The following is a 278,141-nucleotide window of genomic DNA, read 5'->3' on the forward strand; positions in this document are numbered from 1 at the left end:
AAAAGAATCAAATTGTGAATCATTTGATTTCCAAAAGGAGCAGAGAAAAAGAGGACAGACAAAAGGCTTATTTAAAGAAAGAATGGCTGAGCACTTCTGAAATTTGATAAAAGATTTGTATATCCAAGTTCATAAAGTTTATAGGTCATTAAGTAAAACAACATAGAGAAGTCCTCTCCAAGTCACATTATAATAAAACTGTCAAAATAAAAAACAAAGAGAGAATCTTAAAAGCACAATGAAATGAGAGAGAGAGAGAGAGAGAGAGAGAGAGAGAGCCCAACCAGTGTGATTCAGTGGCTGAGCATTGACCCATGAACCAGGAGGAGGTCACTGTTTGATTCCCCATCAGGTCATATGTCCAGATTTACGGCTTGATTCCCAGTGAGGGATGTGCAGGAGGTGGCTGATTGATGATTCTCTATCATCATTGATGTTTCTGTCTCTCCCTCTCCCTTTCTCTCTCTTAAAGCAATAAAAAATATATTTTTAAAAAGCACTTATAATTTACAAGGCAATCCCATTAGATCATCAATGGATTTCTCAGTAGAAACCTTACATACCAGAAGAGAGTGAGATGATATATTAAAAGTACTGAAAGAAAATAAATGCCAACCAAGTATACTTTACCTCACAAAGCTGTCCTTCAAAAATAGAGATAAATAGCCAAAACTGGTTTGGCTCAGTGGTAGAGCGTTGGTCTGCGAACTGAAGGGTCCTGGGTTCGATTCCGGTCAAGGGCATATACATTGGTTGTGGGCACATCCCCGGTGGGTGGTGTGCGGGAGGCGGCTGGTCGATGTTTCTCTCTCATCGATGTTTCTGGCTCTCTGTCTCTCTCCTTTCCTCTCTGTAAAAAATCAATAAAATATATATATATTTAAAAAAAATAGAGATAAATACTTTCCTAGACAAACAAAAGCTGAGTGAACTCACTACTACTAGACCTACCTTACATGAAATACTAAAAGGAGTTTTTCAAGCTGAAATGAAAGGATACTAAGTACATATGAAAATCAAAGACACACTGGTAAGAATAAGTATATACTCAAATTCAAAATACTTCAATACCATAATAAGGTGGTTGTTAACTCTAATGTCTACTGAAACCACAGATACTAAACCCTATATATACATATTTTTTCTATACATACATACCTATGATATATTAAATTATGACATAGTTTAACTTATAAATCAAGCACAGTAACAGATTAATAATAATAACTACTAATAAAATAGAACAATTATAAAAATGTACTGTGATAAAAGGTATGTGAATGTTTTCTTTATCTTTCTCTTTCAAAATATCTTATTGTACTGTGCTCATTTTTTTACTTAGAGGAAGCACTTTATGGCTTCTCTTTGACATATCTAAATTGCCAGCATTACTACTCTTGCATTTTAGCAGCCATTAGTGAGTAAAAAAGGGTTACTTGAACAGAAGCACTGCGATACTGTGACAGTAAAAGGATGATTCATTTCCCAGGTGGGATGGTTATTTCATCACATTACTCAGAACAGCATGCAATTTAAAACTTATAAATTGTTTATTTCTGGAATTTTCCATTTCATAATTTTGAACCATGATTGACAGTGAGTAACTGAAAATGCAGAAGGTGAAACCATGGATAAGGGAGGACTACAGCTAGAATTTTAGTGGATATTATATCAAGAAAGAACATCATAATAAAAAAATTGGTATTAAGTACAAAGTTTACCTTACATTCCAAAAGGATTGCTTACATTACCTTTCCTTATGACATAAATCAATGGCTAGATCAAATTCTTATTTATTTACATTAGCTCAGAATTTAAATCACTTTTTTCAAAAATGTCTTTTTGTACTTGAGCCAGGTCACTACAGTAAAGACAAGAAATTTCTAAGCATATTACTTCACTTCTTACTTAATTATCTCTAGACTTTTCTCACTAGTTATGAAATAAACTCCAAACTCCATTGTCTTCTGTTTAGCTGCACAGAAATGTTAGTCTTGCCGAAACCGGTTTGGCTCAGTGGTAGATTGTCGGTCTGCGGACTGAAGGGTCCCAGGTTCGATTCCGGTCAAGGGCATGTACATTGGTTGTGGGCACATCCCTAGTAGGAGGTGTGCAGGAGGCAGCTGGTCGATGTTTCTCTCTCATCGACGTTTCTAGCTCTCTATCTCTCCCCCTTCCTCTCTGTACAAAATCAATAAAATATATTAAAAAAAAAAAAAAGAAGAAGAAGAAGAAGAAGAAGAAGAAATGTTAGTCTTGCCCAGCCAGTGTGGGTCAGTAGTTGAGCACCAATTTATGAACCAGGAGGCACATGCTTGGGTTGCAGGCTCAATCCCCAATGTGGGTATGAAGGAGGCAGCCAATCAATGATTCTCTCTCATCATTGATGTTTCTACCTCTCCTTTTCTCTTCCTTTCTGAAATCAATAAAAACATATTAAAAAAAAAAAAAGAAATTTAGTCTTTGGTGCTCCATAGACAAGGAGATTCAAGAATGGTGTTTTGAAATGGTTGGTGGGCATATTAGGAAAGAGGGGTTGGAAGAGAATTGTCTTTCAATGGAGTGCAAAACATGGACTAGAACACCGAAGAAAGTGAATTGGATGGGGTTAAATTCTAGAGGGCCTCTGGAGCTTTTATTAGAAATTTAAATTGTATTGCATTAATAATTTAGAGACCATTGTATAGTATCTGAAAAGGAAAATGTGATAAAAAGTCCTTTTTAGGAATATGATACATACTATAATGTACAGGTTAGGTTAGTACTGAAACTGTACTGTCTTTTCAAAGCTTCCAGTTTAGTAGAGTAAATCATAAACACAGAAACATTTGTAGTTGATTTAATGGTATTTCTCTATCTCTTGAATAATACTGCAGTTCTAATAAAAATGAGAAACCTCATTTATATGGTCTCAGTGAGAGAACAGATAGAATATGAAAGTGAAAAATCAAAATAATGTGTTTCTGGACCCATGTATTTGTGTCTTTTTAAAAAACTGTCTTTGAAGCTTAAAAATAAGAATAAAGTTTGATTTTTCACTCTTGGTGTGTGTGTGTGTGGGTGTGTGTGTGTGTGTGTGTGTTAGTTACTAGATTTTGAGGACAATTACAGGAGCAAGGAAATTTTTAATTTTTTGGCTTTAGTTAGCCTAGATATGGATTAAAAGTAGGGTAAAGTGCATTTGAAGTTCTCATTATGGTATTACATTAGATGACAACTTACCTTTTTATAATGTTCCCAAAGGCTTGATATAATGATGAAAATATCAATAATTTCTGAATGGGAAGAAAATCACTATATTCCTTAGGCTTAACAACTTCAAGAGTCCTCTTCGATTAAAGACATTTAGTATTTACCAAGAAGAAGACCCAGAAGCAGAGTTTTGTGATTCCTTTTGAAATACTAAGTTAATTTCTGAATTCTAAGGTATTTTGTTTTGTTTTGTTCTTTCGGCTTTAGACAGAGTAAATAAGTAACTTACATAGGTAGTTTATCTTGCTCTTCTAAAACTATCAAAAATTCAATTTTTATCTTTAGAGAATATAACATCTGGGCTTCAAATAAGGGGATCTGAATAAATTCAAAATTCATTATTAACTCTTCTTTCCCTCATCAGTAAAATAGATTAAATTAGTGCCCACTTTATAATATTGCTGTGAAGAGCAAAAATGGGAAAAATCATGCGAAGAACCTATCACAGCATATGATACAAAGTAAGTGCTAAATAAAAATGTTAATTACCTCTTGCCAGCATTGTTGCCACAACTTCTATTTCAGCCAGGATTTATCCAGAGAAGAAAAGCAGCTCTGAGTTTCATAGAATAAGGAACTTATTATATGGATTAGACCTTACACAAATGTAGAAACCACTCAAGAAGTCAATGTCAGACTGTGCAGCCTTTGCACCTGGTTTTGTGCCTAAAGCCACTCTAGGTGAGCTGGCCGGGCATTTGTAGAGAGCTGGATAGAACTGGAGGAGGACCAAGTAGAACTTGCAATGATGAATGGAACCCATGAGAACATCCTGGGTTTCACGAGGACAACTGGAACTTCAATGGTGGGAGGGACCTGCTGGAGAAGTTGGTATTCTTTGCCCTGGATTTTCACATACCCTTGGCCCAGGACACTAAGAAGAGGTGTCTTGAGAGCTGGAGAAGCTGTGGACCCTGGTGGTATCCCACACCAACAAGGTTAAACTGGAACATTCGTGATTAGTGTGAGTGGTCGCATTGCCTGGTGCCCTACACTGAACTGTACAACACTAAGAGGCAGCTTCTAATATTTTTCCACCACGTAAATTTTGAGCAGGTTTCTCTTTTGGCTAACATTAACTTGGAACTACAAGTTCCAAGGGGATTGTAAGATTTTTCCTTTTCTGGACATTTTATATAAAAGAAATCATACAATATGTGATCTTATGCAGCTGGCTTTTAAAAAGCAGCATAATGTTTTCCAGGGTCATTCGTGCTGTAATATATATACTAGTATACATATATATGAGTTGTTCTTTCCTTTGGCTTTGCTTTTCTATCATAGTACACATTGGTATTATGAGTTAGTATGAGTTGCTCTGGGTGATCTCCTGAAGCCCAGATATACTCTTGCTTACCTGATTGTATAGTAATAACACTATGTCCCCTTGATAGACTCAGTCACCTCAGTAATACATGAATTCTCTTGGTTGATTCACTTGCATAACAAACCATAGCAGGCAGATAGTAATCTCAACTTCTGGTTTAATGGAACTATTGCAGTGTCCACTGATGGAAATATGCCATCCTTGGGAATAAAACTCAAGAGCAGCAGAACCCAAAATCATGGACAAAGGAAGCAATAATTTTATTGAGAATTACAAAGGGAAGTGCATGTGTAAAAATGGAACATATGCAATCCTATATACACTTGTCAAAATATCCTTAATATTTGAAGCCACTAGAAAAAGTTAACGAAAGCTCTGCAATTAAAAAACATGACTATCTATGTAGCCAGGTTGCTTAGTCTGTTTGCAGGTTATTGCCAACACTCATCAATCTACCTGGTGGGGGTGTGATGGCCACTTGGGCCCAGGAACACTGAACTGATTGGAAATGACTGTTCCCTTTGCAAGACCCATAAATTCTTGAAAATAAGAGATAACATAAAGTCATAAGGTAAGCAAAGATATTTAAATGTTTGTGTGATCATGATTTTTGCATTTTCATATTTAAAAATATTACATTAAAATATGATTTCTTAAATACTAAGTTTTTGACACTGCACTAAATTTTGCATTCTAGATGAGTGCTTCACTCATCTCATCCTAATCCTGGCCCTGATTAGAAGTAATATTGGGAAGAAACATTCCTGTTGCAAACAGTTAATTCCAAGACCCATAAATTCTTTTTTTTTTTTATAATATATTTTATTGACTTTTTACAGAGAGGAAGGGAGAGAGATAAAGAGCTAGAAACGTCGATGAGAGAGAAACACCGACCAGCTGCCTCTTGCACACCCCCTACTGGGTATGTGCCCGCAACCAATGCACATGCCTTTGACCAGAATCAAACCTGGGACCTTTCAGTCCGCAGACCGACGCTCTACCTACCACTGAGCCAAACCGGTTTCGGCAAGACCCATAAATTCTTGAAAATAAGAGAGAGCATCATATATTGGTCACCAATCTAGAACATTGCCCCAGCCTTGCAAGGCGTTGTCATCTAGCAGATGCTTTCAATGGAGCCTTCAAAAGGCTACTCCACCAATCTATTCAGCCAGCTGCTTCAGGATGATGCAGTGCATGGGAAGACCAGTGAATTCTATACAGCTAATCCCACACTTTATTTGCTGTACAACAAATTCCTTAGTGGAAAGCAATGTGGTGTGGAATATGAGGACGGTGAATAATGCATTCTTTGAGTTTATAGATGGTGGCTTTGGCAGAAGCACATAGGCAGAGGAGGCAAATCTACATCCAGAGGATGTGTCCATTACAGTGAAAATAAGTTACTCTGTCTTCTATGACATAAATAGCCAATATAATCAACTAGGAGGTTATCTGATCCCCCTGCGGAATCATCTCATATGGGGGCTCAGTGTTAGTCTCTGCTATTTGTAAGTTACTTAGCCAGATCAACTTTGGTGATTTAGAAGTCTGTGTTGCTATGAAGGATATAACCTTCATTCCCACTGCCTTGACAGTTTGTCATAATAAAATTGGGCAAGGATGAGGAGGCTAAGGAAAGAGGTTGACTGATGGCCAATGAATTGGTCATCATGCCCATTTGATTATTAAAAGCTTTTCTGCTAAGCTTGTTCTTTGATAAGTACTTCCCTGGGATGTAAATATCTTCACTTTCAGAGATACAACTCTTCTCCAAGCCTTCTTGTAACCAGTTTTCCAATTATGTTCCTGTCAATTCTATGACCACCCAGTCAAATCATTAGCCACTGTTCATGATTTCTACCTCTGGTATTCCAAGGAAAATGAAAAATCCACTAGAAAAAGTTAACTAAGGGTAGGCACACTGGTTAAAGTTCTGTCTACTGGAAGGCGTTTTCTTCAAGGCTACCTCGGAGTGGGGCCATAGTGTGACAGTAATTCACTATTATCTACTTTTGTGTAGTGTCAGCATATCACACAGAACCACATGTAAATAAAACTCTTTCTCCCAAGTCAATAGACTATGGAACACCCCATAAGAGGAAGGAGGAACTGCAGCTGCTATAAGAGCCATGGATATATGGGTTACTTGCTCATGCGACTCACTTATACATTAAAGTCCTTTTCAAGGTCAGTCTCATATATCACTTCTATTTTATCACAGTGCTATTGTGTGTGCCCAATGTTATGACTTGGTGGATTAGACAGCACTCAATTCATGATGGGCAGCTGAGGTTGCATGTTACTTTATGGTTTCTGATAAGTCAGTATTCCATCTCTACTAGGGCTCAGTAACAAACCAGATGCGATTTCTTGGAGGAAGTATACTTATATGCTAAGAGTAGCAAGAGATTTGCTCCAAATCTTAAATGTCATTTATAGATACCTGTCAAAACTCTATTCAGCATCCCTGCCTGCTACATACACTTTAAGCACCATCACATCTGCTGGGCCACATACCCAAATGTCAGAGCAGCTTGCATGGCGGCCTATTCCAGAGTCTTCAAATCCTCTGCACCCCATTCAAAATTGGCAACTTTCCAATTACACACTACATAGGTCACAATAGCATACAAAAATGAGCATATATATATATATATATATATATACACACAATTTTGAAGGTAATGCACACACACACACACACACACACATATATATATATATATGTATGTATGTATGTATGTATGTATATATATATATATATATATCCTTCAAAATTCAAAAAGTCCCATTCATTGTAATGCTTTTTTCTTAGCAGTGAGGGGGTCCTGATACAACTTATTCTTTATCTAAGAAGGAATAACTTAATATGCCCCAGAACATTGAAACCTAGAAATTCACTGAACTGTCAGGTCTTTGATTTCTTATGAATTTATATTCCACCACCTGATATTTGGTCATCTTACCAAAATGCCCATAAGATTGGTGCCATGATGTCGTCAGTGAACTGGACCATAGTAATGTCCTATGCAATGCGGAGGCAATTTGGTTCCTGAGGACCAAAGGTTGGTCTGAGCTGAAGAGTAGAATGAAGAGATATTGTTGGCCCTAATAGCTGAAAAGAAAACTGTTTTTGATAGTTTTGCTGACAGGTTTAGAGAATAAAAGCCAGTGCTGAATCAACAACCTGCATACAAAGTATGAGATACATTGATTTGTACTAGCAACAAAATTCAAATAAAGTTAACATCTGATTCAATTTAGAATATTGCTCTGTCATTCTCTAAGGTACATCTGTCTTCAGCAGTTTTAATTTTCAGTTCAGTGGAATCCCTGTCATGTCTCCTGGTGGAAGCATTGCTCCCTTTGGAATTAAGACCTCTAGGGAAGTAGAGCATAAGGTCATGGGAACAGGAAGAAAAACTGTACTAAGGTAATAGTGAGTGGTGCCACTCCCATTCCCAGCCCTTGATTTATGGAAGTGTGAATTTTAGCTGTGGGAGAAACAGTACCATATATTGATTGGGTGCTAATTCAGAGCATATACAGCCTTGCAGAGAACCTTGCCCCAGCCCTATAAGCTATTGCCACCGAGTTGGTGCCATAACTGAATTTTCTAAAGGCCATTCCACAGTGGCTTTATGGCAAAATCAGTGAATTCCATGAGCATGGGCTAACTGCTGCACTTCTTTGATTGTGACATGAGTTCCTTAATTAGAAGCAACACTATATGGAGTACCATGCTGGTGGATAAGATATTGCATAAATCCATTGATGGTAGTTTTGCCAACTCAACAGCACTGAGGGCAATCTGTAGCCAGAGTAAGTATCTATTCCAGAAAGAACAAAATGCTGTCCTTTCCATGATAGAAGTGGTCTAATGTACTCAACATGCCACCAGTTAGCTAGCTAACTGATCACCCTGGGGAATGGAGCCATACTGGGAGCTCAGTGTTAGTTTCTGCTGTTGATAGACTTAGCAGCAGTTGTATGTAGGTGAGCCTTAGTGAGTGGCAGTCTGTATAGCTAAGCCCATGCATAACCATCATCCCTGGCATGATGGCCACTTTGTCCATGAGCCCATTGGGTGATGGCAGGGGTGGCTGCAGAAAGAGACTGAGTTATAGAGTCATCCTATTCACTTGATTATTAAAATTCTTCTCTGCTGATGTCATCCTGTGGTCAGCATTCATGTGGGACACAAATAACAACTATCTTCATGGTTTATGCCCATTCCAAGAGGTCTATAGATGTAGATAGATACCTCTTCCCCAAGTTTCCTTGTCACCAATTTTCCATGTCCCTGACCATTCAGCCAAACCACTGGCCAGAGCCCATGAGTTGGTGTTGTAATCCCATGTCTGGTCATTTCTCCTAAGCAAAGTGAACAACCAGGTGCACTGCCCAAAGTTCTGCTCACTGGGAGGATTTTCCTTCACCACTGCCCTTCAGGGATGTCCCAAATATGGGGCTATAGTACTGTAGCTGTCCACATTTGTGTGGTGCCCACAGATTATGCAGAAAGGTCTGTAAAGAAGGCCTGAGTCTTCTCTTCCACTATCAACTGGTCATAGGGAATCCCCATGGGAGAAGATAGGGTAGCAAGAGTAAGGATCATGGGCATTGGGGCCACTTCTTCATGTAACTTGTGCCTTCAGGGCCCACTTGTGCCTAGTCACATGTATACCACTCCCATTTGATTATAAAGTGCTGCTGTGCACAGTCCATTTTGTGGTGTGGTTGATTAGATTACACTCAGTTCATGATGGGCAATTCAGGTTGCATGGCCCATGGTTAAATATTCAGTCTCTACTAGAGCTCAGCAGCAGACCAAAAGATACTTTGCAAAAGGAGAGTAGCTAACTATGGAGAATAGCAGGGCTTTACTCCAAAATTTTAAGGGTCTGTATGGTGATTCACCTAGAGGGACCCATCTGCAAAGGCTCCAAACAGCATTCTAATGTGTCACTAACACTTTTAACGTCATTAGATTTGCTAAATCATATGGCCCAAGTGGCAGAGCCGCTCACACAGCCTGCTGGACATGTTACAGAGTCTTCATGTATTCTCAGTCTCTCTCAAATCTAGCAGCCTTTCAGGTCACACAGTAAATGGGCCAAAGTAACACATCCAAGTGAGAACTATGTTGCTTCTAAAATTCAAAGAGGCCTACTAATCATGTGACTCTTTTTTAGTATAGTAGCAGCTAGATGCAACAACTTATCCTTTACCTTAGAAAGGATATCTCGACATATTCCATACCACAGAGCTTCTAGAAATTTCACTGAGAAAGAAGGTCCCTGAATTTTTGTTGGATTTATTTCCGATCCTCTGGCACAAAGATATTTTACCAATAAGGCTAGAGTAGTTATTACTTCTTGCTCAGTAGGTCTAACCAGCAAAAAAGGTCACCAAAATAATGGGCCTATATGATATCATGTGAACAGAAAGGGCAATTAAGATCCCAGTGAGCCTAGCTGGTGTGGCTCAGTGGTTGAACATTGACCTATAAACCAGGAAGTCATGGTTTGATTCCCAGTCAGGGCATATGCCCAGATTGTGGGCTCTAACCATAGTGTTGGGCATTCAAAAGGCAGTCAATCAATGATTCTCTAGCATCTTTGATGTTGCTATCTCTTTCTCCCCCTCCCTTCCTCTCTGAAATCAATTAAAATGTATTTTAAAAAAATATCCCAGTGATTACATCCTAGGGCTGGAAAGTTGATAAACCCCTGAAGTAGGACAGTGAAAGTGTACTGGTAGTCTTGACAGCTGAAAGCAAATAGCTTCTGGTGGACCTTATTGACAGGGATGGAGAAAAAGTCATTTTCCTGATCAATATCTGCATGTCAAGTACCAAGGGATGTGTTAATTTGCTTACACATCTATCACAGTGGCTGCAATTGGAATTACCACCTGGTTAATAATAATAATAATCCACTGTCATTCTCCAAGATCCAGGTGTTTCTTCACAGGCCAAATAGGCAAGTTGAATGGAAGTGTGATGGGAATTACCATCCCTGCATTGTTTAATTCCTTCATATTTTCAATAATCTCTGAAATCCCTCCAAGAATCTGATACTATTGCTTTTTTCATTTACTATTCTAGCTAGAAGAAAAATTTTTAGCTTCTATTTGGCCTTCCCCATCATAATAGCCCTCATTTCAGAGGTCAGGAAACCAAGGGGTTATAATTCTTGACTTGATAAGGTTTAGTGTTTTTCTCTACTGAGCATAAATGAAGCAGTGTAGTCATAAGCAAGTTAAGTTCAGTTACAAAGAAATAAAGGTAGTTATAATGCTGCTTGTCTGTATTATGACTATAAATTAACACTGCTATACCTGTAAATCTCTGACATGTATTAAGCATTCTATAAATGTTTTAAATTATTATTAAACACCCTTCCCCACCCTCCCCCCATAAACTTCCATGGTTCTCTACCCAGAAGTCTTCTTCCAAAGTTCTAAGTGTTTTTTTCCCCCTCTTTTCTCCCAGTGGTCTCCCCTGCTGCAGAGTTTTTCAGTGGTGCTGTAGTTTCTGATACTGGTTACTTGCCATACAAAGCACACTTTTGGCCCTTGCTGCTCCCATTTGCTTGATACCTAGATATACTAGTATATTAGTCTGCTCAGGTTGCCATATCAAAATACCAGAAACTGGGTGGATTAAACAACAGAAATGCATTTTCTCACAGTCTGCAGGCTAGAAATACAAGATAATTTTGGTTTCTGGTGGAGACCCTCTTTGTGGCATATAGTAAACACATGTACACATAGCTGTAATGTATAGTTGTAAAATGCAGGGAATAAAAATTTAAATTTAACACTATTCTTATGGGGATATTTATAGACATAATAACTGAACAACTATGATGAATTGTGGTTAGTGGTTTATTAGAAATATCTAAAAAATGAGAAGTAAATGTGTAGGGAAATTAGGGAATGCTATAAAACTAGATGATTTTTTTTAAGTTAGAATTGAGGAAGGAGGGTACTTCTTTAAATAGAACACATTGATTAAGATTATTTAGACATAGAAGTCTTGAGAGTTAGCTAACACCACTGAAGTGGTAATATATTTTAATGCAAAAATTCTCATCTATACTCAGCATCACAATCTTATTTACATACCAGAGGACCTGTGCACAAATTCCTGTATGAATGGGTCTGGCCAACCTGCCTCTACTGGGGCCAGGCCAGCTGGGGGGAGGGGCCGTGGGAGGTTAGCCGGCCGTCTCCCCACCACCCCCAACTGATCCGGCTGGTTGGCAGGTCACAGTGTGCATCATAGCTATTAGTCTTTCCAGTCATTCTGGTCCTTCCCATCACTTGGCTTTTATATATATATAGATGCAACTCGGGTTTTTTATTTTGTTTCTTTCTAGTTCTTTTTTCTACACATAAATTTTACTTAACACAAACAAACTGGTTTCCCATAATGCGACGTAGCTGGCAAAAAAACTTTAATCTGGTTTTGGTTTGAATTAAAGAAATGCAGAAACAGGGAAATGGTAGCTTCTCTCTACTCTGCATCAATATCAAAAGGTGCTTTGATTACTGTAGACTGTACAAGGGATAATGAAAACTATAGTGCTTTCAGATGAGAGCAAATACTGTAGTAATGAGAAAATGCAATTAATTAATTAAACAACAAATTAATTTTCTCACAGTTTCAGAGGCTACAAGTCTGAGATCAAGGTGTCACAGGGTTGTCTACTTTCAAGACCTCGCTCTTTGCTTTGTTGATGGCTGCCTCCCCCATTTCTTCATATGGCCTCCTCTGTGTGTCGGTGATGAGGCTATAATCCTGAAACAAATAGCCTAGCGAAGAGCAGACAAGGGAGAAGAGAGAGAAGCATATGGCCACAGAGTAGAAATAAAACCATTGACTATCCGAAGTTAAGGAAAAACACATTCCACTAAAGGTAAGGAAGAATTTTCTGTCACCAGTGCTACAGGCTGCCTTGAAAAGGAGTGAGTTTCTAACCATCAGAGTTGTTCAAGCAGAAGTTTGCCATGGATGTCATATAGAATATTCAGGTGCTATATAGGGAGTCAGACCAGTGACATTAGGATCCCTTGAGCACCGGGGACTTTTGGGAGTCAGTGTCCCACTTTGAATTTTGAAGATATGGATTAAGAGACCATTATGGTGCATAGAAGCCAACCAAAGGTGATTCAGGGACCATGGATGAGAATGTGTCAATAATCCACATGGTGGAGTATAGAGCAGGGAAATGTCAGAGTCCCTTTATCTCAGTCCACTTCTGCTAGATATGCTGGAGTTATGAACAATCCAAAAATCTTGGTGCATGCTACAACAAATATTTCTTTCTTACTCTCATTATGTTAACTGAATGATTTAACTTCTGGATAATGTCCTCTTATCTTGGAGTTCAGGCTGAAAAAGATATCTGTACCTAGACACTTGAAGGTTTTTAAAACTTCACCTTGTAGTTGTCATCAACATTTCCACTCCACTTCACAGGCCACAGCAAGACATTGAAAGGGCAGGAAGGATGGCTCTGAAAGGTAGAAAATATTTTGACTATATTTAACCATACTACATGAAGTCTTGTAATCATGGTTTGAAATTTAACAGTTCCACACAGTGAAATAAATGATATCTAGGGAGTAAGAAAAAGCTTTTCATTTAGCATTTATTTTAGAAGTGCATTTTCCTACCAAAAAAATAGAATAATCTAAAAACCTGCTATCTATCTCATTGCAGAAAAAGAAAACAGAATTAGCAGACACTCATCTATACTAATAAAAGCCTAGGTGGCCCTCGTGCCCTCACATCATCACAAGATAGCCACCCCCATGTCATCACCAGATGGCTGCCTCCATGTCGTTATAAGAAGGCTGCCACAAGATGGCTGGCTGGGGAGGGCAGCTGGGGCAACTGGGCAGGTAGGGGAGGGCAGTTGTGGGGGTCCGGACTGGCAGAGAAGCAGTTAGGCATTGATCAGGCTGGCAGGGGAGTGGCTAGGGGGTGATCAGGCTGGCAGGCAGAAGTGGTTAGGGGCAATCAGGCAGGCAGCAGGTGAGCAGTTAGGAACCAGCCGTCCTAGATTGTGAGAGGGATATCCGACTGATGGTTTAGGGATTGGGCCTAAATTGGCATTTGGACATCTCCCAAGGAGTCTCAGATTGGAGACTGTGCAGGCTGGGCTGAGAGACACCCCCCACCTCAGTGCATGAAGTTCATGCACCGGGGCTCTAGTAGCAGGTATATTTGCAAAGGTGCAAGAAAAAGACATATCCTTACATTTCATCATTGGCTGTGAAGAAACAAATCCTATCTAATAAAATAGTAATATGCAAATTGACCATCACTCCAACACACAAGATGGCTGCCTGCACGTGATCAAAGATGGTGCCCCCATGTGGACACAAGAAATCCACCACAAGATGGCCAGCAGGGGAGGGCAGTTGAGAGGGACCAAGCCTGCAAGGGATGGCAGTTGTGGGTGATCAGGCCAGCAGGGGAGGGAAATTGGGAGAAACCAGGCCTGCAAGGAAGGGCAGTTGGGGGTGATCAAGCCTGCAGAGGAGAGCAGTTAGGGGTGACCAAGCCGGCAGAAGAGGGAAGTTGGAGGGACCCAGGCCTGCAGGGGAGAGCAGTTGGGGGGGTGCCAGGCCTGCAGGGGAGGGCAGTTAGGGGCAAAAGAGCAGTTAGGCATCAATCAGGCTGGCAGGGGAGTGATTAGGGGGTGATGATGGCAGGCAGAAGTGATTAGGGGTAATCAGGAAGGTAGGCATGTGAGCAGTTGGGAGGCAGCAGTCCTGGATTGTGAGAGGGATGTCTGACTGCCAATTTAGGGATCGGACCTAAACTGGCAGTTGGAAATCTCCCAAGGGGTCTTAGATTGGAGAGTGTGCAGGCTGGGCTGACAGACACACCTCCCATGCATGAATTTTGTGCATCAGGCCTCTAGTAGGAATATAAATATCCATGGCTCCCTAAATATAGTTGATAAAGACAGTGCTTCAAAAGTAAGATTTTTGGATAATTAATAAAAGAGATAAAGAATTCTCTGTAAGTCCATATCCAGAACTGGTGGATGATGGGAGATATGATCCTGATTCATGTGGGGACTGTGCAGCTGAGTTTAGAGGAGCTGGTTTTGGAACTGGACCAGAGCAAAAGAGAAAATACAAGGAAACATTTCCAAGGTTCTTTCATTTGAAACTAAGAGTATATCAAACTAAGTGTCTGAACTTACTTTGAAGGCTATGGAGAACTAATGAAGACTTTTAAGCAGGGAAGAGGCAAAATCACTGAGGTAATAGCATGGATGGATTGGAGATGGGACAAAATTTGAGGCAAGACTGTCAGAATTAGAATAATGTTGGTAGAAATGAAAGTCCCTGAAACAGGGAGCAATAGTAACAGAGAGCTAAGAACAAATGGTAAACTGTTATAGAAATTCAAAGAAAAGGACTTGGTGACTGATTGGATGAGAAGCCTGAATGAGGATGCCAATGATTGCCAAATTTTGAGCTTGGTGCAGCTGGGCAAGTATTATGAAATAGCTTAGAAATTCAGATTTAAGTACGAGTTGCTGCATTCTAGATTTGTGACCTTGAACAAGTTATTATCTTGAGCCTCCATTTCTTCATGCATAAAATTGAGCTGATAATAATACTCCCATAAGAACTATTGTGAGAAGTTGCACACTGTTACCAGTGCCAACTCCAAAGACCCTCTAAGGCACTTTAGAGACTTGGGGACACATTAGGACAGATCAGTCTGCCATGGAGACTGCTGTTTTATTAATATTGTGTTGCAGGAATGCACAAGCCACATGGAGAGCAGAGCACGAATGTCTCCAGTCTTGCTCCTAAATGGACTACTTAAAATGCTTATTAGACTAGAAAGTTAAAAACCTTTTCTTTCATCTTACCACTGTGTCAGTTCGGGTTTATCTCACATATGTTAGGCTTGGATGACTTTTCTCCCCCCCCCCCCCTCCTAATTAGATGTCTTTGAACATGAGCTTTCACCCAATGCAGGCTTGGTAGATGAATTAGAATTAGTATAAATCTTACACATCCATTAGGGAGGAATGGTAACACATTTTGGGATTAAGTGATTTGCTTCATTAGAAAAAAAAATTTACACTGAGAGTAGGCAGTCAAATTTTTAAATTTTGCGTCAACTATGACAGTAAACCCCAATACATTAGTAGGGAATCAAGGATAGATATCAGTCTGCCAGTTATCCACAGGGATCCTGCAATTGGTGCTGTAGTCCTGAGTTGCACCAGAAATTGCTTCATTTGCAGGCTAGCAAGCAATCTGTAGTTTTTCCGAGATATCCAAGATGGGGCTTCATAAACCTTACCTGGGCTCTTGCTCCCATCCTTCCCCACCAGGTAGGAGGTGGGAAGGAACAAGGAGCAAGACCTCTCTTGGGGAGCTCCTACATATATCCCAGAGCCCAGGATGATGACTTTGGACCAGACACCCCCTACTTGTCTCAAGGAGATGTGGACTTGATTGACATACTTTGAATGCAATTATAAACCTACTAGTAGCCCTGCGCATGAATCTGGTGTGCCAGTAGCTTGCCAGTTGCTTGCTGCCACCCTCCAGTAGCTGTCCAGTCGCTGCCCTGCCGTCCTGTAGCTCCCCCGCCCCACCCTCTCACATCATAGCTTGCTGCCCTGCCCCCTCCTGTAGCTCTCTGCTGCCCACTTGTAGCTCACTGCCCCAACCTCCTGCTGATCCGTGATCCGGTCATTACGTGGTCTTGGTCCTTAAGCGTCAAGGCGTAACAATCATTTGCATAATCTTTATTATATAGGATGGTAAGTCATAACACGCTTAATTTCAGATATTGATCAAAAGAATATGAGTTAGCAAAACAGAACTTAAGAAGGATTGACAGAAACAATTCCATTAGGGCAAGAGAAAGCTCTTTTGGCTCAGCTACAACCAGGTAAGAGAAGGTTGTATTTCACCCAAGTCAACCAACAGCGAGCTCTCCCAGCCACTCCCACACTTCTTCAGGCAGACATTCCAGTTTGTAACACAATGAGGTGTCTGCAGCTTTTCATGAGACTTCTAGTCTCCTTGCCGCTTATTCTTTATTACTCTGAATGGGGCTCATTTGCCTAAACTTCTGTGCTTCTATCAGCATTGGCTTATATAGCATAATAGGATATATAGGATAGATTATCATAGGACAGGATAATAATACTCATACAACAGAACATGATTATTTTTGGGAGGAGCTATAATCCTCTCCAGAATTACTGTCTTAACATTTGAAATGACAAACTGGTCCACACCACCTAGTCCAGAATCTATACTAATTAGAAATTGACAATGGTTAACATTTCTTTTTTTAATTGAATTTATTGGGGGTGACATTGGTTAATAAAATTATATAGGTGTCAGGTATACAATTCTATAATACGTCATCTGTATATTTTACTGTATATGACTCAAGTCAAGTCTCCATTCAGAACCATTTATTCCCACCTTTACTCTCTCCTACTTCCCCCATCCCTTTTTTCCTCTGGTAATCACCATCCTGTTGTCTGTCTATTAGGATTTTTTCTTAGTCCTTCACCTTTTTCACCCAGCACCCCCAACCCTCTCCCTTCAGACAGCTCTCAGTCTGTTCTCTGTATCTATAAGTCTGTTTTTATTTTGCTTGTTAGTTTGTTTTGTTCATTAGATTTCACATTTAGGTTAAATCACATGGTATTTGTCTTTCTCTGACTGGCTTATTTCACTTAGCATAATACTCTCCAGGTCCATCCATGATGTCCCAAAAGATAAGATTTCCTTCTTTTTTACCTCCAAGTAATAATCCATTGTGTAAATCTACCACATCTTTTTTATCCACTCATTTATTAATGGGCATTTGGGCTGCTTCCAAATCTTGGCTATTGTAAATAATGCTGCAATAAACATAGGGGTGCATATATTCTTTTGAATTAATGTTTTGGGGTTTTCTAAAAGTGGAATCACTAGGTCATAAGGCATTTCTATTTTTAATTTTTTGAGGTAACTCCATACTGTTTTCCACAGTGGTTACACCAATCTGCATTTCCACCAACAGAGTAGAGAAATTTCATTTTCTCCACATCATTGCCAACACTTGTTTGTTGATTTATTGATGATAGCCATTCTGACAGTATATCTTCTTTGCAGAAATGTCTAGTCAGGTCCTTTGCCCATTTTTTAAAATTTTTATTGGATTGTTAGTTTGTTGTGGTGTTGAGGTAGATAAGTTCTTTTTTTTTTTTTTTTAAATATATTTTATTGATTTTGTACAGAGAGGAAGGGAGAGAGATAGAGAGCCAGAAACATCGATGAGAGAGAGTCATCGATCAGCTGCCTCTTGCACACCCCCTACTGGGGATATGCCCGCAACCAAGGTACATGCCCTTGACCGGAATCGAACCCGGGACCCTTCAGTCCCCAAGCCGACGTTCTATCCATTGAGCTAAACCGGTCCCGGCGATAAGTTCTTTATATATTTTAGATATTAAGCCCTTATCAGATGTATCATTGGTGAATATATTCTCTCATAGAGTGGGTTGTCTTTTAATTTTGCTGATGGTATCCTCTGCTGTGCAAAATCTTTTTAGTTTGATGTAGTCCCTTTTGTTTATTTTTTCTTTCGCCTGAGGAGATAGCCCAGAAATAATATTGCTATAAGAAATGTCTATTTTATTGCTGATGTTTTCTTCTCATATTTTATGGTTTTAAGTCTAACATTTTAAAGACGTTAATCCATTTTGAGTTTATTCTTGTGTATGGTGCAAGGTGGTCCAGTTTCAGTATTTTGCACATACCTGTCTAATTTCCCCTATACCACTTATCATATAGACTATCTTTACCACATTGTACTCGCCTCCTTTGTCAAATATTCATTGAACATAAAGGCATGGGTTTATTTCTTGGCTCTCTCTTCTGTTCCATTGGTCTATAGCTCTGTTTTTATGCCAGCACCATGCTGTTTTGACAATAGTTACCATTTCTACACATCACACTCTTCATTATCATAAAATAAGTAGTAAATTGTAATATAAATTTTCTCAGTATTTTGAGGATTGCCTTGGTAGCATTCTCCCCCTGGAAAATCTCAATAACTTTTCAGAGCACTCTTTAAATTAAAATAATAATAAATAAAAATGTTTTATAAAGAGTGATAATAAAATAAAAAGTAATGTGGTAAGGAATTTATTCTGTATTCAGCTCAGTTTGAACAATAGCATCCCCTCCTTAGGTACTTTCAGCCAATCTCTTTCTGAAATGCTAAATGATACTGACATTGATATTATTTTTAATATTGCTATTTTTGATCTGTCAAGTTATAAAGTTTGCAACCAAAACCACCTCTAAAACAGTACAATTTGATGATGCTGATGCTTGGCATGTCATTTCATATGTCACAGCATGCATGGTATGGCAAGAACACTTGAAGAAATCCTCCATCTGTTGGAGACGCACCACATGGCTTCAGTGAACCTGAAATGAAAGAGACAGACAAAGGCCCTGGAAGGACCATGAGTATGAGCCTCAGACACAGCAGTCAGTTCTTCTGGGTACTTAAAACATCTTCTCTCATGATCTTGGGGCAAAGCACTCCAGTGAATGATGCCAGCACAAGCACATGAAAAAAAGAACTGCCTGTAAATCCTGTCAGAAGAAACCCACTCACAAAAGATAAAAATTCAAACTTCCTGTCATCTCATCTCATCCCATCTCATCTCATCTCATCTCATCTCATCTCATCTCATCTCATCTCACAAGAGATGAGCAAAGGGTAAATCTCACCATATCCCTTTTCCTGAAGAATAAATCATTAATTTTCCCATTAATGACTTCAATAAAAGAATGTCAAAGGAGCAATTCAATAAGACCCAACTTGCATTAATTTGAGACAGACACAGGATGGGTAAAGATTAATTGTTCAGAATTAGAAAAGGAGACTGGGAACATACAGAACTGGAGCAAGATCTGAATCATTTCAAGACCTGAATTATGCCCTCAAGCATGTCAAACTCACAGCCAGCTGGCTGCATGCCTTGTTTGGCTCAGTGGATAGAGTTTGGCCCATTGGCTGAAAGGTCCTAGGTTCAAGGGCACGTATCTCGATTGAATTAGTCAGGATGAGTAGGAGCTTTTTTTTTTTTTAATTATTAAATTAAAAATTACATTTTTATTGATTTCAGAGAAAGGAAGGGAGAGGGAGAACCAGAGATAGAAACATCAGTAATGAGAGAGAATCATCTACTGGCTGCCTCCTGTATTCCCCCTCCTGAGGATCAAGCCTGCAACCCAGGCATGTGCCCTGACCAGGAATTACCAGGAATTGAATTGTGGCTTCCTGGTGCATAGGTCAACCATTGAGCAACACTGGCCGGGCTGAATAGGGACTTAATTTCTCTCTTTCTTTCATATCCACAATCAATCCATAAGCAAATCCTTCTGGACAGCCCTGTGCAGTTTTTGCCACTATTTTTTTTTTTTTTTCTGTTGCAAGTTTGGGAGTTTGAAGGTTGTTTAAATGTTAATAGTTGAATGTTGTTTCAGTCAGAGTTCATAGTCTTTTTGGCAATATAATTCCTTACTAATACAGATGGGGCTCTTGATCTATGCTAAACAGGTTTTGCATGTTCTCCAACTTTTACATTTGATCTTTCAATATGTTATTATAATTATTTTAAAGATTGTGTCTGATAGTTGCATCCTCTGGGTAATCTTTGAGTCTATTTCTGTTGATTGTGTTGTCTCGTCTGAGTAGGTTGTCTTTTCTTGCTTTTTAATCTTGTAATTTTTTATTGACTGCTGGACATCATATATATCAGAGACTAAGATAAATTGTATTTACCCCTGGATGTGGGAATACCTCTTCTTCTGTCTGATTGTTAGTGTGGAGTTGAGTTAATATAAGCAGGAAGTGAGCTAGATTTGGGTTTGTTTTGGCTTTTGTTGCCCTTGGTGCACCAAAGACTTCAAATGTTTTAGAAGTTGGACTACTGCTAAAATATTATTTTTAATATTGCTATTGTGCTTGGGATGAGGACTTCTCTCACTGTATCTGCTCCCCCCTCAGCTTTCAGTTTCTGCCCGTAATCTTGCCCCTCCCCCAATAGTAGAATGCTGGTGTGGGGGAATTCCCTGCTGTCCTATTCCGGCCTCAGTCTTTGGTAGCCCTATAAAGCTGATTCTTAAAGACGAAGCTTTCCTAATATGTCTACAATAGAAACCCAGCACGAGATTCGTGCACAGGAGGGGGAGGGTCTCTCAGCCCAGCCTACACCTTCTCCAATCCAGGACCCCTCGGGGAATGTTCCACTGCCAATTTAGGCAGTCTGACATCCTCTCACAATCCTGAACTGCTGGATCTTTACCGCTCACCTGTCTGCCTGCCTGATTGCCCCTAACCCACCCCCTGCCAACCTGATTACCCCTAATTGCCTATGCCTGCTGGCCCCATTGCCTCTAACTGCCCCCCCCCCCCCCGCCGCTGGCCTGGTTGCCCCCAACTGTCCCTCTGGTAGTCTGGTCACTCCTCACTGCCCCCCTTTGCTAGCCTGGTTGCCCCGCACTGTCCCCCCGCTGACCTGTTCACCCTATGCAGCCTGCTGGTCAGTCGTTTGGTCATCCATCGCTACCCCCCCTGCCAGACTTGTCACCCCATGCAGCCTGCTGTTTGGTTGTAACTGTGGGGACTTTGTTACCAATTTGCATATTACCTTTTTATTAGTATAGATGTCCTGCCAGTGGCAACCAAACTCTCTCTTGTATCTGGGGTTGGCAGCAGAATGATAAATGGTAAGATTTGAGATCTAATATGTTTTTTTGCCTCTCCTCCAGAAAGTCCTCCTCCTTCCTTAGTAAATGTAATCTGTCTTTGCCTGTACCCCATAGGCAAGAGGGTTTGCTGCCCTTCTCACAGTGATTTAAAGCTTTTGCTTCATAGGAGAGAAGAAAACAGGGAAGCAAATAAGACCTTGTGCCCATCCCCTAACAGCTAATTTGTATGGTGGCTACCAGTTTTCTCCCTACTCTGGTCCAAAGGTGCCTGTTCCATCTCTCCTTGAAGGAGCTTCTCTCTTATTGGAATTTAGATTATTCAGTTGCCTTGTGATCTCAGCTCTCTGAAATGTTCCAGGAAAGTTGTTTTCTCATTTTTAGGCTTAGTGTGATAATATTTACAACCTTGCACAACCTAAGTGGAAGCTGCAGGATTATTTTCTTCAGTTTTAAGTACTAAAAATTAATTTTGAATAATTTAAACATAAAATTATCTTATGTTGATACTGGCGAATTATAAAATCTATAGGTAAGGTAGAGAACCAAGCTCCAATTGGGCAAGAACCAGTGTAATTCTGAGGTTCCTGGAAACAAGGACTACTTAACTATCTTGTTAAGGTATCTTGACTGGCAGGAATGAATTCCAGCTGTCCTAGGTTCTCAAGATTCAAAGTCTTGGGATAATTCTGCCCCCCCCCCCTTTTTTTTTAAATTGTCACCTGAGGACATTTTCCTCCACTGATTTGGAGAGAGAGAGAGAAAGAGAGAGAGAAACATCCATGTGAGTGAGAGAGGTACAATATATCTATTGTTTACCTCTTGCAGCGCCCCTATCAGGTCTGGGGAACCTGCAACTGAAGTACATGACTTTGACTGGAAACTGAACCCTGGAGCCCTTCTGTCTGAGGCTGCTGCTCTAATCACTGAGCACACTGGCCAGAACACTGGGAGAATTTCTGATTGTTCAGCTCACTCCTCATGCTTATCTTTTGGTTTTTGAAAACCAAGGTGACACAAATGGAAATTTATATAAACAGGGAAGATAAGAATGCACCGAAATAGGTGTAATATCACTGGAATAGGATAAATGTATTCTGAGCCAATTTACCATAGATGTTGCTGATTTACTGATTTTAATTTGTTATAAGTAAGATTTCATTCATTTGTTTGTTCAACAAATATTTATTGGTTATTTGTTATATGCAAGGCAATGCTTTTGTTGGAATTATGGGCAAATAATCACAAAAATAATTATTTATTAATTAAATTATTGATTTTTGTGAGATATTTTACTCTCTTTGTTTTTTTCCCCTTATTCTCAGTTGTATTTTTCAATATGTAGATAATAATAAACAGGTAAAATGCTAATCAATTTTGTTATGGCAGTGAGTTATATAGAAGAATAGACAGTAGTACCAGGGAACCTATTTTTATGCACTGAAAATGCAAAATCATCATGTGGATATTATATGATACTTTAAGGAAAATCAGTAGAATAGCTTTTGGAAAATAAATGTTCTATCTAGTATCAAAAACACTTAAGATCTTTATATAGTTAGATTAATTTCAATAATTATTCTCTGTATTCTGAGAGTATTATGAGATTTATTCATCTTGGCAGTGACTTAAGGCAAAAGGGCAAGATCAGAGGCAGTACAGAAATACATTTGCTAGAATTATTTATCATGAGTCAGATTTTTATTCCTGTACTTCTAAGGAAATTACTCTTCTCAAAATCTGAAAGTGAGCCAAAAGGTTTGCAAGTTTAATTTTGCATTTTTTGCTTGGCAAATGTAATGGGTTTTTCTGAGGAATTGGCCTGGAAGTAAAATTTTTATGACTGTGATACTTGGGTCCACAAATGGGATGAAATATACTAGCTTCTCTTCCTTAATGAGGAGGTGGAGTGGAGCAGTAAGAATGGGAACTTAGAAATCAGAAAGACCTAGATTTAGACAAACTTGGATATTAGGCCCACTTTGGCAATTTCTAGCCTTGTAACACTGGGGAAATTATTTAATTCCTTTAAAATGTCAGTTTCTTCATATAGGATGAGAATAATGTCCTTTCTTCGTAGGGTTTAAGTGGCAATTAGATAAAGTAAATGAAGTACTTAGTATAGTGCATTTCACTTACTGTAAGGTCGATATAAAAATAACTATCATTATTTGATCTCTTACCACAACAATCTACTGGCTCTTTTCCTCTCTGGATGATTTAGATTGAATTGTTTAAAAATTTTTGGAGGTAAACTTGATATACTGAAATCCTGTTATTAAAACATTGATTTATCATGATTATCAACCAGCATTGTGATAAATTCTCTTAAAATAAACAGATGTGCCCTAACTGGTTTGCCTCAGTGGTTAGAGCATCAGCAGAGGACTGAAGCTTCACGGGTTAGATTCCGGTCAAGGCAAGGGTCAAGGGCACGTATGTTGGTGGCAGGTTCCCATTCCTAGCCTCATATACAGGAGGAAACCAATGGATGTGTCTCTCTCTCACATATATGTTTCTCTATTTTTCTCCCCCACCTTCCACTCTCTCTAAAAATCACGGAAAAAATATCGGGGGTGAAAATTAACAACAACAAAAATTACCAGAGCCGAAACTAGTTTGGCTCAGTGGATAGAGCATCGGCCTGCGGACTGAAAGGTCCCAGGTTTGATTCCGGTCAAGGGCATGTACCTTGGTTGCGGGCACATGCCCAGTAGGGGTGTGCAAGAGTCAACTGATCAATGATTCTCTCTCATTGATGTTTCTAACTCTCTATCCCTCTCTCTTCCTTTCTGTAAAAAAATCAATAAAATATATATTTTTTAAAAAATTACCAGGGATGCGGATTGTAATTATATAAAGAAAGGTGTCTGTCATTGAGAAGCACAAACAAAAAAACTTAAACTGCATTTAAAAAAATATTTTTTTTCTCTTATTTTTTTTATTAAGTTATTATATGTGTATATATCTTACCATTGAAAAAGTTATATTTTTATTGAATTCAGAGAGCAGGGAGAGGGAGAGAGAGATAGAAACATCAATGATGAGAGAGAATCACTGATTGTCAGCCTCCTGCACACCCCCTAGTGGGGATCCAGCCCACAACCCAGATACATGCCCTTGACCAGATTCAAAACTGGGACCCTTTAGTCTGCAGGCTGAGGCTCTATCCATTGAGTCAAATCAGCGAGGGCAACCTGAAACCACATTTTTAACAGAGTGAAAAAAATGGATTGAGTTGGATAAGAAGGACCATGTTCCTTCTTCAAAACAGATCACTTCTGTATGGGAACCTTGCACAATAATTAAGATCACTGTCTTTGCTTGAGGTCTTGACAGTTTCTGGTCCCTCAAATCCAATTATAAAATCATAGAGCCATAATCAGTAGAAAAAATATTTGAAGATTTTTATTTTTTAATCTGCTTTGTGGATGATTTACTTTGAATTATTCATTTCCTAAATGAAAGCGGGATGAAATTATTTGTCATAAGTTAGATGAACTAGACTTTAGTTTTATACCAGTCTTCAATTTCTTATGTGACTCTGGCAAATGGTTCTGTGACTCAGTTTCCTTCTCTGTCAAATTTTGATTATAAAATTGTGTTTCCTTAAACTCAGAAGTTATGGGGTAAAAATGGGGACCCAGTAACTACAACAATTAGTGTTCCTTCTTTCTTTCTCCATCTCTTCTAGGTTCTTTCCCCACCTTGGGTTCCATTTAACATGTTCTTCTGTTATTTCAAGGAGAGAAATGGGACTGGTGAAGAGCTGACTGAGAAGTTAGGCTGCCCAATAATCATAGCACATTTTCCATTTTCCTTCCCCTTTTCTTGAGCTCCCAAGAAATCAGAGGCTATTGTTGCCTCTGGTGCCACTTCCTAGTTTGCTGTTATTGCTGATGATGCCTGTCCTCAAAAACTGGTCAGGCTGAAATTAGGAAAATAAACAAGCAGCAACACCCCCAAAATTAAGCCCATATTTGTCATGAAGGTCCCAAATATTAGGGTTCTGTGCTTTCAATGTCTTCCTGAGTTTCCAGTAGAACAGGTGTTAGTTTTTCTTGAGTGGCCGCCTTCCAAGGACTTGAACCTGAGAGCTGGGCTGCAGGACAATGTGAGCAAAAGAGATCAGGCTGTACTCAACTTCTGGCACAGGGGCATAGTAACTGAAACAAGCCTATGTGCCCAACTGTTTTTGTGTTTTTTGTTTTTGACTTAGGATTTCTATTTTACCAGGAAACTTCTCACTCCAGCATTCAGATATATTTCTGGCAGACATTATTCTTCCAGGGAAGCCCTAACTGAGCTTCAGAGCACTAGGACAGCTTAGGCCCAGGCAGGAACCCTAGTTTCATTGTCCTTTATGGATCCTTTTCATAACATGAAGATAGGTGTTAATACATGCAACAGTAACTAACCCAGACAGCCTGGCTCTACACAGGTGGAGCCTGTGAAATGGAGAGATGACTCAGACCAGAGGCCCACTTCTCCTGAGGTGCACATCTCGGTGCCATGTAAGACCTCCAGAATGATGATCCAGTTCCAGGAAAAATAAGGGATGATCTTGAATTGACTGAGGCTAAATCTTTATCACCTGATGAAGTGGAGGCTTAAATAGAAGTTAACTTGAATTATAGAAAAACTTAGTTAGCCCTAAGGGAGATTCTGGTCATCTGGTGACTGAACACAACTCCCTTTTCCTTTATCTTTAGCTCCGGGCTATCTGCCTCTCAAAAGCCTAATGGCTGTTGGCACCCATGAGCAACTGGGAAGAAGTGAGGTTTCAGACTTCGTTGGGGCTCTAGCAGAAAGAAATTAGTTTGATGTTTCTTTTCCCTCATGGGATGGGCAAAGAACATCATCAGTGAACTAGTGATGACTGAAAGCAGTGGATATTGGGAAATGCTGGTAGATCAGAGATTTGTGAATTTCTAGACAGAAGACAATGTTGGTTTAGAACTTCTCACCCTCACACATTCATGAAAGAGCTGTGAAGAAAGGCTGGATCCCCCCGTTCCTCAGGCTGTGGGAGTACCAGGAGATCTGAGAGCAAAGGGGTTTCCTTCAAGACAGCAACTGGGTCTGCTATAAATTACATGCCCTAAGGCAGAGATAGCTTCATCTTTCATGGTCTGTGAGGTTCCTGTCATTTAGCATCTGAACTCCAGGGAGTTGATATAGGAAAATGACCCATCCAATGGCTAAGAGAAAAGCAGTCATCAGAACAAATATACCATTGATCAAGTGTTACTGCACTTGAGGTAGTGACATCTGGAATTAGCATTCAAGACTAGCATTAAAAATTCTTTTTAAAATTGAAATAATGGCTTCTGGAAAAAAAAATTCAGAAGTAAGTTGAAGGAGAGAATAGGCTATATTGAAATCTGAATCAGTTGTCTAAAAAAATCAGTGCTAAGAAATATCTCAAAGCATAAAGAGAAAAAAAAAGGTGAACCTCAAAATAAAATGGAAGTCAGGTCCAAGGGACCTAATTTGAATGAAATTTCAGAGAGAAAAGAACAAATGGAAGTCAGGCAACTTATATATATAAAAGCCTAAGCAACCATTACAACCAGTCAACCAAATGACTGGTTGACTGATTGCTATGACATGCTCTGCTGATCACAGGGGGCAGACACTCAATTAAGGAGCTGCCCCCTGGTGGTCAGTGCACTCCCACAGCCAAACTCCTACTGCTGGCCAACCTTCCACACTCCCCCCCCGCCCCCCCCCCCCCCCCCCCCCCAGCCTCCCAGGCTGTTGGCCCTAATCAGCTCCAATTGGGACTGAAAGAGACAGCCTCAATTCATCTTATTGCTGGCCAGACCAAGGGACTCTACCCATGCATGAATTAGTGCACCAGGTCTCTAGTAATTTATAAAATCAGGAAAAAAATTATACTTTAAGACCTAAGTCTGAAAAGCTACTTGGTGTTAAGGATATAGGGGGAAACCTTACAAGTTTCCAAGCAGTCATGAACAAATTACAAAGGAAAAAAAAAATCAGACTTGTTTTAGACTCATTTTCAACAATGGAAGCTAGAAACAAGAATGAACTAATAGCCATAGATTACTTCAGAATAGGACCACAACCAAATTAACTGGGTAATATATCATTCATTTCTCAGCATAAAAGTGAAAATGTACAAGAAAGAGTTTATCAGAGAAAAGCCCATAAGAAAAGGCTTTAACCAAGTAAGACATGGACCAGACTAAAAATATCAAGATGGAAAATGAAGAGAGAAGTAAAAAAGAAGGGTAGGAGAGAAAGAATGTTGAAATAGAAAAGTATTTTAAAAGATTTATTCAAGTAAAAGAAAAGAGGGAAATATAGGATTTTGGTATGGAAAATGATATCTTGTTTTCTTATAGCACTTCAGTAATAATATTTGATTATGAGAACAAGGGAAGGGAATATAATCATTTATAAAAAGAAAAAAAATACCCAGTAGAACTTGCAAATAAACATGGGAAAAGGGGAATGAATGAAACTTGATCAGATGGACAAGCATAAGAAAAAGGGTGAAACAACATGGCATGATAACTAAGAAAAAAACAAAAGATAGAAAGAATAAAGTATATCAGGTATTTCAAAAAACATGATACAAATAAAAATCTTCTATTTAAAAAGATTCTTAAATTAACTTTCTTTAAAAAAGAGCAGTTTTAGGCTCTTTGCAAAATCACATATTTAAAATATACTAGTAGTAATAAGAGAGATTTGAAAATAAAAGAACTAAAAAAAACCCAACAAAACAAAACAAAGGAAATGCATAGAAAGATATCAAGACTGATAGCAAACAGCCCTGGTTCAGTTGGTTAGAGAATTGTCCAGTACACCAAAGTTGGAGAATTAGATTCCTTGTTGGGGCACATAGCTGGGTTGTAGGTTTGAGCATTCAGGAGGTGATTGATGTTTCTCTCTTTTTCTTTAAAATCAATTTAAAAAAAAGATTAATAACAACAATATGGAACAGAAGATTAAAAGAACTAAATAGGATAGGAACAGACATTGTGAATTTGTTAAACTCACTGTTTTCAGCAAACAAAATAAGAATCTAAATACACAAATAAAAATTTTAAGACAAGCAGGGGACAGATTATTTCAATAATAAAAAAAAAGAAAATGAAAGAACATGATAAAAATACATTGTTCTGGATTTTTCAGTATATCTTCCAGAATTAAAAAATTTAAAAGAACTCTGCAAAAAAAGCTATAGAGAGGACATAGAAGAAATAAATAATACAATTAATAAGCTTGATTTAATATATTAATACTAGAGGTCCGATGCACAAAATTCATGCAAGAGTAGGCCTTCCTTTCCCCAGTTGCCCGAACCAGCTTCCCTCTGGCACCCAGGACCCTGGCTTCCCTCACAGCCCTGGTTTCATCCAGAATGTCATCAGGGAGGACTTCTGGTCTAATGAGCATATTATGCTTTTATTATTATAGATAATATTCTCTGAATAGGAATATTTTATTTCTAGAATAAGAGATATGTGTATTTATTTACAATAATATTTATATATATAACAGCCTAAGGAACCATCAAAAAGTCCAACCATCTGATAGCTATGGCATGCAATGACCACTAGGGGGCAGATGCTCACTCACAGGTATGGAAACATGGAATCGACTTGTGAATCTCAGAGGGAAGGGGGTAAAGGGGAGGGTAGGAAGAGATTAACCAAAGATTTTAAATGCATACTAGAGGTCTGGCCTGTGGGGATTTGTGCACTGATTGGGTCCCTCAGCTTGGCCTGTGGGGATTGGGCCAAAACCAGCTCTCTGACATCCCCCAAGGAGTTCCAGATTGCGAGAGGGAATCCGTGCACTCTAGTATTATATATAACAATATATCGTACATTTATATATATTTCTGTTGTGGGGTCGAACCCTGGGTTCAAAATAAGACCACCGGAGGCTGATAATTTATTAAAAAAAGCAAACAAGAATTTATTGAACTGGCCAGGGCAGCCGCAAGAGTACCACACGCAGGCGGACCCTACATGACTTCGAGGCTTTAGGGGCAGGTAGTTAATTTTAAAGGTTCCGAGGAGGAAAACCCCCATTCTACAACAAACTGTTGTTTGGAATTTTCTGCTGTTCTTCCTAGATAAAATGTTGCTTTCTAGTTTGCTTTAGCCCATTTGAAGAATGATGAAGATAAACTTAGCTGTCTGACCTTGCAGGCCAGAGACCAGATATACCCACAGTCTCAATACCATGCCAGGTGAATTTTTTTTTTTTTTATAATTGGATAGAACAGCATTGTTTTCGAGGCCAGCATCGAGATAACCACTAAGTGTACATAGGGCTGGCTCTTTAATGAAAAAGAAAGTTCTGCCTATAACCTTGCTCAGAACTTGAACTCATCCTCCCTAAGCCCATTGCGTGATGAACAAAGCAAGTAAGTGAAGGTCGAAGTCAGAATAGTAGGGTTAAAATTCAAACAGTAGTTTTTACCCAAGTATGATTGCTACCATATTTCATTCCCTATTGGTCTTTTGGGAATGAATCTAAACCTTAGATTCATTACTAGTATCTACTAGTGGAGAATACTGAGTATGTAAGACCATTAGTTTCACTGCCTGTATTCTATCTTGTACAAAATTAACCAAGCATTTTATGAGACATGGCCCAAAGATTAAGTCTATAAGTAATAGTAATAGTGGGCCTGCTAGTAGGGTGGTGAGCCAAGGGGACCACAAGTACAAGTTCTCATACCAATTTCCATAGGACTTTAAAAAAAAATGAATCATGTTCTTTTCTTTTCTTTTTTTAATATATTTTACTGATTTTACACAGAGAGGAATTGAGAGGGATAGAGAGTTAGAAACATCGATGAGAGAGAAACATCAACCAGCCGCCTCCTGCACACCCCCCACTGGGGATGTGCCCACAACCAATGTACATGCCCTTGACCGGAATCGAACCCAGGACCCTTCAGTCCCCAGGCTGACGCTCTTCCACTGAGCCAAACCGGCTTCGGCATGAATCATGTTCCTAGCCCAAAAGGAAACCTTAACAAATAAGTAGTTTACAGATTGCATTCTTTCATCATAATCCAATAAAGTTAATTGGAAATTAAGAAACACATGAGGTAAGTCTTGTGTGAAAGGGAAAATTATAGAAGTGCCTTAGCCCTTTGGAGCTGTTCTAACAAAATATCACAGATTGAGTAACTTATAAACAACAGAAATATATTTCTCATAGTTCTGGAGGCTAGAAGTCCTAGGTCAAGACACCAATATGGTCACCTATGATAATGGTCCTCTTCCTGGTTCACAGCAGTCCCTCTCATTGTGTCCTTGCCTGTTGGAAGGAGCTAGGGACCTTTCTGAAGCCACTTTTATAAAGTCACTAATCCCAGTAATGTGGGTTCTACCTCATAACCTAAGAACTTCCCAAAGGCTCTACATCCTAATACCATTATCTTTAGGGGGGTTAGGATTTCAACATATGAATTTGGGGAGGAGAGGTGCACACACAATCAAACCATAGCAAGGAGAAATATGGAGATACCTAAAAGCACTGGAAAAACAAACCCTTATACTAAAACAATGGGGAACAGCAAAATAACTCACAGGAAAATGTGGAAACAGAAAGGTAAAAATAAAGGAATTAAGTGTTTATCTTAATTAAAAATAATAATTCAGTAAGAACAAAAACGAAAGAAACTTTGAAGGGGTAATTAATATTGACAAAAGTTGAAATTATTAAAATAGATGAACTAGCAGAAAAGAATAATAAAATCAAAGACTGATTCTTTAAAAAGACTAATAAAAATAAATACCATGTGAGCCTGATTATGAAAAGACAATGAAATAACAACTAGATAAGATTAACATTGTGAAAGCAGAAAAAAGATTAAAAGAATCCTAAGTAAATACTAAAGATGACTCTGGAGAGTACATAAACTAATAAAACCTAGAAGACATAAATAGTACTTCCTTAATAAAACATACATTATCACAAATGGCCCAGAATTAGTGAAAACTTGAATACACCAATTATTATAGAAAGAGACTGGAGAAGTGATAAATGATTTCCTATCGAAAAAGCAGCAGGCAGATGGATTCACAGTTGAATTTTTAATCTAACCATTAAAGAATAGATAATTCCAATATTATTTAAACTACTGTGGGTCTTAGAAAAAAGATAGAAAGCTCTTGAGTTAATTTTATGAAACCAGAATACCTCAAATACCAAAGCCAAAGAAGGAATTCAACAACAACAACAACAACAACAACAAGAACAACAACAATTAAAGATGCAGGCAATTTCACCTATATCTATAAATGCCAAATGTTTATACAATGTATTAGAGGATACAATAGAGAAATGCATCAAAAGAGTAATACACTATGACAAAACAGGCTGTATTAGAGGGATGAAAGGGCAGTTTCTTTCCAGAAAGTCTATCTACATATTGATTACATTAAAAATTAAAGGGAAAACAACCTAACCATTATCAGTGGGGGAGGGGGAAAAAGACATCAGATAAAGGTCAAGCAATTCATGCCAAGGAAAACTGGAAGCAAAATAGGAACAGCAGGAAATTACTTACAATATAAAGAAAAGGGGGTAAGGGAAGGTAGAAGAGGGTGTAGGCAGGATAAATGGTGATGGAAGGAGACTTGATTTGGGGTGGTGAACACACAATACAATATACAGATGATGTATGAGAGAATTGTACACCTGAAACCTATGTAACTTTTTAAAACAGTGACACTCCAATAAATTCAATAAAAAATATTTTCTGAAATTAAAAATAGAGAAACGCCCACTCTGAATATTATCTTAAATGGCAAAAATTAAATCTTTCACTTAAAATCAGGAATCAGACAAGCATCACTATAATCACTTGTTTTGGAAAAAGAGGTATGGTTCCTGTGGAGAGCGGCCACAGTGTTTGGGCAAGTTCAAGCCTCAGACTAATGAGAGGGCACAGTCCTCCCATGGCCACATGCAAGTCCCAGCGTGGAGGGCAGAGCCCCCCCAGAACAGTGATAGCCAACAGCTATAGTTGTAAGCTTGAACCTATGGTCTGAACACAAGGCTCCATGTGTCTGAGTGATGTGGGCTTGATAGAGATCAGGTGCAAAACTCACAAGAATGTTGTAAATATCTTGACTACACCCTTACTTTGCCTTGTGGAATCTGGCTATAAAATAAAGACATGGCTTATAGTCCGTGGTGCTGTCTCCTTCAGAAAGGGCAACATCCCTACCGAGACGCAGCTTTCATTCTGATATCTGTCTTTTCTCAATCCTTCACCACTCCCACTTGGGCTCACCTAATCTGGCTGAGCTGGTGTGGCACATAAGATGCCCAATGTGGGGCGGAGTATGCCATGGCCATGCCAGCCCACCATAGGTTCCTGCTGCTGGTGATATGTCGTGGTTTTTTGTTTGTTTGTTTTTTAGAAAGCCTAAGAGACGCCTGTGAAAAAACAAAAAAAGAGAATTTGGTGTGTTGGGTGAGTACAAAATAACCTATAGAAATAACCAATCCCTCTCCATTCAGGCAAAAGCAACTAGAAAAGGAAATGCAAAGAATAAACTGCATTGGGAAGACAAGTACAAGAAAATAACTTGGTATAAATTTACAAGAAAGGCGCAGGACATATATGAACAGAACTATAAAAACATCCTTGGGAAATGCAAGACAAAAAGTACAGACAAATAGTAAAGTCTATTATCATTTGGATGTAATGACTTAGTGTTGTAAATATGTGAATTTTTCTAAAAATTAAGACATAAATTTGATGCTGTCCTTATTAGACTCTTAACACTGCTTAAATGACGTGTAACAATCATCTTCAATTTAACAATCATCTCCTCCTGCCCAGACTCTCTTATTATGACAGAAAATCCTCAGCTGCGCCCTCAGGATCTCAGGAACAGTCTCACTCATGCTCTATCGCTGCATGCTCCTAGTGAAGTTATTTTGACCCTGTGCTGGTCAGCAGTGTCCGTTACGAGATTATGCCTTCATTGCGCAGAGCCTTTCTGTATCAGTGGCAAGGCTGCACGGAAGACTATGGCAGACCTGGTGAGAGAATGGGCCCCCCTGTGCTGTACTTTGTCGCCAGGGCCCAAAGGAGTACTTCTTAAACCCTAAATTCCACAGTCATTTGTGAAAATGATTCATCCCTTTCTGTCCCCAGTTTCCATCCTCAGGGAGCTCAAAACCATTGGAAGTCTCTGTGGGAGAGCAGAGCATGCAGGCACCACACTATTCCCTTTATTGCCTTTGACAGTTTTTCACGGCTACTGGCGCAAAATTCCCCTGTCCTTCATTCAAACACATGCCCTCTAGTAAAGTCAACTTACACACAGAGATGGCTGGAGATGTCATCCGTCTACCAGGGCTTATCACTGATCAGGTTCTAAATCTCAGCTTGGTCTCAGGTGGACCACCAAGACTTCATCCTCTTTTCTTACACCTCTGTCAGCAGACAGAGAATACTACTTCAAAAAGCATCTTGCCTACCTATTCCAATTCTGTTCTTTCATTGTCTCCTTTGAAAATGAAACTACTGTGCACAGAGGGATGAATCACACATATCTGAGGCTGATGCCATTCTGGCAGAGAGTTACAGCTGCATGACTTCGCTGGGAATTTATTGCTCTGCTCTCTCTTGGAGCCCTGGGGATTTCTGTTGCCCTAGTACTGAAGTGCAAACATTTATAATAAAAGTTAACATAATAATAATGGCACAACGGAGGGTAACAATTTAATGTTTTTCAAAAAGCTTCCCTTAAGTGATGTGAGAGTTACTAAGGCCTGTAACTTCTGTAAATCATAGTAAGGCATATGACATTAGGTCCATTTAAAAACCCTGGAACTGGAAGAATAACAGTGCAAAGTATAATATATAATGTGGTAATATTAGTTTAAGTGTGAAGGGCAATCTAGTGTAAATGATAGTGAAAATGATTAACAAAAAGGTAATGAGGAATTCCTCCTCACTCTCATATGACCCTACCAGTGCATATTTGACATTGACCTTTCTAGGCTAGTTCTGAGTGAACTCCGGTCTCTTCCTTCTGATCTCTATTTCTGACCTAAGGCTGATGTTCACCCTTAGATACAGAATCCCTGTCTGCACCATGAAACCTAGTTTCCACAAAGGGAGCATAAACATCCAAGTGCCAATCATGGACATGATCAGGCTTTTTGTATGTTTCCCAGAGGTTTTCTGGTGGAAAGGAACTAGTCAGAAATTCCAGATGGCAATGACTGCTCTGCCACTCAATCTGAGACCTACTAGTAAACCCAGAACAGCAAACTCCCTTACCTACTTTCTCTCTATAAAAAATAGTGTCACTATTACCAATTTCACAGGAGTTTATAGAAGAATAAATAAAGAAAAGTGGAAATACTCTCAGTTCAGTGTTTGGTGCACTAGTACAGTAAGTGCTCAGTTTATGTTACCATTGTGCTAATTTACTCAAAAGAGGACAAAGCCTTTATCCAGAGAAAACGGCTTTTTTAATGTGAAATTTTGTATCGTTTGGGAGGCACTTAAAGGGTCTTTTTCTTTGCTCCCTTAAGTTGTATTTTACCAGTATAGGTAGTTGTCAACCCTCTTTTGTCTCCCCACCCTCCCCCAATCTATAACAAAAATATACATTTGTTTCCATCTCTATCGCGGTCTGAAATGAACATGGATAGCCTGGGGCAGGGACCACAAAAGCGCTTTCACAAAAACCCAAGGGATAACTGCGTGGGGACTTCCCTCCAGTCCTGTCCAGTTCATTTCCCATCAGGACATCATTCCACCCACAATTCCCAAGACACGAATTCTAAAATGGAGAGCAAGGAACCTCAACTATGTTAAAATCTATTTAATTATCTCTTATAGGTCTGCATGCTAAAATGATTTCCTAAATCTCCATGTTCCAAACTACCGTGGTCCAGCGTGTTCTGGGCAGTACCTCTGGGATTCACACCTGCCCCTTTATTTACTCTGTAGATAGGTTTTATCTACAAAGGATGGAGCCTCGCTGCATTTTAGTTTCTAACTTTCAAGCTGCCTGGGACGGGATAGCCTTTGATTCTTTGCTCCAGGAAGTGCTAGAATCAAAGGCGCTAGGAGCCCCTTTTCCATGACTCAGGATGCCCGGCTCTTGTTTTGTGGGCAGATGCGCGCCCTGAGCTGGCGCCGCGGGGCCCGCGGAGGCATCGTTCGCATCTCCCAGGAGGGCACCGCCCAGGGGCACCGCCCGGGCGCCGGGTTGCTAGGTCCTCTGTTTGCAGGGTTCTAGAGGAGCCCGAGGGGGACCACGGCAACCCGGGAGGGGTGTGCCCGGGAGAGCCGAAGGGCTGCCTTCAGTACACAGCCCCCCGCAAAAGCAGCTGCTCCTCTGTGGGTCCCGGGGAGGTGCAGAGGCTTCGCCTCGTCCCGGGTTGCTCCCCAACGTCGCCGCCTCGATACGCCCCGGGTGCCCGCTCCGCCCCGCTCTCCGCCGCGCACCCCCGGCCGCGGCCCGCGAATGGTCTGGCCCGTGGGCAGCCTCCTCCCCCTCCGCTGGCGACGGGCGCGCCAGCAGCTGCGGGTCCAGCGCGGTCCCCGAGCCGAGCCGAGGCTGCCGCGGGCGGTGGGCGGCCAGGGGCGAGCTCCGGGCGGCCGCCCGCCGAAACCGGGACCGCGGAGGGACCGCCCGCCCGGGGGAGGCGAGGATCTGCGCTGGGCTTCCCGCACCCTGTGAGTACCTGGGGTCCCGCTCCTCCCCGGCCCCGTTCGCGGACCCCGGACCCGGAGGTGTGGGTCCCCGCACCCGGGGAGGCGGTCAGTGCTCTGGGGACGCTGTCCCCCGCGGGAGCCGCAGCGCAGGGCGCCACCGCGGTGGGTGCTCATGATTCAGCACCGCTGGTACCCAGAGGTTTGGGCTTCACGGGGGACGATGCGGATGGAGGTCATTTGCTGTTTTTAGGCGCCAGTTGAAAAGACCGGGCGGGCAGGGTCAGGTGGGGTGAAGCAGGAGGCCCGGCTGGCTTGTTCTGAAATTCCATCCTTCCTCCACACCCTGTTACAAACCTCCGCGCGCCTTTGCCCTGCAGACTTCAAAGTGTGTCAGGTTGGTGTCTTTTTCACACAAGCGAGTGGAGTCGCCTAGGGCCATTGTGAAGACCTGTTTCTCTACTTCTTGCCCGATTGGATGTCTAAGTCATGCCATCATCCACTTCATTTTACAACACATGCTCCCCCCCCCCCCCCCCCGGAAATGGGTGAGAAAGATGCTGTATCTAAGTTGTCCCTGTATCTAAGTTGTTCTGTATTCAGGGTGGTTTGATTGGTCCTGGCATCATAGGAGGAAAAAATTTAAAGTAGGAAATAATACTTTCAGAGCCTATGCGCATATATATATATATATATATATATATATATATATATATATAATGTATATTATAAGATTTATATTATATTATGTAATTATATATATTTAATTATATATTTAATTATATATATAATTAAATTATCACAACAACCCAGAACCAAATGTGGAAAGTGAGGAGCAGGAAAGTTAAATTATGTGCTCAAGGTCACAGAACAGGAATTTGAATACAGATCTTTATGACTCTAAAGCCCATGTACCTTTCACTGTATTAAGAAGTTGTTAATCCAAGTGTACCTATACTGTATGGTCTATTAAACAGTATTAATATTCACAGGAGTGATCTCAAACAATAACAACAACAACAACCTGTAAACTTCCTGTACGTGGAATTATTGTTCTTTACTATGGGGTGGGGAACCTTTTTTCTGCCAAGGACCATTTGGGTATTTATAAGATCAATCTCCGGCCATACAAAATTATCAATTTAAAAGTTAGCTTGCTATATCTGGCCAAACATTTAATTAACTCATGCCTACTGTCTTGGGAAGGCCAGAAAAATGATTTCTCAGACCTTAGACAGCCTATGGGCTGAATGTTCCCCACCCCTGTTTTATATGAGAGTAAGATATATGAATTATGTGGGAAAAACCTGTTTTCTTAGGGAGCATATGTCAAAAGGTAAGATGTGATTTTGGTGGATGCTCAAGTGTTGGAGAAATAAATCAGGAAGGTAAAAAATAACAACTGAGTATTGTTTTCCTTTTTAAACTTTAGTAAAACATTTGCAGTAAGAACAATTATCTAGTTCTTAGGGTGTGTGACTGAACTGTTTTTGTGTGGTGTGTTACCTCATTATAAGGTGACAGATAAACCCAGACTAATAATGTTGTTTAACTCATTACAGTTCTGTGATTTGGTATAATAGATGGTATAATAATTCCATTTTACAGATTAAGGAACTGAAATATAGAGAAGATTCAAGATCATAAATGATGGAATCAGAACAAGCATTGACTTTTACAAAACACATGTGTGGTAGCAAAATGCAGTTCTATATAGTGGAATTGAGTTGTTTTGCCCTGCCCTGCAGAGTCAACAATTATATGGACCTTGTGCGCTCCTTCCACAAAATAATGGTGGCTAGGTTTTCCTGTGTCCCTTGCTTGGTCATTTGACTTGCTTTCATTTATGATTTATGTATTTTCTCTTAAGATATGTAACTCTTGTTAATGTCTCAGGAGGCAGGTTGCTATAGTACAAATGCTCATTATCTCTAAGTGCTGGAATAGTATTTAATGGCAGAGAGGAACATAGTCATTTTAGCTCATCGTTTCTAGAGTATCGAACCACTTGTATTGGAGAGTTCTTTTTTAACTTAATGGGGGTATCGATAGACTAAAGGCCACTCCCTAAAGAAGGCCATAAAAAGGAGTCATGAATTTACATTTATTGTTCAGACAAGACTGTAAGAGAAGTAGGGTCTTGTGATGAGTCTTAAGTTTGATTTCTTTGAGTTCATTTCTTTTAGTTCTTTAAATGGCTGTAGACTGTGTCCTGATCCTTGGTGTGAAACATCTTGTAGCCCAATCTGGTTAATCCGAAGAGGGACAGCAGAATTAGTATGAACGAGTAAGCAAAAATAAGTGTCGCTGCTATTTTTTTTTTAAGGAAGGTTTATGTTCTAGTGATGGAAGGTCAGCAGGATCTTTTAAAATGGAAGCAATATATTTTATTTTATATATATACTGAAATTCATGCACAGGGTGGGGGGATCTCCTCAGCCCAGCCTGCACCCTCTCTAATCTGGGACATCCTTCTCATAATCCAGGACCTCTGGCTCCTAATTGCTCACCTGGCTACCTGCCTGTCACCCCTTACTGCCCCCACCTTGCCAACCTGGTCACCCCCAACTGCCCTCCTCTGCCAGCCTGGTCACTCCCCAACTGCACCCCCTCCACTAGCCTGGTTGCCCCTAATTGCCCCCCTGATGGTTTAGTTGCCCCCCAAACTCCCCTCCTGCTGGCCTAGTTGCCCTTCATGCGCGCCCCCCCTCTCCCCCCACTGGCCTGGTCAAACCACACAGCCTGCTGTTCAGTCATTTGGTTTCCCCTCATTAGCCCCCCCTGCCAACTTGTTTGCCGCATGCAGCTTGCTGTTCAGTCATTTGGTCATCCCTCACTAAGTCCCCTGCCGGCCTGGTTGCCCCACATAGCCTGCTTGTTCAGTCATTTGGTTGTCCCTCACTAACTGCCCCCTGCTGGTCTGGTTGTAGACAGCCATCTTGTGAGGGTGTGATGGTTAATTTACATATTATCATATTACTTCTTTATTATATAGGATCATTACCAAGAGTGTAATTATATTTAACACCAACTTGGCTTTAGAACTGCTCTCCCTATGTTTTTATTTGTCAAATGACTACCTTCTGCAGATCATCTAAATTCTTGACTTCAAGGAACTTAAAATCTAGCTGGGAAGATATTACATACAAGTAATAAACAAAATAATTAGAATTGTCTTAATACTAGAAAAAAGGTGGTCAACAAACATAAGTGCTATATCAACACCTTAAGAAGAAGGAGAAATAGTAGAGGCTGGGGTCATCAGAGGTTCACGAAAGTCTGCATGGGTGGACCTGGATTAAATAACTGAGAGATGGGGAGGATTTTGAAAGTCCAAGAAAAAGCCCGAGAAGAGGTTCAGCTGAGAAGTGAACATATTCTGTTTGGAGAACTTTGAATATCAGACAGGGAAATCTGCTCCTTACCTGGTAGTGATGGGCAACTAGTGTATATTTCTAAGCAGGCCAAGTTTATCTTTGACTGGTCTTGCTCACATTCTCCATATTCTTTGCTCCAAGTACCCTGTTTCCCCGAAAATAAGACAGTGTCTTATATTAATTTTTTCTCCCAAAGTTGCGTTAGGTCTTATTTTCAGGGGATGTCTTATCTTTCCATGCACTAGGTCTTATTTTCGGAGGATGTCTTATTTTCAGGGAAACAAAGTATCCTTCCAGAAAATGGTATATTTCCTGAATACTGATAGTAAAAGGATTAGTTTTCAATTGAACCAGGAAAAACTTTTTATGCAATTAAAACTTTTCCAAAGAAGTTTGCCTTTTGGAAAGCTTCCCCTCTCCGATATCGAATTATGGACAATTTGGAAATTTTAAGAATACATGAAGGAAAAAAATCACTATAATCATACTAACTAAAGATAACCACTATTAATATTTTGATGTGTTTTCCATGCATAATTTTATACATGCTATGTATATTACTTTTAATATTTTTTTTTACTTTAAATTTATAGCATTAATTTTTAATTATAATTGGACAGTGAACATTTAAAATGCCTACATTATTTCCCATGAGTTCCATGTACCATAATTTTCTAATCTTTTCTCATGGTCACTATGTTATTGATAGTAATAAATAACATTGTGATGAGTACCTTTGTTGATAAATTCTGTATTTTTGAAATCAGTTCTTAAGATAAAGTCTCAGAAATAAAAAAGTCTGACTTCTTAATTTGACTCTTTAAAAATTGAGATATAATGCATATATAACATTATGGTAGTTTAAGGTGTGAAACTAAGCGAGTCCAAAGGATGTCTGTAGCCACCTGTGCACAGTAGGTCAATGAGAACTGACACCGGGCTTTGTCCTGGAGAAAGAGTGGCTATCCTATATAATAAAAGCCTAATATGATAAGTGACCAACCATTAGTTCGACCATTCGGCCATTCGTTATGATGCACACTGACCACCAGGGGGCAGATACTCTGACCTGTAGGTTAGCTTGGGTCCAGCCGATTGGGACTGGGGGAGTTGGGCTGGACATGCCCTGGATGAAGCCGTGCACCAGGCCTCTAGTTTTATTATAAATGTTACCACCCAGAAGAACAGGAAGCTAGTGCTCAAAAACCTGAACTCTTGAAAGTTTACAGACAAGAGGTTTTATAGAGAAAAATCCATGAGTGATCATGAGGAATAGGTCCAGGGTTGAGAGCTATGTTGACTGGTCAGTTCTTATGGAAGCTTTCACAATCTGATTTATTTAGCACTTGGTGGCATCCAATCCAGGTCTACCTGACTATGGCTAGATGGTTTTTAACAGAAAAAGAAGTCTGTGATACATCTTGGGGTTGCAAGTTAGTGACACCATTTTAAGAGCAGAAAGAAAAAAACACACAAAAACACAGCTATTTCATGCTTAACAGGCTATGTTCTTTTCTTATCTTAAGCAGAGTATGCATTTTAAAACTTGCTTTATAGGCAGGCCAACAGGCCCTAGGACATGACTACATTCCAGTGCAGCTCTGGCTTTTAAAAGGGCACATTTAATAATTTTAATTAAAAGCTAAATTTTGATATATCTAGTCTGTTATGATTTGTTATCTGAGGCATGTGTACAAAATAATTATTTGATATTTGTATACATTGTGAAATGATCACCACAATCAGTCTAGTTAACATTTATCACCACACATAGTTGCGAAATAATTTTTTTCTTATGATGTTTATTCAAGTTTTAAAATTCTACTGGATTCTGTATGTTCTCTTTGGAACATTTGCATATTAAGTATAGGGCATTTGCATATCCTACACAGTAAAAAAGTAATATGCAAATTAACCATCACTCTGCCACTACCCACTGGCCATGCCCACAAGCCACGCCCATAAGCCAATAAGGAGCCAATATGCAAATAAACCCAACCAAGATGGGTACAGCTACAGAGAGCAGGAGCGAGGCTTGGGTTTCCCCAGCATTGGAGGAAGCCAAGCTTTCCGCCTGCCCCTGCTGGCCTAGGCCTCAACTCAAGGATATAAAGTTTCAATTATAGAAGTTAAACAAATCCAAACAGAAATGGCAGCAGCTACAGCGCTGGAAAGAGCGGGAAGCTAGGGTTTCCCCTGGCAATGGAGGAAGCCAAGCTTTCCGCACACCCTGGCCGGCCCAGGCCTTTGCTTAAGGTTATAAAATTTCAATTATAGAAGATACATAAACCCCAAAGAAATGGCTGCTGCCACGGAGCAAGTAGAAGGCTTGGCTCTGCTCCAGGCACAAAGTTTCAATTGTAGAAGATAAATAAACCCCAGATACCAGAGCCTCTGCTTGGGTCGCCAGGGGGCGTGGCCAGCCTGCAAACCACCATAGGTCCCTCGCTCAGGCCATTCCACACCCCAAGGGAACCCCCACCCTGATCTGGGACATCCTTCAGAGCAAACCAGCCGGCCTCCACCTGTGCACCAAGCCTCTATCCTATCTAATAATAAAAGAGTAATATGCAGTTTGACCATCACTCCAACATACAAGATGGCTGCCCCCATATGGTCAAAGATCCTGCCCCCATGTGGACACAAGATGGCCACCACAAGATGACCAGCAGGGGAGGGCAGTTGGGAAGGACCAGGCCAGCAGAAGAGGGAAGTTGGGGGTCACTGAGCATGCAGGGAAGGGCAGATGGGGGGGACCCAGGCCTGCAGTGGAGAGCAGTTGGGGAGAACCAGGCCTGCAAGGGAGGACAGTTAGGGATCACCAGGCCAACAGAGGAGTGAAATTGGGGGTGACCAGGCCTGCAGGGAAGGGTAGTTAGGGGTGACCAGGCCTGCAGGGGATGGCAGTTAGGGGCAAACAGGCTGGTAGGGGAGGAGTTAGGCATCAATCAGGCTGGCAGGGGAATGGTTAGGGGGTGATCAGGCTGGCAGGCAGAAGCGGTTAGGGGCAATCAGGAAGGCAGGCAGGTGAGCAGTTGGGAGCTAGCATTCCTAGATTGTGAGAAGGATCCCAGATTGGAGGGGGTGCATCCCCCCCTCCATGCACGAATTTTGTGCACTGGGCCTCTAGTCAAAAATAACATGTAATCTTCTGACTGGAAGACTGGTTAAATCCTGGGGACTGGGAAAAAGGCAGGCCGTTAGGGACACTGAGGGAAAATAATATAAATAAAGTTGGAGGACAAGTTTGGTGAGAGTGACCAAGAGTTTATTAGCTAGAGAAGGGTCATATGTGATAGACTATTTTCTGGTTCTAATGTTGTAGCAGGTATTTGTGGACTTTAACGCCCCCTTCCTGAAGTATCTATATCTTTAAAGTTTCAGCTTGTTCCATCCTTCTGTCTCAGATTCCCAGGGCTCCAGCTTTAGTATCCTGCCAATGCAAAGCCTATGGATTCACTCTTGCACTCTGATTTGGAGAATGCACATAGGTGAGGGCAGGATTTCCCAGTTATCAGCTGAAGCCCTGGTTACAAGGTACAAGAATGTGGTGGGCAATGTGGATACCCCCCACCCCATCCCAGGCTTGGCCCCTTTCCATTGCACATTGCCACAGATGGCCTCTAAGAACAGCAGGCCAGTGGCTCAGTGGTTGAGCCTCGACCTGTGAACCAGGAAGTCAAGGTTGCAGGAGGCAGCCAATCAATGGTTCTCTCGTCATTGATGTTTCTATCTCTCTCCCCCTCTTCGCTCCTCTCTGAAACCAATAAAGATATATTAAAAAAAGAACCGCAGTCCACCTGAGCTTCCTCCTGGTCCCACCCCCACCCTCATTGAGGCCATTAACTGGGAGGCTAGATAGAAGGGGAGCCAGGGGATATGAATGTGTTTTGAGGGCATAAGGAGGGAGCAGAGAGGCAGGTTCTTAGAATATTCTATCAGTCCTGGGAAAGCTGAAAGGAAGCAGTGAAAACAAGCATCACCATATAAACCCAAAAAGAGAGCCCCCTTTTCAGGGCCTGACAGGTGACTTCTGGTAGAAGCAGGATATTGAGGTAGGTAGAGTATTTGGGGCAGAATTTGTCCTGGACTTAGTTGGGACTATTATTTAAAAGAGTTTGCTTAAGCTTGTAGAAGTTGGTAGATCTATTTCTATTACTGTCAGAGGTGAACTGACTTCGACAGCAGTTTCCCCGGGCTTGAGTTAAAGTTAAAAAGTTAAATTTAAATAGGCTTGCCTATTTATTCTCCACTACCCCTTGTTTCTTGTTCCCATCTGACATTTCTTTGCTAACATACTCATATGGTACATAAAGCAGTTGGCAAAGCCAAGGTGTTGGGATTGTTTAGCCTCTGGGAATGTGAATGATAAATATATATTTCTCTTTCATTTTTCACTTGCAAGCAAGTGGTTAGCCTCTGTTTCTTCGATTCCTTTGAAAGCTTAGAGGTAGGTGGTCATGTGGTCACTGGGTCGCTTTCAGGGCTTCCCTAAAGGTCTCTGAGGACTCCTTCCTTTTCAAATGGATGGTATCTTGGTCCGCTGGGTACCACGAGTTACCCACATTTTTTTATTTTTCTAAATTGTTTGTGTCATCCAAGATTTCAAACTTCTTATTTTTGTTCCTCTGCTTATCTGTATTAAATGGAACATTATTTGACCAAGGATTATTTTGAACATTTCTCTATTTTTGAGAGTCTGAACTGATGCCACAACTAATCAACAAGATGACAATTGCTTGTTTTTATAAAAATTCTCCTCTCCATTAGTGTATTTGCAGTGGAATAGATTTTTTTTTTAAAGTAAATTGAGCATATGTAGATTTGGAAGATGGATCAGCAGTAATTCAGGCAGCTGCTTCAAAACTATTTCAATGTTTTCTGTTGGCTTAGATTTTTAGAGTTACTTAGGTAAATAAAATTGGAGGACAGGTTTTGGTGAGAGTGACTAAGGTAGTACTATAAGGTAGTACTATATTTATTTAGTAAGAGAAGTGGCCCCACTAAAAATTTCTGTGTGTAACATTGCTTTACTTGGTATGGTCCTAATACTAGGTTTGACTGGCTTTGTGATATGAGTGCTTATATAGGAGTATTGGTAGGGAAATTAGCAACTGTGGATTTAATTTGACTCATTGCATTGGATGGGAAAATTTTCGTGTGTAATTTTATCATTAACATTATTTAAAATCTATTTCTTCAAGGTCCTTAATAAATAAAATGTATAAGGATGTGTGACATTCATAATGGTTGCTAGAAAAACCAGGACAATAATTTTAGTACACATCCAATTTATATTTAGAATCAGTCAGTCTGCAGTCACCCAACACATATGTGCTAGCTCCTCTGTGGAAGAGAAAGATAGGAATTGAAAACTTTCCATAATCAGCTTACTGTACATGAAACCAGATGGGGCATTTCATTCAGTTTTAGGTTTGGTGACATCCAAGATTATAATATTCAATTACTTAGCATCTCTTAATCTAGAACCCTAAAGATTAGCAGATATGATTTCTTTCCTCCATTTTAGCAGCATGAAAAATGAAGCTGATGGGAGAGAGGGGAAAAAGAAAACAGGCAAGATTCACCTGAGGAATCCCATAGAAATTGGTCTACAGCTGCCCCTTGTAGAAACTAATTTTGACACTAGAAGCTAATATTTGCTACTATTATATGTAAACAAGAGGATAACCTTCATTAGTTTGTTGGATAGTTTTGAAGTTTTATTTCTTTTAAAAAATATATTTTATTGATTTTTTACAGAGAGGAAGGGAGAGGGATAGAGAGCTAGAAACATCGATGAGAGAGAAATATCGACCAGCTGCCTCTTGCACACTCCCTACTGAGGATGTGCCCACAACCAAGGTACATGCCCTTGACCGGAATTGAGCCTGGGACCTTTCAGTCCGCAGGCCAAGGCTCTATCCACTGAGCCAAACTGGTTTCGGCTGAAGGTTTTATTTCTTAAGGGAATTTGAGAGAAAAATAACTTGTTGAATGTATTGAATATTTTTTCCTAACCTCTGACACCTACTTTCAGTTCACATCTGCTTCCCCTTGGTACACACACACATTTCAACTCATTATTTTTGGAAAATTGAAACAAAATACTTCTTGTACTTTCTGCAAAAAACTAAAGCAAAGTACACTCTTTAAATATTATGGAAAGTTTGAAGGGAGAGATCAGTGCTTCTTAAACTCAAGCAGACTATATGTATATGTATGTGTGTGTATGTATATATATATATATATATATATATATATATATATATATATATATGGAAAAGCTTTTTGACTTGTCAAAAACCAGTGCAAATGAGCATTTTTGGTAGTAAAAAAAGTTTGCTGCTACATATGTTAGGAGGGTTGTCATTTTGGAATAGGAGGCATTTTCTCTTTTAAAATAATTATCTTGGGTACATATGTCAAGAGCTATTTTCATCTTTGACTAAGGAATTAAAAATTAAATTTGTTCTTCATTAGATGTAGTATGATACATTTACTTCCATAATGTGCTTGAGAGTGTATCTGTGAATTTTGTTTTTAGAATCCATAAGGAACCAGAATAATAAATATAACATGGAGTGAAGTTCCTAGACTGTAGCTTCCATTAGGAACAAAATTAAGCACATACACGCAAAAATATCTATGAATATAGAGATTTAGATTCCCAAGTAAAATTACCTAATCGTAGTCCAAGAGTTTTTCTGTCCTTGATATAACTATTTATTCTGATAATATGAAAATGATTATCATGTTTTATGGAAGAAAAACATAGTGACTTTTTCTTTCAAAGTTGTATAGAAATGTTGTGAATTATTTAATTATTTGGGTGATTTCTGGCATTTTGTAGGCATTTCACAAATGTAACTTTTTCTTCCAGTTAATATTTTGTAGCATTTTTTAATATATAATTTTTTATTGTGATACAGAAATATAACATGGAATATATAATGTTAGCCATTTTTAAGCTTAATGTTAGATATATTCACATTGTTGTGAAACAGGCCTGTAGAACTTCCAGATTTTGAAATCTGAAGCTTTATATCTGTTAAACAACTCCTCCTTCTCCAACCCTCAAGTCCCTGGCATGACCATTCTCCCTTCTGTTTCTATAAATTTGGTTACTTTAGATAGCTCATAGAAATAGAATGATATAGTATTTGACTTTGTGACTGTTTTTTTTTTTTTAATTATATTTTTATTTATTTGAGAGAGAAAGGAAGAGGGGAGAGAAAGATAGAAACATCAATTATGAGAGCAAATCATTGATCGGCTGCTTTCTGTACACCCCCCTCCACTGAGGATCAAGCCTATAACCCAGGCATGTGTCCTTGACTGGAATCGAAACCAGAACCCTTTAGTCCACAGGCCAATGCTTTATCCACTGAGCCAAATCAGCTAGGGAGTGACTGGTTTATTTCATTTCATATAATGTCCTAATGGTTCATTTATGTTGTAGCATATAACATGATTTTCTTCCTTTTTAAAGCTAAATAATATCCCATTGTGTGTATATACCATATTTTGTTTTTCCATTCATCTGCTTATACATTTGGGTTGTTCCCCTGCAGGGTTGATTGTCTCCAACTACCCTCCCTGCAGGCCTGGTCCCTCCCAACTGCCCTTCCCTGCTGGCCATTTTGTGGTGGCCATCTTGTATCCACATAGGGGCAGGATCTTTGACCACATGGAAGCAACTATATTGTGTGTTGGAATGATGGTCAATCTGCAAATTACTCTTTTATTAGATAGGATAGAGGCCTGGTGCATAGTTGGGGGCCAGCTGATTTGCCCTGAAGGGTGTCCTGGATCAGGGTGGGGGTTCCCTTGGGGCGTGGAGTGGCCTGAGCAAGGAGCCTGTGGTGGTTTTCAGGCCAGCCACACCCCCTGGCGACCCAAGCAGAGGCCCTGGTATCTGGAATTTATTTATCTTCTACAATTGAAACTTTGTAGCCTGGAGCGGAGCCAAGCCTCCTGCTTGCTCTGTGGCCGGCAGCCATTTCTATTTGGATTTGTTTACCTTCCATAATTGAAACTTTGTAGCCTTAAGTGGAGGCCTAAGCTGACAAGGATGTGCAGAAAGCTTGGCTTCCTCCATTGCCTGGGAAACTGAAGCCTTCTCCTGCTCTCTGTGGCTGTAGCCATCTTGGTTGGGTTTATTTGCATACGTACTCTGATTGGCTGGTGGGCGTGGCTGATGAGCATGGCTTGTGGGTGTAGTGGAGTGATGTTTAATTTGCATATTACTCTTTTATTAGGGAGGATATAATACATCACTGCGTTTAATTTGCTAAAGATTTTTGCATTTACACTCATGAGATATATTGGTTTTTAGTATTCTTTTTTATGTTTTAAAATTTGGTTTTGGTTGTTAGAGTACTATTGGCGTCATGTGGGTCTAAGAAACTATCACTGGTTGAGTTTTGGTGATGGATCAGATATCTATAATTACCTGAGAAGGCTATTAAAATACTAATTTTTTACAACTACATATCTCTGTGAGGCCAAATTTTAAAAATATACTTCAGTCAAAATAATTTATCAGAATGAATGCAGAAGTAGATCTGAATAAATATGGTAAATATACCAATAGAACTTTACAATGTAATCTTTACCAAATGAAATCCCTTAAATTATTCCCATTCTAAGAAATGCCATATATGGACATATAACTATATTTTAAGTTATAAATTATAATAAATAGAATAACAATATTAACTCAGTGATGACTTATGCAAGTATGAAGTAATTTAGAATGTTTTATTAAGGTTTGACTCTAAGATAGTTCAAGAAATACTTGAATTACTGTCCTTTTATTTTGATTATTGTAAGTGGCTTTTCTTTTATACTTTTCCCCAGCACTTAGTAGTTTGTAATAGTATGAACATGCAAATTGAGATGAAAAAGAATCTGATTATATCAGTAAGAAAAAAAGATGAAGTGAGATAGGGAAAACATTGACATTAACTTAGAACACTTACCTCCTGAAATTGTGTATGTTTATTAGAGCTAGTCCCACATTTAATTCTGAGTTTTCTATCTTCCAGGCAAAGAGGGAGACACAAAAACTTAATGATTAATGGAAAAGCTCATGAGAAAAACAAACCAATTGCCTAAGAGGAACAACGTTGTTCCTGTATAGAATTCAGAGTGAAATTTCTACTACTGTTTCTTTTCAAGTGGATTCCTAATAATGTGATGCAAAATGTCCTTAACTTTGTTACCGTGACATGCAACAAGATTTGTTGGGCTAATTTTTATAATATCCTTCATATAGGCCTATGGTGTAGAGCTCTGTGTGTTTGGGGGAAATAACCTCTCAAGATCTGATTCTTTTCTTTCCTAACACAAGCAGAATATTTACCTTGAGAGCACTGAGATGTAGGCAAAGATCACCCTAGGTTCTCAATAAATAAGTAGTCATCTTCTTAAAGTAGTTCTGCAGGGCGGCTGTGACCGGCAATGTGGAGTGGCCCAGGTGTACAGCTCTCTGATGACCTCGGCTTAATCCAGGAATGCATGTTATAGTGTCTCAAAGAAGGAGGGTTCCACATATCTTTTTAATTATTTCATACATATATTTTTATAACCTAAGATTTTGAAGGGCAATACATTTGAGGTTTTATTCCCTGAAAACAGAATATGGTCTCTCTGTTTTGAGTGCTCACAAGAAAAAGAAGGGTCCAGATACTTCCTGTCCAAACTGTCAGTGCAATTGACATGGTCTTAGGTTTGGAGTCAGTTGGGTACTTTTAATATATGTTGAAATAATGAGTGAATTAGAGTCAAGTTTATATCCTAGCCCCCATAACTGTTTTGAAATTATATGCAACTAATTTGATAATAACATAGCTAAATATTTTTCATATCAGAAACTTGTGCAATTTTACCATGAGATGCTCTGCCAATAAGAATTTTTGTTAACACTTTAGGAACAGCTTTTTGTATAGTACAATCAGTTTTTCTAGAATATTCATTTATTTCCATTAGCCACATAGTCTTACTTTCATGGTTGAGATGACTAGTTTCCAATAGGAAAACTAGATGAATGTTTGATTTTTGGCCAAGAGTATTTCTTCTCTATAATGTGTAAGGTCTTCAGTATGCCATTCTAGAGGGTGATTAAGAGCCCTCCCTCCCTCCCTCCCTCCCTCCCTCCCTCCCTCCCTTCCTCCCTCCCTCCCTCCCTTCCTTCCTCCCATCTTCTTGCCTTCCTTCTTTTCTCCTTTCCTCCTTTCTTTATATGATTACTAGGGGCCCAGTGCACAAATTCGTGCACCTTAAAAGGAACTGTGGGCCTCAAGGCTGTGGTGGGCACAGGGGTGGGTCTCGGCCCACCCTCCACACCTCCACCCAGCCCCTCCTGCTGTGGCCCCCAGCCCCCTGTCTGCTGGCAGCCCTGCTCCTGCTGCTGCTCCCATGCGCTGATGGCACTGGCCCTGTTTGCACCCACTGACTGTGCAGAGTGATTGGGTGTTCCACACTCTGCCACCTGCTGCCGATGCCCACCATGTTCTGCATGCACCCCCTTGTGGTCAGTGCACATGATAGTGACTTGTTGTTTGGTTGTTCAGTTGTTCCGCTGTTCAGTCTATTTGCATATTAGCCTTTTATTATATAGGATAATTTATCTGACTCATTTGAGTTTTGGGTAGGGTTTAGGTTTAGGGTTCCTTTGTTAGGCTGTCTCCTCTAATTTGTGGGTTCTTGTTTGTGAGGAGCCCCCTAAATGGACTGGGAATAGGAGAAAGAAAAGCTGCTTTGATTCATGTAGTCCCCTGGGCACATTTGTAACTTGATCTCCCTTTCTGACTGATGTCTGTAGCATTTTTACCCTGATGGTCTACTTAAGCAGCTGTGTCAGATGAATAGATGATGAGTAGTAATAGATGATGGTTTATTATTTTAACTCTGTGAAGTTTTATTATGTAATTGGTAGGTAAGAGAGATGTTATAGAAAATTAAATGGACTAAAATGAGGAAAATAGGAAATTCATTGTTTTGTTATAGGTCACCTGAGGGAGTTACATTCAGAGTACAAACTAAATATTTAATATAGTATTGGAGAAATAGTCATATAAACATTGTTAATGGAATTAACTGAATAAGAAAAACATTGCTGTAAACGTACCTAAATTGTCTGTCTTGGGACCACAGTAAGTAAGGCTTTGCAAATTATTACTTGCACCCTCCCCCATGGCCCTTTTACTGGCTTGAAAGAATCACATTTAAATTGAAAATGCCCTTTAGCTGTTTCCAAAAGGTAAACTACATGTGTGGCTCACCTTGTTGAGCCCCCCAAGTTTCACCAACATTTTGGTAAAACTCTTGTAATTATTACATGTTGGAATTGGTATAGGTGACCCCTATGAAAGGGGTCGTGACTCACAAGTTGAGAACCGCTGTCAGGAGTTGTCTAAGATCATTGGAAAACACAGATATTTACACGAGGATTCATAACAGTAGCAAAATTACAGTTATGAAGTAGCAATGAAAATAATTTTATGGTTGGGGGTCACCACAACATGAGAAACTGTATTAAAGGGTCACAGCATTAAGAAGGTTGAGAACCACTGCTCTAGGAGCTGTGTCTGTAAAGATATTGCTATGACATATGTCTGCTATTTTGCTGCTTATGGAGTCTTGTAGTTTTGCCTACGTCCAGTCCTTCTGCCTGTGCTTGGAGAGGAAATACTTGGCTTATGACCAATTCTTTACCCTCTTTGGACATCATCAGAACTGTAGATGCTGCAGCCTGTTTTTTCCTGAGATGAATCAGCGGTGCTGCCTGCCAGTCTGCTCCAGTACGGTTGGCTGTTGACTAATAGTTGGGCCTGTAGTGTAACGTGAAGCTGCACAAATTAGAAGATCATAAAGTCATTTGATTTGAGCCAAAACTTGAAGCAAAAATATGGTATGTGATTTTCTTTTTCACATTTAAGATTGTATAAGTTTGTAACTAGGAATATTGAAGCTTAACTTTGCAGAAAGACTGGCAAAGGCATGGATTCCTGAAATAGATTTTTATGAGCATGATCTCTGGAAAGCTTCCAATTATAGTTCTCATTTTTATCTGATTAAAATTTAAAATTGCTTTCTTTGAATTTTAAATTTATATAGTTTCCATACCAGCTGGTACTTAATATATACAGTGAATGATATGTGTTAAATCTTTTAATTAGTCAGATCACTGTGATAATATTGCACTTTTGTCTGATTAGGGATATAAAATTAAAACCATATATTTGTTTACATATACATATATATCTATATATTATATATTTTGAAAGGCTTTTTTGATTTATCAAATAGTCCCAATATTTTAATAAAGTTAAGAAATTGGAAAGATATGATAAAATGCCTTTATTGAGATGAACATAGATGATAAAATGAGTTGGATGATATTAAGAAGTTAAGATCAAGAGAGAGAGTAAATGGTTGTTTCTTTCCTTTTGATTGATGTTTTAGCGGAAATGTGTGTTTTTCCCCCATTACCATTCATAAACTAGAAACAAACCACAACTTACTTAGTGTATTTTACTTGGTAAGTGTTCCATAAATTTTTAGTTAAAAGTAAATATGGAAACAGGAATGAAAAAAGTAATTCAATATTAAAACAGATAAGAGAGGGGGCTGTTATAAACATTGTAAACTAATCCAGTAGAGCTACTTTTAAAGTTTGTCTTCCTCCTTCTTTGATGTAATCTTTGGCAGAACAGAGGATCGTCTAGACTAGATGTGGATAAGCCAGATATTAAAGTGACTCTAGTGGTAATTTGTGATTATTCAGAAAAATATTGATAGATGGAAGATGTGATTCATTCTTAACTTATAATTTGTATTATCAAAATGTCACGAGTAATATAATGGAGAGCTGCTGTACCTATTTAAAAAGTTATGCTCTACTGTGTATCAGGCTCTGTCTTGTTCCATTGCTCGGAGAGACACTGTCCTTTCCAATGAAGAACTTTAAAGCAAGTGCTTTAAAAGTGCAGTAAGTGTGGTTGATGTAACAGTGGTGATGCACTGAAGGACAGTTATTTCTGCTTAGGGACAGAAGGAAAGAGGGACAGCTAAGCTGTGCTTGAATGATGGGTAGAGAAGAAAAACATCCTAGGAGCAGAGGCAAACACAAATAAATATATGCAAATTAGAAAATGAATAATGTTTTCAGTATTGTCTTTGTAATCTCATGCTTTTATCTCTAGCTAGAATATCTTTCAAACATATTTGGCTGCTATTCATGTTAACTAATATGATTACTTCACACACACACAAATAAGTTTCAAAAGTCAGTACTTTTAATTAATATTTTTGTACTATATACAAGCAGTTTAGCACTGTTATGTTTTCTTCTAGTCTGTTCTAATTAAAAAAAAAAGTTTACTGACTTGCACTGAATTGTTTTCATTACTCTCTATGGGTTATGGTCTGTATTTAAAAATAAAACAAACAGACAAACAAAACCTGTACTAGAGCCCAGGATTCATAGCGAGGCCCTTTTCAAACCCAATGGGCATATTTGCAAAGGAACTAATAGTGTTCGTTCTCAGCAGTGTTTCAAGACTGTAATAAACATACTGGTGGCTTTAGCATATTTGTGGTTCAGAAGGTAACATGGTAAAGTACACAGGTTTTGAGAGTAGAGCAGACTTGTTTAGGCTGCTGAATCTCTCTGAATCTCAGTTTTCTCATCTGTAAAATGGAATTAATAAAAAAAATCTATTAGGACTAAATAAAATAACATCTGTTTTAAGATGGCTCTCAAACTTGACTATACATTTAAAGCACAGGGGAGCTTAACAAATTTCCATACTCAGGCTGCTTCCCAGACCAATTAATTTCAATTATATTAGATAAATATCAAGAAGTGGTATTGCTAGATCATGTGGTAGTTTTATTTTAAATTTTTTTCAGGAACCTCCATACTGCTTTTCATAGTGGCTGTACTATTTTATATTCCCACCAATAGTATGCAAGGGTTTTAGCTTTTTCTCATTCTTATAAACACTTGTTAACTTTTGGTTTCAGCCATTCTCACAAGTATGAGATGATATCTATCTAATTATCTATCTATCTATCTATCTACCTATATATATACATATATATCTTTATTGTTGAAAATATTACAGATTTACCCCTTTTTCTCCCTCTTTGCCATCCCCCACATTCCTTCCCTGCCTCAGGCCTTTACCATCCTACTGTCTATATTCATGGGCAATGCCTATCCTATATAATAAAAGCCTAGGTGGCTTCAGACGACATTGTCACAAGATGGCCACTGCAACATCGTCACAAGATGGCCACAACAAGATGGCCACCACAAGATGGCTGGCAGGGGAGGGCATTTGGGGGTGATCAGGTCAGCAGGGGAGCAGTTAGGCATCAATCAGGCTGGCAGGGGAGTGGTTAGGGAGCGATCAGTCTGGCAGGCAGGCAAGTGGTTAGGAGCCAGCAGTCCCAGATTGTGAGAGGAATGCTTGACTGTCGGTTTAGGCCTGATCCCCCAAGTGGTCCCAGATTGGAGAGGGTGCAGGCAGAGCCGAGGGACACCCCCTCCATGTATGAATTTTGTGCACCGGGCCTCTAGTATGCATTAAAGTTTTTTTGGTTAATCTCTTCCCCCTACTCTGGCCCCCTTCCCTTTGAAATTCATCAGTCTGTTCCATGTTTCCATGCCTCTGGTTCTATTTTATTCATCACTTTATTGTGTTCATTAGATTCCACATATAAGTGAGATCGCATGATATTTGTCTTTCTCTGATTGGCTTATATCACTAAGCATAATCATCTCTAGGTCCCTCCATGCTGTCTCAAAGGGCAATAGATTCTTCTTTTTTACAATTGCATGTTCCATCGTGCAAATGTACCACAATTTTTTGTGTGCCCATTAATCTACTGATGGGCACTTGGGCAGTACTTTCAAGATCTTAGCTATTGTAAATAACACTGCTATGAACATAGGGGTAAATCTGTTCTTTCTGATTGATGTTTCAGGTTTCTTAGGCTACATTGTGTCTTTGATTTGTATTTCTCTGACAAATAGTGATTTTTGAGCATCTTTTCATATACCTTTTGGACATTTGCCTGTCTCCTTGGGAGAAATGTCTATTCAAGCCCCCCACCCCACATTTTAAAATTGGTTTGTATGCTTTTTTGCTATGAAGTCATATATATTTGGATATTAACTCCTTGCTAGATATTATGGTTTGCAAATATTTTCCCCCACTCTGTAAGTTGTCTTTCTACTCTTGTTTCTTTAGCTATGCAGCAGCTTTTTAGTTTGTCATAGCCTCACTTGGCTATCTTTGCTTTTGTTACCTGTGCTCTTGGTGACCTATCTAAGACATTGGTGCTGAGACAACTGTTATGGAACATTTCTCCTATGTTTTCTTCTAGGAGTTTTACAGTTTCAGATTTTATGTTGAAGTCTTTAATCGATTTTGAGTTAATATTTTGCATGTGGTGTAAGATAAGGGTCCAATTTCATTCTTTTACATATAAATATCCAGCTTTCCCAACACCCATTGTTGAAAGATTATCTTTTCCCCATTGCTTATTGATAATTTTTACATGGATTTATTTTTGGGCTCTGTTTTTTTTTTTTATTTCTTTATTGATTATGGTATCACATAATTGTTCTCATCCCCCCATTCCCTTCCCAAACCCCTCACCACGTATGCCCCACCCCCCTGTTGTCCATGACCACGGGTTAGGCTCTCTTATTGTTCCATTGGTCCATATGACTATCCTTACCTCACTATTATACTGTTTTAATTACAATAACTTAGTAAAATATTTTGAAATCACAAAGTGTGGTTACTTCAGCTTTATTCTTTCTCAAAATTGTTTTGGGTTTTTTAGTTCTTTGTAGTTCCATATGAATTTTAGGATTGCTGTTTCTGTTTTTGTAAAAAATGCCTTTGGGATTTCCCCCCCCCAAATAAGTTTTTATTGATTTTTTTTTTTTAGAGAAGGAGGAAGGGAGAGGGAGAGAAATATAGAAATATCAATTGGCTATCTCCTGCATGCCTCTTACTGGGGATTGAGCCTGCAACCTGGATATGTACCCTGTCTGGGAATCAAACCATTGACTTCTTGGTGCATAGGACAACATTCATTCCACTGAGCCACACCAGCTGGGCAGAGTCTTTGGGATTTAGATAGCTGCATTGAATATATAAATCACTTTGGGTAGTATGGAAAGTTTAACAGTTTTAAGTATTCCAATCCATAATCAAGGGATGTTTTTCCATTTACATGTGTCTTCTTTCATTTCTTTCATCAATGCTTAATATTTTTTAATGTGTAAGTCTTTCATATTTTAGTTACACTTATTCCAGGTATTTTATAGGTATGTGCATTTTTTTTAAAGGTCCTCTGGTATAGACTATGTTGAAATGCCTGATTGTAAAGCCTATAGCACAGTGTGTGGAACTGGACAGGTATTTGATACATGTATGGTTCCCTTGATAAATAATAACAACAATAATATATAGCTAACTCTTCTGTGGTGCTTACTATGTTTTTGATACTGTGCTAAGTACTTTTCACATCATGTAGGCAATGTTATTCTTTTTAAAAATTATTATTCTGTCAAACAATAAAATTAAATGGCTGAGATAAAAAGGGAGAACCCTGTTTACTAGAGAGGAAAATGGCTACTTTTATCATTAGGAATTCAGTTACCCATATAATTATTTTAGTGAATCAGAGGAATTGGCTTTCATTGAACAGCCTCAAGAATATAGAGTAAAACCAAAGCCAATTTGGCTCAGTGGATAGAGCGTCAGCCTGTGGACTGAAGAGTCCTAGGTTCGATTCCGGTCAGGGGCATGTACCTTGGTTGCGGGCACATCTCCAGTAGGGGGTGTGCAGGAAGCAGCTGATGGATGTTTCTCTCTCATCGATGTTTCTGACAATCTATTCCTCTCTGTAAAAAAATCAATAAAAACAAAATGAATATAGAGTAAAAACTTATAAAAAATATTTTAGATTCTAGTTTAAACTTTACACCATTAGTTACATAGCAGGTATAACAGATCAATTTGATAAATACCACAAACACATTAACAGTTCTAATTTTAGCAGAATTGTATGGGGTAGATTGTGACTGGTATATTCCAGATAGTACAAAGAGTATTAACCTATGAATACTTCTTTCACATTATCATTACTTGACATCAAAATGTGTTAGGTTTAATATCATGATGAGAAGACTTTTTATTAACAAGGTCAATATTTTTCTGTTAAATTAATTAGAGATATTTAGTAGTCTGCTGGTGTGCTTTTTGAGATTGTTGATTTTGGTCTTAGAAAGCTTATTTATTAACTAGAGCACATGTGTCAAACACAAGGCCCGCGGGCCAAATCCAGCCCGCCAGGCCTTGCAATGTGGCCCACACTGCGCTGTCATCACTGCACTCCGCTGTCAGTTTATGACATTGTCAGTTTATGACTGTTCAGTAAACCATTCGGCCCGCGATTTAGGCTGGATTTTAGATTTTGGCCCCTTCTCTGATTGAGTTCGACACCCCTAAACTAGAGGCCCAATGCATGAAGTTTCATGCAAGAATAGGTCTTCATTCTCCTAGTTGCCGGCACCACCTTCACTCCTGCTGAAGCTGCCTTTCAGTCTTTGCTCTAGCCATAGCAGCCTTCTGCCTCTTGCTTTGTCACATCAATTTGCATGTTCCCTTCTTATTGGCTATGGGTGCCGCCATTTTAGTCATGGAGTTATGGTCAATTTGCATATTCTGTATTTATTAGATAGGATATTTGGTTTTAGGAAGCTTATTAACTATTTTTCAATATGAGTTTTTTTTTATAGTAACTGCTTTAAAAAGAACATCTAAATGCAAATTTATTTCAATTTATAATTTATTATTTTTTTGCATTTAGATAAGAATTTACTCATTTTTGATATAATCTTTAGTTTGCTTCTTAGTTTTCAATAAAATATTCTATAATGGTTATTTTTAATGGCTATATGTGATCCTTACACTTAGTACATATTTAGAACAAATATTTTTCCCATGTCAAGGAATGCATGCTTATCTTATATTTTCTTTGTGAATTTTTTCAACCTATTCAATTATTAAAACATTTGTAAGATACCTATATTTCTAAATTCAAATGAGTTAATAGAGGTAAGGTTCTTAGAATGGTTCCTGGTGATTATTAAGCATTTAATACATGTTATTATTATCCACTAACCAGTGGATAATGATAACGTGCAAAAGCTCCTTATGGTAGAGTCAGATATTTGCAAAAGAATGAAAGAATTTTGAGTTTTGTGACTGGGTAAAAGTTTGCATTCATGCCTGTCAGTGCACATGGAAATGAAATGCATGATATGCCAAATGGCATCATATATCACACATTTAAAGTTGTAATTAAGTATTTCACTTTTAAGTGTCTGGTTCTAGGAGGGGAAATTAGCTTTTTGGCAGTTTTACAGATAATTTAGTTTTAACATCTTTGTTCTTAAGAAAAATTGAATAATTGTGAGCCTCAAGAATACTTAACCCTTTACTTGTTAGTCTTTGTAGACTAACAAGATTATATTCACTCAGTGACAGCAGAACAGTTTTGAGGAGAAGTATTAGTAGAGAATGGAGAAACATTTTCTGAATGTAGGTTTTGAATGAAGGATTGTTTTCAGAGCATTCCAATCTGATAAAACCCAACCTAGTTATAACCCACTGGGATTGAATTCTAGAGTTTGTGAGAAGTATCTTAAGTCATTGAGTGGAATCTTATGAAGACTGATATGTGTGTCAGTATGATTATTTGCTATGTGGTCCATTCCTTTGTCATCATTCTCAAATTATCTCCGGTTACATGTGGGACTATAAAAGTCTCTTGTGTTTGGAAATTAAATCTAGAATGTATTACACAAATAGGTTTTAGGAGAGCATTGTCAAAGACTATGTGATTCACTTAGATCCATGGTCGCCAAACTGTGGCTCGCGAGCCACATGCAGCTCTTTGGCCCCTTGAGTGTAGCTCTTCCACAAAATACACAGCCTGGGCGAGTTTATTTTGAAGATGTGGCATTAGAAGAAGTTTAAGTTTAAAAAATTTGGCTCTAAAAAGAAATTTCAATTGTTCTACTTTTGATATTTGGCTCTTTTGATATTTGACTCATTAATATAAGTCAGTGGTTGGCCAACCACTGACTTATATTAATGAGTTAGCATATTTTGTAGAAGCTAATGAAATTGTACATTTCTATGTGACTGAAAAAATTGTCTTGATTTAATAGGCGCAAAAAGTTAACATTCAACTGCTCCCTCCCATCTTCTTTCTTTAGTTTTTCTCCTTTATTTCTTCCTTCTTTCATTCATTTTCCTATAAAAAATTAACTGCATCCTTCTGAAAACTTATCCATATAAATATGGTGTGCTATATGTTTTTTCTATTTTGGATTTCCTCTTATTAAAGGGCTTGAGATGTTAAAATGGTGCTAATGAAAAATAAGCCATGGCGCTGTTGATTATACACATACAATTGTGTGGTTCAAGGTGCTTTGCTATGTCTTTTCATCAACTTTATTGATTTTTGAAGAGAAGACAGTGCTCATAGGAAGTTTACTGTAGAAGTCAGTCATAATAGGCGAAAACTGGTGAATCTGAATATTGACAGCAGTATGGGGGTGAATTTGAGGTGTGGCTGTAGAGTGGCAGAGGGATCAAGTTTTTAAGAAAACAATGAAGTTGATGATGGAACTAAATTCTAGCTTTAACTGGTAACTAGTATGGCCTTAGGCAAGTCAACTAACTTTTTAAATCTTAGCTTCCTCATTTGCAAAATGAAAAAACAAATCTTTAAAATGACCTTATGGTGCTATGAAGGCCAAAATGATTTAGAGTGTTAATGCCAAAATAAAACTGTTCTTTGCACCAGTAGTAGGATGCCAGTCTCACCACTTATGACAGTGTAGTGGGTCAGCTAGGCTGGTAATCAGAAAGGACAACTGGACATGAACTAGAAACCACATGAGTCTATATCTGACTCTTGCCCCCTCCAGTCTTGGCAATGTGGGTCACCTCCAGGGAGAGCTGGTGTTCTTTACCATGGGGCTGTGCATGTACCTGGCCCAGGGAGGCTGGAAGTGCCAGGATTTGGAGAGGATGAAGGTCATCCAGCAGGTCCTGGAGGAGTTACAGGCTCAGATGCTGCTCTGGGCCTACAGGGAGCCAGCAGAATAGCGTCAACATTTTCTAGGTGTTCTGGTTAATAATGCTGATTTTATGATCAAAGAAAACACGATAATTTCATGAAAAACATCAGAAGTACTTTATTCAAAGTAATGTCCATTGCTAGCTACACATTTCCCCCATCTTTCAGGTAATTTGTGGATACTGTCCCAATAGAACTTTTCTTGTTTTGAGGCAAACCATTTAGAGACCTGATTTTCCACTTCTTCTTACGTTTGAAGTGCTGCTCAGAAAGTGCGTGTGCCATCAATCAGAACAAGTGGTCATCTGAAGTAGCAAGGTCTGGTGAACACAGCTGGCGGGTTAATACTTCCCAGGCAAGATCTTTTAATGTGTCTTTAACTGGTTTTGAAGTGTGTGATGGTGTGTCATCATGGAGCAAAATTACTTTGCCGTATCTTCTGGCACATTCTTCTCATTTCAAAATCAAAGCGTGGTTCAAATTGATTTTTGTTGTTGGTAGCAATCAGTATTAACAGTTTCACCTGGTTTTAGAAGTTCATAATACACCATACTTTCCTGATCCCACCAAATGCAGAGCATTGTTTTCTTTCCAAAGCGATTTGGCCTTGCAGTCCATGTTATGGTTGACCTGGATCAACCCATGATTTTGTGCATTTGGGATTCTCAAAATAAATCCATTTTTTATCACCAGTCACAATTTGATGCAAAAAATAATTTCTTTCATGCCCTTGAAGCAACATTTTACTGATGATTTTTCAGTTTTCCATTTGTCTTTTGTTCAGTTGATGTGGCACCCATTTTCCTTCCTTTAAAATTTTCCCCTTTGCTTATAAATGATCAGAAATTGTTTAATTTTTCTGCAAGTTGTTTTTTGAGTTTGACACACATCTTCATCCAATAATGTTTGTAATTGTTGGTCTTGAAACGTTGTTGGTTGACTTGGATGTTCTTTGTCTTTCACAATGAAATCATTCCTTTTTAAAGCATTTAAACCAACATTCACAAGTATCTTGAGATGGAGTATGTTCACCATAAGCTTCCTAAAGTATTCAGCAGCACTTTTCTTCAAAATAAAGTAATGAATTAAAACTTCCTGCAAATGCTCTCTCTCTCTCTCTCTCTTTTTTTTTTTTTGGTACGGAATTCCACATTTTTAAGCGTAAAAATATCTATGATGTTAACACCTTCAGAAAATTTGACATATGGAGTTGTGAAGTTTGTTGTCAATACAACAAAATAGCATATATATCAAATTGCATATATATATATATTAACACTAGAGGCCTGTTGCACGAAATTTGGGCACAGGTGTGTGTCCCTCAATCCAGCCTGCACCCATTCCAATCTGGGCCCCCTGATCGCCCACAACTGTCCTCCCTTGCAGGCCTGGTACCTCCCAACTGCCTTCCCCTGCTGGCCATTTTGTGGCAGCCATCTTGTGTCCACATGGGGGCAGCCATCTTGTGTGTTGGAATGATGGTCAATTTGCATATTACTCTTTTATTAGATAGGATATGTGTAACTCCATCTATTTTAAAAAAAAAATCTGCATTATTAACTGGGAAATCTACAGTTAATAATGTAGTGTATACAACTGTGTGGTTTAAGGTGCTGTGCTATGTCTTCCCATCAACTTTGTGCCCAGTGCCCTAAAATGACCTTCAGAGCTTAATAGCTGTTTTACTTCTGCCTTCAAAATTGCAAGCAGATTTCTCTTGTAGCCAGCTCTAACTCAAACCATTCAAGGGAGGGATTTCTAGGAAATTTTGTTAGCTTAGCTAAATTGACTTGTGTCACAGGTTGTTTTTTTTAGCAAGGTTGTTTTGGGCCACAATGACCTTTTGGATTTCATCAGATGAGCATTTAAAAACCATCAAAGGGGTTAAGCTAGCTAGAGTGAAGCGGGGGGGGGGGGGGGGGGGGGGGAAGCAATTGGGAGAATAACATTACAACATTTGTGATCAGATCTGTATTTTGGATCTGCATTGTAGAAAATGGGTTGGGGGTGACTAAGGGTAGATTTCAGTAGATCCATTAGGAGCTGAATGAGGGCTTTGTGGTGGCTAGGCTGTATGTGAAGGTGGAGGTGAAGGCAATGGAAACAAGTGGATGGGCTTCAGGGGTAGTAGAGGATAAAGAAAATAGGCTTTGGGGCTGGAATTGCTAGTGGTTGAAGGAGATAAAGATGCCAAGATTATGAGTTTGGTTTGAATATTTGGAGTTGTGGTTGCATTGAGAATACCCAGATGGAAATGTTCAGTAGCAGTGTGATGCTAATATGAGTCATTGCTATAGTAGTACAAGCTCCTGTAGTAGTTGTTAATAATATTATCATTGTCTTACTTTCTGGAGGCCTGAAACCACTTCTGATTTATTTATGGGTATTTAGTATATTGCTCATTCCCTGGCATAGACTAGGGTTAAGTTTTTTAAAATATATTTTTATTGATTTCAGAGAGGAAGGGAGGAGAGATAGAAACATCAATGATGAAACAACAACAACAACAACAAAAAACATCAATGATGAGAGAGAATCATTGATTGGCTACTGTCTGCACAACCTACACTAGGGATTGAGCCCACGACCAGGTATATGCCCCAACTAGGAATTGAACCTTGACCACTGAGCCATGCTGGTTTGTCATAATCACACATTTTCCCCTCTTTCCCAGGGCTAACCTTCCTACTTCAGTTATTCCTATTTCTTCCTAGTTCCTAGAGGAGCCTCATTCAGGGGTCAGTAAACTTTTCTCTATAAGGTTAGATGGTTTTTATTGCAACTCTTCAATCCTGCCTTTTTAGGCCAAAAGCAGCCTGAAGTGAAACATAAACAAAACAGCCAGTGGGCTGGACTTGGCCTGTGGGCTATAGGTGGACCCTTGCACCTAGACCACTAGGTGTTCTATTTATTTTATTTTTAATCTATTGGCTCTTAAACATATTTGTTTTTTTCTAGCATATTTCCTTCCTTCCCACTCCCCCAAAAAACTCCCTTTAGACCTTTTCTCCCCTAAACTACATACCTTCTTTCCCATTACTTCTTTTTAAAAACTAAATGTTTTGGGGGTGATATTGGTTAATAAAACTATACAGGCTTCTAGTGTACAACTCCATAATACATCATCTGCATGTGTATTGATTGCATAGTGTATTTACCATCTGAAGTCAAAACTCCTATTCTTCATATTTTATTTTTTCCCCCCGATTGAAGGTCATCTTTTACTACTTCTGTCTACTAAACCCTTAGTAATCTGACTTTCCTTGCTTTCTCAAAAATAATTATGGCTACCACTCTTCTAAATAAGATGACTACTTCTTGATCTTCTTTCTTTCTGATCTTTCCTTCTGTAGTATTTATATGGTTGCAGGGGTCTTCAAACTACGGCCCGCGGGCCACATGCGGCCCGCAGAGGAGTCTGATCTGGCCTGCCAGGTTTTTTGGGCAGTGAGCTCAGCTGAGGTGTTACAGTAGGAATTAGTAGTTCATATAGTCCGGCCCTCCAGCTTTCTGAGGGACCGTGATCTGGCCCCCACTTTAAAAAGTTTGAGGACCCCTGTATGATACCCTTTGAAATACTATACAGTGTTCTCCCTTTGACTTTTATGCCACTGGGGTCTTATTCTCCTCCTATCTCTGATGGCTATATTTCACTACCTTTTAAAAAATTGCAGACACACACACACACAATAATGCATATAACATAAGCAGTGTACCTTAAGGGTATAACTTGATGGATTTTTAAACATGCAAATATTTGTATAGCTATCACCCAGATCAAGATATAGAACATTTCCAGCATCCCAGAAGGTTCCCTCACAACTCTTCTCAATCAATTACTCCTGATCCTGCCAAGAGGTAGCCTTTATTTTATGACTAATATAAATTAGATTTAGTATTTCCTGTTCTTGAACCTCATAAATGAAATAATGCGGAATATATGGGCATACTCTTTTGTGACCATCTTCCTCCACTTGTCATTATGCTGTGATAGTAATCTATGTTGTTGTGGTAGTTGTAGTTTATTCTTTTTAAAATTGTTGTGCAGTTTTCCATTGTATGAATATATCACAATTCATTTAATCTTACTCTTAGTTGATAATAGAGTTGTTTCTGGTTTGGGCTATTGTTGCTAATGCTGTTATGAGCATTTTTGTACAGGTCTTCTGGTAGACCTATGCCCTAAGTTTGAAATGTCTAAAGGAAAAGCTTTGATTACGTGGATCTTGAGTTTTCTGGAGAGTTAAGAACTAAAGGTAGATAGTCTAGATCCCATTTTCCCATTATTCTTCTTTTGTCTGCCTCCTACCTTTATTTTTAGGATGTCTAAGACTGTTTATGGACTTTTATGGGGGAGAGGGGACTGGCATGGAGAGTTTATTAATAGAGATAACAGACGCATCAAAACCTTAACAGCAAGGACTTCACCAGCGCCTGTGTGCGAAGAACTTGAAGGGAAGACAGAGTGGACCCTAAAACTGCAGGATTCAGACAGAGCTTTCGAGGATGGGGCATAGAACCAAGAGCCTTGCAAGCTCCAGCAAGTAAAGTGGAGATGACACAGAAGGAGAGGTTTCAGCAGTGAAGCACTAAGGGTATCCTGTGGATGTGAACCACATGTGACCATTCGCTATCAACTCTATTAAAGAACTTAAAAAAATACTACCAAACAACAACCTAAATATAGAATACCTGCTATACAAATACAACATGCACAGTAAATAAACATATAAACAACTGCAGTGTGCTTGCTGTGTCAAATCGTATCTCCTGGTACCATCCCTCCAAAACACAATGCCATTTCTAAATCCTTGATAGAGAAACTGGATTCCAGGCCTCGTGAAGAGTCAGTGAAGATATTTTAACTGTTTTTTAAATGATAGCTGGGCCACAGTAGGTGATCTTGTGGGGTGAATTTAAATGCCATGTCTGGAGTGGAGCCATCTTCAGCTTAGTGGTAACTGACATCTTGGAGAGAGAGAACATAATTTAGGGATGGGAGAGCTGTTGAGTAGATGCCCTCAGTGCCCTCCCCATATTTTTTGGCATCTTACCCACTTCCAAATTTGTGCTCTCCCTACTTCCAAATGCCTGCCAATATCTGCTTTTCTTTCCCCAAGGGCTATTGAGGACTTTCTGGAAGCCATGGGACTAGAGGTCCCTTGCCTTTCTAGACTTCTTCCATCTTCCCCCCCCCCTCTCAGCCCTACCCTCAGGAGGTCTGGAAGTGCCATGGAATTAATACCCAACCCACACCTCAGCAGCCCTCAAACAATGATTGACTGGGTTGGTTAACTTTGAGCTGTTGCATTTTATACTGGTTCCCAGAGTTTCCTAGTGGATTATGCTCCAGCTACCCAACGTGTAGCTGGTTTTATAACATAGCCTTTTTATTGGCTGCCTTCCCTTCCCTGTTTCACCTCCCTGCTCCCCTATCTGTGTTTTCTACATTTTCCCACATAAACTACTTGCATTAGGGTTTGTTTCTGGGAACCAGAACTAAGCTCTCTTGGATAATACCTGCAACTAAAAAGCATACAGGGGAAGAGAGGAAGACCTGTTTGTTTGTTTTTAGATTAGCAATTATTTTAATTTTCAACTACCTGAAATTTCTACTTGGATGTGCAGTTGATTATCCGAAACCTGACATGACCATACTGAAATCAAAACTTAAAAAAGACTGTCCCCACATGGATTAGGAAAAGAAGATATTTAGGACTTTGTCCGTGTGCTTTCTTTCTGTTCATATTTAAAGGGGAAACATTTTAAATTAATTCAGTATGTACTGTATGTTCCTCATTTTCTGTGATTTGGGTGTGAATAGCACTTTAACTTTTACTGTAACTTTACCGCTAGCTATTTTTATTTGATGATCTGAGTCTTGGCTTGAATTCCTGGAATCTGGGATTGGTTAGTTAACATGTTGATTTACTCTGGAAGTGCTGCCCTCAGAGCTAGTTTGGTAAATATTCCAAGCACTACAATAAACACAAAATGTAATTCACAATAAAAATCCTGTGTAACTAAAGCAAGTCTTCTACAATTTTATCATTAATTTGTTCATGGTAAAAAAAAATGATGTGATTAATTTACTACAAGTCATTCATGTCCTTGCTGAAATGATTATGTGCCTTCCACTGCAGTAAGTTCTTCAGAGTCAGCTTTAAAGATCACCATCATTTGGCTGTACCATAATTTACTTCATTTCCCTTGGATACATTTAGGTTGCTTTCACTTACAGGTATAAATAGTGGCTTAATGTACATTCCTGTCCACAAATGTGCCTCAACATTTGAATGACTTTGTTAGGATTGATTCCTAGAATTGGAGTTACCAAGTAAAAAGCATAAACACAATACATATTTTATGCATTTGCTATACTTTCTGTGATATTGGCCCTCCTGATCATTTGCCACCAAGTTTGCTATTCTTTTTGACAATGAACACACTTTGTTCCAAACAAGTTATTTCCTCCCGGCAGTAAAGCTATTGCTTTTCATGCCTTGCCCAGCCCTGGCAGAACTACTGCACCGAAGGAGCTGGAAGGTGGTGGTGTAGGGGAATGGCTTCAGGCTACTCCCACCGCTCTTACCCCAAGTTTAGCAGCTTTTTTGAAGGAAAGCTTCTCCATTCTTGTACCCCTTTGGTCATTTCCCAGAGTTCTGAAATAGTTGTTCTTGACAGTTTTATGCAGTTTTATCATTTAAATAAAAAGAGAATTGCTGAAGTCTTCACTATTTTAGAAATTCCGCTTTCTGTGTCCAGTTTTAATTGGAATGTTGAGAGCTATATTTTGAGTGAACCTTGAGTAGAAAACCTGTCCACATCATTAATGACTTATATTACACTTTTTTTTTTCTTTCCTGGGGCCAAAGATACTACAGCTAGAAGAGATTTTAATTCCACTTTATTTTCAGGTGAATAATTGGAAACATTAGCACCTTGTGCAGTTATTGCACAGATTGTGGGTGTTAAAATTGGATTTTGAGATGGATCACACATGTACCAGTCATTGCTTTGCCTCTTCCTGTGCAACTGTAGGTACTGATGCTGTTTCTCTGCAGTCTCAGCCCCTTGCCACTGAATTAATCCTGCCCAGGTCAGAGAAGACATGAGGATTTTCAGCCTGTCCGGGAGTGAGGAATGACATGTGTTGTGCTGCCTTGAACTACCCTGTTTCCCCGAAAACAAGACAGTGTCTTATATTAATTTTTGCTCCCAAAGATGCGCTAGGTCTTATTTTTGGATGTCTTATTTTCAGGGAAACACGGTAGAAGCTCAGGGATGGGGCCTCGCAATCTTATTTAAGTCCTCTGGGAGATTCTGATGCACATTTGAGTTTGGGAATGGCTGGCACAGAACAAAGGTTCAAAAATGTCAAATGGTTGACATTGGCATTAGTTCTGTACGCTAGAAATTGGGATAGTCAGTCTGCTGCTATTTTTCATCACAGTTAAGATCACGTTTATTGTGAGACACACACTGTTTTATTTACTTGGCAGAAAACCCTCTGCAATTTCAACTATAAAATAATGCTTTTTTCCAAATACCAAAACTTTATTTTATGCATGTTGGAAGAGCATTTAAAAGGTAATATTTAAAATACCACTTTATGCATACAAAAAAAATGTAAGTAAAATAGATTGATCAAGGCATTGCTTAAACTTCTTCACATTCAAAGACAGATACATCAGTCTCTTCTACAACTCAGAGTTCTCACTGTCCATGTTTTGTCCATACGGCGTGATTGTTCGTGTCATCAAGAATTAGTGATACATTTCTTTTTTTCTAAATCTTTATTGTTGAAAGTACTACATATGTCCCCCTTTTTCTCTCATTGATCCTTTATAACCTGCCCTCATCCCAGGCCCCCATCTCACCACCCTATTGTCTGTGTCCACACATGCTTATAAGTTCTGCTGGCCTAGTAACCGCTAACTGCCTTCCCTTGCCAGCCTGGTTGCCACTAACTGCCCTCCCCTGCAGGCCTGGTTGCCCCTAACTGTCCTCCCCTGGAGGCCTGGGTACCTCCCAACTGCTGTCCCCTGCAGGCTTGGTTCCTCCCCCCCACACACAACTGTCTTCCCCTACAGGCCTGGTAATCCCCAATTGCCCTTCCTTACAGATTTGGTCCCACCAGCTGCCTTCCTCTCCTGGCCTGATTGCCCACATCTGCCCTCCCCTGCTGGCCATCTTGTGGCAGCCATCTTGTGTCCACATGGGGGCAGCCATCTTTGACCACATAGGGGCAGCCATCTTGTGTGTTGGATGGGCAATTTGCATATCACTCTTTTATTAGATAGGATATAGAGAGGAAGGCAAAGGAATAGAGAGAGAAAGAAACATCGATGAGAGAGACACTGATTGGCTGCCTCCTGTATGCCCTCCACTGGGTATCAAGTCTATAAGCCAGGCATGTGCCCTGGTGGGGAATCAAACCGGGACCTCTTGGTCATGGGTCAACGCTCAGCCACTGAGTCACTCTGGGCCCCATGTTCTTCACAAAAGCAAACCATTTTCTTTAATAGGTTGACTGGCAAGATATAAATGAAACTTTAAAAAAATAATCTGTTGGTGCAACTTTCAGCAATGTGGTATTATCACCAAAGTCAGCCTACGACAGAAATAGATGACAATTTTGCAGTACATGGATTAAAATTATTCTAAACAATGCTCACTGTTTTCTAGTCAGGTTTGTGTATGGTTAATTTTGAATACTAGATAGAATTGAAATATAGTAAATCCAAATTCCATGAGGAAAAAAAAAAATCAGCTTTGTTGATTTAATATAATCCTTAATTTGTAAAACTCAGATGCATTTGAATATATGGTTGCATATAATTTTTTTCTAGATATTTAAGGTCAACTTTCATTCATGAATATAATTTGTAGTTGATACAATCAGTATGCCAGTATGTTTTGGATGAATTGTTGTCTTGGATCTGCCAAGTCTCTTCTCTGAAATAAAAATATGTATGTTGGAGGCAAGACACATTTTTTTCTTTCTCAATGGAGCATTTTATAAAAAGATGAGCATTAAAAATACTTTTTGCTTTTATTTGATATGTAATAAAATATTGAAGGGATTATAAAACTTAAACAGATTTGTGATACATCTTTATAATTTTATTAACTATGTGTGAAAGGAGAGGTCAAGAGATGAAAGACAATTAAAAAACCCAATTTGTATTATTTGAGAATGCGGCATCTGTGGATCTCATGTGACTGCACTGGGCAACGTGAGGCACCAATTCTGTTCTACATTCCAATATTGCTTGTCAGAATTAAAGACAAAAATAGTTCTTTTCTTCTGCATTGCTATAAAAGGACTGTCTCACAGCAAAGCATGTGGGGCCAGGTAGATACAGTGCTTTTAAAGGACTGGAATGACTTTTGGGAGGGAATGATTCTTATTTTAAAATGAGCTAAACTTATTGTAATATAGTTAATTAGTTTTTTAAATAGTGGGCCTGCTAAACAAAGGCTATTAGTATTTTTTTCCTCAAAAATTGATCTTATAAATTCACTTTACATCTAGTTTAATGATTTAGAAACAAAATAGCCTTATGATTATTTTTCCCCCCGTTGAAGGTCTTACACACTTAGCTTAGCTTAACCTATGGAGGTATGCAGAGCATGATCTAAACGGAGCCTCTACATTTTCCTTTTTCCATGTGGATTTTTTAATCTTTGATTACATAACTCTCAGACTGTGGCTTAATTTTTATTGGGATTTAATTTAATTTAGAGAAATTTGAAAACTGACAAATTTACTTGGATTCTAGAAATTAATATAACTGACAATTTCTTATTTGAAGTTCAAAACCTCCTGAAGAACTGTCACCTTCTGCTATGGTAGCTCAGAAGTTTAGTTTCTATACTCCAGGCTCTCTTCCAGGTTTGGGATTGAAGGATCTGTAAACTAAAGGACATTTCAAAGTTGCTGCCTGGGAGTCAGTAGTCGGAGGGAGGAGACATGCAAAGAAGCCTCCTCACTTCACATGACTTGTGGCCTTTTTTGCACGGACATTTTGAAGAAATTTTCTTTACTTAAAAACAAAATTGAAAAATGGAACCCAAGTTCATTTTTATTTGAATTGGTTAGGAGATGTGTTTAGGCAAAACCAAAACAAAAGGGCAAAGCCAAAATTAAAAAACCCAAACAAACAAATCCTGGAAAACCAATTATTTGGTTTATGTTACTGAAAAGTTAGAGAATCTGTTATCTCATCTTCCTGTCTCCTTCATGTTAACTCACCCTCAGACTGTGTAGAGGCAAGATGAGGACCAGCAATGTAGGAATGTATCTGCAAATTCAGATCAAAAGAGAACCGCTGTTCTTTAAGAGTCTCACTGGAGTTCTAGACTTGACTCTCACTGGTCTTAGTTGGGTTCCAGGTTCTCCTCTGAACCAATTCCATGATCAAGGGGATAGGACTCTACAATCATTTGAGATGGAAGTTATTTGCCCACCCTGGCATTGGGGTCAGCATCAACCCCACCTGAAGTCTGTGGAGGGAGAGTAGAGAGTAGTGCCTCTTCAGAGGAAATTCAGGTTATTGTTCACAGAAACCAACGTGGCTCTTAAAAACGATGAGTGTCCGAAGTCATTGTGCCAGTGACTTTAAGCTGGCATATCTTTCTCAGAAACGAAAGCAGTCATTTCTATAGTGTAGCATGTCCATTTGAAGGCACATTTAACTGATGGCAACAGAGAGTCCAAATAACAGGGTTTAACACTACGGAGGCTTGTTTTCTCTGGAGTTTGGCAGTCTGAGACTGATGTAGTTTTGCCATGACAAGACCAATGTCACTCTGAATTGCTGCGGCTTTTGCAATCACATTTGTGGTGTCTGCCAGTTGTCTACATCACTTTTAAAGTTTTACTAGGAAGTTCTGCTCAACAACTTGCACTTGTATACCATTGGCCATAACTCGGTAACATGGCCTCATATACCTATAAGGAGGTCTGGGAATGTAGATATGTAGATAGGCATAATGCTAACCCTAATAATGAACCCATAGGGGTTTTATTAATAAGGAAGAACTATTGAATGGCTCTTAGGTAAGTAGCTAGTAGTCTTCAACATGTGTTAACTTATTAACGGATATGAATGACATAGGAAGTTTATTTAACAACCCAGTGAATTATACATTTAAGATTTAAAATTCATTCTAGAAGTAGATGGTAATGTAAATAAGGAAACTAGTATATACCCTAAAATTGATAACAAGGTGTGCATTAAATGAATTTGAGAATGCAGCATCTGTGGATCTCATTATGACTGTGCACTGGGCAACTTCAGGCGCCAATTCTGTTCTACATTCCAATATTGCTTGGAATGTAGCAAGGTCATCAAAGGAAGAATTGGAAACGATGCCGGTTTTTCCATTTCTTGGGAGATTTGGCTAAGTACGATGCCCTTTACCAAGGGAGGGACATGGAGGAGTGCAGGTTTTCAGTAGAAGTCGGAGTTAAGTTTTGGACATTTAAACTAAACTAGATATGGCGCCATCAGATGACACCCGGGTGATGTCATTTGTTCACCAGCTGCACTATTGTGCATTTTCTGGCAGAGAACAGAGAACTGGATATTTTAGAAATCCTCTGTTCTCTTCAGTTTCTCTCTTTCACCTGTGATCTAGGTTACTAGAAGTTTTGGAGAGTTGGGTCTAAAGGAACTTAAATTCCAAATTTATTCCCTTGAACAAAAGAAGTCTTGTGTAGTCAAGCATAGATTGTGTGTGTTGAGGATGTGAGATTCAGCTGTCTTAGATTTGACACAGTTCTTCGTGGGGTGAAGGAATGAGAGAAGGTACACGGATCCACCAAAGACAGTGATATATACCATAGTTAATTGATAATTTGATATGCTATTCCTGGTGAGCAGGAGACATTTACCATAGATTTATATAGAACTGCAATCTTATATTCCAGGAGACATCTACTAAAAGACGCTTTTATCTCTAATCACTGATAAATACCAGGCATTTGGTGGCTACACTGAACTCACTTGTCTGTTATCACTTTAATAACTGAATTATAGCTGTTGATTGCTTTGAACTTTATTTATCATAGTTCAACATTTATTAAGGGAGCCTTTTTCCTTTTCCCATTATTCTAAATACTGAAAATACAATTATTAATAAGGGAAAAATGCTTTCAAGGTATGATATGTTATCACCTATTTACTAATCTCTACTTTTTCATGTCATATGAGGCTGAATTCCAAAGAAAAGGCATTCCCCAGAGTTTAGTGGGCATTTTGTAGGGATGCTATAATTTAACCATAAACACTGAACAAGTAATAATAAGGCTAAGATAGTTTGAAAAACAAATAGGCAGTACAATAGGAGGGATGACTGTTGTTTAAGATCAATATTAATTGTTACTGCAGTTAATAGAGTTCTGTTTATTTTTTACACAATGTCACACTTTTTTAGAAGTGGTTGATCAAATGTGTGTGTGTGTGTGTGTGTGTGTGTGTGTGTGTGTGTTTTCAAGGTCTAGAACACACTACAGATCTAACTTTTGAGAATATACCCAGACTGATAAAGGGAAACAAAAGTTTGTATGTTCAGAGAGTAAGTAGCTTCTCTAAAGGCCCTTAATTTGTACACACAATGAGTGGTGCTGCCCTTTTCTTGTTACGACAGTTGTTTGGATGATGCCACTTGTTCACAAGTCAGGCAGCTGGACATTTTGAAAGTCTATTGTCATTTCTTGGCAAAGAGCATAGAAATAGGAGCAGTTATGCTTTCTAAAGGACCTTTCTGTATTTTTTATACAAGCAGAGGTTTTCTTTCTTTCCAGTCAATCACTAATTCTATTGTCTTATTTTCTGTTCCCCCCCTTCCCCCACCTATCCATTTCCGCAAATGTAAAACTCAAATCATCCTAACTGCCCCCCGCCCCCCATCTCCTCTTTCTGCAGCCTTCTTTTGACAGATGCTGCCACCTTCTAGCCCAGGGGTGGGGAACTTCTTTTCTGCCACCGGCCATTTGGATATTTATCATTTGTAGGCCATACAAAATTATCAACATAAAAAATAGCCTGTTGTATTTGGCCAAGCATTTAATTAACTCACCCCTAATATCTTATCAGGGCCAGACCAAATGATTTCATGCGCCTTATGCAGCCTGCAGGCCCGATGTTCCCCATCCCTGTTCCAGTTCTCCTAAGCCGGAAATCTGCAAGTCATCCGAGATTACCTTTTCCATCTTGATCAACAAGTTCTGGTGCTGTTCTGGAGCAGCAGCAGTATTCCTTCTCCTGCGTCTATGCCTTCCACCCACAATTAAACACTTACCACTTCTCCAGGACTTTTGCCAACACCTTCCTAGACACCCTGTCTCCACTCCTGCCCCTCTCCCATCCAGCTGCACAATAACTGCCGGTGTCATCTATCAGAAGGAAATTTGGATTCCGTTACTCCTCCTTATGTCCTTCAGTGACCTCACATTGCCTGTCAGTTGCATTGGGCCTAAGTTTCTGACAGTGGGACTTAGAACACGATATTTCCAAGGAGACCCGTAATGGTTCAAGCAAAAGTACTCTGGCTATTTCGTTTCTACCTGTGACAGTATTTCAGAAGGCTAAAACATGATAAAGGTATATTCATACTTTATATTAAGCATTACATCTTCAGTGTATATAGAACATGGGTGGTCACTTTGACGAGTTGTTGGGCTTGGTATTTATCATTCCCATGGATGTTGTTCTTTATAAGTTTTTCCCCCCTCATGTATTAATTTCTGAGCTCTATATCTCAACATATATAATAAATTTTGCATTATTTAAAATTTTATGTAAACGATATACTATTTTATGTATTCCTCAGTATATTTTGATTTTATTGTGTGTGATTGATCATTTAGTTCTAGTCCATTTTTTCCCACCACTGTGTGAGTGTACCATAATGTATTCACCCTTCTATTGATGTTCATTTATATCCTCTCTCCCCCATTTCTCAGCCACCCACAACCTTTTCAGATTAAGCTCCCATGCTCCTGGCCCAATACTTTGGAGTAGAGGTACATTATTATTTGTGGTTGCTGTTAATCCTTATATTTTTGGTAGATTGAATTCCTTAAAAGTGAATGACTTGGTTGCTCAATATTGGTAACTGGTTTGGGCTCAGCTAGGAGTATCACTGTCTTTCTAGATTAGCAGAAACTCACCTCACTTAGCAGGGCTGTCCAGAGCAGTATGTGTAGCAAATTTTCTCTTTTCCAGCTGCTCAGAGGCTTCCCTGGCAAATGCTTTCTCCTCTACATGGTGCTTGGCCAGGTGATTTCTGTCATTCAAATCGCTATGTTGCAGAAGGCCCATGAGGAGGGGATGGACTCGAGGAGTGGTGTCCTCGTCAGCCCCCCAGTCCAGTGGTTCTAAAATGTTAGCCTGCTTCAGAATCACACGGAGGGCTGGCCTCACTCCCAGATTTATAATTCAAGAAAGATCTGGGATCGGGCCTGAGAATATTCATTTTGAATAAGCAGTGATGCTGCTGCTGCTGTTCTTGGGGCCATACTTTGAGCATCACTGCTTTAGGCCAACATTTTCCAACCTATTTTACTTTTTTTGAATCATGGGCCCCTTTAATATTAAGATGTAATTTCATCCCACCCACATCAATTTTTAAATTGTTTTATAATTTGACATGTTATAAAGAAGGGCTTTAAGTTAAAAAAAAATTGTATCCCTATAGTATTAAACATTGTGGTGGTCTAGAACTCCACTACCAAAGTGTGATCTGTGGACCAGAATACCTGAGAATTTATAGAAATGCAGACTCTTAGGCCTCACCCCAGACCTAATGAATCAGAATCTAAGGTTTAATGGTATTCCCAGGTGATTAGTATGCATATTAGAGTTTAAGAAGCTACTGGTATGGGGCTCACATTAAATCAAATCCTAGTAGTATTCACAGCAAGAACACTTCAGATTTTAATGTTTAAAAAGTGGCACATGTTTTATTCACTTTCATTTCTTACTTTCATGTAAGGAAAAGCATCATTTCTTTGAAAATAAAAAGAATATCTCAAATTTGGTTTTGGGACTAAGTAGTGAAATTAATGAGGCATTATAGAAAAAAAAATGGACAAAGTCGTATTCATGTTTGGAACTATTACTACTTGTACATAAAATATCATCAGCCTTATTTTAATAATTTTCATGAAGTAATATATTTCTGATTACCACTTGCAATAACCTTTCTGTAAATAATACATTATGTGTATGGAGAGTAGTTTACCCATAAAGTAAAAGCCTAATTGGATATAATTTTTGCTATATGTATTATTATTATGATTTTTTTAAGTCATAATAGGAACATCTTTCATCAGATAATTATAGTTTAGGAATCCAGAGAGGATTGTCTTGAGGCAAATTTGCAGAATACTTATCATTTTAAAATGTTCTTATAACTTGTATTTTAATATAATTGTTCATTATTCCTCTTTTCTTTAAATAACTGTGAATGGAGATAATAATAGCACAACCTATTAGGGTAGGGAAGATCAGAGTTTTATATGTAAAAACTTAGAAGAGTGCCTGACACATAGTATGTCTCCATAAGTGACTTAATCAAACCCATCCTCCTCTTCCTCTTCCTTGCCTTATTCTTCTTCTTCACCATAGTTGTTTTAATACATAGCAGCTCAGGTCAGAGAAGTTAATTATCTATATACTAGAGGCCCGGTGCATGACATTTGTGCACTGGGGCGGGGGTCCCTCAGCCCGGCCTTTGCCCTCTGGCAGTCCAGGAGCCCAGAGGGGAGCAGATGTAAGCCAGCAGGCGGACATCCTCCTAGGGACCCTTAGTGCTGCTGCAGAGGCAGGGAGAGGCTTCTACCACCACTGCTACGCTCACCAGACGTGAACATGACTTTTGGCTGAGCAGTGCTCCCTTGTGGGAGCACACCAACCACTAAGGGCAGTACCTGTGCTGAGTGTCTGCCCCCTGGTAGTTAGTGTGCATCATAACGACTGGTTGTTCCTCTGTTCAGTCGATTTGCATATTAGCCTTTTATTATCTATGTAATAAAAGCCTAAGCAACCGTTACAGCGGAATGACCAGAACTGGTTGCTATGATGTGCACTGACCACTAGAAGGCAGATGCTCAACACGGGAGCTGCCCCCTGGTGGTCAGTGTGCTCCCACAGGGGGAGCGCCACTCAGCCAGAAGCTGGGCTCATGGCTGGCAAATGCAGTGGTGGCGGGAACCCCTCCTACAGTAAGGAGCGAGGGGTCCTGGACTGCAAGAGCCCTGAACTGCTAGCTTAGGCCCAATCTCTGGGGCCTTTAGTCTTGGTATAAAAATGAGAAAGGAAAGAGCTGTGGATGCTTCTAGATGAGATAAACTGAACTGTGTAAGAGTTATTACATTTATTCTCTATTGCTTCAGGGAGGAATGGGTGGGTACTTGTGTAGGATATAAAACCTAAGCCACCATTACAACAGAATGACTGGAACGACCAGTCACTATGATGTACACTGACCACCAGGGGGCAGATGCTCAATGCAGGAGCTGCCCCCAGCCTGCTGGCCAACCTCCCTGTTCCTACCTTTGGCTGGGCCCCAGGCTGGGATGGGGAACCAAGGGTGGGTGGTGGCAGACACAGGAAGTGAGGGAAAGAGGGGTGGGGGAGGTGGAGAGGGGTTGGGGAGGCAGAGAGCCACACGGTGGCGGCATGTGGGTGTTGTGGGAAGGAGGAGATAGGGAGGCGGGGAAACTGGGAAACTGATCGGCCCTAATTGCTCGCCAGGCCTTAGGACCCCACCTGTGCATGAATTTTGTGCACTGGGCTTCCAGTCCACTGTATAAAGCCAAGGGGTGGACTGGATACAGTACAGAGTCTCAGCTATTTTTTTCCAAGCAGTGGAGAGTACTCCACATGGAGAACTAAAAAATAGTGTCTAGGGATAGACAGCTAGGTTCAAATAGGGAGTAATTAAGGTTGGAGTCTGTGGTGGTTATTAGTGTTACTGGCTTTTTTTTAATTTAAATTTTTTTTTTTTTTATAATATAGGATTGGTCCTTTTATATGGTTACACTTTCTAATTACTGTTGGTTGGGGTCATTGACTAGGATCATGTAATTGCTTCAGACCATTGAATTAAGAGCAGAAATTTTAGTGTCATGAGTTGCCTGTGTGAGCTCCTCCAAAACTTTCTTTACCTCTGGAACAGTGGTTGGTCATTGTTAGGATGATGACTGCTCTGACAGGTTGGGTTGCTGTGTGACTGTACTATGTGGAGCACCCCTGCTAATGTTCAGTTGTTATATAGTATGGTCAAGAAATAGACCTTAGTAGTTTTTTTTTTTTTTTTTTAAAGATATTTTATTGATTTTTCACAGAGAGGAAGAGAGAGATAGAGAGTCAGAAACATCGATGAGAGAGAATCATCGATCAGCTGCCTCCTGCACACCCCCCACTGGGGATGTGCCCGCAACCAAGGTACATGCCCTTGCCCGGAATCGAACCCGGGACCTTTCAGTCCGCAGGCCGACGCTCTATCCACTGAGCCAAACCGGTCCCGGCAGACCTTAGTAGTTTTAAGCTCCTGAGATTTGAGGGCTGTTTATTGCAGCAATATGTGAACTGTATTGATTAGTAAAGATATTTTTGGTTGGGTTTTGAGAACAACAAAGTCATACATAGGATAGCAAGTGTGGAAGTGTGTGTGTGTGTGTGTGTGTGTGTGTGTGTGTGGGGTGGAGGGGGGGGTTGGGGGAGAGGGTGAGCTAGATTCCCCAAACCAAAGAGCTAGAAGCTTACCAAGGAGAGCCATTAGGAGTGTGAGCAAATCTAATGTCAGTCTTGGGACATAAGGTGGAAAGAGGGGTTGAGATCTTCCTGCCTCCTTGTTCCATGCAGAGAACTGACAAACTAACACAAGCATATACATACAACGTGGAGTATGTTTGGTCTACCCTTTGTCATTGTGAAAACAGTAACTTAAAAATCAATGTAGAAAAGAAATATGGTGTATAGAAAACCAGGATTTAGGAAAAATAACAATGTTGGAGGGTTTAAGACTTTTTTTTAATACCACAGAAAGTAATATGTCTCCCTATCCCCTCCCCATCATACATGTTTGCATTCACATGTTCTTACATGCTCATGTGTACATAATCACATATTTTAATCAACCCTACTTGTGAAAACAAGTCAGTACCTCAGGAGGCCTGTCTGTATACAATATCTAAAACCTTCCTCTTCTTTTCCTCTCACACTCCTGATCTAACTAGTTCTTCCCACCTCCATCCCTGCAGTACTTAGCATTTTCTTTATTTACTTAATATGTCTACTATTATTATTTTCCTCTGTTCTCACCGGAATGCAAATGCTAACAGAGAAAGGACACGTTTATCCATCTTGTTGACGGACAACAGAGCCTGGTACATAATAGTGTTTGTTGAGCTGCATGCACCACCTTCGTGAAGGAGAAACGGGAACATCCGGGATACGGATAGCTGCCAGGTGTTCCAAGCAGAGATTCAATCTGAGGCAACGCTGTGCTCTGACCACATTTTAAACCACAGTCTGAGTCCCCCACTCTCATTCTGTGTCTTATAAAACAGTTCCAGTCAAGCAGACAAACTTCTTTGTGAAATCTTCCATATGTTGTGTGTAAAGACTGAATTTTGAAGGTAGTACAAAATGTGGGGAGGAACATGGGCTTTAGAAACAAACCACTTCATTGTTACTTATTTGGTGTGACTTTGGGCAAGTTACCTAACCAAGGAGTCTAAGTTTTCCTTTCTGTAAAACTGGAATAACATGTACTGGGGCACCTATTGGGTGGACTTAATACACAGTATGTGAAAATGCTTAGCACAGAGTAGGTACTGTTTTATACTGGTTCTCTTTTCTTTCCCCACCGCTCCATAAAAACAGCTTTCATTACATTTTTTATTTAATATTATTTAAAATATTTTCAACTTAGCCCTAATTCTGATTCCAATTGACTTTTTTTTGGGTGAGATTATTTTAGTAATCTATGTACACAGAATTTCCCAAATATTTACGAAGAGCCCATACACAGCATTCACCAGGGTGTGGATTTCTTCAGACCTGATGGAAAAAGCAGATTATCTGGATTTTAAGTGCTGGGTAGAAATTCAGTGGGAAGAAGGGTAAAATTGCAGGATAAATGGATTGGAATTCTTTTGCTGTTGCTGTTGTTTCAGTCTTGTGCATCTGTTGTTTTTCATGGTAGCACGTGAAGTTCTACATTCAAGGTTACCATTTGCCTGACATTTTGAAATCTTGATTCCTTTTGGAAGTGGTTTCTTTATTTGCAAACTACTATTGTTTCTTAGTCTTAGAAGTTGATCTCTGTTGATCACCTAGTTCTTTTCCCCAATTTGTTTAGTTGAACTAGACATGAGGATTTTTATAGGCGATTTCAACTTATTTGACCATTTTCTAGTATTGATTTTTTTTTTTTTTAAAGAGAGTGAGGAAGGGAGAGAGATAGAAGCATTGATGAGAGAGAGAGAGAGAGAGAGAGAGAGAGAGAGAGAGAGAGAGAGAGAGAGATTTATCGGCTATAGGCTGCCTCCTGAGAATCCAGCTTGCAGCGTGGGCATGTGCTCTAATGGGTAATTGAACCAGTGACCTCTTGGTTCCTGGTTTGATGTTCAACCATTGAACTACTCTGGCTGGACTTGACCTTTTTAAAAATTTTAAATACAGTTATAACAGTTTTCTTTAGCTTTTAAAAATAATTTCATTTGTGTATATTATAATGAATTCTTATTTGCTTCAGTGCCATTATGTGCTTACAGCAGAGGTTGTCTACCTTGGGTGTACACTGGAATCATTTGGAGAGCTTTGGAAATACCGATGCTTGGGCTCGACCTGCATCTGAGGTTCGGCCTTAGAACTGGATTTTTAAAAGCCCCTCAGCTCTGCAGCCAAGCTTAAGAAACCATTGGCCTAAAGGATTTCAGACATAACTGGAACATGCTTTCCACTTTAGAAAGTAGGTAGCCATGGCTTATCTGAGTGGTGTGATCAATCTGCCTTCTCAATCTCTTGCTTAGAATACAGTGAACTGATTAGAATGGGGATGGTAGAATTAAGTCCTTGACTTCGTTAAAGCACTTTTATTGTTAATCACCAAACCATAAATGGAATTAAAGCATTTGAATAGATAGAATAATTTTAAGGCTTTTAAATTCCTGTGTGAACAAGGAAGGAATAATACTTCTTGTTTTAAGCACTATGCAAATCAAAATCCTTTGGCTCATTATTTCAGTCAGAAATGAAAAAAATGTTTTTAGAGTTTATAACAAATACTACTTTATTGCTAGTATAATTAGGCAAACGTCGTTCTTAAACTCCTGTTGACTTTTTCACCTACTTTCAATGTAATAAGTAGTCTGTTACCATAAGAGGATCTTTGTTTACTCCAGTAACAAGATGTTGGACAAGGACTTGTAAAGACACATAGCTCCCTCCCTGAGGTATCAGAGAGCTTCCAGAAATAAATCAATCTGAACTTTAGAGTATTCTTAGCTTTTATTCTGAAAAGTAATCCAGCCTACTTTCAGCTTGGAATTTGGAGCTGAGGTCAGGTTAGGGATATTTACTGTAATCTCACTGTTTGGTTTGAAGTATTGTGAAGTTCCAGGACATACCATATTTGTAGTATGTACAGCAACAGGGCTGCAAACTTTTTTGACATCTATGTGACCATATTAGTATGGTATCTGAATGCAGTGGGACTTAGTGAATTGGTGAATAGGATAATCAGAATTGTGTCCAAAGCCTAGGTTTTCTATTTATTAATACTTACCTTGATTTATTTAACTTATTTAGCATTCGTTTCCATTGCTGGAACATTTGAGGAAGTAATACCTACATTATTGAGTGTATATTATAATGAAATGTTTTAGATTTTTAATATAGTACCTGCCCAAAGTTGGTCTGTAATAAGTAATCTTTCTGTAGTTTTGAGTTTGAATTATTCTAGAGAATTATTCTATAAAAGTGATACCAGAGAACAAATTAATTCTAAAATTTCTTTAAAAATGAATCTTATGAATAATGATTATTTGGGGTGATGTTTATAAATCATACTTTATGTAGAAAATTTCTGAATTTTTAATAAACCTTGGAATCTCTTGATAAAGATATTAATACATTTGTTTATCATGATATGTTTTATACATTTTCGTTATGTTTAGAGACATTTTACAAGAACTCATGATTCTTACAATATGAAGGGAGAAATTGGAAGGTAGATAGTATAGAGTAGGCAGTATAATATAGTAAGGTCATAAATACCTAGATGCCTATATATACAATGAAAATATAAGTGAAACTTAATATAGGTCATGTTAAAGTGTAGCCAAATCAAAAGAATCTTACCTAATAAAAGAGAAACATGTAAATTAACCATAACTCTACTACATACTCAGCCAATCAGAATGAGTATGCAAATTAACCCAACAAAGATATGTAGGTGAGGAGCAGCCTGCTACGAGGGGAAGCGGGGCAGAGGGAAATACTGGAGCCATGCTCAGTACAGAAGCGAGGATTTGCTAGCTCCTGTGGACTTGCTGGCTCCTGGGCGGGCCAGGAGCGGGGACTTGCCAACTCCTGGGCCGCTGGGAGAGAAGCCAGGGGAAGAAAGGCCTATTTTTGCACGAATATCATGCAATGGGCCTCTAGTTCTTTAATAAAAAATGGTTATTTCATTCCTTTGTGTGCCCAGATAAGATGGTCATAGTAACAACCGCTCCTATTTTCTGCCTCTCAAAATTGCTCTTATTTTTAAAGTCATCACTGAAATGTTGTTTATTTTATAGTCTGCTTGCTCTCTTCCCAATCACACACCCCTTAAAAAGGAGCATGGGCGGCATTTTGTCAGCATGTGACCTCCGCCCGGCACTGTTTCATTGTAAACGCAGTTAAGTTTATGGCATTAGGTTGAAGGTTGTATGGGTTCCCACTGGCTTTGACATCAGAGAGATGTTAATTTCAACCCTCACTTGATCACTTTCTTTGTAAGGATTTCTCCTTGCTGTGCTCCATTTTCTTATCTGTAAGACAGACGGGGGTAAAAGCTTCTACCTCATAGTGCTGTTGAAAGATTCAGTAGTGTCAGTGGCCCAAGACAGTCAGTGTTCAGTAAATGGTAGTGAATATTGTTATTGTTGTCATTAGCTGTGTATGGCATGTTACTTATTGCATGTAAATATGATGTGTGACTTAAATAAAACCCCCGTCTCCAGACTGCACTTTTTAGGACAGGCAACCGTCACCTGGCATTTTACATAAGGTTTAATAAATTAACAAATATGTGTTGATTGAGTCCATTAACTTTCACTTTTACTTGGATTTTCAAAATAGTATTGGTAGATACCACAAAATTTCATGAAAGTTGTTTTCTAAAACGGCTTTGTTTTAAAATCCCCACAGGTATCTTTTTTTCCCCATAACTTCAGTGCCCTGAAATCAGAGTAGTCCACCCAGATAATATGACAGGCACTTCCCGTGGTTTGGAGCCATATCTTTGACGAATGCGGGCCTTCCAGAGGTCCTGAGAGCTTGGTACGGAGCACACACTGCTTGCTGGTTGGCGCGGCAATCATGCCATCTCTGCCTCAAGAAAAAGGTAAGCTGACTGACTTCATCACATCACAGAATACAGATTACAGGTCGTAACTGCTAGCTGTTCTTAACAATTAAAAATTGGGGATTCTTAAAGAACCAGAACTTAAAATTTGTGTTCTCTGGTATGGAATTCTTATTATTTCAATGATATTTGGTTGGTTTACATTTCTCTTAAAGTTATTCAGGGGCCTTCTGCGTTGGATCTGAGTACAGAGCTGCCTTTACAAAGCACACTGAAAAGGAGAGTCAGAAAGAAGAAAAAGAAGGGAACAATTACAGCCAATGTTGCTGGGACAAAGTTTGAAATTGGTAGGTCTTATCAAAATCATGAGATTTTCATATCTGTTGGAAAGTCTAATTTGATGTTGAAAAAAGTGTAGAATTTCATAATTATTCTTTTTTATGTAATGTATTTTAAATGCCTTTTATAAAATTTTACTTTTAATGAGATATTTATCATGTTAATAATCAAATAGAGCATCAGTGTAAATGAAAAACTTCAGTTATTAATGGAGTAATTTTGATTAAACTCAATGTTAAAATAAAGCATAAAATGATAACATTAAACAAATTAAAATGTTAAATAGAAAAAGAACAGTTTAAAATTTGAGATTTTTACCAAAACGAGAAGCTGACATATAGTAAAAACATTTTTCTCATTTTAAAATAAATCTTTTAATGATGCTGCTGCTTTTTATTAATAATGAAATTCTAGTCTTTATGTCTAAATACAGTCTGTAGTGTAGGTAGCAGACAAGAATTAATTCCTGAAATTAAGATACTTTTGCCCAGCACTGTAAAATTCATTTGAATAACAAGCACTCAAATAATATTTCTCTTTTCTTAGTTATTTTGCATTAAAAGAGTTGAGGAAAATCATATGAACCTCAAGGATATTAATTTTTGTACCCTTTATTAATATTTGAGAATCTCATTTTCATTTACATTAATTCATCAAAGCTCAGCAGCAATCAGTGAAATATTTCAGTGGGACTGAGTTCCCCCAACACTCTGTGCCAACAGGTGTTCCTCGGAGGGAACCATGCTGAGCATGTTGGTGTGAGAGGACGAGATGTGACAGGGTCAAGGTTTATTGCAGTGTGTTTTTTTTTCTGAAGGAAAAAACAAGAGTACGGTGGCCTTTGTAAAAGTGATTGATGGCCAGACTGGTGTGGCTCAGTGGTTGAGCGTTGACCTATGAAGTAGGACTTTGAGGTTCGATTCCGGGGTCAGGGCACATGCCCGAGTTGTGGGCTCGATCCCCATGGGGTGTGTTGGAGGCAGCTGATTGAGATTCTCTCTCATCATTGATGTTCCTCTCTCTCTATCTCCCTCTCTCTTCCTCTCTGAAATCAATAAAAAAATATTTTAAAAAATTGATAGCTGGGTGGTGTTAACTCATCCTCTCACTTTGAAGTTCCTCATAGGGTTCATAAGGAACCTTGATTTAAAGGAGAGTGTTTAAATGAAGTTCCCTCTCCTTTTCCCAGGAAGTGCTCAGAGGGCTGACGGCGTATTAGTGTTCTCCGTACTGATTCTGGCTCCATTTCTCTCATCAAGGTCTTCCCAGTTATTTCTGAGAGGCCCACACAATGCGCCTCATGTCCTCAGGAACAGGTCTGCTCCCGAGCTGCCGGCCTGACCTCATTGTCTTCTGCCTGTGAGCCAGTTAAAGGGGTCTCCCAGGCTGTGTCACTATTGCCCTGTCCCTCCCTATGACCTCTAGGGGGCACAGCAGCTCCTGAGCCCCCAGGATGCCACAGCTGCCTGTGGGCTGTGGCAGATGAGAGAGGAACAGCTCTTTCCCTGACTCTTTCTTACATTCACCTGCCCTTCAGACAGCCTCTCATGCCAAACAGCATCTTCAGCTCACAATGCCCTCCTCGACCTCATCCACCGCCAGTCACTGTCCTCTTTTATGCCTGTGTTCTAGGCTCTGTTGCATAAAAAGTTCTTTCTTTTTCCTCAGCTGCAAAACAAACAAGAGTCCCCAGGATTTGAGACCAACAAAAGTTTGCTCATCAGTATCATACTTGAGCCAAATAAATTCAGACAATTGATTGCTTTGTACCATTTCTCCTCGTAGTGGATATCAGTAAAACTTTTAAAAATAAGTATTTTGCTTACCTCTATTGTAGGCAAGAAGGAACTTGAAACTTATTGGAAGAAAAATGTCGATATGTTAATTATCATATCTAAATTAGAGAAGAGTCTTTAAATTTTGTACTAAAAAACAAGCTTTCCTCTGAGCACATTTTTTTCCTCCTGGTAAGATTAGAGGGTTTGCAGATAGGAGAGAGCCAGTTTCTGAATCTGTGCAGAGACTTCTTTCTTTCTTTCTTTCTTTCTTTCTTTCTTTCTTTCTTTCTTTCTTTCTTTCTTTCTTTCTTTCTCTCTCTCTCTCTCTCTCTCTCTCTCTCTCTCTCTCTCTCTCTCTCTCTCTCTTTCTCTCTCTCTCTCTCTCTTTCTCTTTCTCTCTTTCTTTCTTTCTTTCTTCTTTCTTTTTTTTTTAATTTTGCATCCTGAGTCAACATGCTGACTTGGTTTTAATTGCTAAAAATAATTGGAACTAGGGAGGTGGAAAGTGTAGCTTAGGTCTAATGATCTAATGACCAGGGGCTATTTTTCCCTTTTCCCTTTTGTACCCAGCCCAAGGTCATGAAAAAGCCAGGAAAGTACATTTTGCTGATAGAGGTGTTGTCTCAGCTGTGCATATGCTCTCCTTGTGCTGTGAATAATCACTGCGCTCTTTCACAGTGTCGTGTCCCTGTTAAATCTCTGAGGACTTTGGGTGCAACCTAAAAACAGTTCTCAGTTACCGCTGAGTATAATCTGGCCCTGGATGAATTGTTATAACTCAAAATAAGGTTATGCTCTAACTAATGGATATTTTGCCAACAAAATACTTTGAGCTAAAATGTGTACATATCAAAATATGTTTCCCCATTGGATATATTTCAGAAGGATTTTAATTTTGGTTTCACTTAACCTTTGACTTGCAGTTCGTTTAGTAATAGATGAAATGGGATTTATGAAAGCTTCAGACGAGGATGAAACGAGTAACCTGATATGGTGTGACGCTGCGGTCCAGCAGGAGAAGATCGCAGAGCTGCAAAACTACCAGGTGGGGAGGGAGCCGTGGCCTCTCAGTGGCCATTAGGAAAGCTACACGCACTCCCTCGTACTTTTCTTTAGATGAGGTTCTTGCTATGTTGACACTCTCACCTGAATAGCCTGTTTTGTTGCTGTGCAGTACTGACTTTGCATGGAGTCTGCATCCTTTCAGATATACTAACTTTTAACCTCTTTGCACCTTTAAGTAAGAATTGATAGAAGAAAACCTTTACTAAACTGGTGTTTTGCATTATGCTTAAAGAGGAGTCATGTGGAATAGGTTGCCTAGAGAGACCACGGCCTGGCAATTCCATGTCCATTATATATCTGGCTTCATTCTTTAATTTTTTAGGATGCGTTAAAAACATATTAAAAAAGTCAAATGCATGGAATTTTGGACAGTTCACATTTCATGCAGTTCTTCCATTAGTATAGAGGGTAAAAGAAAATAAGTCCATGTTCACTAGTTTTTCTGCAATGCTCATCTGTATGAATATTGTACATTTAGAATGTAAAAGATAATTTAGATAATTACCAGTTATTCAACACCAAAAATTGTAACTTTAATGTCATTATAAACACCCTTTTTGACTTCTTTAAAATTGTGCAATTTTATTCTCTACATAATCAATTACTATAGATTCTTTAATTAATTATAGGTCATTTAACTTAAATATTTTCAGTTTATTAAAACACGAAAAGTAAAAGATGGTGGTAACTGTATAATAGTATAAATGACTCTATTCATTAAATCAATGAGGGTATTAATATTTACCTTTTTATTTTCCAGAGAATCAACCATTTTCCAGGAATGGGGGAGATCTGTAGGAAAGATTTCTTAGCAAGAAATATGACCAAGTAATCTTCATTTTCTTATAATAGAATAAATCTGTTATAAATTTACATTTTGAATATTAGAGTGCTATCTTTTACAAAGTTACATTCATTTGAAATGATATTTTGATGGAAGAGAGACAATTTTAGATCTAGGAGGGTCTGAAAAGTTCTTGGGTTCTATTCCTGCACTTTGCTGAGGTGGTAACCGAGGGTCAGAGAAATATCTTGTACAAAGTCAACACAGAGTTGGTATCAGAGCTAGAGCAGAAACTTGGGTTTTAGAATCTCAGCGTTCTTTTTACTTTTTATTCAATATGTTCTTATTTATTTTCATTTAAACCCTGCAGGATCTAATCTGTTGCATTATTGTGTGTGTGCATCTGTATTCATATACTGGTTAGTGAGCATCTAACATGTGCCAGGCACTGTAGTAGATGTGTGTGAGCACACACACACACACATAGACCACATTTATACAGGGTGGGGCAAACATAAGTTTACAGTTGTAAGTTTGTGAAACACTGTTCATTCTTGCGTTGTTATTTATTGTATTTTTCCATATGAACAATTATAAACCTCAATTGTAAACCTACTTTTGCCCCACACTGTACATGCCCCTCCAGGAATATACATGCACGTACATTTATTTCCGAGGCCACTGTTTAGAGGAACAATCTGCTTTTATGGGAAAAACAGTTCACAGGTATTCAAGTACCGAATGAATTGTAGAATTTTTATGCAGTTTATAACTCTACTGAATAGATTATTTTAGTTTAAGAAACTTGACTGATAAATTGAGAAAAATTTTAAGAGAAATCTTTCACAGAGAAATGTTAGTAAGATTGTGTGTACAATTAATGAAATATCTGTATGTACCCAAGTGAAAGTTTAGACATCCATCCACTCAACATATATTTTTGAATGCTTACTTTTCCTCCTAGAAACTGCAAGCTGTGAGGTAAACTAGATAAATAAGGCCTTGTCCCTCCCTAGAACTCACATTTTAGTAAGGAGGAAGGCTGACACATACAGTACAGTTTTATGGTGCCACGTTAGAGGTAGAGTCAAAGGTTGGTGGTGACCACGATAGTGGGAGAGATTATTTTTGAGTGAAGAGGGAAGGCTTTCTGGAAGAATGAAATTGATATGGATATTGAAAAGTGTATAGGAATTAAAAATGTTTATCTTGAATATTTGTGTGCTTTAATTTTTTCCAAGGATAGATGTGAAAGAATGTTATTCATAAATACTACATGGTTAATTTAAAAGTATATTATTCTAATTAAAGTTTTAACTTGATCTGATTTTATATTGTTATTAAAAATATAATAAATAGTCTGGCTGCTGTTGCTCAGTGGTTGAGCATCGACTCATGAACCATCAGGTCATGGTTCGATTCCCAGTGAGGGCACATGCCCAGATTGTGAGCTTGACCTCCAGTGGGAGGGTATGTGTGTGCAGGAGGCAGTTGATCAGTGATTCTCTCTCATCATTGATGTTTCTATCTCTTTCCTTTCCTTTCTCTGAAATCAATAAATAATGTACCAAGATAATTTAGCTTGTTGGCTTAATCTGGGCTTGACACATAGAGTTGGTAATTATATCCTTTGTCATAATAGAAACATAACTTTCTTACAGGGTTCTCTTGAAAGAACACTTGAAATATGGTAACTGTATGAACTTCCAGCTGTGGTGGTCAACTAAATTGTAGATTTAGGTCCTACCTCTCTGCATACTACATTCTATGGTTTCATTTTAGTTTCTCCTAATTTTATTTGGGGATAATATCTGTTACATTATTTTCTCACCTATTAAAAGACTTGGCATACATTTATTAAAAAGACACTTTTTAAATAATCAGATTTTAATATATAATATTTTAAAATAATTCTCTTAATTTATTTTTATTAAGAATCAATGTATACAAACTAGTTAACATTTGGGATTCATCAAAAATAAACATTTAGCCCTGTATGATGTTTCACAGTGGTTAGAGCATCAGCCTATGCACTGAAGGGTTGTGGGTTCGATTCCCAGACAAGGGCATGTATGTGGGTTGCAAGTTCAATCCAAGGCCCTGTTGGGGTGCATGCAGGAGGCAACCAATCAATGTGTTTCTCTCACATCAATGTTTCTCTCTCTCTACCTTCCTTCTTCTCTTCCTCCCACCCTCTCTAAAAAATCAATGGAAAGAATATCCTTAAGGTGAGGATTAAAAACAACAAAAAAGTAAACATTTGATACTGAGTATTATCTTTAAGGTATGTATCAAATATGCAGCCTGATTTATAGCAAATACAAAAATACTAGGACATGCATTGTAGCCATAAAATCACATGTATAAACATGTATAGTTCACAGAAATAAAACCTGTACTGACTAAAGGTTTCACATAGTTTTCTTATAAAAGGAATTAAACTCCAAAAAACACCAGAGTAATAGGCAATCAAAACTGCTCGCTATAGGTGACCCAGAGGACTCAAAATCATCTTTAAAGAAGCAATATAAGTGGCACCTGGTCATGAGCTATTTCCTACTGCCAATCCCCATTCCTGAGGAATAGTTAGTGACTTTTCCCATGTTATCTTGCTTTATATGCCTTTATTACCTCTATTACATTGCATATAATTAATATCCTATATGTAAATTTCTTTTTTTAAAAAAAGCCATATTAGCTTATATCCTCAGTGCCTGGCACATAGTATGTACTCAAATATATGTTTGATTTACTAATAAGTAAATTAGTACATAGGACAGAGAACTGTGTCTATTTTTTTTAAATTGATGTATCACCAGTGTCTAGAAGAGTGCCTAGCACTTAATAGATGCTTAATAGACATCTGCTGAATGAATCAATAAATAAGTAGAAGGCTTTAAATTCTTGTAGTAAATGTCAGGATCACTGGAAGAAAATTTAGAAAAGTTTGAATAGATATTGCTTTTTATACTATCTCTAACAGAATGATCAAGTGCCGGCCTCTGGATTATACCTTTATTCCTCGAACATGGATCTTCCCTGCTGAATATACTCAATTCCAGAACTACATGAAAGAATTGAAGAAAAAAAGAAAGCAGAAAACTTTTATAGTAAAGCCAGCTAATGGTGCAATGGGTCATGGGTAGGTATTTTTCACCTGTGAATTATATATCTATATCTATATCTATATCTATATCTATATATATATATATATATATATATATATATATATATACATACATAAAAGCCAAGTGATCAGAATGACTGGAAAGACCAGTTACTATGATGTGCACTGTGGCCAGCCAATCTCCTGCAGCCCTCTGGTGGTCCCTCCCTGCATCCTACCTTACCCCTGATCTTGCCTTACCCCTGATCTTGCCTCCCTATTCCAATTGAGGTCAGGGCCAGCTAGCCAACCTTCTGGTCCCCTCCCCCCAGTCGACCAGACCCCACCCGTGCACAAATTCGTGCACTGGACCTCTAGAGTGTGTATGTGTGTGTAGTTGGAGGGTGGGAGAATAAATGTGAGTATTCACTCATGGTTGAGTACTAATATGAAAAACAGGATAAAATAGGATTCTGATCCTTGCTGTTTTTTAAACAAAATTTGCATTTGTAATAATTTTATATAATCTTGGAGAATAAAATTCAGTGGATACCACAGAGCTAAATTCACTTGGAGAGAAAAATGGGAAGGGAGTTACTCTTACACGTGTCTTCTTTGCTTTACAAATACATTTTTTCCTTTTATTAAATTTATTGGGGTGACACCGATTAACAAAATTATACAGATCTGAGGTGCAAAATTCAACAACTTATTATCTGTACACTGTATTGTGTGTTCACCACTTCAGGCCAAGTCTCTGCCCATCACATTTATCCCCCCTATACCCTTCTCCAACTTCCCCAGCTCCCCTCTCCCATTCAGTCACCTCACTGTAGTCCATGTCCATGAGTCTTTTCTCTTTTATGTTCACTCCCTCCACCTTTTCAGCCTCCCAAAACCCCCTTCCCAGCTGACGGCCTGCTCTCTAGCTACGAGTCGGTCTCTGTTTTGCTCGTTTTTATCTCTATGTATCCATGGTGATTGGACTGAGAATAAGTAGAATACATTAAGCTAAAGTACCAAATAGTAGACATGCTAGCTGAGAAAAGATTATATAATTTATATTTCTTTCCTTTTACTTTCTTATGTTAGTTTTCTTCAATGTACTTTAAAAAAAAATGTAACTTAGTCTGCTTTTAATAAAAACTCGAGTCATTTTGATCTTTTGTTTTAAATACTTTGGGGAAAAAAGGTTTTGGGAAATGTAGCTGTTCAACAAATTTCCCTTTAATTTTCAATAATAATTTAATCAGACATTATTTTTAACTGTGGTTTACTAGTTTAAAAAATAAACATGTAATATTAGTGGGAATTTTATGTTAATTGTTTAATGTAAAGTTGGTGCTGTATGTTAGTCTCAAAGGAAAAATTTTGGGGGTATAATTGAAGTTCACATTTTTCTCAATTTTCTTGTTAAAAATTATATATATATATATATATATATATATATATATATATATATATTTATACTCAGGGGTAAAACATTATACAGAAGTATTAATCTGATTTGACGACAGTATGAAAAATAGCTGAAAAAGCACACTGTGCTGCTGGGTTTATCTCATGTAATGCAGCGAGTAGGTAAAGGACACCTCTGCCCTCTGTGGAGTATATCCATTTCCTTGCTGATCTTTTGTTTGATTGTCCTCTCCATTGTTGAAAGTAGGCTGTTGAACACTCCAGTTGTTATTGTTGAACTACCTACATCTACTTTGAATTCTATCAGTTTTTGCTTCATATATTTTGGAGCACTGTTGGTGGATACATATGTTTACTAGAGGCCTGGTGCATGGAATTCGTGCATGGGGAGGTTCCCCCCTCAGCCCTGCCTGCACCCTCTCCAATGCAGGACCGCTGGCTCCTAACTGCTCACCTGCTTGCCTGTCTGGTCTCCCCTAACTGCCCCCCACAGCCAGCCTGGTCACCCCTTACTGCCCCCCGCCCCCCCACAGGCTTGGTTGCCCCCAATTGCCCCCCTGCCAGCCTCTGCCTGCCTGCCTGATTGCTCCTAACTGCCCCCTGCTGCCGGCCTGGTCGCCCCCAACTGCCTTCTCCCTGCCGGCCTGGTTACCCCTAACTGATCCCCTGCCGGCCTGGTTGCCCCACACAGTCTGCTGTTCAGTCGTTTGTTCATCCATCACTAACCCTACTGCCGGCTGGTTGCCCCTGCAGCCTGCTTGTTCAGTCATTTGGATGTTCCTCACTAAATCCCCTGCTGGCCTGGTAGTAGGCAGCCATATTGTGAGGGTGTGAGGGTCAATTTGCATATTATCTTTTTATTATATAGGATTTTCTAGTGTACCAATCTAATTTTCTTGTCATTTATTTAACTATATATATTTTTATTTTTTTTTAGTTGTTACTCTGGGATTACAATTAATATCTCAATTTATAGCAGTCTTGTTTGGTTTAACATCATTTTACTTCCAAAAATTAAAAAACAACAACAAAACACAAAAAATCCTGATCTTTTATAGCTTTACTCCCACTTGTCACAAAATACAACCTGTTCATTGTATGTCCAATAACATAGATTTTACTAGTAATTACTGGTTATGCAGTTATGTTTTAAATAATATAGGAACATTGAGGAGTTACAAACCTAAACTATACTAATACCCTGTTTCCCCAAAAATAAGACAGTGTCTTATATTAATTTTTTTCTCCCAAAGTTGCGCTAGGTCTTATTTTCAGGGGATGTCTTATCTTTCTATGTGCTAGGTCTTATTTTCGGAGGATGTCTTATTTTCGCGGAAACGTGGGTAGTGACTTTTATATTTACCATGAATCAACTTTAGTGGTGAACTTTATTTCTTTGTGTGTATTTGACTTACTATCTAGTGTCATTTTGTTTTGCCTGAAGGATTCTCTTTAGCATTTCTTGTAGGCCAGATGTACTAGCAAGAAACTCCCTCAGTTTTTGTTTATCTGGGAGCATCTTAATTTCTTCTTTAATTTTGAATAGTTTTGCCAGCTATAGAATTATTGGTTAAACATTCTTTTTTCTTTTTCTGTCAGCTCTTTGAATATGTCATTCCACTGTCTTTTGACCTCCATTGTTTCTGATGAGAAATCAATTCTTTATGTTATTGAGGATTTCTTGGACATGAAGAGTAGCTTTAACCTTGCTGCTTTCAAGACTCTCTGCCTTGGCTTTTGACAGTTTGATTATGTGTCTCAGCGTGGATCTCTTTGAGTTTGTCCTACTTAGAGTTCATTGATCTTCTTGGAATTAAATGTTCTCCATAATTGCCTCCCTAAGTAGCTGCCTCAGCCTGGGGAGAGTTTCCAGTTAGGCAAGACAAAAGCAAGCCCTTTGAGGTCCTCCAGGGAGCCACTACACAGGTTAAAAAAAAGGCAACCATCAGAATTTGGTCTATTCTGCTCCCTCTAGAATCAGAACCATTACTGGAAACATGCCTGTTGTTCAAGCCCACTGGTGAGCTGGGGGTAGAGAGTTGGTACCAGAGTAAGTTAAAATGCCACAAAGCTGTTTTACATAGATTCAGCTGAGAGTTCATTTTAATTTTATTTTAACTTATTTTTTGATTAAGTGATCCTTGGTTGTTACAAGCTTTTGGTTAGTTTCCAGAATTCCAGAAAAGTTGATTCTGACAACTTTCTTATTTCTATTGTTTTGCAATTCACTGCTTTTGTGAAGGCACAGACTTTGGAGTTACCCATTCCTCTGTATTCTTCTTGAGTATTAGCTATAATTTTATAAACATGTAGACTCCATATTAAATTGTTCTTTTGATTCTTTTTCTAAACTTAGGATTTCTTTGATAAGAAATGGTGACAAACTTCCATCTCAGGATCATTTGATTGTTCAAGAATACATTGACAAGCCTTTCCTAATGGAAGGTTACAAGTTTGATTTACGAATTTACATTCTGGTAACATCATGTGATCCACTAAAAGTATTTCTCTACCACGATGGACTTGTGCGAATGGGAACTGAGAAGTATATTCCACCTAATGAGTCCAATTTGGTAAGTGATACCAAACAGAATCTATGATTTGATTCATAGATTCAACATGTACCTTTTAAAGAACCCATTATATCTAAAGGTTATATGAATGAAAGTTACTTGTCTTAGGTTCTTATAGTCTAGAACAGGGGTGGGGAACCTTTTTTCTGCCAAGGGCCAATTGGATATTTATAACATCATTCATAGGACATACAAAATTATCAACTTAAAAATTAGCCTGCTATATTTAGTCAAGCATTTAATTAACTCACCCCTAATGCCTTGGCAGGGCCAGACCAAATGATTTCACAAGCCTTATGCAACCCTCGGGCTGGACATTCCCCATCCCTGATCTAGAACAACCATTTTCAACTGAAGTGCCACAGAAAATTTTAAAACATTCAATACCTGACTGACTAGTCAGAGGCATTAACTTCTTTGCCCTAAGATTATCAAATGCAAAAATGACAATAGGCAGCACAACAATAGCTTGTCCAGTTGTGAATAAATCAAAATTATACTTATTTTTTTTTGTCAGATTGGCAAGAAATGATATTTTTGTTGTGCTGCAGAAATTTAGTAATTAGTTTCTATGTGCCATGAGATGAGAACGGTTGAAATTGCTGGTCTAGAATGATTGCATGTACAAACAAGATTACTTCCAATCTGTAGACAGCTTTGGGAAAAATCAAATATAAAACGGTATCCACTCCAGGAAGGCTAATCAGCAAGAGTTGTCCCCCTGCAAGCACAAGGTTAGATTTCTAAGCACATGTGTGTATGCAGTAGCCCTGGATAGAAATTATTTTTCTATAACCATAAATAAAAAAATAAGATGCCACTGGGAAGTGTAGATAAAATGTTTATGTAGTTGAGTACAAAATGGCTAGCTTGTATTCAGTTCCTCAAGGAGGATGCTGTTCTTGCACAGTGTTTATACTGTTGTATAAGAGTTACAGTTTAAACACATAGAATGTGGGAGAAAGTATGTGAAACAGAGGAAGCAAAAGATATCAGAAAGTAGAGTTACTTATTTTTGCTGGAATAAAGAAAAGATTGTAAATTTACACTGAGCAAATGTGAAACAGAGACATAAATGGTCTGTTTCTTTGTGATTTTCAAGTCTAATAAACTGAAATGTAATATATTTTTCCATAAAGTAATAAACTATAACTTATAGTTTATATAAAACGATCTTTTATTTCTTGTATTTGTTGATTTATTAACTAAAAGTAAAAGTTTAGTTAACTTCTAATCATTTTTTTAGAATTGTTTCCCCTTTTGTCAAAGGCCTGGTTATTGTTTTCTTCCAATATTATGTACATAATTAACTCTGTTAAGAATGGTCATATTTTGCCCTAGCTATGGTTCAATCCCTGGTCAGGACACATACAAGAATCAAACAATGAATGCATAAGGGGAACAAAAAATCTCTCTCTCTCTCTCTTTCTCTCTCTCTCTCTTCTCTTTCTTCTCTCTCTCCTTTCTCTTTTCTCTCTCTCTCCTCTTCCTCCTCCTCCTCCTCCCTTTATCCCCCCCTCCCTCTCCTTTCCTCTCTCTCTAAAAAAAGAAAAAAGTAGTGGAAAAAAAAGAATGGTTATATTTTCAAAATTCAATAATAAGGGCTGATCATAAATGTTAGTATGTTCAATGAATTAAATAAAATTTGTAAACCTGGCAGAGGAAGAAAAAGGGATCTGGTGGTAGGGGCTCCTTAAATATTGTGTAGTAAATGAAAAAAATAAATTCTTAATTAGTGGTGGGCACATATAATTCAAACGAGGAGTTCTGCATATTTGCTTCAAAGATTTTACTAATAAGATTGTAGACCTAAGTAACAGCAGTGAAAAATGTGACATGAATATACTTAGTTATTAATAAGCCAAAATACTAATCATGTTCATGAAGCATATATTCATTGTGATGCAACAGTGCTACTTAAAGTCACCTGAGGGAGATGGATCATGAGAGTAGGATTTATAGACTCGAATGTTCATGGGAGATCAGTAAGGAGCCATTTTTTTTTTCAAGTTTATTTGAGAAAAAACTGTCAGCAAACATAAGGATCTAAAGAGACAAAGACAAAACAGTTCCAATATGGAGCACCGTAAATGTGCTGTTGATCATTCAGACACTACAGCACTGCGTGGGGAACAGCATTGTCTGCTAAAAGCACTCACTCTGCCTTGTTAAAGAGTTACAGTGGCCTCCCCATCAGGATGGGGGCAGAGGCTGTGCTTGCTAGTCTTGTCTCTTGGTTGATGCTACTTACTTGAGCTTTCATTTTTAAATTTTTCTTTGTAAAGACATAGAAAGAGCATTTTTCTTGCTTGGCAATGCATAATTTCACATTTTCATTTGATTACTCTGTAGATTCTTGTTACTTTAATGCTCTCTGTGGCAGACATAGATTACAAAATCATGTTAAGGGAAATGTGCCATTCCATTTAATTTGGAAATTATCAAAGTAATCATGAAATTGTCAATCTGTATATTTTAAACTTTAAAATTATCTTTCATCTTTGGATACTTTTATTTTTGTGAAATCTCACGGTTCTAGAGCCTCATAGGTGATACCTTTGGTTCTTACTTGTTACAGACCCAGTTATACATGCACCTGACAAACTACTCTGTGAACAAACACAATGAGCGTTTTGAAAGGGATGAGACAGAAAACAAGGGCAGCAAACGCTCCATCAAATGGTTTACAGAATTCCTGCAAGCAAATCAACATGATGTTGCCAAGTTTTGGAGTGACATTTCAGTAAGAGTATACTATTCCACAATTATGACTGTCTTTCCTCAGATTAAATTAAAGGATCGCCAAGCATTTTAAATAAAGAGCAGATTGTATTAGATTGGGCAGATAAGGTATGTTTTCATGAAGGAAGTAGAATTTGGGATGGACCTTGATAGATAAGTAGTATTTTCACTGCTAGGGATGGGAGAGGGAATTCTAGGTGGAGGTGAAAACATAAGTAAAAGCGTGGAGAGGTGTGAGAGTACTGGTAAGTGGTGCAGGTTGGTACATTTGGTATTTGTGGGAGAGGCATGAAGGGTTATGGCTGGAAAGATATGTAGAAGCTAAATTTCAGGTCTGATAATCAAGGCTTAACGTCCAGTTTTTAAGGGAGGAGAATAATAAGGTCAAGCACTATGCACTAAAAGGTAAATCTGAAAAAGGGTGTGGGATGGGTTGTTAGAGTGAAGACCCAGAGTAGGTAAAAGAGCCTTTGGGAGTACTTTTAGTGAAAAGAACGGCCTAAACTGGACACAATAAAGGGGTGGCAATGAGGTAAATGTGGGGATTAATTGAATGTTCAGAATGGGAGAGAAGTACTCAGAGGGAGAATGAGTTTGGCATTATCTGACATAGAATAGGAAGGAATTTATTTTTGAAAAGATTTAGAACTTAGTTTTGCAGATGAGGGAAAATAGTTTTACTTATTTATTTCTTTATTCATTCCTTTATCCAATAAACATTTATTGAACTCATAATATAAGCCTATCTCTGGCTGATAAATTGAAGGTTTATAAGTTACTCCTCCAGTTCTTGAAAAACTTAGAGTTTGGCAGGAAAAACCAGCACAAAAATTGTTATTAAAATGCAGTGTAGCAAGCACAACAGCAGAGGCAGCAGTGGATTCTGTGGGAGGCAGAGGAAACCACATACAGTAGCTTTGGGTGGGTGGTGAGAGAGGAGGACTTCTTGGAGGCATTGACTTCCGAACTAAGTTTTTAAAAGTCCGTGAGGCTATGATGATGAATTTTACTTTAGATGTGTTAAACCTAAAATGCTGTCTCAGGCAGAAAGATCAGAAATGTGTTTGTGCTGCAATTGATATGTAACGCCATGGCAGTGGATGAAATTCCAAAAAGTAAAGGTAATGAGAAAAAAAGATATTAGAAGGTAACTTTGGTGAAACAGACCCTTTATTAATCCTAGCAGAAGTATTAAAATGGTATTCCAAGTTAGAAGACTTTATCTATTGAAAATAATGTGATTAGGGCTATAGAATTTGATTTGGCTTTTCTTTGGGGACAAATAATATATCTAATAAAAGCCTAAGCGACTGTTATGGTGGAATGACCAGAACAAAAAAAATGTTCTAATGATAGATTTATTACCAGTGTGGATCAGAAGAATCAGAGTTGAGAAGTTTATTTTGGGGCGGTAGCTCTTTGATGGAAGATCATACATTATATTAACTGGATGATTTAATGAGTGGGCTATTTGATGATTAGCATAGTGAGACCAAGGAAACTTTATATCCCCTCTGATATTCTTTTTTTCTTTACCAAATATTTCATGTCCATATGGGAATATCTTTGTGAAAAGGTGGCACCTGTTGGGCTGCCTTGGTGAAGTATGTATAGAGAGAATCAATCAGAGAAAAGTGAGTATCATGAGCTTGTAAGTGGTACTTTTCCCTCATGATTAAATTTGGAGAAGGTATAGAAGTAAGGCTAATATTATTAGTAGGTTAGGCAATTGACTTTTCTGTGAAAGCTTATAGTATAGCTTTCAGTTATGATGTACACATGACCAATGTGAGTCTATTATTTACTTAACACTTAATAAATTATTTTTTCCAAGTACATTTCTTACATTTATCTTGTCAGATCTTCTGCATTTATTTAGTTATTTAAAATTTTGTCTTTATTCAGAATTACATGTACTTTATATAGATCTCTTTGTTAAAGGTGTCAACAAAATACTATTTTATAAAAACAATGTTAGGAGGAGGTGGAAAAGGAAAAATGTAGTAGATTTTTATCTTTATGTTATAGTTTATAAATTTTATGAATTTAACTTAAGGCTTTTAAAAAATTATCTCTCTTTTGGGAGTAATAAAAGTAACTGCCTATATCTAAAAACTAGCAATACCTTCTATGAAGCAAAGAAATGTGTTTTTGTGCTACTTAATAATGAGTAGAAAATCAGATTAAAAATGATTGTAATCATTCATAAAACCATCTTTACTGAACGCCGCCTTTTTGTATATTTTGTGTACAAGTCTACAAATCATATTTCAAAGCAATGACACAGGAAAGAATTGGTGAAATTTGATTTGTGCTTGGTTATATCACTCCTGATTTCATATATACCTGCAAGCTTGCCTTTCTAAAAAAAAAAAAAAGGAGAGATTGGTAAGCAGGGTCTATTAATTCCCCCCACTGTCTTGTTCTACACAGACACTTAATAGCCAAGGTTTTAGCTTTTTTTTTTACTCTCCAGTTGTTTTAGTAATATCTCCAAAGATTTATATGGAATGCTTTTTGTCTTTTATCTTTAAATTCTTTGGCGTTACCTTTAATTTGTTATTTTGAATACAATTTTCTGAAAACAACCTCATGGTATCTCTGACTCTTACTTCCAGATAGCAGCTGGGTTGAGATTCTGGGTATCAGTGAGATTAATTTCTGTCTTCCATTTTCTTCTCCCATATCATTAAATATTGCGCCCAGCAGGTAGTAGGATTTTGTGTCTGACCTGACGTATGAGATGGACTTCTAGTGGAATAATAGAATAACTGTAACAGTAATTTTAGTTAAGCTGCTAACACTTAGTTCAGGTTAATGTGTTCTGGTCGCTATACCATGAGTTTCACCTGGAGTCTCACTTTGTCCTTTTGTCACTCTTTTGCAGCAGGTATTATTGCTATTGCCAGTTTACATTTGGCAACAGTACCTGTGGAGAGGCAGTTCCAAAGACAATATAGTCTAAGCCAGGGGTCTGCAACCTTTAAGACATAAAGAGCCACTTGGACCCGTTTCTGAAAGAAAAAAAAACCTGGGAGCCACAAAACCATTGCGACATTTAAAACAAATATAACACTGCATATATTATTTCTTACCTTAATGCTATATACCGGATCGTGCAGTTAGCTGTCAATCTGAAGAAAAAAAGGAGTTTTTCACTTAACAATGTAAAATATATTTTTGCAAATTAATAGCTAATTAAAATATTTAATTTACCTGGTTAATGGGATTTTTGCTCCTGAACCTCAGTGCACAGTGTCAGCACATCAGGGCTGTAAGACGTTACCTTCATTTTCACACAGGCTTGCAAGTTGTCGGAGCTGCGGTAAAGCTTCAAAAGAGCCGCATGCGGCTCTGGAGCCGCAGGTTGCCGACATCTGGCTAAGCAAAAACCAGCGGGACAGCTTTTCAACAATTCATAGCTTGTTCTCCAACTTCAGTTCAACAACTTTTTGCTCTATTGGCATCAGTAACTCAGCCCCATCATATTCTGTGTCCTCACAGAAATGATGACAGCCAGCTCACTCACTGGCAGTATTGCATCACTGCACAAAGAAACCCAGCTCTCCGGGATTCTCTCCTCGCTCTTTCCAGCCGATGTCCAAGTGGATGGCCTGTCATGTCGTTTGTGAAATTTTTACACATTTGTTCACAAACATTTTTGAGCATCTATTAAATGTGAGGTACTATGGTAGGCACTGCAATGGGGCTGTAAACCAGACACACAAGGACCCTGCTCTAACAAAACAAGGGAACCGTCGGCTGGTTCTGTGCTGCGAAGTTATGCAGGAAGGGATGTTGGGTGGTGGTTCTGATTCCGGGTCAGAGATGGCTAATCTGAATATCAAGGATCCAGACATAGGCATAGGGGGAGAAGAATGTCCCAAGCAGAGGGAACAGTTACTGGGATGATTCCAGAGGAGACAAGTGTGGCGGGAGCTTAGCGGGACCAGGAAGAGTTGGATGGGGAGAAGTCCGGGCAGTGGGGGGCTAGATGCCCCAGGGCTAGTTTGTAAGTCCAGACCTTAGCAGTGGTTCTCAACCTTTCTAATGCCGTGACGCTTTAATACAGTTCCTCATGTGGTGGTGACCCTCAACCATAAAATTATTTTCGTTGCTACTTCATAACTGTAATTTTGCTACTCTTATGAATTGTAATGTAAATATCTGATGGTCTTAGGCTCTACAGCAGCTGTTCTCTACAGCAGCAGTTCTAAACCTGTGGGTTACAACCGCTAGCAGGGTCGCCTTTGACCATCAGAAAACACAGATATTTACATTATGATTCATTAATAGTAGCAAAATTACAGTGATGAAGTAGCAACGAAAATAATTTTATGCTTGGGGGTCACCACCACATGAGGAACTGTATTAAAGCGTCGCGGCATTAGAAAGGTTGAGAACCACTGCCTCATTGCCACATGTGTAAATGAGGAAGAAATAAGGCATTTTCACCTTTTAAAAATCTGTGCTTGTAGGAATTGGTTGTTAAGACTCTCATTGTGGCAGAGCCTCATGTCCTGCATGCTTACCGGATGTGCAGACCTGGGCAGCCTCCGGGGAGTGAAAGTGTCTGCTTCGAAGTCCTGGGATTTGATATTTTGTTGGACAGAAAGCTAAAGCCGTGGCTTCTGGAGGTAAGGCACTTTTAAGAAGAGATGTTATCACTGTGTATTAAGCCATATGTTTTTAAATGTGTACTTGGCACTGTTGTCTCATTGACTGAGCAGAAAGAGGCCTGAATGGAGTGTGTGGGAGGAAAGAGAATGAAAATTCATGGAACAGAGCAGTTCTAAGAAAGGATCAATATGTGTTTGATATTACTTTTCCCAAATTAGTATTGAACTTGTAGGCCAGGAATTTTGAATATATGTATGGATCTACTTTTACTGATTTTTTTTAATCTACTTCCTCCAATATTTTCTCAGCCTCAGGGCTCCGCCACTTCATGACATGAAGGTGCTGTCTTTCCTCTCTGTGTGGGCGCCTGGGCCTCGGGACCACAGCCTCTCTGTCCTCAGTGTGTCTCCCCTCATGCTCTCCAAGAGAGATGCTCCAATGGGTTCATTAATCCTGACACCCGGTTGGCTTGAAGGTTCCTTTCTGGCCATATCTCATACCTGGGGTTCCCTCATGTCCAGCCCATCAGCGGTGTGCCTTTGGGCTTTCTGCAAGTCCCTGCTATGGGCAGAGTTGTCATTCCTTTTATTTATAAAAGGTCACTCAACATCTGGAAAACATAGAATACTATACAGGAAAAAATAAAAGTGATTTCTTTTAAAGATTTTTTTATACCTTTTCTTCCAGTCTTAATTTATAATATATCCAGAAGAAACTTTAGGTTGCAGAATGTATGGTCACAAAGTACCACATGTAGGAAACTTTATCAGGAAAATAGCACGTTTCTAAACACTTAATGCTTACAAGTTATATTTTTGAGGGATATATTCTGGTAAAATATATCAGCAGCAATTACCTTTCAGTTTAAGTTTGATTCTCTCTCTCTTTTTTGTTAATGCTTTAGAAGTTTGCAGCTATATCTTTAATATCAAGGCTTGCAAAAGAAAATTGAATGAGTGATAGATGAGATAAAAACATTCAAAATATATTCTTAGGGAAGAATGCTTTTCTAATTTGGGGGCCAGTGGTTTCCTGTGTGTATTGAATGCACTATGAGCAAATAATATGTGTATTTCCAATCACAGTTTTGCTCCTGCTCAGGTCCTAGAAATAAGATGAATATGAGGAAGGTTGCTTATCCTTTAGCTCCCTCCATTGGATATCAAAGCACTTGACTGTACCATGTCTAGTGTACTGAGGCATGACACTGTCCTAGGGTTATTGTTTTGTCAGCTGTATTTTTTCTATCCCTGCTGCTTGTCTTCTGTCCTTATGGGAAGGCACATGCAGGAGGTACAGCTGCAAGGAGAGCAGGGATTAATGACTTTATAGACATTTACAGTTTTTAAAAGCAGTGGCCTGATTGGAACTTAGCTGGGCAAACCAGAATTGATTGAATGGTAGAATTCTGTTTTTTTTTTTTGTTTTTAAGGCTCAAAATACCATTGTTTGCATTAATGTTTCTTCTACTTTATTCTTTCCTTCATTTTCACGTCAATAAGAACCATTACAACATTCCATAATAACCAACGGCTAAATGCCATTGTTTGCATTAACATGTTTTCATTTTCTATTCATTTTTTCCCCCCATAATTTCTGGATTAATCAGAACCATTAAAAAACTCCAAAACAAAACAAAACTAACAGCTGTGGAGAATGAACATTTAATTATATTAAAATAGTGAAAAGAACCTTATGTAGATTTTGTTTGTTTGTATTTTCCTCTGTAATGATAGTGGTTCTAATATGTAGTTAAAAACCTTTTGGCGCCATCCAGTGGAGCAACGAAGAAGGTGCTTCTGAGAATGTGATGGTAACTTTTAGTTCACTGGAATAATTGCCAGTAATGATTTGTAGAGGCAAATTGCAGAAATTTTCAAGCTTAGAAAACATTTTTAGGGAAAAACATTGAATTGGGTGGATATGATACTCATATTTTAAATATCCTTGAATTAATTTCTTTTAAAAATATTTTAAATTGATTTTAAAGAAGAAGGGAGAGGGAGAGAGAGATAGAAATATCAATGTTTTCAGCTGCCTCTTGCATGCCCCACCGTGGGGATTGAACCTACAACCCAGAGATGTGCCCTGGTGGGAATTAAACCAGGACTTCCTGGTTTATAGGTCAATGCTCAACCTCTGAGTCATGCCAGCAGGGCCTTGAATTAATTTTTTTTTTTTTTTAAATATATTTTATTGATATTTTACAGAGAGGAAGGGAGAGAGATAGAGAGCTAGAAACGTCGATGAGAGAGAAACATCGACCAGCTGCCTCTTGCACACCCCCTACCGGGGATGTGCCCGCAACCAAGGTACATGCCCTTGACCGGAATCGAACCCGGGACCTTTCAGTCCGCAGACCGACGCTCTACCACTGAGCCAAACCGGTTTCAGCTGAATTAATTTTAATAAGTCATTTTGCCAGGTGGTAGAGATACCAGAAGAATAAGACAAAAAACATCTGTGGGGACTCAGATATGTATTTTATGGTAGTGGTTGTAGGTATAAGTGGAAGCAGGGTGCCGGAACAAACAATAAACTGACTAACCTCTCTGTGTTCATGTGTGTATTGAGAGTTAAAACAATCTTTGCAAAAGAGAGAACACCTGAACAGGGTATTTAGAGGGTGGGATAGGGGTTGGGGTTTGGAGAAATGGGGGTGGTGTGGGGAGAAGCACTAATTTAGGAGCACAGAACCTGTTCTGGATATTTTTATATGTGCATGAAATGATTGTGCTTGTTTTGATAATATAAGTATGATTTGGATAGCTAACAAATGATACTAATTTAATTTGCTTTCTAATAATTTTTATTTTTGCCTTTTTTTACAAATTGCTGAATTTTAAGACTATAACATTGGCTAGGTTTTGTCTGTTTTAGAATTCAGGCAATGAGAACTAGAGAAGCCATCAACATTACAGAGTAGAATTTTGGCTGTATGAAACCCAAATTTCAGAGTTTTTTCTGTGAGCCATTTGCGGTTCTTCTCTTATTTTTTTTTTTTTTTGTACCATTCTCATAAAAATTTTAAAAATCCAAGATGTTAATTGAACAAAAGGTGTTTTGTTCTGTTTAACCTTTTCATGTATTAGTTTAATTGGTTACATTTCTTCATCGACCAGTTTCTTTTATGTGATAGCAGGGGGGAGACTTTGAAATAGATAAGAGAGAGGAGTCTGAGATTGTATTGTTCCAAATTACCATCCTGCAGGAGGGAGATGCCTGGCAGAATTCCAGGCTACAGTTTTAGAATGGAACTCCTAAGAGATTCTATACAGATAACATTTCAGTGGGTCAATTAATAACCTAAATATTTGGTTAATTTTATAATCGGTTACTTATATATAATAGCAGAACTATCACTGTATTATAAATTCTAGAGATTTGAGTCACTATGGAATGGTTGAAACATTTTTCATATAAAAGACATCATCCTTTCTCTGCATGTTTAAGAGATAACACTTGGCTGAAACCGGTTTGGCTCAGCTGTAGAGCGTTGGTCTGCGGACTGAAAGGTCCCAGGTTCGATTCCGGTCAAGGGCATATACATTGGTTGCGGGCACATCCCCAGCAAGAGGCAGCTGGTCGATGTTTCTCTCTCATCAACAATTCTAGCTCTCTCTCTCTCTCCCTTCCTCTCTATAAAAAATCAATAAAAAATATATTAGAAAAAAAGAGATAACACTTGAATAACACTGGAATAAATGGATGTTCTTGCAATTGCCAAGCTACTCCCTTCCCGTAAGAGCACAACACACAGGCGGGAATATGTTAATCACCTTCTGAATCAGAAATTAGCAAAGGAGAAATAAGTTTGGCATCTATAATAATAAAAGCATAATATGCTAATTAGACTGGACTTCCTTTCAAACATCATTCTGGACAACCTTCTGGATGAAGCTGGGGCTATGAGAGAAACCCGGGTCCCGGGTGCCGGAGGGAATCTGTGCTGGCAGCTGGGGGAAGGAAAGCCTACTCTTGCATGAATTTCATGCACCAGGCCTCTAGTATCTCTATAAAAAGACTGTCATGCATCCCTCAAAATGTTGGCATGGGAGATTTTCATGATACATTGTTAAAAGAAAACTTGGATTGTAAAATAATATAATTAAATATAGACATTGAGAAGGGAAAATGAATATTATAAATAGGCATAACAAATATCTGGAATACCATTTATTACAAGAATAACAATACACTACTAGGTAGTCAGGTTACAGGTGATCTTTCTGTTTTTTTATTTAGCCTTTATTTACTAATTTTTCTGCAGGGATCCCATGCCACATTCCTAATTAGAGGCATTTGTATTTCTGAATGATTTCTTAAGTTTAATGTGTTTTTTCGTTCAGCTTTTGTAAAATGCATGCCATCAACTACCTTCTCTCTCCTGGTGATGGATTTGTATCACACAGCCCTTGTCTATGTCCCGTAGCATATGATTTTAGGTAGCCTGTGGGGTCATCTGGTGGTCATGAAGCCAACCTGCAGCTGTGAACTCAGCTGTGTTTAATTTCTTAAACACGGGCTGTTCCAGTTACATTTTCAAAACAACAATAAAGACAAAAAACTCCAGCTGCTGAAGTGGGAGTATATTATCTAACGGATTTCTGGGTACATACAGTTATGTTTTGCTTTTTGTCTAATGAAATCCTGGCAATGATGTCGGAAATGACATCACAACCACACATGGCTCATTTATTCCATTGAGTCCTTATATAGCTAGAAAGTTCACAGGGGTTAGTCTGCAGCTGCCCTTAATGACATCTTCTGAGTAATATGTACTCAGTGCCTTTGGAAATGAAAATTGATGAATCTTGACTGATCCAGGTAGGAAGAAGCAAAGTTTATTTTTTAGTCAGCAATAGGAGGATGAGTCACTTTTACTTCTCTGAAGTTAAAACTCAGAGTGCTTGGGGTAATTTGGTTAAAGAGAGTAGAGAGGAGGGGGTAGGCAGATATGCTGACCGGAGATCCTGAGCCAAGGCCTATGGGGGAAAGGGGTGGTGATAGTCACTTCCTTACGCCCTGGCTTAGGATGATGGGGAAGGGAGGCTTGTCAATAGTAACCAGGTGATTACAGGCAGAGCTTTGAGGTTTATTGTAGAGTCCTTCTACTGGTTGGGGATTCCACATTAGATTAACAAATATGTATTAAATACAGGGCATCCCAAAATATATACACACACTTTAATAAAGGCAGTTTTTATTAAAATTCATTTCATATTCAAAATTGAGCGATAAGATGTTAAAGTATGTATACAATTTTGGGGGAACACCCCATATTTTTTAGCCAACCCACATTTGGCTACTCTCATTGTTTTCTTTGTAAATTTTAGATCAACCGAGCTCCGAGCTTTGGGACTGATCAGAAAATAGACTATGACGTAAAAAGGGGAGTGCTGCTAAATGCACTGAAGCTCCTCAACATCAGGTAAAGTATTCCCTCCATCTTTTGGAAAGTTTTTGTGACATCTGACATAGAGCATTCATTTGTACATGGGATTGGCTTGACATTTTTTGTATTTTATATTTTGAATTTCTTGATTAAATTCTTCAGATTTATTTATTTAGTATCTTTTAATCTCCTCTAACACATAGGTTTTTTCTTCTCCTTAAGGGTCTGAACCTACAGTAAATAAATATGGTTAAGTTAGAGTATTTCTATACTTATCCTATATAATAAAAGCCCAATATGCAAATTGACCAAACAGCAGAAAAACCAGTTGCTATGACAGGCACTGACCACCAGGGGGCAGACGCTCAATGCAGGAGCTGCCCTCCTGTGGTCAGTGCGTTCACTAAGGAGCAGCAAGTTTAATATAGAATACTAGAGACCTGTTACAGGAAGATTCTTGCAAGAATAGGGCTTCCTCAGGCCTATTCCTGAAAGAATAGAGCTTTCTGCACTGGAGTGAAGCAGATAAGGGAGCGGGCTTCCCTCCATTCTCTGCCACCCTGCTTGCTTCTCCCCAGCTTCACTCCCTTCTGTAGCACTTGGCTTCCTTCTACACTGTCTTCAGTGTTTTCTCCGCACCTGTGTATGCAAACCAACCACCATCTTTGTTGAGTTAACTTGCATACTCTCTCTGATTGGCTGGTGAGCATAGTAGAGGGACGGTCAATCTGCATGTTTCTCTTTTATTAGTGTAGATGAGGTTGAATTGGAGACTGCCTTAGGAAATGCTCTAGATTATTTCCTCATCTTATAAGAAGAAACTGAAGCAGAGAGGTCATTCAGAAAGTAAAACATCTCAAACATGGATTTCCTGCCTTTCTATCTAGAGGTCTTCCCAATATATCTTGCTACTTGGGTAAATAGAAAAGAAAGGCAGTTGTTAAGTGAGGCTTAACTTTCCCATTGAAAAAATATTTGAGAGATTTCCCCCACTCCTCCCCGCCCCCCCCCCTTTTTTTTGTTAAGAATGAATAATATTCTGATTCTGTTGTATTATGCACCACATTTTCTTTATACATTCATCCACTGGTGGCATTTAGTTTGCTATTGTCTTGGCTATTGTGACTAATGCTGAAATATGTACGGGAGTGCAGATATTGATATAAATCCTAATTTCAACTCCTTTGGATATATATACCCAGAAGTTGCAGTGTATATGATCATAGATGTCAAATATTCAAAACACTATTATATTGGAAAGCTTTTGACTCATGAAATAAATATTTTAGAAGTTTAACTGAACTTCTCAAAGAAGTAATGAAATATTTGCAATTATAAGTGTTGAAACAGCACTTAAGAGTGTTGGCTTACAGGATCTATAAGGTTTTTTGATCTTACAGATTTTATTATTTCAATTGATTCCACTTGTCATTCTAAGAGCTTTAAAGAAGCTGTTGGATGTTTCCATGTAATTTGTTTATGTTAAATGTTTCTAAGCACTTAACAAATACCTGATAGAAAAGTACCTTTCTTGGAAAGCATCATTAGAAAAAGAGATAGACATATAAATTTGTTCAAAAATGTCCATATGACTCCTTCTTTTGCCAATTAAAGAACGATTTGCCTAAATTCTGCTGATATCTCAATTATGTTAAAAGAAATGAAAATGATTTCTTATTTATTTATTTAGCTTACACGGTATCATTATTTTGAATTGCTTAAGCAATATGCCTAAACTTTTTTTTTTTTTTTTTTTTGGCATTTACTGTTATTGTATAAGTAGGCCTTGAATTTTCTTTTTCTTTCTGGCGTGTCTTTTGACGTTGCCAGTGATGGTTCCAATTCAGGACCTTAACTATGGGTGTTTTTGGTCTTTATTTATTATTTATTTATTTTATTGATTTTTCCACAGAGGGGAAGGGAGAGGGATAGAGAGCTAGAAATGTTGATGAGAGAGAAACATCAACCAGCTGCTTCCTGCACACCCCCTGCCGGGGATGTGCCCGCAACCAACGTACATGCCCTTGACCGGAATCGAACCTGAGACCTTTCAGTCAACAGGGCAACGCTCTATCCACTGAGCCAAACCGGTTTTGGCTGTTTTTGGTTTTCTTAAAAGAGATATATACATTGAAACAGTGAGACATTTCTAGGCTTAAAACTAAGGGATAATTGGACTTCATATTTCTTAATTTTCTCTTTGTTCCACTAAGAGAATTTAGCTCAATTCATAACAGTTAGAGCATATGCTAATGAAGCTTAGGTTGCAGCAGTGCCTTTTCTCTCCAGCCAGATGGAGGGCTCCTTGGGCATATGTTAGACTTGTATTTCTCTATGAGGAGGTTTGCGATGGGCACATCATCCTATCTAATAAAAAGGGAATCTGCTGATTGACCCTCACACCGTCACAAAGATGGCGGTACCCACAGCCAATAAGGAGGGAATATGCTAATTGACTGCCCCATCCTCAAAGTTGGTGCCAACCACAGCCAATAAGAAGGGGATATGCTAATTGACCACCCCACCCTCAAAGTTGTCAGTGCCACAGCCAATAAGAAAGGAATATGCTAATTGACTGCCCCGCCCTCAAAGATGGTGGCACCCACAGCTAACAAGGATGGAATATGCTAATTGACTGCCTTGCCTTCAAAGATGGCAGCTCTCACAGCCAATAAGGAGGGAATATGCTAATTGACCGCCCCACCTTAAAAGATGGTGGTACCACAACAACAAGAAGTGCAGCAAGGCTAGGCCATCCCCAGGCGGCCCTGGCCACTCCATGTGCCTGCCTCCAGAGTCCCCCAGGCTCCTCAGCCCCCCAGCCACCTAGGGCCAGCCCAAGGTGCAGGCAAGCCTCAGATGGTAGCCGTCCAGCTGCTTAGGGCCACCTGAAGCTAAGGTAACCAGGGCAGGTCAAGGTTTGCGCTGCCAGCAGTGGCAGCAGCAGAAGTGTGATGGGCATTGCCTTTCCCTGATCGCCAGGTCACCTCTGGCCCCTGAGGACTCCCAGACTGTGAGAGGAGGCAGGCTGGGCCGTGGGATGTCCCCCCTCCAGGCCTCTAGTGGAAATAAGCAGGAGCTGAGAACACTAGAAAAATTATTGTCTATTTATTAAATACTAGAGGCCTGGTGCACGAAATTCGTGCACGGGGGTGGGGAGGGATCCACTCAGATCCACTCAGCCCAGCCTGCACTCTCTCCAATCCAGGACCCCTCAGGGGATGTCCGACTGCCAGTTTAGGCCCAATCCCCCTGTCGGCCTAGTTGCCACTCACTGGCACCCCTCCCACCCCCGCCAGCCTAATCACCCCCAACTGTTTCCACCTGCCAGCCTGGTCACCCCCAACTGCACCCCCCTGCCGGCCACAATTCCTAGAAGGATGCTTTGCTAATAGTATGGCTCCACATGTACCCCAAAATTCATAGTGTAAATGTATCTTTCAGTCTCAAGAAAATCCAAAAGTGTGTATGTAGCTCAGAGTATGTATCACAGCCCCTGAGAATACTGAACCTCATACTGATGGGTCAGAATTGATCCCCTTTGTACTTGGATCGCACAATGTAATTTGAGTTCAGATTCAAATAATTTTCTGAAACATTTGGCATGGGGTCTTCAGAGACAAGAGAGTACAAAAGGGACTATATGCAGAACAAGAGAAAAAATAATAAGCAAAGGTAAATAGTAAAATAGTAATAAGTAAAGAAGGTGATATTTTTGCCCTTACTGGTTTGGCTCAGTGGATAGAGCATCAGCCTATGGACTGAGGAGTCCCAGGTTCAATTCCGGTCAAGGGCATGTACCTTTGTTGTGGGCACATCCCCAGTAGGGGGTGTGCAGGAGGCAGCTGATTAATGTTTCTCTCTCATTGATGTTTCTAACTCTCTTTCCCTCTCCCTTTTTCTTCGTAAAAATCAATTAAAAAGTATATTTTTAAAGGTTCTTTTTTAGTAATAAAGGGAAAAGGCAATCTTGTATAGTGGGGGTATTGGTGTGTTGATAAGAAGAATCATTTTTCCTCCATGAGAATTGTATTAGAATCATTGAGTCTAGAAAAGATAATTATAGTCTCATGAGTTCTGTAAGTCTGAAATACTGTACTGTTTATAGTTTAATTTAGATTGAATTAGGTTACATTAGATTACCTGACCCTTATTTATGATTAGTTCACAGGCTACATGTGCATGGTGTACACAGCATTTCATGCTACTCTGCCCTTGAAAATTAATTCTCACTGGCCTCTTTGACACTCTATTTTCTGAATTCACTTAACTTTGAGCATTTCTCTGTCTTCTAAGATTTCATTTATGTCCCTTTACTTGTCATTTTCTCACTGTATTCTTGCCTCAGACCTCTTTTCCTCTGTGTCAGTCTCATTCATTTTTGTGGCATCTTTTGTGAGTCAGACACTGGAGTCCCAGTTCTACACCTATATTGAGGTACAGATTAGGGTTCCTCTCAACAGCTCTGTCTGTCCTCTCTTGGGCTCTGGTCTTGCATTTGCAGATCTCTGCTGAGCATTTACGCTCGATGTTTCTAGTCTAATAGAGGCTCAGTTAATTTGTAATGAATCAGTGAACTAGTAAAGAAGTAAGTAAATAAATGAATGGGTGAATGTCCTGATATGCTTTAAATTCAATATGATCAGAAGTTTCATTACCTTCTCTTTCAATTATATTTGTCTCGCTGGGTTTCTCTCTTTTCTTCTGCTAATGATGTCAATTACCTTCAACCCACAAAAGAAAATCTTTTCATATATTTAATGTACATTCTTAGCTTATATTGTGCTAGAAGTTGGAGATAAAAAATGAGTAAAATTTTTCTCTTTAAGTGGCTGTTATTAAAAGGGAAACCATATGCTCATAGAAAAGTACTTACAATGATAATCACTCAAACCTAGTTTTGCATCTTGCTTTGCTTTGCTAGTTAATGATAAAACCATCCATATAAATATTCAGGCTAGAAAGCTGGGAATTATCATTAGCTTCTTCCTTTATAATGAATCAACTTAATCCTGTACAAGGTATGACTACCATTTAATTTCTTAGTTTCACTAAGTTTAATGACTTCTTATTTCTCTCCTGGATTATTTTACTGGCTTTCTTCCTTCTTCTAGTGCTAACCCCACCCATTTTTCAGCCTCCTTTCTGTTGCTCTGCAGGTCATTTGACAAGTGTTAACTACTACTGCAATAGGGACTAGGAATTCAGTGTGTCCCATGATTCCTGGGTTTCTGGCTTAGACAACTTTTTGACAATACAGTACTGATTTAGATAAAAATTTTAGGTAAGAAACAGATTGAGAGGAGCGATGGGGGAAGGTAGAGAGAGACAGTTCAGTTTTTTAAACATGTTAATTTTGAGGTTCTCTGAGATCCCAGGCAGAACTGTTAACTGGGAAATATGACATCCCTGGGAGATAGAGATGTCTGTTTTACTGACAGCCATGTACAGATTGCTGTTGGGTCTAATGGATGAAAGCACATAGAGTGTACATATTGAGAAATAAAGGGGGTCCTGGCAGAGTCCTGAGAAATGCCAACATTAAAAAATGTTTTTAGAGAGAGAGGGGTGTAGAGGGAGAGAGAGAGAAACAACGATGAGAGAGAAACATTGACATCCATCAACATTGATTGGCTGCCTCGTGATGCCTTCTGCTGGGGATCCAGCCTACAATAGTGGGCATGTGTCTTGACCGGAAATAGAACCAGTGGCCACTTGGTGATGGGTTGATACTCAACTACTGAGCCACAGCAGGTTGGTGAGGAATGCCAACATTTGAAAAGATATTTATAAACTCTGATATTCTGATCACGTTGTTTCTACTCTATCAGATAAAGTTTAAACATTGCATCAAAGCAGCTTTGATCTTTAGATTGTATACAAAACAGCATTTGATCTGGTCTTTGCCTCTCTCATCAATATGATCACTTTTTGTTCTTTCCCCTGCCTTGGAATTAATTTTTCTAAGAACACATGTGTGGTGCTGTTCCCCATGTTCATGGGTTTTGCACGTTTTCTCATTTAAATGTACATTTATCTTTGTTCCTCTGGTGAATATCAACTCATTACATTTTTTTTCTTGGGGGGGGGGGTTAAAATATACTTAACATAAAATTTACTATCTTAGCCATTTTTAAGTGTGCAATTCAGTGGCGTTAAGTATGTGCACAGTGTTGTGCAACCATCACCTCCATCCATCTCCAGGGCTTTTTTGTTGTGCAAAACTGAAAGTCTATACTCATTAAGCCGGAACTCTCCACAGATTGAACCTGCTATGTGGGGGGGGGGGGGGGCAAGAAAGAGGAACAGTTTCAGAGGAAATCAGTCTCCCAACAGGACTTATCCTATAAAAATCAGACAGCTGTAACTAAATTTGCATGATTGGGCAAAAATGAGGACCATGCAGAAGTCTTTTTTTTTTTTTTTTTTTTTTTAATAATATTGATTTTGTACAGAGAGGAAGGGAGAGAGATAGAGAGCTAGAAACATTGATGAGAGAGAGTCATCGATCAGCTGCCTCTTGCACACCCCCTACTGGGGATGTGCCTGCAACCAAGGTACATGCCTTTGACCGGAATTGAACCTGGGTCCCTTCAGTCCCCAAGCCAATGCTCTATCCATTGAGCCAAACCAGTTTCGGCATGCAGAAGTCTTCAAAGAAGTAATGATTCTTAGGCTAGGAATTCAGTCAGAATTAAAAATATACTAAGGAGTGATTAGTGTAAATGAGGGAATACTTAAATATAAATGGAATTGTTGAAGGAAGAGAAAGGAGCCAATATTCATTAAGGACCTGTTATTGATACCACAAGTTAATCTTTATAAGAAATGTAGGAAGGAAACATTATTGTTAGCATTTAATAGATTGAGAAACAGACTCAGCAGGTAATTAGCCTGAGATTATATAGCTTGTACATCGTTATACTGTTTTCATTTTATTTTGTTACCTTCAGAACTTCTATTTACTATGGAGAGACCCTTATTTGATGGATGATTAAATAAATATCACATACTTAAATATATAATTTAATAAACATTGATTCCTATTGTCACTGTGTCTCCTTTTCTGCTCCTTCTCCTCACAGGAATAAGATCAGAATTGGAATTCTATTATAGAATCTTGTGTTTTATATTTTAGGTCCAGCGATAAAAGGAAAAACTTGGCCAAACAAAAAGCTGAGGCTCAGCGGAGGCTTTATGGTCAGAATTCAATCAAAAGGCTCTTGCCAGGTTCCTCAGACTGGGAGCAGCAGAGGCATCAGCTGGAGAGGCGGAAAGAGGAGTTGGTATGACTGTTTTAACACACCAACGTTTTGAATTGCATAATTCATTTGCCAGGCTTTATTTGTCAAATTTCTGTATTCTAGAAAGAGAGACTTGTTCAAGTGCGAAAGCAGGTCTCTAAAGAACAACACGAAAATCGACATATGGGGAATTATAGGTAAGTGTTCTTCCTTTTTATACAAATGAAGTATCAACAAAAATGAGTCTACATTTTTTAACCCTTTAGGCTTGTTTTAAGCACTGTTCATTTTACTTTGAGATAGTGCTTTTGTTTGATATTTTTCTAAAATGAAAAGGTAGACAGTAAGTAGATGGTTTAGACTTGGGAGACTCCTGCTAGCTAGCCTGGAGTGTGGTTAAATCTGATATTATCTTTTAAATCAGATATTATACCATGACCTTATTCTATAATATAAAAGCCCAGCAACTGAATGGTGGATGACCAGAATAACCCATCAACCAGTTGTCATGATGCAATTGACCACCAGGGGGCAGATGCTCAATGCAGGAGCTGCCCCCTGGTGGTCAGTGTGCTTCCCACAGTGGGAGCAGCTGCTCAGAGGACAGGTCCATAGCCACTTGACTGACTGGAATGAACTGCGCTCCCACAGTGGGCCCCAGTGTATGAATCCATGCACTGAGCCTCTAGTTTGGCTATAATATGGTGTTTTGAGAAAGGTTTCAGGTCTCCTAGTATTCTTTCTGCTAGTTTTAAGAGGTGGCTATATTTTGTTTTAAACTCTAATGTATCAGGGTCTAGGCAAATAAGGAAGATGTTTGAAGGAGGCAGGTATGAGACCCTAGAAAGTGTGTGGGCTCTGCTAAAGGAAACCTCTTCCATGGTATCAGCTTTGACAGGATAAAAGGAGACTCCCTAAGCTCCTTGTGTTCTTAAAGAGACGTCTTTTCTCCCAAGCTTTGACATGACCTCGGCAGAATTAGGAGAATTGGGGGCCATAGAACATCTTGCACTCATAATAAGACATTCTTCCCTAGCTTTAACACCATCAGCAGGAGTGATGACATCACATTTCCTTTCACCCTACCTCTACCAAATTCTCTCCACTATCCCAAGAGGTCATCAGGTTAATCTCGGGCTTCTTCAATAACCACACTAAATCCAAAACTCTCAAATTATCCCTCATCACCTAAATTCTCCCCCATGAAGTTTTGGATTTCTTCAATATCCCCAATTGCAATGATTTCAACCACTACCTTCAACTAAACCCTCATACTGTATCATCTGCAGTTGGATTATTTAAGATAATTCTCTAGATAAACTTTAATTTGTGTGCATGATAATGAACATTTATGGATTTTTCATAACTGTATTCATCTTTATTTGTGGCACCCAGTAAAGGCAGAATAGGTGGTCAAGGATTAGCTATGTAGTTGACATTAACTCTTACACTATAATAGCTTCTTTTTTTAAATTGAATTTACTGGGGCGACACTGGTTGCAAAATTATACAGATTTCAAGTGTGCAACTCAACCAAACATCATCTGTGCACTTTATCATGCACCCATCGCCCGAAGCAGTCTCTTTCCATCCCCATTTTCTCCCTCTTTGCCCACCTCCACCCACCCCTACCCTCTTTCCCTCTGGCTATCACCACACTGTTTTTCTGTGTGTATGCATTATGTATATGTTTTTGTTTTTTGCTAATCCCTTTACCTTTTTTCACCCAGCTACCCAACTCCCCTCTCCTCTGACAGTTGTCAGTCTGTTGATAGTTTCTTTTAAACACGTTGGTTTATCTGATTTTATTGTAGACGAATTTATCCTCCTGAAGATAAAACTCTACTTGAAAAGTATGAAAATTTGTTGGCTGCTGCCTTTCAGACCTTTCTTTCAGGAAGAGCAGCTTCATTCCAGCGTGAACTGAACAATCCGTTGAAAAGGATGAAGGTAAAGGGATACGTGTTTTCAAAGAGAAAAAAGAATCATGCCTAATACTTTTCAAAACAACCTACCTCAGTCCCACATATACAAGCATTTTACGTTGAAGATGCACTTGCTTCCATTTTCACAGTTGGTAACATTTCATAACCAAGCAGGTGGTTTCAAAAATAAGAAGTTGTCAAACAGGACAAATTATGCAGTAGAGAGTGTTGATATTATATGCTGCAACACTGATCTATTGTAATAAACACGTGTTATAACAACCGTAACTGAATTAAAAAATCCATTGTATCTACCAAGTGGTTTGTAATGTTCTCATTATTTGTATCGTAACTAACAATTATTCAGTATTTTTCCCTGATACTGTCTAGGCTTGATATATGAGAAGTAATAAAAACACATGCATACCCCTAGACCTCCCCCTTCTCCCCACATAGTAATCTCTTTACCTTGCCTATGGTCTATCAGTTATCTATTGCAGCATAATAAACCATGTCATTTATTTGCTCAGTATTCTGCTCTCTTGGCTGGGCTCACTTGAGTAGTTCTTTCTGCTTGTCTTGCTTGAAGTGAATAAAGTATAATTCACTGCATTTATCTGAAAGGATATGCAAGCTGGCTTCACTGACATGTCTAGAGCCTTAGGTGAGAGAGCTGGAACATCTGGGGAGCTGACTGGGTATCTCTCTCTCTCCTCATTGTCTCTCATCAGGGTAGCCAGATCTCTCACTGTGGTAACCTGAGGTTCCAAAAGGGAGAATTTAAAGACAGGCCCAGTGTGCAAGTGCTAATGAAGTCTCTGCTTGCATCACACTTACTAATGTTCCATTGGACATAAAACTTTTTGTGGACTTATTAATACTGTTTAGACTTTATATTACTTGACATATCCCTATAGTGATATATTCCCCATATCTTGGATACACAGTTACGTTGAGTGATTCAAAAATCATGATAGAATATGATCTTTTCACTCAGATTCCACAACAGAAAGTTTCAAAGCCACTTTCAAGCTGGCTAGACCTAAGAGATAGAAGCAGAAGGAACATTGTATATCCAGTGTTATTTTCCTCTTTTTATGTAGGCAAATGCTTTACCATTAGAATTATGTTCTGTGGCCTTTTTGTTTTTATTTTTTAAAATATTTGTATTGATTTCAGAGAGGAATGAGAGGGAGAGAGAGATGGAAACATCAATGATGAGAGAGAATCATCGATTGGCTGCCTCCAGTTTACCCCACACTAGGATTGAGCCTGCAACCTGGAGATGTGTCCTGACCAGGAATCCATCCAACTGTAACCTCTCGGTTCATAGGTCAACGTTCAACCACTGAGCCAAGCCAGCCAGGCCCTGTTTTAGTGTTTTGTTTTGTTTTTAAACCCAGTGGGAGACTTTTCTTAAATTTTCCTACCTGTTCTATAATGTTATTTTTCTCTCCTGTGGATAAAGAATCTATTCCTTCTCATTACACTGATCCTCTATCCTTATTTTGTTTTAGTAGAAAACCTCGGGGTACAGCTACACCTGGTTTCATATTCTAGTTTCCACATATGTTAATTTTATAACCTTAGGCTAAACTATTTGATCAGTAGTTTCCTTGGCACCAAAATACCGTGTTTCCCCGAAAATAAGACATCCTCCGAAAATAAGACCTAGTGCATGGAAAGATAAGACATCCCCTGAAAATAAGACCTAGCGCAACTTTGGGAGAAAAAATTAATATAAGACACTGTCTTATTTTCGGGGAAACAGGGTAGTAGTATCAAAACTACTTGTCAGGTTAGTTATGAAAATAAAATTGAGATTAACTAAACTAGTCTATTAAAGTACTTGACAATAAATAGGCTGCAAATCTTAAATCCCTATCTCTGTTCCTCAAAATCTAGTTTAAATGTCACCACTTTATTTGCCCTGTGAGCCTATTCTTATGCAAATTTTATACCTTTTTAAAAAAAATATATTGTTTCTTTTAGTAAGTGTTGAGATTAGTAGTACCTGCACTCAGTTTGTTCTTTTTCAAACTGTTTTGGGCTTTCTAGGTCCTTTTACATTTTCCTATAAATTTTAGAATCATCTTGAGAATATTTTTAAAAGGCTGCTGGAATTTTAATTGGGACTGTGAAGAAATTGTAAAACAATTTCTCACTAATTAACAATACTGAGTCTCTGATTCATTAATATGGCATATCCACTTATTTCAGTCTTTTATTACTCAGCTCTGTTTGTAGTTTTTGCTGTATAGTTCTTGCACATCTTTCATTAAATTTATTAAGTATTTTAGTTTTTTGCTACTATTGCCAATAAATAGTTTTTCATCCCCCCCCCCCCCCTTTTTGGTTTGTTGACTGGATGTAAATATCTGATTATTTTTATATATTGCCCTTATACTTAGCAATTTTTGTATATTGTATTTTTATTAAATTTTGATTTTGATTTTGGTTATTTAGAAGTTTGTTGATTAATTTCCATACATTAAAATTTTCTACTTTTATTTTTTTACGGATTTCTGATATTGTTGATTGGTGTTAGAAAAGCATTTCAGTCTTGTAAAGTGAATTGAGACTTGCTTTGTGTCTCAATATAGTGCTTATTTTAGCAAATGTACCAAGTCTAGTTGGTAATATGTATACTGTATGTGTTGGTTGTAGAGATTTATAGATGTCATTTAAGTAAATTTGGCTGTTAAGTGTTGTTTAAATAGTCTGTATCATTTTATATACTTTTTGGCCTACTTGGTGTAGCAGTTGCTGAGAGAGATTTGTGGATTTAGTTCTGTCAGTTTTTATTTCAAATACTTTGAAGTTCTGAAGGTGTCTTTCTAATTCACCTTTCCTATTTTATCATTATGCAGTGTTTCTCTTTCTTTTGGGTAGCATTCTTTGTCTTAATTTCACTTTACATGATTAATAGGTTTTTTCTTGTGGTTACTGTTTAAATGACATATCTTTTCTATCATATTAAAAGTAACTTTTAACTCATATTAAAAGTAACAGTATTTACAATACCTCTGGTAAATAGCATGAAGTTAGGTAATACTTGTTTTTAAATCTAGTCTGACTATGTGTCTTTAAATCATTTTACAAAATTACTGGTATAGTTGGGTTTATGTCCGCCTTTTGATCTTTTTCTTTCTTTCTATTTATACTATCTGTTTATTATCCCTTTTTTGCTTCTTTTTTTATTCTTGGAAAAGTTAATTTTAAAATTACATTATTTTATCTTTACTACTGGTTTTTAGTTATATTTGCAGGATTATAAGGGGTTTTAAAAAGAAATTACAATATACATCCTCAAATTATAAAGTCTACCTTGAGTTAGTATTTTATTACTTCACAAGAACCCTAACAGTTTAATTTTTTTTTTTTTTGGTGCCTCTCTCTAAACTTTGTGCTGTTTCACATATATTACTTTTGCATCCTTAATTCATTTTGTTCTCCTTTCATTGCTCCCTGTAACATGTATATAATAATTTTTGAAAAATCTTTGTTAATATTAATATTTGGATTATTTACTGACCTGCTTTTATTGATATCCAATACTTTTGATTATAGGTCACATTTTTTTATTATTATTTTAGATGTCCTATAATTTTTGTTTGGTAGATGCTTATAAAAGAATCATAAAGCTGAACTGATGTTATTTTCTCCAAAAGAAGGCAAATATTTCTTAGTACAAAGTGTTAGAGTGAGGGGGTAATTACTTCGAGCCCAAGAAAAGTTAAAGGAAAGCAATCAGTAAGTGGTACTACATCAAAATTAAAAGCTTCCATACAACAGAAGAAACAAGTAAACAAAAGATGCAACCTACAGAATGAGAGAATATTTTTGCAAACTATGTATCTAGAATAAGGAGTTAATAGCCAAATATATAAAGAATTAATATAACTCAATAACAAAAAACCCATCTGATTAAAAAATAGAAGAACCCAATAGACATTTTTCCAAAGACTACACCCAAATGGCCAACAAAGATATGAAAGATGCTCCACATTACAAATCATCAAGGAAATATAAATAAAAACTACAATGATCAATCACTTTATACCTGTTCGAATGGCTATTATAAAAAAAGACAGTTAATAATTATTGGAAGGATGTGAGAAAAAGGAAATTCTTGCACACTTATGGTGGGAGTGTAAATTGGCTCAGCTGCTGTGGAAAACAACTTAAGTGCCTGTCAGTGGTTGAGTGGATATAGATAATGTATTGTAGACTACAATGAACTATTATTCTGTGATGAGAAGAAGGAAATCCTGTCATTGGAGGCAACCTGGATGGACATTATGCTAAGTGAGATAAGTCAGACAGAGAAAGACAAACACTGTATGATATCACTTATGTGTGAAATTTTTTAAAAAGCCAATTAAAAACAATAATCAATATAGAAATGATTGATAGAATTTTGGTCTAGAAAATTAGAGTGATTTTTAGAAATTTTAAAATTTCTAATAGGCTATTTTATTATAGTCAGTATTAACAATGTACTAAAACATAAAGGTACATTTATTTATAATCTATAATAATAAAAGCATAATATGCAAATCGACCAGATGATCAAACAGCAGAAGACCCTCCCGATCACACTCACTGGCGCCAGGTCAGACAAGGCAGGTGCTATGGGATTGGTTAGGGGGCCCTACCATCGCCCCACGATTGCCCCACAGAGGGAGGCTCAGGCCACTCTCAGTAGGGCCATCGATGAGGAGGCTCCACAGAACTGGAGAAGTGGGTGTGTGTGCAGTGGATGCGGGCAGCTCCAGGCAAGGGCCCCAGCAGCCGGGGCCAGGGCTGGGAAGGCCTACTCTTGCACGAATTCCATGCATTGGGCCTATAGTATTAATATATATAATAGATTTTCAGCAATGTATTACTTGTTATATTTTAGTGAACAACATTTTTTTAAAAGGTTTTTCATGACCCTTTATTACTCATTTGATCTGAGTAGTCTTCATTAAATAGTTTTAGGAATTGTATTGTACACTATTTTATCTTTTTAAGGAGGAAGATATTTTGGATCTTCTGGAGCAATGTGAAATTGATGATGAAAAGTTGATGGGCAAAACTTCCAGGCCTCGAGGACCAAAGGTACAGTACCTCTATCTTTCCTAGTATGGGATTAGATATGACTACTAAGTACAGTAGTTTCCCCTTTGTATTTATTACTATAGTAATGACTGATGCCACTTTCATGAAACTGCATGGACTATGTGTGCAGTACAGAGAGAGTTGGTTATACCACACATAGAAGTTCTATTTTTTGGTTTGGTTAGTTTTCCTCACTTTTTTTTGGATTCTTTTGTAATACTAGTGAAATCCTGATGAGTCAGGACCAAAAGGAACCTAGCACTAATAACTCTATTTTATACTCAGTATTAATTTTTCCTCATTTCTCTAGACATATAATTACCAGAGAAGTATAGTGATATATTAGATAAGGCAAGTCATGACTCTAGAAAACCTTATCATGAGCCTCATATTTTGCTGACCTAACAACATTGAAATTGTGTTAGTTAAAATAGACAGCTTCTAGGATAAAGAGAAAGCAATCATGCATGCAAAAATGAGCAGGTGTTTGCTTTACCTTTATCCGCTCTGTGGTGATGACATCAATGTGGTCTTTGGTTATAAGTCAAAAGTCAAAAAGTTCTTGCTAACAGAGTAGGGAAGAGATGAATTTGTTAAGTCTTGTGCTCTTAATACTTTACTTTTCAGCAATACTAAGCTATGTCCTTACATGCATCTTTCTCTGTTGTCCTTTCATGCTTTTTCTATGCCTCTGTGCTGACTGATTAGACCCCCCTCCCCACCGCCCCCAATCCAGCTGAATTAGTGCTACCTTTGTGTAACCTTCTTCATTCTCAAATTAGACTTAGCTCTTCCTTCCCCTCCTCCTGCTGTATCACAAATAATGCTTCTGTAGAGCAGTTGTGCCAAATAATTACTTGTATCTTTGCCTTAATGAAAGGTTGTAAGTTTCTTGAGGGTAGGAAGTATATTTTTATCTTTGCATCTCGCACATCGAGCACAGCATCTGGAACTTGGTAGGTTCTCAAATACTATTAGTTAGGCCCTGGCTGGTGTAGCTCAGTTGGGTGGGCATTGCCCAGTGCACCAAAAGGTTGCCAGTATGATTCCCTGTCAGAGCACATGCCCGAGTTGCACCTCGATTTCCAGTAGGGGGCATGCAGGAGGCAGCTGATTATGTTCTCAGCTCACATCATTGTTTCTCTCTCTAAAAATCAATAAAAATATATATATATATAAAAAAAACACCACTATTAGTTAAATTTGTTGAATGTGTCTGCAAGGACCTCATTGGAAGAATGAGCCAATAGGTAAACCAAAAAACAGATTGTGGCAAATACTGTAATAAAGTGAGTGGAAAGTGTTACAGCGAGAGAAGAAAGGGATTGGTAGACTTGTGTATGGCTCCGTAAATGCCATTCAAACTGGGTCTGTACAAATGAGTAATGCTGTAAACATTTATGATGGGTGAAGGACGTTTGGGCTAAAAGGAACATTAAAGGCAATGACACAGAGTTGTGACACTGCCTAGTTTGTTAGAGAAACATGAAGAATTTGGTGTGACACCTGTGAAAGATTCTTGGAGAGTACAATGGTACATGATGAACCTGGTGAAAGATATGGATATAGTGGAGACCGGAGGTCTTGGATGTCAGGCGCTGTTCTTCTGAATTATATCCTCTCTATTGAGGAATTGTGGGAGATGGCGTTGCTACTGCCTTTGGAACAAATATATTTTAGCATATCTGTAAAAGTGAATAGCTTAATGAGCCATTGCTTCACTTTGGAAAACATTGGGAAGTTTCTGAGCTTTGTATATTAATTGCAATTCATGTATGACCCACTTTATATGACATAAAAATAAGTAGCATGGTTTATGTGATAACTCAATGCCAGTTTACAAATAATTCCATTTCGCAGTTAAGGCATGGTTTAGCGTTTATGCCACTATGATGTCTTATTAGTTATTGCTTGAGACAGTGTAGTGGTCAAAAGGCACAGGTTGTAGTTTCCTCTTGTGATTCTCTAAAAGGTCGAATAGCTCACTATATAGTCAGGCTTCCTTAAAAAACCTGAAATCTGTTTGCCTCCGTGAAGGAAGGCTCTGTCAGGGAGCCTGATTGTGCTACTGTTTCTTCTGGGCCGGCTAGGCTTCCGAGGAAACACCCTTCCTCCAGAATACTTGCTCCCCAAGGCTGTCAAGATATTTGATGATTTTATTACTGGTAAATTACTGGTTTTCATGCATATCACCATGAACATTGCTATGCCAGTAAATATTAGACTATTAAAAGGAGAACATACTTTTAAGCACAAGTTGGTACCTTAGTATATTAAATTACTTTCCTCTGGTTAATTTTCCTCCTTTGCAAAGCCAGCAACTTTAAGAAGATCACGCTCTGGCTTCCTGTGGATTCCAGGCACTTCACGTAATGCTCTTCCTTTCTGTACTGTCCATCTCACACTGTTACCTGAGAGGACATGCCTAATTCCAGGGAAATCCCATGGTAGCCAAGGATTTCATTGTTTTGTATGCTAACATCAAAACATCTGTGTCTGATTGATCAAAGAACAAGAAACTTATATACAACTATGGGAACTTTTCCCAGCAGGAATAAGAGGCATATGGCATGTGTGATAAATGGTCTCTTCACATGACCACGTTCCAGAGCTGTCTTGAGCTTGTTGGTGGGCACTCTTTGTGGAGTGAAGCTGTCCCACTTCCCTGGTCTCATTCTTCCAGCTGCATTGGAAGCACATTGATGGGGAGGTTTGAAGACAAGTGATTCTAATGGAGATGTTGGAACACAGTAGCCCGGCATTTTGAATCTTTACAGTTTTACCCTCCTGCATGGCACCAGTCATCTAAAAAGTTTATGACGTATTGATTTACATTATATCACTTTTGCTTTCCGTAAATGTAGCACAGGCAGTGAAAAGCAATGTTATCCCATTATGGCCAGACCCTTTGCGTCATCGTTAGGAATCTTCTGAGAAAGGACCTAAGTTGTCCATAACCAATTTGGAAAGTGGACAATTAAATATAATTTTTCATTTGTAAAAATATTCAAAGCAAGTTAGATATGTGAGCAATACCTTAGTCTTTTTTGCACATTATCTGAGTGAATTGGTTCATTGGCCTCTGTTTTAAGATGTGTCCTTTGTCGATGTATAGTGTTTTATCTTTCTTTACTTTCTGTGGTATATCTGGCCTCTGCTTGCTTTTTCTTTTTGTCTCTCTGCCCCTCTTGTCCTCCCTCTCTCCTTCTCTCTTTCTCATAAGCATGTGCACACAAACACACACACTTTGAGTGAGTGAACATTAATGATACAACAGAGGTACATCTCTGTGTCTTGGTGAGTAATGGGTAACCTTTTTTGTATGTAATGAAGAAAATTTGATTATGTTTTTAATTTTTATAATTTTATCTCTATTTTCTGTTTGTGATAACCTTGTCCTTTAAATCGTGGAGAAAAAGCATTATCCTCATTATAACTGAACTATGTTATTTAAGAAAGAATATTTGGCAGACACAGAAAAATTAGTGAATTGCATTGGAGGCCAATAGCACTGTAGCAGGTAGCATTTTGGAGGATTTTCAGGTGTCAGTGAGAAGTAACATGCACAGTGAGAAATTGAAAATAGTAATTAATCACGTTAATGTGCCTTCTTAAGAAACATTCTGACAGTAACAACTTTTTCTGTATTTTAGCCTCTCTGTTCCATGCCTGAGAGTACGGAGGTGATGAAAAGACAGAAGTACTACAGCAGTGACAGCAGTTATGATAGTAGTGAGAGCTCTTCAGAATCAGATGAAAATGAAGAGTACCAAAATAAAAGAAGAGAAAAGCAAGTTACTTATAATCTTAAACAATCCAACCACTTCAAAATATTCCAACCATCCAGTAAGTTAATTTCTTAAAATTTAGTTATTATCTGAAGAATTGTGGAACTGAATTACAAAACTCAATAAAAGGATCTTGGGCCAAATGAATGCTTGTTCGGTGTGAGGAGACCTGAATTCTATCCCACATTCTTCCCTAACCAGACATGGGTATGTCCCACAATCCCATTCAGTGTCTGCAAGTAGAAGATGAAAGAGTTGACATAAGAATCACTATAGTCCATTCTTCTGTATTTCATAGTTTTTGTTAAGCCCTAGGCTTCTGCTAGGATTTATAAATTTTATGGATTTATAAATTGTGATGTGTGACTGATCTGCTGATTGCCTTCTCTCTTAAGCCAATATATTTTTTCATGCCCTTTCCTGCTTTCTCTACCTCTCTGCCACCCATTTTGTTGCGTATCCTTGCCTACTTTTTAAAATATGTATCTCTTTAGGTATTTGACTTGAATGTGTCTGTGAGCCACACAATTGTGAAATAGTTTTGTTTCCTCTCATTTTCATCATGGGTAAGCGCTAAAGTTGGGGCTTTTGGTGTATTGGGGGAGTGAACAACCAGCTTCTCTGTCTTCTTCCTTTTTAGTTTTCTTTTTCTTTTTTTTATTATTATTTTTTAATATTTTTATTGATTTTTTTACAGAGAGGAAGGGAGAGAGATAGAGAGCTAGAAATATCAATGAGAGAGAGTCATCGATCAGCTGCCTCTTGCACACCCACTACCGGGGATATGCCCGCAACCAAAGTACATGCCCTTGACCGGAATCGAACCTGGGACCTTTCAGTCTGCAGACCAACACTCTACCACTGAGCCAAACCGGTTTCGGCTTTAGTATTATTTTTCTTCCTTCCTTTATGTCTTTTTACATTTTTTCTTCTGTTCTCCTGTCTTTTATTGCTTCTTTGATCCTTAGTGTCCACTATTGTGTCCATAGTTTTTCTTTCATCCCCAAATGTCCAGTGTGGCATCTCTCTTTGCCCCGGATCCCTTAGCTGACACTGCCTGCAATGCAGGACTAATTCTTATCTCTTGTTTCTCATGTCTCTGTTTGCCTTGACTTTCATTGTCCCAGGGCTCCATTAAAGGGACTGCTCCAATCATGCAATAAATACGATATGAGCCTTTGTTCATTTCTAGCAATGTTTTAATATGTTCGCTTCCCTGATAATAGAATTTTGTCTTCAACACTTATGGCAAAATGTATGAGGAATGCATAACTAATAGATGAAGATCTTAATGGTCTTTCATTTGCTTCTACATTATTTCATAAAGATACCTACTAATGTTCCTGTCTTTGAAGGTTTATGTGTTTGGAAGGGAAATAATGTTGTATTATGTTCCATTGCATTTGTTTATTTATTCATTTAAGGTATGTTTATTGAGCACCTGTTCCATAGTTTATAGCTATTTTATCAGTGTCTTCCTTTTTTTCTTAAAGTTCTCTTAAGTACTTTCAGTATGTCTCTGTGTATGACTCTGTTTCTCTCAGAAGGTGGACTTGTTTTGCCCAGATTCACCCATTTTTAACTCCTATTGACTAATGTGTGCATCCCTCATAGCAATGAATTAGCAGAGAAAAGGGTAGGATTAAGAAAAATTATTCAGGTTCTCATAGCTTTGAGATTGTTCTTTGTTCTTAGACCAATAGGTTAATAAATCAATATTGGACAAATTATACACTGAAATGTTTTCAAGTGTGAATTCTCCTTTTAAAATTAATTTAATTCAATTCCATATCTTTTAACTAAGTATTAGATTTTACTTTTATAGTCATTAGAGATTGTAATAAGGGTTTCTCTTTGTTTTATATTCTCTCTTACACTAAGTAATATAGCCACAGACCCTTCTTGAGTTTTCTGTCCAAAGTAATGATGATGAACAAGGACAAAGTCCAGATTATTTGTAGCACTTTCTGTTGTAGATGGTTAACGTAGGAAACTCAACTTGTTATAGTTTCGAAAAATATATTTTGGGTTGATATGTGTCATATACAAAACTATATTAAATATTTTTTCACATAACTTGTTTATTTAAATTACAACTATTTTTTTTGTTAACCGACCTAAATGTCGTTGGCATATCTAACTATTTAGTTACTGTGTCTGAATTTTCAGTGTATGCATGGGAAAAATGGGAATCTTTAGCCATTCAAGAGAAAGGATAATTACCTTCTACATCTCTCGTCAGATTACACATGTCCAAACCTATGCTGTGACCTGTGTGGCTAGAGAGAACAAGACCTGAGTAGGGGCAATGGGAGATTAAGGAAAAGACACAGAGATATTATACAAGTAAAATTGGGATCAGGTGGGACAGTGTTCTTGCTGGAGAGACAGTGACTCAGAGCTAGTGCAGCACATTTATTATATACAGCATGATACCAGGAAGTTTTACTAGAGTTTAAGAAGCAGGAAATTATGTTAAATCATGCTTAAAGATTAAGCTGCATTCTTCGTTCTTGAGGCTTCTTAATCTTGTCAGGCCTGGATGAACCCAGATAATAGCATCCGCCCCTGGTGCCTGAGTGAACTTAGATGATAGCATCTACCCTTGGTGCCTGAGCTAAAGGTCAGGACTGACAACATTCCTCGCCTTTGGCAAGGTATGTTTCCATAGAGTGGATTTGCTGACTGCTTCAGGGATTCAGCTGAGGACCTTTGCTCAGGTGCTCTCCACACAAACCACCACTTGAAGCCTTACAAGACAGCAGGGTCCAGGTGCAGGTTGAAGCACATGCTTTGGGTACTTGGTAGAAGAATGATCTGGGATATGTTCTCCATACAGCTCTTCTCTAGCAGCACTGTCCTTTCAAAAATGGTGTGACTTTTAAATTTAGGTGCAAGTTACTAGTTTAAAGAAATGGAGGTGGTAAAAGTGTTTTTTAAAAAACATCTTTTAGCCAAACCGGTTTGGCTCAGTTGATAGAGCGTTGGCCTGTGGACTGAAAGGTCCCAGGTTCGATTCCTGGTCAAGGGCATGTACCTTGGTTGCGGGCACATCCCCAGTAGGGGGTGTGCAAGAGGCAGCTGATGAATGACTCTCTCTCATCGATGTTTCTAACTCTCTATCCCTCTCTCTTCCTCTCTGTAAAAAAAATCAATAAAAAACAAAAAAACAAACATCTTTTATAGCTTAAATATATACTTCTTTTTACTCTTTTTAACCAAATGAGGAGTATTAGGCTTCATATCTACTCAAAATATCATTTATAAATGCACCCTTAAATATAAGATTTATATATCCATTGCCTTTAAAAAGGTTTACATTTTTTCAACAGCTAATGAAGGGAAATATTTGCTATCCAGCTTGCCTTTATGTGAGTTTTATTTAACCAATAAAGATTGATATATTCCTAAAGAGAATATAATATAGCACAGAAGGTATATAAAATATATGAACTAAAAAAAGATATAAATATTGATAATATTGAGTGATATTCTATTTTTCTGTGTCAGAAATCAAATTTACCTGAAACAGTGAATTCTCTCTTTTAAATTTCCCCAATGTATAATGGGGAAGATATCCTATGGTTTTCCTACTTATTTGTTCTGATTACATCTCTTTAGTTCCATATACTTTTCTTTATAATCTATTGCTGTGGGAATTTAATCTATTTTTTAAAAATTCTTCTCTCATGTTAAGACTGTCTAACATCTAATTCTATCCTAATAGAATTTAGATTATCCTAAATTCTATTAGGATAATCTTTATATTTTTCTTCTTGTGTTTTTTTTTTTTCCCTCATGGGCCTGAAATTCTGTAACTCTATAGACTCCTGTCCATTCCTTCCTACAAATCTTACCATAAAATATTTTTCTTATGACTTATATACAGATTCTAATGATTGACCAATCTAATCCAAGGATAAAGGATAGTATTTCCATGGTCTCATAGGAAGAATGAGACACTGGCATTAGATAGATCAGGATTTACACCTGAGCGTGGCACACTCTCCTGTTGTGTGACCCTGAGAAAGTTCTTTTCCTGAGCCTCTGGGTGATGGGCATTCCTGCTTCAGGGGGTTTCTGTGAGGATTAGAAAAAAAAGTGTATGTAACATGATGCCTGGCTTATAGAAGGCTAGTTTTTCTTTTCACAAATATTAGTTTACCTTTCTTCTGGTTCTTCTATGTCATATTTTGAGAACAGAAAATTTAGGGTACTGTTTAAATATTCTCATGATAGCCATTCTACATACATGACACATGTTCTGCACCAAATTCACTATTTAAACTGAAGAATTAACTCCAGACTTGTGTTCTCACAATTGCTTTGACAATTATCATTTGCCATGCCACTGCCCTGTGGTCTAATTGTTAGTTTATATGGTGGGAAATTCTATTAAGTATTCCTCTTCTCCATCATTGATAGGTTCCATAAGGCGTTCATTCAGTTGCCCTCGGTCCATCTCTTCTCAATCACCTTGTAGCGCAGACATTCGCCCTCTTTCTGCTCAACAAACGATGTCAGCATCCCGGACAACTTCATCCTGTCGGTCACATTCCTTAAACCGTGCTTCCTCCTACACGAGGCATCTGCCTCATAATAATGATGCCAGCTCTAACTTTCAAGTGGTAAGTCATCTACTTTGCTCCTTTTGAGATTACAGGAAGCATTGTACTAAGATTTAGGTGGAAAAGGGATAAGCTGGAAGGAAGATAGATTGAACCCCATTATTCAACTCACGGTCTCCAGGATTTTGGATTGCTGAATCTCTTTAGCTTATCACTTAGTATGATCTCTTACAAGGCAGACCAGAATATCAAAGAACTTTAGAATGAATACTGTGAATAGCATTTTATTTTCCACTTGCTTATATAGTTGGTAATTTTGTTGAAAATCACCTAAGGAAATATATGATTTTATAGTGTACTAGAGGCCCCGTGCACAAAATTCATGCACAGGGGCAGGGGGTGTCCCTCAGCCCAGCTTGCACCCTCTCCAATCTGGGACCCCTCGAGGGATGGGGTCTAAATGGGCAGTCAGACATCACTCTCACAATCTAGGACTGCTGGCTCCCAACTGTTCACCTGCCTGCCTTCCTGATTGCCCCTAACCGCTTCTGCCTGCCAGCCTGATCACCCCCTAACCACTCCTATGCCAGCCAAATTGATATTTAACTGCTCCCCTGACAGCCTGTTTGCCCCCAACTTCCCTCCTCTGCCGGCCTGGTCACCCCTAACTGCCCTCCCCTGCAGGGTTGATCACCTCCAACTGCCCTCCCTTGCAGGCTTGGCCCCTCTCATCTGCCCTCCCTTGCAGGCCTGATCACCCACAACTACCCTCCCTTGCAGGCCTGGTCCCTCCCAACTGCCTTCTCCTGCTGGCCATCTTGTGGTGCCCATCTTGTGTCCACATGGGGGCAGGATCTTTGTCCACATGTGGGCACCCATCTTGTGTGTTGGAGTGATGGTCAATCTGCATATTACTCTTTTATTAGATAGGATAGAGGCCTGGTGCACGGGTGTGGGCCAGCTGGTTTGCCCTGAAGGGTGTCCCTGATCAGGGTCGGGTTCCCTTGGGGTATGGGGTGGGCTGGGTGAGGGGCCTGTGGTGGTTTGCAGGCCAGCCAAGGCCTCTTGCGACCCAAATGGAGGCCCTGGTGTCTGGAATTTATTTATTTTCTACAATTGAAAGTTTGTAGCCTGGAGCGGAGCCAAGCCTCCTGCTTGCTCTGTGGCTGCTGCAATTTCTATTTGGATTTGTTTACCTTCTATAATTGAAACTTTGTATCCTCGAGTGTAGGCCTGGGCTGGCCAGGGTGTGTGGAAAGCTTGCCTTCCTCCTGGGAAACCCAAGCCTCCCTCCTGATAGCCATCTTGGTTGGGTTCATTTGCATACTCACTCTGATTGTCTGGTGGGCGTGGCTTGTGGGTGTAGCAGAGTGATGGTTAATTTCCATATTACTCTTTTATTAGGTAGGATTATGCAGTATATTTGAAAATTTGGAGAAATTTGTTATGTGGAATTTTTAATGAGTATTGATTAATAGTTTAAAAAATAAACAATTGACAAATTATCCTTAGAGTACTTAAATACAACATTGTTTATGTTTTCTGTATATTAAATTAACATATAGTATTCCCTCCTTAGCAAGAGTCCCAGAGGTTCAGTATTGAATAAGTCAGTGAATTTATTTGGCTATCAGACTTGTAGATACTCAAATAGATAATGCCAAGTATATTCACAAAAACCAGACATTTATTTAAATTGTTTATTTACTGTGGATGATCCAATGAAAGTGTCTGGAAAATATAAGCGAATGAGTTTCACTTGTTAACGAGTGATTTTTTTCTTTTTTCCTAATTAAGAATCACCGAAGATATATGTAATAAGTGAAACTTTTGACCCGGAAGTTTTTTTTAACCATTCATATTTATTTTTTAATATTTTGAGCTAAATAAAATGCACTGTGTGGAAGTATAAAAGATATTATTGGGAAATCATATCCACTTAATCCTAAGAATTGAATTCTAAGAATAAATGTAAAATTTTTTTCTTCTGCCTTTTTCATTTTTTTATTTTTCCAATTAAAAGTGCATTGTTTTTACCTAGAAATATCTTTCAGACTATATATATAGTGGCACAATGAAATAAGACCCCCTCCAAATATCTGTATTCTTTCAAATTTAAGAGTGAGTCTTTGCGGCAACCAAAAACAAAAGAACAAGAAGAGGATCTAACAAGTCAGACCTTATTTGTTCTCAAGGACATGAAAATCCGTTTTCCAGGGAAATCAGATGCAGAATCACTACTTCTGGTGGAAGATGTGAGTATTTGACATGTATAAAATTCCAAGGACCTTATTTAAAAAAATATATATATATATATATTTTATTGATTTTTTACAGAGAGGAAGAGAGAAAGATAGTTAGAAACATCTATGAGAGAGAGAGAGACATCGATCAGCTGCTTCCTGCACCCCCCCCGCCCCCCCCGCCCCCCCGCGCCCCCCCCCCCCCCCCCCCCCCCCCCGGGGATGTGCCTACAACCAAGGTACATGCCCTTGACTGGAATTGAACCCGGGACCCGTCAGTCTGCAGGCCAAAGCTCTATCCACTGAGCCAAACCGGTTTCGGCAGGAGCTCATTCTTTTTATTCTGCTTAGGATATTAACATTTATTTACCCATGGAGGCATTCTCAGTGTTATAGTAAACTTAACTGATGTTCTCTTTAACCTCCTCAAGCTGCAGAAAATACAGGGGCTATTTGAATTATTATTATTCATGAGCAGTGAGATTACCTTTATAATTAGCAATGCAAAATACCTTTTAGTTCATTGTCCTATTTTAATGATGCAACCAAGCAAAAATGATTTATGTTATTCAATTATTGCTCTTAATGTTTAAAGAACTATCAAGTTAAAGCTGCTTCTATAAAGATTTAGAAAGATCTAATATCGAAGTGATATGTAATAAAAAAAAAAAAAGTAGGCTTTGGGGATAAAGTATCAAGAATGTGATACCATAAATGATTTTGGTTAAATTTTGAAATGGCTTATGCTGTGTTTTTCTTGTTACATACACATTTGCACCACCCAGTGGAACATTCTAAAATGGCAGAGTCCTAAAATTCACACTAAACTCAATGACTTTAACTTATTAGAAAGGTCCACGTTATTTAAATATTTTTGGTGAAAAAACATTTAAAGTTCTATGTCTTCATTCAAACATTCTTTTCAAATTGCTGTTCATAGATAATTCCTCAATAATAGAACTTTATTTTCAGGTTTCCCTAATATTACTTTTTTTCCCAGTGGCGAGGGCACCATCTAGTGGCCAGTTGTAAGATAAAAACCACAGATATGCACTGGCCTTTTTTTCACTTTTTAGCATTAAGTTTGTCTAAAGCAGTGTTTCCCAAACTTCTCTCATGATGAGAATCACCTGGTGGAGTTGTTAAAATACAGATTCCTGAATCCCAACTAAGAAGTGTTAAACTAGAATTTTAGGGAGCATACAGGTAAAATTGTATACAAAAATTCAAGTTTATATACTTAAGTATACAATTTTACCTGTATGCTCCCCAAAATTCTAGTTTATATACTTAAATATACAATTTTACCTTGCTCCCAAAAATTCTAGTTTAGCACTACTTAGTTGGGATTCAGGAATCTGTATTTTAACAACTCCACCAGGTGATTCTCATTATGAGAGACGTTTGGGAAACACTGGTCTAAAGCAACTATCTAGAAACAAATACCAAAACAAGTAATAAAAACGACTTTATTAGTTTAAAAAATCAATCATGGATATTTCTATTTTGTAATCATGACATAGTTGTAACCAAAACCCCCAAATATTTTGCATTGTGTTGTTATATATTTAAAAAAAAGTAAAAATAGCATCTTGTCTGCAGATGAGCTGCTATTTGTTACATCAAGGGAAAAGGAATACAAATTGATATTAGTTGTAAGTCACTATGATAGACATGCTTTTATTTATGTTATCTTATTTAATCAAGTTCTTTTCTAAATATAGCCAATGACTTTGTACCAGATAGTTTGCTTTGATTTCTTAGCTATATTAATAAGATACTATCGTTTTAAATCAGATGATCAGAGAGTAGAACTAATATTTGTGGCTAATGTGATTGTTTTATCAAAAAACATATGGGTTTACATAACTAATAACTAATAATTAGATCATTACTCAGATTATTTACTATATGTTCACTATAGGCAGCAAATATTTTAATCTATTTGTTACAGTATATCTAGAATATATATTCAGAAATTTTGCAGATTTGACAAAAAAACAAACAAAGGGATAATAGAATCCTAGTTATATATAGGCTATCTTCTATGTATTATTCAATATTCTGTTATTATGGGTGATATGGTTTTGAAATTAAAATGGAAAATCTACTTCAAACCTTATATGCCTAAAGACATTTTACTTTCACTTATTATAGACTCTGTGCTTTTTACAGCAAGAAGCAAAAAATTTGGATTCAGATGGCTTCTTAACCTTATGTTAGAAATCCTTTTTAGTAAAGCAGATATTCTTTTAAAAAATATATTTTATTGATTTTTTACGGAGAGGAAGGGATAGGGATAGAGAGTTAGAAACATTGATGAGAGAGAAACATTGATCAGCTGCCTCTTGCACATCACCTACTGGGGATGTGCCCGCAACCAAGGTACATGCTCTTGACTGAAATTGAATCTGGGACCTTTCAGTCTGCAGGCCAATGCTCTATTCACTGAGCCAAACTGGTCAGAGCTAAACTAGGCATTCTTTATTGCAAGTAATATTATAGTGCTTTCATTTCACAAATTCAGTACTAAAACCAGTTTCAACCCATTTATTTACTTTTTTACTTTTTACTTTTGAGGAACATTCTAGATTAAATTTCTTAATGTTTCTCCCCCATGACAGATCCTTGATAACTGGAAGCTTCATAAAACAAAAGTGGCTTCATATTGGCTCATAAAATTGGACTCTGTAAAACAACGAAAAGTGAGTAATGCTTCAAAGCGAGTTTTCCCTTTTAGATCGTCTTGAACTAGAATGATTAAGCCACATTCATAATCAAACCATATACATATATGTATTTGTTTACTCATTTTTTCAATAAATATTAATTGCATACCTGCTGTTATAGGCACTGCCCTAGATTCCGAGGATAAAAAAGTGAATTAAAAAAACAAACAAACTATGGTCTCAGAGAGCTTACAAAAACTTGAGAGGAACAGGTTCAAGAGTAAAAGACAGAGAAGAAGAAAACAGCTAGTACTGGCATTCTTTGCAAGGAATTTTGCTGTAGAGGGAACAGGGATGGGGGTTAATGACAAGTTTCCTTTAAAGTTGAAGAGATTTAGCCCTGGCCGGTATAGCTCAGTTGGTTGTTCTTTGCACCACAAGGTCACAGGTTCATTTCCCATCAGGGCACATGTCTAGGTTGTGGGTTCCATCCCTGGGGCCCAGGCAAGAGGAAACTGATATTTCTCATTTCTCTCTCACTTTTATTCTCTCTCACTCACTTGGACCATATCTAAAAAAGAAATCAATAGCATGAACTCGGGTGAGGACTAATAATAATAATAATAAGATGAAGAGACTTACAGTTTGTGTGCTGATGAGAATGACCTAGTGGAGAGGAAAGAGAGGTGACAGAAAGTCCTTAAGTAAGTCGGGGAGGTTTGTCCTAACAGGAACATTAATTCTAATTATCTAATAGGAGGGAAGGCAGAGACCATGGCAGTGTAGTGAGAAGATGTGAGGGCTTTAGAGATTTGAGCAGGCAGTGGAAAGTATGTAATAGCTATCTTGGAGAGTAGGAGATGAGTGAGGCCAGCAGTCTGAGGGGCCAGCAAATGCATTGCAACATTATTTTGGAGAAGAGATACAATTTTAATAGCTTTAGTGATAATGTTGTGTTCCTTTAGTAATGCAAGCTATTATTTCCCCTTTCTAGGATTTTATTGCAATAAGATGAAAGTTGACACTAATTAAGTGATAACTTACATATTGTCATCTGAGTAACTGAATTCACTATTATAGTAACACAGTCAACAAAGAATTGCTTGGTGTTCTGGCATGTGCCAAATACTGTGCTGCTGTTGAGGAGGGTATAACAAAGCTGGTAACAGAGGTAGATTGTAAAACACATTGCAAACCCTGAATAGATTTTTGCTATGGCCTTGCTTGATTAAAATAAAGACTTTTTTTTATTAGAATAAGTGTCCTGAATTTTCTAAAGTCCATGTACTTTTTGTAATCTAGAAATTAGAATAGTGTAGGTAAGTTGCTGATTAAAACAAAACAATCTAGAAACAGATTAAAGAATTTATAAGATATTAACACATGATAAATGTGACATTTCAGATCAGTGGAGAAAAGATAATTGTTCCCCTAAATGATACTGAAACAATTGAGTACCTATTTGTAAGAAAATTAAGTTGTAGCCTTATCTCTTACCATATATAAAAATAAATTTCAGATTACAATTTTATGTGTAAAAAAGAAAGTATTAAAAGAAAACATAGAAGGATCTCTCTCTATATAAAAGCCTAAGTGACCATTACAACCGAACAACTGGGACAACCAGAATGACCGGTTGCTATGATATGCACTGACCACCAGGGGGCACGTGCGGAATGCAGGAGTGCTGCTCAGCTGACAGACCCATCCCAGTGGCCCAAAAGCCTGGCTCAGTAGTCCTGCAGGTCCAGTCTCCAGAGAATGGGCCAGGCACCAATGGACCAGCACCGCTGGCAGGATCCCAACAGTGCTGCTGGCCTCCTGGAAGTTAGCTCAGGCATCACAGCCACTTCCTCTCCCTAGATGCTCTGCAAGAAAGAAAGAATATAAAAGCAGCCGCCAGGTGGCTCCTGACAACTGGCATGAATGTCAGCGGAATGGATCTGGATCCCCAATAGGCAAGGGCATCTGGAAGGCCAATCTTGTCCTGCCCCTGCATGTTTCGGGATACCACCTGTGCATGAATTTGTGCACCAGCCCTCTAGTATAATATATTTATAATCTTAGAATGGAAAATAATGTCTAAAGAAAGACCTAAAACTCAAAAATATTAAAAAAGATAGACATATTTGATTACATAAAAACTTACCAATGACAAAAGTCTCCTTAAACCAAGCTGAAAGGCAGAAGCAGTGAGGAAGATGGGGGTATTTGCAGCCCATAAAACACAAGCACCAGTAAACTAACATTACCTATGAATCAATGAGCAAAAGAAACTATCCTATAAATATTAATAAATAAAATGGCAAGTATATAAAAAGGCTATGAAAAGACAATTTATGGATCTTCAAATAGCCAATTCATGTATAAATTGATGCTTGGCCTCACTAATGATGAAAGAAAAGCAAGTAAAAACCATCATATTGGCAATAATTAATAAGACAGATGATATCCAGTCAATGAAATAATGTGGATAAAAGGTTTTTACCAAACAATTAGAGGGAGAATACATTGGTATAACCTTTTAGAAAGATAATTTGCACTACCTATTAAAATGATAGGTGTTTGTAACCTAATGACTCAGCAAAACCACTTGCAGAACTCTATTCTACAAAAGAATTGTTGAGTGAGAGTCTTTGAGTAGGCAGGAAGAGCTTCTAGCCTGCAATGTAGGTCTGACACTATGAGTGAAAGGCAGAAGGGTGGAGTATGAAGACCCTTAGACTTTGGTGAACTTCTGAGAAAGCCCTGGGCAGCTGATGGGGATCCCAGAACAAAGATTGCTTTTCTGGGAATCAAACTGGGCAGACGTAGTCCATTTCTGGTAACCAACCCTGTTGGATCCTTGGCCAGGAATAGTCCGGGAGAGCATAAGCGTGGCTTGAGAGTCGTAGTGATCCTGAATGGAGATGCTGTCAGCTAACTTCACTCTTGGAAACAAGTTAATTCAAATGGCATGTCTCCATGGCTGCCACAAAGGCTGTGTGGGGTGTGATTTAAGTTGACAAACATTTATTGGTTGCCAATTTTGTGCATGAATGATAATATTGGGGATTTGCAGAGTTGTTTCTTTCATTTATTTAATTGTGTATTCAACCATGCATTGAACAAGATTAATTGAAGGACTACCACATCCTGTGCACCATGCTAGGTGTGGAATGCACAAGACTCATAAAAATCTTTTCATTCCATTTAGAGATCATTGTTAAAATATGTGTCTCACTGTTTCTGTTCCAGGATCTAAGCATTTGCTGGTTGCTCATTAGAATGTTGTAAAACTCTTAGATAAGAATGCCATACACAGGAGCTCTTCCACATGCCTTATTTCAAAGTTCCCTTAATGGGTGTAAAATGTAAAGGTCAAGGATGTAGGGATTAAATACTGAAAAGAATCCTCACCAGGTGAAAATGGAAACAGCTAATCTTACTAAATGCCATGTTATGGTAATTTCACACTTGCATAATTTAGCTTTCTGCCAATAATGCAGTTGCTTTATATAGTTTGTAAGGAATATATCAAGTATGAAAATATTGCAGTGTTGTGTTTTGTGAAAAATGCCAAATTTGCTGAGAAGTTTCATCTTTAGGCATAAACTAAGATTGGAGGATGAAGAGAGATAAGTAGTGATATTAACATGGTAGTATATTTGCATTTATTTTAGGGTTCTAAGAAATCTTTGTTTATCAAGTACTTTTTTCTCTAAACAACCATTTTTCTTTCATACCTACTGTAGCTGCTTCTGCATGCATTTTGGTGTTATTATTTTCCATCTCTTTTTATTTTTATTTTATTTTTTTATTTGGGCTGCCATAGATGCTACAAAGAGCTGTTGGTTTTGCACCAGCAAAGATGCCTTTACCCCATAGCCATAGCTGCTGCATGCATTATTAGTACAGCATGTAGTAATGTTAATGTTACTTCTAATCCTCCTCATCTCATGCCATTATTTTAATTTAGGACCAACTGTTCAGCCATATGGAGCAGTTTGTCATTTAACATCTGCACGTTCTTGTAAAAAATATAAATTTGTGTCTGTGCTTTATGCCTTCAAATGTGCTATATTTCTTATGGAAAATACACATCTTTTCATGTTATTAATTCTTTCATTGACTGAGTCTTCCATTTACTTTTTCCCTTGGAGAACTTAATGTTGGATTGGAATGTTTTTAAAAGTCACAGTGTTGGAAATGGATGCCCATATTCTGTAGGTTTGCCTCACTTGAATCCACAGGTAAACACAAATAGCACCTTGCTGATCATTTGTTTTAGTGTTTCAAAAATTTTTTTTTTAATTTTCCATCCACTTTCTTCTAACTCAGAGGTCTAAAAGAGCATTGCAAAAAGAACCTACACTGATTTACCTCACCTCAGCCTGCATTTCTAAACTTATTTAGTGAGTGTTTTACTAAAGGTACAGTCTTTGTCTTCCCATCAAGATTGTCTTTTAAACAAGCTAGTCCTTGCACCAAGGCCCCAATGGAGGGAGTGTCTAGGCAGCCTTGTTTATACACAACAATCCCACCCAATTTCCCAAGTATTTCTTAACTGGAGGTGAATTTGAATCTTAGAAGAGACCATTTGATTCTCTCCTAGGGTAGTATTCTATTGTGTAAATGTACTACAGCTGTTTTATCCACTCATCTACTGATGGGCGCTAGAGCTGCTTCCAAATGTTGGCTGTAAATAGCACTTTAATGAACATAGGGGTGGATATACTTTTGATCAGTGTTTTGGATTTCCTTGGATAAATTTCCAGAAGTGGAACTGCTGCGTCATAAGGCAGTTCCATTTTTAATTTTTTGAGGTAACTCCATATTGCTTTCCGCAGTGGCTGCACCAGTCTGCATTCCCACCAGCAGGGCACTAGGGTTCTCTTTGCTCCACACCCTCGCCAACACTTGCTGTTTATTGATTTATTGATGATAGCCATTCTGACATGTGTGAGGTGATATCTACTATGGTTTTAATTTGCATTTTTCTGATGATTGGTGATGTTGAACTTCACTGGCCATTTGTATGTCCTCTTTGGAGAAGTGTCTCTTCAGGACCTTTGCCCATTTTTAAAAATTGAATTGTTTGTTTTTTGGTGTTGAGTTGTATATGTTTCTTTTTTTATATATATAAATTTTAGATATTAACTCCTTATCAGCTGCATCCCTGATGAATATGTTCTCCCTTTCAGTGGGTTGTCTTTTCAAAAGTTTTGTCTGTGCAAAACCTTTTTTATTTTAATGTATTCCCAGTTGTTTATTTTTTCTTTTGCTTCCCTTGCCTGAGGTGATAGAGAAAAAAAAAATATTGCTATGAGATATGTACCTCCTCTGTTTTCTTCTAGGATGTTTATGGTTTTGAGTCTAACATTTAAGTCTTTAATCCATTCTGAGCTTATTCTTAGGTATGGTGTAAGAAGGTGGTCTGTTTTCTTTTTCTTTTCTTTTCTTTTTCTTTTTCTTTTTCTTTTCTTTTTTTTTTTTTTTTTTGCACTTATCTGTCAATTTCCCCAACCTATTTATTGAATAGACTTTGTTTACCCCAATATATGTTTTTGGCTCCTTGTCAAATATTAATTGACCATAAAGACATGAGTTGATTTTTGGGCTCTCTGTTCTGTTCTATTACTCTGTATGTCTGTTTTTATGCCAGTAGCATGCTGTTTTACTATGGCCTTTTAGTATAGTTTGGTATTAAGTAGCATGATTCTTGCAACTTTGTTCTTTTTTAAGGTTGCTGTGGTTATTCAGGGTATGTTGTGGTTTCACATAAATTTTTAGAATATTTGTTCTAGCTTGCTTTGGGCAGTATGGGCTTTTTTTTAAATATATATTTTATTGGTTTTTTACAGAGAGGAAGAGAGAGGGATAGAGAGTTAGAAACATTGATGAGAGAGAATCATCAATCAGCTACCCCCTGCACACCCTCCACTGGGGATGTGCCCGCAGCCAAGGTACATGCCCTTGACCGGAATCGAATCTGGGACCTTTTGGTCCACAGGCCGACGCTCTATCCACTGAGCCAAATTGGTTTCGGCAGTATGGGCTTTTTAATGGTGTTAACTCTTCCTATGCATCAACATGGTATATGTTTCCACTTATTTGTATCTCCTTCTGTTTTTTTCTTCAGTATCTTGTAATTTTCTGAGTACAGATACTTTACACCCTTGGTTAAATTTATTCTTAGTATTTTTTTGAAGCAATTGTGAATAGGATTCTTTTCTTAGTTTTCCTTTCTGATAGTTCATTGTTGGTGTATTAAAATGCAACTGATTTCTGGGTAATTTAATTTGTGTCTTGCTGCTTTATTGTGTTCATTTATCAGTTCTAGTAATTTTTTTTTGGTGAAATCTTTAGGGTTCTCTATATTCTGTATTATGTCATCTGCAAATAATGACAGCTTTACTTCTTTTACAACTTGGATGCTTTGTATTTCTTCTTCTTGTCTGATTGCTATGGCTAGGTCTACTAATACTAAGTTGAATAAAAGTGGCAAAAGTGGACATCCCTGTCTTGTACCTGATCTTAAGGAAAACACTTGTAGTTTTTGCCCAGTGAGTATGACGTTGGCTGTGAGATTGTCATGTAGTGTCTTGATTACATTGAAATATGTTCCCTGCATTCCCACTGCTGAGTGTTTTTATCATAAAAGTGTGCTAAATTTTATCAAATTTATCAAATGAACATATTGATATGATCATGTGGATTTTATCTTTCAATTTGTTTGTGTGGTGTATCACGTTTATTGACTTGTGAATATTGTACCAACTTTGCATCCCCAGAATAAATCCCACTTGATTGTGGTGTATGTTCTTTTTGATGTGTTGCTAAACCCAGTTTACTAATATTTTGTTGAGGATTTTAGCATCTATGTTTATCAGGGTTATTAGCCTATAATTTTCTTTCTTTGTAGTGTCTTTGTCTGGTTTTGGAATTAATGCTGGCTTCATAAAAGGAGCCTGGGAGTCTTCCCTCCTCTTGGATTTCCTTGAAATATTTGAAAAGGTTAGGTGTTGTAGTTCTTCTTTGAACGTTTGGTAAAATTAACTAGTGAAGCCATCCAGTCAAGAACTTTTGTTTGTTGGGAGTTTTTAAATTACTGCTTTAATTTCACTATTGTAATCTGTCTATCCTCTGTCCAGATTCTCTGATTCGTCCTGAGTCAGTTTTAGAATATTGTAGGTTTCTAGGAATTTATCTATTTTGTTCAGATTGTCCAATTTGTTGTCATAGTTGTGGTAACATTTTCTTACGATCCTTTGCATTTATTTTGTGTCAGTTGTTACTTCTCCCCTTTCATTTTTTTATTTTATTTATTTGGGTCCTTTTTTTTTTTTTTTTTTCCCCTAGATGAGTCTGGTTAAAGGTTTACCAATCTTTTTTTTTTAAATATATTTTATTGATTTTGTACAGAGAGGAAGGGAGGGAGATAGAGAGTCAGAAACATCGATGAGAGAGAGTCATCAATCAGCTGCCTCTTGCACACCCCCTGCTGGGGATATGCCCGCAACCAAGGTACATGCCCCCGACCGGAATCGAAACCAGGACCCTTCAGTCCCCAAGCCGATGCTCTATCCATTGAGCCAAACCGGTCCCGGCAGGTTTACCAATCTTGTTTATCTTTTTAAAGAACCAGATCTTGATTTCACTAATCTTTTGTATTGTTTTTTTAGACTTTATTTTGTTTATTTCTGCTCTGATCTTTATTATAATATTTCCTTCCTTCTACTCACTTTAGGTCCCCTTCCCCCCCCCCCCCCCCCAAGTTCCTCTAACTGTAAAATTAGATTATTTATTTGATATTTTTCTTGTTTCTTGAGATAGACCTGTAATACTACAAATTTTCCTCTGAGGACCACTTTCACTGTGTCCCATAGATCCATAGATTTTGGGTTGTTGTGTTCTCACTTGTATTTGTTTTATGGTATCTTTTGATTTCTTCCTTGATATTATTGTTAATCTATTCATTGTTTAGAAACATGTTATTTAGCCTCCATGTATTGTGTTTCATCAGATTTTTTTTTTTTTTTTGTGATTGATTTCTGGTTTCATACCATTATGGTCAGAGACGATGCTTGATATGATCTCAATCTTCTTAAATTTATTGAGACTTGTTTTTGTGTCCTAATATGTGGTCTATCCTAGAAAATGTTCCATGTGCATTTGAAAAGAATGTATATTCTGCTGCTTTGGGGTGAAAGGCTCTGAAGATACCAATTAAATCTATCTGATCAAGTGTGTCATTTAAGGCCACCATTTCCTTGTTGATTTTCTGTCTGGAAAATCTATTCATTGATGTCAATGGCATGGTATAATTAATAACTGTGATTGTATTACTGTTAGTCTCTTCCTTTATGTCCATCAAGATTTGCTTTACATAGTTAAGTGTTCCTATGTTGGGTGCATAAATGTTTATAAAGGTTAAGCCCTCTTATTGGATTAAATTTAACCTTCTTAACTACAGTGGTCTGACTTGCCATCTATGTCATATATGAAATTTCATGAATACATTAATGTACTTGTATTTATTTATTTATTTATTTATTTTGGTCTTTTTAAAAAATTTGTGGACTTTTTAATTTGTGCTTTTGTTCAGTTATGAGTGATTGTGTGTGTAATCTTTAGATTATTTTACAAGCTTTCATATGTTGAAAGCATTTTTCCATATTACATTTATTTTCCAAATAAAATAAATTAATAATTTTTTTTATCTTTGACTTTGAGACACACACAAATACACCTAGATTTTGCAATATTTTTCCCCCCACTAGGTTTTGGACATAGTGAAAACAAGTATTCGCACAACCCTTCCACGCATCTGGAAGGTGGTTGATGTCGATGAACTACCTTTATATCGGATTTTTAACCGGGTTTTTAATCGCTTACTCTGGAGTCATGGCCAAGGACTATGGAACTGTTTCTGTGATTCAGGGTAAGTTCTAAGATATCTTTTATTATTGTCATTTAAAATATTTTATGGTTAGCTATAAAAGTAGCTCAATAAAAAGATTGGATTTCTTTTTAAAAATGTATTTTTATTGATTCCAGAGAGGAAGGAGGAGAGAGAGAGATAGAAACATCAGTGATGAGAGAATCATTGATTAGCTGCCTATTGCAGGCTCCCTACTGGGGATTGTGCCCACAATTTAGGCATATGCCTTGACTGGGAATCAAACATGACTCTTGTTTCATAGGTTGACACTCAACCACTGAGCCATACCAGCTTGGAAAAGATTGAATTTCTTTAATAATCTCTTAAAACGTTAATTTTTATTACTTGTAATTTTTAGTACTCAGATATAATTTATAGCAGTTAAACTGACTTATTTGAGATGATTAATATGACAACACCACCTAACTAATCTGGATTCAGGATTCAGGGAAGAGAGGTGGTCTTAGTGAAAATCTCAATATCTGTAAGGTTATTCTACTGTTGCCTTTATGTAGCAAACTTCAAAAATTATGGCTCTATTTAGACTGCTCCTCTTCAGAATTTTAGTCTTGCCATACTTGTTATGACTCATTATCATTTTAGCCTTGTGATGATATCTAAAGCCAAACATATCATAACACTCTTTTATTAATAAATGACTTTCCTCTTGGACCTCTCTTAATTCTATTGTATGCTCCCAATCGTACAGGTTAATATCTCAGGAACTCCTGCATCTTCCTTTTCTTTCACTTCCTTTTCCAGCCATCTGCTAAATCCTGTTAGTTTTTCTGTCACATTCCCATTGGCTGCTCTAGATTGTTTATCATCGTTCTTAACAATTATTAAGTACTTACTTCCTACTGTGTTAAATACTTTTGGAGATAAAAAGTTGAATCTAACGTAGATTTGATCCTCAAGAAACTTTTAAAAAAAAATGTTAATAGCTGACACCATACAACTTACAATGTGCCAGGCACAGTTCTAGACACTTTACATGTATTAACTGATTAAATCCTCATAACTTGACTTTGAAACAAGTTCTCTGATTTTTATCTCTTTCATAAACAAGGAAACTGAGTCACGGTTAGTTGATAATGACCTAGTACCCTGGGATTCAAACTCAGGGCGCCTGGCCCCAGAGTTTGTGCTCTTAAGCAATAATCTCTGTGGTCAAAGTAGCACTGCCAGTGGTTGCTAAGCACCAGGGCAGGTGGAGTGGGAGTAGCTTTGAATCCATTTCTTTATAAACTTGGTGGTTTGAAGAGGTGGGTTTAATACTAGATTTTATTTTGCAGCTTTACAAATGAGTTTCTTAGGGCTCCTCAATTTTATGAAACCACGTGGTGGTGGTGTGTGTGTTTGATTTTCAGTTTGAACTCAGAATAGTTCTACTTGTATTTAGATCATATCTAGTCAATGTATAATCCTTTAACTTTGGCCTAACAGCCTAGTAATCAGGGTAACACTGTACTCTTAGTTCAGTTCTGAAGGAATTATTTTAATAAAGCACTCAGCTCTTTCACAGTTAGGTGTAAAATCTTGGAAAAATATAATTCTAATAACTGTGCATCAACTTGATTACTGTCAACACCTTAATAATGAAACAATAAATAAGTAAATCATTCCTTTTCCACATCCAGAATTATTAAAGAATATGGTAGATCTTTGTGGTAGGTTTCTCTAGAATTGGCATAGCGGTATTACTGATTCATCAAACAGAACATATTCATCCCTCTCTCTTGCTCTTGCAGGCCGCTGAAGTCCATGCTTAGTGATTTATTTTTTTCCACATGCAGCTGCCTGGGAATGTTATATTGCTCCACATTCTGAATGTGTTCTCTCCAAGGAGATAGCTCTTGGGTTTATTCACTATGTTTTACTGGGATAGCGGAAGTTTAGGTTTTGTTGAGACTGCAACAAGGCCTGTGCACTTAGGAAGGCTGGCCAATTGAAGTAACGTTTCAGGTGAGGTTTGTAGGAAGAGGAAGAAAGGAGCTGGCCAGGCAGAGCAAAGAGGAGAATGCAGGAGCTAGTGTGGGGAAGGAACACTTTGTTTGGAAAAGATCTCTTTCCTCTCAAAACCCTGGTATGTAAACGCCAAAGAGGAGAATCTGGTGTGGATCCTTTTCAGGGGTCCTCAAACTTTTTAAAGTGGGGGCCAGATCACGGTCCCTCAGAGAGCTGGAGGGCCGGACTATATGAACTACTAATTCCTACTGTAACACCTCGGCTGCGCTCACTGCCCAAAAAACCTGGCGGGCAGGATCAGACTCCTCTGCGGGCCGCATGTGGCCCTGGGGCCGTAGTTTGAAGACCCCTGCAAGTTTAACTAAAGGCATTTTTCCTTTGGAAGTTTTTCATGGAGAAGCTTCCCTTTTAGCATCTTAATGCAAGATGAAATTGTAAGGAATATTCTAAAGTAGTCTACTTCTAGACTAAATTATATGACTACTTGAAAATATACCTGTAACTTAAAATTATGTGAATCTTACTGTTCTCTTATCACTTTCATTTTGATGTGTTGTTGGTAGTACTTTTCAGCTCATTACTCTTTCTGTTCCCTTTTCCCTGATTATATTTAACTTTGGACTACTCATCCATCCATTAGGATTTCTACCAGAGAAGTTAGAAGGTGCTTTCACTTTTCAAATAACTGCTTTATTAAATATTTTGATGAGAAAGGGCATGAAAATTATTGCATTACTGGATTATAGGAAGCTTTTCAAGTTTCTAACTCTCATTAATTACCCCCCTCCCCCTTTTGTTGCCAGAGATATTTGGTATTCTGTATCTTATTGATATACTAGTGGCCCGGTGCACGAAATTCATGCACAGTGGTAGGGGGTGGTGGTCCCTCAGCCAGGCCTAAACGCTTTCCAATCTGGGACCTCTCGGGGGATATCTGACTGCCGGTGGAATCAGGCCTAAACCAGCAGTTGGACATCCCTCTTGTAATCTGGGACTGCTGGCTCCTAACAGCTCATCTGCCTGCCTGCTTGATCGCTCCTAACCACTCTGCCAGCCTTCTTGCCCCCAACTGGGCCCCCCCCCCCATTGACTTTCTCTCCCCCAACTTCTCCCCCTTGCTGACCTGATCACCCTCAACTTACCCCCCACTGGCCTGATCATCCCCAACTGTCCCCCGCCAGCCTGCTTGTCTCCCCCCCACCCCCCCGTTGCTGGCCTGCTTGTCCCCAACTGCCCTCCCTACCAGCCTGTTCACCCCTAAACTGCCCCCCTTCTGGCCTCTTTGCCCCCACCTGCCCTTCCCTCCTGGCCTGATTGCCCTAACCATCTCTGCCTCAGCCCCGCCACTATGACTTTGTCCAGAAGGTCATCCGGAAGGTCTCCTGGTCTAATTAGCATATTACCCTTTTATTAGTATAGATTACTAACAAAAGTCATTTTATTTAATATTTCTCTGAGGGTGAGAATATGCCAGAAAGAACTTTTTAACCATTTTCTTTTTTCTTCTTTTTTACTTTTTTAAATATACTTTATTGATCTTTACAGAGAAGAAGGGTGAGGGATAGACAGTTAGAAACATTGAGAGTGAAATATCAACTAGCTGTCTCCTGCACACCCCCACTGGGGATGTGCCCACAACCAAGGTACATCCCCTTGACCAGAATCGAACCTGGGACCCTTCAGTCTGCAGGCTGACGCTCTATCCACTGATCCAGACTGGTTAGGGCTGTGGGGATCGGGCTGAAACCCAGCAGTCTGACATCCCCCCAGGGATATAGCCCTGCCAAAGCAGCAGGTGGTCAGGGAGGAGCCCCAGCCAGGGCCCAGTGCAGCTCTGCCGGGCACTCATCCTGACTGTGAGCGCATTGACCACCAGGGGGCAGCTCTTGCATTGGGCATCTGCTCCTTGGTGGTCCGTGTGCATCATAGTGACCAGTCAACCGATGGTTACGGTCATTCAGTTGTAACAGTAGCTTAGGCTTTTATATAGAGAGAGATGTAAAGGTAAATATAGCTTTCTGGAAAACCTAAATTCCTGGAATACCTAACTTTTGAGAAATTAGCTCAGTATTTTACAAATACTTGATTTGTAGAGTAACTCAATTTTTTAGGTAGTGTTGGAAAACCATCTTTTTACTTACCCACTGATGGCAGCAGTAAATTCTTAAAAGACACATATTCTATGTTGTTTTTTAATATCATGATTAATTTCCAAATATATATTTATTTTATACCTTTCAACTGTCTGCTGTCACTTCAGTTGTGTGAGTTTCTATTGTTTCTTATTGCTTTGTTGCTAGGTAAGTGATGTAGCTGGTTGCCATTTTTAGCAGCGTCATGAGGTCATGTCTGTTTCCATGCCAACAGGTCCTCTTGGGAGAGTATTTTCAGTAGAAGCCCAGAGGTGGTGACTCCTTTGCAGCTCCAGTGTTGCCAGCGCCTGGTTGAACTATGTAAACACTGCCTGCTTCTGGTTTACAAATATGAAACAGAGACAAGAGGATCACTCTCAGGCATTGGTTCTGACTGGGGAAATTCCAGGTACTTGCATATTTTTCATAGACTATGCGTTTTATACAAAGTGAAGCCACAGGCAGTTTGAAATTGGAAGTCTTTTTGTTTATGGCTAGGGAAAAAGCTAAAGACTGAAAATTCATACATATTGTAGTCTACAAAATCCTTTTAATTTGCACAATGTTTATTTTTATAGGTCCAAACAAACCTGAAGGGGTTAGAAATAAACTACATGGGTATGAGATTATTTGGTTTACATGGTTTTGCTTTCAAAAGCTAAGTAAGAACAATGAAAAATGCTAATAAAATTACCACCCCCACCTCCCAATAGGGATATTTACCATTTAAACTTAAGCCTAACAGTTGAGAAAATGCCTTTATGCCTTTACTACTTCCTACATCATAAAACAAATAAGTGGGACTTCTAGGAATATATCCTAGAAAACCCAAAACACCAATCAGAAAGAATGCATGCACTTCTATGTTCATAGCAACACAATTTATAATACATAAGATCTGTATATACATATTGTATTATATATTATATATATATATATATATACATTATATATATAATATATAATACAATAGACCAAGTGCTATTAGTTGATGAGTGGATAAAAAAGCTGAGGTACATTTACACAATAGAATACTATGCTGCAGTAAAAAAGAAGGATCTCTTACCCTTTGAGACATCCTGGAGGGACCTGGAAAGTACCATGCTAAGTGAAATAACTCAGAGAAAGACAAGTATCATGTAATTTCACTCATATATGGAATCTAATTAACAAAATAAAGTGATGAATTGAGTGGATTCAGAGACATGAAACCATGGCACAGAGTGCAGAATCTTGAAGGGAAGGCAGGGGAGGGTAAGTGGTGGTGGTGGGGTAATCAAACAAAGACCTTATATGCATATATGCATAACCCATGAATGCAGACAGTGGGGAGGTGAAGACCTGGGGCAGGAGATGGGGTTGGGCTAGAGGAGGTCAATGGGGGGGAAAAGAGGACATACATAATATTTCAACACTAAAGATTTAAAAAATAAAATTTGCAGAAAAACACAAAAAAACAGAAAAGCACACAAATCAGTGGGATATAAGTTTGTTAAGTTCTATTTAAAACTTGAGTTTTTATAAATGTTACCCTGTTAAAATAGGTAGTTTTCAAACACATAAAAATAATGTTATTAAGTTGCAAAACATACAGAGTAAATAAGAAATACATTTTTGCACCACAAGACAATCATAGTTCCCATTAGATTTAAAGAAGACTATGACTTTATTTTTAGTACTAGAGCCCGGTGCATGAATTCATCCCTACAGGATGGGGCCAAACCATCCCAGCTTGTGAGAGGGCACAGGCCAGGCTGAGGGATCCCACTGGTGCACGGTTGGGCACAGACGGACACAGGAGGTTGGCCAGCCAAGGAGGGACTTGGGGAGGCCTCCAGGGTATGTCTGGCCCATCTCGCTCAGTCCCAATCAGCGGGACTCCAGTAGCAAGCTAACCTACCAGTTGGAGCATCTGCCCCCTTTATCGTCAGTGCACTTCATGATGACTGGTTGACTGTCTGCTCCCTGGGGGTCAATGCATATCATAGTGAGTGGTTGAGTGGCCTTAGTGCATCATTAGCATATCACGACTTTGATTGGTTGAATGGCCGACCAGATGACTGGATACTTAGCATATTAGGCTTTTATTATATAGGATATGTAAGTTATAGTCCTACTCAGGATAGAAAAGAGTAAACCACGACTTTGAAAAACTAAGTGATTTTTAATTGATTTTTAGAGAGAGAGGAAGGGAGAGAGAGAGAAAGAGATGTGAGAGCAACATCAATTGGCTGACTCTTACACACCCCTTACCAGGGATGGAGCCTACAACCCAGGTATGTACCCTGAGTGGGAATTGAACTGGCAATGCTTCAGTGCACAGAATGATGCCCAACTAACTGAGCCATACTGGTTAGGGCTATGTTTGTCTAATTTAATCTGTAAAAATTAAGAGAGAAAAAAATAGAGTTAACATAATTAAGGTCTATGACTATGTTTTTCTTGATCACAGATTTGTAGGCTATTTCTGAATAATCTTTAAAGATTATATGGTACCAATTCTTTGGAAGAGAGTGGCCTTCATCCTTGGTCTCAGTAAAGCAATAATTGAATAGACATATCAAATGAAAGCCATTTCTCAGAGTTAGATTCATAACTAAACAAAAGGAACTGATATATAAACCCAGATGAGGCCCAGTGCAGAGATTCGTGCACCAGTGGGATCCCTTGGCCTAACCTGTGCCTTCTCACAATCTGAGACCCCAGGCCAAGGGATCCCACCAGTGCACAAACCATGCACCAGACCTCTAGTATGCATATAAGATCTTTGGTTAATCTCTTTCTGCCCCGCTCCCCCCTTCTGAGATTCATCAGTCTGTTCCATTTTTCCATCCCTGTGCAATGAATGTCTGCTCCCTGGTGTTTAGTGTGCATCATAGCTACTGGATGAATGGTCAAACATTAAGGTTTTATATACAATCCTATGTAATAAAAGGCTAATATGCAAATCGACTGAATGACAGAACAACAGGTTGCTATGATGTGCACTAACCACCAGAGGGCAGATGTTCAGCACAGGAGCTGCCCCCTGGTGGTCAATGTACTCTTATAGGGAGAGCACTGCTCAGCCAGAAGCCCTGAGCTGGGCTTGTGGCTGATGAGTGCGGTGGGAGTGTTGGGAGCCTCTCCCTTCTCCATGACAATGCTAAGGATGTCTGTCAGTTAGACATTCCTCGAGTGCAAGAGGTGCAGACCGGGCTGAGGGACTCCTACCCCCTGAGTGCAGAATTTCATGCACCAAGCCTCTAGTTTATATATAAAAGCCTAAGCGACTGCCCTCTAGCCAACCAGCCAGTAGCTATGATGCACACTGAACACCAGGGGGCAGACACTCAATGCAGGAGCTGCCAAACTGCAGTTACTTGGCAGAAGCGGTTCTTGGGTGACGCACCTGGAACCAGAGAAAAGAGAGCCTGATTCTGGGGTGCATCACTCTCTCTTGCAATCCGGGACCTTTTTGGGGATGTTGGAGAGCTGGTTTCAGCCTGATCTCCACAGGGCAGGCTGAAGGACCCCACCAGTGCACAAATCCATGCACCGGGCCTCTAGTATATATCTATGCTAATAAAAGGGTAATATGCTAATTAGACTGGGAGACCTTCTGGGAGACCTTCCAGACATTCTTCTGGACAAAGCCATGGTGGCAGGGCTGAAACAGAGGCAGTTAGGAGTGAGCAGGCCAGCAGGGGGGGCAGTTGGAGGTGAGCAGGCCAACAGCGAGGGCAATTAGGGGTAATCAGACCAGAAGGGGGGACATTTGGGGGCAATTAGGCAGGCAGGAAGGTGAGCGGTTAGGAGCCAGCGGTCCCAGATTGCAAGAAGTGTCCCAAATTGGAGAGGGTGCAGGTTGGGCTGAGATACAGTCCCTTCTCCCTCTCCCCCCCAATACACAAATTTTGTGCACCAGGGCACTAGTACACACACACACACACACACACACACACACACACACACACACATACTACTAGAGTTCTTGGGATCAATTCAGTATTTTGCCATAACTAGACTTACTTGGGAAGCTTTGGGATCTTCAAAAACTTTCCAACCTCAACATTTGTTTCTCTATCTCATGTACTGAACATCCATATAATTTCATATCAGAATGAGGGGTTCTATGGCTAAAAACATTTAAAACCCCCCCTGAGTTAGAACTGTTGGCTTTGGTGATAGGGCCTAGGTATTTGGACAAATCCTCCTCTTATGACAACTAGAAAAGCTGAAAAAAAAATTCCAAAACATTTGCTTAAAGACATCAGAGAGTATTAACCAGGTACTTGTGAATGAGTATGTACTTGTTAGTACTGAGTAATGCTTTTGACAGACTCTTGGGCCTAAGGAAAGAAGTAGTAGTTCAGGGCCTGCAAAGATTGTGTCCTTTGGAAATAGTCTAGATTGCTAGGAGTAATAGTGCTCCATAATTTTTCCAAAGCAAAAGTTGACAGAATTATAGGGAAGCAGACAAATCCATAACCAACCATAAAGGGCAATTTTAATATAATAATTAAACATATTTTAAAAATATATTTTTATTTCAGAGAGGAAAGGAGAGGGAGGGAGAGATAGAAACATCAATGATGAGAGTAAATCATTGATTGGCTGCCTCCTGCATGCCCTCTACTAAGGATCGAGCCTGCAACTGGGCATGAGCCCTTGACTGGAATCGAATTCAGGATCCTTTGTTCCGCAGGCCAAAGCTCTATCAACTGAGCCAAACCAGGTAGGGCAATATAATAATTTTTATAAAAAAATATAGAATATTTTTATATGATTAACAAATTTAACAATCATATGTAAAGGTAAATCAAATAATCTCAGAATACAGTATACCAAGTGCACCAGGAACTTTTTTGAAAACCATATATACAGTGGAATAATAAAACATTTTTCAACAAATTTGAGAAAATTGAAATCATACAGAGTATTTTTTCTGACCACATGCCATTAAGCTAGAAGCAATAATCTATATAATAAAAGTCTAAGCTACTGTTATGGTGGAATGACCAGAACTACCAACTGCTATGATGTGCACTGACCTCTAGGGGGCAGGCACTCAATGCAGGAGCTGTTCCCTGGTGGTCATTGTGCTCTCACAGGGGGAGTGCTGCTCAGCAAGAAGACAGGCTCATAGCTGGTGAGCATAGCAGTGGTGGTAGGAGCCTTGCCCACCTCTGTGGCAGCACTAAGGAGCAATGAGCCAAAGGGTAAAGAGCAGTGAGCAGGCAGACATCCCCCGAGGGGTCCCCAGATTGCGAGAGGGCACAGTGTACGAATTTTGTGCACCAGGCCTCTAGTAAAATATAATCAGAAAAACTCACATTTTGAAAAGAGAAAAAATATACTTCTAAATAACCAATGAATCAAAGAAGAAATAATGACATGGAAAAATATTTTGAACTGAATAATCATAAAAGCATTACAAATAAAAATTTGCAATATGTAGCCACAGCATTATTAAAGGGATATTTATAGACTTAAATGAACATATTAGAAAAGCAGAAAGGGAAAATTTAAATGACCTAAGCAATCATCCTGAAAAGTGACAAAATGACATTAAAATAAACCCAAAGAATACAGAAAAAGGAAATAAAACTCAGAGCAGAAATTAGATTAAGCTAACAAATTCCTGGAAAAACGCATATTATCAAAAGTGACACACAAAGATATAGAAAATCCTAAATAGACTTAACTATTGAAGAAATTGGATCAGTAAATAAAAAACAATTCTCACAAAGATAACTCTAGATCCATATGGCTTCACAATCCAATTTTATAACACCTATCCAGAGAAAAGGAAAGTACATTATGTCAGAATATGAAGACTGTTCAATCTTACTCCTGAATATAGAAGCAAAAATCTTAAATATTAGCAAAATGAACCTTTTTAACATTAATTTAAAGATAGAGTAACATTTAAAAAGTGTTCAATGTAAAATTAATAGAATAAGATCATTTCAAAAGATACAGATAAATCGCTTGCTGGAATTTCATATATAATCATGCTTTTAAAAAATACTTAGCGAGCTAGAAGCAAAAGGTAAATTCTTTAATCCAATAAAGGATAACTACAAAAAACCTACAATAGACATACCTAATGGTAAAATGTTGAAGGCTCTCCATTTGAGATGAGAAACATTTAGCATCGTACTGGAGGTCCTAGCTGACTCTGTGAGGCAAGCAAAAGAAATAAAAGACATTAGATTTGAGAGAAAGAAATAAAACTCATTACTAGCATATACAACTATGTTCATAGAAATCTAAATAAATTCTACAGATAAATTGTGAAGTAAGTTTAACAATTTTAATAAAATAAGTCAAGTAAAATCAATTATACTTTTTCAATATTAAAGTCAAACAGCAAGAATATGAACATTTAGCTGTGATTTTTTTTTCAATAGCTAATACTTAGGAATAAATGTAACAAAAATGTGTCACAAAATATATATGCAGGAAAATGTAAAAAATGGAAAGATATATTTTATTCATTAGAGTCAATATTGCAATTCTTCTCAAATAGTTCTGTACCTCAGGTTCAATATAATCCTACCTAATAAAAGAGTAATATGCAAATTAACCATCACTCTGCTACACCCACAAGCCATGCCCACCAGCCACACCCACCACCCAATCAGAATGAGTATGCAAATTAACCCAACCAAGATGGCTGCAGCCACAGAGAGCAGTTGAGAGGCTTGGGTTTCCCCGGCAATGGAGGAAGCCAAGCTTTCCATACACTCTGGCCAGCCTAGGCCTCCACTCAAGGATACAAAATTTCAGTTATAAAAGGTAAACAAATCCAAACAGAAATGGCGCCATCCAAGGAGCTAGCAGGGGGCTTGGCTTTGCTCCAGGCTACAAAGTTTCAATTGTAGAAGGTAAATAAATTCCAGATACCAGGGCCTCTGCTTGGGTTGCCAGGGGTATGGCTTACCTGCAAACCACCACAGGCCCCTCGCCCAGAGGCTGCCCCATACCCCAAGGAAACCCCTACCCTGATCTGGGACACCCTTCAGGGCAAACCAGTCAGCCCCCACTCATGCACCAGATATTATCCTATCCAATAAAAGAGTAATATGCAGATTGACAATCACTCCAACACACAAGATGGCTGCCCCCATGTGGTTAAAGATCCTGCCCCCATGTGGACACAAAATGGTCAACGGGAGGGAAGTTAGGAGGCACCAGACCTGCAAGGGTCGGCAGTTGGAAGTGATCAACCCTGCAGGGGAGGGCAGTTAGGGGTGACCAGGCCGGCAGAGGAGGGAAGTTGGGGGCAAACAGGCTGTCAGGGGAGCAGTTAGACATCAATCAGGCTGGCATGGGAGTGGTTAGGGGGTAATCAGGCTGGCAGGCAGAAGTGGTTAGGGGCAATCAGGAAGGCAGGCAGGCGAGCAGTTGAGAGCCAGCAGTCCTGGGTTGTGAGAGGGATGTCCCAGATTGAAGAGGGTGCAGGCTGGGCTGAGGGATACACCCTCCATCCTGTGCACAGATTTTGTGCATCGTGCCTCTAGTGCTAATATAAATGCCAACTATTTTTGGGGGGGAGGGGTCGAGGGAGGGGTGAGGAGTTCTAGCTTGTTCTAGCATTTACATAAAAAAGCACACGAGCCAAGAATTAGATAAGACACTCTTAAAATAAAATGGTAAAATGATAAATATTTGTACTAACATTTATAATAAAGCTAAAGTAATTTAAGACACTGTAATATTTCCTAAAAGATAGACAAATAGACCAATAAAACCATTCAGTAAGGCCATAAATAGTCTCAGGCATATATAGAGATTTGGTTTAAACAAATGGTTCTGGGACAATTTGGTTTCTTAATAATAATAAAAAGTAACTTTACTCATACCATATAAAATATAATTTCCAATGAATTGAATATGCAAATGTGAGGCAAAACTAAAGATTTCAAAAGAAAATATGGGGGAATATTTTCATCACTTTGTGGTATGCAAATATTATAAAAAATAGAATCAAAAGTACAGATCATAAGTGAATAGTTATATTTTAATACATAAAATTAAGAACATATGTCATCAGAAGTCCTCATTAAGAGGCTAAAAATGAAAGCCAGAGTAGAAGAAGGTATTGGCAGCTCATATAACCTACTAAATATTCTTATACAGACTGTATAAGAACTCCTACAAATGTGTAAGAAAAGAACCCAAAATACTTCATTGGAAAATGGGAAAGACAATTGAAGAGGCTGTTCACAAAATAGTTAAAAAAAAAAGAAAAAAAAAGCGCCAATAAATATTTGAAAGCATTTAAGCTCAGGTAAATGCAAAAACCACACACACACACACACACACACACACACACACACCACCACCAACAACAACAAACAAACAAACAAACAAACAAAAAAAACCCCACAAAAAACAAAAGAACACTGCATATCCAGAGTTTATGAAAGTGTAGAGTAATGGTAACTCTCTTGTACTGCTCTTGACAGTGAAAATTGGTACCTTTTAATAAGTTTGGTGTTACAGAATATAATCTATCCTTTTCATAGCTATTTTATTACAGGTGGTTCTGGGCAGGAATGTCTGAATATGTGCACTGAGACCATTATTAGAAATATCGTAGTAACATTTGCTTATAATAGCTAAAATTTTTAAGCAACCCAAATATCTATTTATAGAAAAAGGACACATTTTTGTAATATTCACACAACGGAATATAATGCACATTGAAAATGAACAAACTGCATGTGCACATAGCAACATGGGTGAGTCTCAAACATAAAGTTGAGCAAAAGAAGCCAGACTCAAGGGAATACATACTTTGTTCCATTTATTTAAAAAAAACAAAACAAAAACAGGGACAACTAAATTATGGTGTTTCTGGAATGTGTACTTGGGGGAAAAAGGAAGCAATTACTGTAAAAGCCTGGATAGTAGGTAACTTAATGGGGAGGGTGGGTGCTATAATACAGGGCTCTGAGGTTTTAGGAATGTTCAATTATTTAACCTGTTTAGCAGCTATTCAAGTAATCACTTCATAATATTCATTAAACTGGACATTTAAATTTTATGCACTTTTTGAATGTGTTATACCTTACAATAAAAACATTTTAAAACCGAGTTAACTACATGGTACCATTATGGCCTCAGGCTAAGACAGCTTGATACATCTGTCTCAGAACAGGCTAGTCTTGCTAGTGAGGCTATGTTCACAGTACATACAAAATATTTCACCCTTGTGCATTATTTCATTGGCTCCACACTCCATGAATCAGGCAAGGTGCACACTATTGAACTCTCTTCACAGATGAGAAAACTGAGGCCAGAGAGGCTGAATGGGTTATCCAAGTCCACATTGCTAGTATATGGCAGGGGTGAGACTTGAAAGTAGGGCTTCCCTCAAAAAATCAAAGTTAAAACGATGGGACAATGAATGCCCACTAGGATGGCTATTGTAATAAAATGCAAAATAGTAAGTGTTGGTGAGGATATTGAGAAGTTAGAACCCTTGTGCTTTGCTGGTTCACACTGGTGTGGCAGCTATGGAAAGTAACTATGCATTACCACATGCCCTCGCAATTCCACTCCTAAGTATATACCTCATGGAATTGAAAACAAGGACTTAAATGGACGTTCATAGCAACATTACTCATAATAACCAAAAGGTAAAACAAACCAAGTGCCCATCAATAGATGAATGGATAAATAAAATGTAGTAGATGCATACAATGGAATATTATTCAGCCTGTATAAGAAGGAATGGAATTCTGATACATGCTACAATGGGGAGAAGCCTCAGAAGCATGCTAAGTGAGGTAAGCAGTGAAGGACCAAATACAATGTGATTCTACCTGAATGAGGTATGGAGAATAGACAAATTCTTAGAGACAGAAAGCAGAGTGGATGTTACCAGGATCTGGAAGGAAGAGGAATGGGGATTTAGTGTTTAATGGGTGCAGTTTCTGTTTGGGATGAAGAAAAACGTCTAAACTGAATAGTAGTGATGATTACACAACCATTGCAAATGCACTGAATTGTATACTTAGTAAAAATAGTGTTTCATCTTATATATATTTTACCACATTACACACACACACACACACGATAAATATTATGATTAATTTTACCTTGTCGTCCCAAACCAAAAAGCTGAGTTTATTCTGGGGGGTTCATGGATCCTGTTCTTACTCCAGGAAACTCTCAGGAGGGTGGTGTAGTTTAAATATTCAAGGCTCCCCGTCTTGAAATGCCTCAGTTAGTTAGAGCACCATCCCCATACACCTTGGTTGCAGGTTTGATCTCCGGTCAGGGCACACCCAAGAAGCAACCAATGAATGCATGAATTGGTGGAACAACAAATGGATGTTTATATCTCCCTCCCTTCCTCACTCTCTAAAACCAATTAAAAAAAGAAGAAGGAATGGCTTTGTGTTCCAGAGATAGTCCATGGTCAGCAATAAGTTGGTACATGACAGACTGACCAATCCTACATCAAGCAAGAATGAGATAAATGTGTATTTTATGTCTACATGCTGGATTTGTGAAGGTGTGCAGACTTAGCCTCAGAGATGAGTTAGGATATGTATGTGAAGCAAGTAGGGTAGCATGAGGTATTTCTCCTTGGTACAAATTAGCTACAAGTTAGTTATTTTTGTATATCAGGAGTAAATCAGAATAAAAATAAAGCTGTAAACCTTTCACATTTTTGCTGCTTTAACACCGAGTCTTTAGATGTAGTCTATAAATATACTTCATAGAGATATTCTTTCTATTAAAAATAAACTTTATTTTTTTAATTTTATTATTTAACTTCATTACAAAGAGTATTTAAAATATAATATTTGATGTTCAGTTAGTATGAGATCTCCCAAGAGACATTAGTGGTGATATTAAGGCAAATAATCCAGTATATCCCTTTAATGCTTTAAAATATTCCATAGCATTTGCTTTAGGGAAGCAAAGTGTTTCTGCCAGTGTGATTTCATATTCCTTTTTGAGTTCATATTGAACTTCTTAAAAAGTTTCATTTTGGCTTCTATTAAAAAGCTTAGTACGGCTGGTGTGGCTCAGTGATTGAGCATCAACCTATGAGCCAGGAGATCACCGTTTGATTCCCTATGAGGGCACATGCCCAGGTTGCAGCTCAATCACCAATAGGGGGTGTGCAAGAGGCAACTGATCAGTGATTCTGTCTCATTGTTGATGTTTCTCTCTTTCTCTCTCTCCCTCCTTCCCTCCCTCCCTTTTCCTTCTCTTCTGAAATAAAGAAAAAATACATTTTTAAAGAAGTTTAGGTTTGTGGATGTGTTTTTTATTTTCTAGGTTATATTTCATATTTCTGGAAAAAGGAGCATCATCATTGTAGATTTAAAATTGGGATACATAGAGAGAAATTACAATATAATATAGTTGCTAGGAGTACTGATTCTGGAGCTGGCCCACATGGATTTTAATCCTGGCTCCACCACTTACTAGCTGTGTGACTGTGAGCAAGCCAAGTGCTTTAGTGTATTATATATAAAATAGGACCTACAATAATATATACCATATAGAATTGTAATGGAAACTGGATTAATATTGTAAAACAGTTATAATCATAGTGGGCACATAGAAAACACTATTTCAGTATTTAATAGTGTTAAATAAGATAGTATAAGTTAGCTGTAACCAGGACTTTGTGTTTTTATTTTTCATCTGTGAAATGGAGAGATCTTTAACTCAAAAGGATATGTGATGTTATTGTAATGTCAATATTACCTATTACTTGGAAATTCTTCAAAATAAGGTTGGTAGAAGTTACTGTTTACTCTGATAATTATCAATGTAATCAGAATGCATTTTCAATAGAAGATAAAATAACCCTCAACTAATACATATAGTAGATCTTGATCAAACACTTTTTTTTCACCTTTGTCCTAAATAGAAAGTGTACCTTTTTCATGAAAGAAGATATCAGATTAATCATTGTGACTCCATTAGCTCTTGACATAATAATTAATCCATATAAATTACCCATGTGATATTAAGAAAATAATTTGTATAATCTGTGATGTGAGAAATCAATTGTTTTATTATTTATCACCCATTGTGCAATTTTGATTTAATTTGGTTTGTTGAATATTATTTTACTGCTCTATTAACTTAATGATTTGAGCAATTATTTATAGTTTGTGATATTAAGTAGTAGATTTAGGGGATATTATTAGATAATTTATACTAAAATGAAGTTTGTGAATATTATGGAGAATTCTTCCATTTTAATCTAATGCTGTATACAGTTTATAATCTATAATAATAAAAGCATAATATGCTAATTAGACCAGACAGCCAAATGACTTTCAGGATGAAGCTGTGGCTGTGAGGGCCAAGCCCCTTGCATGAATTTTGTGCATTGGGTCTTTATATTCGTCTACAAAATTCATATCACACAGCTATGAATATAATTTTCCATTGATATACAGGTATAGTGGTTATCAACATTATTTAATATAGAATAGGTAATTTATAGTACTCTTAGCCCTCAGTTTCTTCATATATCTATGGAAGTTTTATACTGTTGCTGGAAGGTTCTAATGTCAAGTGAAGAAAATAAAATAAATGATTTGATGCTCTATCATTGTTTATTTTCTCAAGACCACTGCTAATTAAAAATCTAGGGCTACTTTTACTCTTAAAAATTCCTCATAGATGTCTTTGTTCAGACTTTATAGCAGGTGTGGGGAAACTTTTTTCTGCCAAGGGCCTTTTGAATATTTATAACATCATTCGTGCGCCAGGCACAATTATCAACTTAAAAATTAGCTGGCAAAATTTGGTAAAAAATTTAACTCTCCTCTAATGTTTTGGGCAGGGCCAGACCAAATGATTTTGTGGGCCTTACGTGATCCACAGGCCAGATGTCCTCCAACCCCACTTTATAACATGTCCTCCTCCTCACCGGGACTTACACTTTTAGTAGTGATGTTGATTAGCCTTTGCTCATGTGGATTTCCTAGTTTGTGTCTCTCTAGACATATAGATTGGGCTGGCCTAATGCTAATCAGAGTTTCTCCAGAATAAAACATATTATACAGGTGCACACTCCTATTTGTAATTCCTAATCCTAAATCTCTGAAAACAAATAAAAAGTAACCTATTTATTGGCAAATCTGAACTGAATTGGCATTAAATTATTTATATTATTCTTCTGATTTATTGTAAATATTTACACATTTCATTACAGAAATATCAGTGGCTTGGTTACAGGATGCTTCCTCAAAGCCCTGATGGAGATGGTATACTGGGTGGGGCAAAAGTGGCTTTAGAGTTGTATGTGAAACACAATTTATTATTGTATTATCATTTATTAATTATTGTATTATTTTCCATATGAACAACTGTAAAACTACTTTAATCACACCTTGTATATAGTGTATTGTCCTAAAATTCTGCAAAATTCATGTATTCTGAAATACATTTGGCTGCAAAGATTGAATGTGATTTGTAATGATTATTTTTGATATTCTGTAATCATAAACACTTTGTGGTTAGAAATATAAGATTTATATAAAATATAATATAAGGTAGGAATGTTAATCTTCAATTTTTACTTATACACTACCTAGTCATAATACATAAATTATTATTAAACTATAATCAATGGTTCCTATATTCTTGAAACAAATAATTTTTGGTATTGTGGCTAGCCAGATTCTCATATCACATTTTCTTTTTATTTTTTAATCCTCACCTGTGGATATTTTTCCATTGATTTTTAGAGAGAGTGGAAGAGAGAGGGAAAGACTGAGAGAAATATTGATGTGAGAGAAACATGTTGATAGGTTGCCTCCTGCACGAACTCTGACCAGGACTGTGGCCAGGGGGGAGCCTTTAACCAAGGCATGTGCCCTTGACCAAAATTGAACCCAGGACCTTTCAGTCCTCAGGCCAGTGCTCTATCCACTGAGCCAAACTGGTTATGATTCATATCACATGTTTTGTTTTTTTTAAAAATATATTTTGTTGATTTTTCACAGAGAGGAAAAGAGAGGGATAGAGAGTTAGAAACATCGATGAGAGAGAATCATCGATCAGCTGCCTCTTGCACACCCCCTACTGGGGATGTGCCCACAACTAAGGTACATGCCCTTGACAGGAATTGAACCTGGGACCTTTCAGTCCACAGACCGATGCTCTATCCACTGAGCCAAACCGGTTTCGGCCATATCACATGTTTTTAAGAAATAGTTGACTGGTTCCACACATTATTTACAAAGATTAAGGATGAATTTCAAATTAACGTGAGCCACACAAATAGTTTTCTTGCATGTGAGTGCTGGCTCTTCATGGGATGTCTTGGGATGCTAAGATCATATGTTGCTTCTATCATCAGCCTTTTGGGTGAAGCTTTATGACCCTCTCCTCACTTCCCCTCTTCAGTATGAGAGAAGAAATCTTTTTATGTGGAATGCATAGTTTTTATAGTATAATTTCTCATGTAGGATATATAAATTACAAGCCACCTAACATGTCAGTGAGAGATGTTAATATTAATTTGCTTGTAAAAGTCTAATTTTTAACTGTTATTTTTAGGCATTTACTACCAAGAAGTACATTCTTCATGAGATCACCAGTCTACAACTTGAAATACAATTCACCTGGAATGACTCGCTCCAATGTTTTGTTTACATCCCGATGAGGCCATTTGTGAAACAGAAGGGAAGATTGCCATGGGTTATGCATAATAGCAATTCATTGCCCCCTAATGTAAACATTCAAAGAAAGCAACCATTAAGTGCTGTTTTATGTATATATGACATATATATGTGTGAAATATATGCACACATGCACTCAAATAATATATTTATTATATAAAAGAATTAGAAAACTTGGATAGAAGACTTAACCTTTCTGGAAATGTAATAAACCATGTTAATATTGTTTACACAATATGTGAATGTCTAGAATTTGCTAGGTTTATAATTAATACCTTCCTACTAGAAATGGTATTTTTGCTGCAGAGAATATGAAACAGAACTGATCTTGAAGATCTCACTACAGTGTTAAATTATTTTCTAGATAATATGTATTTAACTTGAATAAGCTCTAGTAGTATAATACCTTATTCTCTTACATACATAGTAGCCATATAAAAATGAGGAAAAATTAGAAGCCTGGAGTTGCTTTGATGATAGGATTAAGCGTAAAATGGGTTTATCATGACTATAGCACACTATAAAAATTCCAACTTGATTCTTCCACATTTTGATTCCTCTGTGTGAAAATTTAGCCACTTATGATAGTGTAAATTTTCAGTAAGGATATAGGGAGACCATATTCTGATCTAAAATGGAAGACAATCCAGTGGGTTAAGAATAAACAAAACATAAACTATCTTTTATTTTCAGTTTTTATCACGAGTTACATAAATGAATAGAAAATGATGATAATGACAGAAATCTTTTCAGATGATTTTTGTTATCTCATACCACTCATTTTTATTTGGAATGTATATTTCCAATGTGTATACACAGTCAAAAACATTTTTCCCTGTTTTTCAGCAGAAGAGTTGACCTTTGAAATTCATTTCAATGTTAATGTGTCACACTTATTTTATGTCTTTCAAGGTTGAGATCAAATTACATTGCAAAGTCTAATACAGTTTCACATTGCACCATAGAAAATAATCTAAAATGTTGCAAATGAAGGATTCTGATTACTGGATATTATTAGTTGTGGTGTACCCTTAAGAATCAAATAAAAATAAAGTATGAAGTTTCTTCTAGTTCAAAGTTATTATGCATAAGTTTCATAGCAGCTTCCATTTCTTGCTTAGAGTTTCAAAATCAATGAGTGAGCTTTCAGTTTTCCATGAAAATGTAAACACTATCACTGACATGTAGATCCTTAGAAATTGCAATATTCACTCTTTTAGAAGTTTGTTTAAACTTCTCCCCAAAGTTTTATTTTCTCACAGACACTAATTATTTACAAAATTCATGAGTGTTTCACCTCCTTTTATTATTCTAAAAGCTAATTCCAGTAAATCAAGAAATGGCCCAAATCAGAAGGAAAACTAAGAGAGGCAAACTAGCCTGTTTTCATTCACAAGCTGGATAATTGGCAACCCCAAGTTGTAAGTTAGACCTACTTGCTTTTAAAGCCATATTCTATGCCTGGGTTAGACTAAAGTAGTGTGTTCTTGGAACTATTGCTAGCTACTTTATTGCTTATGACTACCTAACATCTATATTCCAATAGATACTTTTTCTTGCTAGATGTATCCCAAAGAAGGATATTTTTATCCTTGTTGAAAAAGAGAATAAGGATGTCAGGCTGAAGGAAATCACTGTGTAACCCTGAGTGTTTATGACTCAATTTTGTAAATTCTTAAACATGTGTTATAGGTTTTTTAGAAAAAATAATGCAAAAATAGGGATATTACAAGATCATTATAAGAATAATCACCAAGTAGGTGTTTTCAAGGAGTATTTTTAGTCATTTCTCAAATTCATGATTTGTCCATGAATGAGACACAATTTCAGGTGTCTGGTATATAATATCAACACAGTTGGCCGCTCACTTGCATTGGTTTAAATAAAAATGGCTATTTAATTTGCTAGAGCCAGTGCTTTGGAACTTTTGTCCTCAGTTGCACAGGAGTGCAATTTTTATTTAAGACATAAAAAGAACATGGAGATGTACCCTCTTCCCCTAGGAAACACACACACTTAGAATTTTTAAAACTCAGAGTAAATTTAATATATGAAACAACCCAACTAATTTATGAACAAATTCATTTTGATAGCTACTTAAGTCCTTTTTTGAGCACTAGAATTTCTTTGCCCACATTTGCCTATGTATATTGATCTAGTTTGATATGATGAAGTTGTGAAAAAAGCCACATACTCAATATTTATATATACCACCTGATATGCAGTGGTCTATGATTACTGTCCTGTTTATTCCTTTTTGAGACACTAAGAAGAGAAGATACGGTAATAAGCCGTGGAAGTTTCTAGAGGACTTAGAAATGTTTTAGAGGTAAAACATATTCCATAGTGTTTATTATAATTTTTTTATTAATGGGTTTAAACATATCAATATAAATGATAGTGTGGGTCTGACACTCTCTCCTAGGAGATAAAATAACTTATCTGAAAAATTCAGAAGCTACTCAATTTTACCAGGTGTTTCTAATAGGGAATTTTATTTACTTACGATGAAAGCATATTTTCCTGTTAAGAAAATACCCATGATTGTTCTGTAAATCTAGGATTGGAATAATTTTCAGAATTGTATAAAAAGCAACCTTTTTATTTTAAATAATTTATGAACAGTTTTACATTCAGATTAGTTTTCATTTGCATAATCCAGTATTGTAGATTAGTTGCCATTTGCAATCTGTTGGAGGAAATCATTATTTACCAGTAAAACAAATTTTATTTTACTAGCATTTATTTACCTTGTATGTATAAAAATGAAGTTATAACAGAATCAAATATGCTAATGACAGCAGTAGCCTCTGATTAGAACATGGTTAAATAACACTGGTTATAAAATGCAAAGATCTATACACATTTTTGTAGATTCAGATACTAAAAGTTTCTGTTAATTCCTCTTCCCTGAAACTAAAATGGACCAAATTCAAGCAAATAACCCCAACCTTCTGTACAGCTAGATGACAGTGGGTTCCAGACATCAATACAAATATTTCAATCTTATTCTTTTTAATTTGGAAAGTTCATGATTGTAGCGTTTTGTTATCCAAATGGAAATTTCAGATGTTTTCATGTAAATTAATCCAAATGTTTTCTTCTTTAGTCTGTTGAAGCCATTTTGTTTAAAAATTCTCTTGAAATCTAAACATACACATTACATGACATTTTAAAAAGTACCAAAATTAATAGTTGTATAAATGTTATTATTTCTAGTTTTCTATAAAGCAGGGATTCATTCAAAATATATTCTTTAAAATATAATAGATACCTTGAGAAGAATGACAAAATACTTTTTTCTGTTCTATTTTCTGCTGATTTACATTTTGAATCTTAATTTGATTATAAGGGTTAAACAATAAAAAGTGTGACCACAATTAATGTGTTTCTGTGACTTGAAAATTTGCTTTCATCTTTAAATTGAGATATTACATTTTTTTCAATAACTGAATTAGTTATCTACATATTTTGGACTAATATTACTTTTGAATAGATTAAAAATTTAGAAATATATTAATGATCAAAATTTTATTCCTTACACTGTCCTTCCTCCCTCCTTTATTTCTTTTCTTCTTTTCTTAAACTTTAAGTTCTCTTTGAGGTTTTGACCTTAGTATGGATAAAGACAAGAAAAGAAAAATCCTCAGTGACAATAAAAGATAATGTGTCATTGGATCTAGTTTAGTTTGCTGAGATTTTTAGGAATCAGGTTGAAGTCTCTAGGCCTAAAAAGCATTAATTGCCTGGATCCATGTGAACCAAGGGTAATAGCTATAGTCTTGAAACCAAAAATTGGTATATTGAAACTCATTTCACACTTTGAGATTGCTAGTGTATGTGTGTGTGTGCTTTGTCATAAATGAGTATATGGCATATTGAAGGAAACTATTCAGGTAACACATTCTGCATTAACTGGGCTGTATAATCCAAGAATTGCAAAATAAAGCTTTTATTTCCCCCACCAATTAATTTGAAAACTGTTGTAAAGTCATCATTCAATAGACCGATATTTTCTAAATTAGTAAGAAAACATACCTTACAAAAGTAATCCGATAATGCTAATATTTCTCTTTCAAAGGCTAACACCGACAGTTCTTGGTCTTGAGTTGGTCAGTTCATACAGGAACTAATGTACTTTCTACACATCGAATATTCATAGCTTTGCTGAAGATTCTGGGCTTGAAGATTAACTTGAAAGCTATACATTTGCTACCATGAATCATTATTCAAATTACCCTCATGTGCTTTACTACCTGTATATGAATGCAAATGCTGTCACAGGAAATATGCTTGAAATGTCTACAAAATGTGCAATTAGTATGGCCTTGCCATGCTTCAGCATGTGCTATCTGTATGGTGAACTTATTTCAATTACTCTGATATGTTACTATAATAAAAAATGTTTAATATAAGAAAGCTGCGATATGTCATCAAATGATTATTTCTGTTTTACTCACACACACACAGTTTTTAGAAGTAAAAGATAGGCTCTGAATGAAGCATTCAGGGTGATGGAATATATTTTCGCAGTAATTTTCTTCTGCTGTACAGACAGCAATAGCACTATGGGGATAGCTTTACCTGCTATTAAAGTCAGGTCGAGTAAACAAAATTGGTATCAATTCCTTACTTTGCTGGAAGGTACACATTTCTAAAATTTAGAAATGACACTTTTATATCTTTCTAGTATCATTGATTGCAAAAGTATTACTAATCTGAATAGATTTATGTCAGCATCTCGGCTATGAAGTTCATTTTGGGAGGAATTTATAATTTTAATTTGTTAAAATATCATATAAGAATCATATCCTAATCTTATTGGCATTCATACCATTGCTCTTTAAGATGAAGAAATTAGAATATTTTTACTTTAAAGAAAGAAAGCACTTTGCATAAAAATCCTATCATGGTAGGAACTTTAAAGCATGTATTTTTAAAACTTGCTATTTTTATAAAGTAAAAAAATTGTATGAAAGCTCGAAGTTGAATTTGTGATTTTTTTTTTCACATAAAGGTGAGGCCAATGTATGTGATATCTTCCTATTTTACTAATTTGTAATTTTAAAAATATATAAAATTTGTTCACTTAAATGACTGCAGATCTTTAAACTACAAAATAAATCATCCCAAAATAATTCAAGTGTTAGGAAACTTGATGTAGTGCCTTAAAACAAAATTAGTATTTAGCTTTTTGTAGAAATATCATAGATCTTTAGAGAGTTATTTTTTGTGTGTGCATGTATTAATCCTTACTGGAGGATATTTTTTCCATTGATTTTTGAGAGAGTGGAACAGAAAGGAGAGGTGGGGGGGGGGAGAGTAATGTAAAGTAATAAAGTAATGTAAAGCATGTAAGAGTGTAGTCAGAATGTGATCCAAGTCCTTATGAAACATCGATGTGAGAGGGTCACATCAATTGTTTGCCTCCCACAGGCACCCTGTTCAGAGAGGAAAGCCTGAAACCCAGGTATGTGCTCTTGACCAGGAATTAACCTTTGATCCTTTGGTGTGCATGCTGATGCTCTAACCATTGAGAAATACCGGCCAGGGCTAGAGAGAGCTATCTCTTAATGATTACTCATATATATGTAGAATATGGTGACAACAGTGCCCATCCCCATGGTCATGTAACTTTTTAAAACGTGTTTTGTTTTGTTTTTAATTAAAACGTGTTTCTCTATTTTCTTATCTCCGAGTCTTTAGTATTTTAAGATGTAAGGGACTAGAATGTGCACCAGTTCCTAAAATGATTTTCCCTGTTATTGAAATGCATCTTTCCAGGGCTAGTTTTTCATTGACCAAACTTTGCAAAGTGCCAAACTAATTCACTCACTAATAAAATGATCAAGGCATTTATTCAATCATTTATTTACACACTGGTGGTATAATTATAAACAATGACAAATCCGGTGCAAAAATTTACTTGCCCTTGTAATTGAGAATTTGGTCATTTCCAGAGGAATATTTGAACCAGGGCTTCCCCAGAGAATGGCTTGACCCAGAAAGGATGGCCATAGATAAATAACCTTAATGGCACACATGAGTTACATTAGACATTTGCAACATAACTGTGATGTGAAAAGTAATATAAAGCATGTAAGAATGTAGTCAGAATGTGATCCAAGCCCTTATGAAAATACATTGATGATTGATTAGGTCTAACATGGTAAAGGCTGTCTTTAATGAAAGTCTAACATCACCTATCAGCAGAGGATAAAAACTTTGTATAGCACACAACATACCTAGAAGCACTTGTTGGCCATCTGAAAGTATATTCTCATACAAACAAAAAGGCCTGTTAGTTTCTGAAAAATCCTTCAAAGCTGGAATTGATTAAAAATTCGTTGTATTTTTTTGTGAGACAACATTTATTGTCCAACTTTTCTTGTATCTAAATTTTTCTTGAGCGACGTTAGACACGGAAGACTTAAGAAGTTTCTTCACATTCAGTTCTGTTTTGTCCCGAGTGAAATATTGCCAAATCTCCCTGTTTAAAAAATATACTAATCAGTATATTTAGGGAGTTATATACTAAATGGTATTATAGTCACCTAAGTGAAACTATTTCATTTGGTTATCAAAAATACTGAATTTTGTCTTAGAAAGCAGTATCTTTACTGTTTACGGAAATGCTACCATTTGGATAATTTTATAGCAAGGCAGCCTTCAGTATTTTATATAATAATATAAGTACAATTAGAATAAGCAAATTCCATATCTTATACTGAGAACCAGAAGCACAAGTGGAGATAAACCCTTTAAGTACTAAATTGACAGCATTATGATATAAACTTTTAAGGTTAATAACAAATTTATATAAATGCAGACAAGCTCTGTTCTACGATGCTGTTGCCAGTGTTAGAATAAGATGACTTTGAAATGGTCAAGAAACAATAGAATTTATTTATTTATTTATTTATTTAAAAATATATTTTATTGATTTTTTACAGAGAGGAAGGGAGAGAGATAGAGAGTTAGGAACATCGATGAGAGAGAGTCATTGATCAGCTACCTCTTGCACACACCCTACTGGGGTGGGGATATGCCCGCAACCAAGGTACATGCCCTTGATGGAATCGAACCCGGGACCCTTCAGTCCCCAAGCTGACGTTCTATCCATTGAGCCAAACCGGTTTCGGCAATAGAATTTATTTTTTAAATCTATAGTATGCTGTTAGTAAAAATATTAATATATCTGCATGTTTATAATATATATGATTTACAGGAAAAATATATGACATACTGCATGTGAAAAAAATCTAGAGTATATAAACTTTAATACAATCTAAAAAATACCATTTCAACATATGGCCTCAATTTCATTAAAATGATGAAAATGTGAATGCAGAAAATTACTTAGTCCTTGGGCTGCAAAAATAGGTAGATCATCAATACCTAATATCATTTTAGCTCAAATTGGTGTTTGTTCAGTAAATGTTCTACATCATAATGGGAAAAGTACAAAGGAAAACTTTGAGGAAGAAATTGAAGGCATTTTTTTAAATTAGCAAATTTAGATTATTCCATTATGTCTTTAACTCTTCCTAAACTGAAGCACTAGACTTGTTGCTATTAACATTTACTATAAATACAGAATAAGTAGTTTCCTCAGAAATGAGCTTAATTATATATTTTAGCCTTAGGTCTCTGAGCCAATGAGTTCTTCTATTTGCTTTCTAATTTTTTTCCTGACCATTTCTAAGTTTCTACATTGATCTCATTCATTCCACTTTCCCCACATTGCCTATTTTGATTGTTTTAATGAAAACATTGAGTTCTTATCATAGATGCATAGAAAGAGCAAAGGCAGGTTCTGCTTTTGCATTATTATTTACACTTTGGGACTAACATTGTATTTTATGTTTTTAGCACTTTGGCTGATAGTCGTGGTGTCCTATTTCTCTGAGAAGCAGGTAATTGGCAGGTTATGACTTTTCTAATTCTGTGGCTACTCAGAATCTCATGTATACCCTGGTTAACCATCAGAAACCCACTCTAGACTATAAATGCCTTAATATTGATCTTGCTTCTTTCTATATATGGTTAAAATTCCCACAGCAGATTGTAGATCTGACCTAGGTACTTAATTATTATATGGGGATTAGATATTTGTTTTTTAAAGATTCCATAGTACACAACACTTTACCCAAGTAATCCCAAGGCTTTGAGTAAATAAAATAAAGCTTCTTACAAAGATTGGGTTACTATTATTTTCCTTAATTTGTTACCTTTCATCTACTTTACTGTTTACTTTTCTTATGTAATAGAAAATACTGTGTAATAGGAAGCAGAGGATGTGAGTTCTGCTATGCACTACCTGGGAGGGAAAGGGTGTTTGTTTTCAAAACATAAATAACAATGTTGTCTATGTGATAGTTTTGTTGTGAGAAAAATAGGAATCACTAATCTCTGTAGTAAAGCACTGTCATTTACTCATACTTACAAATGTTTCATGGATGACCATGAAACATTTGTAAGTATGTACTCTACTTTGGGTAAAGTAGAGTACATACAATCCCAAAGTAAAGACTCTACTTTGGGATTCTAAGTCTGGTGGTTGTCATTGGGTTTCAGGTTCTGCAATAATGGGACTAAGAAAACTTGTTACAGGTGTTCACCTCTTTCAATAAGAGCCTTCTGTGTATCCACTAAAATCAGTCTCAAGATCATGAAGTTAAAATTTATTCACCCAGCCAGGAATTTTAGATAAAAATCAAACAACACACCTACATCTTGTTATTCCCAAAAAAGATGATGATTAAAACAATGGCCTCTGATGCTAGATGACCTGGGTTTCAATCCCCAGAGGAAAATGACTCTGAGCTTCATATTCCTGCTTGTTGTAATAGAATTCTTTGGGATAGCCCTATATGAAGTTCTGAACCTGGCAAGTGCCTCTCAATAAATGTTTATTCTTATTTTTATTTCCATACAAGACCTTTCTCTACCATGCCCACAGAAATACAACTCTGTTGATACATTTTAGAATTGAGTACTACCAAGCCAATATGGGGTTCTGTGCATGCTCCAGGTTCTTCCATCACACATTTACTGGCCTTGCTATCTCTTTTATTCCATTTGTAATGTAATTTCTGGACAAAGAGTCAGTGTAGTGGTTGGATTCCAAAAAAGTTCTAACCATCAAAATCTTTGAATAGACATTAGATAGAAAGGGCAATGAAACAATCTGTAAGGAACAATCCTTTGAGTGTTTGTTCTGAGGAAATGCTAAGCATAAACATCAGGGAATTACTATACACATGCCTTTTGTGAAACAAGAAGGTGTAGGGAAAAATTATGATAAAGGAAATATTTTAATTAACTATTCCTGGTTTTGTTCTTGATGCATTTTGGTAGCAACCACAAACCACACAAGACCTGCCAAGGACTGCTAAATTGTGTTCTGGGTTATAATAAGCTCATGTTGCAGGTAGAGAGATACATAAACACTACTAGGTAATACTAATGCAGACAAGTGGTGCAATGGAGTGACAAGGAGATTACAGGAGTATAGTAATCATGAGTATCCTGTGTATAAATACTTGGGAGAGTTGTCACAAGAGAGCAGTTGAGTTGGGTGTTGAAGTGTGAGCAAGATTTCCACAGCAAACAAGAGTGATCTAGACACAGGGCATATCAGAAATGAGAGGGCCTGACCTGGGAAACAGAGAAGCTCATCATGGCTAACTATGGGTTTTGGGGTTGAGTGGATGAAGAGACAGGTTAGTGTCAAATTGCCAAATCCTTAGATGCCATGCTTAAGGGTTTTGATTTTACCCTTTATACTGTGGAATATGTGAACATTTTTAATATTAGGTAAGGAGATGGTGCCTGCTTTTTGTAGAGTTGGTTGTGTTGGCTCTATGGAAGGGGGAGGAAGTCTGGGCTTTAGAGTGGTTTGTGGCCATAAAATACTTAGTGAAACCAGAAAACCAATGGGTCTGGGCTGCCTGTTATTACTTGAGTCAATTAAGCGAAGAGTTGAATCATATATAAGCATTTAATCCAATAATATCAGCAGTATGGAAGAGAAGCAGCTTTGCAATCTCCCTCCCTCCCCCACACTCTTATAAGCCAGCTATTTATATAGGGAAGAAGGACAAAAATTACATGTGAAGGAAGAAATTATAGGCATAAGGAAGTAGGCAAGGTGTAATGGTTGCAGACTACATGCAATATGGGCTGGGGATCGCAAAGGATGAGCAAAGGGCAGGCACCTCTGGGACCAAATTGTTTCAATAATAAGGTTGTTAATCTTTCCATAGTTGTAGGTAGTTCTTAGAAAAGGAGGATGGACTATATTCCAATGTTAGCTCCAATGTCTTTGGGTGTACAACTCTCAGGTTAGAATGTGTTTTTTCTAATCAGAATGGAACAATCATAGTTAACAAAACATGGTTAATATTTTATATTAGAGGCCCGGTGCATGAAATTCATGCACATGGGGGGTGGTCCCTCAGCCTGGCCTGGGCCCTCTCACAGTCCGGAAAGCCAGCAGTCAGACATCCTTAGCACTGTTGCAGGGGAAAGAGAGTCTCCCACCACCACCACTGCACTCACCAGCCATGAGCTTGGCTTCTGGATGAACTGTGCTCTCCCTGTGGAAGCTCACTGACTACCAGGGGAAGCTCCTGCATTGAGTGTCTGCCCCCTGGTGGTCACTGTGCATCATAGGGACTGGTTGGTCTGATCAGGCTGAAACTGGCTCTTCGACATCCCTCAAGGGGTCCAGGATTGTGAAAGGGTGCAGGCCAGGGTGCACGATCAGGGCCAGGGACGGATTCAGGAGGCTGGCCAGCCAGGGAGGGACCACACGAGGGCTCCAGGGTATGTCCAGCCCATCTTGCTCAGTCTCAATTGGCTGGACCCCAGTAGCAAGCTAACCTATAGGTCTGAGCATCTGCCCCCTGGTGATCAGTGCAGGTCATACTGAGCCATTGAGTGGCCTTAGCATAGCATTAGCATATTATGCTTTGATTGATTGAAAGGCCAACCAGATGACCAGACACTTAGCATATTAGGCTTTTATTATATAGGATAACTATATTTAATCCCTGCTATTCTATTTCTGCCTCTAACTTTAGGACACTGTGACTGGAGTGCAGGCAGGTTAGGATGGGGCCTACATTTAGGTGGAGTGGAGACAATACAGATTCAAGAGACATATCTGAAGGAGAACCCTTCAGACTTTTTGTCCTATTTTTTATGAGGAATCAAGGAGATAATTTAAGATTCTTTAAAATTTTTTCCATTGTCATGAAAAATCTTATTTAGTAAAAAATGTGTTTTCTGTCCAGCTTGCTTGGCTATGGCATGAACTTTCATGTTGACAAACATATACTGGGTACTGGCTCTGTAAGTAATGTGCTATCAATAGTTACAAGAGAGACCTATTGTTAATAGAACAACATCCTCATTTTTCATGAGCTGAAATTCTAGCACTGGATAATATCATCTAAACAAATAATTATAATGAAATGTACTAAAGATATATAACAGAGGTATACATAAGTAATGCTACAAAATGTTCTATTACTGTTAGCATGGAACACCTCTATATAATGTGAGGGCCTACCTCTGGAATGGTCCTTATGGGCTTCAGGTATAATGGCTGAATTTTACAATATTAAACATGCATGTTTAATATTTTAGACTATAAATAGGAGCATAAGGAAGACAGAGGGGGAAAAAAAAGCTCAAGATAAATGTTCTCTTCAGGAAGATCTCCTGGATTTTCATTTAATCCAAATGATGAGAGGTGTGCAGTGTAGTTGCTAAGGTCCTGTACTCAGGAGCTAAGCTTTTGGTCTTTGAATCCCAGGTTCATCTCTTCTCACTGGTCTGACCTTGGATAAATTTCTTGCTATCTTTTTCCCACTTCCTTTATCTGTAAACTGGAGATAATAATGATAGTAGTGATAGGATGGATATGAAGATTGATTTGTGCATTTCTGTGGCTGTCACTGAGATGAAGTCTCATTTTCATTCCCTAAAATAGAGAAACTTCAAAATCACTTTATCGGAGGTCAGGTTTTTATTCTATTAAATACCCTTTTGACTTAGTGTTTTTAAAATAATATTTTTGTTATGTGGTTTTGCAGTAGGTTCTGATTATATGTTGTATTTAAAAGTGATTCTCATATATCTTCAACTTAAAGACTTGTAACCTTGAAAATTGCATTCTCATTGATTGTTTTTGCAGTATAATTCTTTCTTTTACTGATATAATGATCTTCTTATCCTGTCAATAATATTTAGAAACAATCTTACATCACCAGATATCTTTCTATTATGAGGTCTTAATGATGTAGAGACACAGCTCTTGTTGCTTTAATAATTATATCTTTTCGAACATTGATTCATTTAAAGTATGCCTTTGTTATTAGTTTTCATTGTAAGGAAATGCATTGAAAGATTAATTTAAAAGGTTCTTTTTCTGCCCTCAATATCTGGTACTGTTTATCAATTGTTCAGCTGTGTTGTTACTACTAGTGACATTGTTAGAACTATCTAACTGAACTATGACTCAATTAGTCTCTTTCCACTATTTATATGTGATAATTAATTAATTAATGTTATATCTTTTTCAATAAAATAGTCACCTTGAGATATAACATCTTTAAGTGGGTCCTGGGGGCATAGGCAAAACTGGAATAATAATAATCAATCAAACTTTCCCTTGATAATCTTCCCCTCACATTGTACCTAAAGCAAATGCAAGCTACCCAACCACATATTATGAGTTCATTTCAGTGCCTTTGACATATGTGAACTGCAGAAAACTGTAACACTTCAGAAGTTAAGTTTTCATGTCTTCTGGATGGGAGGCCCTGCTCGAAGGTTTCAGACACCATAAAGATTGTTTCCTGAGGTTATTTCTCTGGAATTATGAGTAAGTCTTCCAAGGAAAAGCTCAGAAAAATCCCTGAATCCTGGCATCCAAAGATGAGTGTAACCCAATGAACACAAGAGGGGCTTCACCCATGAAACATCCTTTTCAAGTGTTTGTCAGATCTTTGTCTATATCTTTTATGTCTTCATTCATGCTGCTAAGCATCTCACTTTGTCCAGTCTCATATTTAAAATACAAAGTCATGCAAAATATATTTTTTTCATTTTGATTGAGTGTAGTATTCTAATAAGTAAAATATTTCCCAAAGATTTACTGAGCTCCATTTGACCATTGTAGAGAACAGGTTGAAACTATGACTCCAGTGCCTTTCTGAAAAGACTCTTGATTTGGTGAGAGGAAATGAGGAAGTGGTAATTGTGAATAGTTTTCATTCTACTATAAAATACTATATGCTTGATTTGTAAGTGGATTAAAGAGATGGGAATGATGCTCCTTTGTTTCAAGATACTATGCTAAATTTAGTAGTATTTTTACTTATAAAAGTTTACTATGCAATGACTTTCCTGGAGAAGTCCTTCATTCAGTATATTTATCACAATTTTGAAGCTTTGTTAATTACATATCAATAGTCATCGATCGAAGAAAAAGGTCTTGTTTTTAACATGCTCTTTGGCATTTCTAGTGGGGCATTGATAAATGTTTAACAACCAGTCCCCCAAACACACACACACACACACACACACACACACACACACACACCCTGATTTATATTGCTTGCCAATTTATGAAAGTGTAAATACTCCCACCATGACAGATTTCAACTATCAAAATTATGTCACTGAAACAGGAGCTGGGAAAGTTATGTGCCCAATCAACTCTTTCAAGTTGATACTAGTTGACTCTAGTAAACTCCTGGTCCTGATTTTAAGATTTGTAATCATACATATTTTTATTTTCGTGTTTGGACTTCTGCTACCAATTATGTCTACTCAGTGAATTTTCTTTTCAGATGGATCATAATTTGTTTCTGCAAATATGTAAATGGAGGGAGTATTTAGGAGACTGCAAATATTTTTACCTTCTTTCAGTAAATCAGGTTTTAAAACTGAATTTCTTAGTACCCTCCTAATCATTCTCTTTGGTACTTTGTTTATTACAAGATGAAATTTCCTTGGAGTCTATAAATGAAAACATTTGAATGTGTGTTCTGACTAGCTTTTAATTCACATCAATTTAAAAACTCAGAATTATTTAAAGCAGTTCTAGCTGTTCTAAGGTTTGCAATTAGCATTTTAATTTGTGTAAATGGCACTGGAAATGCTGTATCAAAATACTTTCTTTTAACAAAAAAACAAAACCTTTACAAAAAGTTTTAAAAATCAGTAGCAATCAATTTGAACAGTACTACGTTTTCACCAAGAGAGAGCAACATAAGCACACTTTACAGAAATACATTTACATTGCCATTTTATATTGTAAGTGGTCCATGCTTTATTTAGGAACCTATTTCTTTACCTGCCTCTGAACCTGATGAAGAAAGTGCACTAATGAGGGTTATGGCAGTAGATGCAATCTATAGAGATAGTATTTTTGTCCTCCGACAATTTCTATACACTGTATGTTTCTTCTTTATGATTTCACTTATCACCCATGTTTATGAGTCTCTGCATAGACATTGTTTTTACTGTCAGAAATGGCTTTCAACAGGATACATTTTTCTCCCTCTGGTATTATGAGGTTAAGTAAAACTGCAAGGATCTCAAATGCGTGAGTAGTAGAATTTTAATTTTTATATTGTTTAAAAATAATTAAGGTGCATAATATGTAACTTTAAGATAACTGGTGTGTCTGGAAATTTTCTTTTGAAAGATTTTAGTACTACTAAATGTAATAGCAACTTTGAATATAAACAACTGATGACCATAAAGTGGAAGTGTGAAGATTTCACCAATAAATTTTGAACTTTTAAAGAATTATGATTAACTTTAATTAGAAACTTTGCTAGATTTTATAGCTTAATGTCTTGCCTTAATGATTTTAGGGACATTACTTCTTTCAAGGTTTTCATACTTCAGTAAAACATAGTGTCTTTAGTTTGCAGTAACTAAATATTAAACTTATATTGCTTCCATATAACAGCAGGAGGACCTGCAAAACATATCAGTTAAAACTCAATAAGGCCAAATCTTTAAAATGCCAGTGACAAATGATTTATTATACTTCTTACACTCATGTTTTATGGATCTTTAGATACTTGTCAGCCTCTGGGGGAGCATTTATCAGGGTAAGAAAAGAAAAGAAAAGATCATGGATACAAACAAATGCATTAGTTCTGTGTTTTTAGGAAAGTTATTTTCATGTGATTTTTAAATTTAGTAAAATTCAGGAAAAAAAATTTATCTAAAGCATTATTTAAAAAAATAATTTTTAGAAGTCTTTACAGGAAGGAGTTTGTGGATTAAAAAGTTTCTGTGTAAATATTTGTATGGTTTCTGCAGCTTGCTGTTAGGAATGTTGACAGGCGTGTGTTAGGAATGTTAACGCCACAAGGAGGCGTTGCCCTGTGTCATTGTACCTTTGAGTTCTGATTCTACTCTTGTCCTAGTTTTTAGAAAACAGTAATTATATCTAAAACCCTTGGTCTAATTCTATACTTGACAGAGTCATCTCAGAATATAATAACTAGCTACCTAATTTATTAAAACAAAACAAAACCCACACACATCCCTAGATCAAATATGTGTACTTATAACTGCAGAATCCAAAAAAAAAAAAAAGTAACAGAAATTATTCTACACATTTTAAAATATTTCACTTTAAGGTTTTGTTTTGTTTACACAGAAAGCTCCCCTAAAGAATTAAAACTATAAATTAAATGAATTAAATCTTGACTTATAGTCTTTAAAGACCCATCAATCAATCAATTGATCAAACAATCAAACAGGTATTTGCTGAGCACATTCTGTGTTCTAGGCACTCCTGTAAGCACTAGAAATTTGGTGGTAAAATATCTCTGCCAGGGTAAGAACATCCCACCGAAACTCTAAGGTTCTGGAATTGTAGAAGGTGGTGTGGGTAAGGAACACAGGAAGGCCGGTATGGCTGGATTGTGATGAGTCAGGGAGTGTGGCACAAACATCTGGATTTTAGGTTTAGTGGAAAGTCACTGGAAGGTTTTAAGAAGAGGAGTGGTGTGCAGTCATGCCTTTTAAGATAGATAATTCTTACTCCTGTGTGGGAAATAGATTGTAGGATGGCAAGCATGAGTATAATAAGGTCATCTGGGAGGCTACTAATATTGTCCAAGTAAGAGATGACGATTGTAGCTTTGATTAGGGCGGGAAAGAGAAAATGAAGGTGGCGATTTAGAATATAGGTGGGAGTAGGGCAGATGAGACTTGTTGGGAATCAGTAAAGTGGAAGAACCAAGGATGTTTTAGATTTTTTTTTTTTTAATTTCACCGTCTGAGTGTAAGATGGTGCCATTTATTGACATGCGGAGGAATAGGTTATTAAGGGGAATACAGAATTCAGGTTTGGACATGTTAAACTTGCTATTGGATTGTTATGTATTAAAAAATCATCTCCATATTCAAATCAGAGAAGTGAGGTACAGAGAAATTACTAAGCACTAGCCCAAGATCACTTAGCCCAGTGGTTGGTAAACCGCAGCTCGGGAGCCACATATGGCTCTTGCGCCTCTTGAGTGTGGCTCTTCCACCAAATACCACGTGCGGGTGTGCATGTACAGTGCGAATGAAACTTCACGGCCCATGCGCAGAAATCGGTTTTCGGCCTGGGTGAGTCTATTTTGAAGAAGTGGCGTTAGAACACTCAAGGGGCCAAAGAGCTGCGTGTGGCTCGCAAGTGGTTTGCCGACCACTGACTTAGCCTAATTTAGCCAGTGGAGCTGGTCTTAGAATCCAGGAAGCCTGGCTCCAGATGCTACACTTTTAGCCCCTCCTCTGTCAATTTGATAGGCATGATAGAAGATATTTCTGTCGTGAAGGGATGAGTTCTGTTTGGAAGAGAAGAGAGAGAGTAGAAAAGCACACAGCCACACCTGGGTACTCTGGCATTAGAGGAGGTGAAGGAGGTGAGAAGGTAGCAAGGTAGTCGCTTTCTAAGAGACTGAAAAAGAGCAGCCACTGAGATCAGAGGAAAACCAGGAGTATCACGGGTCAAAGGAGGCAAGAGGAGAAATGATTTCAAGGAGTTGAAAGCTGCAGAGATGTTGAGTAAGATGAGAAGTGACTGACCTTCACAGGACAGTTTCAGAGGAGTGGTGGGGAAGGAAGCCGGTTTAAATCAGGTTGAACATATCATGGCAGCACAGATACTGACAGGAAATTGAGAAGGTATCCCACGTGTTTATGTGTGTGCAATATGGACAGTGAATTGCATTCTGCTCTGAGGCAGTTGTGTGGACTCCTGAGTCAGACCCGAGTATTAATTCTAACTCTAATACCAGTGTTGTCATCGGAAGCCTTTTTATAACCTCTCTGAGCCTACTTGCTTCTCCGTAGCATTTGCTTCACCCAATTCTTGGAGGAAGCTCTGCTGCTTACCTCCTTGCTGTTCCTTTTGTAAAATGTTATTTTCTTTATCTGATATCTTTCAGAATCTCCATCTGTCCCCAACATCCTTATGAATAATCGCCTCAGTTCTTTATGCTAAGGTTTATATGTGTCTCTAAAGTTGCATTAAAGCTTCTTTGTGATTACTCACATTTTTCTCCTATTACACTGTGTGCTAATTAATGAAAATTAGTTTCCTGTCTTTTCATTTTTTGTGTGTCTAAATGACTATCAGAGTAGGAAGCACAGAGTATGTATTCCAAAAATGCCGACTGAATGTTATTACTTTAGTCCCCCCGTGTGAGGTGAGCACGACGTCAGTAAGGGCTATTGTGGGGGTGGGGGTAAGGAGGGGGCAGGGAACATCTGAGCTACACAGATGCTCTAGGTAGCAGTGCAATCAACGTTCGGCTTAGAGTCCAAATGCAGACATTTGACAAAGAGCTTCAAAACTTCTCCCATCACAGGACATAGACAGAAGGCAGCTGTCAGAACAAAGGACTGAAGGTCCCCACAGAGAGACTCAGACATGTGTGCAGGGGAAGAGAGACAGGGAGCGGAAGGAATCTACAACCATGGCCGGGGCTTCATGGAGTAAATTGGAGGGAGGCAACGTTTCAGAAGGAGCCAGCTGATACTGTGTTCACTCAGTACATTGAGTTAAGACTAAGGCTGAGACAATAATGAAGAGTATTCAAAATCAATGAATAATGAAGTGAATAATCTGGCTGATTTTAGCTTTTTGAAGTTTCACAAAATAGGGTGTCCCTAATGCACTTGTAAGACTTGGTTACATTGTACGGGGGAGTTAACTATATAGAAGCATGAAATGAAGTTGAATGGAGATTGAGCCAGGCTTTTTCCAGATGTTATTTTCTAGGTACACAGATTTTTTTTTTCTTTGAACTAATCTGTCCATTTCATGATTTCCTTTAAGGGTATTATTATTTTTTATTGCTCTCATATTAAATTGCTTTATCCCATCCTATGTACTATTATATAAAAGAAATGGGTCAAGCTTAATGAAAATCATAGTGATATTTTTGCTATCAGACAATGAAAATGAATATAATCATCCCTCTATTATTTATGGGTTTTTATTATTATCATTGTATTTCTTAGGGACTTATTTTGGAACAAAAATCTAAGCATATATATCTTATATTCATATCTATATGTAGATATAGATGAAAACCTCAAAGTTATACATAATACATAATATATATAATCTAAGTATATATATGTGAAATCTAAGGACCTATATCTTTATCTAAATCACAGAAGGTGTCAGCTCAGAAGCTAGAGGGTTTGTTTTCCCGTCAAGTTCTACTGACATATCCTATATAATAAAATGGTAATATGAAAATCGATCAAACAGCGGAACAACTGGTCACTATGATGTGCACTGACCACCAGGGGGCAGATGTTCTATGCACAGGGAGAGTGCCGCTCAGTCAGAAGCCAGACTCACGAGGCCTGCGAGAGGGTGTAGGCTGGGCTGAGGGACTGCTCACTGAATCCTCTCTCCCCCCTCCAGTGCACAAATCTCTTATCCCTTTATTAGAGGCAACTGGCCTCTAGTAAAGGGATAAAATCACATAAGGGCTACATAAGTAATAAAGAAAAAAATTAAGTGCATATAAAAATAAGATTTAAGATCAGGGGACATAAAAATCTAGGAAATATAATGAATAAAATGTACCTTCACTTAGCTCAATTAGGAAGAGAAAGGAGTATGAAGAAATTTGAAGTGGAGGGAAGGACAGAACCAAAAAAGAAATAGACTTCTGGCACTCATATGAAGAGCTACAAAGAGAAAGGGAGAATAAGATTTCCCCTCAAACACAGCGACACAACTAAGAATGCAAAGTTTAACATGCACAACCCACTTGTCAGTTAAACTGAATAACAAAAAAAGAGAACACCATATAAATACACTAAATAAAAGAGATTATGAACTCCCTAAAGGCAAGGCTTGTTTCTCATTTATCTTTGTGTCTTTAGCTCCTAGCATGCCAATGTGAGTTCTTAGTAAATGTTTGTTAAAATGTTGAAAAAACAGAGAAAACAAGTTTTTATTGAGTACTATCTCTTCTTGTATTCTACAAAAGTACTTTTCAACTATAGGCATGAGCAGAATATATCAACTATAGTCACTCCTCAAGGACTGTAAGTGATTAACTGAATATTGAAGGTTTTCCACCTATGCTTTAGCCTATTGATATGGCCAGCAATGCAAGGAAGGAGTGTGACTTGGAATTGTCAAGGTCAGCATTGATAGTTTCTTTACTAATCAATACAAATACATTTCAGAAAACCTGGAAAACCTCTCTAAAGTTGAATGAAATACTTGCCTGTGAATTTCTAGAGAAGTGAACAATGCACAACGATATTTTCTATGACCTGGTAAATTTCAGGTATTTAAATTTGGAAACTGAATATTACCAAATTCATATATAGGGACCCTAAATTCTTTTGTGGACTTAACTTTGGAATTCTTCATAGCCATACCATTTCTTTTTATTCTCCTTTTTCTTGTTTTTGTTTTGTTTTGCTTTTTTGATAAGACCAGGAACCTATTTGATATAACATAGTTTCTAGTAAAGAATATAGTAAGTCCACCCACTTTTCCACATGTTCAAGTTGAGAAAGGCGGTTTGACAGATGGTGTGGATAACTTGTGATTAATAGGATGTAAAATTATTCTGGCTTATTCTGCCTTTCCAAAATTGTCATGTTTTATTTTTGCTATTAGTATGATTTTTATCCTAGGTAAGCTGTAGTAAAGATAAATAACATATGCGTGGTGTTTTGGCATGTGGACTGGTAAGGGTATTGGGTGAGGTGAATCACTCAGTGTAAGCCAAGTATCTGGAGTCTGGTGGCTTCTCCTTCCACAATGATATTACCACCTCAACACCCCAGGGCACTGTGTTGGGGATTTTCAAGTGTCTTGAGCTGCCAGAGGGACAGTTAGAAGGAGTGGATTGTCCTTCCAGTTGAAAGAATGATTTATATGAAGTTGAATATGTAAGCATGGTCACCAGGTGATAAGTAGTCTTCAGTGGCTAGTAGGTTCTCCCTGGATGGTAATAGAACACCTGATGGAATTTCTCAGCACAAATGATGTACAGTGATCCATTGGATGCTCTTAGAATGGCCATGGAACAACGTGATGGAACTATATGGAACTATAGAGCTAGTAACACAAGGCCTTTGCTCTGGCAAAGGCTGGGCAATTTCTGGGTGCCCAATGTTCTTCTTCCAGACTCAGATCCCCATCTTGGGCCTCACTGACCTCTCCCCTAGTCAGATTCTCCTTCATTATCATATTCCCTCTTCCAGCCCTCTGAATCTTTATCTCCCCTGGGGTGCAGTAACCCAGCTCTCTTGTGCTCATTCTAATTAGTGTTTATGGCATAAACTTTATGTCCTGAGCTCCTCCAGTGCTTTGCCTTTTTTATTCCTTGCCCAATTCCCCAAATCATGCATTTAAAAATTTTAAATGTCTTTCTTTCTTGCAAAATAACCTGGTTCTTGCAAGGAAAAGTGTTAGCTTTCACACTCTGTCTCTGCTATCAGTTTCACAAATCTACTTTGAAAATAAAAAAAACTGAGCATGGACTGCTTGTTGCTTTTCTCTCTCTCTTTATTTCTCTTATAACCAGGATGACCTCCCAGAGACAAAGAAGGCTGTTTTTTATTGAGTGAAGGGGGCATCAAAATTTTGGGGCGGGGGGCACGGGGGCTTTTGGAGGCACCTGTGTAGGAAGAATGAGCAGCATTAATGCAAGATTTTGCTCCCATCACTTGGTGTCATGAAAATATGAATTTTCTCTACAGCAAGTGCTGGTAGTAGGCAGGCTCTAGGCATTTTGATGAAACCCGTGTGCTTGCGTGTGTGTGTGTGTGTGTGTGTGTGTGTGTGTGTGTGCGCATGTCATAAGAAGTTAAGTGGAGAGTGAGATAGGGGGCTCTGGGGAACACACAAATAGACCCTGCAGGAAAGCTGACCCGTGAACATACAGATGGCATGTAAATAGGAACAGCCAGTACAGAACTATAAGCAGCACCACCTAAGAGAGAATATTTGTCCCTTTGGCTCCACACTCCTTCTGTTGCTTTGACTCTAGAAAAGCCAGGGCAGGTGGTGAAGAAGAGAGAGGGGGAGCGAACAGACCATGCTCACTTCTTCTCTCCAGGAGCCCAGAGACAGACTGGGCCTGAGCCCACGTTAGGGGAGGGAAAAGAGCTTTGAATGGGATGTGAGAATAAAGTTTCAAATTTAGCAGAACCTTTCACTCTCTGAAAGTGAGTCATAATCCTGACATAAGACTGAATCTTTTGGTCGTTGTGGAAAATGACTGGAATGTTATAAATGCTGCCTGAAATGCCATGAAGGTATGGGGAAAGGGGAATCTGACATGCCGAAAGGCAGTCGTAGGAGGAAAGTACAGCTGCTTCCTGTTTGTAGTCACTACGCTCAGCCCTTTCAATACACTGGGTTCAGACCTATTGATTGTCATGTAGTCAAACAGTGACTAATAGCAACCCACACTGCATCTCAGCAGCTTAAGAGCTACAAGACGAGAATCGCAGGCAGAGTATGGAAAGGTTCAGGTTCCCCAACCTACAGAGAGAGGTGATTGAGCTGATCCGTATGTCTCACTCATCTATGCCAGGAACCCAGAACTCTCCCTCTCCTTCTCCTCAAGCCCCAGGCTGAATTAGCCAACATCCCCCTTCTAATCTCTCTCTCATTCTATGTTTCCAAATTTTTTTGTGGCAAGATCATCCTCACCATCATGTAGGCTTGAACTCGTCTTTGACACCTCTCTTAGCTTTCCTATTCCCATTCAAAAGCCAACAAACCAATTAATCTATCTCTGCAACAGCTCTCAAAACACCCCTGGTTTAAGCTTTTGTTTCTTCTCATTAAGCCATTTATTAATTTGTTCTCACATGTGGAGAGCTCAATGCTAACGATAAAGCACACGGTTAGATAAGAAATGCTTCTTGTTCTCCGGGCCCTTCTGGTTTGGAGAGCGATGAACTTTTAAGCCATTGTAATGTAACGTGATGAGTGTGACAGCGGCGATAATGGTTAAGGTGCTCAGACAGTCTGGTGAAGGGAATAGCTAATTGTTTAGCAAAATGCAGACCTACCAGGGGAAGGACATTTGAGCAGATGCTTTAAGAATGAAACACAGAGAGTGAAAATTGAGGTGGGGGAATCAGCCAGCAGGAAACCACTGGCAGGGGGAGACCATTTGCAAAGGCAGAGAGACAAGAGGCCTACAAGTAGTTCCTTACACCTGGAGCAAGGGTGTGAGGTGGGAATTTGGGGCTCAAGAGAGACATTTTAGCATTTCCGATTATTTCTTTAAAATAAATTCATAGGAGCAAAATGCTAAATGTTATTAATATTTTTGCTGGGAGAGGCAAGGGACATAGTACATTCCAACAGAGGCCTTAGGAATTGCTGGCAGGCCTTGCATGTACATTTGTGCTGGAAGCAGATAGAGCAGGAGAGGTAGGTTAGGCCAGCTTCTCCTAACCTAGTGTACCACGTCCTTTTACAAGGGGCAATAGGGAACCATAAATGGTTTTGAAGTTGGGCAATGAGGAGCAAACATACCTTTTAGAACATGATTCTAGCGGCAATGAGGAGGTGAGGCAGGCCGCTATTGCAGTCCTCTCGGTGAGTGGTCACTTGGACCTAGAGTAGGGCAGTGGGAGTGAGTATGAAATGAAGACACAGAGTGAAAATAGCCAATGGATCCACTAGCCTCAGGCTAACTTTCTGAAGCAACTGTGGGGAATTATAGCCGTTTAAACGCAAAGGCTGTATCCCAGAGCACCTGGCAGAATCTCCTAAGCCAGGTGATTGAACACATTGGTGAACCATGGCACTGATGGGTTTGCCCATGCCTCTCTCCTACTTCCTTTTAGACATAGCTATTTAGGCTGCAGTAGGAACTATAAATTCCTACCACCTATCATCAGTGCTTCTTTGCCTTTGTACATGTGCCTGGCCTTCTCCTATAATGTTTCATTTTCTACTTCCCTGTTTGCCAGTTCCTGATGTCCTTGGAAGACCTCTTCATTGAAACGATGTCAAAGTTCCCCACATTCCTGCTCATTCCTTATATGACCCTGTCCTGCCTCCTCCAGAGAATGAGATGATAATTTCATCCAGTGCTTGATCTTCATATATATATATATATATATATATATATATATATATATATATATATATATATATATATGGAGGGAGAGAGAGAGAGAGAGAGAGAGGCTATGCAAATTAGGCTGGGACTACCAAGGGTCACAATCAGACAGGAGGAGGTTGCACACGTAGGTGAGGGGCCAGGAGCAGAGACGGAGACAGAAGCAGGGGGTGCTGTGGCTCAGACAGCCCCAGAGCGAACACAGGCAGGGAGTACAGGGGGCACTGCAAGTCAGGTGCGGATCTCGGCTCCCCATGGCATTGGTCTGGCCTGACTCCCATGGTGGCTGGTGCTGCGCGAGTCAGGCTTAGGTCTGGGCCTCTCTCAGGGTGCCTCTCACATGGTGGGAGGTGGGGCGCCTCCTCATGCGATTTCAATCATGTGCTGGGCCTCTAGTTCCAGAATAATTTATCTTTAATTCACGTGTGGAACCATCACCTCTACCCTGGAATATAGTTATATGTAAATATATCTTCTTGCTTCTATCAGGCTGTGGGTTCCTTAGAAAAGAGATTATTATTTGGCATTTAGAAAGTACCCAGTAGATAACAAATAAGTGAATCTTGGTAATCTTTACCAACTTATGATTAAAGAATAGTATGTTTTTTCCCTTTTAATGGAGGGAAGATACAAGAACTTTAAAAAATACAAAAACAGTCTTTTGATTAAGTCTTCCAGTTTGATCAGTGTATTCACCCAATTTTGCACAACTGAAGAAGATATTTTCTAACAATAAGGTCTAAACATATTAGTATTATTCATTCCTTTATTTTAAATAGGGATTCATTCTTTCAAAAGAAAGCTTTAATCCTTCACTAGTAAAATTCACAGAAATGAATTTCTTTTAAAAAATATATTTTATTGATTTTACACAGAGAGGAATTGAGAGGGATAGAGAGTTAGAAACATCAATTAGAGAGAAACATCAATCAGCTGCCTCCTTCACACCTCCCACAGGGGATGTGCCTGCAACCAAAGTACTTGCCCTTGACCGGAATCGAACCTGGGACCTTTCATTCCACAGGCTGACGCTCTACCCACTGAACCAAACAGGTTTTGGCAGAAAAGAATTTCTTAATTCTGTTCTGAATGGAGGGGGAATTTCAGAAAAAGGAATGTTATCAGGTAATAGCACCTCTTCTAACTGTGACCCCTAAGGCTCTTCAGGAGCCCACATTCAATAGCATGGCTATTTTCAAGTGGGCACCTCCCCCAGCCCCTCATACCAAGTTGTTGGCTTAAGGTTTAATGGAATGCTAAATTATTTCTAACAAATTACAAGCAATATGGATGGAAGAACATGTAGTATTTCATTTTGCCTCATTATGCTTTATATTTGAGATCCTCAGTTTTGTAAATGATAGCTACGATATATCAGTCCGTCTTTACACACGCTCATGCTTGAATGCATCCCGCGTCTCCTCCCAGATGGAACAGTGTCAATCATGATGTACAGCTGTTGTTAAGCTACATCCTGTGTCTACAGAAAATAATCCACCAGTATTTGTTATGGAATAATGTATAAGACTGCAGGAAAACACAGCAGAATTGGTCTTGGCTTTTAAAATAAGTAAGCAAGCAAACAAGCAGACAAACATGTTTTTAGGTAAAGGAGGTAGGAGGTACCCCCTTTTCTCAAGGCTCCAAGTTTCTCTCACAGCTTTGCTACCCCCTGGGTGACCGAGGTGTTTACCTTCATCTTCCTGTACCTCATTTCTTTATTTGTACATAATTCTTCGCGTTGACAGCATTTTGTGAGGAGGAACAAGTAAAAATGCTTTGAAAGGGCTTTGCAAGGCTCGAGCACTCTGTAAATGCTTAATGATAATAATGTACAGTAGGGCATTTTCTCTTGAAAGCAGCGGGAGCGTTTCCTTACATAATGACCTGACAGATGGGTTATGGTGTCTAATCCCCTTAAACCCCCAAAGCTCTTTGATAGTAGATGTTGTAAAAGGCCAGATTAGAGCACATGCTGCTCTTTTATCGAGCCCTTTCTTTGGGTATCTATGCCATATTCAATTGCCTCCTTCTCTAAGTGCATTACATGTTAACCTACTACCTGCAGGAACAATTAGGAGCAAGAATAAGGACTAAAGGACAGTGCACTCCAGTAGGACAAACTAGTTAACGCTTGTTGTCCCCAATATTAAAATCCACTTTGGCCTTTACATGTGGCTTTTATCGAAGGTTCCTGCCCTCCTAATTCCTTGCTATTAATCTCAAGCTGTGGGTATTTGTCGATGTTGAACACAGGCTGTGTGTGTGTGTGTGTGTGTGTGTGTGTGTGTGTGTGTGTGTGTGTGATAGTCTTGTATGTGGAGAGAAGGGAGCTTTAGTGATATTAATTCTAAACCAGTGAGGCTTAGAGAAATCACAGGCAGTTTAGGGTATTTGTAACATTTGTGGAAGAGTTGGAGCTCTCAATTAGTTCAAAATGAGGAAAGGATCATTAGCAGTTATTGTACTGTAACCTTAATTCAGCTCTTGACCCAGGATTGGACCAAGTCATTTTGACATTCCCTCTTTATGCTGTGCTTGTCTTTTGAGAACAGTTATTAAAGTTATCAGTTTCTAAAACCTTTTGTCACAATCTCTTAACCCAAATTCATCATCCGTTCTTAGTTGCAAAGTTTGCTTTCTTTGCCTGCTGGAAGAAGTATAAATTGTTGTGAAGTCAGCCATGATGTGTAATCTGTGTAATAATGAAAAAGGAACTGCAGCCAATAGTGGGGTTCCTCCCCACCCCCACCGCCTCTGGTCCTTTTGTTTTGACAACTGAGTATATGCCAGCACTGCAATAAACATTTTAAGAGTACTATCTCTTTTAATTTGGGGGGTTTAAAGAAACCAGGATTGATTCAAAGGTTTATTCAAAGACCTCTCTGAAGATCCTTTCACTTATATGCTGAATCCTTCCCATTCTACCTTCTTGAGCACCTCATTTAATGCATTTCTGTCATTTTCCATGTATCTTCATATACTCCTTTTTATTTTCATGAATAATGGTACAAACATGTTGAAATATCACCTGACTTTAAAAAACAACCTTACTTTGACCACACATTCCCCTTAGCACCATTTTTCTGAATCATTTTATAGCAGAACTTTCCCAAAGAGTTATCCCTACCTCCTATCTCCACTTAGCTATTTAAGAAAATAAATCTCAATTTATTTTTATTATTCAAAACTTCAATATTCTGACCGATATGTTATCTAGTTTCTTCATCACTTACTGAGAGAGCGATGTTAAAAGAAATGAACTATGATCATGGATTTTTCTATTTATCTTTTTAGTATAGTCATTTCTGCTTTATGTATTTTGAAGTTCATTAAGATTCTTATATATGCATCAAAGACAAATCAATATCATAAAAAGGCAACCAATGTAATGGGATAAACTATCTGAAAATAAGATATCTGATAAGGAATTAAAATTCAGAATATATAAAGAACTTATACAGCTCATCAACAACAACACCCCTGCCCCCAAACAACCCAATTTTAAAATGGGCAAAATAATTGAATAAACATTTTGTCAAAAAAGACACATATGGCCAATGAGCACATGAAAAGATGTTCAATATCACTAATCTTTAGAGAAATGTAAATCAAATCTCTAAAATGTACTATTTCACACCCATGGAATTAGTTATTATTAACAAAATAAAACAGAAAATATCAAGTGTAGATGAGAAGGTGGAGAAACTGCAATACCTGTATATTGCTGGTGAGGATGTATCAGGGTGAGCTACTATGAAAAACAGTATGGCTGTTCCTCAAAAAAATTAAACATATAATTACCACCAGTAATTTTACCTCTGGGTATGTACCCAAAAAAATTGAAAGCAAGGAATTGAACAGATATTTGTATATTCATGTTCATAGCAACATTATTCACAATACCTAAAAATTGTAAACAACCTTAATACCCATTAACAAATGAATGAATAAAAAATATGGTATACACATCAAGTGAAATACACCTTACCTTTAAAAAGGAATACAATTTTGACACATGCTAAAATATGAATAAACCTTGAAGACATTTTGCTAAGTGAAATAAACCAGACACAAAAGGATAAATATTGCATCATCTCACAATGTGGTACCTAACATAGTCAACTTCATAGAGAGAGAAATTCAATGGTGGTTGGTAGGGAGTAGAGCCAGGGGGGAATGGGAAATTATTTTTCAACTGGAGGTCCAGTGCATGAATTCATGCAGCAGTGGTGTTCCTAGGCCTGGCCTGTGGAATGGGTCTAAACCGGCTCTCTGACTTCCCCTGAGGGCTCCCAGATTGTGGGAGGATGCAGGCCAAGTTGATGGACCCCACTGTTGCACAATCGGGGCCAGGGAGGGCCACGGGAGGTTGGCCAGCTAGGAAGGGACCACAGGAGAGCTCCAGGGTGTTTCTGGCCCATCTCACTCAGTCCCAATTGGCTGGACCCCAGCAGCAAGCTAACCTACTGGTCAGAGTGTCTGTCCCCTGGTGGTCAGTGCACATTATAGTGACTGGTCAACCAGTTGACTGTCTGCTCCCTGGTGGTCAGTGTATGTCATAGCTAGTGGTTGAGTAGCCTTAGCATACCATTAGCATATTATGCATTAATTGGTTGACTGGACACTTAGCATATTAGGCTTTTATTATATAGGATGGGTTTAGACTTTTAGTTTTGGAAGTTAAAGTTCTAGAGATGGGTGTTTGTCATGGTTGCAAAATGTGAATGTACTTCATGCCATTGAACTGTATACCTGAAAGTGGTTGAATAGTACATTTTATTTTATATATCTTTTACCACAATAAAACATTTCTAATGGCTTTCTGATGAGTTAACCCTTTAAATATTATAAAATGTCCCTTTTTGCTCCTAGTAATACTCTTTGGCCTGAAGTCTCTATGTCTAACATTAATATAGCCATACTAGGTTTCTTATGGTTAGTGATTATATAATATATATCTTGACAATCTATTACTTCCAATCTTTCTGAATCTTATATTTAAAGATTTGTGTAGACAGCTGTTTCTTATATATAGTGTATAATTGAGTCTTGCTTTTTTAACAAAACTGACAAGTTCTGCTCTTTAATTGGTTTAGACCATATGTACTTAATGACTTATTGATATGGTTGGTTTACATTTTCTACTTTGCTATTTGTTTCCTACTTTCCCCATCTGTCTATTTTCTATTGTGTTTTTTTTTCCTTTCTGTATTCCTCTTCTGTTTTATAGTGTTCCATTTATTTCAGCCACCACCCATTTCACTCATTCTACTTCCCCCACTGTAGTGAACAAGCAAAACACAGTCCTTCCTCAAGGTTTTGCCTTTATTATTCCCTCTGTCTATTAAACTCTCCCCCAAGATATTCTTATAACTCACTCCTTCACTTCCTCTCTGCTCCACCATGACCTTAAGAGGCCTTCATTCATCACCCTTATTCATTATCCCTCTGACCTTGCCTTATTTTTCATTATAGCACATTTCACCACCTGACATTATATTTACACATGTTTGCTGGTTTTCTTTCTCCTCTTACTAGAATATAGGCTCCAAAAATCAGCCTTTTTGTCCTTTGTTTTGTTCATGAATGAATCATTAGCATTTAGAATATGACCTAGCAAACAGAAGGCTCCCAGAAACAGTTTTGGAATAAATGAATTAAAAAGACATGCTCAAAAAATTAAAATAAGGACATATAGTTACAGTGATTAAAAGAGAGTATACTGGACCTATAATAATAGTTGTCAGTCAAGTAAAAACAAAATATTGAGGTTTAATTTAATTGTTAAGGACTGATAGTATGATATTGAAAGAAAATAGAAAACCCTGAGAACTCCTCAATTATTTTTGTTTGCTTCTGTGTTATCTGTCAAGGGAACTAATCTCCAAACTAAATATGATAGAACAGAAATTACACAGGGAAGATAAAGTCAAAGAGACAAAAAGACTTTAAGAAAACCCAGATATCCTAAATGATGATGAGTCCCCTGGAACAGATAGCTTGTACTCTAAACGTCATTGTTTTCGTAATCTTGGGACATGCTAGGAACCCAGAGACTGTCTGAATGGAAGCCAAGGAAACCAAGCAGAATATAGAGCAGTTACTACTATCCATGGTGAAGCCAAACAGACATCCAAGACCTCTAAATATAAGAGAAGGCAGCACATTTTAATTCTAGCCAACACTGTATGATCCCAAATGCATGACATTCTGAAAATGCAATACTATGGAGACAGTGAAAAGATCAGTGGTTGACTGAGGTTGGGCTTGGGAGAGGGATGATTAGGTAGATTACAGAAGATTTTTAAGGGAGTATCTGTCTGATACTGTAATAGTGGATACATATCATTATACACAGGGTGCAGCAAAATTAGGCTTACAGTTGTGAGTATGCAAAACAGTTCATTCTTGTATTCTTATTTATTATTACTAGAGGCCCAGTGCACAAAATTTGTGCATTGGGGGTGTCCCTCAGCCCAGCCTGCACTCTCTCCAATCTGAGATCCAGGTCTGCTAGCTCTCAATTGCTCACCTGCTTGCCTGCCTGATTGCCCCTAACCCTTCTGCCTTCCAGCCTGATCACCCTCTAACCACTCCCCTGCCAGCCTGATTGACATCTAACTGCTCTCCTGGTGGCCCAATTGCTCCTAACTGCCCTCCCCTGAAGGCCTTGTCCACCCAAACTGCCCTCCCCTGCTGGCCATCTTGTGGTGGCCAGTTTGTGTCCAGATGGGGGCGGCCATCTTTGACCACATGGAGACGGCTATCTTGTATGTTGGAGTAATGGTCAATTTGCATATCACTTCTTTATTATGTAAGATTATGATGTAGGATTATATTATGAACCTACTTTTTGCCCCACCCTGAATTGCTCAAACCCATAGGATGTACAACACCAAGAATGAACCATATGTAAACTTCAGTTTGGGTAATTATGACGTGTCAATACAGGTTCATCAATTGCAGTAAATGTATCACTCTGATGAGTGATGTTGATAATGGGGGAAGATATGCATGTGTAGGGGTGAGAGGTATATAGGAAATCTCTGTACATTCTCAATTTTGCTGTGAACCTAAAATCTCTCTAAAACAGTCTTTTAAACTTTGGGAAAAAATGAAAAGTTGGCCACTTTATAAAAATCTATGTATCAAATCTATGTATAACTGATGAGGGATATTCTTAGACAGAATGTTAAAATTCACCAGTATTTAGGATAATGGATTGTGTTGGACATGATACAATGAGTAAATAGAACTGCAATTTCTTTAGGGTTAAGCTGGGTCAGACTGATTGTTTTTTCTTCTACAGGGTGTTTGCCTGGAAAGACAGGCATGTTAGATCTAGTTTCACTAGTGACTTTCCCCCATTACCTAATGGGTCTGTAATTGGCTTGCTGTTTATTAGAGACATACAATATAAGATAGTTTCAAGTTCTGAATATTTACATAAGAACTATCATACTGATGGAATCTGAGCCCTTCTCGCATAACTAGAGAACAGATTCTCAATTTTAGACAGAACACAAAGAATAAATTAAAAAAAATAGTTTCAGATATAGGGAATATAGTCACATGTTTAGGCCAATGTCCAAATAATACCTAACTGGCATGCTAGAACTAAGAATTTTAGTTTTTACCAACATAAAATATTCAGGCACATCAACACATGAATATTGATTAAATCAGTTAAAATATTCACTATAAAAATGGAAAATATGAAATAATAGTGACAGTATGTCAAGTAAGATGTCAAATCACGAAGTTCAGCTTAAGAGAAAACATTTATATTTCCATTTTCACCCTTTATTAGCTGTGTGATCTTGGGAAAACTGCTTAAACTTCCTAAGATTCACTGTCTATAGACAGTGGCAGCATTTTTGCTGCCCTATTTGATTTGATATTTGTCTACTAAGGTGTTTACTGGATATAACAGGAACTATTCCTGTGCCTCAGATTTGCAGCTAAGTCCCCCTCCCCTCAAAAAAGAACAATAGGCCTCCCGTTCTTAAAACAGCCCCCAAAATGCTGCAGGACCTAAATAAGAGATGGGCAAACTAGACCACTACCATCCAATTAATTTATATAAAGAAGTCAAGGAGCCCTAGCTGGTTTGGCTCAGTGGATAGAGTGTTAGCCTTTGGACTGAAGGGTCTGGGTTCAATTATGGTCGAGGGCCCATGCTCGGGTAGCAGGTTTAGTCCTCAGTAGGGGGCATGCATGAGGCAACTGATCCATGATTCTCTCATGATTGATGTATCTTTCTCCCTTCCTCTCTGAAGTCAATCAAAAAAAAAAAAAAAAAAAAAAAAAAAAGGAAGAAGAAGTCAAGGAGACTAATAAGAGGAGTCAGCTTAGTGGACAATACAATCTTGGAGCACCTACACTCTCCCTTCCTCACACCCTACACCAAATTAAGTGAGGGAAGATCTCAGAGAGGCTTTTAATCTGTAAGGCTGATTGAAAAACAGGGAGACTGACCTCTTCTCTACTAGTTGATGTTTGTGTAGGAGGTGGACTTGCTGATTGAGTAAAAGAAAAAGGAATGGGTGAGAGATGGCAATGAAATATTTCTAGCAAGAGAGGGAATGGATATATTGCCCACAGTCACACCAATGTAGTTTTCTTTGAGTTTCTTTTAACACTTGGGACTCTGTTGGAGCCAGTTGGGTTTGAGCCATCTGGCCAAGACACTGACCAAGTGGTGGATGTTGGAACACTAGCAGCAGAGACACTGGGGGGAATCGGGCCAAGGGCAGATAAAGAATGTTGGAAGAAATCCAGAGAACAGAGAGCATCTCTCTTACAAGAAAGTGTGGAACTAGGACCAAGCCTTGAGTGTTCTGGTTCTGCATTATACCACTTGTACTTGCTTTCTTTGGGATTTTTTATCTGCAACCATAACGAGATCACACAATAACAGTGAAAAGCAACAATCTCTGCACCTAACAATGAAGTCACTGGAACCCTAGTTCCCCCAAATTCTTCCTATCAATTAAAGAAGTATCCTTTGTTTTGTCAAGTCCTTTAAACAGCTGCTCTCCATATGTCTCACCTTGCTATTTTTGCTCTGACACTCTCAGCAAAGGCCATGATGCCCGGCGATAGCTGTGGTATTAACTTTTGTTATTTTCGTGTGGCTTAGTTCCAGTTGTTCTTCAGTCTTGCTCCAGTGGTCTCCACATGGAAGTGGGAAAATATTCTCTTTTTCTTCTTGTGTTTCTTTCTCACCTCCAGTGGCTTGACTCTTCCATGTGATTAAATATTTGTTACAATTATTTTATTTTGAAGGTAATATGAGTGTCACCAAACTGAACTCAAAGTCATTCATTCTCTGGGACTGCCCACTCTCCCCCAACCAGGCACTCCGGGATGAGTGCTGCTTCCATCTTCTCTTCTTAGGATGGTGTGTTTCCCCGATTAGACCATCAGCATCATCTTCCTTCCTTTATAGTGTCTACCCAGCTGCACTGCTTGGAGCCTCTTGAGAGCCATTCCTGGACAGTTCAGAATCAGCCTTGGTAGCCATATGTTAGTTTCAGTATTTCAAAGGTTTTCCCTACTCCTTGAGTCTTATTGCAAATATAACCCAAAGGACAAGGAAAGCTCATTGGATTTTGCAGCATACATTCAGTTTAAAACTTGGGTTTGATACCCAAATAATTTTTTGGTGACACTAATGAGGAAAAAGAACTGAAGAAGGTGGAGGAAGGGTGTTCATAGCATTAAAAAAAGTTCCCTTTGTTTATTTTATCTGATGAATCCTACCTTCATAATCCAGCTTTACCATATTGGTCAATCTCATAGCCTTGCTTTCTAGCTGCTTTGAAGAATGCTGATAACTACAGGTGATGGCTATTGACCATTCATGTTATTTTGCATTATAATAAATGTGTACAGAATTTAATAAGAGGGGAACGGCCACGTAATTTTTTTTGACAAGAATAGGGAAATGGAGCACTTAACATGATTTGTTTCCAAGCTGTTATTTGGGAGATTGCAATAAACCTTATAAGCATTCTAATTTTTGAGCCCTAAGCGTGCCTTAGCTAGTTTTAATAATAATAGTTATTATTTTTTAGCCTGGGTAAATAGGAATGTATGGAAAGACTCTCCCAGTTGCTGGATGTGATAAAGTATTTCTCTTAGGTTTATGGAAGGTTATGCCACGCAATCTGTGAAAGATGTTGTCACACTAATTATACTAGTTAAATTATAAGTTCTTGCAGCTTTTAAAGACAATGACAGTATTTTTACGATTTAACCATTTTGAGATCAAAGTCCACATCTTGGGTCATTTTAATTTGGGCAGATATTTTAGTGCTTAGCAAACAAAGATACACTCCTCAACTGTAAATTTCAGTTTCCTGTCATAGAAACCCCAAGGGTATATCTGCCAAAAATGGAATATTTAGAGTAATTGGGGCTTTGTGTTGGCACCTGACCCAGAAGGACCTAGTCATCCCTGGTAGGTACGAACTGTCCTTTGGAAGACTTCCAGGCATAGAGGTTCCATGACCTTCTCTTGTTATACTTACCATCTAAATGTCCCCTGTATTTGAGGGCTTACTTTCCCAATTAAATTTTTTTTCCTTCTTAGTGAAAGACACAGCTTTTATTCAGCTGGTCCATATCTGTAAAAAGCTTATTTATTCATGATAGCCTTATCCCTTCTTTACTGTGATTATAAAAAGAAATCTTCTTTCCTTTACTTAAAATACTCCTTAATTAATCAAAAAATGAAATTCCATGTACCGGTATTTTTAGTAAAAATTGATACTTACTGAAACCATAGGGAACACATTGTTTTAAATGTCATTTTAAAAAAAATGCCATTTGCCAGTAAACAAAGTTTCAAGTCTCTTTATCATTAAAGTTTATTGAGCAGAGCAGTTTTCTTACAAGGGGATCTCTTCTCCCAGACTTAGGTAGGTGGATGTAAGCCCTGTGGTGGTTTTTGAGGAGCCTTGTCTTCCTAAGGTGGCCTCAGACATCTTATTTACTTTTAATTATTTTTTAAAATATATTTTAATTGATTTTAAAGAGGAAGGGAGAAGGAGAGAGAGAAACACCGATGATGAAAGAGAATCATTGATCGGTTGTCTCCGGCTCACTCTCTACTGGGGATTGAGCCAGCAACCCAGGAATGTTCCCTGGCCAGGAATCCAACTGTGACCTCCTGGTTCATAGGTTGACATTCAACTACTGAGCCACGCCAGCTGGGCTAACCTCAGACATCTTAGATCCATATAACCATCACCAGGTTCCCAAGTTTACCTAACAATACACAAAGTATGACCACGATCATTTCATTGATGCTTTGAACTGCTCAATCTCAATGTGTGGGCTAAATTTAAATCACAGTGAAGTACTGAATGACTAATTAGGAGAAAAGTAAAGTCATGCCTAAATTCCCAAACATCACCAATTTTTAATAATTTTGTCATTACTTCATATATGGATGAAGTTTTTAAAAGTTGAATTTTGGTTTTCAATAACTAGATGTTCACAGCAGTGCAAGCTGGCTTTTCTCATGTTTTTCAATTTATGACCATACCATGAGAAGAATGTTATTTCATATCTAGAGAAGTTTTAATAAAACCCTCAGCATTCATGTCCTGACTTCAAATATTTAACAGATGACAGTGTTTCATTCTTAATTCTTAAAGAGACAACTTGCTTTAAGGAGTATGAAAAACACAAACTTAATGTAAAAACAGTAATGTATGTTTCTCGGCCAGAGGCTAAAGAGAAAAAATTGTAATCATGTAAATGGTGGACTCCTGTCTTTTTATCGAACTTTCTTATATCTAACAATGAAGTGAAAACAACAGTATAACTTATTGAGTGGTTCTTATGTGTTGATCATGCTGCTAAGCTCTTTATGATACTTTACAACCCTAAGAGATAGTTATTAGCTTCCCTACTTACAGCTCTAGTGAATAACTGAACTTCTAGAGGATATGTGATTTGTCCAAGGTCATTCATTTAATAAGGAGCTGAGCTAAGATTTGAACCCAAGCTATCAGACTCCAAAGTCATACTTTTAAGTCATCTGATGGCACTTCATTTTCCACTAGAAAATCATATCAGTTATTCACTCCTTGAGGTCTTTCAAATCTCAAAGCTTTTTCATTTTAAAACCACAAAGTCATGTGCAAGCAGTTTTACAGGATGTTGAGCTCAGCCATCCTGAATGTCAAGACCTTGTCTTCCCTGGGAGATTTACTCTGGTCACCAGTACTGCAGAGACATACATTAGTTGCAGCAATTATATTTCTCCATTACCAGGACTCATAGAACAATATCTTATTCTAAAGCTCTATTTTCTTTTTTAATTGCTTGGAAGCAGACTGACTTTTCCACTTATTAAAAAAAAAAAAAGTTAAGCTTTTACCTAATTTACGTGGAATTGCCCACACCCAGACTATCTCAGGTTGACCTTTGCTCACTAATTTCATTTTTCTTATCCCATAAGTACTGCTCTTTGATTGAACAACTTGAATGGGTGTGATGAAAATGGGCACTTCATAGCACTCAAATTTGTTAGATGACTTTGTGGATAGGGGTACTTTGAATATGTTGCCTGCCTAAAATTTTTCACCATTTCTCTCTTTTCCTGTTTGAATTTTTTGATCACTAAAAAACACTAAAGTCCCATGATTCACACCAAATGTAACTTGGGACTAGAACCATCGTCATCTTACCATAAGTATGGTTTGGTATCCAGAAAATTCTGGCTCTCTCTAAATAGTGTAATCAAAACAAAGTAGATCATGAACTGTTATTTTATAATATGCATTTGTCCTATTACTAGAGACTATATATTAGAAATGTCTCTCATGACTTATAAAATTTTAGAACTTCAAAATCCAGTATAATATACTACTAGGATTACCTATAATTTAAATTAGTATTGAATTTTTAAAAATTAAAATCTCCTAATTTTTCCTAAATCTTGAAGTTCAATTTATAAATATTACTGTTATTGTTGTTAAAAATATAAACTTAGAAATAATTAACAACCATAACTTTGAGGAGGAATTGATAAGTATTTGATCAATTTAGCAAAATAATTTCTCTTTAAGCAACCAGTCTCATTTATAAACTTGGGCATTTTAAGCTGCAGCTATAAATGTAATATATTTTGTTTTCTTTTTAAGCACTTTAGGTACTTGACCAGATAAGTTTCTGTCTCTAATGAGCAAAACTATCTTGAGAATTTAAAGAAGTCATTTCAGCCTAATAAATTATTAAACCTATAGACCTGGTAAATCTATTTCTCATAAACATTCCAATTCTGTTTACAAACTTGGTAAGAAATTGAACACCTTCAACTTGAAATCACAAGTTAATTACAAATTTTAAATTGAAATCACAAGGCTAATCTGTCAGGTTAGCTAATTTGCCAATTACAAGTCATTACAGAATCTTTAAATACTGAATAAACATATTGTCCCAATGATTAAACATCTATTTTTTTTAATTTGACACAAAAGTATTGATAATTTATCATCTTTGTCATTAAATTAACCCATCTAGATTTAGAAAGACAAAAACTAAGGGAATAGTGGTGTTTTATTTTATTTTTTCATCTGAGGCTTTTCATTTTAGAGTTATTCTTTCTATCTCAAATATAGACAACTGGAGCCCTTTTTAGTTTCATATTAACTACTATGATGAGGTTTGTTTTGCAACCCCTATCTCCGAGGTTCAAGATATATTTTTGTCTAATTGCTTTGGCTGATTTGGTTCAGTGCCAGTCTATATCCATCTCAAGCAGAATATCACTAACTGCCAACACTTTGCTCTTTATTTTCTAAATTTCCTGATTAAATTCTGGATCCTTTTCATGTTTTTCCTACCTCTCTGGGTCACAACACGTGGATATTTTAATGACATCTTATTGAAATTTGCATATTTCTCATACTTGTCTGATTCTACACATAACCATAAAGATAATAACAAATCCATATTTGGGAAAATATAAATTGGAAATTAATTTTAGTAAATTCTTTATCAAAGATGAGTAGAGAAGATTACAAAAGACCCCTTTAATCTTTCTGTGTCTTTATTAATAAATTTGTTTTTCTCTTTTCAATTAGTTTGTGAGTCAAATTTTAAAAAATAGATCTTTTCCAGGAAGCTTTTTCATATATATCAAAAGCACAAGCACAAAGAAAAAGTAAAGTAGACTCCATAAAAATTAAAAACTTTTGTGAATCAGAGGATACCACCAAAAAATTGAAAATACAACCTATAGAATAGAAGAAAATACTTGCAAATCATCTATTATAATAAAAGCATAATATGCAAATCTATTGAATGACCAAACACTAGAACGACCATCCTGATGACCTCTGGATAACCATGCTAGGACACCCACTTGCGCCAGGCCAGCCAAGGTGGGTGTGATGTGATTCGTCAGGGGCCTGGCCGTCGCCCCATGATTGCCCTGCAGAGGGAGGCCCAGGCCACTGGCTAGGGGGGCAATCAATCGGGGGCTCCATGATCATCCCATAAAGGAAGGCTCAAGCTACCCTGCAATGGCACTGCAGTGGGTGGTGGGGACTCCCTCTGCGGGGGCAATCCATTACAGAGGCCCAGCTGGGTGGGCAAGGCCTACCTACTTAAGGTGATTGATTACAGGGCTCCCAGACTGTGATAGGGGACAGGCCGGGCTGAGGGACAACCCTCCCCACCAAATGAATGATTTTCATGCACTGGGCCTCTAGTATATCTGATTAGGGTCTAGTATCTGGAATATTAGAACTTCTTATAACTTCACATCAAAAAGACAAAACCCAATTAAAAGTGGGCAAAGGAGTTGAACAGACATTTCTACAAAGATGATATACAAATGTCCAACAAGCACATTAAAAGACACTCCACATCATTAACATTAGGAAAATGCAAATCAAAACCATAATGAGATACAACTTCACACTCACTAGAATGGCTACAATTAAAAAAATATGGAAAATACAAATATTGACAAGTCTGTAGAAAAATCTGAATACTTTTATTTTGACAGTGGGAATGTAAAATGGTGTAGTCACTGTGGAAAACAGTTTGGAAGTTTCTTAAAAAAATAAATATAGAGTTTAAAAAATAGATATTCTCTAAGAGGTTTTGTCAGATATGCCAATAGTGTAAGCATGAAGAAAAATTAGATAGAGTAGATGAGTAATTCCTCCTCTGGATCTATATCTACAATAAAAAAAGAAAGCAGATATTCAAACGAAAACTTGTACATAAATACTTATGGCAGCACTGTTTATAATCATCAAAAGATGTTAAGAACATCAAAGGCCATCTACTGATGAATGGATAAACAAAATGTGGTAAATCCATATAATGGAATATCATCTGTCTCTCTCTATAAAAGCCTAGTATGCTAAGTGACCCTCTGACCACTTGACCATTTGACCAGTGACTATGATGCACACTGACCACCAGGGGGCAGATGCTCCAACTGGTAGGTTAGCTTGCTGCTGGGGTCTGGCTGATTGGGACTGGATGAGTTGGGCCAGACTTTCCCTGGAGCCCTCCTGCGGTCCCTCCCCAGCCCTGATTGTGCACCAGTGGATCCCCTCAGCCTGGCCTGCACCCTCATACAATTGGGAACCCTCAGGAGATGTCGGAGAACCAGTTTCGACCTGACCTTCTGCAGGCCAGGCCGAGGGACCCCACCAGTGCATGAATCTGTGCACCAGGCCTCTAGTTTATTCATAAAAGAAATAGATTGCTGATTCATGCTACAACATGGGTGAGCTTTGAAAACATTATTCCAAGTCAAAGAAGCAGACACAGAGCTCACATGTGGTATAATCTAAATATAAAACCCTATTATGCAAATAGACAAAATGGCAGAACAACTGAGCAACCTAACAACCAGTCCATATGACATGTGCTGACCACCAGGGGGCTTGTGTGGAACATGGTGGGTGTTGGCCACAGTGGGATGGTGGAGCAGGTGTGCTGGGGTGCCAGACCAAGGCGGGGCACCGGTCGCTGTCATTCAGGTGGGCCTCTGGTAGTTACTGAAAATGCTTTACTCCAGTGTGCCACAGTCCCACCAGGCGCTCACACCTGCTGCCAGCGCCGTCCCGCTTGTACCCATTGCCAGCTTCTGGTGCTGGCCCCGATTGCCCGGGCTTCCGTCAGTGGGTGCGAGTGAAGGCAGCAGGCTCCGAGTGCCCCTCAGGGCTTCTCCACCTCCCCCTACTCCTGGGGGGAATTAGGGGGCTGCAGCCAGCTCTGCTCATCCCAGTTGCTGGCACTGGCCCCAATCGCTCTGCACCAATAGCGAGTACAAGCAGGGCCAGTGGGGCCAGAACTATCAGTCCTGTGTAATGTGCCTTGATGCTTAGTAAATGTTATATTAAAGATTAAAGGAAGTTGGTTGCTTGGTAGCCCAAATGACAAAAAAAAAATTCATAGTCAATGTCATAATTGTAAATCATCTCATTTATTAAAGGAAGTCAGGCCCCTGCATGTAAATGGAATGGCAGTTGTAGTGCAATCAGACCCTGCCTGCTGACCAGCACGCAGCATTGCCAGTTGCTGCTGTGATTCTCCGCTAAGTTGGCTATGATCTCCCACCAGCCTGTTAGGAATCCTTAGGACACTGGATAAAACTGCTCAAGTGAAGTAATAATTCCTTTGTTTTAAAAGAAAACCCCTTTGTAAACAAACATGAACATGATCACAAGATAAAAAAAAAAGTTCAAACAGTGAAAGTATATTACAAATACATAGTATGGACAGAACTTGAGGCCACGCATGAGAATTTGAAGGTCTGAAATTGAAATTTCTCACTAATAAATTCTTTACCCTGTGAGAAAGGGCAGCCTCAAATGGAAGAGACGACTAACCCCTGGAGCTTGTTCCGACACTGATAGCAAACTCAATCTTCCTAGGCCAGGCAGAGGTCGAGCCCAAAATGAATCCTCTTTCTTTCTGCCTGTGAATTTGAGCTACTCCCCTGCCTCTCTGAGCTACTCTCTCTGAATCATAAGTGGGGTACCTGACGCTGGGTAGGAAAGAAACATGCCTCCCTTGTGTTGGCGACCTGAGCTCGCAAAAGAAATAAACCATCTCAATTTCCAACCCCAGAAAGGAAGTATTCTAGTACAAACAGCATCCTTATAACAGGTCCATACAATACAAGCCAAACCCTGACATATAACTGTGGACCACAAAGCTGCCCGAAGAACAGTTTCTTTTTTTTCCAAACAAGCACTATCAAGATGGTTAACAAATCACCCTAAGTACCCCAACTGATGTGCCTTGAATTTGAACTGAGTAATCTAGGTCTGTGTGCCGTTTAGAATCTTTATTATTTTCCTCTCACGTAACTTGAGTAGAAGCAGATTAACTACTAGGAATCATGGTTAGTCCTGCTATTTATTTATTCAGATGGTTTGTGCTCCCTAAACATTTGCTTTACCTGTCTACCCCTTAGGTTCCTTGGTTATGCCTTTCTTCACATGCCCTCCAGCAAGGTTTGTTTAGGAAAAGTTGTAAATAAGTGAGATATTGATTGCCAGGGGGATATTGCAAACCAACAGACAGTTCCTGCAGGGACTTGGCAGGGAGCATAATGAGCCACAGCTGTTGACTGGGATCTAAGGGAAAGGGACTCGTTTGAACAGGACTTCAGTTCCCATGCTCAGGAGTACTAGGCTGCTGTGCCTGTCTCCCCACTGTGTGCTTCTTTGGCTAAAAGAGGAAAATCTGAGAAATGGAACCAATTTCCTCTAGGTTTCCCAGCTCAGGAAATGTCTGTGAAAACAGAACTCCTTCCCCTGAGATCAATCAACATCCACTTAATTAGTGCATCTGTTCAATTCAATTCAGGTGTTTGTTGAGTGCCCATTATGTGATAGAAGCTGTAGTGTAAAAATAAAAGTCTTGACCTCCCAAAGTTCATGAGGTCACATTGATATATATTCAGTTTATTCATGCAAGGTATATTGTGATGAGTATCCTAATACAATAAGTTTTTTTTCCCAAAAGAATTTTTGGAACTTGCCAAATTATTCTACTATTTCTCTGGAAGAATAAACAAGTGAAAATGGCTATCAAAATGTAGGAAAAGAAGAGTACGGGGGTACAAGCCTATAAGATATGATCACATTCTGTAAAGCAACAGTAATCAACTCAGTTAACACTGAGGTGCAAGATTAAACAAAGGTAGACCAATAGCTGACCCTGGAAATGTCATGTAATATAGTAGTTAACAAGTGTGGGGCTGAATTCTCATTCTGCTACCTCTTGGTCATATGAACTAAATTCAGTTTCATCAAATAAATATGAGAGGAGCATGGAGAGACAGTCAGAGTAAGACATTTCTGGCTAACTTACTTGGGTGGACCACATGGAAGAGGGGGGTTGTTAGCAGGGCCTCAAGGATTGGTTTTTGGCTGATCCAAATGGGCATTCCAAGGCAGAAAGGGTGAGTAACAAGGTTGGTAAGATGGGCACAGGACATGGAAGGAGTGGTGAGGAGGTGAGGAGGATGGAATCCAGGGTGCGTGTGATTAGGAGGGTTATGAGGAGTATAAGTGGCCATGGGGCATATTCTGGAGGAGATTTCAAAGAGTGCTACAGCAGGTCCTGGAAGAGCATTGTTTCTTTCAGCTTCATTTTGTTATAACAACATTGGTGAGATGCCTAGGAATTTAACTCTTATTAATATTCATTAGCCTACAGTAAAACTGGTTTTGTTATACATTGTTTCTCTTAAGGGCTCAGAACCTATTGAAGATGTTAAATAAGGAATTGCTGTATACATATATCTCTGCTCTGGAACAGTACCCTCCCATTCACATAATTTGAGAGGCGTTCTTTAAGGAAAAGAGTAAAGAAATATGAATATAACATTACATATATAAATAATATAATTATTTAGAATGAGAAACAAAATCTCACCAAATTATTAGAGCCTCGAAGAGGTCTCTGTTCTCTGAACTCTCTAAGCAATTTGCCAGAAATGCATAGGAATGCTCATGATTGTAACCTGGCTTCATTCCCTCTCCAAGACACTACAATTCCCAGCATGCCCTTCACTCCCAGGAGGCTGTCCCAGTAAAGGGCTCTGAAGTTTAAACCTCTGTAGCTTTACAGTAAACCCACTTGTTCAGAAGTCTCCACATTTTGATGATTCTTTTTTAGTAAAAAGTTTGAGCATGTATCTGGCTGGTCAGGGGAATGGGTGCCATGATTAGTCTTCTCTAAGTCAACAAGGCTGGGTGACCAGGGGAATCGAAATGAAGGATTGGCCATGAGTACTGTTTTGAAGAAGGGATTAAGAAAACTTGGACCTCACGGCTTTCACCACCATTAGTATTCAGAACAGTTCAACAAATAGCCAAATGCCAGCAACTCTTCAAGTATAGATCCAGCTGTTTGAGCGAGTTTTTTTTATTTGTTTATTTATTTATTTGTTTATAATTTTATTGATTATGGTATCACATAATTGTCCTCATCCCCCCATTCCCATCCAAAACCCCTCCCCACATACACCCCCATCCCCCTGTTGTCCATGGCCACTGGCTAGGCCCATATGCATGCACACAAGTCCTCTGTTTATTTCATATCCATTTGAGTGCCCTCAAAGTGAACCATGGATTCAAACCATGACTCGTTTCAAACCCCATAAACATATGGTCCCTCACCAATTCCCAGAGTAGAGATTCTTTTCCTCTTCTCTTTCTTTCAATGGGATCACCACACATAATGTCCCTGAATATTGCGGCCACAGAAAGCTAGTGCCTTGATGACTCAAAATGATCTCTTAGGACAATCCCAGCCACTCTTCACAATGGCAACGTTATTATTTCTTGAATAGTAGCCTATGGCCTCCTTCTAAGTAACAGTCAGGTCAGCTTCCGCCTGTGATGGCTCCCACTCAGGCCATAAAGCTTTGATATACTTAAACTAGCCTTTCACCAAAAGTTTGCAGTAAACAACTGGCCTATAAAGCTTTCCAAGAGGCAAGAAAACAACCCGCTCCGTTGGTATACTTATTATTTCCTCTCCTCATGATGCCCCATGAGGAGTATAGTTAAAAAGCAGAGATACCACCTTCCTCTTTTTCTCCATCTGTTTATTCTGCACCATAAATTGCCAGCTCTGCCTTTGACGCAGGAGTAAAACACCGCTGTGCCTTCTTATCTGTAGCTCTTGAGAGTGCAGCAAAGCATATACCCTTTACCTCCAAGATAATCAAGAATTTACTTCCCACAGACTACATTTCATCTTTTTCCCTCTCACATGGCTGTTGGTGTTTGGAGTAGTTTCTAGTTGTTTGAGAATGTGCTTGCATTGACAAAATCCGCAATTTATTTTTGCACACAGTGTAAAGACAGAGAAATGGAAACTCCGGTGGGGTTAATGGGAAACCTACCTGTGGCAGACTTGTTCTTCTGGCCTGTGACACTATCATTCAGCGTATGTTTAATTAGTCAACACATTCATAACAATAGGTGGTGTGACCCTAAATGTGGAAGGCCAAGTGGCTAGGATTCTAGCACCATTTGTAAACCTCAGCCTCAGAAAAAATGGAATTTTTTTCTCATTACTTGAGACCCAGTTTGGCAATATCAATGAAGCAGTTGTGCCTCTAAATAACATTAAGTGGGCAAGCTTCTTCCTCCTCAGGGGAATTTAGGAAATGGATAATGGATTATGGTGTGAGTAGTTATGCACTCAGCGATTGTTGAGAGGCTAATGAATTCACACAGGTGCAACCATCAGTTCAGTTTTACTTAACAAATACTTATTCAGGTTTTCAGCCTCTGTATCAGATACCACTTTATGGGCTGAGTACCCAAAGCTAAATAAAATCTGGTCTTATTCTTCTTTTAGAACAGATTCTGTTGGAGGAGGAAGAATTGTTCATGGATTATTTTAATGCAGTGTTATAAACTGAGTGATAGCAAAATGTGTCGATCGGGGTAGCATGGCTAAGGGGGACCTGACCTAGTATATAAGGGGTAGTGAGGAAGTCAGGTAGAGTTTCCTGGGGGAGGGGCTAGTAAAACCGAGTCTTTGAAAGGCAGTATGTCAGAGGGAAGGGAACAAGGAAGGCGAAGGTGGCAAGGAACAGCATGCAGTGTGTGGGTGACAAGGAGCAGCTTGAGTTTCTAGTAAATAAGAAACAAGATAGAGAGTGGAGAGATGAGGGTAGAAGAGTTGGCAGAGACCAATCCTGGAGATGCTTGTACTCCATCCTGAAGAGGTGAAGCCTCATCCTATAGGTGGTGGTGGGGGGTGGAGGACAGAAAGTCCTAAGGTGAGTAATTAGTAGGTTTATCAGCCTGGGAGGCATGGATTTGAGAAAGGCAAGACTGGAAGTAGAGGATATGAGACATTGCACTATTCCTGATGAGGACCTGGGGAAGGACAGCAGGAGAGAGGAGAGAGGGAATGGCGGAAGTAGGGAATGTTCTGGAGTTGAAGCTCAGGGGACAGTCCTGGCTGGCAATAGAGACATGGGGATTGTTACCACAGAGGCTATGGTTAAGGCCAGATTAAACTTCATTAGCATGTTCATGTGGAATGTGAGCAGTTAAGAAGAAAGGAAGCTAAGTTCAGTCCTCTGGGGGATACAGCCTCTTTGAGTGAACAGAGGGAGAGAATGTCAATGAAGGAGACTGGGTAGAGAGGAAAAATGAGAATCAGCAAAGTGTAGTGTGACAGAAGCCAGGTGACAGAGTTGGAGACCTTTTAACAATGATGCTGAATCTTCACATCTGGCAGGTGCTGCTGAAGCTAGGATTCATTAATTAATTCAACAAATATTTACCGAGTACCAATTATGTATCATGTACCTGATAACGTACAGCCTTTTTAACACACAACTTTCCTAAAATCGACTTGTAAAGGAATAGCAAAATGCTAGAGACAAAAAAGAAAAAAGAAAAAAAAAAAGATTTGTCAGAGTGCATTCTGTCAAGCATTTCTCTGCTTTTTTTGTTTTGGTTCCGTTGTTGTTTGCAGCTTTTTCCCACTTCTAACTTTAAGGTTTTGTTTTTGTTTTTTTCAGTACAATAAAGACAAAGACTTTCATCCTCCATCCGAGCATGGCATTCAGAAGGGCAATGGCAGAGATGTTGATTGCTGGTGAAAAAACACAAAAGAATGAGAAAAGCAGTCATGCTTTTTATTCCGTGAAGTAAGCAAGCCAGACCGAGTGGGAAGAGACTGAGAGCTCCTCACTATTCAACAGCAAAGATTGCTCTTCCTTTGAGAGCTCTCCTCCCTCTGTGCTTCTAGTTTCCATAATGGGCAGTGCCAATGTGTCAGATTCCTTCCACACTGTCATGCGCAGACACCTACTAAGTTCACGGTGTGAGAGACTATACCTAAAATCCAGCTAACGTAGGCCATGCTTCATGTTAGACAAACTTTTAAAATCATCTCCTAATATGGCAGGAAGGACTTGGGCTCCTCGATAGAGCCCAAGTCCTTCCTGCCATATTAAAATGTTAAAAATGTTTTATCATTTAAATGTGTTGTTTTTATTTTTCCTGTGGAATGTCCAAGCCACACCTTAAATTGAAAAAAAAAAAAATTCGTAAATCTTTTGATCCATGAGCCCAATCGTTTAGTCTCATTTAGTTAACAGATGTTTGCCGAGCAACCTGTTAGCCTCCACATTGGGAGCTGGGGTAACAAAGATGAATTAGCTTTACATACAGCCTTTGAATGATTCGTAGTCTGGTAAGATAACTCATATATGTCAGTGTTCTTTGTGAACTCTTAAGTTCTTTCCCTTCATCTCCTGGCCCTTTAGATGTCGCACGTCCCAGTATGCAGATAAGAGCAAGAAGGAGAGCTGGCTCCCATGAAATGCCCAACATCTGCTGTAGGTGGTTGTTGGTCTCTGTCATCGCATCCTTGTTTTGGCAACCGATTCCAGCTCCCTTCAGATTCCCGTTTCTCCCACAGTCTCTGGCTCTGCTCTAGGAGTTGGAGGGCCTCAGATGGCCACAGATGACATCCTCTGCTTCGGTCTTGGCCTCGCAGGACCCTGCACTGGGAGACATGAATGGGAAGACTCATATTTCTTTATAAACATTAACATCCGAGATTGTATATCAAATCCTAATATTATTACTGTGTTTGAGCACTTGTAATTTTATGATGACCAGTATCTTATTAATTAGTAAAAGAGATGTTTAATGTAACATTCCCAGCAATATGCCCTATTCTTCTTCTAGCTAAGTGTTTATGTACATGGATTTGTTTTTATGATTAAAAATCTTATAATTACATTCTCTTCATGCTCTCAAAATACCATTTGGCTTAAAGAACTGATGTTTTCTCTGGTAACTTCCACATGGCATCTGCTCAAACTACTCTTCAAACTACTGCATTAATTTGCTAAATGTTTATCTCTTTGTACTTGCCTTGTGGAAAGCCATCGTTGCGAGTTCCTTTTTCCCTAAATTAGCAAAACCTCAGCCTGTTCCATCTGGCAATATCATAGCTTCCCACTTGGCAATATGGTGTAGTGGTTATGAGCACAGGCTTTCAAGTCTATCAAGTATGAGTCTGAATCCCAGTTGTAGAACTTTCTAGACATGTGATCTTGAACAATTTATTTCAAATCTCCGGGCTAGGTTTCTCATCTGTAAAATGGGTAAACTAATGTTAACCATCTTATAGAGTTATTGCAAGGAGAGTAGTACAGTGTCTGGTCCAGAATAAATGCTTACGAAAATCTTCTTTTCCTTGTTAATGTTTTAGTTTTCTTGGCATAGTGGGAAGCACACAGGCATCAACATCAGATGGACTTGTTCCAGCTATGTCACAGGGCAAGTCAGTTGCCTTTCTGAGTCTCAGTTTATTCATCTGTTAAATAGAAATAGTGATACCTTAGAGTGCTAATGTGCTATTACAAAGACTGATTATGATAAAATATGTTTAAAAATATCTCATAGTGCCCGGTCTGACCAAGTTCTAAATATTGTTTAGCAAACCTTGTCATGAGCTCTGTCATAATATGATTTCACAACTGCAGCACCCTTCCTATAATCAATCTCTTGCTCTCTCTACAAGTATATATAGTGCCATACAAGGTTTTTTGTATTTTTAAAAAATATATATATTTCATTGATTTCAGAGAGGAAGAAAAAGGGAGAGGTAGAAACATCAATGATGAGAGAAAAAAAGCAATTGGCTGCCTCTTGAGCACCCCTATTGAGGAATGAGCCTACAACCAGGGCATGTGCTAGAGAGCTGGGGATTGAATTGTGACTTCCTGGTTCCTAGGTTGATGCTTAACCACTGTGCTTCAGGCAGACAATACAAGGTTTTAGTACATGCAAAAAATATGTATTAAATATGTACCAGTCTCCTGGACTAGTGTTATATGCTGTTTACGAATCATGAAACCCTTTTATTCTTTTTCTCTTTTTTCTTTAAAACATTAAATTTATTGGGGTTACACTGGTTAATAAAATTACATTAGTTTAAGGTGTGCAATTCTATAATACGTCATCTGTATATTGTATTGTGTGTTCACCACTCCAAGTCATGTCTCTTTCCATCACCATTTATACCCCCTTTACCCTCTCCTGCTTCCTCCCTTCCCTCTAGCAATCACCATACTGTTGTCTGCATGTGAAGTTTTTTATTGTTTGTTTATTTGCTTTGTCCCTCCACCGTTAAGGTACATGTATAGGTATTTTAATAGAGAATATTTATTTTATCTCTAAGTACCATTGACATTATCTCTAGTGTATGCTATGTCATTTGTCTACCTTGAAGTGCTGCTAGGAGTGTGCCGATGCATGCGTGTGCTTATTCACTGATCAGCAACATTAGTTGTACATCTACTATGTCTTTGGCAGTGAGGTGTTTGGGATAATCAATGAACAAACTAAACAAAGTTCTCTCCTTATGAAGCTCATATTCCAGTGGGGGAAGACAGATAATCAACAATACACAATAGCAAGTATAAATTATGTAGAATGTTAGTGGTAATATTAACAGTTTTTATGCAGGAAAGAAAGAATAAAGAGATTGAAGGGGAACAGGAGTCTGGGGTGGAGTTGCAATTTTAAATAGGATATTTATAGGTTATCTAACTTTTCAGGTAAAAGTAACTCAAGAGACAATTTGAAGACTGAATTACATGTTTTCTAACTTAATATAACATCAATATTTCTAACTTGATTACCTCATCTGTCCATAGACCCTGCTCTGTCTTTGTCTCACTGGGGTGTAATTATATTACCCTTGCCTTCTTTTTGTCTCTTTATCCCCAGTCCTTGGTTCTCTGTAATTGAAAGTCCCATGTTGCCACAGGATGATATTACAAAACTCTCCTCCTCCTTGGCAGAGCCATCATGGCCCTGTGGTGCTCCTCCAGGTTCCTCGGTGCCCTGCCCCTCTTTGGGGGACTCCATGCATGCTGAGCTTCCTGCGCTTTACATCTCCATGCCTTTGTCATCATTCCCACCAGATACACCCTTTCACGTATGGTATGCTTATTAGAAATCACACTCATCTTTCGAGTCCCGCTACAATGCTGTCTCCTTCCAAGTGCAGTGAATTTTCCCACTCACTCCTCCATATTCTACGCCCCAGATGTTACATGGTTAGAGGACTGGATGAGCGGCTTCTCTTGAAATCGTCAGTTCTTTCCCTGCTGAAAATGGTTCTTATTTACCATGAAATCCCAGCACTACTTGGCCAACAGAAGACAACTCTGCTTAGTGGAATTATTTTAATTGGGCAGCTTACTCTCAAATGGTTTAGGGCTGTGGTTGGCAAACTGTGGCTCGATAGCCACATGGGGCTCTTTGGCCCCTTGAGTGCGGCTCTTCCACAAAATATCAAGTCCTGGGCGAGTCTATTTTGAAGAAATGGTATTAGAAGAAGTTTAAGTTTTAAAAATGTGGCTCTCAAAAGAAATTTCAATCATTGTATTATTGATATTTGTCTCTGTTGACTAGTGAGTTTGCCGACCACTGGTTTATGGAAAACAGTTCTGTGGACTAAATGCACAACTTTTATACAAGTTTGAGTTTATTTAAAAAAAAAAAAAAGAAGTTGGGAGAGAAAAGCACCCGTGGAGAGGCCTAAACATGTTATCAGCTAACACATTAGTGGCCCATTGATAATACAGCTCTGGGACATACACCACCAGGGAGTTTGCCTACCTGCACAGCTGGGTTTGGCCTTCCAGGATCGTGAAGTCCAGGCCTGACTTTGCCTTTTGACCATGGGATGTCTTTAGAGAAAGCACCTACTTTCCCTGGATGGCTATCTCCTCATCGGTAAAAGGCCAGGTTGATGTAGTTCCCTCCCAGCTCTAAAATTCCGTGCGGTGATTTCATCATTTAATACGTGAGAGCTCCCCGCCAGCTCTGTGGTGGTCCTTGCTGCAAAGTTCTCAGCTCAGTATATCTGGTGCCCCAGGGAGGTCTCTGACTAACGTGGGCTGCCTCGCTTGGCAGTTTGGTCAGCCTAGCCTGATTCAATTCTCCTCCGGCACGCGGATTAGTGTCCATGACATGCAGAGCCTGGAGGAGGGAACGCACCCTGGTTTAACAATACAGTGATGGTCTTTGAGAAAATCCCATGCTCTCCTTGGCCTCTATAATTCCAGCAGCGTGACTGGAGGCTCAGCTGAGAACTGGCCACAGCGATTGTTTCCTTGGAGGGCCTCCAAACGTTCATTCTGGAGGTGATGTCGGAGCCAGATGGGCAACACCAGTCCACGATGAGGTCCTCCTCTCTCCACACCCAGCCCCGTCTTAGTTTCAGAACACACGAGGAGGTTTAGCAGCCTCCATACGCATACATGCCAACCACACATAAAAAACGGTTATTCTAGTTGACACTTTGCCAGTGGAAATTAATATGCTGTATGTAGTGTGTTGAGAATGCTCTCCACTTAATAATAACCAGACTTCAGAGAATGAGAACAAGATGCAAGACTACTGAGAAATGAAGGGCAATAATCTGTATGTTCTGTTTTTTTTTTTTTTTGTTGTTGTTTTTTTTTTTTTTTTCCCCCTATAGCATACATTTTTAGATTCCAAAGGCAGTAGATTTTCTATATAATTTAACTGGGGACTTTTCTGTCAGGTATTTGTTATTAAGAATCAGGAGGACTTGGTTGCTTCAGAAAGAATACCAGCAGGATTTAGGAATTTCTCTGCCAAATTACCCTGGTGTCTGGCACATAACTGATGCTCAATAAACATTCGTTGAATGAAAGTATGAGATAATATATTCACCCGTGAGGATGGTATTTATGGAGGCAGACTGGGGCAGCAAATCATATTTTTAAAACATTTTGCAATTTGGGTTCTCTGAAGAATTCCAAACAAGTTAGAGATTTAACAACAATTGGTTAAAACTAATGATAAATGTTTTCTGAATGCAAAAGAGAGCTCAACCTACGTATTTTTGTTTGTTTGTTTGTTTTGTTTTTGCTAGCTAGAGTTCCGTTTCCCTTTCTTGTTTTTTCAGTTCTAAGGAAGACTTACATAAAACTTTGGGGATACTTCCTCCCCCATACCCCACTCTTCCAACCCGGCAGGTTAAGCCACCATAAACTAGAATGATGCTCCCTTTTATGAGCAGCAGATTTCTCTGGTGCTGCTCAGTCCTGCCACAGGGATGATGGCTTGCTTATAAAGCTTGTGTAATGAATAGCCCAAGATTTATTTTCACATTTATTTAGGACAGTCTTCTCGCTGTCACTGTGCCAACACCATCAGCACAACTAGACGTTGCATGAAAAATTACAAGCTTTGGAGGGGAAAAAAGCCCAGCTTAAATGCCTGCTCTGTCACTCATCAGTTACATTACCTTGGGATGCTTATTAAACATATTTGAGTCTCCTTTTTCTCAGTGTTGTTGTTCCAGTTGAACAGGATCACATCTGTACAGAGTCAGGCCTGCCGTGGTAATTTCTAGGGGCCCACTTTGCCTCCCATCACCTGGGATTTCGTGTTCTCTGCATGCCCTCCCTCTCCCTCTTCCCTCCTGACTAACCTGAGGTAAACGAATACTCACCAGCTCACCCTACAGTTGGTCTATTCCTGTGATGCTGTTATTTGGTCACATCTCCTTGTCCATCTCAGTGGGAAGGTGAGGGTTTGGGATGCTTGAAGATGGCCTAAGGTGCCTTCTGCCAGAACAGAAGTCTGACTTTGTACCATGATGGCTTAAAAAATGTACAATTTTAAGTTCATATTCATAATTTAAGTTCACATTTCTGCTCAATTAATATAGCTCATCTTAAGATTTTCCATGGGGACAGGTTTGAATTACATTGCCTCAGTTTCTGGGGTGAAGATACTAGACACAGTTATAACTGACCTTCAGTAGCATGGTCACCTCTAAACCAGTGAGTGACTGTGACCTAACATTAGTAGCATTAGGTATTATGGTCTATTTTTGACACAGCATCCAGATGATTCTTTATAACATGACAGACAATACATAACACTCTCCTGCTCAGTGCCTTCCAGTGGCTTCCCATGTTACCTAGAATAATAGTCAGGGTCCCACATCCCATGGGCTAGGATGTAGGGAAATCTATGGGACCCAGTTTGCCTTCTCTGCCATCTCATCTATTCGTCTCTCCCTTACTTACTGTGTTCCCAGCCCATGGGCCTCTTCCTTGTGTCCCACCATGCAGAAGTCAGGGTCCCACCTCAGAACTTTCCCGCCTGTTGATCCCATCCCTGGATGCTCATTGTATATAGCATGCTATTCCAGTCTCTGTTCCAGTGCCACTGCTTCAAGGAGGTCTATTCTGAGCACATCATCTAAATTAGAGCCAGTGACCACCACATTCTGTCCCTTGATCAGATTTATTGTTCTGTACACACAAACACATTTATTTTTTTAAAGCATGTCTCTCCCTCTAGAATATAGAGTCTGTAGGAAGTTCATGTCAGTCCCTGCACTATCTGCAGAGTCCAGAATAGTGGGCCTAAAGCAGACCCAGAGAAGTTGCTCAGTGAATATTTGGTGAGTGAATGAAGAAATAGATTGACGGAGGGCTAGCCCTGAGACTGTTCTGTGGTTTGGTAAGAAAGGGGCTGGGAAACCACTTTTTCACTAAAGACATCAACATGCTTTGTCTCCGTAATAAGAACAAGAACAACAGCGGTATAATAGCTTCAAGTTATTGAACATCAGGATGCCTGGCTGAGTGGGAATCTGTGAGTTGTTTGTGATCATTCATGAGCTTATCATTTCATCACTTTGGTCTGTGGAAATAGTTCATTATAAGGTTATTGCAAAGAAAGCGTGCAGTTTTTAACTAGATTGAGGTAGTGCATCATGAAACTTAGACTCTCATGTATTGATGGGCACAGGTGTTATGTCATAACAGGTCCTCTTACACTGTTAGCGCTTTCCTTAAAGGATCCCTCAGCAAGCTGGCCTGACCATCCCCACCCCATTTCCTGCCAAACACATCTAGACAAACATCTGAGAATGTAAGTTTGAAATTCCAAAACTTGGATGCTAATATGCAACAATCCTGTTCAAATGAATTCGGCCTTGAATAAGTTACTTAAAGTTTCAGTTTCCTCATCCCTTCAATGAGGAATAATTAAGTAATTGCATCATAGGTATGTACTATTTGAGAAGTAAATGAATAATGCATAATGTGATTAGCATAAAGTCACCACTCAATAATCATTAACAAAAAAGGGGGAAACCTAAGAATTTGGGACTTAAGAAATGCAGTTCCTGCCCTCCCCCCAAAATGCTATTTTCTAATATGGGACAGAAAAATAATTTTCTGGTGGATATATATTTCACATTACACCAGTCTGCAAAAATTCATACAAATGGGCACATACACAAATTTAAAATGCTGGCATATTGCTGCTTCTTTATAAAGGGCATTTGGAATATCAGTTCTAATTATCCTCATAGCTTTCCCTATGATCAGCTACACAGCTTCACACTTTCAGGCCTCTACCTAGGGTAGCATGAGTGAATCTTTAGAATTGTTTTGTTTTGTCCACACTTTTTTTTTTTTTTTAACAACTTGCACCAATTGCCTCCCAGAACTCCCTTGTGAATGGTGTAAGAGGAGTAGTTCCTGGAACAGGCCTACAGAGTGACTGGCTTGTCTGTACGGCGGGGTCAGATGTGAGAGAGTTCTGCCTGGGGTAGAGTCAGACCGGGGCTTTTTTGTGTCACTCAAAGGAAGATGTTAAGAGCTCACATCTGTCTTTTAAACTACAGCCAATTCTCTTAAAGCACATGCAAAAACACACATTACAGACCTCAGCTAGGTAGTAGGGCAATTTTATTAGTGTTCCTTTTGTTGAGTATCAGCTTTTATTTAGAGGCAGAAAAATATATTATTTCAAATAATAAACTTCCCTCCTCCCTTCACACACACTTGCACATCTGAAGCTAGGGGAGATGCAGAGACCCTTCTCTCCTCCCCCCAAAAGTAAGATAATCCAAGGACACATCCCTGAAATGATCTTGGGTTAACTTTTGGAGGCAAAATTGCTCAATAACAGCCCTTTGCCTCTACAAAGTAAAATTTATAGTCATGTAGAAAATGTCAGTGCAGAGAACTGCAGAAGCCCAGATGTGTATGTGTGTGTGTGTGGTGGGAGGTGGGGCAGGGGCACCAGGACAAGAGGGAGATGTAGGAACAGTTATTACTCCAACAGAAATAATTTTCTCTGTCTTTCCTATCCTCCCACTTCCCATAAAATAGACTTTTCCAAATTACACATCAGCTGTTTGCAGTGTCTGGGACAGAATGCATGGGCTGTGATTTTTTTCCCCTCCCCAAGCGGGAAACTAAGAAATGAGTCATAAAACATTAATACTGCCTTAAAATAACTTAGGGTAGGGTAATCTCAAGATGAACTCGAGTTGAGCAGCAGAGGGAAGCTGCACCTCCAGAGGAAAAATTTCATTAAAGAGGACTTGCCCTTTCCCACGGGGAGTTCTGGGGCTGCCTTCTTGAAGCCGGTAGGGCTGTGTCATGCTGAGCGGGAATCCTGGCTGCTCCTCACATCTGTGGAGCACTCCCCTTCTCAGAAACAGAAATAACTGCAGAAGTGAACGAAATTCTCTATTTTAAACAAAGGGATTTTAGCACATCAGCTAGCACATTACAAGTGTTTTGAAGTTTCCACAAGTTCGAGTAAAATCGGGACGGCACTAATTCGGACGTGTGGTAACCCGTGATCGGCTGAGATGTAGAGTGGTGGCTAAAGGGCACAGGTTCAGGAGTCAGACATATCTAGGTCAGAATCCTGGCTTCGCCTCTTATTAGCTGTGACCTTGAATAATTTATTTACTTCCTCTCAGCCTGTTTTCTCATCTGTAGAACTGGGACAATAATATCTAATTATAAAGTAGTTTTGAGGATTAAACCAGATGATGAATGCACAAGAGGCCATGACTGAAAAATAAAATCACGTTGTCTTTCGTATTTAAATGACCCTGAGCCCTCATGTTACTAGGAAGTAACACGTAAATAGGAAGTCCGATTTCCCCCTGCATTCCTCTTCTTTGAATTATTTCTGGGAATAGCAGAGAAAAGACTTATACTTTCTACCAATTAACTCTGGTAGTTATTATTCCTCTGAAAGATTTCTGTTCCAGATACCTCCTGTAACCTCATGCCACTGTATAACTCACTCCTCTGGACTGGAACTAGTTAGAATGGAGCCACAGCTCCCCTATGTAGGTAGTGCCTTTGTATGAATCAGCAAAGGATTCATACAGACAGGGACACAGCTTTGGCTGGGGTGGAAAACCATGTCCTCTTTATCCAAATGGACTCAGCTTCATATCAGGATCCAGGGTTTGCAGAGGGGACCTCAGGTTAAATTTCAGCCCTCACTCCCCCCAACCACCCCCCCTTCCCTCACCCCCTTTTCAGCCAGATGCTTTGGGGCAGTAAAAAACCAATACAACCATGAGCAGCGACAGCCTTGGGCAGTGTCTGGCTGTATCTAACAGGAAGTCCCAAAGCAACACTGGCTTAAGTAACATAAAAGTTTATTTCCTGCTCATGTAAAAGGAAGTGGGCCTTCCAGGTTTGGTCTTACCACTTCGTAGTGACATTAGAGAAATAATTCTACCCCCCCCCCCCCCCAGCTTTGCTATCCTAAGTAGATGGCTTCCATGGACAAGGCCTTGTAATGGTCCATGATAGCTGCAGAGCTTATGCTAACTTACCCAAGTTCTAAGCAGCAGGAAGGGGGATGGAGATGGGCATGCCCTGGGCATATAAGGATTTTTGGCATAAGTCTTATTCACCAAAAAGTGATCAAATGACCACATCTGCCTGCATAAGAAACTGAGACATGTTATATTTTTAGTTTGGCACAGGGGTATAGGGTGATTCTATTATTTAGGAAGAAGGGAAAATGGATGTTGGGTATAAGCCATTGACAATTTCTCATAAGGCTTTTTTTTTTCATTCCCAGTTTTACTTTGTCACTTTCTTACCATTACCAACCCCTCCTCCCAGCTCAAAACTGCTAAGACTCAAATTTAATAAAATGTAATTGAATGCAGGGAACAAAAAAAAAATATTGCAGGAACTGACGGCAATTAAGCTCGTGGGTTCTAGAGTTAGATTGTGTGGGTCCATACACTGTTTAATTTCTTAGCTGTAAAACCTTGGGAGGCTTTTTCTCTACCCTTTCTGGGCTTCTAATTTTCTCACTTGCAAAATGATAGTGTTGTTATGAGTATTAAATGAGACAGTGCACATGTAGCCCATTTAGTGTAGAGTGTAGATATTATTACAAATTAGCATTCTACAGAGGGTGAGAGCAGACGGGCTATGACATATCTCTTGCCATAGTTTCTTGACAATTACAAGATTTTCCACTTATCCTTCCATCCTGTGGTGATGTTTATGAAGTCTTTCCTAATGTCCGAGGACCCTAACTGCTTGCTGACATTTACCCTTGGTTTGCTCCACTGTATCCTTGAATAGCCTGAAAACTTGCATTTGTACAGCTAGTATAATTCTCATTCTTTGTGGCAAATAAACACTTCACTTGGCTTACCTTTTCAGCCATTATCATCACAACTATTTGCCAGAAATAAGTGGCAGAAAGAGAAGCCACAGAGGAGCAAAGATTGTAGAATGCATTCAACTCTGAGGATGTGTGCAGCATCCAATGCCTGTGTTCCTTAGCCACAAGTGATCAGTGTGATGTGCTCCGCCAGCTCTCCGATAGTATCCACGAGGCAGTATGGGGACTGTATTAGATGGCCATATATAAACGCTCACCTTCTTAATTGTTTCATTTTGAGGGAAGTAATTTTAGAGACCAACAGAAATATAATCACTCAGTATGGTGGCCAGTCATGTTAAATGGGTTAGAAGTATACATGACTATCATACAACTTAACTGAAAGTCCTTAATAACTGTTTAGTGAAGAAATTAAAATGATGATATACACTAATGTCCCAAAGGTCTCTATCTGGACAAATAAAAAACTGTCAACTACTCCCAAATTGCATTTCTGTTATTTAAAAAGAAAAAATTCCTTTCACTGGAGACCTTACTATATATCTGTAGATCTTGCCAATGATTAACGCATGATGTGGTACAACAGTACTTATTTTTCCTATCTGCTTCTTTCTAAAAAATACTTTTCATGACTGAATAAGGGGCTGATGCAAAATAAAGTTACAATATTATAAAATCAAGATCAAGTAAAGGAAAAGACCTATGTTAATTGCAAAAGACACTCATTACCGTAAGTTTCCTTGTAGCCAGGACAAAGAAAGGAAACATGTCAAGCTTTATAACTCAGAGGTGACTAAGCACATTTATTCTTCAAGGGAGTAATTTTTTTTCATGGCAGTGCATTCTAAAAGATATTTCCCAAATGGAATCTTCTATGGAAGGCAGTAAGAGATATGATATGCAGTGTCCTTGAAAACAGAGCTATAAAATCTATACTAATAGGTTTCATGTGACTATTTCTTGTAAGAACAGAGGAAAGCTAAAAGCACAGGGTTTTTGTGCAATTTAAGACAATGATTAAGCGCAGCTAGGCAGATGTTGAGGCCTGCCTCCAGGAGTAGATGAGACAGTTGTGCTTTAAGGCTTACTCCCTAAATAAAATATTCCTTTCTCTCAGTTGTATGGCAGACATTTGAGGATGAACTGTTTGCCTAGTGACTATTATTTTAAGAGAATGTTACAAAGAACAAAGAAGTATCTAGTTGATAGAGTTGAATTTGACCTTTGGAAGTTTCTTTAGAAAAAGTTTGCTATAGGCAATATTTTTTCTGGTGTATCTCCTCAGGCAAGGGGAAGCAAAGGAAAAAAAATAAACAAATGGGACAACATCAAACTAAAAAGTGTTTGCACAGCAAAGTAAACCATCAATAAAATGAAAATACAACCTACTCAGTGTGAGGAGATGTTTGCCAATGATACATCTGATAATGGTTTAATATCCAAAACTTATAAAGAACTCATACAACTCAACACAAAATCCCCTAAACAATCCAATTAAAAAATGGGCAAGGGCTGAAACCGGTTTGGCTCAGTGGATAGAGCGTCAGCCTGCAGACTGAAAGGTCCCAGGTTCGATTCTGGTCAAGGGCATGTACCATGGTTGCGGGCACATCCCCAGTAGGGGGTGTGCAAGAGGCAGCTAATCGATGATTCCCTCTCATCAATGTTTCTAACTTTCTATTCCTCTCTGTAAAAAATCAATAAAATATATATATATTTTTAAAATGGGCAAGGGACCTGAATAGACACTTTTCCAAACAGGACATACAGATAGCCATTAAACATGACTAGATGCTCAACACCACTAATGGTCAGAGAAAAGCAAATTAAAACCACAATGAGATACCACTTTACATATTTCAATATGGCTATCAACAATCTATAATAATAAAAGTGTAATATGCTAATTAGAATGGACAGTTGAATGACCTTTCAGATGGAGCTGGGACAGCAAGGGCCGAGGCAAACTACCAAGGCTGTGAGGGCCGAGCCCCTTGCATGAATTTCATGCATCAGGCCTCTAGTAAATCAATAAACTACAAGTGTTAGCAAGGATGTAGAGAAAAGGGAACTGCTGTGCACTGTTGGTGGGAATGCAGATTGGAGCAGCCACTATGGAAAACAGTATGGAGGTTCCTCAAAATTTAGAAATGAAAGTACCGTATGACCTAGCTATTCCCTCTTCTGGATATATATTAGAAGAAACTCTAAACTTTAATTCAACAGAATATATGCACCCCTTTGTTTATTGAAGCATTATTTATAATAGTTCAAGATATGGAAGCAACCAAAGTGCCCATCAGTAACCGAGTGGATAAAGATGTGGTACATAAATGAAATGGAATATTACTTAGCCACAAAAAAAAAAAAAGAAATTAAATCTTACCATTTGCAACAGTTTGGATGGACACAGAGGGTATTATGCTAAGTGAAATAAGTCAGTCAAAGCAAGACAAATGCCATGTTATTTCACTTATGTGTAAAATCTAAAGAACTGAACAAAGAAACAAAATTGAAACAGACTCATAGATACAAAAAACAGTCTAATGGTTTCCAGACTGGGATGGGTGAGGGAGTGGGGGACTTAGTGAAAAAGGTGAAGGGATTAAAAAGCACAAATTGGTAGTTACAAAATAGTCACAGGGATGTAAAGTACAGCATAGGGAATATAGTCAATAGTATTGTAATAACTATGTATGGTGCCAGGTGGGTACTAGAAATATAGTGGAGAACACTTTGTAAAGTATGTGATTGTCTAACCACTATGTTGTCCACCTGAAACTGTACAATTATACCAACATAATATTGAATGTAAACTGTAATTAAAAAATAATAAAAATTTTAAAGTTTGCTGAGTGCATTGAAATACAGAGATAGTGTTTATAACTCCTTAACACAATTTTATCTTTTCAGTTATTTTATTATAAAAATTTAATACAAAAAATTGTTTATAAAAACAAATTACTCACGTTCCTGTAATCATAATATGATTACTGTGATGATTTTAAATTATATCCCATACATTTTTTTATAATCCTCCTTTCAATAAGTGAAGCTAATTTCCATCTCTAAGTGAGAGCTGGACTTAGCACCTGGATTGAAACAAATGGGACATGGTAGCAGAGAAAATGTGGGACTTCCAAGTTTAGGTCATAGCATGTGGCTTCCTCCTTGCTCTGTATCTCTTGTTCTGGAGTCAGTGATTCTCAACCTTCCTAATGCTGTGACCGGTTAATATAGTTCCTCATGTTGTGGTGACCCCCAACCATAACATTATTTTCGTCGCTACTTCGTAAGTGTAATTTTGCTACTGTTAATGAAACATAATTGAAATATTTGTGTCTTCCAATGGTCTTAGGCGACCCTGCTAGTGGTTCTAAACCTGCTGCTGTAGAGCCTAAGACCATCGGAAAAACAGATATTTATATTATGATTCATTAACAGCAGCAAAATTACACTTAGGAAGTAGCAACGAAAATAATTTTATGGTTGGAGGGGTCACCACAACTTGAGGAACTGTATTAAAGGGTCACAGCATTAGAAAGGTTGAGAACCACTGTCTGGAGGAAGACCACTGCCGTTTTATAGAAACAGGAAGCCCTTTGAAGAGGCTCACATGGTAAGGATGGGCTGTTTCCTGCTAATCGATGACAAGGAGCTGAGGCCTCCTGCCACCAGCCATGTGAGTGAGCCGATCCTTTAGTCCCAGTCAAGCTTTCAGATGACTTCAGCACTAGCCTCTTGAGAAACCCTGGACCAAAACTAACTGGTCAAGTGACTCCAAATGCTTGACCTTCAGAAAGCTGCAGATCATAAGTGCTTATTGCTTTAAGCTTTGAAGTTTTGGGCTAATTTAGCTACACAGCAACAGGTAACTAATATAATCACCACCAATATCTTTTTTGTTTATTTATTTCCATTTTCCTTCTCTGCTGCAGAGAAGCTTCTGCTTTGTAGGTTCAATCAAAACGTACATAACTCGTCTCCTATGTTTTTTACTTCGTCTTTGAGAGGCAGTTGAGAATGTAAACTATACATCCAGTTTAGCTGGGTTTGAATACCGCCTCCTCTCTTTCTATGTGATTTTGGGTATGTCAGTTTCTTTGTGCCTAATTTTTCTCATATGTAAATTGAACATGATGATAGTATACAGGATAATTGTGGGAATTAAGTGAGTTAATATGCATAAAAGGATTAGACGAGTGGTGTGCAGTAATCACTATAGAAGAGTAAATAATTACCATAATCATATAATCATTAACAATTACTTTACCACCATTTAAAACTTTTTGGTAAAATATACATATTATAAAATTTACTATCTTTACCATTTTTAAGCATATAGTTCAGTGGTATTAAGTACACTGTTTATCCATCAGGACTATTCATCTTCAGAATTCTTTTTCATTTTGTAAAACTAAGACTCTGTACCCACTAAACAATAATCCCCAATTCCCTCCTACTTTTTGTCTCTGGTTGGATTACTCTAAGTACCTTATGTAAGTGGACTCATACAGTATTTGTGTTTTTGTGACTGGCTTATTTCACTTGGCATAATGTCCTCAAGGTTCACCCATGTTGTAGCATGTGTCAGCATTTCCATAATTTTAAGTCTAACTGATTCCATTATATATATATATATATATATATATATATATATATATATATATCTCCCATTTCATTTTGTTTATTGATTTATTGATGGTCATTAAGGTTACTTCCATGTTTTAGCTATTGTGAATAATGCTGCTATAAATGTAAGTGTACAAATAGCTTTTTGAGATCCTGTTTTTAATTCCTTTGAGTATATACCCAGAAGTGGAGCTGCTGGATCATATGATAATTTTTATTATTTTCAGAAACTGCTATACCATATTTCACAGCAGATGTATCATTTTGCATTCCCACCAATAGAGCACCAGGGTTCCAGTTTCTCCATATCCTTACCAACCTTAGTTATTTCTCTTTGTTTGTTTGCTTTATTATAGTCATTCTAATGGATATGAGGTGGTATCTCATTGTAGTTTAGATTTGCATTTCCATAATCATTAGCCATGTTAAGCACCTTTTCATGTGCTCATAGGCTATTTGTATATCTTCTTTGGAGAAATTTAAGTCCTTTGCCCATTTTTGAATAGGGTTATTTGTGCTTTTTTTGTTTTTGTTTTTGTTTGTTTTTGTTTTGGTTTTTATTTCTGTTGCTGGATTTTATAAATTTCCTATATATTCTGGATATTAATGCCTTACCAGATATATGATTTGAAAATATTTAGTCCATTTGGTGGGCTGCCTTCTTTATTCTGTTAAAGTCTTTTGATGCACACATGTTTTTAATTTTTATGGAGTTCAATTTTCTATTTTTTCTTTTGTTTTCTTGGCTTTCGGTCATATCCAAAAAAAAAAAAAAAATTAATAAATCTGATGTCATGAAGCTTTTGCCCTGTATTTTCTCCAAGATGTTTCATGGTTTTAGGTCTTACTTTTGGGCCAAGGTTCATTTTGAGTTAATTTTTGTATATATAATCTTATAGTGTAAGGGTCCATCTTCATTCTTTTGCATAAGAATATATAGTTTTTCAGCACCATTTGTTTAAAAGACTGTCTTTTCTCCATTGAATGGTTTTGGCACCCTTGTTGAAAATTACTTGACCATATTTGTGAGAGCACATTTCTGAACCCTGCTGTATTCCATTAGTCTGTATGACTGTCTTTGTGCTGCTACCACACTCTTGATTATTCTATCTTTGTAGTAAATTTTGGAATCAGAAGAAGAGTTTTGTTCTTTTTCAGGATTATTTTGACTATTTGGGGATAATCCCTTGAGATTCCATATGAACTTTAGGATAATTTTTTTCTATTTCTACAAAAACATTATTGGAATTTTGATAGATATTATATTGAATCTAGAGATTGTTTTTGGTAATATAGACATCTTAACAATATTTTCTCCCAACCCATGAACATGGGATATCTTTCCATTTATTTATGTATCTAATTTCTTTCAGAATTTATAGTTTTCATTATATAAGTTTTTCACCTATTGGGTAAGTCAATTTCTAAGTATTTTAGTTTTGATGCTATTGTAAATGGAATTGTTTTCTTTTCAGATTATTTATTGCTTTTTGTGTGTCAATTATGAATTAGTCTATTAGTTCTAAGAGGATGTTTTGTGCAATATTTAGAGTTCCTATGTATAAGATCACATCATCTTTGAAAAAAGAATTTTACTTATTTTTTCCTATTTGTATGCCTTTTTTTTTTTTTTTCTTGCCTGATTGCTTTGTCTAGGATTCCCATACTATGTTAAATAGAAGTAGTCCATCTAGCTAAAGTTTAGTCAATTGGTTGGTCTTTTTAATGAAGAAACTTTGGGGTTTGTTGATTTTCTCTTTTATTTTCTAATCTCTATTTTATTTATTTCTTCTCTAATCTTTACTATTACCTCCATTCCACTGGCTTTGGGTTTAGCTTGTTCTTTTTCTAATTCCTTAGATTGTAAAGTTAAGTTCATTTGAGATCTTTCTTATCTTTTTTAGGTGTCTCTTTTTGAATCTTTGTGGTAGCAGGCTGGCATGTAGTGTGAGTATGAACAACTCCTAGTGGAGTCTTACGGGATCTCAGGCATTAATTTCCGTTGAGTTTTGTTGTATCAAAACTCACAACTGTATTGTTTCAGACAGAAAGGATTGCAGTCTTAGACACTTAAGAATCAAGATACCTGAGTGTAAGTTTTGAGGCTCTACTTAACAGCTGTTTGATCTTGAGCAAGGTTAAGGCTCATTGTCTTCATTATAAATTTACTAGAGGCTCGGTGCACAAAATTTGTGCACTGGGGTGAAGGGTGTCTTTCAGCCCAGCCTGCACTCTCTCCAAACTGTGAGATTTCTGACTGCCAGTTTAGGCCCAATATCAGGCCTAAACTGGCAGTCGGACATCCCTCTCACAATCTGGGACTGCTGGCTCCTAATCATTCACCTGCCTGTCTGCCTGATTGCCCTAACTACTTCTGCCTCCCAGCCTGATCACCCCCTAAAGGCTCCCCTACTGGCCTAATTAACATCTAACTGCTCCCATGCCGGCCTGATCACCCCCAACTGCTCTCCCATGCTGGCCTGATGGCCCCCAACTGCCTTCCCTAGCTGGCCTGATCTCACTCCCAACTGTCCTCCCCTGCAGGCCTGATCTCACCCCCAACTGCCCTCCTCTGCTGGCTAATTTGGTTCTGATTGGTCAGTTTCTATGCCAGTCACTGTCAAAAGCTCTGCCCCCTAGGCAGCCATTGGCTCCTCACACTTCACCCAGATTTGGTTCTGATTGGTCTGTTTCTATGCCAATCAGCATCTTTGGTTCTATCAATGGGGCCTGATCAGAAAGGTGGGGCTGATTAGCAGCCCTCAGTGGAGGCCTGGAGAGAAATGGAGTCACAGCTGCTGGCTAGGTTTGGAGACAAAGAGAGAGGCAAGTGCTGATCAACAGCTGTCACAGAGGCTACAGATCAGACCCTGCTTCTATCTTCAGGCCTCTTTCTAGGCCTGGTTCACAGCCCCCTCAGTAGTCAGTGCTGGGTCACAATGCTTGCTACCATAGCAGTCAGTGCTGGGTCGCCATGGCAACCCAACACTGACTACAGGACTCACTTCCAGTTGGTTGAGCCTTCAGTGATGGACCCAGAGTTTTTATATATTAGGATGAGATAACAATTATCATTTTATGAGGGGTATAGTGTGGATACAATGAGATAGCTTTTGTCAAAGTACCAAGTAAAAATATTAACAGTTATTATTTACTGTGAGCTTTCTAGAGGCAGGGAACTGTGGCTTTTTCTTCTTCTAGTGAACAAAGTCTGTAGTAGCTATAACAGTGCTTAAATTACACATAGGGGCCATGTATCTCTACCATCTAGCACATAATGGGCACTCAACAAATGCCAATTGAATGAATGAGCTAATTCCTCTTACCTTAAAGGGTGACTTTCATGACCCTTGGCAAGTCATTCACCATCTGCATCCCTCCACTCTGCCTGTCATAGTGCTGCTCCTTCAACAGGAATTCCTTCCGGGGTCAGTTCTTCACAGGCAGAGCCACGGCAGCACTGAGGTTTGCCATTATCACTGGAGAGGCCTCACGACTTCACTAGATGCTATCCCATTGGGATGACTGAGAAGAAGTAGAAGAAAAACAAGCAAAAGAAGTAGCCTGAGCTTGTCTCAGCGTTTCTTCATCTGCTTCTTGTCATCATCATCATTCCTGCTTCCCTCACACACACACACACAGACAACCCTCCCTCCCCAATAGCCATCTGCTCTCTTCCAGAAAGACACACATGTACTTCCCAAGTATCAGTTTAGGGCTGGAGTCCAAAGTCTTCTCTTATCATCTGAAATTCACTCTGCACTTGCCACTTGGCAGAGCTTGCAAATAACTCAGTGGGTGTTTTTATAGTCAGCACTAAAAAATAAAAAATAAAAATAAAAAAGAAATCGCCACACCACTAATAAAATTTTCCTTATTGTTGTAACTATTGGCAAAAGCAAGTGTCTAGGGAGACTGGCTGCCTAAAAAGCTTCATTATGATGCAAGAATATTTTTTATAGGATTTCAGCAGCTCCTGCCTGACTTGTCAACTCCGCTATGTGGCTTTCTAAAGTCATTCCTACCCCTCCTTAATTGGCCCTCAAACCCAAGAAAATACTGAGGTCAGTTGTTGGGAATCTGAATCTTTCCAAGTAATTAACAGGTAGAATTACCAGGTAGCAGGCGGTGTTTGCTTGTAATCCGTCAATAATGGCTGCAGTGGGGGTGATTGTCATCTCCAGTGGCCTTGCAACCATGTCTAATTTAAAGTGTCAATAGAGTTTATTTCTGTCTTTTATTCCTACTGCCAGGTTGTGAGTTCCCCCTTGAGAATCCAAGCTCAAAGTCAGACAGATATTTGGAACATATGAATTTCAAGGGAGAAAAAAGTTACTCAGAAACTCAAAATATGTAAAAGCATTTAGGCATCATTCCTCTATCACATGATTTGGTCAGATTAGACCAGCCTATATATTCAAGGCAGATACACAGCATTGGACATTTAGATTTTAAAAAGCTGCAAAGTTCCACTTTGCCAACTGGATTGAGGGTAATAGGTGGTATAAATGAGGGTCTTTTAAGACTCACTAATGCTTGCTACCACTGCTAGGCTTCTTGCTTTTCACTTACATATTTTCTTTCTTAATTCTTTACTGAACTGTTTTCTAGTTCAAAATAGATAGATTTGCCAAAACAACAAAGCCTAGGTGCATGTTGAATATGCCTCGATTTGCACATTTTTCATTAGCAGCATCTGGTCTTGGTTGACAAAGTTTTGTGACTGCTCTTGGTATCAGTTTTGGGTAGAGGTGCTGTGAAGTCTAATTGACTGCTTCATTCTCATAAATACCTTCCCTCTTTGAAGTACTCTTGATTGAAGAAAATCATTCCTTGTTTTATATTTAAAGACAGGGTCCCATTTTCTTCCTCTCATTTTTTCTTTTCTCCTCCCCCCACCCCCTTTCTTCTGACACATATAGAACCAAGATGTTGGGTTCCAGAAGCACACATGCTAGTTCACAGATGGCTTTTAGGAATACCCCTGTTTTTTCTTGCCATTTGAGTCATTTAGGTAATATGCTTCATTTTTCAATACAGGATAAAAAATGTTCTGAATAGATATCTTCAGGTACAGCAATCAATGTGGTTTGGTTATGGTAGTGAATGAGACAGAAATTTTACTATGAAGTTTTTTTCTAGACTTGCCTTCTTAAAAATTTTATTGAAAGTTGAATTTTAAAATGCTGATGATACAACAGCTGGTATCCAGCATTTGTTTTGAATTTGTATCTAATCAAGATAAATAGATTTTCTTTATAAGTAAAAAAAATACACACAAAAAAAACACAACACACCAAACAAACAAACAAACAAACTGGTATGGGGGGGGGGGGCGGGAAAGAGTAATGTGCTTTTAGCCAGTATGTTCTGTTAATATATTTTAGATTTAAATATATTAATCACTTCTTTATCAGGGAGGAAACATAAGAGCCTACAGAGAAAAGTGTTTTCAAATGGCATTGTCCTACGCATTCAGTATCTATTTGGCTTAAGTAGGTCATCATACAAGAAGAAACCAAACCTGAGACAGCAAACCTACTGGAAACTTTCCTCTATATTATAGAGTCTATAACATTCAGGTGATTAAAAATCTTGTCCCCTCATCCCTTTTTTTAGACAGCCATCAAGAAATACATGGTGATTCCTATAACTTTTGGTGTCAATAACAGAACATGTGCCCTGGCTCTGTAGTTCAGTTGGTTAGAGCAGTTGTGGGCAAACCACAGCTCGTGAGCCACATGCGGCTTTTTGGCCCCTTGAGTGTGGCTCTTCCACAAAATACCACGTGCAGGTGCACAGGTATAGTGTGATTGAAACTTTGTGACACATGCGCAGAAGTCGGTTTTTGGCCTGGGTGAGTCTATTTTGAAGAAGTGGCTTTAGAACACATGTGGCTCCTGATCCGCTGTTTGCCGACCACTGGGTTAGAGCATCATCCCCATGTACCAAAGTTGTGGGTTTGATCCCTGGTTTGGGCACATACAAGAATCAATCCATGAATGTATAAATAAGGGCAACAAAAAATTAATGTCTCTCTCTCTCTCTCTCCCTCTCTCTCTCTCTAAGAAGCAGTAAATTTAAAAGTAATTTATAATTTATTTTTTTTTTTAGCTATGCAGTTTTTTTTAAGAATTCCCATTATTATTATTATTATTATTATTATTATTTTTCAACTTTTGTTTCCTTATCCTTAACTATCTTTAAATATGCACTGTCCCCATTCTCAGAGCAATATACTTTCTCTCAGACTTCAGAATGTTTCTCTTCCCTCATCTTTCATAGAGCCTATATTGTTTTTTTAATTTTATTTATAATAAATCTTTATTGTTCAGATTATTACAGGTGCTCCTCTTTCTCCCTTTTCCCCCATAGCTCCCCTCCACCTGATCTCCAACTCCACCCCATGCCCTTACCCCCCGCCCCTGTCTTCATCCATAGGAGTAAGATTCTTGTCCAATCTCTTCCCTCACCCCCTGAGAATTGTTAGTCCAATCCCTTTCTATGTCCCTGATTCCATTATATTCACTAGTCCATTTTGTTATTCAGATTTTTTATTCACTTGATTTTTAGGTTCACTTGTTGGTAGGTATGTATTTTATGTCTTTTTGTTGTTCATAATTTTTACCTTTACTTTTTTCTTCTTCTTCCTCTCCTTAAAGAATACCCTTCAGCATTTCTTGTAATTCTGGTTTGGTGTTGATGAACTCCTTTAACTTTTTCTTGTCTGTGAAGCTCTTTATCTGACCTTCAATTCTGAATGATAGCTTTGCTGGGTAGAGTAATCTTGGTTGTAGGTTCTTGTTGTTCATCATTTTGAATATTTCTTGCCACTCCCTTATGGCCTGCATAGTTTCTGTTGAGAAATCAGCTGACAGTCTTATGGGTACTCCCTTGTAGGTAACTGGCTGTTTTTCTCTTGCTGCTTGAAAGATTCACTCTTTGTCTTTTGCCCTTGGCATTTTAATTATGATGTTTCTTGGCATGTCCCTCCTTGTATTCCTCTTGTTTGGGGTTCTGTATGCTTCCTGAACTTGTAAGTCTATTTCTTTTACCAGGTAGGGAAAGTTTTCTGTCATTATTTCTTCCATTAAGCCTTCAATATCCTGCTCGCTCTCCTCTGGGATCCCAAAAATCCAGATGTTGGTACGCTTTAAGCCATCTGGGAGGCTTTTTACACTGTCCTCACACTTTTGGATTCTTCTTTCTTTCTGCTTCTCTGGTTGGGTGATTTTTTCTTCCTTATATTCTAGATCTTTGGTTTGATTCTTGGGGTACATTGATCTATAGTTGAGTTTCTGTATATTCTTGATTTCAGAGATTGTATGCTTAATTTCTGACTGGTCCTTTTCCATTTTTTTGGTATTCTCTTTAAGATCCTTGAAAGTCTCATCAAGCTTCTTGGAGGTCTCATCAAGTTTCTCAAAGGATTTTAGCAATTTTGCTAAACTGCAACAGAGAGGGCCATTCATATGCAAAGTTCGCTGCTTGGAGCTTGGATGTGTTGTGATGGGAGGAGTCTTAGGGCAGAGTCTCAGGGCGTCACTAGGCTGGGGCATGGCCAACAGTAATGGCGGCCCGGCCACCTCACGGATGGCATCCCTGTGTCTCCCCGCGTCTCACACCACAGCACAGTAAACAATCTCAGCTCTGCAAGCAAGCCAGCCCCACTTTCTTTCCTTTCCTTTTCTTTTTTTTTATTAAATATATTTTATTGATTTTTCACAGAAAGGAAGGGAGAGGGATAGAGAGCTAGAAACATGGATGAGAGAGAAACATTGACCAGCCGCCTCCTGCACACCCACCATTGGAAACGTGCCCGCAACCAATGTACATGCCTGTTAACGAAAAAAAAACATTGAAACCTGTAAATAATTTTTTTAAAGAGTTTATTTGAGCCTTACTGTCGACAATTGCCGGGAAGCAGAACCTCAAAGGATTGAGATAATGCTCCAAAGAATGGTGGATTACATTGCTCTATTTATACACTGAAATCAAAGGAGGGACATAGGTAGGTTACATGAAATTCATTGGTGATGGAGTAACGAGGCGGGAGAAAGCAAAGTGGTGGGAAACTCCTGGGATTGGATAAAAAGTAAAATGATGGAGGTGTACTCAGGTGAGTGCAGGAACAATTAACATGATAAAGAAGGAATTTGAGGCATCTGTCCTGGCACCCACCACATTTGGTTGTGCCCCAGGGGCTCCGGAAAAAGGGAAGTTACAAGTTACCCAGACATCTCACAGATATGTTATCTTAGAGGCAAAAAGGCAAATGGGCTCAGTAAAAAGATCAAAGTTGATCTTTGTCTGGGGAAATATCTGGGAAATGACTACCTACTATAACCTGTTAGATATTTAATTTTCAAACCATCTTTTGTGGTTATTTTAGGTCTCTGGGTTTGCAAGACTGCCATGCAGGCCTTCCCTGAGCTTGTCAGGTTAACTTGTGGCTCTTTTCTTTCACATGCCCTTGACCGGAATTGAACCTGGGACCTTTCAGTCCGCAGACCAATGCTCTATCCACTGAGCCAAACCGGTTTCAGCCAGCCCCACTTTCTAACCCACGGCAGACAGTCTAGCCTCTCCCCAGAAACTGGATTTCAGAGAGATCGGGCACTTGTCTCTCTTCCGGTTGAAGAAAGCACCACCCTCTGCGCGCCGAGATCCTCCGCCAACCCTTATAGCGTCCTCGCCCTCCTACTTCAGTTTTTCAGCGCTTGTGCCCTGGATTCTCCTCTTTCTCTTTCAGTCTAGGTGAAGGGCTTCCTCTCAGCCAGCTTTCGTTTGTTTTTTTGGGAGATAGACGTTTGTTTTATAGTTTTTTCCTTGGACTTGTGTGCCGGCAGCTGTTTAGGTGTGTTTATCCAGTGCTGCCATCTTCCTTCCTTCTAATTTATAAATTTTTTTAAAAAGAACAGAACATGTGTCACAAGCCTATCCACAATATAGCCAAAGCTTCATTGCCCCACTCTCACAGGGGTTTCTGATACATCCTGATGCAATTTGACAGATGTGTCACAACAGCTAAGCCCTGTAAACACCCAAAGCCCTTGGACAGTGGATGTTGTCAAAGAGCAAATTGGAAAACCTGCTGTTCTTGTGCTGTGTCTGTATTGCCTCCAAACCCCTGCCTTCTGCAAAGCAGGAGGGAAGAGGCAAGATGTAAGTCTGGGCTTTTAAATAACAATAGGGAAACAGGAGCTAGATGAGATAATAAAAATATAAAGAGGTGAAATGAAATGAGCTTGCCTCTCCCTCGTGAATTGAAACCCCAAACCTCCGCCGTTTTTATAAGAAGGCCCCCTTCTGAGGAATGGCTCAGCAGAGACATGCTTGCACACCTGTGTTAAGGAAGCGCCTTCTGGGTTAGAGTCTGGGAGGGCCAGAGAATAGAAGTGGGGATGTTCTCCCTGTGAAAGAAATAAGAGCAGCCCCAGAAAGATCCCCCCACACCCATGCGTGTTTCGGAGCTCTGGTGCACATTTCTGGATCGGATAAACCCGTGCTGGGAGCGGGGCCCGCTGCCAGGTTCCGCGGAGGCCAGGAGGTGCGCGGTGACACCCTCGGAATTGCACGCAGTTGTGAGGTCTGCTTCTCAGACATTTGGACGGCTGCCACGAGGCAGGGAGGGAGGAAATTGGGCCGGTTTGCATTCTGTTACAGGCCAGGCTTTTGGATGACAGGATTCTTTCCAATCAAAATGCCATGGATTACTCCCCGCTGCGAGCTAATAGGGTGCTAATTAGCATATTTCATTTATTTATTTAACTGGGATGGAAACCATTGGGCACGTGGCCCACTTAGAAATGGTTTCCCTGGGAAGCCATGAACTGCTCTAAGCGCTACCTCCTCAAATGATGGAAACCAGTCCACAGAAGCACAATTCAGGTCCCTCCCAGGCCCCCACCCCCTTCTCTCCTTCACACCCCGCTCTCCTCCAATGGCACACACTAGGGCTGGAGTCGAATCTGGTCTCACTTCAATAAGAAATGAAATTGCACAGATATTTCCAATATAGTGCATCTCCATGGACGCTTTTTGGCAACAGCACGGACCCTCTTGACTTTCTGCTTCACCTGTAATAATGCCTCCTGGGTATCCGCGGAAGCAGAGGCGCCTCCTGATCCCTTTATCACTCTCTCTCTCTTTCAGATGCAGCGCCAGACTCACACCGCGCCTGTGGATGGTTGCTGGGTTCCAGGGCCCTCTCTGGACTATTGCTTGGGGAATCTTAAAACACCTGTTTGCCATGGTTTCCTCCTGAGTTAGGGAAGAACTCACTTTATAATCCTCACGCTACACTGAAGTGCTTTTCTGTTATTTGGAGTTTCATGTCTGTTAATCTCCCCAATGGCATATTTTCAGTTTGTTCAGGGGTAAACTATTAACAATGTGCGATGAAACAAAGCAGTCCAAACCCACCGAGCAGAGAGAAGTGGATTCCAGTATCAAACTGTTCGGGAGGTGGAAGGCTCACTGTGCTAAGCAGTCACACCAAAGAGCTGAGAAGCAGGCAGTGCTACAGAGAACGCTGCCATGGTTGTTCAATAGCAACCTCACACTGTAGGAGTGTTTCTCAGTCGCTTGGTAGAAACGTGGTGTTTCATATAAACCTTTGTTTCCCAAGGACTCCGTTAATGGCGCCGTGATCTGCCCATTTGTCTGAACCCCAAAATCTTAAAGTCATCACAAACGTTCCCTCTTACCCTAATTGACTACCATGGGTCTCTCCACTTTTACTTCCTGACTAGTTCTCAGCCATATCTTTTCTGCATTTCCATTGTCACTGCCTAGTTCAGGTTGAGGTTACCTGTCACTCAGACACTTGTTTGGAGGACTGGAGTGCTCGATTCACCAGAGTTTGTTGGACATTCAGAATGCAGTGGCTCCCTCAGTCCCACAACACATTTGCATTTTAACGAACTCCCCCATGTGATCTGTCTGAACGTTAAAGATTGATTGCCTGGTTGACATGGCTCAGTGGTTGAGTGTTGACCTATGAACCAGGAGGTCATGGTGCAATTCCCTCAGGTCACATGCCTGGGTTGGGGGCTGGATCACCATTATGGGCATGCAGAAGGCAGCAGATCTGTGGTTCTCTGTCATTATTGATGTTTCTATATCCATCTCTCCCTCTCCCATCTTCTCTGAAATAAATAAAAATATTTTTTAAAAAATATTGAGGATCACTGAGCTAGACTACCACAAGCTGCCATCCATTGTACTTCTGTCATCCATTTCCTCTGTCAGCATGCTCCACACACCTTTCTTTATGGCACATAGATCTGATTATGTCACTCTTCTACTTAAAAAATTTTCCAGACCTCTCCATTATCTACCAGATAAAATCTTGCAGCAGATATGATATTTTCAGCTTATCACATCAGGTAGCCCAGAGCTATAACTTTATTTTTGTATATAGAACATAGTTTTTATGTCAGGTTTCTTATAGTATTTAATGATAAAAACTTTTTCTGGTCATTTCTAGAAGATCCCAGTCACTTCATGTTTTTCTTAGACTTTTTATATTGAGGTTTAGTCAACCCTAATTTGCCATTCTATGCTTTCCACCTCATTTTCCTGCCATCAGAATTCCTAGGGACTCACATAGTTTTAATTGCATCGCCTGGAAGTCAATGGGCTATTGTTGGTGTCTGTCCCTGTTGGAACAGGTTGACCGGCACAGTCATTGCTCCATGCTGGTGTGCACGAAGAGGCTAGATCCCCATCTTTCCAGAATGTCCCCGATGTTATGCTCTTTGCTGCTTTCTCCTGTGGTATTTCTTTGTGACAAACAGGGCATCACATTTGGGCCAGCTGGATGTCTCTCTTTGTCAGTTAATTTATGTACCCATCTGGGAGATAGAAAGATTTTACTGCTTTGGGTTGCTGAGAGAGATGTAGCGAGTATATCCAAATCCCCTGCAACCCAGACACTCCCAACAGCTATCTCTGTTACCCTCCAGCATCTGTGTCTGGGCTCCTGAGTTTTTTAAATCTACTTTCTTGCCCCTCTTTTCAGTTATTTTGCCACCCAAAATGTTGCATGGTACCTACTGGAGCCGTTATCAACGAAAGTCTATGGAAATAATAAACTTCTCTGTATCTTCAATCTTTTTACATAACACACCCTTCACCTGTCACCTAAATTGTGTATAGGCTCACAGTAAATAATAAATGAATAATGACATTCTATCGTATACTTATAAATGCTTTGTGCATTGCAAAGCTCTTTAAAATTCTCCCCCCTGCCTCTACTCACTCAATTCACATAGAACCCTTGTGAGGTAGGAAAGGTAGATGTCCCAAGATAGCATCCCCAGATGAAAAAACCTTATTTCAGAGATGTTAAATACCTTTCCTGGAATCCATCTGAGGCCTAGAAAGGGAAAAATAACCTTGAAGACTTCTGACTCTGGACTTACCAATATTTCTTGCAATATCCCACATAGAAAACTAATTTCTAGTTCTCCCACTCAACTCACCTGGTTTTTATGCTGATCATTTAGATTCTCTGCATCCCTGCCAATCACATTGTAAAATGCTTATGAGAATGATACACTCGGCCAGGTAATTGTGATGGGCTTTAAGTCCCCTGGGAGAGAAGAAAACTGTGGGTAGCATTTCCATTTCTCAATTTCTCATATTTTGTCCAGAAACTTTCTCCTACTTTATTTTTACACATCTTATTTCACCTCTTGGATATTAGGCTACCTACTGGGCAAGGACTCTTTCCACACCTTCTTTACCTTCTTTACGTCTTTGTAGCAATTAGTGCTATATGGGGTAGACAGTTGGTATCTAATGAATGCATATTAAATGAGTAAGTAAATAGAATCCTACCTCTGTATTTGCTGGACTATATAAAAGGCTCTATCTCTCTGTGAAGTTTGTGACATGTCTTGTTGCTTTATTCAAAAGTGTCTTAAATTTAATATCACACGCTGTTTCTTAATTTAAACCACCAGTACTCAACTTCAGAGTTCCAGCTGTATCTTGCCAGAGGTAACATCAAATGTTCTGGTTGAGGGCACCAGCCTTCCAAATGAAAGAGCTGAAAAAATTTCATGTATTCAGCAACCATTTATTTTTCTCTCATTCCAGAATTTCTTAGTTTAGTTGTTAATACATAAACTAATCAATGAATTTTTACTTATTCACTGATTAATTTAAACTCTTCTCAGATGCTCCTTCTGGAAATCTTAGCTAATTTCTCAAGTCCTGATTGGAAGTTTCATTCTACATAAAACCTAAGACCTTTTTGGTTGGTCTCAAATGTTGTGATTTTCTTTTTAAAGACAATCAACCATATTCTAGCATATATATGCTTTATCTATTTTCCTGATAAGATTTGACGTTTTTTTAAGAGCAGAAGAGTATGTTGCTTCCTTTTATGGCCTTAACTACTTAATTTTTGTTAACTGAAATAATAAAACATTCTAGTTTTATTTTTGAGCATGAGAAAGATTATTTCTTTCAATTAATACTCTAATACTATTGTCTATTTTTCCTCCTAAGATTTCATACTAATAACTTAGTTCTCCAAAAACATCAGTGGGTATGCCTTTTGCAAGACAATCATAGAAAGAATGGAAAGAAGGCTTTCTGATAGGTTTTCTTGGTGCCAGACTGCTCTGGGCTTACATGATAGATTTTATGATTCTCTAAAATGGTTGTTCACATACTAACGCAATTATTTACATGCATTTCATTGCCAAGGCCTTGGCTTATAAATGTATCCACATCTACTATCTATTCTGCTCCTCTGAGTGTTCACCTGCTTCCACTGGAAAAATAGCTATGAAGTTTATAAACTAAGAGGTAGTCTGATTGAAGCCTCAAATCAAGAAAATGTTTTTGTTTTGTTTTTTTACAGAGAAAAAGAAATCATTTGAAGTAGACATCATCCATTAGAAATTACATAACCCAGTTAATATACAAAAAAAATATTGGGACCACATTTTCAGTGTTAGGGAACACACTGAATAACAGGTGAGACTATTAACACTAATAAATGAGAAAATGCAAATTGACCATACCTTTGTGACACCCACCAGCCAATCAGGAGTGGGCATGCAAATTAACCCAACAAAGATGGCAGGTTAATTTGCATATGTAGGTGTCAAATGGACCAGGCCGGGGTGGGATGCTTGTGCCATAGCAACGATGTAAGCATTTTGCACCGCCCCAGCAGTTCCAGGCCTCTGAGCAGCAAGGGAAGGTGGAAAGGCAGCTCAGGGCTGGAGTGAAGGCAGAAAGGTGGCTCTGGTCTGAGCAAAGGTGGTGCTAGCATCCAGGGAAGGAAGGCCCATTCTTGCATGAATCTTCATGCATTGGACCTCTAATCTTCTATATTATAGAAATAAGATAAGACATATTAGGAAAAATAGAAGCCAAAATCGTGTGGCTGTTGAGAACTAACTTGAAGATATAAATGGACTGGCATTTCCTGATTTACTAAGAGTTAAGACTTAATAAGAAATGATATAAAAGTAGGAGTCCAATTCCTGGATCTGGCTCCCTGGGCTACATTCTTAACCAAAGACCCAAATATTGTGGCTGGTCAAGACATCTCTGTATTTCGTTATGGACTGAATGCTTGTGTCCCTCCAAAATCATATATTAAAACCCTACCTCTACTCCCTGAAAATATGATGATATTAGGAGGTGGGGTCTTTTGGAGGTAAATTTGGTTCAGATGAGGTTATGAGGGTGGAGATTGGGATTAGCACTGGCTTCCCCTCTCAGTTCTCTGCTGTGTGAGCAATGAAAAGGTGGACATCTGCAACCCAGAAGATGGCCCTCATCAGAACTTGACCATGTTGGCACCCTGATCACAGACTTCTAGCCTGAGCAAAATAAAGTTCTTTTGTTTATATGCTGCCCAGTCCATTGTCCTTTGTTCTAGCAGCCTGAATGAACCAAGACACTAGTACTTCATTCCTCTGGACTCTCATTTTAAGTAGAACATATAAGCAGCCTGGGAGAGGAATGGTCAGAAAAAAAAGCAACTGTACTTGGAAAACCAAAAACATTGCAAAAACCACATGTTTCTCTCCCCCAGCTTCTTTCTGAGGCTTATCACATGTTTCTCTCCCCCACCTTTTTTTGAGGCTTATTTGTGTGTACTGTTTAAAGAAAGCCAAACTTCCAAAACCGGTTTGGCTCAATGGACAGAGCATCATCTTCAGATTGAAAGGTCCCAGGTTCGATTCTGGTTAAGGGCATGTACATTGGTTGTGGGTGTATCTCCAGTAGGGGGTGTGCAGGAAGCAGCTGATCGATGTTTCTCTCTCATCAATGTTTTTAGCTTTCTATCCCTCTTCTTTCCTCTCTGTAAAAAATTAATAAAATATATTTTAAAAAATAAATAAAGAAAGAAAGCCAAACTATCTCTTAGCAAACATCTTACCCAGAAACTTCTTTCTGTTAAATGATGATCCCATTTTTTAGCTTACCCAAAGATTTCATAAAGGCATGCTGAGGATGTTTATTTAATATTGAATGGAACGTACAAGGAAAGAAAGGGGATCATACGGTTGTAAGTTATAGTTGCTTGTTGTGGTTTGAGATGTGCAGTGAGTTATATAAGCCAAAGATGTGGCCAGGTTTGCTGTCTGTAGGAATTGGGCAGTGCAGATATTCTTCAAGGATCTGATGTATAATAATGGATTGTTAGTCTGAGGATGGTGAGTGGTACCTGGGTAAGTCAAAACTTGGAAACATTTAAAGTTCCCTTAAGAGCTTGAAGACCTTTCAGAAGCAGCAGTTGAATTTTCTATAGCATGACAGTTCACAGAAGCAGAAAATGTCTTCATTATATAAGGGAGGCAGTGAGAGGTTGGTGGAAATAAAGTCTCATATTCTTGTTTCCAAAATAGGGCTCTTACCCACTATTTTGGGGCACCTGGTACTTGTGAAATAGAAAAACAAAAGTACTCAGAAATGATAACCATGCCTCCCCTCCTCCCCAGGATTCCAGGACCATCTTACTTGCCACAGTCTTATAGCCTGCAATGGGATAAGCTAAGATACAATATGAGATGGTTAGGAGTCAGATATCCTAAAGAATACCAACTCAATTGGAAATGGAGGTTCTTGGTTCTGAGCTTCCCCAGGCCCACCTCACCAAATTGGAGAGTGCATAACATTGGGGTAAAAAAAAAAAAAAAAAAAAGGTCTTCCTCTCCTAAGATGCATCAGTGGCTTTTGGGACAAACCAGAAAACATAAAATTACTAGAGAAAATTGTACAAAACAGTGGAGAGTAGGTAACTACAAGATAGAGACTCATAAACCTTGGGTTGAGCTGGTGTTTTGGTTGCCCTGATGTCACTTACTCCACAGCTAATGATATCTGGGGAAGAATTCTCCCCAGACCTTTTGATGGACAGATTATATCCCATAACTCCACTTTAGCATTTTCAAATGCTCAGATCTTAGAGTTGACTTAATGCTCACATCTCAGATTTGGTTTAGAAGTGGTGGCATCTGGTAGTTGATAAATGGTCAAACTCATAAAGTGTCAGCTAGGCTCTGCATGTTGGCATCATATTAGTCTCCTTGGTTTGACTATTTGAGATGATGTTCAGTGAGAGCTGGATGGTGGTAAACTTAAAAGGTTAACTTTACTCACTACCAGATACAGATGAGATTTTAGGTGTCCTGGATGTCTCATTTTGTATAGACTATATCTTTTTCTGTTTGGAGCTTCTGGATCATTGGTATTGTTTTCTGGTATTGTTTTCAGATAGATAACGTTCACATGGATAACTGTTTTTTGTTTGTTTGTTTGTTTGTTTTCTGGCAGAAGTAAAACAACCCAATATCTGGATCTTGATAGGGTGAATGGAAAACTTAATGACCTCCTGCTCTGAGTTGATGTCCATATATTTGTGGAATTCCTTATATTTAGATTTGGAGAGAAACAAGGACATAAAAAGTAAATTTCAAATTATTTATATAATCATATTTGCAATATGTGGCCAACTCCTCAAGTTTATTGCTAAGGAAACCTACCTAAGATTTGTGGGGATTGGCATTAGAGCCAAAGGAATTCAGAGCTCAATAGGAAAGACAGCCAATGCTGGCAGCAGAGAGCTGAGATTGAGGGAAAGCTTGGGTTTTCCAGAATATGGGTCATGGAACTCTAAAATAAAGGCCTGGAAACAAAAGGGTGTATAGTCAGCAGGTAATGGAAAACACCAGTTTCTTGCCCTGCCCAGCTTGGTGGCTATGGTTTCTAAGATTACTGATATCTCAGGAGAGGAGCAAGGGGCTTAGGGCAGAATGGAAAGCTGGTAAAATGGCCTAGAAATTGGTCTTTACACCTCCTCAAGCCCCTCTGACTGTGACTATTCATCTCTGATGCAGGTCTAGTCATGGGCCACTCTGCATCACACGACCCTTTCTGGCAGGGCTAGAGCCGGAGGCTTTCTATGTGGGTGGGCAGCACTTCACGGGAGAGGTCATCCCTGGGTGATGGAGGCCTTTCCAATGCAGTAAAGGGATAGCTGAAGGCACATCTCAGCCTTAGGCATTAATGATTTTGAATCTGAGTAACTAGCAGAGGTTTTTTTTTCTGTCTCTAGGTCATGGTGGTTGTCAGGTTTGGGTAGCCTGATCTGCTAGTTCTTAAAGGCCTTGATATCAAAGCTTGGGGTTTCTACCTATGTTATTTTACTAGACTATTGGGCAAGTGAAGGAGAAGGCTCCTCAGAGAGGTTGAAAACATTCCCATTCCCCTTGGGTCCTGCCAGAATTTCATGGGCGATTGTTTGCCAGGCGGGTCACAAGACATATTGCTCAGTACTGCAATGAGTCAATGGTCTGTGTGACCAGAGAAAAGTTTCATCCCTCTATCTTCTGTCTCCTACCTCATGAAAGGGCCAGTATTCCACTGACTGCTAAACACACACACACACACACACACACACACACACACACTGGATGAACTGCATTCAAACCTGGAATTTAGTGCAAGCATACCTTGTTTGTTGTGCCTCACTTTATCGCATTTCACAGATACTGCTTTTTTCCGTATTTATTTATTTGTTTGTTTATATTTATTTATTTATTTTACAAATTTAAGGTACGATCCTCCCCCAGCAAAAAGATATTGTTTATTTAAGATTATATATATTGTTGATTTTAGACATAGCATTATTACATACTTAATAGTATACAGTATTGTGTAAACATAACTTTGGAAGCACTGATAAGCAAAAAAAGTGTGTGACTTGCATTATTGGGATATTTGCTTTATTTTCTTGGTCTGGAACCGAATATACAGTATTTCTGAGGTAGGCTTATGTCAAAATGGCTAAAAAGTTAAGGGGAATTACTGGCTCAAGTAGCATAAAGGCTAATAAATAGGATGTGTTTTATAAGATTGTGTACAATGCATCAAACATTTCACCAAACATCTTGTTTTGTTGTTGTTTTTCTAACTTACAGTGTTGGCTTTAGGCCAAGGCTGGCAGACTAAAACTGACTTTGGACAGATTCTGAGGCAATATACTTTTTCTCCTATATCTAGCAGGAAGTGAAAACACCTTTCCTTTCCCAGAAGCTCTAGAAACCTTCTTATGTTCTCATTTGTGGGAACCCCTTTCACATCCCGCATTGATTCAGGGTTCTGGTTCAGGGTTTGGGTACTGGAGAAGGCTGCACACAAATCAAAATAAGCTAGAAAAGCATTAACTTGGGAATATTGGGGGCCAGGCTGGAGCCCACCTCTTTTGGGAGGACTACCCCAGTGCTCTGGTCTAGCTATCCCTTTTATTGAGACTATGGGATACACCCATCGCCCTTGGGCAGAAAACTCCAATAACAGAAATTTATGTAAGACAACAGAGGTGGAGACTGCTTCAGCTAACAATGTTTCAACTAGACAGTGAGCGAACTAGCTCTGACCTTTCAGAGCAATGAAGGTTGTTGGTAATGATCAGCTTCCGGCACTCACTGGCCCATATTAGGTCAAGTGCCCAAATTGACTCAATTGTTGTAGTCTGGGAAATGAGTTTCACCGATAGGATTAAGTTAATCAGGACTTGTTATAAGTATTTAAACTACTAATTCTTGTTGTTATTTTAAAATAAAATAAATAGATATGTAAACATCACTTTTAGAATAGTCAGATTATTCTGAGTTGGAATACAAAAGAAATCTTAGCTTTTTACTAGTTGCATGAAACCCTAGGTAAAGCATAAAAAACTTGTCAGTTTGGTCAAATTACATAGTATAATTAAAATGTATTGTGGGGTTGAAACTACATTCTTTGAAGATTTTGAAAAATACTTGATCTTCAAATAAATGCCTGGTCTGCCATATATGATCTTTGTGAATTCCTGCTTTGATACATGAGGATGGAACAGATAGTCTCAAAGTTCTCCAGTCTCTATATAAGGAAAATGCACAATAAATATTCTACATTCTCCCTACCACAAAGCAAATTGTAATGTCACACACTCAAAACATAATGTCTTAATTTTACAGGTTCTATAGCAAAATACAGTAGCTTACAAACAACAGAAATTTATTTTTCACAATTTTGGGAATCTAAGATCAAGGCACCAGCATGGTCATGTTTTGGTGAAGGTCTTCTTCTTGGTTCATAGCCAGTGGCTTCTTGCTATGTCCTCAGATGGTGGAAGTGGTTAGGGATTCCAGCCTCTTTTATAAGACACCAAACCCATTTATGGGGGCTCCACCTTTAAGACCTAAGGATAAAGCCACCTAGTAATACCATTACCTTCAGGAGTTATGATTTAAACATGAATTTTGAGGGGACACATTCAGACCCTAGCACATATCTTTTCTCCTATCAAATGATTGATTTATAGAAAAAAGCACGGTGTGGGAGTCCTGGTTTCTGATCTCTGCTTTCCTATATATAAGCTGGTTACTTTGGTTAAATCATTTCACCACTCTAAGCCTGTTTCATTACCTGTAAAATGTATATAATAATACTTACCTTCGCTGAAACCAGTTTAGCTCAGTGGATAGAGCGTTGGCCTGTGGACTAAAAGGTCCCAGGTTCAATTCCAGTCAAGGGCATGTACCTTGGTTGCAGGCATATCCCTGGTAGGGGCTGTGCAGGAGGCAGCTTGTCGATGTTTCTCTCTCATCAATGTTTCTAGCTCTCTATCCTTCTCCCTTCCTCTCTATAAAAAAATCAATAAAATATATTTTAAAAAATAATACCTTCTTTCTACTTCATAGAGTTGGGTGACGGTCAAATAAAATATACCTGAAAGTGCTCTCTAATGTGTGAAGGGCTTTCTGAATATGAGGTATTCTTATTATGATTACTATTATTTTACTGTTAAAGTTGCACAAAATAAATTTATGTGTTTGGCCATATATTTGGCATCTTTCACTCTTATTTTTTGTTCTTATAAAATGAGTGGTTGAATCAGATGATCTTTAATATTTCTTCCAATTAATCTTTGAAATCCTTTAATTATATTATTTATTCATGCTATTAAATAATGCTTGCCCACTGGAGTTAGAGAGCATGGATTTCCAATGGTCAGCTTTGGCCAGAAATGCTGAAAGTCAACTACAGTTGTATTTCTGATGCAGTTTTATGGAATTTTAATGATGATAATTATAATCAATTTAGAGTATTTGTTCAGGGGCCTGAGTTAGTTTATTTTCTACATGCAGCCTTGGCTGTATATAAATTTTCAGGTTAGCTTGTGGACACAATTGTTGAGAAAGAATGTATACAACTCAGAACTGAAGAGTTAGCCAAGGACATCCAATTTAGTGGCAATTTCAGGAACAGAAGTAACATATCTTGGTCTTCATGTGACAGAATTTGTAATTATTGTATTTTTAGTTCTAAAGGAGCAACTGAATTAGTGAGAAAATGGCCTCTAAAGCTCATAAGGAAGAGTTGTTTTTGATCATGGGAGATTTTGAACTATCTAGATGGGGAGGAAATGAAAGAACAGATCAGAGAATTAAGACCTTGAAACAGTGCACTCTAAGAATTGTGAACTAAAGCAATGGTATTTCAGAAGTGTGCTTCCATATTCATTCTATATATGGCTTTTATCTGTTTACTAGTGGCCCAGTGCATGAAACTTGTGCACATTAAAAGAGAATTAATTAGAGGAAATATTTTAGTATTGCTATTTGCCCTTTCTCTATAATAGAAGTGTCAGAGATGAAAGAAAATTAGTAAAATGTATATGACTCTGGGGCATGCCACAGGACCCAGAATCAAGTCCCTGCCCACTCACTCTTGCCTCAAAATCATGCAAGACCCAGACCCAACCAGCCCCACACCGTCAAGCCCTGCTGGGCAGTGGGGTGCAGCCTCAGGTCCCCCATCAAGCCCTGCTGAGTGAGGTGTGTGGCCTGAGGTTTCCCATCCTGGTCTGGTGCCACACAACCTCAGGTCGCTGTGGATCGCTTGCTAGGGGAACCCCACCTCTGCTGTGGGTACAGCCATCTTGTAATGGTGTGAAGGTTAATTTGCATGTTATCTCTTAATTTTATAGAATATTTTCAGACAATAAATATGGAGTTATTTGATAGAGATGATAATGATGGTGATAACTACTACACTGATAAGAGGGTCCATTCATTATAGTAATCCTCCCTTATTATGTTTTACTTACCATGGTTTTAGTTACCTAAAGTCAAGTGTGGACCAAAAATATTAAATGAAAAATTCCAGAAATAAACAATTCATAAATTTTAAATTGCACACTGTTCTGAGTAGGGTGAGGAAATCTTGTGTCTTCCAGCTCCATCCCACCCAGGGCATGAGGCATCTCTTTGTCTAGTATATACACATGCTTATATGCTGCCCCCCTTCCTTAGTCACTTAGTACCCCTCTTGATTATGAGATAGACTGTTGAAGTATCACAGTGCTTATGTTCAAGTAATTCTTATTTTACTTAATAATTGCCCAAAGAGAATGATGTTATCAATTCCAATTGGCCAAAGAGAAGCCATGAAATGCTGCCTTTAAAAGGTGAAAGTTAATGACTCAATAAAGAAAGAAAAAAAAATTGTATGCTGAGGTTGCTAAGACCTGTGGTAAGAATGAAGCATCTATCTATGAAATTGTGAAGAAGAAAAAAGAAATTCATGAAAAGCATTAAATTTGTGGGTGGAAACATGAAGAGAAAATGTGTTCCAACTGATGGCAACATATTACACCAGAATCTACATAAAGACTTCATCAAGGGATCCCCAGAAGGAGCAATCACATTCACATACCTTTTGTTACAGTACATTGTTTTAACTGTTCTATTTTATTGTTATTGTTAATCTCTTTCTGTGCTTAATTAATAAATTAATCTTTATTATCTATGTAATGAAGAGCCACGGTCTTAATGACCTTTATCACTGAAAGCTCCACCAGACCGGAAGTCAGTGCTGGGTTGTCATGGTGACACAGCACTGACTGGGGTCACTGCTGGTGCCCAGACCCAGCACTGACTGCCTAGGGCACTGTGGATCAAGCCTGGAGAGAGGCCTGCAGAGAGAGAGGCAAGGTCTAATCTGTAGCCTCTGTGGCAGCTATTGATTAGAACTTACCTCTCTTTCTTTCTTGGTCTAGCCAACAGCTGTGCCTCCATTTCTCTCCAGGTGACATACTGGGGGATGCTGATCAACCCTGCCTTTCTGATCAGGCCCCATTGATAGGCCCAGAGATTCTGACTGGCATAAAATTGACCAATCAGAACCAAATCTGGGTGAATGTAAGGACCCAATGGCTTCCTAGGAGGCAGAGCCTTTGACACTGACTGGCATAGAAACTGACCAATCAGAACCAAATCTGTGTCAGCTGTGAGGAGCCAATGGCTGCCTAGGAGACAGAGCTTTGACACTGACTGGTATGAAAACTGACAAATCAGAAAAAAATTGTCCAGCAGGGAAGGGCATTTGGGGGTGAGATCAGACTGGCAGGAGAGGGTAGTTGGGGGTAACCAGGCTGCCAGGGGAGGGCAGTTGGGGGCAAAATAAGGCCAAAAGGGAGGGCAGTTAGGGATGGTCAGGTAGGCAGAGGCAGTTGGGGCAATCAGGCAGGCAGGCAGAGGCAGTTAGGGGCTATCAGGTAGGCAGGAAGAGAGGTTAGAAGCCAGCAGTCCCAGATTGTGAGAGGGGTGTCTGACCACCAAGGGGTCCCTGATTGGAGTGGGTGCAGGCTGGGCTTAGGGAATTTCATGCACTGGGCCTCTAGTAGGTACATAAGTATAGATAGGGCTTGATGCTAACTGTAGTTTTAGGCATCCCTTTTTCCCATGCATGAATTTTGTGCACCAGGCCTCTAGTTTTTATTATAATTGTATTTGGTGTAAATAGTTTTCATCCTCATTTTATAAAGGAGAAAATTTAGACTTAGAACTATTAAGAAATTTGCTGATAATCTCATAAATTAAAATGTTGGAACCTATAACTCCAGACTTTGGAGACTGACTGAAGTACAACACTATTTTGAACCGTGTTCAGTTCTGTGTTTGGGATAGGACATTATGAAATGTTGTCCCATTATGAGTATAAAATTTGTCCATTAATTCATTCAACAATTTTTTTATTGAGCATCTATGATTATATAACAAGTGGATATGCCCCCATGGTTTCCCTGGTGGGTTTTTAAATAGTATACCATATTTTCTCAAACAAAGAAAGCCTCTAGAAACAAATGGGAACAATAACTGATGACATAGATATTTAAACAAATGCAAAGGTATTTGGAAAATGATCATTTTAGGCTTGATCTAAAAAATATTTAAATTAACGGATTTAATTTTAACACAAAATACTTAAGTTAATAAGCAACAGCAAAAGGTTTATAAAATACATATAAAACTGATTAGACTGTCATACTTAATTTCTAATTCTTCCATAAAGAATCCCCCTCATTGTAATAATTAAATCAAATGAAATTTGATCTTCAAGTGAAGATCAAATGAAATCACCTGGTGCAGAGTTTTGAAAGTGTATTGAATAGGGGCTCCCACTATATATTTTCTTAGACTTTTGATTTCTGTGAAGAATCATCGTATATGAAAACTGCTGTTTGAAATTTTAACCCTGCTATTTGGCTTCTATAAATGCTTGCTTGCTTAAATAATAAGGAAAATAAGACTACTCCTACTTCAGAGAGGCCATTAAACCTTCCCCGGATGAAGTTATCAGTGCTGGCACCAGGCCAGGCCTTTGGTTGAGGTCTCAAGGCCCCAGCACGTAGGGGCTCTTTAAGAACTTGCATAAGGGGTCGGGAACACCCCATATTTGGGAGAAAAAGAAGGTAAAAGCATATAAATAGGCAAAATTCCTCCAGGTTGGGGCCCAGAATTTGAGATATTTTCTTCTGGACCCACGCGTAATAAATGTAACTCCATCTCGTATTGCTTGGTTCTTCTTCGGTTTTCTGTAACACCCGGACCCGATTCTAATGGGTGTGTTGGGGAAGAATACGAGGGACTGTTCACAATAAAACTAAAAAATTCTTAGACAACAACAGGGTGTCCCAGGATTCAACTCTACTCTGACCCTATCTACCCAGAAATAGTGTCAGATTCTATGGACGGAATGCTTAGTCTTACAGGACTGCCCCCACTTCAGATTCCAGCCACAAGCCCAGGCGGATACCTGTGCTTCTGACCAACTAGCTATAGATCAGAGGTTTCAATGACCCCCTCCAACTCAGGATGCCAGTGGTAAATCCAGGTTGTTACCTGCACTTTTGACCCACCGGCTATGAATCAGAGGACTTCTTCCTGGGGTTATTAATTTGCCAGAGCGGCTCACAGAACTCAGAGAAACATTTTATTCACTAGATTACTAGTTTTTCTATAAAATGACATAACAGCCAAGTAGAAGAGATGTGCAGGGCAGGGTTTGGGAAAGGGTAATGAGCTTCCATGCTTTCTCCAGGTGCCCCACTGTCTCCTGTCTCCGTGTGTGTACAAAGAAGCTCTCCTAACCCAGTCCTTCTGAGTTTTTATCAGCCTCGCTTTCTTCTCCCCTCCCCAGAAGGTCAAGCGGGGGGGGGGGGGGGGGGGGGGGGGCGCGGGGGGGGGGGGACTGAAAGTTTTAATCCTCTAATCACAAGGTTGGTTCCTTGAGCAACTTGACCCATTCTTAGAAATATTTTTTCAAAAGTATCCACATTAACATAAAAAAAAGAGACACCTTTAGCACTCTCAGCACTTAGAAATTTCAAGGGTTTTGGGAGCTGTGAGCCAGGACCTGTGGGTGAAGACCAAATATATATGAGAAATATATACATCACAATATCACAGTCTTTGAATTAGTCCTTATAAAAAAAAAAAAACCACAAAAAAACAACAACATAAAAGTCAGAAGATACTAGAATCTCATTGTCGTTAATTATTACTATCCAGTCCATCATCCTATTGAATGGGAAGGTCTCCCAGGACAAGGCCACTCAGGTTTTGAGGCTTGTGTTTTATCTCTTCAGGTTCTAAACCAGGGGTGCTGTCAGCAATGTATGACTTCCCCCTATCAGACACCTGGTATAATGAAGCTAAGAGACAATATCATCTCTTGCTCCGAACTTCTTTTGAGGGAGATGTTAACATAATATTGGATTTCCTTCATTACCAATTGCATTTATCCTCATTTTTACCCATGCCTACTGCTTTTCCTTCTTTTTATTTACACTTAAACTTCTCCACCTTTGGAAGGGACATTGGATTCAACCACTGTGTTGGTTTAGATTGCTGGCGGCAATACTAGTCTAACAAGTGCCCCTTTCAGGCTACTTCTATTGAGATAAGGTAAAGTTACTGGGGGTGGGCTATCTTTACCACCTGGCAACAGGGCTGCTTTCACTGCTAATTCCAATTCTGCCAGATGGTTTAAAACAAAATACTTAAGTTAATAAGCATCAAAAAATCCACAAAATACATATAAAACTGATTAGAATATCTTAGGAATATTGACACAAAAGTAAAAAACACAGTTACAGCATCCTCATTTCCAGTCCTTGGAGTGTGGCCCTGATCCTGTGATCACTGCATCATGTAGGGGTTAAAAAAAAAAAAGTTGAGGTGATATGGGGAAGAAAGAATATTAGCACCTTCCCATCACTCTTTCCCAGACATACTAGAAACATAGAGACATCTCTCGGACAATTCTTTTGCCCCACTCATGTTGAATGTGAGCTTACTTATGAAGGCAAGGAAGCTATTCCTTCATGTTTTTTCCCCCTCTGTTTTGGACAACCAAGGTTTTAATCGCCTGTTTCAATTTTTTTTATTAAGACTATTACTCTGAAGAAGATAGCTCTCTGCCCTTGATGGACATTATACATGTGTTCCTTGGTCTGAAGAAATGAAAATGCCATTTCAGTAAAGGTTCCTCAGAAAGCTGAAGATACTGATCCACAAAAGAAAGCAACTCCTTTACACTATACTCCTTGGTTTCAGTAATTTCTTAGTTGTGTCCGTCCTCCCACATTGACTACCTTTTTGGTGACTAGACATCTTGGATGTACATTGTGGTGTGCACAATTTTTATCTTTCTATGCAGCTTTGAGGCGAGTGGCTATCGCTGAGACTGACCCAAGTCTGATCTTGGTTTAGCATCAAGCCCCAATCCAGTACATTCTTTAACTTTCATTTTAGCCATTACAGATAACAATAACCAATGGATTGAATATTTTGGTTTTTTCTTATTAGCCTTTATTTTCATATGCGTTAAGTGAACCCACTCTCCAGGAGTGGATCCATCTCTAAACTGGTAACTTTCACCTTTAGTAACTGACTTAAGCACAGGAGCTGCTTCATACTATGGGTGACTATGTGGTCATTCCAGAATTAAAGCTTCTTATCCACTACCCTTTCATTCTTTCTCTTTCCAAACCATTTGTCATTGTAGCAAATTTCACTTCACTGAAACCAACTCTTTTGGGTTTGGGGAGCTGTAAGTCAGGTGCCATGGACAAAGACCAAACACATATGAGCAATATATAAATCACAATACAACAACTTGCAAAGTGAGTGCAAATTGGATTAGGTCATGCTCTTTGAGACAGAAAACTTGCTGGGTGCAATGAGTGACAATTGTAAATTCTGTCACTATAACTAGGAGAGGTCACAGGGCATCCTAGCCAAAAGGCCTTGTGTGAGCAACTTACCCTCTCATTTCTGTTGACTTTTTGCTTACTTCTGATATTTTCCACCTGATTTTTAATTTCAAGGAAATGATTTTTTTTTGACAAGGGTTTGCACTTATTCCTAGGAATAATTCTAGTTTTTGTTTTTTCCTTTGGAGTTTTAAGAACAAAAATATTCCCTCATTGTGCATTAACTATACAGGTTTGTTAAAACTTCTATAACTAATCAGTGCTGGCAGAAATATGGCTACCCTGCTATGATTTTAAAAAATGAGGCATTTTTATAACATAGTGTAGTATTTTTTAATAGTAGGTTTTCAATATATGCTTGTTAAGTAGAAATTGAAAAATTTTAATTGACATATAATTAAAATGCAATAACATGAATACATATTAGTTATTCATTTGATGAGTTTTGACAGTTCTTTCCAACCCTGTAATCATTACTTGCACCAAAAAAATAAAACATTTTCATCAGCCTGAAAGTTTTTTCTTGCCTCTTAGTCAATCCCCTCCCTGTACCTGAATTCAACCACTTCCTACTTATCTCTATATATACTGATTTTGTAAAACATGCATTGTATTTTTGCATCAGGATTCGTTTTCTCATCTTAATGTTTTGAAATTCATTTGTTACTTGAATTTGTACTTCATTATTTTATTACTGAGTAGTTTTATGGATATAATACAATTTAATTATCCATTAATTTATTGATGGACATTTCAGTTATTTTCAGGTTTTGGTCTATTGACAGTCTAGTACAAGTGTTTTGTTCATAATTTTTGTATCCTCTTGTAAATACCTAGAATGCAATTCCAAGTTTAGAGAAAAAATGTATATTTAACTTTATAAGAAACTGCAATACAGTTCTTTAAAATAGTTGTGTCATTTTATATTCCCCCCATATGAGAGTTCTAGTTGCTCTACATATCTCACCAACATTTAGCATTTTCAATCTTTTAAATTTTACCCAGCACAGTGGGTTTGAAGTAGTATCACATTCTGGATTTAATTTCCTGATATTGAGCACTAATGTGCTTATTGGCCATTTGTTCATCTTCTTTTATAAAGTGCCCCAGTCTTTGGTCTTTTTGTTATTTGTCTTTTTATTCTTAATTCGTACGATTTCTAAATTTTTTTTAACATATTTACTTGATATGTGACTTTTTTTTTCAAAATACGTGTTCCAAATATTTTTTTCCCCAATTTGTGATTTGCCTATTAATTTTCTTAATGGTGTTTTTTGATCAGCAGGAAAAAAAAATCTAATTTAATAATTTTAAAGTCTAAATTTTTTGACAAAATGTATCAATTTTTCTTTTATGGTAATTGCTTTCTATGTCATGTCCAAGAAATCTTTGCCTAACTCAAGGTTGAAATGACATTCTCTTGTGTCTATTATTTCTTTTAGAAGTTTCATGGTTCTGGTATTTTTATTTAGATCTATAACCCATTTAAAATTATTTTTTTTCTGAATGGAGTGAAATTGGGATTCAGGTTTATTATTATTTTTTTTTCATATAGCTATCTAGTTGTAAAAAAGATGTCTTTGACCCTTTAACTTGGTGCTGTGCTAAAGAATCAGTTGAACTGATTTATGAGGTAAATTTTTTTACTCACTTTTCTATTGATTTGATATTCTATGTTGGTACCACACTGTATTGTGTTTTTTTGGTTAATCTTCCCCTGAGAATATTTATTCAATAAATAAATAAATAAATAAATAAATAAATAAATAAATAAATACATTTTTTATTCTTTTCTGAGAGAGAGTGGAAGGGAGGGGAAGAGACACAGAGAGAGAAATATCAATGTGAGAGAGACACACTGATTAGTTGCCTCCTTCACCTGCCCCAACTGGGGCCTGGATTAAACCTGAAACTCAGGTAGGTGCCCTTGATTGAAAAATGAATCTGAGATCCTGCAGTCTGAGGACCAAAGCTCTAACTACAGTACTGAGCAAAACAGGCTAGGGCTATTGTCTTGGGATCAGCTAAGAAAGTCCTTAAACTTATTATTCTTCTCAATATTACTTATACCATTCTAGATCTGTTGCATTCCATATAAGGTTTAGTATTAACTTGTAAATTGCTTCAAAAGAGCCTGATGGAAATTCTGATAGGGATTGCACTGAAGATACAGATCAATGTTGGGAGAATGGGCATTATAATCCTATGAGTCTCCCAATCCATAAATATGATCTATATTTCCATCTACTTATGCCATTAACTTTTCTTACCAGTGTTTTATAGTATTTGGTGTAGCCATCCTGCACCTCTTCATTAACATTTTCCCTAGGTATTTGATATATTTTAGTACTATTATAAATTGTGTTTTTAAATTTTATGCTGTAATTATTCATTGTAAGTATATAAAAATAAAATTGCTTTTTAAATGTTATCTTTTTATATTGTAATTTTGCAAAATCCAGTTATAATTATTGTCTTTTTTGTAGATATTTTTAGGGTTCTTTATATACAAAATCATATTGTCTGAATAATTCCAGTTTTATTATTTAAAAAATATTTATGTCTGTAATGTATTTACCCTCATTTATTGTGTTAGTTAGAACTTCCACTATGATGTTGAAAAGGAGTGAGAGCAGTCATATTTGACTTGCCTCAACTCTTAAGTAAGCTTTAACAATTAAAATAATGCCATGCTGGCCATATTGGGTGGGTAGAGCGTCGACCTGTGCACCAGAGAGTCATGGGTTCGATTCCTGGTCAAGGGCACATGCCTAGGTTAAAGACTTGATCTCCATCCCTGGGTGGGACACGTTCAGGAGGCAATCAATCAATATATCTCTCTTGCATCTATGTTTCACTCTTCCTCACCTCTCTCCCTTCCACTATCTCTAAAAAAAAAAAAATGGAAAAAATATCCTCACTTTTCAGTGAGGATATGCATAATATATATATATATAATGTTGCCAATAGGGTTTTCTTAGATATGTTTATCAGAATGAGAAATTCCCTGTTAGTCTTAGTTTGCTGAGAGTTTAATCAGATAAGTATTGCCAATTTGTTTTCTTCTTCTATTGAAATAATTTTTTCCCCATTCGTTTTTTTTGCTGCTTTTAAGATTCTCTCTTTGTCTTTTGCTCTTGGCATTTTAATGTGAATTACATTGATTGCTTTTTAAATGTTGACCCAACCTTCCATTCCTAGAATAAACCTACTGGGTGATGATGTATTTTCTTTTTTATATCTTTCTGGATTTGATTTGCTAATATTTTGTTAAGGATTTTTATACCCATCTTCAGAATGGATATTAGTGTAAGTTTCTTCTCTTGTGATCTTTATGTTAGATCTTGATTTTAAGGTTTTGCTGGCCTCATAAAATCAGTTGGCAAGTACTTCTTCCTCCTATGTATTCTTTTTTTTTTTTTCTGTTCCAGGTACTTTCTTTTTTTAATTAATTAATTTTTAAATCTTTATTGTTCATATTATTACAGATGTTCCTCTTTTTTCACCCCATGCCTCCCCTACACCCACTTCCCACCCCACTCCAGGCCTTCTCCCCTCCACCTCACCATAGAGACCTCATCCATAGGTAGAAGCTCTTTGTCCAATCTTTTACCACACCCCCACCACCCTTTCCCCCTGAGACTTGTCAGTCTGCTCCCTTTCCATACCACTGATTCTATTATATTCACCAGTCTGTTCTGTTCATCAAGTGTTTTATTCATTTGATTTTTAGGTTCATTTGATAGATATGTATTTGTTGTCACTTTGTTGTTCATAATTTTTTATTTTTACCTTTTTTTTCTTTTTCCTTTCCTTCAGCATTTCATATAATACTCGTTTGGTAGTGATGAACTCCTTTAACTTTTTCATATCTGTGAAACTCTTTATCTGACCTTCAATTCTAAATTATAGCTTTGCTGGGTAGAGTAATCTTGATTGTAGGTTCTTGCTATTCATCACTTTGTATATTTCTTGCCACTCCCTTCTGGCCTGCATAGTTTCGTTGAAAAATTAGCTGACAGTTCTATGGGTTGTCTTGTAGGTAACTAACTGATTATCTCTTGCTGCTTTTAAGATTCTCTCTTTGTCTTTTGCTCTTGGCATTTTAATTATGATGTGTTTTGGTGTGGTCCTCTTTGGATTTCTCTTGTTTGGGGTTTTCTGCACTTCTTGGACTTGTAAGTCTATTTCTTTCACCAGGTAGGGGAAGTTTTCTGTCCTTATTTCTTCAAATAGGTTTTCAATATCTTGTTCTCTCTCTTCTCTGGCACCCCCATAATTCAGATGTTAGTACGCTTGAAATTGTCCCAGTGGCTAATTATGCAATTTTCATATTTTTGGATTCTTTTTTCTTTTTCTTTCTTTCTTTTTTAATTATATATATATATATATATATATATATATATATATATATATATATATTATTGATTTTTTACAGAGAGGAAGAGAGAGGGATAGAAAGTTAGAAACATCAATGAAAGTATCATCTACCAGCTGCCTCTTGCACACCTCCTACTGGAGATGTACCCACAACCAAGGTACATGCCCTTGACCGGAATCGAACCTGGGACCCTTCAGTCCGCAGGCTGACACTCTATCCACTGAGCCAAACCAGTTTCAGCGGATTCTTTTTTCTTTTTGCTCTTCCAGTTGGGTGTTTTTTGCTTCTTCGTATTTCAAACCTTTGACTTGATTCTTGAGATCCTCTAGTCTGCTATTGAATCTCTGTATATTATTCTTTATTTCAGTGAGTGTATGCTTAATTTGTGATTGGTCCTTTTTCATATCTTAGAGGGTCTCACTAAATTTCTTGGAGGTTTCTAGAAGATTCTTGAGTAACCTTATAACCATGGTTTTTGAATTCTATATCCAGTATTTTGCTTTTATCCATTTTTTTTCATTTGTGACTTGTTTCTTTGTCTCTGCCTTTTGGCTGCTTCCCTGTGTGTGTTTCTATGTACTGGGTAGCTGCTAAGTCTCCTTGAGTTGATAGAGTGGCCTTGTGTGGTAGGTGTCTAATAGGGCCCAGTCTCTCAGCCTGCCCAGTCAGCTGAGTTGGATGCTCTTGGTGCATCCCTTTGTGGGCTGTGTGCACAGTCTTGTATTTAACACTTGATTGTTGTTGGTATCACTGGGAGGAATTGACTTCCAGGCCAATTGGCTGTGATGATCAGCTGTGTCTATCCTGGAAGATCTGTTGCTCAGGAGACACCCTTATGGGGCAGGACATACTTCAGTGGTGCTTTGGTGCTCACTGAGTCTGCCCCTTGAGTATGTCTCTTATGGATGTGAAGAGTTGTAATCTGGTATGGTCTCAATATGACCATTGGGTACACTGGTGCAAGATCAGCCACTGTCTGGGGTTATCCGGCAGGAGCTACAGAGACACCTGCACATTCCTCTTCTTTGTATGGGGTTTGAAAGTGCCCAGACAAGGCCCAGCTGTAAAGCAAGACTGCTGCTGCTGCTGGGACTTGAGCCTTCTTTTGGAAGCTCTGGGGCTCTTTGACCCATCTGCAGTTTGACAGGTTTAGGTGAAAGAACAAGCCATTTCATATGCAAAAGCCAATGCTCACAGCTTGGGTGGGGTTGTAAATTAGATGGGACTGGGTCTCTGAGAATCACCAGGGTGGAGCAAACAGCAATAGCTGCCAGTCAGCCCTGCACCGAAGAGGTCCCTGGGTCTCCACATCCTGAACCCCCGTGTAAAAACAATGATTGCTGTGAGCACCTCTGAAAGTCACCCTTGCATTCCTGTCCCAATGTCAGAGAGTCCAGTTTCTCCCAGTATGTGCCTGGGTCCCCAAGAGTCTCGCCCGGAACTAAAGTTCAGAGCAAGCGGGAGCTTGTATCTCCCTCCCAATTAAAAGAGCAGCACATCCAGGTGCCAGCATTTTCCAGGCCACTGCACCTCTTACTGGTCTCCATGTGCTTACTTCACCTCTCTAATTGTGGAACTTCCACTAAGCCAGCTTTCCCGCAGTTCTGGGTGGTAGCTGTTCTCCCTTTTAGTTGTAATTTTAATGTGGTTGTGAGAGGCAGCAAGTATAGGTGTTTATCTATGCCGCCATCTTGGTTCTCTCTCTATATTCTGAAATATGTTTTTGTAAGATTAGTATTATTTCCTCCTTGGTTCTTTATAGCATTCATCATTGATGTCTTCTGACCTGAAGTTTTGTTTGTGAGAACATTATTTATTGCACATTTAATAAAAATAGGTTTTTACCGAAACTGGTTTGGTAAAGAGCTTCAGCCTGCGGACTGAAGGGTCCCGGGTTCGATTCTGGTCAAGGGCATGTATTATACCTTGGTTACGGGCACATCCCCAGTAGGGGTGTGCAGGAGGCAGCTGATCGATGATTCTCTCTCATTAATGTTTCTAACTCTCTATCCCTTTCTCTTCCTCCCTGTAAAAAATCAATGAAATATATTAAAAAATGGGTTTTATTAATCTTTTGCTGTGTAACTAATTATCACAAACTTAGCAGCTTAAAACATCTCATTTTTATTATCTCAGACTTTCTGCGAGTCAAGCATATCTTAGCTAAGTTCTCTGCTTCAGAGTCTCCCATAAAGGTGTAATTGAGGTGTTGGTCCAAGTCTGAGGTCTCAACCATGGCTTGCCTCTGGAAAGGTCTTCTTGCAAGTTACTTTTGTTATTGATGGAAGTTAGTTCCTTTTAGGAACTATAGGCCTCATTTTCTTGCTAGCTGTTGGCTTGAGACTTGCCTCAGTTCCTTGTCATGTGAGCCTCACTACATAGCAAGTTCATCAAAACCAACAAGAAAAGAATGTTTATAGCAATATGGAAATTACAGTCTTACAGAGCATCATCTTGGAAGTAACATCCCATCCAGTATGCCTTATATTATTATTAGATGCAAGTTTCTCAAAGGGAGGGAATTCCAAAAGGCATGAATACTGGGAGGCAGAGATACTGTAATGGTTAGGTAATTGTTGCAGTCTGTCCACTGCATATAGGGCTATTTTAGATTTTCTATTTATTCCTATGTTAATTTTGGCAAGTTGTGTTTTTCAAATAATTTTTTCATTTTATCTAAGTTGTCAAACTTATTGGGCCTAGAGCAGGTGTTTCCTATTGGTGTGCTGCCAGAAATTTCAAAACTATTTAGTCAGGGGCATTGACCTCTTTTCCTTAGATTGTCAAATAAAAAATGACAATAGCCAACACAACAATAGCCATCCAGTGTGAATGTACCAAAATTATACCTACTGTGGCCATATTGGCAAAAAAATAAAAATAAAAATGTATTTCTTGGTGTGCTGCAGAATTTTAGTAATTAGTTTATGTGTGCCATGAGATGAAAAAGGTTGAAATCTGCTGGCGTACTGTAATTTGTAGCATACTCTTATTATTTTTTAAAATATTTGTCCAATGATACCCTGTTTTTCATTTTTACTATATGTAACATTGATGACTAGGGGCCTGATGCTTGAAATCCGTGCAAGAGTAGGCCTTTGCAACCTCAGCTGCTTGATCCCTCACTGGCAGCCAGGGCGGCTGCCTCGATCCCATGGCTGCAGCCCTGGCTTTGTCCTGGAAGGATGTCTGGAAGAATGTCTGGTCTAATTAGCATATTATGCTTTTATTATTATAGGTCAGCATTTTCTCTCCTTTTTTTAAGTGTAAGTCTTATTAGGGTTTTTATCAGTTTTATAAATATTTTTAAGAAACCAATAGTGGAGTTTAATTTTTCTCTGTGGTTTATCCATTTTCTAGTTCAGTGATTTCCTCTCTTTTTTATTATATTATTTCTTTCCTTTTAGTTTAATTTGCTTTTCTTTTTTCTAGCTTCTTTAAGTAGAACCTTAGATCATTAATTTTATGCTATTGTTCTTTTTTAATATAAGCTATTTTCAAAACCATGCAACTATGTGAATACATTACTAGGGTCCCTCACAGGACCTATACAATTGAGAGGCCTTGAAGCTTAGCTCCATTAGGTTCACAAGAAATCTACCTCTTCTATTATTACAATTATTTCATTTATTTTAAGAGGCACATTTCCCCCCCAACATTTTAACACTTCTGAAAATGGATTATGTCTGATAAGCTCCGCATTTTATAGTTGCTATTAGCCAAGTAGAAGTCAGGACACAGTAATCACTGCCTGTGTATGCACAAGCTTGGCTACAGTTGTTCATATTGTCATTTTAGTTGAGTCATATGCATTTTTGGTGCCTCTGTTGAGTTTCAGTGTTAAAATATTATTAAAATGATTACATTGTGATTCAGCACTAAACCAAAAGATGGGGTATGTTCAGAAAAGCAAGAAAAGACAGCCAAATGTAACATTAGTGAAGCATATGTTTAGGAGAAATGCTCATAATTTAATGTCTTCTTGAAAAGAAACAACCAATCTATTTCATTGATACATTTCTTTTTATGTAATAACTGGAGAATAGCTATATCTAAATCATAGTCAAAATGAATTTAAATGATGAGAAGGTATTGAATCACAGTTTAATTGTATTTTTTTCTAATATATCTTACAGTTACAACACCTTTACTATTATGAAATATAGGTAACTCATTTAATTCTCACATAAAAGCTCAAGTTGTATCATTATCCATTTTTAGAGATGAGAAAGTTGAAGCATAGGAGATAAACTTATCTAAGTCACACAACTAGTAGGTGGCAAATCTGGGATTGGAAGGAGTCTCGGGGCTTAAGATTATGCTTTTCACCATTCATTGTATCGCCTTGGTACATAAGGGGAAGGAAGAAATACTTTCTCTTTAGAGACCTTCAACTAAAAGATTAAATTTTCCAGATGACTATTGACCTTTGGCTCTCCTATATAAAACTCTTTGTTAGTTTGTTACCACCCATGGATAAAGACTAAACTTAAAATTCAAAGCCTTTCATGATTTAGCCTCAGCCAACCTTTTGCCCACTCTTGCTCTCTAACACAACAAACTATTGTCTCACATGTCCACCCCCAGGACATTCTTGTCCTAGCCTAATACTTAATTGATCCTTTTTCACTCTTAAAAGCCTCTAGGTTTTTTTTTTTTTTTTTTTTTTTTTAATGTGTGTTTTTTGTTTGTTTGTTTGCCTACTTGAATTTATTCGTGTTAACCCCCTGTGCAAAGAAGAGTAGGCAGAGCAGATCACACAGCTATCTTTTGAAATCCCCACTTATAAGGCTGTCCCTTGGTTGATGCTTGGATTTCAGAAGGGTTCTAATAATTTCTAAAACTGATAAGAGTGACTAAACTGTGTATGCAAATAATATGGTTTCTACCGAACACCTGTGTTCCTTCTGAGAATCTGGAATTTTGGTACATTTGAGGGAAAGAATGCCTACATGACGATCCCTCAGTAAAAAATCCTGGGTTCTGAGTCTCTAATCAGTGCCCCTGGTTGGTAACAATTTACACATGTCATCACAATTTGTTGCTGGGAGAATCAAGTGCCTCCTGTGGTTTCCCTTGGCCCCTGTGTGCCTTTTCCCTTTGCCAATTTCCCTGTCTATCCTCTCACTATAATAAACCATAGTGCTCAGTATATACTGCATCTAACCCTCCTAGAGAATCACAAACTGGGGATAATCTTTGGGATCCCTGAAATATCCCTTCTGCTTAGAGTCTGTTCCTCTGCTCTTCTCCTTCCTTCTTTACCCCACAACCTACTCCAGGAAGCTGCTTCTGAATCTCCCACACCATCCTGCTGCATTTGGTAATCTTTCTTGGAACTACTGTAACATTCTGAGATTGTCTTTATTATTACACTTATCATTTTATATTTATAGGGACACTGTCTTACAGTCCACTAGACTGAATGTCTTGAGGACAGAAACTGTTATATTAATCTTCGTGGCTACACACATGCCACGTGACAGAGGTTGATTAATATCCGTTGAATAAATGAACACCAGGGCCAATATGGGATAGTCTTGTGATTGCTAGTAGCATCCATAATTAAGATAATTGAGACAGAAGTTTGGAATGGGCTTTGAGCAGTCATTTTTTTTTTTTTTTTTTTTACATATCCTTGTCCATAGTTAATTATTCATTTGTTTCCTCATTCAATAGACATTCAGAAACTCTTATTGTATATTATATATTAGGAAGGTATTTCAGGTAGAAAAAGGAAAAAAAAGGCTTACTTGATGTTAAGAAAAATAGGAGAATTAAATATAAGCTCAGATTTGTCATTCTGCAAACTGGTGCTAATGATACCTGCTCTGTTAAGTCCATAGTCATGATAAGAAATATAGTAGCCTAGGGTGATGCTTTGAGAGAAGGTGCCAGGTAATTACAAGTATTTATCAGCGACTTGTGCTTCATTAATTCCCCCCAAAATGCATGTTTCTCCTTTTGTATTACTCATTGGCTGGAAACTTATATTTCTGTTCTGGTGTGATTCTTTTCTTTACACATTCATAAAGATGGTATTTAGATTTATTTTTTCCCTTCGTTCATCGTTTGCTCTGGCCTTACTGTACCCTCCCTCAGTTATATAATCAGCTTGCTATTTTTAATACAACTTTTCTAACCAAACCAAGTCTAAGCTTTAACAGCTACATTTTCATATCTTGGAAGTTTGCCTCAATGATTCACTCTGCTATGAACTGGATATATTATACAGCTTTTTGATTGTTCTTACTCTTAAAAAGGATATTAGGTTTCCTAAGATATGATTTTTTCAAGTTAAAATTAGAACTTAAAAAAAGAAACTCTCCTTTGTGGGTGCTGCGGCTTATATAGCAAGGACTGGAAGTTGTTGGTAACTGAGGATAAAAAAAGTTTCAGCTACGCTCAGCCAACATTGTAATTATATGTTATATTTTTTATTCACAGTGTGGATGAATTTGTGGGAATGGCTGCTATGGAATTGATCAATGTCTGCCTCATTCAGTTTATAAGGACATAAGCTGATCTCAGTCTGTTCAATTAAGCCTTCTTATATACTCTCCTGGAGTCATTAACAACCGTTAGCCTGTCAAGGAGAAATTAGTGCATAGAACCCTGCTTTTGGCCACGTAAGGCTCACGGAATTAAACCTATCTAGATAATTGCTTAGCTCTTCTCTTCGTTCTGGCGTCAATACCATTTTTTCCCTCTGAAACATATACAATTAGAAACTTACCTAAGATATATGGGCATATCTGGAGTAATTGTTTTAATGTTAGCAAAAACATATATTTCATAATAGAAAGTACAGATTAAGGCTAAATAATTTAAACATAAATCTATAGAGAAACTTTTAAGAAAATATTTTTAAAAACACAATTTGAATTTTTGTATTGCTCAAGCCTTACTTCATTTATCAAGATTAAAAAAAAAATTGTATCTAAATCAAATCTACCACCTACATAATACAGGAAAAAGCCCATGGAGGCTAAGTAATAAAGCCACTGTGGAAAGAATTGTCAGCTTTACTCCCAAATGTCTGCTTTCTCCTCTCCCCTCTCTTGCTGGAATAGACTAATTTAACAGCCTTAAATGATCTCTTTTCTAATGATAGGCTTTTTACCTCTATAAAAATACAAAGCCAGCATTCTCCTGATAATGCTTTGATTTTACATTTTGAGACAGTTTAGGATTTAGTTCTTTAACTGGATCTCTGCACTGGCCCATATTTTAGTTTTATGATACTGTCTGAAGCTATTGAAAGATGCCTCAGTGTTATAGTTTAGCATAGTCCTTTTCAGATATATTTATCCGATACAGTTTTCATTGCTTACTGTTATATGTCCTACCTTCAAGATGTTTCCTTTGTAAAAGCAACAACTTCCTAAAACTCTGATATTGCAATGTAAAATTAGAGTTTTACATGAGAAAAAAGAGCTAAACCAGACTTATAAATTGTGTGGTGAAAATACAGCATAATAGCGGAACATGCCACCGTTCTACTTTCTTACTTCTACTGTTTCTTTCCGATGTTGCTATTGTTCAACTCGGTAAGAAAACAGGAACAAAGACCTATTCTATCAGCATAGTTTCTCTTCTACAGGAAAACAGCTAAACAGATTCAACATCTTAGTGTGAAAATAACTATTGGAAGAACAAAGGAATCAAAAGGAGAATCTCTGACTCACACTTGAAGAAATATTTTAGAAGTTGAAATTGCATTATTAATAGGAAGCTGTTTTTTTTTTTTTTGTTTTTTTTTCTGGTCCTAAACACTGGCCTGTGAACCAATAAAGGCTTTTTTAATTATTATTGTCCTTGCCCCAAGATTTCTCATCTCAGTCTTTACATTTCTGATTTCTTATCAGAATTCCAACCTTATAAGGCAGATTGTGGGCACTGACGGCTCTAGGAAACTGAGCAGCGTCTGAACACTCCATGATGAATTCTTGCTCTATTTGAGATAGTTTGAATGAAAAAAAGAAGACAGCACCAGCCAAAGACTAATTAAAATGTAAAGATATGCATCTATTATTTGGGTAGTCAATTTATTATTTTTCACCACTCGTTTTATTAACATACATCTTATGTTAAATGTTGCTTTAATCTCTTTTATTAATACTAGCTGAGAGGTCCTGTCATTTAGCGTTTCAATGCCTTAGAGGAGCTCCTTGTTTTGTTCTGAATTTTCTATGCCAACCTCTTTTGACAGGAAAGTGAAATATTGTTGTTTTGGGTAGATATGCGAATGGGTCTAGGGTGGCTGTTTTGTATAAAAACAATCACAGAAAGTCAGTTGTGTGAGCAAATTCTATCTCCGGGCAAAATAACACTTGCTGCAAATGATATCCCACTGTAAATGATCTCTGAGTGTAGTTTTCTCTGGGCTAATGTGGTCCTTTCTCATTGCTCCCCTCCCATGCATGCCCCCCAACTCCAATAAAATGAGACATACTATTGTGCAAATTGAGAAACACACATACTTCTCCTTTCCAGAGGCACTTTTAGCGAAAAGGGAATGCACCACAAACTGTTCCACCACTTTCACGCAGCTTCTGTAAAGAAGAAAGAGTTAATGTCTCGGTCGGCAGCTGAGCCATGCTTAAGCAGTTCACTGGGGCATCATGGTTATAAATGTGCTGGAGTATCCCAGGGGCCTTGCATGATTTTAGACTATTTTTCATAAATAAGTAAAAATGCATCAGGAGGCATTCCCACTTCCCAAGGAAGGCACAATTAAAGAAAGTGGAGAAAAATCAAGACCTAGGAAATGGAGAGCTGGCTTCAGCCCTGTGGGGGAAAATACGTTTACCTTTTTTTTTTTTTTTTTTTTTTTTTTGCTTTTTTGCTTTTTTGCTTTTGCTTTCCTCAGTCGTCTGATTGAGTAATGACAACAGTTCAGTAGGAAAGCATACAGAAAGAAAATAATGCCCCAGAGCACATCAGTGGTAAAAGTAATTAGTTCATTGTTAACATCAGGGTGCTGTTAACAAGCACATGGGCCCTGCACTCTGGCTAAGCTGCCACACATTATGATAGTCAACTCCAAAATAAAAAATTATTTTATGTAGAAAGAAGGAAGGAGTGCGGGGTTTCTAAGCTTGAAAAAGACTAAGTTTGGGGATTGGATATATTTTTCAGAAGCATAATCGGGATCCACAGATGCAGCCTCGCCTCCCAGATCTGGTCATTATGCACCACATGTGTATTCAAAGCATGCATACTTATGAGAAGCATAGAGACGCGGAGAGGAAAGGAGAGAGAGGAAAGAGTGAGCTAGGGAGTGCGGGAGACTGAGCAAAACCCATTATTACACACAGCACCTAGGGAACAACGATCTAATTGGAGAATCAATAACTGAAACCCCATTTTAAATATTCTGCTCTATTAATTCTTCAGGTTAATAAAAACTGCCCGCGTGATGATATTTTTGGGATATAGATATTCAGAGTTGGATTACTTTTGACAAGAGCGTAAGGAATCTATTCAAAGCTGATTTTCCCCCCTTTTGTTCACTGAGGACCTGCAGAATCTAAGATAAAAATGGCAGTTGTCCTGAGGGCACCCTGAGGCATGTCATTAAAATCGGAATTTGATCCTCTTTTCATGGTTACTTGGGACAATCAAGCACAGGAAACCTGAAAACTCATCAGTTTTCCAGAATATGACATGCCCTTGACTTTGTCAGTTTGGCTGTCATCTAGCAGCCCTGGCTATTTCAAAACCCCTTTAGATGTCACTCTGCCTTCAAGAATGCGCGCTGCAGATCTTGTGTGAGAGATGAGAGACTCCGTGCTTCCTGGGCGCCTTTGCCCAGTCGCTGCACTTGCTTCTGTGTTTCCCATCAAAGAGAAATTCCATCACCGTCTTCCAGTAAAAGGCCAGTAAAAAGCTTGTGTTTTAAAAGAAATGAAGCAATCTACTAATTGTAATTCATGTCAATCTGAGAAGTGTTTCCAATCCACTTCTTCAAGCGTTCCAGGTAATGGGTTCCTTTGGCTTTTAAAGCGACGGTGTGTTATAGATTAGGGGGCCACAGAGGATCTTGGAGATAATTTGTTGCCATATAAAATTATATGCCTTGCTATTGTCCATTTGTTTTTCTTTTTTGTATCGTTGCTTTGTTTTGAAATGTTAACTTGCGCTGAGAAAGGCTTGCTTGGTTTTATTGTTCCAGTTAATGCACTTGGAGACTCCACGGAACTAGATTTCTGGCCAACTTTCGTTGCTAGGAAAACGAAGTGTGTAATTCGCCAGGTGATCTCTGGGAACCAAACTTTCCTTTTAACTGCTTACCACATTCTTACATGAATCTCTGAATCAAGCCCTCTTCCCATCTTCTACCCTAACACTTGTTTTTCTGGGATAAAGGGCAGAGATGCCCGTTTCCAAGCCATATGAGTTACTTTGACCTGAGAGATGATTGAGTATTCCCAGCCATGAGAATAGCTTTTCATGAGGAAAGGCTGAAGCTCTAACCAGGGCAAACAGGCGGCTTTTCCAAGTAGAGGGCACTTGGGCTAGCTTCTTCCCTCCATATTTTAAAACTAGCTTTTCTTTCTATAAAAGTGAGCATATGAAAAGAGATTTGGCTACTGAATTTTACTTGCCCAAAAGGCCAGGTGCATATTGACAGATGTTGCCTATCGCAAGTACGGTCAGTTCAAGATTGGACGAGGGGCAGCCAGGTGTGTGCTACAGAATGAAAGTAACTGCATTGCTGGCAGGTTTGGGAAATTCTTGCTGTGTCTGAATCTTATACGTGGGCTACTTCTCTCTTTAGGTAGAATTTTACTTAACCGAACTTTGGTTGGTTAAAGACACTAGAACAACATGGAATTTCTTTAAGAGTTTCAGCTTCTTTATTGCTATTAATCTACCGTACTACCCGTCACATAATAAAATTCGCCTTTGGCAGACGTACTTAGTTGAGATCCATTTCCACAAATCATCTCAATCGAGAGAGCTAGCTTTTAAGAACTTATTGTCACAGTACTTCCAGTTCTTAAGTTAAATAATGTGCACAAGAAAAGAGTAACTTTGAGTGAGCAAGTTTTCCTATAAGTCTTTGATAAGGTTTCTTGTCATTCACCCAAATGGTTTCATGTAAGCTAATCATGAGAGTCTTTTACTTTGCTTTTTTCTATGGCTTTGCATATGTTTTTCCTCCCACCTAGGATGCCTTTTCTTTTCTCTTACCTTTTACTTACTTCTCTCTCAAAAACAAGCTCTACAGTTGGCTCCTGCTAAAAGCTTTTCTTGGTATGTTTGACTTGACAAAGAGCACTCATGTGTGCTTCTTCTCATTTTGTCATTGGTGTGATATTATAGCTCACACTTCATTATTGCAGAAACTCGAATGTGTTGTAGATTAATGAATGTGCCTCCAAACCCAAAAGAAACACCCTGTTATAATGTGAAAGTTGCCAGGTGTTGGTGCTATCAAAGCAGTACAGGCCACCAATGAGCCCTCCTGGTGTGTTTCTTGATAAACTCTCTTCCTCATGTAGGTGTGCTATTGAATCTAAGCAATTTGGGTCACCATCTTTTCCTTTATGCTCGGTATGTACATAGTAGAGTACCTAACACAAGTTAAGAACTTCTTTTATCTCAGCAAAGTACTATTGAACAAAGCACTTGAGGTAATATGATGATTACCATTTCTGGTGGTCACTTAGATACTAAATCAGGGATTGTCAAACTATAAAGTTCACAGGCCAAATCTGGCCTGCCATCTGTTTGTTTAAATAAAGTTTTATTGATACTCAGCTAAGCTCATTCACTTGCACATTGTCTGGCTGGTATTGTGTTACAATGATTGAGTTGAGTACTTTTGACAGAGACCATATGGACCATATGGTCTACCAGACTAAAATATTTATTATCTGGTCTTTTACAGAAAAAGTTTGCTCACCCTTGATCTAAATATTTGCATAGATCAGTGGTCCACAAACTCATTAGCCAACAGAGTCAAATATCAATGATTGAAAATTCTTTTGAGAGCCAAATTTTTTAAACTTAAATTTCTTATAACACCACTTCTTCAAAATAGACTTGCCCAGGCTGTGCTATTTTGTGGAATTGCCACACTGAAGGGGCCAAAGAGCCACATGTGGCTCGCGAGCCGCAGTTTGCCAACCATGGGCATAGTAAGAAGACAATGACCGTCTTAATGTATAATGAAGACTGGTGTAAACATCAACCCAAATGAACTTCTAAAAATTTATTCATACAAGGTAAAATGTTGACCTACTTAAAAGGCAGCTTATTTCTACAAATAAATATTTAGGAACTTGTATTTTCAATGTGAACACACACACACACACACACACACACACACACACACGTGCACACACTTCAAGCCTAGAGAATTGGGGTTTTTATTCCCCAAATCTACTCAGAACTTCATACTTACCAAACACTGTTTATACAACTGCTTGTGAGGTATTCATTTCATTTATTGATTCAACAAATATGAAGGACTTGCTTTGCTCCAGGTACTGATGCTTGGGATTCAATGGTAGAAACTTTTTTCTCCCCATTTCTTATATGAGAAAACCGAGTCTCAGCAATAAGTAATGTATGTAGGACTGGACCCAAATCTCCTGACCTTACACTCAGTCTGTTCAAGTCCATGAGAGACATAGATTGAAAAAACATTATACAGATTCATTACAAACATAATTTTTCTCTTCGGGGTTGATAATTCTCTGTCTATTTTTCCCCATAAGGTTTCAATTATGGGATAATCTATGAGGCAATCTATTGTAAGTGTGATCCTGATATTAAGCATGACGTTTACTAAGCTATATGGATGTATTTTCTCTGAAGCTCAATATTTTCATCTGTACAATGGGAGTAAATATATTCAACTTTTAGTTTATGGAAGGTAATTTGATAGGACACAGTTTACTGAAACTAAACACAAAGTCCTGCACCATTTAGGTTTAAACATTCTAATTTTTTATTCCTATACTTACAGGATCTCTCTCTGGTATAGGGTAGAGCATATTTAGAAATGAATTAATACACTTACTAACACATATTTACTGAGAACCTGCTACATGTAATCCAGCCTGGCATTCCCATTTTCCAGCTTGTGACCCAACTTGCTTAATACAGCGCACATCTCTTTGTTGTAAAAATGGGGAGAAACCACACTGGTTTAACAGAGCTGGTGTGTGAATTGACATTGACATAAAACATGTGAAAGCAGCACAGTGACTGCTTTGCACCAGGGGCTCAGAGTACGTTAGTTGCCTTTCATCTACCTGTACACTAGAATATTAAGGTGCCATCAGGGTAATATTACTACAATATTAGGAAGCAAATGAAGTCATGCGGGTATGAGAATGAAGAGAATGGCTGTATTTCTTAGTCTACCCAGGCACACCGCGGAAATGGCCATACTCTCCAAGGTGATGGCAGGAAACTACATCTGATGAAAACCCCTTAGCTAGCCCATCAAAAAAAAAAATCTTGTTTCTTCACCTTGGTTTGAAATTCGAAGACAGAAGAGAATTCCTTTTATTGCCTCAGTCGCCAGGAGCAATTGGACACATTATATATAAAAATACTACTTAAGGGTCAGGTAATTATTCTAGTAACTTGAGGGAACTATCTTGGTAATGAAAGCAACACTCTTATCTCTTCTTAATTCTCAAGTCTAAGCTCCTTCCGTGCCAGTGTGCTTTAAAAATCAGACAACGCCGCTGCTGGCTGTCCTTCCATGACGTTAGAGAAAGTGTTGAACACTGAACAACATCAGGGGTGTGTTTCCACGGATGAGAAGGGCTGTCTTGTGTTAGCAGTGTCAGTATGGGAGAGACGTGAAGGCACAACAGACTATGTTTATGTAGGTGCTCTTTCATGTCGGGTGCTACACTTATTGCTTTTGATTAAGATGTATGATTGTGTTACTGGCTATGACATTTGTTGAGAGAAGGAAGATCACCATGGGTGAAGTGCAAGAGAGTAAAGAATGAGGTGGTAGATGAAGTGTGAATGAAAAGTTACATGCACTGATGTCTTGTTTATTTGACTTAAGAGTTCGAGATAAAATTAATCTATTTCATTTTTCGCGTGTTAGAAGAACTTTCTTAAAAACGAACTTTCTAATGCATAATCAAAATACGTTTAAATAGCCTTTGGGAGGTAGCGGTAAGTGTGTGTGCTGTGGTGGGGCTGAGCGTGAGAGTTGGGGACATTCTTCTTAGAAAAGCTTAAACTGCTTCCCCATGTATGATTCTATTTATATTCACAATGCTCAGCGCAGATTTTTTTTTTTCATGAAGTTCAAATGAAAACCCATTTTATCTGTTAGTTTTCTGGAACACTGTGAATGCAAACCCAAACTCATCATCTCTGAGCACAGAAATTAAAGAATGAAATGGAGTAGAAACTGCAGCTGTTGAACAATCTAATTTTACTGTTGCCGTTAAAATGGTGAGAAAAACCTCAAAACCACGGACATTTAAAGGGCAGAAAATAAATGCAACATTGAAGGTTGAATTCCCTAAATAGCACCTGGATTTTGGCAGCTGAAAATGATGCGGGAGTTCACAATGAAGAACTGAAGTTCTCCCAGAGCTGACCGTGCTCTGAATGCACACCGTCTTTCTCTACTTGCTAATTCGGTTTCGCTAAAGGAGAAGCTGGGCATGACACTGCCTCCACGTTACAGCTGGAGAAAAGGAAAGAGTGAAGCTCTAATCTGCCCCAATTCACAAAGCGATTCGGTGGCAGGGTCAGAAATAGAAATCTAGATCTTACTCCTGGACCAGAGCTCTAGTTACTAAACCACATTCCCACTCTCTGGTCCGTCTAAATATCTTTGTTTATTTGCGTGTACAGAATGGAACCCAAATGACCAAAGAAGGCCCCGCCCTGATTGGGGTTATTAGGGCTCTTCAGCTGGCCTGGGCTGGATCCGCCTCCAGGAGGGCTGCAGGCAGCTGAGACCCCTGCCTGCTATTTTCTCTTCAGGACCATCCATTGCAAAGCCGTCTCACCTCCAAGCCTCTAAGCTTCATTTTGCTTAGGAATGCATCATAAAATGATGAAATATTTCTTCCTAAATTAAAAATAAAAGTGGAATCATTTTTTTCAACTATGCATATTTTCATTGTAGAATATTTTCAAAGTAGAAGCAAAGAAGGGAGGAAATAAAATTTCATAGTTCACTAGGAATGTTAACTCCTGCTAAGAACAACAACAACAAAAAACAAGCATCTTCATTTTCATTCTTAAGAATTTAGATGGTTTCCCTTCTTGGTTTAAAATGAAAAAAATCTTTACTGTGTGTGTGTGTGTGTGTGAGTGTGTGTGTGTGTGTGTGTGTGTGTGTGTGTATACATGCAGTTATATAAAGTATATACAGAATCAAGGAAAATATTTATTCTTTTCTATCAGGGCACAGAAACGAGCCCGAATAAAACTTCAGCCACCCACAAGGCAATTTAAAATTTCATTTATTTTAGAATTTTCATTGAAACACACAGAACCAAAGGCCTGAGAGGATCTATCGGAATAGCCTGGGATTTAGCAATCGCAGCCTTGCTCAGATGACTGCCTGACTCACTGGGATTCCTGATCAAGTAATGTGCCAGAGGGCACGGACGGAAGCTGGTATTAAGATAGACTATCGATTCCATAGATTGCCTTCTTGGGAAACTAATTATTGTTTAATCTTTACATGGGTAGAGTTTTTTTTGAAAAAATTTGTCAACAATAGAAATACTACTTGTGATCCTCAAAGTTCTTGTCTCTGATTTTATTGCTTTACTTCTCCATCGTTTATGGTATCAATAAGCTAGTAGAAATGGTGGTGGATACTGGTAAATCCCATAGAAAGTATGTTAAAGATCAAACATAACCTTCACTGCAGACATAGAGGTGCCTACTCCTCTTTACTTAAAAAAAAAAAATCCTGACTTGAAGATGCCCTCTTCTTTCAGAGAGCCAACATATTTTTTTCTTCTTTAACTAATATTTACACAAAAATAAAGTTTTATTGTGTGCTGCAAGTGAATGCAAGCTTTGTGATGAATGGGGAGTAGATTTAAATCATAGACTAACATGCTTCATTAGTATATTATTAACCAGGTATCATCATGAAAAAGCATAATAATCACATATAGGAATGTTAATACATTATTAACTTTTTAATAAATGGGAATGCTAAGAATTTTAACATTATTTAATCTCGATGTGGTGCAGTCAGTCGAATTATATTAATAAATTACTATCTCACTATGATATCAGGGGAGGGAGGTGTCATTTCATTTTTCCTTGGCCATGAGAAGAGATTTAAAGGTATTTAAAGAGATTATTTTTTTGAAGTTTATTTCATTTACCTTCCCTTTCAGCATATAAAAATGAAATTTTCACTTAACTTGTTTGTGCCTTTGAAATTTCTGAATGCTTACATTTTATCTGCAATATCATATTATTCTAGTTAGAGTTTTCATGACAGAAATAACTTAGTACCTTGGCTAGAAATGTTATCATGAAGAACTTTATGCTAACGTGGCAATTGGGTAATGAGGATTTGTAAACCGAGTCAGAGCATGTAATTCTACTCATAGGTTCCTCTCTGTCTAGATTTTATGACTTTAAGTACTTCATGATCAGTAAATAATAAATTCAATTTACTGGATAGAAGTTTTGTCACTTAGAAATACTCACTTGGAATATATATTTCTTAATTGGCATCAATGGCACATTTCCCAGGAAGCATAACAAAATGGATCATTTAATAGATGCCCAATCTCTCCATCCATCTATCAGGGCGGCACATGATGTTTTGACTTTAATATGGTAATTATCTCAGGCTGACTTCAGAGCAGGAAGCTGCCTCCCACACAGCAGTGCTTAATTACTTTAGACTTCAGCTTGCCAAGTGAAAAATTGACTGTTTTTTTGCACATTGCATGGAATTGAAATGATTTCATTGTCATTTCAGTTGAAATATAACCTGACATCAGCATAGAATCATGGGAAAGATAATGCAAAATTTCTCTGAAATTCTAAAATGGTCTGAAAGCTGCCTTATTTTTTTATGAAGCTGCATTTCATTTTCGGAATGTTAATGAAGATCCACTTCATCTTTAGAGAAGCAAACTTTTAGGAATTCTCTTCTGTGAATACATTTCAATGGCAACTCAATAAAGGGCAACATTGTTAAGGAGCTACACTTGAATGTAAACTTGGACAATTAGGGGGCAGAAGAATAATTGGAATTGGTGTTGACATAATTAGTAGTAAAAATTGTTAACTTGGGCATGCAACTATTAAAATAAAAGTGATCATAACTATCACATTCAGAAAACTTAAAAAAAGCGTTTCTTTATGCAGATTCTGCATAATGATAACTTTAATGTGTTGTTGCGTGACATAAACTAAACATTAGTACAATAAAGTGGTGAAATAAATTCAGCCTATCTTTGTGTTGAAATGTATCAAACATGTTTTTCTTCAGATTTCAGTTGTCAATCACATGCTACTAATTGAATACTTTCAAAGATACCAAAGGCAGGTTTCATGAACAAAATGTCCACAAAGACGTGCTACTGGATAAAGGGAGAAAGCATAATTATGAGGGAAGACACTGGTATAATGGAACAAATCATGCCCAAGCCTTCACTCTGGCCACAAGCACTGGGTAAATAGTAATGACACGTTGGCCATGTAAACCGCAGGGGAAAGTAATTAACTTTAACAGAAGCTGCCCTTGATTTAAAGCCACAGGGGAAGTAATTAAATTTAATAGAAGTCTCTCCTTCTAAACAAAGATATAAGGTATTCCTATAATCAAATATTACCTTATTTTTTAAAAAATGTGCCTATAGCTTCAGGTAGCCTGCTTATAGAAACCAATTTTACAACACCTAATGAGCAATCAATGATTGAATACTGTGAGCCATATTGGACAGTAATCTAACGTCCACACATCTGAGTTATGACTCAAGAAATGGCGTGATGCTGCCCTCATGGCAGACTACCTAAAACTAATATCTGGTCTTATGATGGAGGCAAGAATCTTTGGGAGAAAAGTAGAATTGAGAATTTGGGAGGTAGGGGGGCAGGTCCACTGTGATCCATTTTGTATATCTGCTTGACCTATAGCCCAACTTCAGCCGCTGGGGCAGCCATTGCCTTGTTGAACTGATTCCCTATCCCAGCTTTGGGAGAAACTAAGTTTTCCTTCTCTAAAAGGTGTGTCCTTATCATTGGGATTCTCCAGATGAGCTCACGAAGACCTGCATCTATGTTTATCGACATTGAGCCAGCCCAACGGAAGCTGCCTCAGGATCACCATGGGTACCATGGTGTAGGACGCTCACTGATCACCATGCCTTGTATCACAGCTCACTGCTAATGGCTGACTGTTCACTATGCCTTATATCACAGCCTGAAGGAAAGGGTGCCTTTTAAAATGTTTTGTAAGGATCCCTTACTTGTTAAGCGATATAACGTTTGGACTTTGTCCTAAACCTCGCAGAGACCCCTAAGGGTCAGCACAGCCTGGGTTGCTCTCTCCCCTTTAACTTTGTGTTAAGAACACCAACAATGAATTTATTTATTTATTTATTTATTTATTTATTTATTTATTTATTTACTTACTGTTTTTACTTAATCAAATAGGACAAGGTAGTATAGATTGAAGGTGAGAGTTTTCTTTTTCTTTCTTGAATTTAAGATTAAGAAAACCAGGTATCCTGCTTACTTAGAGTGCAGGGTATTATAAAGAAGCAGGGGAAAAGGTGCCATCTAGAGAAGCCACCCAATTAAAACCAACACTTAAAACAGTTTCACTCTTCATACCACAGAGTTTACAGATAAGCAGGGTGATAATAGCCATGCTCTGTGTCCAGCCTTTAAACCTTTTTAAATTCTGTAATTAAAAAATTACCTGTGTTGTTGCAAGTATTACAGATGTCCCTGTTTTCCCCCCATTGACCCCTTACACCTTGCACCCACTCATGTCCCCCAGGCCTTGACCAACTATTACCTGTTCCCATGGATATGCATATCCTATATAATAAAATACTAATATACAATTGTCCCCTTGACTAGAAGTTCGACCAGGAGTTTGACCAGGAGGTGGACCGGCTGGCCAAACATCCTCGACCCCTACCCTTGGCCACCCCAGCCCAATTGGGGGGGGGGAGAGCAGGCTGGATGAACCCCACCTGTGTATGAATTCATGCACCAGGCCTTGGTATGCCTATAAATTCATTGGTGAAACTCTTCCTGCCTCCATGTCTCTTCCCTCTGAGATTCTGCAGTCTGTTCCATGCTTCCATGACTCTGGATCTATTTTGTTTCTCAGTTTATTTTGTTCATTAGATTCCACATATAAATGAGATAATGTGAACTTGTCTTTCTCTGGCTGGTTTATTTCACTTAACATAATACTCCCCAGATTCCTCCATGCCATCTCAAAGGATAAAAGATCCTTCTTTTTTATAGCTGCATAGTATTCCATTGTGTAAATGTACTGAATCTTTTTTATCCACTTATCTACTGATGGGCACTTGGGCTGTTTTCAAATTTTAGCTATTATAAATAATACTGCTATTAACATACACCATCAACTAATATCATATACAAGAATAAACTCAAAATGGATTAAAGACTTAAATGTAAGTTGTGAAACCTTAAAAATCCTAGAAGAAACAATAGACAGCAAAATCTCAGACACCTCTAGTAGCAATGTTTGTTGATACATCTCCTAGGGCAAAGGAAACAAAGGAAAAGTATACAAATGAGATACATCAAAAGGAAAAGCTTCTGCATAGCAAAAAAAAAAAAAACAAAACAAAAAAAAAACAACAAAATACAAAAAAACCAGCAACAAAATGAAAAAGGATTCCACTGTATGGGAGAACATCTTTGCCAATGATACATCATATTAATTTTCAAAATATATAAAGAATTTATACAATTTAAGAAAAGGAAGAAAAATAATCCAATAAAAAATGGGCAAAGGACCTAAGTAGTTGCTTCTCCAAAGAGGATATACAGAAGGCCAAGAGACATATAAAAAAATGCTCAAAGTCACCAGTCATCAGAAGGATGCAAATTAAAACGACAATGAGGCATCACCTCACACCTGCCAGAATGACTGTCATTAACAAATCAACAAATGACAAGTACTGGCGAGGATGTGGAGAAAAGGGAACACTAGTACATTGCTGGTGGAAATGCAGACTGGTACAGCCACTATTGAAAACAGTATGGAGTTTTCTCAAAAAATGGAACTGCCATTTTACCCAGTGATCCTACTTCTAGAGATATATCCTAAGAAACCTGAAATACCAATCAGAAAGAACATATGCACCCCTCAGACTTTTTAAATTGAATTTACTGAAATGATATTGGTCCCCAAACCATACAAGTTGCAAGTACAACTTAATAAAAACATCATCTGTACACTGCATCATGCACCCATTGCCACAAGCAAAGTCTTTTTCCATCCCCATTTCCCTCCCCTTTGCTCACTTCCACCTAGCCCCTACCCTGATTTCCTTCTGGCTATCACCACACTATTGTCTGTGTCTATGTGTTATACCTATATATTCTTTGGCTAATCCATTCACCTTCTTTTAGACATTCCCCCTTCTTCCCTCCTCTCTGACAGATGTCAGTCTGTTCCATATACCCACACCTCTATTTCTATTTTGTTTATCAGTTTATTTTGTTCATTTAATGGTTCCACATAGATGTGAGATCACTGGCATATTTTACTTAGCATAATAATCTCCAGGTCTATCCATTCTGTGGTAAAATGTAAGATGTCCTTTTTTATGGCCACATAGTATTCCACTGTGTAAATGTACCACCGCTTTTTTTTATCCACTTATCTTCTGATAGACACTTGGGCTGGCTTCAGATCTTGGCTATTGTAAACAATGCTTCAATGAATGTAGGAGTGCATATATTCTTTGGAATCAGTGATTTGGGTTGCTTCAGATAAATCCCTAGAAGTGGAATTGCTGGATCTAAAGGCAGTTCCATTTTTTTAATTTTTGAGGAAACTTCTCATTGTTTTCACAGTGCCTATACCCATCTGCCTTCCAAACAACAATGTACAAGAGTTCCTTTTTCTCTACATCCTCACCAACATTTGTCATTTATTGATTTATTGGTGATAGCCATTCTGTCAGGTATGAGGTGATATTTCATTGTTTTTTTTTGTTTTGTTTTGTTTTGTTTTTATTTTATATTTTGTTTTTGGGTTCTTTACATTTTAAAAAATTATCTTTATTATTGAAAGTAATGCAGATGTCCCCATTTGCCCCCATTGCCCCTCTAAACCCTGCCTCTCCCAACCTCCAGACCTTTGCCAAACTATTGTTTGGGTCCATGGACTATACATATATGTTTCCTTGTTAATCTCTTTCCACCAACTCACCCACCCTCCTCCATCTTCCCTCTGAGACTGTTTCTTCCATCTTTCCTCAGTCTGTTTCATGCTTCCATGTCTCTGGATCTATTTTGTTTGTTAGTTTATTTTGTTCATTAGATTCCACATATGAGGAAGGTCATGTGATATTTACTTATCTTTCTCTGACTGGCTTATTTTGCTTAACATAATACTCTCCAGATCCATCCATGTTGTCTGAAAGGATAAGGTATCCTTATTTTTCATAGCTATGTACTATTCCATTGTGCAAATGTACTACATCATTTTTATCCACTCATCTACTGGTGAGCACTTGGACTACTCCTAGTTCTTAGCTATTGTAAATTGCACTGATATGAACATGGGAGTGCATACATTCTTTTCTGCTTGGTGTTTCAGGTTTCTTAGGATATATTTTTAGAAGTGGAATCACTGGGTCAAATGGAAATTCTATTTTTAATTCTGTGAGGAATACTCTTTTTTATAGTGGCTGCTCTAGTCTGCATTCCCACTACCAGTGTACTAAGATTCCCTTCTAATTTGTATTTCTCTGATGATTAGTGGTATTATGTGTTTTTTTTTTTTTTTCCATATCTCTTGGCCATTTGTGTGTCCTGTTTGGAGAATTGTCTATTCAGGTCTTTTGCCCATTTTTTTTTTTTATTGGATTGTTTGACTTCCAGGTGTTGACTTGTATAAGTTCTTTTTATATTTTGGAAATTACCCCTTATAAAATGTATCATTGGCAAATATATTCTCCCATACAGTGGGTTCCCTTTTCATTTTATTGATGGTTTCTTTTGCTTTGTAAAATATTTTTGTTTTGATGTAGTCCCATTTGTTTAATTTTCCTTTGTTTTCCTTGCTTGAGGAGATATATCAGGAAAAATATTTCTGTGAGAGCTGTCTGAGATTTTACTGCTTGTGTGTGTGATTTTTCCTAGTGTTTTAATGGTTCCATGACTTACATTTAAGTCTTTTACCGTTTTGAGTTTATTTCTGTGTATGGTGTAAGTTGGTGGTCCAGTTTAATTTTTTGCATGTACCTGTCCAATTTCCCAACAGCATTTATTGAAAAGACTCTTTACTCCATTATATGTTCTTCCCTCCTTTGTCAAATATTAATTGACCACAAAGGTGTGGGTCTATTTCCAGACTCTCTGTTCTATTCCATTGATTTATTTCTTGTTCTTATGTTAGTACTTGTCTGTTTGATTACAATGGCCTTGTAATATACTGTAGCTCGATACCAGGTATTGTGATATCTCCAACTTTGTTCTTCTTTCTTAAGATTGAAGAGGGTATTCAGGGTCTTTTTTTGGTTTCATATACATTTTTGGAATGTTTGTTGTTCTAGATCTGTGAAATATGCATTGTTATTTTAATTGGAATGGTGTTGAATCTATAGATTGCTTTGGGTAGTATGGATGCTTTAATAATGTTTATTCTTCTAATCCATAAACACCCCCTTATTTGTGTCTTCCTCAATTTCTTTCTTCAATGTCCTATAATTTTGGAGTACAGGGCTTTTACCTCCTTTGCACCCAGACTTCTTTTAGACATTCTAGCTGAGTGATCTTGGCCAGTTACTTTCCTGCATCTTACATCTATAAAGTGAGAACAATAATAATATCTGCCACACAGAGCTATGGAAATCATCAAATTTTTCATGTTGTGCACACACATACAAACACACACACTCAGTGCCTAGAACAGCTCTTGGTGCATAGTAAACACTGTCTAATTGTCAACCCTATCACATACAATATATGTTGAAGTTCATTGCTTATTGACAGTAACCATTCCACATTACACCCAGTGTCATAAAAGAACATCCCCCATGGTTTTATTGGAATTCCACACTCCAAACTACCTTGTAAACATGGGTTCTTATATATTATGTTTTAAGCAGAAGCTATGCAGTCACGATCCCTATTGCTCAGAGAGCAGAGTGGTGGTGGTCTAGTTGGGAAATAGGGGGTGGTGGTCTAAGGGTGGAGGAACTGAGGGAAAGGAATAAAAAATAAAGTTAGCATGGAGGTATGGTTGTGAGAAATGTAGGTCAGGATGGTTTGCTAAATCACAAACAAAAGCCAAAATAATGCCTCTCCTGCAGTTATGAATTATGCCAGTTTTCCTGGTTAGCCCAGAACTAGCATCAACTGAATGAGTATTCACAATACATTTGTCAATTATATATTTTCCTGTCAAGTAGTTGTTGGATGGTAAACCACTGAAAAAATATATTTTTTTCTTTGTTGGATAAACTTTTCACAATAGAAGAATGTAGTGAAGGCTTCTGAAATAAATCTAGTGGCACTGGGGAGTTTACAAATACTAGCATATTAATATACAGCTAAAATAATAATAAAAAACACCATGCTGCTAAAGATGTTTAGTATTATCAGCTCACTGCAGGAGTTTATTAGAAACTCCTGCTTTCTTTTATTAAAATTTCAATTGGCTTGTGAATGAGATCCTATGTTAGTGTCATAAAGTGAGAAGCCAGAAGGAGAGGATATTGGCATTTAAGTGCAGATTTCATTTTAAAAACACTTTGCATTATAAAAGAAGATTGCATATTGTAAATATTACATATAATGCTCGTGGTGTTAAAAGTAGTGCTAGTAATTTTTAAAAATTCATCAAATTGTCTTTGTTTATGATGATATCTGGCAGATTTTA

General features: G+C 38.2%; 1 protein-coding gene and 1 long non-coding RNA gene across 8 annotated transcripts; one reads left to right on the forward strand and one right to left on the reverse strand.

Annotated features, from left to right (window-relative positions):
- The first annotated feature begins 35,889 nt into the window (after positions 1–35,889).
- TTLL7 (tubulin tyrosine ligase like 7) lies at positions 35,890–207,953 on the forward strand. 6 transcript variants are annotated; one of them, XM_084873208.1, is made up of 22 exons: positions 35,890–36,083; positions 82,063–82,258; positions 82,435–82,566; positions 85,260–85,381; positions 86,162–86,229; positions 89,169–89,327; positions 93,067–93,283; positions 95,862–96,026; positions 100,504–100,662; positions 105,982–106,076; positions 113,179–113,326; positions 113,408–113,481; positions 115,099–115,234; positions 120,226–120,312; positions 123,966–124,158; positions 128,526–128,728; positions 130,789–130,923; positions 133,536–133,616; positions 142,343–142,503; positions 146,839–147,012; positions 206,981–207,109; positions 207,731–207,953. In XM_084873208.1, exons 2-22 carry the CDS (start codon positions 82,234–82,236, stop codon positions 207,783–207,785), a joined length of 2,718 nt encoding a protein of 905 aa, XP_084729334.1. In that variant the 5' UTR covers positions 35,890–36,083; positions 82,063–82,233; the 3' UTR covers positions 207,786–207,953. The 6 variants fall into 6 exon arrangements, with proteins under 6 accessions (XP_084729334.1, XP_084729337.1, XP_084729339.1 ...); XM_084873209.1 differs by having other exon boundaries at positions 36,072–36,167; XM_084873210.1 differs by lacking the exon at positions 35,890–36,083 and adding an exon at positions 51,335–51,353.
- Positions 207,889–231,380, reverse strand: LOC311617063. Of its 2 annotated transcripts, XR_014794046.1 has the most exons (6): positions 231,286–231,380; positions 225,908–226,106; positions 210,539–210,592; positions 208,656–208,791; positions 208,343–208,568; positions 207,889–207,967 (listed from the first exon to the last, which is right to left on the reverse strand). It is a non-coding gene; the product is annotated as an uncharacterized lncRNA (long non-coding RNA). The 2 variants fall into 2 exon arrangements; XR_014794045.1 differs by lacking the exon at positions 210,539–210,592.
- Positions 231,381–278,141: the final 46,761 nt, after the last annotated feature.

This window comes from Pipistrellus hanaki (genome assembly GCF_964339955.1).
Source record: "Pipistrellus hanaki genome assembly, chromosome: 2".
Lineage (NCBI taxonomy): Eukaryota > Metazoa > Chordata > Mammalia > Chiroptera > Vespertilionidae > Pipistrellus > Pipistrellus hanaki.

Excerpts from the sequence above, each read along its gene's own strand:
- TTLL7 (XM_084873208.1), top strand. The coding sequence starts at position 82,234 with ATGCCATCTCTGCCTCAAGAAAAAG. Across the intron at positions 106,077-113,178 it reads CTGAAGCTCCTCAACATCAG|GTCCAGCGATAAAAGGAAAA; the intron begins GTAAAGTATTCC and ends TTTATATTTTAG. Across the intron at positions 113,482-115,098 it reads CGACATATGGGGAATTATAG|ACGAATTTATCCTCCTGAAG; the intron begins GTAAGTGTTCTT and ends ATTTTATTGTAG.